The 231,976-nt window shown below is 42.5% G+C and overlaps 1 protein-coding gene and 2 long non-coding RNA genes across 7 annotated transcripts; 1 reads left to right on the top strand and 2 right to left on the bottom strand.

Moving 5' to 3' along the window:
- The first annotated feature begins 55,327 nt into the window (after nucleotides 1-55,327).
- On the top strand, nucleotides 55,328-218,844 carry LOC140729120 (coronin-2A-like). Of its 4 annotated transcripts, none has more exons than XM_073048548.1 (13): nucleotides 55,330-56,013; nucleotides 115,188-115,314; nucleotides 180,993-181,193; nucleotides 185,005-185,121; nucleotides 185,947-186,096; nucleotides 190,916-191,095; nucleotides 192,337-192,453; nucleotides 200,986-201,090; nucleotides 203,108-203,204; nucleotides 204,173-204,285; nucleotides 210,218-210,308; nucleotides 211,006-211,235; nucleotides 215,776-218,844. In XM_073048548.1, the coding sequence occupies exons 3-13, from the start codon at nucleotides 180,993-180,995 to the stop codon at nucleotides 215,908-215,910; spliced, it is 1,536 nt and encodes a 511-aa protein (XP_072904649.1). In that variant the 5' UTR covers nucleotides 55,330-56,013; nucleotides 115,188-115,314; the 3' UTR covers nucleotides 215,911-218,844. The 4 variants fall into 4 exon arrangements, with proteins under 4 accessions (XP_072904652.1, XP_072904649.1, XP_072904650.1 ...); XM_073048549.1 differs by lacking the exon at nucleotides 55,330-56,013 and adding an exon at nucleotides 105,417-105,470; XM_073048551.1 differs by lacking the exon at nucleotides 115,188-115,314 and having other exon boundaries at nucleotides 55,328-56,013.
- On the bottom strand, nucleotides 110,116-115,608 carry LOC140729123 (uncharacterized). The gene is made up of 3 exons (XR_012099274.1): nucleotides 115,172-115,608; nucleotides 110,323-110,616; nucleotides 110,116-110,207 (listed from the first exon to the last, which is right to left on the bottom strand). It is a non-coding gene; the product is annotated as an uncharacterized lncRNA (long non-coding RNA).
- Nucleotides 157,033-161,520, bottom strand: LOC140729122 (uncharacterized). Of its 2 annotated transcripts, XR_012099273.1 has the most exons (4): nucleotides 161,433-161,520; nucleotides 160,948-161,322; nucleotides 159,776-159,949; nucleotides 157,033-157,255 (listed from the first exon to the last, which is right to left on the bottom strand). It is a non-coding gene; the product is annotated as an uncharacterized lncRNA (long non-coding RNA). The 2 variants fall into 2 exon arrangements; XR_012099272.1 differs by lacking the exon at nucleotides 157,033-157,255 and having other exon boundaries at nucleotides 157,682-159,949.
- Nucleotides 218,845-231,976: the final 13,132 nt, after the last annotated feature.

Raw genomic sequence — 231,976 nt, 5'->3', positions numbered from 1 at the left:
GGACTGTTATTTTGCCTAGTCCCATCCATCTGCGACATAGCCATCCATTGCCCTCCCATACAGTACCTATCCAAATTTCTCTTTAACGTTGCACCCTAATGCACATCGACCACTTATGCTGGCAGCTTGTTCCACACGTGCATCACCCTCTGAACAAGTTTTTCCCTCTCTGGCTCCCCTTAAATACCTCACTTTTAATCTTTAACCTGTGACCTTTAGTTCTTGACTCGCCCAACCTCAGTGGAATAAAGGCTGCTTGCACTTACCCTATCTATATCCTTCTTAATTTGGTATGCCTCTATCAAATCTCCCCTCATTCTCCTACACTCCAGGGAATGAAGTCCCAACCTTTCCCTATAACTCAGGTCCTCAAGTCCCAGCAATATCCTGTAAATATTCTCTGTACTCTTTCGATCTTATAGATGTCTTTCCTGTAGGAAAGTGACCAGAACTGTACATAATATCTGGCCTCACCAACATCTTGAACAACTTTAACATAAACATCCCAACAGCTGTACTCAGTGTTTTGGTTTACGAACGGCACTGTGCCAAAAGCTCTCTCTATCACCATGTCTACCTGTGACAACACTTTCAAGAAACTATGGATCTATATTCCTAGATCCCTCAGGTCTACCACACTCCACAGTGTCCCATGATTCGCTGTGTAACTCCTACCCTTGTTTGTCCTCCCAAAGTGCCACATCTCACACTTGTCTGCATTAAAATTCACCTGTCATTTTCAGCCTATTTCTCATTCTGGTTCAGATCCTGTAACAAGCTTTGATGGCCTTACTTGCTGTCCACTAGGACCATAATCTTGGTGTCATTTGCAAATTTGTAGATTCAGTTTCATCCAGATTGTTACTATAGATGACAAACAAAAACAGACACAGCACCGATCCTTGCCACACTCCACTAGTGACAGGCTGGCAGGCAGAGAGGCAACCATCTACTACCACTCTCTGGCTTCTTCTGCTAAGCCAATGTTGAATCCAATTTACTATTTCATCCTGAAAGCCATGTGACTGAACCTTCTGAAACAGCCTCACATGGGACTTCATCAAAGGCCTTGCTAAAAGTCTACTGCCTTGCATTCAGCAACTTTCCTGATAACCTCAAACTCTAGAAGATTGTTTGGACACGACATACACACATGTTGACTATCCCTAATCAGTCCCTGTCTATCCAAATGCTTACATAAACGATCCCTTAGAATACACTGACCTCTAATCTCCTGGCTTGTTTTTTGATTCTTTCTTGAACAATAGAACAACATTAGATATTCTCTGGCACTTCACCTCTGGGTAAAGACATTTTACATACTTCTGCTAGAACCCCTGTAATTTCTGCACTAGCTTTCTACAAGGTCCGAGGAAACACCTTGTCTGGCCCTGGGAACTTATCCATCCTAATTTTCATCAAGACAGCAAGCATCTCCTCTTCTTTAATCCCGATACAGTCCATGACCTGGTTATTATTTTACCTCAGTTCTATCAACTCTGTGTCCATGTCCCAAGTAAATACAGATGCAAAATATCCATTTTAAGATATCCCCTGTTACTTTTGGCTCCATGCATAGATGACAATGCTGATCTTCAAGTGGACCAATTTTGGCCCTTCCTAACCTCTTGCTCTTAATACTGTATATCTGTAGAAGCCTTAGGATTTCACCTTGTCTGTCAGACTAACATCGTGCCGTCTTTTAACCATTCTGATTTCATTCTTGAGTGTTTTCTTACATATCTTATACTCTTCCATCACCTCAATTTTTCCTTGCTGCTTATACCTGCAATGCCCCACCTCCTTAACTGGGAACTCAATGTCTCTCAAACACCAAGATTGCCCAAACCTGTTAGCTTTGCCTTTTATTCTAGCAGGAACACACAAACTCTATACTCTCAATATTTCACTTTCAAAGGCCTCCTACTTAGCAAGCATTCCTTTGACAGAAAATAATCTATCCCAATCCACACTTGCCAGATCCTTTCTGATGCCTTCAAAATTGGACTTCCTCCAATTTAGAATCTCAACGCAAGAACCAGTACTATCCTTCTCCAGAATTATCTTGAAACTAATGGAATTATATTCACTAGATCCAAAGTGTTCCCCACTAGACGCTGATGTCATCTGCCCTCTCTGATTCCCCAATTGAAGATCCAGCAATCATTTTCATATTTAGTATTGACAATTAACCTGGCATTGATTTGCTGTTTGCAAAAGAGAAATCCATTTTCTTTATCAAATTAATGAGAAATTTAATATTTACCCAAAAAACTCAAGATTATGATTGTTAAGAAGAACATTTCTTGTGTGCAATTAAAATATTTTTATTTCCTACTGCAGTTTCTGATGTTTCATTTCCTGACTTGGTGTATGACTAAAGGCTTTGTGCAAATTTGCAAAAGGTATAGTTTTTTTTAAAACCTGGTTTTATTATATGTTCTGTGTTGATCACTTTATTATAAATAAAACAGACTGTGTAGATGCTTCAAGTACTTTGCTCTGGTCTGCTTTTTCTGCACTGTAAAATCAGTGGAGTGGGTAGATGCACTCATTACCTTGAATGCAACACTCAATAGGGATGTCAATAATTAGCTTGCTTGAAATGTGAGTAAATTATAATGGCATACAATCTATTTAATCATTGTAATTTGCTGATTCTTTATTCATAGAATGAAAATTCAGTAAATTATAGTGAATAAACATTGCTACTGTATTTTAGATAGCATTTACTAATTAGTGAGACATTTTATATTGCCTTGTTTTTCTTTAAAGTATGAGCCAGAAAATGTTTAAATTGTTTTCAGAGGAAACTTGGAGATCTAAAAATCATTAAATAAGAGTAAATGCAATGCCAGAAAGGCGATCAGCTTTAAATGTTAACTCTGTTTTTCTCTCCATAGATGACGTATTTTCAGATTTTATGTTTTTTTTTTCAGATTCTGCAGTTTCTTTTTGCATTTAGAGGTCAAAGGTGTTGGGCATAAACATAAGTAGTCCTCTTTTTACTTGAAACCATGATCTCTTCCAGAGCATATATACTGTTCCCACAAAAGATGCTCATAGCATAAAGTCCATTCCAGAATTTGGGAAACTGATTTAAAAATAACTGCCCCAAAAATTTGTTGAATCTGATCCCAAGAATTTTGTATTGTCTTTTAGAGAACAAATGCATAAAGACCTACCTATTAGTCACTGCTTTTGATAACAGGGTTCTTGATTCTGACAAATGACCTTCTACTTGAAACATTAATGCTACGTCCACGCTACACTGGATAAATCCGTAACTGAAGCTTTTTCTCTTTGTTTTTACCCTCCGTTTATACTAAAATGGTGTTTTCGTCCCTCCAAAACTGGAGCTTTTCAGAAACGCTCTCCAGGGTGTGTAATTTTGAAAATGCCGCTTGGGCAGATCAGTGTGGATGGGTAACTGGAGAAATCTATAAACGCTGTCATGACTTGCCGGAACAGATGGTGACAGCAGCACACCATTTCATTGTTTTCTTGAATGCAACCTAACAATTTCAGAACAGACGGCAACGAGACTGAAGCCAGAAGAGTTAAAAATGTACTCACCAAATACTTTGACTCATAACTTACTGAATAAATAAGTATACTCACTTTGCCCTGTTTTCTGTCCTTGCTTGTATGAAGGTGGTTTAACTATTTATGCAAGTACTTCTCTGACAATAGATGTGTAACAGCCTAATGTAACATTGTATGGAAATACAAGATAACACTGATGCAGACATGTTTTATACATTTAACAAGGGGCTTTATTAATGCACCAGAGTTCGTCAGTTTTTCAATGTTCGTCGTCAGCCGGGTCAATCTGTCCGTGAACTCCCTGTTGGTTGCCTCCATACGCTCCAGTATTTGTTTTTTTTTACTTTTAAGTCCTCCTGCACGAGAGCCAACAGCTGCCTGTTGTTTTAAGTTTTTCTAGTCTGTAACTGGACAAACACGCACCGTCTTTCACGGTGAGATTTAACACCAAACATGTCGCTTGTTTTTGGTAGATGTGTCCTGCGCATGTGCAGTAGGAGGAGATTCGCCAAAATATCTGTTTTACTGTGGATGGAGATATTTTTAAAAACGCATAGTGTGGACGCCTATCGTTTTTACGCGAAACCAGCGTTTTCAAAATTATCCGGTCTAATGTGGACGTAGCCTAACTCTTCATCTCTCCATAGATGCTGCCTGATCTTCTAAGTGCTTCTAGCATTTTCTATTGTCATTTAAAATTTCCAACATTGCATTTTTGAGTTTCTCAAACTAAGTGTTTGTGTATTTTTTTTCTCTCTGACTGATGGAGTTATTTGAATTCCCTAACATTTGGAGGAGGTGAGCATTGTGATCAAGTCTGTTGCTCCATACTCGTGAAAGTGAGAATCAAAGCCGGGATGCTTCCTGACAGATCTTCTGGCCTGTGGTCTTATCTGGATGTGCCTCTCTCAACATCCCAAAGGTTGTTACCAGAATGGTTGTTGGGAAGAACAGAAGGAAAGAGGAAATAGTAGAGCTTCTGCCTCATAGCTCTGATATCCTGACGTCGGGTGCTACCTTTGTGGTTTGCACATCTTCCCTTTAACGGCATGGCTTTCCTCCCACATTCCGGAGATATGCGTGTTGGTTCTGTATGTCTAAAAAAATTAAAGCTTGATGATTAGTGGCTGCTTTTTGGTCTGAAGGGCCTGTCTCTGTTCCGTATAGTTCTAAAAATACCAGAAGTAAGCCAAATCCACAGTTACAACATTAAGTGCTCAAACCTCGGATTAACAAACAATTAGAGATTTTTTTCATAATTATTTTTTAAATTATGGTGAATTATTTTAAATCATGTAGCAACCATATCTATAGCCACCAACAATCAAATGTTTTTCAATGGAAACCTCTCTACAACAGCTGTATCTAATAACTTGCCAAGAGGCAACCAGAAATTTCATAAAATGTCACCCAAAATACTGTGATCATCATTATTTCTGTAGGCAGTAACAATTATTGTGTTACATCTGGTTAGAAGAATCGGGTGGGAAAGATCTTCAAAATATTTAAGTCTTTGTGGTGGAGTGAACTCAGAGACTCATAGCCATTACGTCATGTAAGAAGTTTACATGTGTCGTAATCTATTGCATCTTCGTGTGGTAGAGATACAGCGTGAAAGCAGATTCGTCGACTCATAGGTGTGCGCTGACAATCTGCCACCCACTTACTCTAATCCTACATTAAACCCTTCTTCTGCTCACCTGCACAATGGATGAGGGAAGAAACCCACGTGATCCACCTTGTGTGATTCTTTCTGTCACCACACAGAGATATAATTTCCCATTAAGAGATTTGTGATGACAATTGGAGAATTTTGTAATATTTCAGCTTCATTACATCCCTCCCAGCCTGAGGCTAATAAATTCAATAAATCCGATATCCTTCTAAGCTTCCTGAATTGGCTCCCTGAGATTATTTTCTGTGCAAGCAGTTTACAATTCCTACTTATAGTTGATAAATATTCAGCCTAACTCAAATGGAAAATGATTCCTTGTTATTTTTGTAATAAATGCAAATATTTTAAGTACAAGGTACAATCATAATTGTTCAAACTACAAACTTGGAAAGCGTTCCATGTAACTTCTTCACAATGTGATATTCATTGATGTGCATATTTAAAGGACCACTTACCTTATACACTTGGACATAAACAGGCAATCATAAATAAAAATAAATTCATAAGTGAAATGAAGAGGCAAAAGGCCACTCTGGCCTTTTACCTCTCCTCGTCTGGTTATCACTTCTCCTGAGTCCCCTTCTCCTTCCCTTTCTCCTATGGTCCACTCTCCTCTCAGATTCCTTCTTCTCCAGCCCTTTATCTTTCCCACCCACTTGTCTTCACCTATCTCCTTCTAGCTAGCCCCCTTCCCCTCCTTCCACCTTTTTATGCTGGTGTCATCCCCCTTCCACGTCAGTCCTGATGAAGGGTCTCTGCTTGAAACGTCAGCTGTTTACTCTTTTCCATAGATGCTGCCTGACCTGCTGAGTTCCTCCAGGGTTTTGTGACTGTTGCTTTGGATTTCCAGCATCCGCAGATTTTCTTGTTTATGTAAAATAATGTTATCTTTGTTCCTAAATATTTTGTGTTGACTTGCTGTTAATATATTTATCAAAAATATACATGTATTTAAATGTTTCATGCAATGGTTGGAGATTTTTTCCTACTAAAAAGTATTTCCTGTAAGTTTGCAAATTTATAGAATATATAAAAAAAGGTGAAGGTTAAATGTATGCTGAATGATCGTTTATTTCTTCAGTTTTTGGACACATTTATTGTCCTTACTTAATTGATCTGAGTGGCATTTTGGGGCTATTTTAGAGGGTGCTTAACAACTGACCACATTACTGACTCTGAGGTCACTTATAGGCCAGAAGGGTGTAAACATAGCAAATCTCCCTAAAAGAAAGGTTTTTAACAATATCCAGAACCTTCACAGTTATTTTTTAATTACAGTTTTGTTTAATTAAACATAAGTTCTCCAGTTGATGTGTTGGAATTTAAACTACAATCTCCCGATATTTAGTTCAATCCTTTGGATTACTAATGTGGAAACATAACCAGCGTACTATGTTACTGCAAATCTAAATGTCCTGTCTAATATATTTAATTGAAACAATTTATCTGGGAAACACTGTAATATTAAAATGTTCATTAAAAATGAATAAAGCTACATATTTTAATGTAATTGAACATCAAAATTTGGTTTAATTTAAACGGCACCTTGTTATTGTAATAACACACTTTGTCATCTATTATACCACGGTCCCCCTGGATCCCCTACAATTCGCCTACCGACACAACCGATTGACAGATGACGCAATAGCCCCTGCTCTGCATACCGTCCTTACACATCTGGAGAAGAAGGATACTTATGTGAGAATGTTGTTTTTGGACTACAGTTCAGCATTCAACACCATAGTTCCGTTGAGGCTCGACAGGAAGCTCAGAGACCTCGGCCTTGACCCTGCCTTGTGTAGCTGGATCCTGAACTTCCTGTCAGGAAAGTTGTAAGCAGGTTGTAAGAGTGGGCTCCCTCTCCTCCAACCTTCTGACTCTCAATACAGGAGCCCCTCCTTGATTCCTTGTATACCCATCATCACCCACAGCTCCAATCTGCTAATTAAATTTGCAGACGACACTAAATTGATTGGCTTTATCTCAAACAATAACAAGGTGGCCTACAGGGAAGAAGTCATCTCTCTGACACAATGGCGTCAAGAAAACAACCTCTCCCTCAATGTCACAAAAACAAAGGAGCTGGTTGTGGATTACAGGAGGAATGGAGACTGGCTAACCCCTATCGACATCAATGGACCAGGAGCCGAGAGGGTAAACAGCTTCAAGTTCCTCGGCATACACATCACCGAGGACCTCACGTGGTCTGTACACACCAGCTGTGTGGTGAAAATGCCACAGCAGCACCTCTTTCACCTTAGACAGTTGTGGAAGTTGATATGAGTCCCCAAACCCTAAGAACTTTCTACTGGGGCACAATTGAGAGCATCCTGACTGGCTGCATCAATGCCCGGTATGGGAACTGTACTTCCCTCAATCGCAGGACTCTGCAGAGAGTGGTGCGGCCAGCCCAGATGTGAACTTCCAATGATTCAGGACATTTATAAGGACAGGTGTGTAAAAAGTGCCCGTAGAATCATTGGGGACTCAAGACATGCCAACCACAATCTATTCCAGCTGCTACCATCCGGGAAGTGGTACCGCAGCATAAAAGCCAGGACCAACAGGTTCGGGGACAGCTTCTTCCACCAGGCCATCAGACCGATGAACTCACACTGACTTGAGTGTACTCTACATTATATTGACTGTTCTATTTATTATAAATTGTTATAAATTACTTTGATTCAACATCGCTCATTTAGATGGAGACGTACCGTAAAGATATTTACTCCTCATGTATGTGAAGCATGTAAGAAATAAAGTCAATTCAATCAGAGGATTTGATTATATGTCTCAGCCACCCTTCTCCATCCTAAAGTAGAGAAAAAAACACGGCTGTCTGACATAACTGGCATTATAATTATGTTACTTTAGAAGGTCTTTGGAGTTCAAAGTAACAATCTACTTTCTCATGAAACTGGTCCAGCTGAAGAATTCTGACCTGAAGCATTGTCCATTTCCCTCTACAGATGCTGCCAGACTCACTGAGCAACTTCAGCGGCTCTTTCTCTTGCTCTCATCAAGCCTCTGTTGATCCTCTACTGGATCTCACGAAGTTCTGGAAGAACAGAAAATTCTAAAGCCGGGAATTCTTCACTCTACTTTCTATTATTCCTGTTTCTTTTGACATACTCTATTAACAGTGGAAGTTTATTTGCCAGAGGGAGAAGTGTGGTGACTCATTACTTGCCTGTATTATATCATTCTAAAAATAATTACCCGGGCACTTTGTCACACTTTTTGTCTGATGTGATACTTCACATTACCAGCGATGTTCCCCTGGAGATTTGCAATCTAGTTCACATCAGGATGAAAATCACTAAGGGCAAACCCGGAACAGTTGATCTGGTGCCTCACTTAGGGATGTTTTTCCATTCCTTACTCTTTATAGCAACAACATTCTCCCCCTCTGTGAAACACATAATCCTCTGCCTCAGTAAACCCCGACCCCTTTTTGGATGGATAAGTACCATAAAGGTGGCAGGTGGGTAGCGATAGAACAGTGTACAGGGAAGTTGTAAAGGGAGAAATCCCTTTGACATGCTGGTAGAAGAGTGAAAGGGGATGGATGTTTGGCGGTGATATCAAAACTTGGTAAGGATGATCTATTGAATATGGAGTCTGGTTGTGTGGAAGATGAGGACAGGAACATGTTGCACTTGGAGAGAAAACATATTAGAAGCCTTCGGGTGCTGGTATAAAACTGTAGTTTTCTCCACATTATAGATCAAGCATTCCCATCTCCTTGGCTCTTCAAACTAAAGGCAATGCTTTTGCTAATTTCTTCCAACAGTGTGCATAAGCCTTACTGAATCTCATTGCTGGATTATACATGAAATCCACACTTTACCACTGTGTGGCGCTGTCTGCAGAAACTCCACCGCTTTGTTGCCAGCTTTTTCAAACCAGTTTGTGTTTTTGAAGTGAGTCTTGCAATTTTCACAACCTCAGAACTTCCCAAAGCGCTTTCCATATATACACATGGTTGTTCTTTTTTAAAAAAGTCCATAAACATCACTGACTAGACAATCAGTTTAGTGATGTCAATTAAGATGGTAAATCGATTTAAGTATAGTGAAAGACTTTGTTTTGCAAGTCATCCCTATAGATCTTTTCATCACATCAGCGCACTGAGGTCGTACAAGGGAAAACAATACCCATGGAGAATAGTGTAACATTTGCAGAGGAAGAGCAGTGCAGTTGACAATAAAGTGCCAGGCCATAACAAGGTAGATTGTGGGGTACACACTAAGGGACTAGTCTGAAGTCTTAGAACAACAGAGTAGCAGTTATCCTTGAGCCTGTTGGTATGTGCTTTCTGGCTTTAAACTACATATCTGGTGGTGTGTGCTTTAAAAATGATACTTAGCAGGTCAGGCAGCATCTATGGAAATGAAAAAGCAATCAACATTTCGGGCTGAGACTCTTCTTCGGGACTGGGAAGGAAGGGGGCAGCCAGAATAAAAAGATGGGGGGGGAAGGAAAGGAGGCTAGCTGGAAGGTGATAGGGAGAGCCAGCTCAGTGGGAAAGGTCAAGGGCAGGAAATGAAAGAATCTAGTAGTGGCCATAGGAGAAAGGGAAGGAGGAGGGGACACAGAATCAGAATCATCAGCATATGTGGTGAAATTTGTTAACTTTGTGGCAACAGTACAATGCAATACATGATAAATAAGCAAGAACTAACAATTACAGTTAAGTATATATGTATGTATATCGAATAGTTTTAAGGTAAGTCATGCAAAAAACAGAATTTTTTTTAATAAAGTAGTGAGGTTGTGTTCATGGGTTCAGTGCCCATTTAGAAATCAGATGGCTGAGGGAAGAAGCTGTTCCTGAATCACTGAGTGTGTGCCTTTAGGCTTCTGTTCCTCCTTCCTGATGGGAACAATGAGAAGAGGACATGTCCTCAGTGGTGGGGGTCCTTGATAATGGAAGCTGCTTTTCTGAGGCAATGCACCTTGAAGATGTCTTGAATACTATGGAGGTGGGTACCCATGATGGAGCTGATTAATTTTATTAAGTTTCTGTAGCTTCTTTTGATCCTGTGCAGCACCAGATGGTGATGCAGCTTGTCAGAATGCTCTCCACGGTACATCCATAGAAGCTTTTGAGTGTTTTAGGTGACAAACCAAATTTCTTCAAACTCCTAATGAAATGTAGCTGCTGTCCTGCCTTCTTTTTAGTTGCATTGATACAGTGATAGGCCGGTGAGAAGATGTAAAAGGTCAGAGTGAGGAATAGATGAAGGGGTAAGTTTTTTTACACCAATAGGGGAAAGTGTCAGTAGTACGTCCTCTCAAACTGAATGCAAACATTGATAGAACTCACCTGACAAGCCTCAGCAGTATGTCTTCTCAAACTGAAAGCCCACATTGCACTGGCCTTTACTACAAACTCAACCTGCAAGTTAATCCTGAGGGAATCCTGGACTAGGACACTGAAGTCCCTTCACACCTCTGATTTCTGAATTGTCTCCTGTTTCAAAAATATCTTCAAATCAGTCTAAAGCAGACGTCTCAAGTGATTCCTGGTTAGATGGTATTTGATCACTAATGAGGGCCTTGTTGCCTTGATAAAAGAACACATATTGACCCTAAAGTGAGTTCTGTCAGTTTCTATTGGAAATACATGTAGCCTTGTCTATGACATGACAAGCTTGCAAGCTTCTAAAGTGGATCATAGCTTTCTCTCAAAGGACCATAGAAACAGGTTGGAAAGTGAAGATCCATGGTCATATATATAAACTGTGGTTAAACTTTTCAGCAGTTCCCTTGTGCAGTAGATCTCTTGAATATTTTGCCCCTCAGAAGATGATCGTAAGAAAATTATGGAGTTGGAAAGACTTGTGTTTCAGGAACATATACATAAAAGCTTATCCATGGTATGTGCATAAAAATAGGAGCAGAGACTGGCCATTTGATCCCAATTACCTCTTCCAGCATTCGACAAATTCATGGCTGTTATTTGACTTCAGCACCATTCTCCTAGTGCTAATACTAATCCTTCAGTATCTTTGTTATCCAGAATATATCACTCTTTGACTTAAATATAATTAGCAGCCAAGTTCCATAGCACTCTGGGGGAGAAAATATCAGTGAATCAGGACACTTCTGTGACCTTATAGAGGTGTGTAAAAACAAGAATCGTAGTTCCTCTTTCCCTGGAAAGGGAACAAAATCTAGAGGGACAGATTTTAGGTGAGAGGGGAAAGATTTAAAAGGGACTTGAGGGGTTGCTTCACACAGAGGTTGGTGCATATTGTATGAGGAAAAAGCTGACAGAGGAGGTAATAGAGGTAGGTACAATAACAGTATTTAAAAGACACTTGGATAGGGATAAGGATAGGAAAGGTTTAGAGCGATATGGGCCAAACACGGGCAACTGGGAACTAACTTAAGTGTGCATCTTGGTTGGCATGGATGAGTTCCCTCCACAGATACTGCCTGAGCTGATGAGTTCCTCCAGCAAATGTTGCTACTCTACCTTCCGGCATCTGCAGTCTTTTGAGTTTCCAAACACAGAAAAGGCTCAAAATATTAAGAGAAACAGAGTTAACATTATCTGAGCTCTGAATTCAGCAGACTAGATTAGAAGAAGTGCAATTGAACCATTGCTTCACCTAAAAGGGCTCTTTCAGTCCCTAGTCTTGTATTTTGTTTCTCATAATATACAGGGCTTCACCAGTTCATGAAACATTCTGAAGCCACCAACATCATTAAGAGCTACATGGATGAATGCAAGCCTTCAAGAATATACCAAACATACCCAAACCAGAAGCTGTGGATGAACCAGGAGAATCACAGTCCATCTTCTTACTGCATTTTGAACAAGCTGCAGCCAATTTATATCTTTCTTAGGCAGTCCTGAAAAGAGTGTGTTGCAATAGCATAATTGGATAAAAACAAAAGTGTGTTTCAATTTTTCTGCATCTTGAGACGTTACAAGAAATTGAACTCTTGCAAAGTTCCTTAAATGAACAAATGCAATTATATGGTCAATGTGTTATTTTAAATTTAGCTCGAAGTCAATAATAACGCCTGAATTATTTACTTCTGGCTTGATTTGTAAGGCCAGATAATCAAATTTATTTCCAAGATTCACACTTCGTTATTGCTACCAATAACTAAAAATTCTGTTTTGTCCTTATTTAGTTTAAGGAAATTTGAATTCATCCATTCTGTAATGCTAGTAAGACACCAGACCAGAGGGTTTAGAGCGTTAGCATCATCTGGTGTAATAGATAAATACAGTTGTGTGTCGTCTTCATAGCTGTGGTAATTCACCTTGTGTTTTGAAATAATCTGACCTACTGGGAGCATGTAGAGAGAGAAAAAATGGCCAAGGATATAGGGAGAAGTTCTAATTATAGGCCAGTTGCTTAGTGTCTGTAATCGGGGAAATGCTTGAAGCTACTATTAAGAAAGTATTAGTGAGACATCTGGATGGAAGTGGTTCTATTAGGCAGACACAGCATGAATTTGTGAAGGGCAGGTCCCGTTTGACAATCTTACTGGAATATTTGAGGATATAATGAGTGTAGCGGATAGAGAGGAACAGGTGAATATTTTATTCTTGATTTTCCAGAAGATGTTCGATAAGGTGCCGTATAAATGACATGTCCATAAGATAAGGATGCATGGAGTTGGGTGTGATGTATAAAGACTGGGTAACCAAAAGATGGCAGAGAGTTGAGATAAATGGCAGCCAGCGGTGTGTGGTGTGCCGCAAGGGTCAATGCTGGGCCTGCAACTGTTCACCATATACGCTAACGATTTAGACGAAGGGACTGGGTGCAGAGTATCAGTTTGCTGATGATACTAAATTGAGTGGAAGAGCAAATTGTGGAGAGTCTGCAGGGAGCTATAGATAGGTTAAATGAGTGGTCAAAGGTCTTCTGGATGGAGTATAACACTGCAAAGTGTGAAGTTATCCGCTTAGGAAGGAAAAATCAAAAATCACCTTATTGTTTAAATGGTGAAATATTGCAGCTTGCTTTGTGTTTGAATCGCAAAACTTTACTTTGTAGGTGCGACAGGTTATCGAGAAGGCAAATGGAATATTGGACTTCATTGCTAGAGGGATGATTTTAAAAGCAGGGAGGTTATGCTGCCACTGTAAAGGGCACCTGGAGGACTGTGTGCAGTTCTGGTCTCCTTAATTGAGGAAAAATATACTGGCTTTGGAGATGAGGCAGAGGAGGTTTACCAGGTTGATTCCACAGAAAAGAGTTTTACCCTATGAGGTGTGATCGAGTTGTATGGGACTATACCCTCTGGAATTCAGAAGGATGAGAGGGGATCTTATAGAAACATATCAAATTATGAAAGAGATAGATAAGACAGAAGCAGGAAAGTTGATTCCACTGGAAAGTGAGACAGAAAATAGGGAGCTTAGCTTCAAGATTCAGGAGGATTAGATTTAGGATAGAGATTAAGGAGAAACTGTTTTTCCCAGAAAATAGTGAATCTGTGGAATTCTCTGCAGAGGGAAACATTAAAGGCTACCTCATTAAATATATCTAAGGTACAGTTATATATTTTGCATAGCAAGATAATTAAGGGTTATGGCAGGGATGGCCAACCTATGGCGCATGTGCCAAAAGTGGCGCATTGGATGATTAGAAGTGACGTAATGAACAGTGGGAAAATGAGTTCTTATTTATAGCGGGTCCGTCAGGAAAACTGTTGTGCATTGTTTGTGAAAATACTTTCTCACATAATAGAAGACATGATCTTAATAGACACTATAAAACACAACATCAGACTGAAATAGAAGGAAAACTGAAGCTAGTGCTTGGGTCTGAGTTATAGAAAAAATATGTGATTAAGAAAAAGGAAGAAATCAAAAGAAGACAAAATATATTTGTTAAAAGTCTCATTGAGTAATGTTTATCTTGTTTTTATATTAAATCAATATATCATGTAAAAATGCTAAATATGTCTATATTAATGTATTTTTTACAACAGCTGAATGGGGGTACAAGAGTTGTATGGGGCATCTGAACTCGTGAGTGAAAAAATTGACGCATGGAATGTGAAAGGTTGGCCACCCTGGGTTATGGGGAAAAGGCAGGTAGGTTGAGCTAAGTCCATGGCCAGATCAGCCATTATCTTATAAAATGGCTTGACAGACCAGATGATCTACTCCTACTTCTTATGCTGTATGTTCTTATCTATATATTAACCAAATTTTTCTCCCTCTGCTAACACTGTCTGATCTGCTGGACATTTCCTTCAGCTCTAATCTGTGTTTCACAGCTTTTACCCATCCCTTTATTTATATTTTCTCACACTCTCTAACTCTTTAATCAATCAGCTAGCTGGCTTCACACACGGTTTAGCACCATGACCAATGTGGCTTTACCTCATGAAGGCCGGTCTTCTTGCTCTTCTGATAAGATGGTAGCATGGTTTATTTCTGCGGCCTCTGCAGGTCCAAACAAAGGTGTCATTGTTTGTCCTTTGCATCTTTTTTATGATGACAAGTCTCTGCTGCATATTAAGAACACTGAATACTGCAGGTCTTCTCCACTAGCGGGTTGTTTGATAGCAATGGAGCTTTGTGCCATGGGCTTGTTGAGTACCATGTTCTCATCTGCTGCAGTCACACAGGGAAGAAGGTGTCAGAGGCGGTGCACGGTCCAACAAATGGTGCAAATGGTTGCTTTGGACATTTTGTTTGTGATCACATGACCCTGTTGGACATTGGTAATATAGAATACTGCAAGTCCAATTTGTTGGCTCATTGGTGAGACCTACAGTGGGGGAGCTCCATGGCCTCAGTTGTTGCACCGACTAGACACTCATCACTCGGTGCCGCCTGTCGCAGCTGTCCAATGGACGAGATATCAGCAGTGGTTTGGGAGAGAGCAGAGGTGTGGCAGGTGCATTGGAGTCCATGCTGGGTTGGGGGCTGGCCCCTACCATTGGTACTTCTCTCCAGTATTCGCTCGGTGGAAGAGAAGCTGGACTGCGTTCATTTGCGGCTGCACTACCATGTGATGAGGAACTGCTGTATACTTATTCTTGTGGAAACATAGCTCCGGGACAATGTCACCATCAATGTTCAGGGCATGCCTCTCAGAGATACGGGCAAATATTATTATTTCTGTTCTGTGACTGTATGTGCTATCTTAACTACATGTGTTGTGTGCTGTGTGTGACTGTGTGCACATTGGACCCAGAGAACACTGGTTCATTCAGCTGTTACACGTGTATGGTTGCATGGCAATTAAACATGAACTTGAAATTCAACTTCAACTTCCCACACTCTGTAAGTAAAACAAACTTGAATTTTCCCTGTCCCAGTTCTCATGAAGGATACTTGATCTGACTAGTGAACATTTCTCTTTCTACAGATGCTGCCTGTATTGCTGCCTGTTTCCAGTGTTTATTGTTTCTATTTTAGATTTCCCATATCTGCTGATATTTTGATCTCCATCCACTCTTATGGGAACCCAGGCCACTAATGGTCTCAAGTGAAACTAATTGGTTACAGCTCAATGCCATAAACACCCACTCTATTTCACTGTGTTCTTTCAATGAGTATCTTAGAACTCAGATACATAAACAATTAAAGCTTTCATTTCTTCACAAAGCTTTATTTTTCCCCTCTTGGGTTGAGCAGTTCTACAAATTTGTCAATTCATTTGCGATCGTTTCATTGTCATACGAGGAGACATCATCAATGCGCTGTTAAATTAACAGTCCACTGATGACGTTTCTTCATATGGTGCAATGTTTGCAAATGAATAGGCAGGATCAGAGAACAATTCAACTCAATCATTAATCATCCAAGCCACACATTTTCCAAGTACATTTTCCTCTCTTTCCCAGCATCCATTCAACTGTAAATAAATTAAGTTTCATAATGGTGTGGTGTAGACAATTTGCTAGCAACTCAACTTCCTGTTTGATAGTGCCAACAATGTTTCTCAGTGTAACATATGTAGCTTATAGGTCTTGGATTGACCTCAATTGGTTGTTATGCCAAATGTTGCTGTATCTGTCACTCTATTCATCCAGCATCCCAATGCTCACTAATCTGCTCTGGCTCCCAATCAGCTAACATTAAGATTATCATTTATGTTTTCAAGTCCTACCCTAACTCACCTCTCCTTATCTTGGTCAACTTCCTCCAGGACCACACCCTCAGATCTCTGCCCCCTTCTAATCCTGCCCATTAACTCATCCTGTGTTCTATTGTCAGCCATACCTTCAGATTCCAGGGCTTTAAACTCTGGAGTTCCCTCTCAAACACATCCTGTCTCATTTTGCTTTAAGATCCTTATTAAAACCAATCTTGGAGACTAAGTGTTTGGTCCAGATAACACTTTACATATTTTGATGTTGACTTATGTCTAGTCATGCTGGGGCATTTTACTAGTGTAAAGGTATCATATTAAAATATTATTGTTGTTTAGGATTTACTGTGTGATTTCATCTGCTTATACAGTATGTGGGCATGGGGTAGTCTCTGTGTAGTATCCAGGGTCGGTCTTTGCTCTGAGAACAGAACTGAAACATACAGTTCAGACATTAGCAGAAACATATTAACCTGTAAATAAAAGTACATTAACCAGGTTCAAGTTCATTGTTATGGGCATACATAGTCAGGGTATCATTGCCTTGCAGGATCTTACATACATAAATTAGCATAAACTTAAGTTAACCTGTATGAGCATTACATGATTGGATCTGACCCTTCCATTCACAGTCACCTCTCCCTTTCTCCACCATCTACTCAAGGACACATTCCACTCATAAATATCAATGTTAGCTAAATTCATAGCATCGAAAATGGCCTAATATTTTTGGTCGCTCCTAGCACTGAAAAGGAAACCAGAATGGATTGGAAAGAAAAGATTACATCTCCAACAGTGTGACTGAAGGTTAGGAAGGAAGCCATGATTGACCATAGACCTGACACCTTATCCAAGGAAATGGTCAAGGACATTGACAGGGAGATATGGTATCACAAATATATCAGGGTATCACAAAGTGAGTCCAACTGGAAACTCAAGAATCATTGGCATGTGGACAATGTGGCAACCAGTTTGCACACACAAGTAGCAGTGTAAGACCTGTTTTAATGATGCTGGTTCAGGAATGAATATTAGAATATCCTGAATATATTATGAATATTCAGGATATGATAACTTCACCCTGGAGGCTAGACAGAACGTTAGTTAATTAGACATGATCTCTTCCATCAGGGCTGTACTCCCTCATTCTAGAATCTAGATACTGTGTTTATTATATCTGAAGTGAATTTTGAACACAAAACCTTTTAGACCCGGAGGTGATTGTGCCACCTATGGAGGTAAAATGATGAACTTCCCTTGTGATTAATGGTCAGTGTGTTGTTTATTGCCTCTTTTCTTTTATGTTATTCTGTGCCAGACAAGTGTCTTTAACAATCTCTCTAAACCTTGTTAGAGAAAGACATAATGAAGATTTTAAACTATCTTCATGCTTTTTCAATTCACAGTCTGGTCTAATAATTACCGACAACAGCTTGCTCTGGTCTAGCCAAGGAAGCACACCAGCACCTCTAGTTCATCAGAAGGCTAAGGAAATTGACCTTCAACAATTTTTTACAGATGCACCATAGAAACCATCCTACGTGGATGCATCATAGTTTGGTACAGCAACCAACTGCATGAAATTATTGAGTTGTGGATGCAGGTCAGTCCATCACAAAAGCCGCTCTCCATCCATAGACTCTATCTACACTCCTCTGCCTCAGGAAAGCAGCCAATACAAAGAAGACCCCTCCCTCCCTTGTCATCCTATCTCACCCACCCCCCAACTTCCATCAGGCAGAAAACATAAAACCTTGAAAGAAATACATCTTTATGCTCAAGGACAGCTTCTATCTCACTGTTATAAATATCTCGAACGAACCACTTGTATGATAGAAACAAACACTTGAGCTTATAATCTATCTTTGCCTATAACACAAGCATCCGATCCAAACTCATCAATAAAGCTTCAAATCCTGGGCCTCTGCACCTCCCTTTGAGATTGGATTCTTGACTTCCTCATCAGCAGATCTCAATCAGTGAGGATTGGTAACAACATCTCCTCTTTGATGACACAGGTGCACCTCAAGACTGTGTGCATAGCCTACTGCTCTATCCTCTATACACACATGACTTTGTGGCTAAGCACAGCTCCTATGCCATCCTCAAATTCGCTGGTGTCATCTCTGTTGGTGGACGAACTACAGGTGGTTATGAGCCAGCTTTCCTGAGCAGGATAGGATAACTGCCCCATCAGCTAGATGATCGAATGAGTTAGGATAACTGCCCCATCATATAGATGATTGAATGAGATAGGATAACTGCCCCATCAAAGAGCCCCATCGTATAAGCTTTGCCATCTTTTCATAGCTACCATCATGCAGGAGGTAAAGCAAGGGTTCCTAGCCTTTTTTTATGCCATGGACCAATGCTATTAAGCAATGGGTCTGTGGACCCCAGGTTGGGAACCCCTCAGGTAGAGAATCCTGAAGTCCCTCAACACTCGGTTCAAGAACAGTTCCTTCCCTTCAACCATTCAGTTCTTGAACCAACCAGCATAAACTAATCATTAGAGTTTAACTATATAATGATCAGTTTGCACTAAAGTGGACATTTTTGTTCTACTTGTGTTCTTTCTTATGAAAATAATGTATAATTTATGTTTAATACATGCTTTCTTGTGAATGATGCTGTATGCCTGTGATGCTGCTGCGAGTAGGTTTTTCACAGCACTAATGCATATGACAACAATCTAAACTTTGATATAGCCTTGCACCTTATTGTCTACCTGTGCTGTACTTTTTAACTGTGACACTATATTCTGCATTCTGCTATTGTCTTTCCCTTGTACCACCTTAATGCACTTAAGTTTTGAAATGATCTGTATGGATAGTATGCAAAACAAAGTTTTTTAAACCACATTTTAGTTTTTTAAACCACAATAATAACCCAATTGCCAATTCTAATTACTCCTCATTTTTACATTCATCATTCCACTTTATCACTCCATCATTTGTTGCTTTGCCATCAGCTGCCAGCAAGTTCCTTCCCTGATTCTCAGCACCCCCGTTCTCTGGGAGTTTGTGGCTCTGGAGGCGGGTGGACCCGAGGTCGGTGCCTCTGTGGGGAATAGGTGTGTCGGGGGAGACAGAAGATCGAAAGCAGCAAGTTGGCTGTTGGCTGTGTGCCCAGAGACCCGAGTTCTTTGGGCACAGAGCTCAGAAAAAGCAATGCAATGGACTTTTAACATTGTAAATCAGCGAGCTGTTTGTTATGTCTCCCCTATCTCTGTGAAACGGAGACATCTCTTTTTCCTTTATTAAGGAGAGAGAGAGCTGGTAGTACGTCAAATTACCGGGTGAGCAAATAGTCTTTGGCGTACTACAAGTCTGTGTCTTTATTGATGTTTTGCTGCATGCTTGAGTGCTCGGTGGTGGTGGGGGGGGGGGGGGCGATGCTTTCTTGTTGGTGGGGAGGGGGGATCGTTGCTTTGCTGCTGCTTACATGTGGGGGGAGCTGGAGGGGCTTTGGGGTTCTAACATTTAACTGTCATTCATTCTTTGGGACATTCCTCTTTTCGTGGCTGGTTGAGAAGAAAAAGCATTTCAGGATGTATATTGTACACATTTCTCTGACATTGAATGTACCTTTGAGACTTTGAAACCATTACCTCTCTTTAGTCTTGCCTCTTTGTCTAAACCTGAATTCTTGTGGCTGTGAATCAAATTGACAAGTCACTTGATGAGCCGAGGCCTGTTTTGCTACGGGACAGGTGACAGTCAAGTTATTGTTAAAGTAAGGTGTTAGTGGGGGGGGGGGGGGGAGTGGGGATGTCTCCATTTATCAAGCTCCCTCTCAGGTGTAATAGCTTTCTGGCCTGGTGTTTATAAGAATCATGGGTAGAAGGAAGCCATTTGGCCCATCATGTATGTACTATCTTTCTGAAATAGTGAACTGGTTAATCCTGCTCCCCTGCTCTTTCAGCATTCAACCATTTATCATTTACCCCCTACAAGTTCCTTTTTCAAGTAGTATGTTCTAGATTGTAAATAGTCCACATATAAATTGAATTCTACTCTTCCCATTTGTTCTTATGCCAATGATGGTAAACTGTGTCCTCTGGTCACTGGCTTTCCTGCTACCGGAATCTTATTCCCATCATCTTCTCCAGCTAAAAGCTCTGGATTACCTCTATCAAATCTCTTAACCCTCTCCGTTTTGCAGAGGAAGAGTCTCACTTTCCCCACATAACACAGTCCTAGTAAATTTTGTCTTAATGTAAAATTGGCCAGAAGACTTCAACTGATAAACTGAGATTTCTGAAAGACTCTGGTAGTCTGCAGCTGATCACAGATCTTCCCTGGGGCAGAAGCAGCTACAATTTTCAAAACAATTATCAAGTTAACAAATGTAGCTCCATTATGAGTCACTGTTTCAGTATTGAGATTAGATCCTTGTTGGGATCATAGATCATTCTTCTACAAGTAGGAAAGTATGAACAAAGAACAAGGGAACCAGATATAGATCTAACGCCAGAGGGCAGAGATTTTCACTCCTTCACATAGGTGAATGCAAGAGTTTCTGTCTCCAAACCTTATCACACTTCTGTTTAGATTGTCTACATTTAACATTTTCTGCATCACACTGAGGTGCCCCACTGTCTGATTGAAGTGCCAAGAGGGAAAACCTTGTGTCAGGTGAAGCAGATGGTGCTGCTGCCTCATAGTTTCAGTGACCTGGGCTCAACCCCGACCTTGCACGCTCAGTGTCGAGTTAGAGGTTCTACCTGTGATCACATAGGCTTCTTCCCTCATCCCAAAATCACGATGGCTGGCTGGTTAATGGTTCATTGTAAATTGTTGCTGGTGTGGTTCGGTGGTAGGAGATTCAGTGGGTGGGGATTGTGGGTAAGCTGGTGGGCTTCTGAGAGAAAGTCACATAGAACATGGAACAATATAACACAGGAACAGATACTTCAACCTTTGAGCTTTGACACGCTAACTAAGCCAATGACGCCTAATCCCTTCTGCCTGCATGTGGTCTATGACCTTTCTTTCTCTGCATATTCATGTGTCTAGTGCATTCCAGGCACCCAAAGTTTGCCCTGCACATCTCCTTTGAACTTACGAGCATGAGAGCATCAGCAGATGCTGGAAATCCAGAGTGACACACAATGCTGGAGGAACTCAGCAGGTCAGGCAGCATCTATGAAAATGAATAGATGGCCCATTTTTCAGGGTTACCCTCTTTCTCATTAAATGTACAGTATGTTCCCCAGTATTAGATATTTTGACCCTGGGAAGAGGATACCTGCTGTCTACCTATTCCTCTCATAATTTTGTGTATTTCTTATAGGTCTCCCCTAGGCCTTTGTCCCTCCAAATGAAACAACCCTAATTTCTCCAAACTCGTAGCACATGCCCTCTCTTCCAGGCTTGCAGCCTCGTAAACCTGTTCTGTACCCTCTCTGTAGCTTCCACATACTCCCTGTAATGGCAGGGATGGGGGGTGGGGGTAGCAGGGGAGGAAGAGGGATCAGAACTGTAGGTAATACTCCAGAAGCAGCCTTAACAGAGTTTTAAAAAGCTGCAGTAACTTCCTGAAATGCTTCAACGAATAATGGCAAACATGCCATATGCTTTTTTTACCATCCTATCAAACCATGCAGCTAAACATCCTCTCATCTACCTTGCTCTCTGTGCCCATCGACTTGTACAGACACTTTCAAGGAGTTATGGGCATGGACCCCAAGATCCCTTTCTTCAGTGAAGTGGGAAGAATGAGATTAGGAGCTAGCAGAGAGTCAATAGGCTGAATGCTCCTTTTCTGTCTATTAGAAATACAAGGTTATTTCATAATAATCATATTTTTACAGCACATCATAAAGGCAAGGTACAGAAAATGAAATTTTTAAGAGTATAATTTATAACAAAGACCTGTATACGAAAACTGACTCAAACACAGTGAAATTATCACTCTAATTCTAGTAACCGAATAAGACGGTAAGATATAGATGCAGAATTAGGCCACTCAGCCATCGAGTCTGCTCTGCTATTCCATGATGGCTAATTTATTATCCACCTCAACTCCGTTCTCTTGACTTCACCCTGTAACCTTTGATACTCTTACTATTCAAGAATCTATCAACCTCTGCTTTAAATATGCTCAGATGACTTGGTCTCCACAGCCATCTGTGGCAATGAGTTTCAGAGATTCACCCACCCACTGTGTCTATCTCATCTCTGTTCGAAATGGACATCCCTCTATTCTGAGGCTGTGCTCTCTGGTGCTAGACTCACCCGATATAGGGGGCATCCTCTCCACATCCACTCTGCATAGAATTTCAACATTCAGTAGGCTTCAATGAGACCCACCGGTCCCACAAATCATTCCTCTAAGTTCCAGCAGGTACTGGCCCGGGGCCATTAAACACTCCTCATATGTTAACCCTTTCAATCCCAAAATTATTCTCATGAACTAGCCGTCTCTGATAGACAATATTCCATCCATAACTTTAACATTTTCGCCACAGATGCTGTCTGGCCTGCTGGGTATTTCCAGCAGTTTCAGACCAGCTGCAGTGTTTTACATCCTGCATTTGCAGGCCTCTATGTGTTTATTTCTACCTGTTCTCATTCACCTCCCCCAGACAGACCAGTTGCAATTAATAACCGTTCACTGCTGTGCTCTTCCACGTCACAAGTCAACATTATCACTGTGACACAAACTTTTATTGAGTTCCTCTCGATTTCCAACACAGACATTCTGTTTTCCTCAGGAGGCTAAAGAAACTCAGCAGATCTCCGTTAACCCTCGCCGATTTTCATAGATACCTCATAGGAAACATCCCCTCTGGAAGCATCACAGCTTGTTATTTCTCTGCCTGAGACCACAAGACACTGCAGAGAATTATGGATACAGCTCAGTACATCACAGAAACCAGTCTCCCTTCTGCAGACTCTGTGCATACTTCTCCCTGCCTTGGTAAAGACATTACCCACCCCTGGACATTCTCTCTTCTCCTCCCTCCCATCGGGCAGAAGGTAGATACAAAAGCCTCAAGGCACATCCCAACTGGCTCAGGGACAGTTTCCATCCTACTGTTATAAACTAATTCCTCCTGCATTTTGTGTGTGTTATAAACTAATAAAAGAGGAGGAGCTTAGGAGGATGATGGCATCTAATGGCGACTCCTTTACTTGCAGCTTCAGAAACATCTCTATTTCCATCTTTAATGTTTCTATTTTACCCTTTCAGGGGTCTTTTGAAGACACAGTCCTGGAGTTACACGCTGACTACAGTTCTTTGCAGGACTGGGACCCACTTTTGGGGTTTCACGACTGGCCGTTATTCAGCACACCAAGGGCGCGGCCTGGGAGCTTCATTTGCCTTTGGAGGGCGAGATCTTGTGGCTCTGGAGGCAAGTAGATCGAAGGTCGGTGTCTGGGCAGGAGATCGGTTTGTTATGCGAGATGGAAGTTCTGAGGCTGTGTGCTCAGAAACCCGAGATCTTTGGGCGCAGAGCTTGGAAAAAGCGACGCAACAGACTTTCAACATGGTAAACCAGTGAGTTGTTTGTTATGTCTCCCCTCTCGCTGTGAAATGGAGACATTAGGGAGGGAGAGAGAGCCTGTGGTGTGTCGAGTACCAGGTGAATGAGCAGTCTTTGGAGTACTGCAAGTCTGTATCTTTGCTGTTGCTTTGCTCACACTTGAGCGCTTGGTGGTGGGTGCTGATGCTTTTCTTTGCCGGTGGGAGGAGTGGGGGATCATTGCTTGCTGCCTCCTACGCGCGGGAGGGAGGGGACTTTGGGTTCTAAGTCATTCGTTCTTTGGGGGCACTCCTCTGCTTTTGTGGATGGCTGCAAAGAAAAAGCATTTCATGATGTATGTTGTATATGTTTCTCTGACATTAAATGTTCCTTTGAAACCTTGAGGGGTTCCAGAGTACAAGATAGACCCTTGACCTTATTATGGCCTTGCACATTATTGTCAGCCTGCACTGCATTTCTCCGTAATTGTAACACTTCATTCTGCTCTCTGTGATTACTTGTTTCTTGTACGTCTGATGTGATGAAATGTTACGTGTGGCATGCCTGTAGAACAACATTTTTCACTGTTCCCCAGTACATGTGATGGTAATAAACCAATTTAATTTATTAATTTGCTCTCTGCTCTTTCCCTTGAGTGCAATATGTTTGGTTCCTAATATTTCCTCACTCTGATGAAAACCCATCAGGCCAGAACGTTATCCTTGCTTCTCCCCCCATAGATTCTGCCCAGCTTCCTGAGTATTTGCAGTACTTTCTGTTTTCAATACAGATCTCTAGAATCTGAGGGGTTTTTTTGCTTTTTGAAATCTGGCGAGTGGCTTAATTGAGGTGTTCAACATTGGGTGGGGCTTTGATGGAGGAAATAGGAAATTGCTTCCATCTGGGGGAATTTCAATAATCAGACGCAGCATAATTAAAGATATTTGGCCAAAAAACAGGAGGGGAAATGTGGCTCGGTAATGCTCTACCTGAAAGGCCAGTGAAAGCGGAATAAATTTTAACTTCAGAAGGTTACAGAGAAAACTTCTTGCTGACTTGGAAAAGCAGCCAACATAATCAGAGACCCGTCTCACCCTAGATTTTCTCTACTCTCCCCACTTCCATTGGGTGTAAAATACAAAAGCTTGAAACCCTTCACAACCAGGCTTAAAGCAAGCTTCTGTTCTACTGTTGAACAGACTTCTTGTGCTGTGCCGTTAAGATGAACTTTTGACCTACCTCATTGTGGTCCTTGTATCTGCACTTTGTGCCTGCACTGCCCTTTCTCTTTAACTGTAACACTTTACTCTACCTTCTGTTATTGCTTTTCCCTTGCATGACTTCAACATACCAACGTAGTGATATGATCTATCTAGAACGGCACGTTTTTCACTGCGCTTCGCTGTATGTGGCAATAATAGACCAGTTACCCACGAGACACGCAAATAACTCCAATAGGAAATTCTTTACTCATGGAGAGGTGAAAGGACGGATCTCATTTCCACAGGGAGTGGCTGAGACAACAAAACAGATCCATTAAGGAGAAACAGGTAAACACAAGCCGGAGCTAAGAATGAAAGGATTATGCTGAATAGGTGAGCTGAAGTGAACAAAGAAAGACTTGCATTTAGCAGGGTGACGCAAAGTGCTTTACAGCCAGTAAGACACATTTGAAGTTCGGTTGCATTGCAGGGTGGGAGGAAACACAGGTAGAACACAAACAGCAGCACAGACCACTTTCAATGAGTGGCCTGTTGCTGTTCTGTAGAGCTGATGCAATTCTACTAAAATCATTCCAATTCTTTTAGTCTGTCTTGGCCTGGAGATATATTATTGTAACTTCACTGACTCTCAGTCCTGGGTTCTTCTTCAGTAGGACTCTAACAGTTCAGGGAGGTAGCTCTCTGCCACTGGTTCAAAGGCAAAAGGGGAACTGCAGAGAATGTTGGGTAATGCCAAAGCACTGTCAGAGTCATAGAGCACTGCAGCACAGAAACAAGCCCTACAGCCCTTCTAGTCCATGCCCAACTATTATCCTGCCTCGTCCAAACTACCTGCACCTCGACCATGGCCCTCCATACCCGTCCTATCCATCTACTTACCCACATTTTTCTTAGATGTTGAAATGAAACCCACCTCCACCATTCTGTTGGCAGTTTATTCCACACTCCCATCATCCTCTGAGTGAAAAGGCTCCCCTAATGTTCCCCTTAAATGTTTCACCTTTAACCCTTAACTTACGACCTCCAATTCCAGCATCACCCAACCTCAGTGGAAAAGGACCGCATAATTTGTGTACCTCAATCAAATCATCTGCCTTCTTCTATTCTCCAGTGACTAAAGTCCTAACCTCTTCAACTTTTCCATATAACTCAAGTCCTCAAGTCTTGGCAACATCCTTGTAAATTTTCTTTTCTCTTTCAATCTTATGGATGTCTTTCCAGTCAATGGGTGACCAAAACTGCACAAAATACTCCAAATTAAGCCTCACCAACATCATATACAACCTCAACATAACATCCAACGTCTGTATCTCAGTACTTTGATTAGTGAAGGCCAATGTGCCAAAAGTTCTCTTGACAACCCTATTTATCTGTGACATCACCTTCAAGGAATTATGGATTTGTATTCCCAGATTCCTCTGTTCTACTGCACTCCTCAGTGCCCTACCGCTCATTGTGTAAGTCCTATCCTGGTTTGTCCTCCCAAAGTGCAACACCTCACACTTGTCTACATTAACTTGCATCTATCCTTTTTTCCAGCTGGTCCAGATCCTTCTGCTAACTCTGATAGCCTTCTTCATTGTCTGCTACATCCTGTGAATAGGCATGCTGTCAGTGAATAAAAATACTGTTACTCTTCATCTGAAGCTATTGATGCAACTTTTCACCTTTCCAGCAGTAACATTAACACATTGATGGTGATGCAAGCTTCCAACTCAATATTTGTGTCCTGATCAACACCATCTACTGCCACATCACCTTCCCCCAGATGTTCAAGAAGCCCTCGCCTCTGCCAATAATCACCTCTGGGTTTACTTTTCTAATGCTGTCCTGTTTTTTTAACTCTCCTTACAAACTTCATAATTAAATCCAAATATCTGCTGTCCACCACCAATACCCTTGCATGCACTCACTTCATGGCTCCCAGATGTATAGTGGAAAACATTCTGACTGGTTGCATTATGGTCTGGTATGAAAACTCCAGTGCAGACGAAGGCAAGAGACTATACTAACTTTTGTGTGGATGCCGTTGTCCCTGTTAGAACTGTTTGCTGCTATCCCAATAATAAGCCCTGGATCACTAGTAACATCAAAGGCCTCCTAAACCAGAAGAAGAGGGCCTTTAAAGATGGTGATCGGTTGGAGCATAAAAGAGTTCAGAAGGAACTCAGAGTACAGATAAGGGGGGCAAAGGAGCAGTATAGGAGGAAGCTAGAACAAAAGCTGCAGAAAAAAAGCATGAAGGAGGTGTGGGATGGGATGAAGATCATCACCGGATGCGGTGCAAAGCGGGGGGCAAACATAAGTGGAGATGTGGAGAAAGCGAACCAGCTGAACAACTTCTTCAACAGGTTCGACAGCACAATCTCATCCTCACCACAGAAATCCACACCAGGCTTACTTCCCTCACAGGAAAATAGCCACTCACAGGAGACCTTGCCCATGCCCAGGATTACGGCTGCACAGGTGGAAGGTCAACTGAGGAAGATCTGTACCAGCAAGGCGGCTGGACCGGATGGAGTTTCCCCACGATTACTGAGGGCCTGTGTGACTGAGCTGGGAGAACCACTACAGCGCATCTTCAACATGAGCCTGGAGCAGAGAAGAGTACCCAGACAGTGGAAAACATCCTGTATTGTCCCGGTACCGAAGAAACCACAACCAAAGGAGTTGAATGACTTCAGACCTGTTGCCTTGACGTCGCACGTGATGAAGACCATGGAGCGGCTGATAATACAGAATCTGAGGCCACAAACCAGGCACGCCCAGGATCCTCTTCAGTTTGCGTATAAGGAGAAGGTGGGAGTGGAGGATGCTATCACGTATTTGCTGCACAAATCACTCTCTCACCTAGATGGGGTCAGTTGTGCTGTGAGGATTACATTCCTTGACTTCTCTAGTGCCTTTAACACCATCCAGCCCAAGATCTTAAGGCACAAACTAACGGAGATGGGAGTAGACTCTCACATGGTGGATTGGATAGTGGACTACTTGACAGATAGACCTCAGTATGTGCGGTTGGGAGACTGTAGGTCTGACACGGTGGTCAGCAGCACAGGAGCGCCGCAGGGAACCGTACTCTCTCTGGTCCTGTTCACCCTGTACACATCAGACTTCCAATATAACTCGGAGTCCTGCCATGTGCAGAAGTTCGCTGATGACACGGCCATAGTGGGGTGTGTCAGGAATGGACAGGAGGAGGAGTATAGGAAACTGATACAGGACTTTGTGATATGGTGCAACTCAAACTACCTGCGTCTCAATATCACCAAGACCAAGGAGATGGTGGTGGACTTTAGGAGATCTAGGCCTCATATGGAGCCAGTGATCATTAATGGAGAATGTGTGGAGCAGGTTAAGACCTACAAGTATCTGGGAGTACAGTTAGACGAGAAGCTAGACTGGACTGCCAACACAGATGCCTTGTGCAGGAAGGCACAGAGTCGACTGTACTTCCTTAGAAGGTTGGTGTCATTCAATGTCTGTAGTGAGATGCTGAAGATGTTCTATAGGTCAGTTGTGGAGAGCGCCCTCTTCTTTGTGGTGGCGTGTTGGGGAGGAAGCATTAAGAAGAGGGACGCCTCACGTCTTAATAAGCTGGTAAGGAAGGCGGGCTCTGTCGTGGGCAAAGTACTGGAGAGTTTAACATCGGTAGCTGAGCGAAGGGCGCTGAGCAGGCTACGGTCAATTATGGAAAACTCTGAACATCCTCTACATAGCACCATCCAGAGACAGAGAAGCAGTTTCAGTGACAGGTTACTATCGATGCAATGCTCCTCAGACAGGATGAAGAGGTCAATACTCCCCAATGCCATTAGGCTTTACAATTCAACCGCCAGGACTTAAGAACTTTTTAAAAGCTATTATTAATGCTTTTTGAGATAGTGATTTAGATGCATATCATTTTTTTTACTGAGTTAAGTATTGTATGTAATTAGTTTTGCTACAACAAGTGTATGGGACATTGGAAATAAAGTTGAATTTCCCCATGGGGATGAATAAAGTATCTATCTATCTATCTATCTATCTATCTACAGTGAACGGCAAAATTCAGTCAGCTCCATTACAGGTACAGCTCTTCCCACAACTGAGAGCCAGCTGTAAGAGTCAGTTCTCAGGAAAGCAGCATCCATCATCAGGAACGTGCCCTCTTCTCAAAGCTGGCATCAAGGAGGAGGTACAGGAATCTGGAGACCCACTCCTCAAGGTTCAGCCAGGATCAGAATCAGGTTTATTACTTACAGCCTGTTACGCCACTGGTGTTTAGGGCAGCAGTGAAGGTTCCTTCATCTCTGCCTGATTCTTCATTGCTGTTTCTGGAACAAGTGTTTTTGATCAGTCAGGGTTGTTAGCCCTGAGCTGAACCCCTGAACATGGAAGACAGGTGGACCACTCTTAGTCTGGCCTCTACCTTTAACCTGTTGGACATGGGTGACCGTGCCAAGAGCCTAAACATCAAGCCCTGATTCCAGCCAACATTGCTCTCTGGGTCATTGAGACACACCAGCCTCCAAACCCTACAATGAGGTTGTGATCCTCTTGGAGGATCAGCTTTAATATCACTGGAATATGCTGTGAAATTTGTTATGTGGCTGCAGTACATTGTAATAGATAATAATAAAACTGTGGATTACAGTAAATATATATATATCCCTAACATTACCTCAGACGATGTACTCTCACTCTTAACCTTGCGCTAGAGTTGTTTATTTTTCACATTTGTAGGTTATGTATAATTTATGTTAGTTTAAGTTTATGTTAATTTATGTTTATCCTCAGCTTGTAAAGTACTGTGCTGTTGCTGCAAAATGTTAATGGCCTTTTGTGGCATTTACACGCCTATGAAAACAATAAATATGAAGCCAAATATTTGGCAGCTCTTATTTTTTAAATAGAATGACTTTCAGCCCTTCTAGTCTGTGCTGGGATTTGTCTATAACTCAGACATGGAAGTATTTGAGTGAAAAAATATCACGAAAACAAGTACAGATTCAGTTGCAGACAATTCAGTTTGCATTTGTCAGTACAAAAGCAAATCTGTTATGTCTCTAACTGTATGGAGTAGTTACTTTATTTCTTCAGAAATAATCTTACCATCTCCGAGACAAATTGAATTGTGTCATTTAAGGCAAACTAAATAACCACGTGAGAGAAGAAGAAATAAAAATATGTACTGATAATATTCATCATCATCATTATGTCATACGACATAGCCGATCATGGTCTTATGAACATGTTTGTACTTGACATGTACAAACAAGCTGGATGAACTCAGCAGGTCGGGCAGCATCGGTTGAAAGGAGCAGTCAATGTTTCAGGCCCAGACCCTTCTTTGTATTTACTTTTTGTACTTGACAAATAGTTCTATAGACGTGGCTTGTCTTTGCCTTCTTCTGAGCAGTGTCTTTACAAAGTGGGTGACCCCAGCCATTATCAATCTCTTCAGAGTTTGTCTGCCTGGTGTCGTGGTTGCACCAGGACTTGTGATATGCACCAGCTGCTCATACAACCATCCACCAGCTGCTCCCATGGCTTCATGTGACCTTGATCATGGGGGAGGCAGAGGGTGAAGGCTAAGCAGTTGCTACACCTTGTCCAAAGGTGACCTGCAGGCTAGCAGAGGGAAGCAGCACCTTACAGCTCCTTTGGTAGAGACGTATCTCCACCCTACCACCCTACTGATAATGTTACAAAGAAAAGAACATTACTGGCCTTTGACTACTGCAGTGCATTTCACATCTCTTTATCTCTTACAGGATGTTTCGAGTAATTTCTGCAGGAATCCATGCAGGGATCTGTGCTGTTTGTGAAATGACCCAAATGTAAATGTGGATGAGCAACACGTACAAAATACTGGAGGAGCACAAAGCGTTAGGCAGCAACTACGGAGAGGAATAAACAGTTGAGGTTTCAGGCAAGACCCTTCATCAGAACTGGAATGTTGACTGTTTATTCTCCTGCATATATACTGTCTGATATGCCAAGTTCCTCCAGTATTTTGTGTGCTGCTCAAGATTACCAGCATCTGCAGAATCTCTTGTGTATATGAAAATGATGATGGATCAGTTAGTAAGTTTGTAAATGAAACAAAGATTGGTGGTGTTGTGAATAGTGTACAAGATTGCCAAAGGATGCATCAATTGCAGAAATGGGCAGAGAAATGGCAGACAGAGTTTAATGCATCCAAGTGTGAGGTGTGGCACTTTGGGAAAAGAAATGCAAAGGGACATGGTACTTAACTGTGTTGATGTACAGAGGGGTGTTGGGATCCAAGTCTATAGCTCCCTGAAGGTGGCTTCACAGGTTGATAGGGTGATAGAGAAGCATATGGAATGCTCGCCTTTATTAGTTGAGGCATTCGGTTGAAGAATCAGGAAGTTATGTTGCAACTTTATAAAACTTGTTAATCTGCATCTGGTATACTGCATTCACTTGTGGTCAACCCATTATGGGAAGAATGTAGAGGCTTTAGGTAGGGTGCAGAGGAGGTTTACTAGAATACTGCCTGGATTAGAGGGCTTGTGTTGTAGAGGAATGTTGGACAAAATTGTTTTTTCAGTCTCTGGAATGGTGAGCACTGAGAGGGAGACTGACAGAAGCTTATGAGAGGCATAGACAGAGTAGAGAAACCGTTCTCTTTCCCCCAGGGTCAAAATGTCTCATACAAGTAGGTATGAATTTAATGTGAGAGGGATTAAGTTCAAAGAAGATGTGTGGGGCAATTTTTTTACACAGAGTGACGGGTATCTAGGTTGCACTGCAAGGAATGACTGCGGAGTCAAATTTGATGGAGTCTTTTAGGCATATGAAGGTTCAGAGAATGGAGGGATATGAACATTGTATGGGCAGAAGGGATTAATTTGGTTGGGTATTTGATTACTAGTTTAATGAGTTTGGCACAACATTGTGGGCTGACGGGCCTGTTCCATTGCTGCACTGATTTATATTCTACATTTTAGTTTACTGACAATGAAAGATTTTGGCAGTGTAGGTACAGTGGAGCATGGGAAATGCAGTGGGCAACTTGATTGAAAGGTGAACTTGAGGGCTAAGTAGATTGATGTTCTGTACAGCAAGATCTCACGAGCGACAGGCACAAGAGGCTGCAGATGCTGGATACCGGAGATAAAAACAAATGACTGGAGAAGACTGGAACTGATGGAGCAAAGCGATGGTCAGCTTTTCTGGTTGAGACCATGCAACAGGACTTCCACAACCATAATATGATGATAAACCTTTTTCCAATGAAGTTGAGTGAGGGTTTAACACTAATCAGGCTATGAAGGAGAATGTTACGTTTTGTGACTTCATAACATTAAACTAATTCAGAGAAAGACACGGGAGTCCAGGAGTGCGGGTCTAATTTTGTGTTTGACTTAAAGCGAGGAATGTACATATCTCATGGTAGCATCGTGATGTATGCAATTCACGTAATTATACACATAACCCATAATGAATTACTTTAACAGCAAGAATGCTTAATCAACCTGTGTATATATACACACAAGATTATACAAGTATTATTGAAATATTAAATACACAACTCATCCTTGAAGTAGTGCTCTGGGATAATTTATTTGCATCTAAGAGAATAGAAAAAGATGTGATGGTTTGGCACAACATTTCATTTGAAAGGCAACACCTCCAATTGTTCAGTGTTGCCTCAGAACTGCACAAAGAGTATCAGCCTGACTTCCTGAGGGTTCGTTCTTTAAACCAACAGCTTGGAATTTCATCCTCAGTTACTTGTGAAACACGTTACGTATTTTGCTTCCAGACTTCGATTCCATGACTGACGACTGCACCATGATTGTTGCAGTCAGTTTCTGGACATTAAGACAGGAGGCAGTGTGCAGTTAGCTCATTCACAGTAACACAGACAACACACAGGGCACGTCCAGCTTCCTGTGTTTACTGCACTAAAGCTGCCTCATTATAGTGATGACAAAACTATCAACTGGGACATACCTGTGCAACAAGGGAGCTGGGCTTGTTTATATTCTGAAAAGAGACAAGGTCACTTGTAATGTATTTGTTGAACATGGCTAAATTGATGGGTTGCTTTGAAGAAAAACCAATTCACATTACAGTATGCAAATAGCTAAAAGAGGATATACTATCTAATGTAAATTTTAAATGAACATTTTTATTTTTATTAAATGCAGAACAAACTCTTACACAAGGCAGTCATGAGAGAGCATATTATTAACAAAGAACTGATTGCACAACTATCTTTAGCCTTGAACCTCAGTGTGTGCAGCAATCCAGTTGATAGTGCCAGGAAATACCGTAATGGCACTTATTTCAATAATGTTTCTCATTTCACACTGTGCTATATGACACTAGTATAACATAAACTGGCTGTTTGGCCTAGTCAGGCAAATAGGTCAATGCTCCATCTCGGCCTCCTTCCACTCACTTACCCCAGTGACTGATCTATTTTTTTCTCACCTTAATATTTATCCATATTCCCCTTAAAAGAATTCACTTCTACCATTCCTTTGGCCAGTGTGCTCTACATCCTCACTATTCTTCCCTGAATTCCTTACTACTTGTAAACTTCTCCCCAAGTGGAAGCATTAGCTTAGTGGTGTTACGTTGTGGCGGACTAGTTTTTCAATGCTGTGCCATTGAAAATGTATCTGCCACAGTGAGACAGGTTAGCCACCAATTCAGGACCATTGTCTGTTACTCTAGAAGTTTGACTGGACACTATTCTATTTACTGAATTGATTCCTTGTGCAATGTTTGGGCACCGCTGTGGAAATTAGAACAGGTTGTACCGGTAATGACTGAGATTTCACATTAGATTTACATGGACCATTTCCAAGACTGAGACTTACCTTTTTAACTTAGCTCTACTATTCTTGCCACCACTGAACTGTCCTCCTCGCTCAATGTCTCCCCCCTCCAAGCCCCAATGTCTCCGGTATACTTTGAATCCAACACTCCAATTTTCTGAATTCTCACCACACTAAATCTCCCAGTCTTCCAGTCCCCTTGGACTCCATTAACATTCAAAACTCCCAAATCTCCCCACCATTCTGCAAAAGCTCCACCTCCTGATCCCACAAAATTGTCTGATGCCCAGTAGTCCCAATATTTCTCTCCCCGATTCCCAATTGGCTCTCTCCAGCCATCTATCACTTCCTCAGAGCTCTGATTGGTATGTAGCTACTGCAAACATCTGCACTATAATTTTTAGCACCTGTATATACTACAGATCTCCTTCAAATTTTAAAGAGCTCCATTTGGTTATTCCCAAGGTTTCTCTATTCAGGAAGAGGACCTCCAGTCTGTTTAGTCTTCCCTGATAGTTCCATTTTCATGGTTCTGGTACCCTTCCCATGAATCATGCCTGGACATTTGCCATTACCTCCTTGTCATCAATATAAAATGGAAATTGGAATTCTGCACAGTGCACCAAATTGTGATTCAGTGAATGTTTTTTTCATGTTTTAACCTCTCCTAAAGCATTGAACATATGAAGTTAACATCGGATACAGGCAGTTTGCTAGAATGTAGGTAATTGGAACAGAAGTTGGTCGTAAGGCCCTTCGTACATGAACTGTTGTTTAGTAAGGTCAGGGTTGAGTCACTAACTTGAGTCCATCTTCCCAATAATGTCCAAATCCCTTGATACCCTTCATGTGGTGTACAACATCCTGTCAGTCACAGCCTTGAACATACTCATGTACAGGGAGTCTGGAGTTCCCTGGGTAGAGACTGATTCAGAGTTAAGACTTTTCTCCTCACAAGAACTCAAGAAAATAGAAGCTGGAATGTGCTACTTGGCCCCAAAGTCTACCTCAGTCGTTACAATCGTGGCTGATCTGCCTCTGACCATAACCCCCATCCCCCTCCCTCCCATCCATATACCGATCTAAATTCATTCTTAAATGTTGAAATTGAACCTATAACCACCACTTCCAAAGGCAGTTTGTACCAGTCTCACCACCCTCTGAGTGAAGTTCTCCTCATGTTCCCCTTAAACATTTCACCTTTCACTCTTAACCTATGACCTCTACTTCTAGTCTCACCCAACCTCAAAGGAAAAAGCTTGCTTGCATTTACCCTATAACCCCTCATAATTCTGTATACCTCTATCAAATTTCCCCTAAGTCTCCTATGCTCTAAGGAATAAAATCCTAACCTATTCAAACTTTCCCTATAAGTCAGATCCTCAAGTCCTGGCAACATCCTTGTAAATTTTCTCTGCATTCTTTCAATCATATTTACATCTCAACATAACATCCCAACTCCTGTAATCAATACATTGATCTATGAAGGCCAATGTGCCAAAAACTTGCTTTATGACCCTATCTGACTGTGATGCCCCTTTCAAGGGATTATGGACTTGTATTCCCAGATCCCTCTGTTCTATCGCAATCCTCAGTGTCCTACTTTTCACCGTTTAAGTCCTACCCAGGTTCGTCCTCCCAAAGTGCAAAATCTCACACTTGTCTGCAGTAAATTTCATCTGTCATTTTTCAGTCCATTTTTACAACTGTGTAGATCCTGCTGCAAGCTTTGACAGTCGTACTTGCTGTCCACTAGATCCCTAATCTTGGTGTCATCCATAAAATTGAAAATTAGAATAAGAATCAGGTTTAATATCACTGGCATTTGTTGTGAAATATGTTGTTTTTGGTTTTTTTGCTGGTCCATAATTATTACATTATCATCCAGATTGTTGACAAACAAGAATGGATCCAGCACCGATCCCTTCAGCACACCACTAGTCACAGGCCTCCAATCTCAGAGATAACCATGAACTACCACTCTCTGGTTTCTCCAGTGAAGCCAATGTCTAATCCAATTTACTGCCTCATCTTCAATGCCAAGTGACTGAATCTTCTTCACTAACCTCTGTCAAGCCTGAACAGGTAGGCACCTCTCAGCCTCCACCCTGCAAACAGGAGTCATCTGCCACTCGCTTCCAACTCATCACCTGCAGCCTATTTAAACCCAGCTCTCATCCACTGTCCTTAACATGTTATGGACATGCCTTGTCATGTTAAGTATCTCTTCTCTCGTTTTGTGGCCCCTCATGGCCTGTTATTTTGCAGTTTATAGTAAAATGTTGTTTACTGTTAAATCGTCTCTGCTGCTCTGCTTTTGGGTCAAGCCTCCTCTACATTTCCTATCAGGATGAGTGAATCAATGATTGTCCCAGCAGAGTATGCTTGCCTAAAGGATGTTGCCTGTTGACAGGAGCACACAATCCCAAAGCAGCAGTAAACTATTGTCCACCCACTCACTCCTCTCAACTCCAAAAGATAAAACTAATCAAAAGGAAAATAAGGGAACTGGGAGATAAGTTATGTATTTCATTTTCACTTTAAATGAGGTGCATATGTATGATGTGGTGACATGATGTCGTATGCCATTTATGTACTTTTACATATAACTTGTAATGAATTATTTAACTAAAGAATGCTTTAATAACAATACATTTACAATATTACTCAAATATTGCTGAAATATTAAACACACAACACTCTTTCTTGCTTAGCTATAAACTCCAACTCAAAACAGAATCTATTTCGACTTATATACTGTACCTAGTATACTGTACTATACAATACAACTAATATATAGGCACTCACAGCATAGTAAATTTTAAATTGTCCCTTTCAGGCCTAAATATTTAATCCAGTAGGTCAGGAAGCATCTATATAAAAGAGTGAACAATCGATGCTTTGAGCTGAGATCCTTCTGGACTGGGCCTTGGTCTTTGCATCTACTTTTACAATTAGCTTTTTCTCTCTCACTTGAAGTTCATACAATAACCTTAATTTGTGCAGAGTAGATTTTGCAGACAATTCACAAAGTTACTTCTTTTCCTTTTCCTTCTTTCAAGTATGGTCCTGCTACTAAGAGGCAGGTGATTGGAACCTGTGATTTACATTATGATGGTGTGGTTTTGGCCTGATTAAGCAATCAGGCACTTCACTGTGTCCAAGGGAGTTTGGTGCGGTTGGAGTGGAATGTGCGGCCTGGAGACCTGGAAGCGGGATGCAAGCCCACAATCATCTCCACTGCATCTGTCCGATTGAAACCTTGAGCGAGGCTGCAGTCAACGAAGACAAGAGTGGAATGCACGTGGGTGTTCAGTTCTGCCTGCAATTGACCGGTCTTCCTGTTCCTCTCACTTGCCGCTGTCAGAGGAAAGTGCAGGAGTGTTGGGATCCACATTGTAAGGATTGATCGGGGAGGCTTGTGGCTGTGGACTTACTCTGGGATACTTTGAGGCTCATGTTCCACCTGCTTCTGTTTAATCTTTCTTTGCTGCTTTGGAGCGGTTTTATCGGGGTGATTGGAGTACACTGGTGTGCTTTGACGAAGACTGGCTCTACAGCCTTCCGCCGGCTGTCAGCTGTCGGCAGTTTAGTGTTGAACTGAACTAAACTGAATACTCCTGGTCTCCTGGTTTGTTTGACTCTCTGTGTTGCTCACTCGCTTTTTGCTGTTTGTGCAATTTGTTCTTTTTTCGCGTGTTGGGTGTTTGATGATTCTAATGAATGGGTTCCATGGTGTTTCTTTGTCTTGTGGCTGCCTACAGGAGGAAAAATTGGAGTTGTATTCTGTATGCATACTTTGATTATAAATCTACTTTGAATCATTGAATCTTTTGAATAGATTCTGGTTCTTTATAATCACAAAAGCCATATGCCTTCAACTCTCCTGAAGCTCCTTTAACTCTCTTCCAGCATAAAACCAAGCTATACTTCACAAGTAACATATCAGAGGCTTTCTCAGATATATTGCCTACAAAAAACTCTTGTAGTCAGACAACCACTGTTGTCACTTTCACGCTTCCTTTGAGCAGCATAGTCCTTCCTTGGTCCAATATGCTTTCCAACCAGAGGCACAGAAGTTGGCACCTACACCTGTTTGCACTCTGTTAGGCAATGATTTATGATGTACAGCATGGAGACAGGTGTGGCATCATCCAGTACCTTTCTTAATTCACTTTCAGTTGACTCTATTGAGGGCGATGTGCCATGCAAATGGCGGATGGCTCTCCAATCAGGTTGTAGTTGTCTCAGCTAATCACACCCCCACAATGATGGTTTTACCACAAAAAGCCCAATGTGGCTTGTTGACAGTTGTATATCACTGTGACTGATGTTATTCCCACAGGAGTTATCTTTTCTCTAGTGTAAGTTCTTAGCTGGATATCTGCAGGCTTCAGTTTAGTATGTTTGAAATGCCATTCAAACTCATTATGTAGAATGACTGAAACACCTAAGCTAGTGTCCAATTCCATTTTAAATAATTTGCTGTTCACTTCTTGTGTAAGACATATTGCTTGTTTATTGTTAGTTTTCACATTTTAAATCTCAAAAGTACCCAGTCCTGTGTCACTCTCATCATTATCAAATTTTTCATCAACATTATGCAGACTCGTGCTCTTTTTGAAACTGCAACATTTTAGCTGTTTCTCTTCTATGTGCAGTCCATTTATTTTTCTCTGCCTGACATGCTCGTTGTATGGGACCTACTTTGTTACATCTTCTGAAAGTTTTGCCTTTAAACATTCAATTGTCTGGTATATGTGAGCCACTGCAACAACAGTAACACAATTTGTTCATCCAGGCAGGCCTGCGTTTAGACGTTGCAATTTTGTTCACACTCACTTTCATTTCTGACTTCAACTTAATTGTGTTTCTGCCTGCTGTTTTCATTGATACAGCAATTTCAACTGTTCTTTTAAATGTAAGCTGTACTTCAGTTAGGAGCCATTTTAAATGCTTTCTTGAAAGATTCCACAAACTAAACAATCTCTCAATTAAGCCCATTACCAAACTGACAATGCTCAGACAATAATTTTTCAATTTAGCCACGTATGCTGAAATAGATTCTCCTTCATTTTGATTCCCTTTATGAAACCTAAAGCGTTCTGCAAACAACAATGGTTCTAAGTGTTCCTGCATTACTTTCATGATATCAGCAAAGCTAATGTCGGCTGGTTTATTTGGAGCAGTTACATTTCCAAGCAATCTATATGCCTTTAAGCCCAAAGTTCTCAGCCAAAAGCATTTGCTTCTCATTGGCTACTTCATTTGCTTCAAAATACTTCTCAGGTAGCTCAGTATACATGAGCCAGTTATCCATTTTGTAATCAAACACATCAATCCTTCCAATGTAGCCAACCACTTCTGCTCATTTTTATGATTATATTGTATGATCATCCGGTGCTTATTGTTTATGAAACCGTGAACTCTTCCATTTTCTGCCTTTTTAAAACTCGATCACCTTCTCCTAAAGAAGTACGTGCAGCGCTGTTTTTTTCCTTTACTCAAACATTTCTTGCTGTGCTGTTTTTTTTTACTCGACCATTCCTCGCTGCACTTTTTAAAAAACTGAAGATTTCACTGTGCCTCCCACAGGTAGCTAGTCATCTGGGGTTTGCTTGTTTGCCACTGTTATGTTTTTTAAAGTCAAAAACATAAAATTTATTGAAAGGAGAATGAGGGAGCCAGGAGATAAATGTGTACTTTGCTTTCACTTTAAATGGGGTGAGCAGGTATAATGCAGTGACATGATGACATATGCCATTTACATATTTTTTGATATAATCTCTAATAAATTCTTGTTCTTGTAATAGCTTCTTGTTCATCCACCTCCCACCTCACACCGGTGTCTGCCCACTCATTTCTTTTCATGCTCCTTGCTATCCCCTTTCTGGTGAGTCTTTACTGTGATCACCTCAGTCAGCTGCACTAACAGCTCCTGACTGTGCTCAGCCCCTCCCCTCGGGACGTCCTGACATGATTCCCAGACATCGCCCATCTCCCCTCCCTGCTTGGAGCTGCTGTCTCTCTGGGGGCCAGGTTAGCTGCTCTGTGACTCACACGTTTGCTGTCCCTGTCTCGTCCATGTTATTTCTCCTTTTCCTGAGTCTGATCACACCTGCCTTACTCAATGTGTCTATCCCCAGGATAGTACCTTCATTGTTTGGGCACACCTGAAAATCTACAGGAAGCTGTACTCTCTCCATCTCAAGTACATGGGGCTGACTTCTCTCCACCCTCATTGTTTCATCTTCTGCACTGGTAATGTAAATCATCTCTCCAGTAGGGTAGATCAGTTAATGATACTGATGATCCTGTGTCCACTCATATTTCACATTGCTGGCCTCCTAATAAACCTCTTGTGTGTATCTGTGGATGGCCACCACCGGCAACAGAGGCAGCTGTCAGTTATCAGTCTGACCTCATCAGCTCTATAATCTCGTCAGCAGTCAAATTGCTGCTGTGGATTCTGCTTGATTCTCACACCTTCCTCATTTTTTAGGAGACTGATTTCAACCCTGGCCTGAGAGGTCACAGCTGTAACAGATTATCTCCTTTACCCTCCCATGTCTATTTCAGCATTTCCTTGCTACGTGCTCAGCTACTGGAACACCAAACAAGTTCTCTTTAGTAAACACGTGTGTGCATGTATGAGTGTTTAGTCTCTTACATAAACACTCATGCGTGCACACACACACAACTTTTAATTCTGCCAATTCAGCTCTCCGTTATGTTCATGGTACCTAGCAATCCTGTAGCCACTGACTCGAACAGGCCCAAGCAAAAATACTCACCCACTGATGCGGCTGAGATTGCTGGCTGCATAAGGGGTTACAAATGATGATCGCCCAAATGTTGTTGTGTGAATGAGATCACCGGAGAGAAGTAATAGTAGTTATGAAGCAGTCTCTTTATTCGACAAAATGAGGCAGAACAGGCATCATATTGAAACCCCTTTTGGAGGAAAAAGGCCTGCCAGACCCAACACTACATGACCTTTTATATGCTAAAGATCAAAGGACAATTCCATATTTACAATGTATTCACAATGCTTTCTTTGAACTATACTCAAGCTTCACACCTTCTGCTTCGCACCCACACCACAGACATCTGAATACATTTTATTCAGTATTGTCTGGTCTTCCAATTAACTGTGTTCACATTCTTAGGAACCCATTGTTCAGAGCTGCATTTTAGATTTAATCCACTGTTCATATTCACATCTGAAGACTGGTGGCTGAAATAAGTTGCTGAAGTTATTGCTATAAGTACTTTCTCCCCCAAACAGTGCCCAAGTGCTTCAACAATCTCCAACCTGATGCTGCATGTCCCAGCCATGGAATTCATGACTCTCAAGTGCTGGAATATGGTGGTGCTGCTGGCCCATTCCCATCACACCCCCTCAATGTGATTGAAAGATGAGCTGTATGCCCCTGAGTTGCCCACTGACTTTGAAAGCTTCATCACTCTGGCTCCACCGATCATCAGCCAGAACCATAGATCCATTCGTAGAACCATTTCAGTCTGCAGAGCCCTGGTCATCAATGCCTCCAGAACCCATGCGGTTAGGTGGTGCTGCCAATCACCCATGCACCAAATGCCCCCTGCATTGAGAAAACTGCAACACCAGGTAAAGACAAGGAGCCTTTTATCTGGTAAGCTCTCTCCAACCTCTCGTTCCAGCACTATAGCCTGACTCACTCTATCTGTCCTCTTCCACACCCTGAGGGCTCTGGTGAATACCGGCAGAACAGGCAGATTTCTGGGTCGGAGTCTTTATGCCCAACTTGGACTGCCCACCGAGACTATCTCTCACCCTTTCTACATCATGGCCATTGATGGTCAGAACATGCACACGGCCTGTGCACATGAGCATTGGAGAGCACTGGGAATCCGTCCCGTTCCTTCTTATAGACTCCTCTCATGCTGGGTTAGCCTGCCTCTCCACTCATGAGCCTCACTTCACATGGTCATCCAGTTCAGAGCCTGCCGGACTGGATCTGCAACCTGTTTGCAACTTCAGCTGACTTCACCCTGTAAATCTGTGGAGACAGAGAAAACGCTTGACTTCACCAAATTCCAACAGGAATATCAGGGTCAGGGAAGCCAGTACCCTGCTGCCTCACAGACCACACAGCTATGCCATCGCCCTCTTCCTGGCCATTTCACCCCTAGATCATCTGTTCTTCCTCTCCCTTCCTGAGACCCCATGAATGACTACATCGCTGAAGTGCTACAGCCATGGCTTCATTTCCATCTCAGTCCCCAGCCGGCGCAGGATTCTTCTTTGTCAAAAAGAAAGATGGGGTTCTTTATCCCTGCATCGACTACTGTGGACTCAACAAAATCACCATTAAGAACCGCTACCCTCTCCACCTGATGGACAGTACATTCGAAACACTCCGTGCCACCCAGGTCTACACCAAACTGGATCTATGGAATGCGCACAGCCTGACCTGCATCCAACCAGAGGATGAGTAGAAGACAGCATTCATAACACCCACTCGCCACTATTAATACTTGGTGATGCCTTTCAGAGTTTCCAACAGTCCAGCTGTTTTCCAAGCCTTCAAGATGGAAAAATGCCAGTTCCATACCCCAGCTACTTCTTTCCTGGGTTACGTCCTTTTACACCAAAGCATAACTATGGACCCAGAGAGAGTGCTTCCCATTGATAAATGGCCCTGACCGCACTCCCTCAAAGAGCCACAGTGCTTCTTGGGCTTCTCTAACTTATACCATTGTTTTATCAGGAACTACAGCCTAGATGCTGCTCCTCTCACCACCCTTACCAATTACCTACCTCACGGATAACCTGGCCTGCTGCCATGAACCACGCTTTTGAGGAACTCAAGATACGCTTCATCACTGCTTCCTTTCTCTGCCATCCGAACCCCTCCAGACTTTTTGTGGTGGAGGTGGACTGTCTGATGTCATCGACACTTGAAGCCATGATCTCCCATTGAGGACTGGACAGGAAGACACATCCCTGTGCCTTCTTCTCATGCAAGTTCAGCTCTACACCGCATTATTATGGAGTAGGAGACAGGGAGTCACTCACCATTAAATGGGGCTTGGAGGAGTGGAGGCATTGGCTGATGGGAAATTCTGACCCTTACTGATGTGGACTAGTCACCAGTCCATACAACAGATCCGCCATCTAAATTCACGTCAAGATCATTGGGCCATCTTCTTCAAGCAATTCAACTTCATCTTCTGCCAACCTGGCTCCAAGAACACTAAAGTGGATGCCCTGTGACAATAGCTCAACCCAACTGAAATAGAGATCAACCCTCAGTCCATCACTCCATCTTTGCAGATCATCGCCCCAATCATCTGGATCTTGAGAACCAGATCCACCAGGCCCTTATAGCATGAGCCTGCTCTTGTGACACACAAACGCATATGTGTGCCTACTATTGCCAGGCTAACTGCCATTGGTGCCCACCGGACCTATCCAGGTCATTCTGGGCTATCAGGTGCTAGTATAGGAGAGGGGGGTCCTGTCAGTACTGCACAGGCAAGCACCTCTAGTCAACAGCCAGCTAACAGGAGTTACCCGCCATTCGTTTCCAACTCATCACCTGCAGCCTATTTAAACCCAGCTCTCATCCACAGTTCTTTGTTCACCCATTGAACCAGCTGGCCTCAACCAGTTGCTCCTAGTCTTCAGTTACCTTGTTAAGTATCTGTTCTCTCTTGTTTTGTGGTCCCTCAAGACTTGTAATTTTGCAGTTTATTAGTAAAATATAGTTTACTGCTAAACTGTCTCCATTACCCTGCTTTTAGATCAAGTCTACACTTCCTGACAACCTCCCATGTGGGACATATCAAAGACCTTAATAAGTCCATGAAGACAACATCCATCGCCTTGCCTTCATCAACTTTTCTGGTAGCTTCCTCAAAAAACTCTGTAGGATTGGCTAGACATGACCTGGCATGTACAAAGTCATGCTGACTATCCCTAAACAGTCCATGTCTATCCAAATAGTTGTATATCAGTCTGTTAGCGTACCTGCTAATAACTTACCCACTACTGATATCAGGCTTACTGGCCTATAATCTCCTGGCTTATTCTTAGAGCGTGGCCTTTATAAATCAGAGCATTGAGTACAGAAGTTGGAATGTAATGTTAAAATTGTACAAGGCATTGGTAAGGCCAAATTTGGAATATTGTGTACAGTTCTGGTCACCGAATTATAGGAAAGATATCAATAAATTAGAGAGAGTGCAGAGACGATTTACTAGGATGTTACCTGGGTTTCAGCACTTAAGTTACAGAGAAAGGTTGAACAAGTTAGGTCTCTATTCATTGGAGCGTAGAAGGTTGAGGGGGGATTTGATCGAGGTATTTAAAATGTTGAGAGGGATAGATAGAGTTGACGTGAATAGGCTGTTTCCATTGAGAGTAGGGGAGATTTAAACGAGAGGACATGATTTGAGAGTTAGGGGGCAAAAGTTTAAGGGAAACATGAGGGGGTATTTCTTTACTCAGAGAGTGATAGCTGTGTGGAATGAGCTTCCTGTAGAAGTAGTAGAGGCCAGTTCAGTTGTGTCATTTAAGGTAAAATTGGATAGGTATATGGACAGGAAAGGAGTGGAGGGTTATGGACTGAGTGTGGGTAGGTGGGACTAGGTGAGATTAAGAGTTCGGCACGGACTAGGAGGGCCGGAATGGCCTGTTTCCGTGCTGTGATTGTTATATGGTTATAACACAACATTAGTTATCCTCCAATCCTTCAGCACCTCACCTGCAGCTAAGGATGTTTTAAATGTCTCTGCTCGGGCCTCTGCAATTTCTTCACTATCCTCTTACAGGATCCAAGGGAACACTTTCTCAGGCCCTGGAGATTTATCGATCCTAATTTTCTTCCAGACAGCAAGCACCCCTTCAGTAACCTGTATACAGTCCATCACCTCACTGCTGCTTTGACTCACTAGTATAGACTCTGTCTGTTTCCTGATTAAATGACAGATGCACAAATTTCTTTTAAGATCTCTCCCATCTCTTTTGGTTCCATGCATAGATTACTACTCTGATCTTCCACAGTAACAATGTTGTCCCTTGCTATCCTTTTGCTCTTAATATAGCTGTAGAAGCCCTTAGGATTCTCCTTCACTTTGTCTGCTAGGGCAACCTTGTGTCTTCTTTTAGCCCCCCGATTTCATTCTTAAATGTTCTCTTGCATTTCTTATAATCCTCAAGTATCTCATTTGCTCCTTCCTGCCCATACCTGCTATGCACCTCCATCTTTTTCCTAACCAGGGCTTCAATATCTCTCAAAAAATGAGTTCCCTAAACCTGTCATCTTTCAACTTTCAAGCCCTGTACTCTCAAACTCTTTTCAAGGCCTCCCACTTACCAAGTACACCTTTGCCAGAAAACAACCAGACCCGATCCACACTTGCCAGATCCTTTCGGATGCCATTAAAATTGGCCTTTCTCCAACTTAAAGCCTCAACCCAATGAGCAGATTTATCCTTCTCCATAATTGTCTTGAAATTAGTTATGATCACTAGATGCAAAGTTTTCCCTGCACTAACTTCTGTCACCGGCCCTGCCTCAATCCCTAATAGGTTATCAAGCACTAGAGTAAATGTAAGCAGGCTTTTTCTATTGCGGTTGGGTGAGACGACAACTGGAGGTCATGGGTTAAGGGTGAAAGGTGAAATGTTTAAGGGGAACTTGAGGGGGAATTTCTTGACTCAGAGGGTCATGAGAGTGTGGAAGGAGCTGCCAATGCAAGTGGTAGATGTGAAGCTGATTTCAACATTTAAGAGAAATTTGGATCGGTACATTGATGGGAAGGATATGGAGGGCTATGGTCCAGGTTGATGGGGCTAGGCAGATTAATGGTTTGGCACTGACTAGATAGGTCAAAGGGCAAATTTCTATGCTGTAGTGTTCTATTACTCTTTCTAATTGGGACCTCTATGCACTGATTAAGGAAACTTCTCTGAACATAGTTGACCAACTCTATCCCAAACAGCTCTTTTACAGTATGGGAGTCCCAGTCAATATTGGAAAGTTAAAATCATCTACAATCACAACCTTATGTTTCTTATAACCGTCTGCGACTTGTCTACAAATCTGCTGTTCTAAATCCCGATGACTGGTGTGTGGTCTGTAATATAATCCCATTAATGTCGTCATCCCTTTCCAATTGCTCAGTTCCACCCATACAGACTCAGTAGATGAACTCTCCAGTCTGTCTCGTCTGAGCACATTTTCCCTGACTAATAATGCCACCCCTACCCCTTTAATCCCTCCTGCTCTATCATATGTGTCGTATCCAAGACATCTTCAAGGAGTGGTGCCTTAGGAAGGTAGCGTTCATCACTAAGGATCTCCACCACACAGGACATGCTCTCTTCTCATTGTTACCATCAGGAAGGAGGTACAGAAGTCTGACGACGCATACTCAGTGATTCAGGAACAGCTTCTTCTGCTCTGCCATCTGATTTCTGAATGGACATTGAACCTAGGAACACTACCTCACTACTTTTTTAATTTGTTTTTTCACACTACTTATTCTAACTATCTAATATACATATATATATACTTACTTTAATTCAGTTCTTTTCCTCTATATTTATTTATCATGTATTTCATTGTACTGCTGCTGTAAAGTTAACAAATTTCACAACATATGTCGGTGATATTAAACCTTAATCTGATTCTGATGCCTAAAGCAATCGAACCCTGGAATATTGAGCTGCCAATCCAGCCCCTTCTGTAACCAAATCTCACTAATGGCTGCAGTGTCATATGGTGATGATGCTCTAAGATAACCGACAATACTCCTTGCATTCAAATATACACAACTCAGAACATTAGTCCCATCATGCTCAATATTTTGATTCCTGACTTAGCATGTAGGCTTAGATAGATAGATAGATACTTTATTCATCCCCATGGGGAAATTCAACATTTTTTCCAATGTCCCATACACTTATTGTAGCAAAACTAATTACATACAATACTTAACTCAGTAAAAATATGATATGCTTCTAAAATCACCCTCTCAAAAAGCATTAATAATAGCTTTTAAAAAGTTCTTAAGTAGTTTACTTAAATACATTGAGTCCTATCCCCGGCACTTTAACATATCTTACTCCTGGCGGTTGAATTGTAAAGCCTAATGGCATTGGGGAGTATTGACCTCTTCATCCTGTCTGAGGAGCATTGCATCGATAGTAACCTGTCACTGAAACTGCTTCTCTGTCTCTGGATGGTGCTATGTAGAGGATGTTCAGAGTTTTCCATAATTGACCGTAGCCTGCTCAGCGCCCTTCGCTCAGCTACCGATGTTAAACTCTCCAGTACTTTGCCCACGACAGAGCCCGCCTTCCTTACCAGCTTATTAAGACGTGAGGCGTCCCTCTTCTTAATGCTTCCTCCCCAACACGCCACCACAAAGAAGAGGGCGCTCTCCACAACTGACCTATAGAACATCTTCAGCATCTCACTACAGACATTGAATGACACCAACCTTCTAAGGAAGTACAGTCGACTCTGTGCCTTCCTGCACAAGGCATCTTCCCCCACAACCACTGCCCTATCTGTTCTGGCACTCTGGTTCTCCCCCCCCCCCCCCCCCCACCCGCAACTGTAGTTTAAAATCCCCTGTGCAGCACTAGCACAGCTTCCTTCAAGAATATTAGTTCCCTTCCAGTTCTGAAGCAAGCAGTCCCTTCTCTACAGGTCCCGCCTTCCCTGGAAGAAAGCCCAATAATCCAAAAGCCCTTCCTCCTACACCAACTCTTTAGCCAGGAATGACATTGTACATGGCATAGGTAGATCACAAGCCTGGTGGTCCTGTCCTTTAACTTAGAATCTAACTCCTTGAACTCATGCAAGACTTCATCATCCTTCCTACACGTGTCATTGGTACCAACATGGACCATGGCCTCTAGCTGCTCATCCTCCCACTTAAGAATGCTGTAGACTTGATCAGAGATGACCCTGACTTTGGTACCTGGAAGGCAACATACCATCTGGGAATCTCATTCTCATCCACAGAACCTCCCTTCTATTCTCATCTTCCCCTTTTCCCTCTGAGCCACAGAACCAGATAGTGCCAGAGACCTGAGCACTGGCAGTATCCAAAGCAGTATACGTGTTGTTGGCAGGAATGGCTGGTACGCTGAACTCGCTGCCTATGCCCTTTTACCCTCATGATGGTCATCCAGTCACCTGTGATCCTGCACTTTAGGTGTAACTACCTCCCTGTATGTCCTGTTGATTAACCCCTCAGCCCCCCGATTGACCTGAAGTTCATCCAGCTCCGGCGCCAATTTCTTAACAGTCTGAAAGAAGCTGCAGCTGATGCACCTCTTGCAACTGTAGTCGTCAGGGCCCCTGGAGATCTCCCTGCCTTCCCACAATCCACAGAAGGAGCATTCCACTATCCTGCCTGGCATCCCCACTGCTCTAACTGTGCAATAAGAAAGAAAGAAATCTGATATCCAGTCCCAAGCTCTGCAGCTGCTCGACCTCTACTTTGCCAATTCCCTCTCAGTATACCATGTTGCAGTACGGAGCCAAACGGAGTCTCTGGCACAATCTGTGGTGATCTCAGCTCATGGTTTATCTGCTCAACAGCTGTGTTGCATCTCAAAACATTGTGCAGTTTCCGAATTGCATTCAGATATATATTTCACACATGGTGTCTTACAGCTTGATCATAACGGGGTTAGATTCAGATCAGATTAATTCATGGTCATATACACCAGGGTGCAGTGAAATTCCTTGCTTGTATAATGTTCAGAGAATAAACAGGATTTGTGATAATAATAAATGCAACATTAAATGCAGCACAAAATAGTGCATCAATTGTTGTGCAAAAAGAAATGGTAAAGTACAAATAATAGAATAACTAGAAGAGATAGAATTAAGAGTCCAAGAAAGTCAAGTTTACTGTTATTTAATTACATACATGTATATAACCATATAATGTATTCAGAAATGAGATGTTTCTCCAAACCTGAGTGTAGCACCACTGGGAATGGGGTGCGAAATTGGTGATTGTGTCAAAAGTCATAGGGAAGATGCTGCCCTTAAGTCTGGTCAAATAGGCATTTAAGCTCCTAGAAGGTAGAAGACAGAAGAGGAAATGACCAGGGTGGCAGGGGTCTTTGATGATATATTAGTCTTCTTGAAACAATACGCTAAGGATCAAAATCACAACCAGAATCAGGTTTAGCATCACTGACGTGAAATTTGTTGTTTTGTGGCATCAGTGCAGTGCAAATACATAAATTTACAATAAATTAAATAACTAAACAAATGGTGCAAATAAAGGAACAATGAGGTAGTGTTGATGGGTTCATGGACCAGAAATCTGATTGAGAAGGGGAGAGAAGTGTTTCTGAATCACTGTATTTGGTTTTTATAGTTGAGTTTCAGGAGAGGGAAAACATAGCTGGTGTTCGATCTATTGTGTAGAAACTTAAGTAAATGTTGGAAGATTAGCTTTGATGGCACAAAAATGGACTGGAAGAGTGAACAACTACCTGAAGTAATGACAGGGAGCGAAAGAATCACCAACAATTCCACATGTTACAATACTAAAGATTCTTCAAACATATTTAATTAGCTGAAGGCACTTTGGAGCATCTGCAAAGGAATCTGGATACACTGAATAGAAATACAAGTCTTTCTAAGTGCTTTGTAGTCAATAATGTGTCATAACAGATGTTACAGGGGGAGTGTGTGCACAGCAAACAGCAAAAAAAATGATGACCAGTGTATGTTTTTATAGAAGCCCATTGGGGGATAAGTAGGAATCAGGCTCTGGTGAGAACTTTCTTGTTCTTCTTCTAAGTGTTACCCTGTAAGTGGTACAGTAGAACCATTTGACATCTCACCTGTATCACAGCAAGGTACTCCAACAGTGCTGCAGTGGGAGGCTGCGCGTTGTGCACAAGTGCCGGGGCAGGGATTTGAAGCTCTGATCACTTGACTTGGAGGTGGAGTGGTCATACGTTAGGCTGCAGCAGCCGCTGCTGCAAATGTATTGATGAATTTCCTGGGATATGGAGATAGGCAAAGGAAGAGGCAGCTTGGATATTAACAAGTCCAATGCCCAGAGGATTGAGTGTTGGCACATGACTAGACATTGACACACGTATTAGAAACAATAAGTGTATTAAGGATGCCATGCAGCTCATTATTGATTTTGAAAAAGCAATCAGGTTGGACACAGAAGCACAAGTAAGCTAACTGGCCCTTCCAGCCTCTATGCTATTCAATTGAATGAAGCTGCTCTTACCTCAACACCAATTTTGTGCCATGTCCCCATATCCCTTGAATTTTCTAATAAAAAAAATTCCGTCAATCTTGGTTGTGAATGGAAACCATGGCAGAGCCTCCAATCTGTGTAAGGATAGCAAATTACAAGATTTGCTGTCAGCCGAGTGAAGAAATTTCTCCTCATTTTGTTCCTATTTTGAGTCAATGAACCCCTAGTTCTGGATTCCTCAGCTAGGGGAAACATTGTCCCTGCATCTACCACTCTGAGCTTTCTAGGAATTTTAGAACATACTGTAGAACACAGAACAGTACAACACAGGTACAGGATCTTCAGCCCATGATGTGGTTCTGAACCAATTCAACTAGTAATTAAATGCCTAACCCCTTTTAGCTACAAAATGTCCACATTCCACCATTCTCTGTACATTCCTGGGCCTATCTTATCTATAGTTTTATCTGTTTCAATGAAGTCAGCTCTAATTTTTGTAAATGTTGAAGTAAACAATTTACCCAATGCAGGCTTTTCATCACTGTCCTTCCATAGCAAGTACATGCTTTTATTAAGATCCAGAGGTGGTCTCACTAAGGCCTCATTTGAGACTTCTTTAATCCTGTAATCAAGTCTTCCAGTGAAAAAAAAGCAGTTTGTCCCACTGCCCTGCTCTTTCGTAAGTTCCTGCATTTATTAATTTGATGATGTCTTATACCACTTTGCTAATGAAAATCCCTTTTGAAATGGTATCCACTGCATCAGCATGTAATATGTACCAAGTCTGAATTTCCTACCCTACACTGTCTCGGGTTCTTTATGAAATCCCTGGTATTTTTGTCTCTGGTTTTTGGCAACAGTTTGTCCATGTTTGCTCCAGCTGCTGCCCCACAAACTTACACACTTCCACCTAATTTCCTCTTGCCCTCTGCTGCTCTTAGTGAACTTGGCTGAGATACAGATTATTTGGCTCAAGACTCATGTTTCTTGTCATCCAGGGTGAGTGTGGTCTCCACTATTAAAGTGGGTGCAGATAAATGTAGAGATCTTCCTCCTTCCCCAACCTATGCAAAGGTTTTAAGGTTGTTTAGGATCTGCGTGGTTTTTATTGGGTATGTTTAGTTGGGTTTTGTTGGCTTTAGTTATGGGTAGGTTTGTTGGATCAGTTACTGTTTTACAATCTGACACTTTAAGTGAGTCAAGAATGTCAAAACAAGAAAAAAAGGACTTGCATTGCTATAGCACCCATTCAACTATCTCAAGAAATACTGGAGCAATGGCCAGCCAGAAGCCACAATTACTTTTTGACCTGCATTGACAATTGTTACTGTGGGGGACATAGTAATAAATTTATGCATGATTGGCAATGTGACTTGCTTCAGGGTTAAACATTAAACCTTGACACTCACTGCTTGTTTCAAATAGCAACACCAGACATTTATGCAAACACCTGAAATGGCAGGGAAGGGTTTCACCTGCTATTCTGGCAACATCTGCTTGAACTTTTGTGGTCCAACCTCTAAAGTGGAATTTGAAACTGCCTTAGGGATAAGAGTATAGACTACTGTGGGGGTAGCACTGCAGAGCCGCTCACTCACGCTCTGGTGATCTGGGTTCAATCCTGACCTCTGGAGCAGTCTGTGTGGACCCTGTATGGCCACGTGACTTCCTCCCACATCCCAAAAATGTGCAGGTTCGTAAGTGAATTAGCTGGAGTAAGTTGTTCCCAGTGTATAGGTGATGGCAGGATGTACAGAAGCCTGATGTCTCAAACCATTAGGTTCCAGAACAGCTGCTTCCCTGCAAGCATCTATTTCTTGAACCAACCAGGACAACCCTAATCACTAGAGCTTAGCAGCACTATGACCACATTGATCACTTTGCACCAAAATCGTGTTCTTTCCTGTAAAAATCGTGTATAATTTATGCTTAACTTATGTTTTATTATGGATGCTATGTATCTGTGATGCAGCTGCAAGTTAGCTTTTCATTGCACCTGTGCATACACGTACTTGTGCATATGACAATAAACTCGACTTTGACTTTGGCAGATTCTTGGGGGGGGGGGAGTTGATGGGAATGTTGGGAGGGATTAAGAAGACTTACAGTAGGATTAGAGTAAATGGTTTGCTGATGGTTAGCACAAAATTGGTGAGATGAAAGGTCTTTTCCGTGCTTTATTATTCTTTGACCGCAGTAGTTAACCCTGGTGCATGGGCGGCCAATAATTCCTACTGCAGTTTATACATATTTAGCTCTGTTATGAATTGGAGATTTTTAGCAACTAATTTATGTGGATCTTTTTTCCCATCTGCCCCTGTTTTGCTGAAGGCATGTCCTGTTGCTGCAAAACAGTTAAACAGATGTCAGTAGTTCTGCCTCACCGGCTCAGTCACGGCTCATGTCTGGGCCTCTATGTTGAGCATTGCCTTACAATTGTGTCCCAGTCTGAACAGAATCCAATTCTATTTTTTCTATTTGCCCACTTTTTGCAGCAGAAACCACTGGAGTGATGATGCCTGAGATCAGGAAGATCCTCTCATCTCCCTGCCCCCGTCCCTGTCCTCCATCCACTTCCAGCGCCCAGTGAGCATTTGGTGACCCCAGCTTAACGCAGCCCAACAGCAAATGTGCGAGGCCATTTGAATGGTAAATTAATTTATTATTGCCAGACGTACTGAGGTACGGTGTAAATTCTTTGTTTTGAACACATTTCATCTTATTGAGGTAGTGCAAGGAGAAGACAGTAAGAGAATGCAGAATAAAGTGTTACAGTTACAGAGAAAGTGCAGTGCGGGCAGACAGTATGATGCAGGACTATTACAAGGTAGATTGTGAGGCCAAGGGTCTGTGGTCAAAGAAGGAACCATGCAGGATAGAAGCAGCCCCTTTGGGCCACCAAATCCACCCTCATCCAGGATGAAGGACAGGATTCTGTCACATTCCAGATAACAGAAAGGCCTTAAAGGATGAAACGCTCTGTAGGATATGCAGCCTCCAAGTCCTCTTGTACTCTCAGTGGCCATTTTATTAGGTACAGCAACTCATTAATGCAACTCAGTGCATAAAAGCATGGTCAAGAGGTTCAGTTATTGTACAGAACAATATTCTGTACAGCAGAATGGAGAAGAAATGGGATCTGAGTGGTATTGACTGTGCCAGACGGGGTAGTCTGAGTGTCTCAGAAACTGCTGATCTCCTGGGATTTTCACACAACAATCTCTAGAATTTACAGAGGATTGGGTCAAATACAAAAAACATCCAGTGAGTGGCAGTTCTGTGGGTGAAAATGCCTTGTTAATGAGGGAGGTCAGAGGAGAATGGCCAGACTGGTTAAAGTTCACAGGAAGGTGACAGTAACTCCAATGACCACACATTACAACAGTGGTGTGCATCCCTGAATGCACAACACACGGAACCTTGAGGTGGATGGGCTACAGCAGTAGAAGACCATGAACTTACACACAGTGGCCACTTTATTAGTTATCTATTAGACTGGATGTAGGTAACTGTGCAGTTTCTGGTCAATGGCAATCTCCACAAGCTGGTAATGAGGACTTTGCAACACTACTGCTGTTGAATGCCAAGGCTAAGTTGTTAAACTTCTTTTAGTTCATTTTGTCATGGCCTAACACTTGTGCTAATATTTGGTGCATGTCCGAATTGTTGTTGAGATCTTTCTGGATGCTGCTATGAACTATTTTGTTAGCTGAGAGGGTGCATGATGAATTGAACATTGTGTGATCATGAGTGAACTGCCTCACTTTTAACCTTACAAAGGTCATTAACGTAACTGCTGAGTATCTCCTGCAATGATGTTCTGGGGCTGGGGTGGCTGACTCTCAACAAACATTACCATTTTTCTTCATGAGGTGTCTGACTCCAGTCTGTGGGGTGTTATCCCCCAGATGCCCAATGAGTATTGTTATTAGGGCTCATTGAATCTGTAGATAGATAGATAGATAGATAGATAGATACTTTATTCATCCCCATGGGGAAATTCAACATTTTTTCTAATGTCCCATACACTTGTCGTAGCAAACTAATTACATACAATACTTAACTCAGTAAAAATATGATATGCCTCCCTAAATCACTCTCTCAAAAAGCATTAATAATAGCTTTTAAAAAGTTCTTAAGTAGTTTACTTAAATACATTAAATACAATCAACCCTGGCACTTTAACATATCTTACTCCTGGCGGTTGAATTGTAAAGCCTAATGGCATTGGGGAGTATTGACCTCTTCATCCTGTCTGAGGAGCATTGCATCGATAGTAACCTGTCGCTGAAACTGCTTCTCTGTCTCTGGATGATGCTATCTAGGAAATTGTCACTGACTCTACCAAGTGGCACCTACTCATCAATAACTTGCTTAGGGGTGCTCAGTTTGAGTTTTGAACAAAAGTGATTACTTTCACCTTACAGAAGGACCAAGCCTACAATGAGGTCTGGAACAGAGAGATCCTGGAGCTCTGACCAAGGATCAAAGGTTGAAACTGTGCCACTTTCCGCAGGTGCTGCTTGACCTGCTGAGCTTTTTCCAGCATTTTGTTTGTTTCAAAACCCCAAAGTGGGCATCAGTAAGAAAACTATTTATGAGTAATTGCTGCTTGACTGCACCGTTGGTGACACCGCCCATCAGATTGTAGATGTTTGACAGTGATTATCTGTATTTGATTTCTCCCGTTTTTTATGTACCAGATATGTTCCAGAGCATTGGGTAGATGCCATGTCACTGCACTGAGACAGACTGGCCAGAGACTCAGCCGGCCCTGGACTCCTTAGTGCGACACTTGAGGTGTTGTCCGCCGCATCAGTCATTGATCGCTCCGTTCTGTTCCTTGATATCACGTGGCGGCAATGTCAGGAGGGAAGGACAGGTAGCTTGGAAAGAAAAAGACAGAAAGGAATGTAATCAGGAGGGAGAGGCACTTTTGCCTTAGTCTGGGAGCAGAGGAAGGAAATTCTGGGAGAGGGAGAGACGGGGTTATCAGACAGCAAGAGACGGTCTGTGGGGGAGGGAGCAATGGGGGAGAGGGAATCACAAAGTGTTGAGGCAGACTCAAGAAATGACCCTTTATTACTTATGTTTACTTCGCCGGCTCTCAGCTGCGTTACCTTGAGGTTCATTTATATTTAGTCACAGCCGTTCTCGAAATCTCCGGTCAGCCCTTTCCAGTCCCGGGGGACACTGCTTCTGCAGAACATTAAAGATGCGCGGAGACTCGGCATCCGCCAGTGCGAGGGAGGTTTTAGCCACGAGGGAAGATAAACAGGGGAAGAGAAGGATGGCACAGCACATGAACACTATCAGGACCATATGGACCGAACGGCCGGCTTATCTGCAGCAAAATTCCCCTACGGCGTCAAAAGATGAACAGCTTTCAAATTGGGGGCTGGGGCGCGAAAGGCGAGAGTGCAGGAGCGATTAGATGATAAAAAGCGAAGGTGGTGTAAAATAGCCCTCGGGCTCGTTTCTCCCGAAGCCCCTCTCGCGTTCTGTTAAGCGCAGAGGGCGACGCGGAAAAGAAACGAGATCAGTGTGAATTTGCCGCACCCTGCATTACATGATCATAGCACGGCCAGTGAATGGTGCAGCTGGCTCCCACTGTGTGCGAGCGCAGACTCCGCCTTGCTCTAAGTAGGTTGGCTCGCTTCCAACTCACTAGAATCTTACACAAAGGGGAATCTACTGCCATCTCGCCCTGTCCGCAGTTTCGCCTCGGCGTGTGATTGTCTCTCCTCTTGTCTGTCTCCTTCTTCTCCATTTAAACTCTTCCCCCTTGTTTATCTCCGCGCGCCTCCTCTCCTCTCCATCCTGAAAGATGTCGACATGTTTTATGAATGAGTACTGGACTTGCCTTTGAGTCACCGCAGGAAGATTGAACAAGGAGAGCGAGAGAAGAATGCGAAGGAGCCGGAGCCAGTGACCACCTGCTTACATCTAACCTGAGGATCTGCCTGCAGGTAAGTCAGAGGAACGGGAACGTGGCCTTCTGACTGAATCCAGAGGGAAACTGCTCACCTGCTCTCTGCACCTTGCATTTTAGGTATAAAAAACACATAACGAATCGCTGCTTGTATAACGAGAATTGTCTAACGTGTAGGTGCATTGGCGATCTCCCGTGCGATTTGCAAACAACAGTCTTCCAAAAAAAACGCACTCACTGCAACCTCCGTGTAAGGGAGTGTGTGTAAAATGCTTGCTGTAGTCAAATTGCTGAGTTGGAGACAAGCTCTGCTGTATTAAATAAAACATCGCCTTGGTAAGAAATGGGCATGCCCTTGCCACTTGATGTCCATAGGAAGATAGTTGTGGGTACCCTGCTTGTAGCGATATTCTGCATCCGTCCTCTCTCTGGAAGGTGAGAAATTTTATAGTGAGACGCCTGAATCTTGATATTTAGGGTTGTTCCCTAACCTCGGCTTCCCAACTTTCCCCACCCTCTGGCGAAGTGTAGTACCTGTGTTTGGGATGTTTCGGGGTCATGATTCAACAAGTAGGAGTGGATGGTCGCCCTGGTTCCCTTCAACTTCTCTTCCACTGGCCTCGTTCAGTCATCGGGCATGGTGGGACTGTAGTCTGGGTCCATACGACAGAGCAGGAGCTCCTGCCCTAACGCGGCTGCTGGTGAATTTAAGTTCAGTTAGCTAAATTTGTAAAATATTTGGCAAACAAAGCTGGTATGGGCAACAGATGACCTCGATTGTGGCACGAACCCCCCTTCCTCCTCACTCAGCTTTAAAGAAGGAAGTTTAGAATGTGTATTCATGCAAGAAATGTCGTTGACCCAAGCTACAACAAAGTGGTTGATTCTTAACAGACCCTTGAAATGGCCTAAAGAAACTTATTTGGGTCAAGGGTTGTAGCAAGCGGAGGGCAAACACTCCACACAAAAAGAAACATTAACAATCAAATTGAAATAAGCTACCCATTTTCATAATGGAGTGAAGTATGTTTTCAACATTGACTACTTTCAACATTTCTCTAGGTTTCTCCCAATTCTGAACCTCTGTATATCCCCACTTTCCTGCCTAGCTTACTGGCCACTGTGCTGTCAGCTGTCAGGGCTCTAACCTCCTTGACTGTCTTTCGTTTTCAAAATGTACCTTAAAACTTTCCTCTTTATTGAGGCTGTTTGTTGTCGGCTATAGTTTCTCCCTCACAGAGGCCGGTGTCAAATCTTGTCTGATAACCACTCCTGTGGGGTCCTGTTAGTGTAATATGAATGGCTGTGTGCTGTGTAGCTTTGATGATAGGCAGGTCGCATCACTTTCAGAGTCATGGGGTCGGAGAGATCAAGCATCACACGTGTGCTGATCCTAATTGCCATGGTTTTTTCTGAAGTGTATGCTTTAAATATGTTTGAGATGAATATTTGAAAGATAGGGGAATTGAGAGTTGTGGGGAGCTGGCACAGAAGAGGAGTTGAGGGCTGAGTAGATCAACGGGGATTGCATCGAATGGTGAGGCTGAGAGACCTACTCCTGCTCCTGTTATCTTTTTGTGCTTGCCTGTGGTCATTCTGCAAAGACAGATTGTGATGTTGCTGCATTCCTGACAAACACTGAAGCTGAGGTTTGCAGCCAGGCCAACATTTACTACCGTCCCCTCTTTTCCTTGAAGCTGATGGTTTGCTAGGATCTAATGAACCACATTGATTAGTCTGGAGGTCAGCCAGGCCAAGATTTACTACCGTCCCCTCTTTCCCTTGAAGCTGATGGTTTGCTAGGATCTAATGATCCACATTGATTAGTCTGGAGGTCAGCCAGGCCAAGATTTACTACCGTCCCCTCTTTCCCTTGAAGCTGACGGTTTGCTGGGATCTAATGAAGGGCACTGAACCACATTGATTAGTCTGGAGGTCAGCCAGGATGGTTAAGGATAGCAAATGACTCTCCCTGAAGCACATTGCAGAACCAAGTTTATTTTAATGGTGATGAGGTAACCTCATGATCACCATAGCTAATGATGTGACTTTCATCTCCTTTTTATTCACAGACTGCATTTAAGTTACCCAGCTGTTGTAGTGGGATTTTATGAGATTAGATCTCTGACTTCCAGTGCTGTAATGCACCTTTACAACGAGACTTGAGGAAGACTGTCCTGTGCAGCACATGTCTAGAAATAAATTGAAATGCGGGGAACACTGCCCAGGCAAGATGGATAGAGTACGCAGGTGGAGGCGATTTGACTGCAAGTTTAATTAGCTTAACAGAAAAACAACAGAATACTACTGGAGTAAAAACAGAAAATGCTGTGAGTACTCAGCAAATCTGGTAGTGATTGTGGAAGAATATAGATTTAGCGCGTCGTTGACTTGAAACAGTAACTCTGTCAGCTTACTTATTCAGATTAATTTATTTATCATGTGTACATTGAAACATACAGTGAAATGCATCGTTTGTGTTCACAACCAACAAAACCTAATGATATATATATATATATATATCTCACTCTCTCTCGCCCCAGGACAGGCCATCTCCAGGCCTCTAGCCTCCGGTAGACTCATGGGCTGACAGACTTTAGGCCTTCAACTTCCCCAGTGGTCTCACAGACCCAGGGCTATGCTCATTGGGCTCCGACTTCCAATCAACCTTTGAGCTTTGAACTTTGGCATTGACCCCAGGACTCGCTGATGATGATGATAAATGAGGACTCCAAAATCCAGGCATTGAACTCTGGACGCGCTGACGATTGGACTGCAAATAGTAGGCCTTGAACTCCGATCTTGGAGAGTCATGTATCTCGGGGAACACCATTCCTCAGAACACACACAAAGTGCTGGAAGAACTCAGCAGGCCAGGTAGCATCTATGGAAAAGAGTACAGTTGACCATTCCTCATGTCTTCAGCCCACACGGAACTCTGATCCAGGAACCCACTGACAGCCCGCTGACATGGGGAGGCAACTAGCCTCTGTCCTTGATGGTCTGCCAACCTAACGTCTGATCATGGATGCCCTTTGTCACATGTTCATGTCTTTGGCTTTTGAATGCAGAGCGGAGGTTTAGATTCTATCCTGGCCTCAAATTTCCTCACATACCTGATCCTAAACCCTAATCTGACCCCCAACTCCTCTCTGTATCCCAAAAACCATCCGTATGATCCTAAAAAAGACTAAGCTTGAGCCATGACCTCGACGGACACCACAGCTCAGCGCCATCTTGCTTCTCTGTTCCCAGGACTAAGAGCATCTTCCCCTCTCTATTCTTGTAGGAAGTTTCTCCACAACATGCACTGCAATAAATCAATACATTTCCTTACCTGTAGCTCTCTACCTAAATTCTGAAAAGCTCTTTCAATATTGCCTCAGTGAAATATTAGCTCTTGACTATCATCTGTAGCTTATTGGGAAAAGCAATTGTTTCAGGTAGGAGGAATATGTATTCAATTGTCCAGTCCTGAAATTCAAAGACACAATAAAACAAAATCAAGGCTGACACCGCAGTGTTGCACAGTCAGATTTGCTGCCTTTTAGCTTTGTTCTGGTTTGTTAAGATTTAAAAGATGTCTTTGTTCTATCTCAACCATACAGAAGAGTTATCCTTAATAATCCTCACTTCACTGTCACTATCATTAAGATAGGTGATCAAATCGCTCCCTTTGGCACCTTTTTGACTGTCGATTTCCAGCATTACTATAATGAATAGCCTTCATTGGCTGCAAAACAATCTCTGGGACACCCTGAGGTTGGGACAAGTATTGTATATGTACAAGTCTTGTTTTTGCCCTTCTATTTTCATCTGGTACAGTGGAGTCGTGCTCCCTGTGGACCAGGTTGTGAACGACAACACTATCAGAGGGCGCATGATGATTTTAACCTTGATTTTGTTCATGGGCTCCACACACACGTGCAACTGGCTGAGGTTTCTGATAACATAGATCCCCTCTAAACCAATGGACAACTTGGTTCTCTTCCCACACCTTGGGACCGAGGCGGACGTCAATGACAAAATCCACCATCTCCTTTAGGTGACAGTACAACCACAAGCTGATTGAGAAGAGGAGCTTTTGAAACCCATAACCTTGCACCTGTAGTCTAACAGGTGGTGACAAATCTCACTGTTTCAGAGATGTGGACAATCTACAGCTGGTCACCTCAGACCACCAGAGAGATACTACTAATGCCACCTGTGTAAAATTCCCTGAATCCATTGAAAGCTTAAGTGATCCAGTGTCATGTCCTCCCCAGTCCAATCCCACTAGCTTTGAGGATCTGAACATGCTCAACAGATGGCAGAGGTTAGGCTGTAAGCTTGACAGCAGACTCCTGAAGTGAGCCCTCTGAGTCTGAGCTTTGTTATAGAGCAACCTTTCTGAGATGGTGCAGAAAGTTACCTGGGGAGCATTCTCAGACTTCATGGGAAAAATCCAGCATCTTTGCCCTCATGTTGGAAGCTCTGTGAGGAATATTTGGGATGCTTAGCATTGCGAGCTTCCACAGAAGCCACGCGGAGACAGCAGAAGTTATGCATGATATCCAACTAGCCCACGGACCTGCCCCAGCAAGCACCGCTCGCCCAGCTGAAGGTGGAACGGTGGACCCCGTGTAGTACTCCTCAGCCAGTTCAGAGCCTGAGGAAATGAAGCAGAAGCGAGTCATCTGCAAACCTTTGGATTCTGAAGAGGAAGAAGGCACTGTAGATATATGGTGGCCAACTTGCACTGGGCAAGGTCCCACAGTCAGCAAGAGGCGATTGATTGATGAAGTGTTTGAGGGATGGATGTTCACCTGGATGAACTCCGTTAAAACTGTGGCATCCACTTGGGAGAGCAGACAAGACCTTGGTTTAAGGTTTTTGCTGAGAAGTGGATCTTTTGATGCAGCTCCTTCACTACTGAGCATGAGCTGGGCCTGGCACAGTTGTCGATCTTGTCACTTCAGTTCAGTCAAGCATGGCATCATTTAAGCATTGGTTCCAGCATGAATCTACAGCATCCTCTTCTCCTTTCCCTCCTCTTCCACAGTGGAATAATTACATTTTATTCCACTTTAAGAAGATAATCTACATCTAAAACAGAGTACTATTTTCCACAAATATTCCAGGAGCTCCATCAGTTAAACATTGATGTACTCAGAGCTGGGCATCAAAGACCATTAACCTTCCTCTAGTGATTCAGTTTCATTTCTGTTTATTGCATAACTTGTCTTGTGAAAATAACTTCTCTAATTTTACAAGGTACTACTTAAAAAATTTATACTGTGCAAATATAGCCTTGTTTGCTGGCTAGCTTCCCAAAGCTGGATTGGTAGATTTAATTGCTCATGTCTGGTTCAGGAACTAGGTCTGTCCCAGAGTATGCAGCGACAACTTTAATCAGTCGGCTTGTTGCTGAGGGATAATTACTATACATTATTTAAAGTACAAGCTATTTTACAAAAGGCAACTTAAATCTTTTTAAGCCCCTGTTGCATGAAATGGACAATGGAGCAAAATATGCAAATTCACCTCATGCCTTCTGTTATTGGTCAACAGCTCAATTATAGTTTCATCATCATATTCCAGGTTTCAGAAGCAGACAAATCTCTGTCTTTTTAACATCACAAGCTGAAATGTGATCATAACCAGAAAATCAGCATCAGTAAACGAGAAATATTGGCCAGGTGATGGAAGATCAAACATACCCTTTCAAAACAAGGAAGGAAAATCTCCTCGGATGTTCGATCATGTGCCCTACCTCATGCACGTATGCATATGCACACAGCTCTTCTCCCTGTCCCAAAACCCCCTCACCTCACCTGCCTGCCATTTTTTGTGTCTGTCCTTCCCCATTTATCTTAATTGGGAGTACAGGAATTGGTGTACGTGTACCTAATCTTCCGACCTTGTCCCTACATTTAGGTAGTCAATTTCTTATTTGATGTTCCCCTTGCCTCCCCCTTCCTCAATATTAAAAAAAAATTCAATCTGACTGTCACCTGCCCTTGACCTTGGTGGAGTGAGAGGGGTGGGAGTGAAGCGAGGGCCCATAATTTCTGCAACCCTATGAAGAAACAGTGCTTACTGATTTGCTTTCACGCGGCATTGCTATAGTGTTCTAAATGTACTGCCTTGATCTGGAAATAAAGGCAATGAAACAATATGGGACAGGACAGTAGTGTAGTGGTTACAGTACCAGCAACAGGGGTTCAATTCCCGCCACTGCCTGTAGGGATTTGTATGTTTTCCCCGCGACCGTATTGGTTTCCACCCACAGTCCAAAGGCGTACTGGTTGGTAGGTTAATTGGTCATTGCAAATTGTCCTGTGATTAGGCTAGCATTAAATTGGGGGATTGCTGGGTAGCGTGGATAAAGGGGCCAGAAAGGCCCTTATCTCAATAAATAAATAAATATTGCTTGGTGATTATTGTTGGCAATGGTACATCAGTGTTCGCTGTAGCATATGGCATTCCATAACCTGTTGTTTTAATAGATATTAGCCTGTTGATTTAACAGTGTTAATGCCATACAAATGTGTTAATTGATCACCAATTACCAACAAAATTTTCAAAAAGGCAGCAACAATACTTGTTACTTAAGCAAAATATGGCAGAGTTGGAAATGCTGAATGATAGACGACGTGCTGAAGTAATTTGCTAAGCCATTGTGAAGGAGTGAGATGCTATTCTGACTACAAGTGTGATATTGAGCTTTTGTTATTTGTCACTCGAATTCTCCACTCTAACTCTGCCCATTGTCTCATACACTGTTTCAGAGAAACTGAATGTAAGCTGAGATAACAAATTAAATCTAGTCATATTTTATACTTGGCAATTGCAGACTCTACTTCCTAGATTCTATTCTATTTCTAAATTCTTCTTGCATATTTTTTCTATTAATTGTCCCATTGCCATCTTATTTCACCTGTACTATCATCCCTTTTATCATTTAGCCTTTTCTGGTCACCACCGATGGGCCGCTCACCCCCTTGAGTGTGCTCCACCATGCAGTAAAATGATGGCCAATCTAATTGCAACCTCACTTGCCCATTCTTGTCGACCTGTGGTGATCTTTCACCTTCATGAGTTCATGGACTGTTCGGAGATCTGACACCAGTGGGGAAGAAGCTGTTGAGTGTCTGAATCATTGAGTGTGAGTCGTCAGGCTTCTGTACCTCCTCCTTGAGGGTGGGGATGACAAACGGGCATTTCCAAGTTTGAGAGTTTCCATGGTAATGGATACCATTTCCTTAAGGCACTGTGTCTTGACGATGTACTTAGTGGCTGTGCCCATGATAGAGCTGGCTAAATCCATAGCCCTCCGCACCCTCTTGTGACCCTGGGTATTGGAGACTCTAGACCAGGTAGTGATGCAATCAGTCGGAATGCTCTCACCGTAGGTCTGTAGAAATTTGTAAGACTAATAGCAAGGTGTTGCAAGAGGATTATCAGGAACAAACTACCTCTGATGTCCGGTGTCCCATGTGAATACACCTGCAAGAAGTGCATCAGTCTGCAGCTTCTAACAGACAATGTTGGGGTGCTGGAGCTGGGACTGGCTGAACTCTGGGTCATTCGGGAGGCTGAGGTGTTGATAGCACCTCAGCTTCTCGAATGAGCCTGTGTTCATCCTGTTCATCTAGGATGTACAGGGAGGTAGTTACACCCAAAGTGTAGGATACAGATAAATAGAAGACTGACAGGAGGGGGAAAGGGGATAGGCAGCCAGTGCAGAGTACCCCTGGGGCCGTACCCCTCAGCAACAGGCATACTGCTTTGGATACTGTTGGCGCAGGAAGGATGATCTAGCAGAGGGAAACCCCAATGGACAAGTTCTCTGGCATTGAATCTGGCTCTGTGGCTCAGAAGGGAAGGGTGGAAAAGAGGCAAGCTGCAGTAATAGGGGATTCATTGATTAGGGGACACAAAGGAGATTCTTTGGACAAGAATGAGATTCCTGGATGGTGTTTTGTCTTCTGGGTGACAGGGTCATGGACATCTTGGATGAAGTCCACAGCATTTTTAAGTGGGTGGGTGTGCAGCTAGAGGCCATGGTCCACATTGGTACCAATGGCATGGCAAAGTGAGTTCAGGGTGCTAGGTGCTAAGTTAAAGGACAGGACCTCCAGGATTCTGATTTCAGGATTACTAAATGTGCCATGTGTGAGTAAGGCCAGAAATAGGAAGATCATACAGTTTAAGGAGATGGTGCAAGAGGAATGACTTCAGATTTCTGCATCATTGCGCTTTCTTCCAGGGAAGGTGGGACCTGTACAGAAGAGATGCTTTGTACCTGAACCGAAGGGGGACTACTATCCTAGTGGGAAGGTTTTCCAGTGTGACCCAGTGGGGTGGGGGGTTTAAACTAGAGTTGCAGGGGGATGGGAACCAGAGCAACAGAACAAATAGTGAAGTGGTTTGAGAAAAAATGTTGTTAAGCCTACATACAAATTCAGGAATCAAAAGGTCGGCATGGTGGGACTAACGTTCTGAGCTGTGAATATTTCAATGCAAGGAGTATTGTAGGAATGGTGGATGAGCTTAGGGCATGGATCAGCACATGGATTTATGACATTGTAGCCATTAGTGAGACTTGATTGCAGGAGGGGCAGGACTGGCAGCTCAATGTTCTTGAGTTCTGTTGTTTTAAACATGATAGAATGGGTAGGATTAAAGGTGGAGGGATGGCATTACGAGTCCGGAAAAGTGTCACTGCAGTGCTCAGACAGGACAGACGGGAGAGCTTGTCTAGTGAAGCTTCATGGGTAGAACTGAGGAATAAGAAAGCTATGACCACGTTAATAGGATTATATTATAGACCACCTAACAGTCTGCGGAATTTAGAGGAGCAAATTTGTAGAGAGGTCATATGCTGTTGCAAGAAACATAATGTTTTGATAGTAGGTGATTTTAACTTTTCACATGTTGACTGGGGCTCCAATATTGTAAAGGACTAGATGGGGTAGAATTTGTCAAATGCGTTCAGGAAAATTTCCTTCATCAGTACGTAGAAGTCCCAATAAGAGTGCGTGCGATACTGGATCTGCTAATGGTGAATGAGACAGGGCAGGTGACAAAACTTTGTGTAGGGGAACACTTTGCATCTGGTGACCATAATCCGTTAGTTGCAAAGTAAATATACAAAAAGACTGGTCTGCTCCATGGATTGAGACTCTAAATTGGAAACAGGCCAAGAAAATTGGTTATAAACTGAATAAATAATTTGCGTCAGTCTTCACTGAGGACACTAGCAGTATGCTGGAAGTTCAAGAGTGTCAGGGAGCAGAAGTGAGTGCGGTTGTGATTACTAGGGAGAAGGTGCTTGGGAAACTGAAAGGCCTGAAGGTGGAGAAGTCACCTGGACCAGAGGATTCTAAATGAGGCAGCTAAAGAGATTGTGGAGGCATTAATAATCCTTCAAGAATTAATAGATTCTGCCATGGTTCCAGAAGACTGGAAAATTACAAATATCACTCCTCTCTTCAAGAAGGGAGAGAGACAGAAGAAAGGAAATTATAGGCCAGTTAGTCCGATGTCAGAGGTTGGGAAGATATTAGAGTCGATTGTTAAGGATGTCATTTTGGGTACTTGGGGTAGATGATAAAATAGACCACAGTCAGCATGGTTTCCTCAAGGGAAAATCTTGTATGACAATCTGTGTAAATTCTTTGAGGAATTAACAAGCAGGATAGAAAAAGGAGAATTGGTGGATGATGTGTACTTGGATTTTCAAAAGGCCTTTGATAATGTGCCACTCATGAAGCTGCTTAGTAAGGTAAGCGCCCATGATATTAAGGAAAGATTCTAGAATGGATGGAGCATTGGCTGATTGGCAGGAGGCAAAGAGTGGGAATGAAGGGACCCTTTTCTGGCTGGCTGCTAGTGACTAGTGGTGTTCCACAGGGGTCTGTGTTGGGATTGTTTCTTTTTACATTGTATGTCAATGATTTGGATGATGGAACTGTGGCTTTTTGGCCAAGTTTGCGGATGATATAAAGATGGGTGTAGGGGCAGGTAGTGCTGAGGAAGCAGGGAGCTTGCTGTAGAACTGCACACATTAGGAGAATGAACAAAGAAGTGGGAAATGAAATTCAGAGTTGGGAGTTTATGGTCATTACTTTGGTAGAAAGAATGAAAGCATAAACTTTTCTAAACAGGGAGAAAATTCAAAAATTCAAGGTGCAAAGGGACTTGGGAGACCTTGTGCAAAATTTCCTAAAGGTTAATTTACAGGTTGAGTCGGTGGTGAGGAAGGCTAATGCAATGTTAGCATTCATTTTGAGAGGCCTAGAATACAAAAGCAAGGATGAAATGCTGAGGCTTTATGAGGCATTGGTCAAACCACATTTGGAGTATTGTGAGCAGTTTTGGGTCCCTTATCTAAGAAATGATGTGCTGACATTGGAGAGGGTTCAGAGGAGGTTCGTGAGAATAATTTCAGAAATGAAAGGCTCATCATATGAGTAGCGATTGATGACTCTGGGCCTTTACTCGCTGGAATTTAGAAGAATTGGTGGTGGTGGAGGGGGGGGGGGATCTTATTGAAGCCTGTCAGATGTTGAAAGGTCTGATTGAATGGATGTGGAGAGGGTGTTTCCTGTGGTGGGAAGCCTAGGACCAGAAGACGCAGCCTCAGAATAGAGGGACATCCATTTTGAACGAAGATAAGGATGAATTTCTTTAGCCAGAGTTTGGCAAATCGGTGGAATTCGTTGCCACAGGCAGCTGTGGAGGCCAAGTCTGTATGCATAGGCAGAGGTTGATAGGTTCCTGATTAGTCAGGGCATGAAAAGTTACAGGGAGAAGGCAGGAGAATGGGATATGAGGAAAATGGATCAGCTATCATGAGATGGTGGAGCACACTCAATGGGCTGAATAGCCCAATTCTGCTTCTATGTTTAAATATAAAAGGAATATTGTAAATGGTACTCTAGATATAGTGTTGCCAATGTTTTTTCTAACTTGAAGCAAAACCTTTGTATTCAATTGCCCAAACTGGACATTCCCTTGGTGTTCTTCTTCCCTGTCCACCTTTCCTGCATCTTAAAGTCTTCTGAAATGTCATCAGCCTAAAACGTTAACTCTGTTTCTCATTCCAGAGATACTGCCAGGCCTGCTGAGTATTTCTGCCATTTTTTGATTCCCACGTTCTCTGAGATGAACTAATTTTTTTTTGGGGGGGGGGGAATGGTGCTCTATTGGAGTGGTGTTCTATACTGAATAAATATGACATAGATGGAAGCAATTCAGCCATTGGGTTTATGCTGGCTCTCCACACTGTAATCCCAATTGTCCCATTCTCTATCCTTATTGCTCTATAGGAGTAACATCTGCGTAGTGTTTGACTTATCTCGCGTGACTGGTCGCCGCACTCTTTATGGGAAAATCAAATTGCATAGTATACACTAGGCGCAGGTATTTATCCGAAGCGCTAGGTATTGGAAGGAAGCAGTGAACAGGAAACACACAGTTCTAGAGGTAAGTTTATTTATAAAAAATAGCAATATATATAAAACATAAACATGACCAAGAACAATTTAAAATTCCAACATTGTGACTTGGGTACCCAATCTCAGATATCAAATGAAAACCAAATTCATTTTTAGTTAGAATCAGTGAGATTCATTAGAATAACCTTTATTACTCCAGTTTCATTAACTAATTGGATCTAGTGTTACTCCCTGTTTAAGGGTTTACAGACTAACAATTGCCTTTCTATTTATCCCTAGTTAGTAAGGAAACTAATTGAATTCCTGTTCTTAAGTATTATGGTTAACTTCAGTTTCAGTTCAGGTCAGTATGTCTACAAATTCAAATTTAAATTTAAACATTATATATCTGTACAGTTTAACTCCTTTCACAACAATTCTCCAACCTCACAACTTTCAAACAAAGTAAATCTCATTCAGTAACTTGTCAAAGTCTTTGCAAAAACAATTAGTTCTTCCAGAGAATCAAATTCACATCCTTCGAATGAAAAATAAACTTGTACGTCCAACTGTATTAAATTTTCTATGTGAAACACTCTGGTTCCGTCGGCTGCAGAAGTCTAGGGAAGACAATATCCGGCCCCGCCAAACGTGTGAGATTGAGGGGAAAGCCCATCCTGAAACCCTGTTTGTGTGGATGCTGTGTGATGTGTTACCCTGTTATAAATAAGTGCCATGAAATAACAGACAGTACTCCTCATACAATTAAACGATTTAGCTTTATAATTCTTAATTTGACTAAAGGGTTAGTAAAGAAAATGCAAAAAAAGAAAAGGGCCCATTTTGAAAAAATAGTCTAATGTGCACAAGTTGGAGCTCACGGTTTCCCCTTCACTGATCCTCCTTTGATCTCATCCCAGGCTTCGTCAAATCACGGCCCGCTCCGGGTCGAATCCTACAACCTCTTCTCTCCGGCGTCTTCTCTCTTCATCCCTTCACAAAAGACCCCAAGCCCAACCTTAGTGTCCCTCACCAGAGAAACCTCCCCTTAATCCGGCCATCCTAACTAGATGGGACACAGTTCTCCTATCTCTCACCTTCAACAGTAACCCAAACAAGCAGCTCGCAGAGAACAGCACAAAGATCAGCTTAACAGTGAAAAAATGAACCGGGGCATTACATACGTCTTGAAACATTTCGATCCCACACTGGTTCTTCAGTCTTGGGTGGCTTGCCATCTTGTTTTGTGTTTTGTAGGATGAAATAGGGGTCATCCACGGAAAGTCAAGTCACAATATTTACACAAAAAAACTGACCTGTAAACAACAGGATTACAATCTGTAAATTCATACACATCCTTTTTCTATTTCCAAATACTCAATATCACATTGTCAGTTCCAAGCATTTCTGAGTTACAACACTACTGAACATATTTCACACTCGGAACAGTAGAAGTGTTTTAACTCACCAAATCCCTTGGTATGATTTAACAGAACTAATTCCCGGTTACACAGTATAGATTTTGGATACTCAGCTGACATTGGCTTGCGATATCTGCTGCTTGCTATAGCGTAACTTCAATAAACCTTTTATCGCTATTGTCTCTCCTCCAGGGTTTTCACCCTGAGATTTTCAAATAATTAGGGTTAAGATACTCACTATCAATTCCACTTTTAACAGTTTATGTGTTTAGTTTCTAATTGTTTGCTGCATTTCTCTCACTTGTCCGCACCTACGCCAGCCACGCCTCGTTCTCACATAGTTTATATCTCCCAAGTTCTCTTTTTTTTTGAAAATTCGGTAAACCTCATCAGTACATGGGTGGAGCTTTCTAACATTACATCTTTGGGTTTAATTAGCCTGGGTTACACAGGACTGTAAATTATTCTCTCTCACCCGTCTGCCACCTCTCTTATGTCTCCTCTGCTTCTTTTGCCACTCATCAGTTTCAAAGGTTAGTAGACATAAACTAGCCAACTTGTGTTTGGGATATGGGGAGAAACCCTCATGGCACCTGAGGGAACTTGCAAGCTCTGTGCAGAGTGCAACATAGACAGAGTTCTGGAGGAACTCAGCAGGTCAGGCAGCATCCCTGGAAATGAATAAACAGTCGATGGTTCGCGCCGAGACACTTCATCAGAAGAAAGAAGGTAGGGGGAGGAGAAGGAGGATAGCTAGGAGGTACGAGAAAATCTGCAGATACTGGAAATGTAAGCAACACACACAAAATGCTGGAGGTACACAGCAGGCCAGGCAGCATCAATGGAAAAGAGTAAGCAAATGACATTTTGGCTGAAACCATTCATCAGGATTGGGAAAAACAAGATGAGAAGTCAGAGCAAGAAACGGGGGGTAGGAGAGGAAGAAACTACAAGGTGCTAGGTGATGGGTGAAACTGGCGGGGGGAGGGTGCAGTAAAGAGCTGGAAAGTTGATTAGTGAACGAAATAAAGGACTGGAGAAGGGGGAATCTTAAAAGAGAAGGTAGAAGATGATGGAAGAAAGGGAAGGGGTGGGCAGGCAAAGAGATAAGGTGAGAGAGGGAAATGGGAATGGGAAAATGGTGAAGGGGGGGGGGGGGGAGACAATTACCGGAAGTTTTATAAATCTAAGTTCATTCCATCAAGTTGGAGGGTACTGAGACGGAATATAAGGTGTTGCTCCTCCTGAGAGTGGCCTCATCGTGGTAGTCATGGCTAAGTTTCTTGTGATGCTATGGCAAAGACACTTAATTAGGATGTCCTGAGTTTGCAAAGCACAGCTATAAACGTATGCCTTTTGCATCTTTGGGAATCCAGCACATGCCTTTATCTGGGATTGTTTCTGGTATGAGTAATACAAGGTGTCACTTCAGAATGGGAGACGGTGTTGGGTTCCTGATGAAAACTTGTGAATTACAAGTTCAAGGTCGGCGGCAGCAGGAGCAACTTGATAATTCTATTTCGGCTTCCAACCTGGTTTAAGTTACTTGGCAGAAAATACGTCAAAATGCTTCTCAGCTGAAACACAGCTTTGAGTTTAAGTCCATTTTTCAGGAAGACACTCTTGGCAAAGTCATTCCTACAAAAATGCAATAATAAATATCCAATCACAAACAATAGAAAATCTGCAGATGCTGGAAATCCAAGCAACACGCACTAAGTGCTGGAGGAATTCAGCAGGTAGGTGGCATCTATGGAAAAAGTGAACAGTCAACATTATGGGCTGAGACCCTTCATCAGCACTGTGGGCGTAATCTTTTCCATAGATGCTGCCTGGCCTGCTGAGTTCCTCCAGCATTTTGTGTGTGTTGTGATGATCACAAATATCCAGCTGTTTTGTGGGACATTTATAATGGAAGGATAATAGGACAGGATAGGTTATCTATTTTAAAGAGAGAATTTAGAGATTTGCTGGATCTCTTTGCTCTGGGGTTCAATAGGTCGAATAAGGATGGTAGGTCTCTTTTCTTAAGAGACGATAAAGACTTTGGAGTGAAGTTATGACAATGCAGTACCTTGTTTCTGTGGTGGGGTTTGAATCTGAGACCCTGGAAGAGTAGCTCGGGTCTCTGCATTACTGGTCTAGTGAAGACCTGCTGTCGGAATAATGGATGGGTCTATAATGAGGAAAATGTCACTGGCCATTTGGTGCCGCCATTGGGGCCAGTGACTGAGGGCTCGCTTGAATTTAGTGGGGTGGTCTGACTTTTTTGGGCAATAAGGTACTGTATGTTGTTTGATCACCAGTCAGACTGTGTGCATATCAATTATCAGCTTCTTTGTTCTTTGTTCTTAACCAACAAGACCAAGGGCATGTTCTTGAAAAAGCATTTCAATAGAAATAAGTGATTGAGAATAAGGCAATTAAATTGGATTCATTGTTAATTGCTTGTTTAGGTGCTTTGAAGGTTAAAATATTAAGTCTTCTCATTTCGTTGCTGTGATCTCCTCAGGGGCATAAATATTTTTTTTATCTTGGAGGGTTCCTGCAGAGGCACGTGTCGGCCATTATTTTTATTCTCCTGTTCCTGGGATGTGACTATTGCTGGGAAGGGCAGGATTTAATACCCGTCCCTATCTGCCTTTGGGTAGGTGATGCTGTCCCTCTATATTGAACATCTACATGCCATACTGGGCCTTGTCATTGGCTAGAGGGCCAGAAATGGGGCCTTCAGTTATAGGCCAGACTTGGTAAGGACAGAAGTTTTCCTTTCTGGGGTGAGCCATTTACTAGTTTCATAGTCATCATTAATTAAACTAGAACTTTAGCTCCAGATTATGTACTTAACTGCTGGATCTCAACCCAGAATGTTGACCATCCCTTTGTCGCGACAGATGTTGCTTGACCTGATGGAGTAACTCATGCAATTTGCTTTTGCTTGCGATGTGAGCATCTGCACTTTCTTGTGACAATATAACCTGCGCTTCTTGTGCCAGTTGGTAAAACTCCATCGTAGAGAGCCTCCTCACATCAGCCATTACTGTCAGGTTTGGTGCAGCATCCTCTCACAATTTACAACAGCTGCACTCATCTGTCAGGTTAGCAGAAAGGCCATTGGCTGCAGTACTTGTATGTGTTCAGGACAAAGAAGCAAGCAGCAAAAGTTGAAAGTTCAAAGTAAATTTATTATCAAATTACATATAGGTCACCATATAAAATCCTGAGATTCATTTTCTTGCAGGTATACTCAATAAATCCAATAACCATAATAGAATCAATAAAAGACCACACCAATAAGGTGGACAACCAGCATGCAAAAGAAAACAAACTGTATACATACAAAAGAAAGAAAAAAGGGAAAATAATAAAAAATAAATAAGCAATAAACATTGATGAAACTGTGTCCATAGGTTGTGGGAACAGTTCAGTGATTGGATAAGTGAAGTCGAATGAAACTTTCCCCTGTGGTTCACGAGCCTGATGGTTGAGGGGTGAACCTGGTGGTGTTAGTCCTGAGGCTCCTGTACCTTCTTCCCGATGGTAGCCTCGAGGAATAAAAGCATTGTGGACAGGAAAAATCATTGTGGACACCACCCACCCAGCAAGCTGCTTTTTCCAAATGCTTCCTTCTGGAAAACTGGAAGGCTATTAAAACAAAAACTTTACGCCAGATTACAAGTTTCTTCCCCCCAGGTAGTTAATGTGATCAGCCTCTCTCTCTGTCTATTACTGCAATGCATTGCACTGCATTGCGCTGTGAACACTTTAAACCATTTTTATAATGCTGTTTACATTGTAAATATATGCTGGTATTTATGTATTTATGCCCATTTTATTCCCTATCCGTACTTTATATCTTTTTATTATTTATACTTACTGAATGTTCCTTTTAAGTTGTACACCATGCCCTGACCAACAGACCACAGCAAATTCCGAATACATGTAAATGCATGTGGTGAATAAAGTTGTTTCTTGATCCTGACGTTACAGACAGATTGCTTTGGCAGAGTTGCCCCAGTTATAACCAGTGAAAGACATCATTTAAAAACAAATTCAAAAATTTCCAGCAAAGACACAAATGCTTGCAGAGGAGGATGGGTAAAGCAACATCGCAGAGCTGGGAAAATTTCACTTCACTTTGTAAATGTCCCAAAACTGCAACTGCAATTTGCATGAATTATTTACCCAGCAAGGTCTCGATTATAAAATTCAATTCACACATGACAAGATTAATTGTGGTCATTATAAATTATTTTGAGTGTAAAGGGAATGTATGGTTGTGAATTTTTTATTTTAATTAATGTTTGTAGACCTAGCTAGGTAAATAGGTATGATTAAAATTAAGCAAATAGAGGTTGTATTACAGCATTTTTAAAGAGTCATTGTAAAATAATTATTTGTCTGGACTACCTGTTGATATATCAATAGTTTTGAACAGCTGGATAAGCAATAGTTTGATCCTGATGAGGCCAGTGAATGTAATGACTGCATGGACACAATAAACAGCACCTCTGGTACTGGAGAAGGCTGGGGCTTGTTGTGTGCGGGGGAACATGTTTCCATCTGCTGTTGGATATCTGAGAAGCATTTGTTCTGTCTGTGTCTTTACACAATGTTGACCTGATATTATGCCACAGAAGACTTGTCTTGCTTCTCTCAACCTCAGCAGTATCACTCAGTTCTGTCCCTGCCCATCTCACCTGCTGCTGAAACGCCTGGTTGTCCCCAGTCCTGGGGCAGCCTCCCATGTTTGATCTTCTATATACCGGAGGTCTTTCGAAATTCTGCTGCACATTCCCTTCCTCTAAATCTTGCCACTCATTGCACCTGTTTGTGAAGACGTGGAGAACAGAAACTTCGGTCCAGATTTTAAATCTTAAGCCTTGTTTTCAAATCCCTCTAAGGTAGTGGGCACCTACCTTTTTAAGCCCAAGATTCCCTACTTTGGCCTTAGTGAAAGGCAAGGTCAACCTACTAAATTGTTTAGAGAAAAAACATCTCAGATTTTACTTCCAACTTGAGGCCTTTATTTGGGATAATTGTATTTTAATTATATAAATTGCTTTAGTCAAACTTTCTAATTAATCCAACCAAGAAAACATTGTAACTAGCATATCAAACAGGGCATAGCAGCATCGAGCTCATCCAAAAACGCCTTGAATAAGTGGTGCTGAAGCGCTTTTGCTCGAATCAGATTTATCAGTTTGACCACTAGTGTCATTACATGAGAAAAATCCACAACCTTCCCAGCCAAGGTCTGCTGATGAATCACACAGTGATAATCCAGGAAGTCAGGAAAATCAGGGTCATTACGGCACAATGCTGGGGCCTCAGCAGTAGTAATTGCCACCAGTTTATGAATGGGGATGTCATTTTCACGGGCTTTTTTTTTAGCTCATTGTAAATATCCTCACCTCTCGTTCTCTCCCTTAAGTGCAAAAGAGTGAGGCAGTCCTTCTTTGTTGTAAAATCCTGGAAAGCCATTCTGACAAATGCAACAAGCTAAACTGTTTGCATTATTCCAGGGAATTCATCGAACTGTCGTGAAAAATATTCACAGAGTGACAAGTCCTTTAACACTGTCGATCCACGTCCTCTGAGCAACATGTTTGCTTGGCCTTCAACCCTGATTTCAGCTCCTCAACTTTCCTGGTATTGGTAAACTGTTACTGAGGCACTAGTATAAGTTTCAAAGGTACGCAAGCTAATGACACCACTGTTTTTGTTTCCCATTTCTTGTACATTTGGGGAACGTTGGAATTTAAAGGGGGAGAAGTGTTGTAATGTGGGCATTATGAAGATAAGTTAATACCAATTAAGATAATGGTAATATAGCAATACTCCCGCTACATAAAACTGTTTGTAAAGAGAGATTGTTTCTGGGGTTGCAGGGTTTTCTTTCTGGTCTTTTCTGCCCGGTGCGCATTGGTATAAACCTCTGTATGCGAATATTGTTTTACCGTCCTAGATAAAGTTGTTCCTTTTGGGCATGAAGTTGTCGAGTGGTCCTTTTTCAAAGTAGAAGTTACTACATTCTTGCATCAAAAGGTTTATCAAGCATAACGTATTTGTGTATTTATTTTTCTTTTCTTTTCGGGATCTACTGGGGAAGTCTCAAAGATTGAATGGTCGATCACAATCGACTGGTTGGCGACCAGTACTCTAAGGCCTTATCCCCTCCCTTGTTCTGTAATCTGCTCCAGTCCTTTATTACCCAAGAGATACTTGGGCTTCTATAACTTTGGAGTTTCCCCAAATGTACTTACTGCACAATTGGCAAATGTAGAGCTGCTAAGGCCCCAGGTTTTGGAATTCCCTCCTTTAAATTTTTTCCTTCAGACTAACTACAATGACCAAACTTCTGACCTATTTTGCTTTTTTTTTTGGTGATGAATTTAGTTTGATTAGAAGAAATTTACCAGAGTAATTCCTATTATGGATTGACTGGGGAAGCTGAGGTTGTTCTCCCTGGTTGTGAGGGTGTCCGTTGGAAGAATTTAAAAACTGGTATGGTTTAGGCAGAGTTACTGGAGAGAAATTGTTCCCATTAATAGAAGGACCAAGAACTAGTGAGATGGAATGTAGATGATAGAGTTATGGAGTGTGGAAACAGGCCTTTGGCCCAACTCATCCAAGTCAAACAAACTGTCTTCCTGAGCTGGTCCAATTTACCTGCATTTGGCCAGTGTCCCCATAAACATTTTCTATCCATGTACCTGTCCAAATATCTTATTTACATTATAACTGTACCCACCTCTACCACTCGCTTTGCAGCTTGTTTTGTATGCCCACCATCTTCTGTATCAGACAAAGCTTCCCCTTAAATCTTTAACCTCTCACCTTAGTTTTAGACTCCATGTAAAGACTGACTATCCATCTTATCCAGGCCCCTTATTTCACTCCTCAGACTCCTACATTTCAGAAAAAACAATCCCAGTTTATCCAATATCTCTTTATAGCTCGAGCCTTCTATTCTTGGCAACATCCTTGTGAATCCTTTCTGCACCTTCTTCAGCTTGGCTGAGGTGCTTGGCAAAAGTGATTTGAAAAAAATATTTTTACGCAATATGTGATGGTATTGGGAACACTGACCCCAAAGCCCTAAGCTCAGAAGAATATTTTAAGCCCTATTCAGTATAAGGTTCTACTGGCACCCCCATTATCGGGAGGTTATATTGTAGCCACCTACTCCTCAAAGACTCCCCTGTAGTCTCTGCAGTGAGGTCTAGCTGCTACCAAGAAGGAGGCGCTTCCAACTAACTAAGTATTTTTGACAGTTTATTTTATTTTTAATGATGTGAATTTACGTTTAGACATTTAAAACTCACAGAAGATTTCTGATTTATAAAATATTTCTAGACTACAAGAGAATTAAAAACTATAAAGGATTTCCAAATGTGGATACAATTCTTACGAACTAAAAGAACATAGCAACGAGTTGCAGATGAACTGAAGGATGAAGAATGAATTTAGTTATTTCTGTTAATCCTAGCAATCCTCATGCTTTCTAACATTTATACTCTTGTGCTGCTAATTGATATAATCTGAATGTGATGTTTTCTCAATACCTTTGCTGAGATTCAGTAATTCACACAGATGGTCTAAAAGCTTAGGGGGACACCCAAAATTAATGCTGTAAGGGATGACCCTGTGAGTGTACAAATACCCCAACTATTGATTGCTCTGCCACACCTGTGACCACCTTTGATGTGTTAAGTAACAATATCAGTTGGGTCTACCAACTACCAACTAAATAACTTAGCCTGTGCACCTGGTTCGATGCAACTAACATAACCTCATTGTCTTACGTTTGGCCGATACAGATGAGAATGTCTCATGATCACTTCACTATGCAAACCATATCGCTGCAGGTGGTGCTGTTTGTTTGTAAAGCTGTCCTTTTAATTTTAGACTGATTATTACTTGCGATTTACAGTGAGAACTGAAGACTGGTTCTTCGTTACAAGAAGCTTAGCGAGGACTATTGGTTAGAAGTTTAACTTTGGAAAGGTCATGCTCCTGTGCTGTAAAGCTAGAAACCTCTTGCACCCTTGAAACTGAAAATCCATCACAAATGATTAGGGTGCGGCATGCAAAGGCATGTTGAGGAGACAACAACTGGCAGGTGGCAGCAGTGAAAGGTTAGAAACTGCAGCCTAGCAACCAAACTAGAGTACTTCGTGAAACAGTCTATGGTTGAAAGAATGCAGCTAAGGAGGAAAGAATGATTGAAAATTTGTAAAGAGACATAAGATTAAGTGGAAGACGTCTTTGGAAAACTCTATGATAGATTTGTCCAGTGACAATGTTTTTAGATGAAGAAAACCCTTTGCTCTGCAACAAGCTTGATGAAATTGAGTCATCAAGCGGAGCCTTCACAGAAGCAGGTGGGTGATCTTCAGGCGATGCTTGAGTGCTTGTCAGCTGAACAGAAGGGCTGGCACACAAGCAATGTGGCCTTTCAGAGCAGGAAGTGAGAATGAAATCCATGCACCTGGGTCAAGCAGTGAAAGAGGAAAAACTGTTCAAGAAGCACGTTTAAGTCACGCCGCTGACCAGAGGGGATGTGCGGCAAGGGAGACAACCCAGGGAGTGGTTCCAGAAGGTTGTTTCTTATGGAGTTTCCACACAAATGTTGCTGCCTCTCTTTGATGGCATTTGAGACTATCCCTTGATGCTGTAATTGGTCCAGTTCTCAGGGTGCTGCTTTTATTAAATGTAATCGCTAGAGTGGTAAGAATTCAATATTACTGTTGCCTGATCAGCATGCAGAGGCTCTGGCACATCACAGAAGTGGTGTGAGAAGATGGATTATCTTGGTTTTAGACACTTATCTATATGCACGCTGTCACACGTGGTCTACATGTGCTATCTCGCTCATGCACTGCACTCCCTGCTAACCTATTTATCTTGCATCCTGTCAATGTCAGAGGTGTTCGGCAATGGCTAAGGGTAATTTGCGGTAATAATGATCTTGCTCTGCAGGAGAATCATTAATAATATGACTTGAATAATCGCTGTCATTTTTTTGTTTCTTAATGTTAGCAATGCTGTTGCATTTGACATTGACCGGTTTCAAGAAATTTGTATTAGCTGCAGACAAAATGACAACAAACTCATTAGTTTAACGCTGGCTTCTGTGCGAACACGAGTTCTCTCTGGTCTTGTCGTGGGGATGTTATACCCATTGGGGCACAGTGTCAGGGGATCTAGCTACATTCTATTAACATTCCATGAAAGTCGAACTATGTGTAACAAATTCTCTGAGGCTGCAACTGGTACGCTGATGAAAGAACAGCCTATGAACACAAGCTATAGGAGCACAAATGTGGCCCTTCAAGCCCGCTTGCCCTGCCTTTCTGTTAGACCTTAGCTTCTCTGATTTTGGCTTTTTCTTCCTATTTCCCTCATGTTCCCTGTTTAGTTCCATCTTGGATATATTCAGTAATTCAACCTCTGCAGCTCTCTCGAGTCCTGAAGATTCATGGCTGAGAGAAGCTGTCCACCTCATCTCCATTTTAAATGGGCCACCCCTTCCTCTGATACCATAGAACCCAACTCCAGATTCTCCCATGAAGCAGAAACATTTGTATTTGTATTGCCGATGGGCATTTTACTTAAGGACTTATTTACTGTTTCATACTAACCCAATGCATATGGGGTGGCAGAGTTTTACATCAGGCTTGATCCTGCCCTCTGATGCTGTCTGTGAGGAGTCTGGACATTTACCCAGTGACTGTACTTACCCCTGGGTGCTCTGATTTCCCACATCATCCCAAGAATGTACTAATTACCAGGTAAATTGGTTACTGTTAATTACTCCTAGCATAGGTGGGTGACAGGAAATTTAGTGGGGAGGGGCATTAATGAGCTTGTTGGGAATGAGAAATTGAAAATTAAAAAAATGTAGGTATTGGAAATCTGAAATAATATTAGAGAGAGCGTTGGTTCTACAGTTAAAATTAAAGTCTGTCCCGAGCCTTATAGGCTCATTGGGCTGGTTCCTATGCTGGTTTCCTTGGCGTGAAGTGACTGAGAGTACGAGACTCCACCCTGGAGTCTCTATCACCCTATCGCAAGGTTAACCCCCAGCATTTTGCTGGTACCCATTTTCAGCTGGGTAGACTGGAGCAGTGTGTGGTTGAGTGCCTTGTTCAAGGACACAACACGCCGCCTCGGCTGGGGCTGGAACTCACAACCTTCAGATTGCTAGTCCAACACCTGGCCATGCACCACATGGGTTATACAGCAACTGTGGAAAGTGATTTACCCCGCCTGGAATGTGCTGCCTGGCGTGTTAGTAGAGGTAAACGTGACAGAGGGTTTTCAAAGAGGCTCTTAGATAGGCATATGAATTTGCAGAGAATAGAGGGATACAGACTTGCATAGGCAGAAGAGATTAATCTAGTTATGCTTTTAATTACTAGTTTAATTAGTTAAGCACAACATCATGGGCTGAAGGGCCTGTTCTTGTGTTGTTCCACTCCACATTCTAGCTTTGAAATGGAGTAATGGGAATGGTAAGATTTCTCAGTTTTTTAGTCCTTTTTCTTTTCCTAAGTCCAAGTTATAGTATCAGGGGAGTCAGTCCCAAAGAGATTCATCATCAAATTCCCGAGATGAGAGGCTTGTTCTACCAAGAGAAGCTAAACAGCATGTTCTGTTCAGACTCGGTGAAGGCATCTAAGTCGAAGGCAGGTAAAACTTTGGAACGGTCAGTGGAACTGACACAGACGAGGGGCTGATACCACGGTGTATCAGCCAAGATCATATTAGTTGTGGGGATTAAGGGGCCCAGTGGGCAACTCCTCCTATTCCTTTATCTTCTTTTCATTGATATGATGGGCTGAATGGCCTCCTTCCCTGTCATAAAAAGTTATGAGATCATTTGAATAAAAGATGCTCAGGATGTAAGAGAAAATCCATGTGCAGAACATGCAGCTTTGGACAGACATCACCTGAGGTCAGGGTAGAGCCTAGGTCCTGAAAACTGTGAATCAGATGCAATAATGAGAATAGGTTGAGTGAACTATGAGAATAGGTTGAGTGAACTATGAGAATAGGTTGCGTGAATTATTAGAATCGGTTGAGTGAACTATGAGAATAGGTTGAGTGAACTATGAGAATAGGTTGAGTGAACTATTAGAATCGGTTGAGTGAACTCAGCTTTTTTTCCTTGGAGTGATGGAGGATGAGAGGTGACCTGATAGAGGTGTACAAGATGATGAGAGGCATTGATCGTGTGGATAGTCAGAGGCTTTTTCTCAGGGTTGAAATGGCTAGCATGAGAGGACACAGGTTTAAGGTGCTTGGAAGTAGGTACAGAGGAGATGTCAGGGGTTAGTTTTTTACACAGAGAGTGGTGAGTGCGTGGAATGGGCTGCCGACGATGGTGGTGGAGGCGGATACGATAGGGTCTTTTCAGAGACTCCTGGATAGGTACATGGAGCTCAGAAAAATAGAGGGCTATGGGTAAGCCTAGGTAATTTCTAAGGTAAGGACATATTCGGCACAGCTTTGTGGGCCGAAGGGCTTGTATTGTGCTGCAGGTTTTCTATGTTTCTACTAACCACTGTGCAAGGTTGGCATGCTGTAAATCAGGATTTGCACTAGTCTGAATCATAACTTTATTTTTATAATGGCACTAGCCTCATCCCCTTCACATTGAGCATTATTTGTGGACTCCAAAGAGTTAAATTACAAGGAGATATTACAGAAACTGGGAATTTAATTCCAGGAAGAATTGATAAAGTGGATAGAAACTAATTTTACTGGCTGGAAAGTCTTGGACTATGGGGCAGAGTCTAACAACTTGAACTGTGCTAGGAAGCTTATCTATGCATGGGGAGTGGTTGAAATTTGGAGTTCTTCCATGAATGGGATTTGACTCCAATTAATCTTTAACCTGAGAGTGATAGCTTTTTATGAACCAGTGATAGCCAAGGACATGGGGCAAAGAAGGGGTATGTGGAGTTAGATCACTGAAATTTGGCTTTACCTCATTAAACTATATAACATTGTTGAGGAACAGATTGACCTCCTCCCACTCCCATGTAGCCCTGAGGGATTGGTGCACGATTCTACTGTTACACCAGGGAAGTCTTCCACCTGTTTGATCTGTGGAATGCATTCATGAAATACAGCAGTAAATTGTGCAGGGTTCTGGGCTCAGAGCTGGAAACAAGTTACGCATAACCTTTACTGAGACAGAGGAGTCCGTACTACTGTCATGAGTTTCATTTCCTCTACCTAGAAAGAAAATCAACATCGAAAATTTACACAAGTACTATTTTAAAAGCATTTCTTGGTTGTGCAATTAAATCTTATTTTCAGTTTGAATGTACCGTCTGCAAGGATAGTGTAAACAAAACCAGTAGTAATAAATTTCCAGTTCAAAAGACAATTGGATGAGTACTTGGGGATCAGAATCAGGTTTAATGTCACCAGCAGATGTCATGAAATTTCTTGCAATTTGGCAGCATTACATGCAATTAAAAAACCCCGTGAATTATAATGTGTATATACACGCAGAGAAACAGAGTTAACATTTCAGTCTGGAGGCATTTGATCAGAACTGAAAATAGACAAAAGAAACCTGATAAGCTTTAGATGGGCTGGGAGAGACGGGGCATCTCTGACTGGGTAAAATCCAGTGACAATGGGGATATACTATAAACAAGATTATCAGGTCAATGAGTGAATGGGAGCAAGGATAGAGACCCAAGAGACTTGCAGGAATATGGAACAAAAATTAAGCTGCTAAAGGAACTCAGCATGTGTGGAGGGAAATCTGTTGCTGTTTTGGGCTGAAACCCTTTGTCGAGGGAACATAGACAGAGACGCACCCTGCCTGTAGCTTCAGTTGTCTCCTCTCAGTTCTGACAAAGGGTCTCCAACCTGAAATGACAAATCTGTTTCTTTTCCCATAAATGCAAAATGACCTATTGAGTACTTTCAGCATTTTCAGAATCAGGTTTCATATCACCGGTGTATGTCGTGAAATTTGTTAATTTAGCAGCAGCAGTTCAATGCAATACGTGATAAATATAGAAAATAAATCAATTCCAGTAAGTATATATTTATATTAAATAGTTAAATTAAGAATGGTAGTGTGAAAAAGGAAATAATTTTTTAAAAGTGAGGTGGTGTTCATGGGTTCAATGTCCATTTAGGAATCAGATGGCAGAGGGGAAGAAGCTGTTCCTGAATCGCTGAGTGTGTGCCTTCAGGCTTCTGTATCTCCCTCCTGATGGCAACAGTGAGAAGAAGGCCTGTCCTGGGTGGTGGGGGTCCTTAATGATGGACGCTGCCTTTCTGAGGCACCACTCCTGGAAGATGTCTTGGATAACATGGAGGCTGGTACCCATGATACAGCTGACTAATCTTACAACTTTCTGTAGCTTCTTTCGGTCCTGTGCAGTAGCCCCCATTCCAGACAATGATGCAGCCTGGCAGAATGCTCTCCATGGTACATCTGTAGAAGCTTTTAGTGACAAACTGAATCTCCTCAAACTCCTGATGAAGAATAGCCACTCTGTTGCCTTCTTTATAACAGCATCAATATATTGGGACCAGGTTCGATCCTCAGAGATCTTGATACCCAGGGACATGAAATTGCTCACTCTCTCCACTTCTGATCCCTTTATTAGGATTGATACATGTTCTGTCATCCTACCCTTTCTGAAGTCCACATTCAGCTCTTTGGTCTTACTGACGTTGATTGCAAGGCTGTTGCTAGTTGATATATATCACTCCTGTATGACCTCTTGTCTCCATCTAAGATTCTACCAACAATGGTTGTATCATCAGCAAATTTATAAAATGCATTTGAGCTAAGCCTAGCCACATAATCCATGGGTATAGAAAGAGCAGAACAATGGGCTAAGCACGCATCCCTGAGGTGCACCAGTGGTGATAGTCAGCGAGAAGGAGAAATTATTATCAATCCGCACGGATTGTGCTCTTCTGGCGAGGAAGTCAAGGATCCAATTGCAGAGAGAGGTACATAGGCTCAGGTTCTGTGGCTGTTTGATCAGGACTGTGGAAATGATGGTGAGCTACAATCAATGAATGGCATCCTGACGTAGGTAGTCCAGGTGATCTAAGGCCGGGTGAAGAGCCATTGAGGTTGCGTTTTCTCTTTTTCTTTTATATCTCCTGCACTGCAGTTTTTGTTTGATTTATTTTTCATTTGCATGTCCAGATATTTTAAGACATATTAATGGAGGAACATTTGTGGTAGAGGATGGTTAGGATCACCATTGAATTAGCTGCTATGGGATTTTACATTCAGTACAGGTAGCTTTGGGAGGGGGGCATGTTATTCTCTACACAGAATTGAAGGGGATGCATACTATCTAATGATAATGGTGGCTAAGGGATGATTATCTTTGCTGACTCAGAAGATTGAGAGTTCAACTATCTACCCAGAAACTTGTTGACAAAATTCTAGGCCTGTACTTCAAAGTAGAATTGGGCTCCATGCTGCTGTCTTTTAGATGAGCTGTTCCACATGCTCTTCATTCAAATTCAAAAGAACAAGAGTAGGGAGTTTTCCCTAATGCCCCTGCCAACACTTAACATTTAATAAACATTATTAAAGCAAATGATCTCATCATCTTACAGTGCTGGTTGTGAGATGTGTAGTACAGAGGTTTTCTGTGCAGTTCCTACTTTGTAATAATGATCTATATTACAGAGCAACCCTTATCTTTTGTAAAGCTGTTTGGAACCTTTGAAGGTACAAGTGGTGTCTATTGTAATTATCTTTCACCCTTCAAACATCTGAGAAAATCTGTTTGAAAATTTAAAGCTTTAAAGCAACATTATGTCACCTGCAAAGCCTGCCAGTTGCAGGGCTGGATTCATCCTTAAACTTCCTACGTCAATCTGAGAAAGGTGGGGGAGGAGAGGCCGTCTCCCATAGTGTAAAACCAGGGTGACAATGACAGTTGCCTGAAGATGTCCAACATCTGCAGATTTTATTTCCCTTCTGTGTAACACTTCTGTTCTTTTGCTTAAAATAAGATAATGTACTGCACAATTTTAATCTTGCAGAAATTACAGTAGATTGCAATTTACAAAGTTGCACTGAATATTTTATGGAATTATTACAGTATTTAAGGAAACCATTTGGAGTATTGTATCTATACCAGATCTATGTTAGAACAACCCATCTTGTCCCACTCTCTTGCCTTCTGCCCATTCCCCTGCAATGTTTTCTCTTTTGAGATATTCATCCAGCTACCTTTTAAATACTGCAATTGAATATACCTGCAATACTCACCTGACAATGCATTCCAAACCTTCATCACAAGCTGTGTCGAGTATTATTTCCTATGTCACTTTTAGTTCCTTCAATCACTGTGACCTCTATTATTTTGAACTCTATGTCCTTTATCATTTTAAATGCTTCTGTTTGGATTCCCCTGGAAGTAATCTGTTCGAAGGATGATAATGCTAACTTCTCTGGTCTTTTCTCAGAACTGAAGTCCTTTATCTCTGGAACCATATTTGGTAAATTCCCTCTGGCCCCCTCTCCAAAGCCTTTACCTCTTTCCTAATGAGTGGCACCCAGGTTTGGGTACAATAGTGTGTCCATAGCTAACTGAAGCTTTATAAATGTTCAGCATGACTTCTTTGCTCTTGCAATCTATGCCTCTATTTATAAAGCCAAGGATCCCTTTCTCAACTTGCCCTACCCCAATGCATTGGTACTCCCAGGTCTTTCTGTTCTATGTGCCTTTTAGAGCTATGCCTTTTGGTTGACATTACTTTTTTTTCTGTCTCTCTACATTACACTCTCTAGATCAATAAAGTATGTCTGTCTGTCTTATCCATATTCCCTTGAAATTTATATCATCCTCTTAGTTCACTGCACCTCTAAATTTGTCATCTCCAAATTTGAAAATTATTGCCCATTCATTGAAATCCAGGTCATTGAAGTATATAATGAGAACCATTTCCAGCTTTGGGATCTCCACTGTACATTTCCCTCTGCTCTGATGAAGGACTTGCAGCTGCTATTCTCTGGTTCTTGTAACTGGACCCATTTTTCATCCAAGTCAAGTCAAGTCAACTTTTATTGTCATTTCGACCATAACTGCTGGTACAGTGCATAGTAAAAATGAGACAACGTTTTTCAGGACCATGGTTTACATGACACAGTACAAAAAACTAGATTGAACTACGTAATAAAAACAACACAGAGAAAGCTATACTAGACTACAGACCTACACTGGACTGCATAAAGTGCACAAAAACAGTGCAGGCATTACAATAAATAATAAACAGGACATGCCATTACAATCTCTTTCATTTCATGGATTTCATCATAGTGACAAGCCTATTATGTAACAACTTAAGTCCATGTACATTTCTATGAAGGTACAGCCTGCGTTTAACAAAATCACATTGGCTTTTTCCAATCAATCCACGCTCTTCCAAGTGACATTTACAACACCTAAAAGAAATTTGGGCAGGTACATGGACAGAAAAGATTTAGGGCAGGGGTTCCCAACCTTTTTATGCCATGGACTCCTACCATTAACTGAGGGGCCCATGGACCCCAGGTTGGGAACTCCTGGTTTAGAGGGATATGGGCCAATTTAAGCAAATGGGACTAATTTAGATAGGCAATATGGTTAGCATGGGCTATTTCATTTTATTTTTGTAACTCTAAGTGACTGCTAATTCTGTGGTTATTGTTTCTGGACCTCTTCCTACTATTAAGCTTAAACTGTGTTTATCAGTGATTATAGACCAGTCAATTTAACATTTGTTATCTCCTTGTGTTCAGACACTGCCTCTGTGTAGCAAGTTATGGTTAGTGTCTCAGTAATTTTTCTCTCTTACTTCCATTAGCAACCACTGTAAGAGCACCATAAGTGTGGTGGGACAGTGTTGCAGCAGGTAATGCTTCTCTCTTGCCATGATTCCGACTGAATCCTTACCTTGGATGTTGTCTGTATGGAATTTGCCTATTCTACCCATGACCCATGTGGTTTCCTTCTGCGTACTCCAGTTTTATCCCCGCCTTGAAAAGACGTGCAGGTTGGCTGGTTGGTTGACTAGTGTAAGTGCCACTAGTGTTTAGCTATAAACAAACTGTAGGAATAACTCAGTGGGTTAAATATTTTATTGAAACGAATCCAAGGTTAATTAGACAGCCTCATATAGATTGTAGGATGAATTATCTCACCATGCTGGTAAAAAAAGGTATCCGGGTAGGAAGAGAGGAATTGCTGATGTTTCGGGCCGGGATCCTGCATCAGGACTGGGTGGTCAGGTGACTGGTAGAATTTTGGAGCAGCCATGGGAATGTGAGGAGAATAAAATGGATATTTGGTTGTCAGCATGGACTTGGTGGCCTGTTTCTGTGCTGTATGACGCTATAAGGTTAATTGTGTGACTGAGAATACTCCTAGTGAATTGTAACTTTCCTTCAGTTATATACTGATTAAAATTTCATGTACTATTTATAGTATAGCATCTGGTTATTCAGTGAAGTATTATGGATTTTTGGCCAGTTGTATTTGGGGAATGCACTGAAAATCACACTGGGCCTGCCCCTTCCCAGCAGTTTGTTTGGGGGGGGGGTGTGGTTTCAGATACACAATGGAACTATGAGACAGCCTTGCCCCTGGGATCAACCTCTGCCGATTTGTAGCTCCACTTATGCATAATTCATTGGGTGTTTCCCATCCATTTGTGTCATGACACTTAAAGCAATTAATCTGAAGCTAGTTGGGAGCCTGTTTCGACTGCTGATTATACATGAACTCGTTCGGTCTCAGTATCATGTGCACGTGTGACTACTGCAGTGCAGATGAAGCTGTTCATCGTGAATTCTGTGCCACTTTCTACATCGTGTAAAGAAGAAACTCAGCAGAGACCTGTTCACCTGTATGGTGAGATATCTTGTCCTACAATCTGCATGGGACTGTCTAATAATTTTTGTATTGTTATACTAAAATGTTCATTGAATCTCCCACACACATTCAGGGGAAATGTGAAGCAACTAGACTGTACTTTCAGTGGATTAGTAACACACTACTCTTATACTCTTTATTTGCCTGCATGATTCTTCTTGGCATATCAAGTCTTTCCAATCTGTTTTCTAATTTCCTATTATAATATGTGTAGTGCTTCTGGACTCTGGTATAAATTCTGCTGATCTTCATGTGGGGTGGCAAGTGGGTTCTGCTTGCACTTTCCTACAGTTGCCAGTCTTTGCCACTTCCTTAGAAGTTTGCAGGAATTCATCATGACAGCTAAAACTGACAAGCTTCTCCTGATGTTTGGTGCAGAGGTTATTGATTGCATCATGGCCTGGTATGGAGATACCAATGTCGTTACATGGAAAAGCCTACAAAAAATAGTGGATATGGCCCAGTCCATGACAGATAAAGCCCTCCCCACCATTAAACACATCTACAAGGAGTCCTGTCATAGGAAAGCAGCACCCATCATCAAGGACCCCCACCACCCAGGCCAGACTCTTTTCTTGCTGCTGCCGTTAGGAAGAAGGTGGGTGAGTCTCAGGCCAACATGCCACCAGTTTCAGGAACAATTATTACCCCTCAGTCACAGGCTTTTGAATCAGAGGGATAGCTTTATATCACTGAACTGTTCCCACAACCTATACACTCACTTCCAAGATCTCTTCATCTCATGTTCCTGTTATTTATTGCTTATTTATTTATTATTATTTTTTCTTTCCTATTTGCAGTTTGTTGTCCTTTGCACATTGGCTGTTTGTCCATCGTGTTGGGTACAGATTCTATTGTGGTTTTTGGATTTACTGTATAAACTGGCAAGAAAACAAATCTCAGGTTGTGTACGTTGACATGTATGTACTTTGATCATAAATTTACTTTGAACTTTGAGGTTTGCCAATCTCCAGAGTAAGTGATATTTATGGATCATTTCTGGTGGGGGTGGGGTGTGTGTGTGTGTGTGTGTGTGTGTGTGTGTGTGTGTGTGTGTGTGTGTGTGTGTGTGTGTGTGTGTGTGTGTGTGTGTGTGTGTGTGTGTGTGTGTGTGTGTGTGTGTGTGTGTGTGTGTGTGTATCAGATTTTGATTATCTCCAACTTCATATTTACAGATACCTTTTAAGTGGCTCTAGATAGTAAGAGGAGACTGGTGGTGAGAGTGAGTGTGGGCAGGCATTATAAAGACCCTTTAGCAATACACACAAAATGCCAGAGGAACTCAGCAAGTCAGGCAGCATCTATGGACTGAAAAAGGGAAGGAGGAGGGGACCCAGGGGGAAGTAATAGGCAGCTGAGAAAGTTCAGAGTGGGGAATAGAGGAAGTGGGGGGGGGGTGGAATTTGTTTACCAGCAGGAAAAATCGATATCCATACCATCAGATTGACTACCCAGACTTTTATTCTAGCATCTTTCTCCTTCTTTCTCAGTCCTCGGCTCAAAATGTCGACTGTTTATTCATTTCCATAAATGCTACCTGACTTGCTGAGTTACTGCAGCATTTAGTGCGTTGCCCTGGATTTCCTGCATCTGCAGAAGCTCTTGTGTTTATAAAGATCCTTTAACTGAGATTTGTTCAGAATTTTAATTTTAAATGTTGCAATTTTGCAATACAACTTCACTAAAATGCAAACTGATCTTTCCGTCTCAAACTCATGCATTGACTTTGGACTCCTGAACTGAGAATTTGGCAAGTTGTAGATGGAAGTATTTCAAACAGCCAAAGCCTTCCCCGTTGTACAACACATCGGTAATAATTAAGTGCAACTTTCGAAGTAACACTGACTTCGGTCGTCACATCTGTAATTTTCCCAAAGCAGGTTAAACAACTTCACTTAATTATATCCTGACTGTATTTTCTGTAACTTCCATGATGTGTGGAATTCATTTCCACATGAGGATGTTAAATTGACCAACAGTAAAGAGGGAAGTTGGATAAGTACACTAGTGAGAAAGGAATATTAAGATTTGCTGCCGGGACTGCTGTGTGTGATCTATGTAGCCAGGCTACAATTCCATTGGTGGACAATCTTGACCCAATTGCATGTAGTCTACACAAATCTTTGCAGGTATCAATAGATTGTTTAGTTGTGGCAATGATTACAGTCATCATTGGATGCCCAGACATTGTCATCCATAAAACCAACTTGACTGTCTGCTACCAAGTCCTCTTCACTCATCAGCGTGGATAATAGTGATTTCTGGGTAAGCAACATCTTGACCTTAAGAAAAATCATCCTTATTTTCAAATGCCTGGCTTCTCCACACCTATCTAACCACATCCTGACCTGTATCGCCGTGCTTCTCCAGTTTTTTGCCTCTCTCATGTCCCCAGTTGCCAGTGCTTCACCATTGGTGATCATACCGGCAATGGCTAAACCGACATGTTCTGGAATGTACTAAAACCTCTCTGCCTTTCTTCTTTCTCCTCTTTAAAGGTACTTCTTAAAACTTGCTTCTATGCTGAAACTTTAATCAACTGCCTCCATATCTTTACCTATGGTGGGTTTTTGTTTAAAGGCTCCAATAAAGCATTGGTAGATATTTTACCAGGTTGATGGTGTTTTATTAAATTCTTATCACAATGATAATATGTAAGTGCCAGTAGTATTCAGGGACAGGTACTATGGCCATTCTTCATTCGGGGTGCAGACATTAAATGAGGAGTGTGTGTTTGCCTCAGCTGAATTTGTCTTATTAACTGAGTGGCACATTGGGGAGAAGGAGTGGTAAAGGTGCCATCGAAGAGGGCCAGTAAACCTGCATGTCTGAAGCACAACACAGAGTTCAGCAACAACAGCATCACCACTTGAGCAACATGCGCAAAATGTTGGAGGTACCCAGCAGGACAGGCAGCACCTATGGAGGGGAATAAATAGTGGACATTTCACCACCTTCTAGTTCTGGCTTCTGCCCTCTTTTTCCCCCAGTTCTTTTGAAGGTTCTTGGCCAAAAATATTGACTATTTATTCTCCTCCATGGATGCTGCCTGACCTGCTGAGTTCCTCCAGCATCTTGTTCAAGATTTCCAGCACCTGCAGAATCTCTTGTGTTTAGCATCTATTTGGATTCCTTCTGAGGATTCTCCTAGATCTGACCTTTGACTTCTGTAAAAAAAAACTTTCTTACCTGTTCAAAATTATGAAAGGTGTTGATAAAACATATGGGTAAAAAGGTAATTTCCACTGACAAAGAAGGCAGTCAGCAGAGGAGAGGAATTAAAGTATCATTGCAAAAGAACAAGAGATGCGATATGAGATCCTGGTGCACTGACTAGTGGAACAATAGAGGAAGATTCAATATATATTTCTAGAAGAAAATTGGATGAATGTTTGGAAGAGTTGCAGGACCTTGAGGTGGTAGAATTATGGAGAGCATTTTTCAAAGCCCTAGCACAGACCTAATTCACTGAACAGCTTGTGCCATATCGTTCTGTGGAAGCACCAGGTTGCACACAGTGGTGAGGCAATCTGAGGAAGTGGTTGCACTTCAGGTGAACACATTGCCAGAACAGTTCTGTGGAATTTCTGCCTGAAGGCAGAGCTGCCAAACTGGTGGAGATCCAAACCAAAGTATAGCCCTTCCGTCCTGAGACCTTTTACTCAGCCGTGACCCAAAGGAACATAATCATTTGTATCAGGGTTGGATGGAGTATCAAAAAGGAATTCCAAGGCCTTGGGCCTGGGACAGGTTTGAATTAGCTAAGGTCAGCTCAGCATGGAGTTGGATTGGCCTTGGTTATTTTGGAATTGGGTCTGGTTTGGACAGGCCATGATTAGTTCTGATTGGGGTTGGACAGGCTATGGTTAGTTCTGATTGGGTTTGGACAGGCCGTGGTTAGTGCTGATTGGGTTTGGACTGGCCATGGTTAGTGCTGATTGGGTTTGGACTGGCTGTATTTAGCTAGGTTTGGTTTAGACTGGCCACAGTCGGCACAGATCAAATTGAATTGGCCATGGTCAGCTTAGTCTCATGTTGAGTTTAGATTGGCCGAACTTGGACATGGGTTGGATTTAGTCAGATCATATTGAGGTCAGGTTTAATTTTACTCTGTTGGCTGTGATGACAGTGCAGACACTTCATTAATCCTCGCTGGTTCTAGCTGTTTGCCCTAGATGCTTTGAAAAAAAATTATTTAAATTCTGTAGGTGCTGTAGTGCAAATCAAACTCTTGTATCCGAGAATTAACTCTGACATTTGCATCTGAGGCCTGTAACTAAACCACAGTGCAGCAATGCCACGGGTCTTTACCCACTGGGTGGGACATCTCCAGCATTTTGGACTAGCTTTTTCTCTCACAGTGGGTGGTGAATATCTAGAATGAGGGCTGTGGAAGCAAGTTTCTGGGGGCATTTAAAGAGAAAAGAGATAAATTTTTAAAAGATCGGGAAATAAGATAAGAGAACGAACATTTAAAAATGAGATTTGGGAATATTTCTTCTCAGGAATTTTTTTCCCACAGAAGCTTGCACAGTTCAGATAATTTTTTAGATATTCGGGCAATTGAAGGGTATATGTAGGAGGCTCGGTAGAAAATCTGAAGCCAGCATAGATCAGTCTCAATCACGTTGAGTAACAGGCAGACTTGAGGAGGCTGTGACCTTCAAGTGCTCCTATTCTCTTGTGAGTGCTGCAGTCTGGCCCATTGAACCTAAGTCGACAATGCATTGTCCTTTGTGATCAGACTGTTTATCTAAATGATGTGCAGGGGTGTTCCCAGGGAATGGTTAATGGCGACTGTTTAGAAATAAGTATCTGCGATGCGGCTAAGTGCAGTCCCAGAGCATATGGGTTGATCCCTGAGCATCTGGTCAAATGCAGTGACCCCTGCTTTACGTGAGAGTGCCAGGAGTTTGGTAGGAGGCAGTGTTGGGATTTTCCGGTCTTATTGATGTGGCCTGATCGCCACAGACAGGAATAGTGTTCTTTCTCTCATGCCTGCTAGTTGTTTTATGCACATCATGCAAGCTCTCTGGTTTCTACCGTGATTTGCTGCCTATATGTGAAGAGTGTAAGGCCTTCATGGAATCTGTTCTCAGACTTCTGTAGTGGCTGTATGTATCCCATTTGTGGCTCTCTCATCTCTAGGCCTGGCTATGTCTGACTCGAGAGATTCTGCTGATGGTGGAAATCTTGGGTAGCATACAGGAAATGCTGGAGGATCTTGGCATTCTCTGTTCATATTTCCACAGGCAGCATCTATGGAAGGGAATAAACAGTTGACTTTTTGGGCTGAGACCCTTCATCAGGACAGGAAAGGAAGGGGGCAGAAAGCAGAGAAGGAAGGGAGAGGAGTACAAGCTGGCAGGTGATAGGTGAGACGAGGTGAGGGGCAAGTTGGGTAGGTGGGGGAGGAGGGAGATGATAGGTGGAAGAGGAAAGGAGCTGAAGAAGAAGGAATCTAATAGGGGAGGACAGAGGACCATGAGTAATGGAAGGAGGGGAAGCAGAGGGAGGTGATGGACAGGTCATGTGGGGAGAGGTACGACCACCAGAGTGGAGAGAAGGAGAACAAAAAGGGTGTGGAGCGAAAAACAGAGGGGAGAGGCTACCAGAAGTTTGAGAGATTGTTGTTGAAGTCATCAAATTGGAGACTTCCTGATCTCTTACCTTTTGCACTCCATGATAGTTAGCACATTAGGAGCTGCCAGTATTAATTCACATCTGTTCCCTGAGACCCTACAGCTACATCGGCCTATGGTCCTGTGATGTCTCCAATGCAAACTGCATCTTTCTTCCCCACTGCTCTTCCACATGCTCTCCATTCAGTCACATCTTCACTGACAGCCGTGCCTTCTGGTCCCTGGGCTCTGTGATTTGGAATTCGCTGCATAAATTAATCTGCCTCTCTTCCCATCTCTTCTCCTTTAAGATGCTGCTTAAAACCTACAGTTTTAAAACAAACTCTTTGTCATTGGCCCTGATGTCACCTATATGACTCAGAATAAGGAGGAACAGAGGAACAGTTCCTCATGTTCCATCTTGGTAGTTTACAAACACTGAATTCTCCTGTTTTAGGGGAATTGCTCCCCCTGAATTATTTTAATCTGTCGTTCTCCACTCATTTCTTCATAACCTATCCCAGGCCCTATCATCCTCTTTTCCTTCCTCTTCTTTCCTCTCCTGCTCCAATTTCCTTTCCTATCACACGTCCACCGATCACCTTCTGGCCTCTGTTGCTTTTTCCACTCTTTCCTCTTCCATCTGCCAATCAACCTCCTTCACTTGGATCCACCTATTGCTTGCCAGATCTTGCTTCACCTCTTTCCTCTGCCCGTTTATACTGTCTACCTCCCCTCTGTTTCTCAATCCAGGGACATTTTTCCCAGGATGGAAATGGCTAACGCGAGGGGGCATAATTTTAAAGTGATTGGACGGAAGCATAGAGGGAATGTCAGGGGTAATTTTGTTTTAACACTTAGTGGTGGGTGAGTTGAACACACTGGCAGGGATGGTGGTAGAGGCAGATACATTAAGGACATTTAAGAGACTCTTAGATAGTATCTGTAAGGACCGCATGGGTTTCCTCTGGGTGCTCTGGTTTCTTCCCACAGTCCAAAGACGTAGCAGTTAGTAGGTTAATTGGTCTTTGTAAATCGTCCCGTGATTATGCGAAGTTTAAATTGGGGGCTGGGTGGTGTGGCTCAAGGGCTAGAAGGACCTGTTCTGCGCTGTATCTCAATAAGGATGGGCACATACTGTAGATGATAGAAAAATGGAGGGCTATGTAGGAGGGAAGGGTTAGGTTGATCTTGGAGTATGTTGAAAGGTTGGCACATAGTGGGCCAAAGGGCCTGTACTCTGCTGTTATATTCTATGTAGTGCCTCGGCTTGAAATGTCATTCATCCATTTCCCTCCACAGACGCTACCCTCCCCGCTTAGTTCCTCCAGCATTTTGTTTGTTGCTCCAATGTCTGCAGTCTCTTGCATCTTGAGAATAAAGGACTTTCGTTTCTTTAGTGCCTTCCCAGTGCCCTTTGCACTGAAATGCTGTTGTAGTGCAGGAAATTCAGCCAGTTTGTCCATAGCAATCTCCCATGTGATAATGACCAGGTAGGTTCAGATATTATGTTTAATGAGGAATCAATATCGACTAGATTGTTGGGATTGATTTGTAATAGTGACCCTGTTGGCAATCACCTGGTGTACTGCTTCCTAGTTACTGCACCTGGATTTTGAAATGCAGTAGGGTCCTGAACTCAGTTTTCAGACTCTGAGGCATAGAGTGACATACTCCTCTACAGCTCTAAAGGCTGACTTACTATTGACAAAGACTAGCATGCTGGTGGTGTGAATAGAGTGCTGCTGTTTAGAGTTGGACTGACGTAGGAGTGTACAGTTTACATAAATTGTATTCAAGGTGCATTGACTGCCAAGTAATTCTGACTTGCAGTAGCAGGCATGAAATGAAAATGTTTCTGATGTGAGTTATGATCTGATTCACACTGGATCGTGTGGTATGTTGATTTGATGGAAAGGCATTACAATAGCTTTGCTACAGAGCTGGAGTTGTTCATTTTAAGATGTGTATTAGCTTGTTGCTGTTGTGCGGAAGTGCTGTGGGAGCCTCAGCAGAACCTAGCAGTCCTGATGCATGGCTGGTCACTGTTGTAACCTAACACAATGTGCAGGCTGAGTTACAGAAACCCAGTGTGAGGTGTAATTTGCTACAAATCCCAATTTCTTCCACTCTGTTGTCAGGTTTTGTACCAGCTGGTGGTGTAGTGTCATCAGCACCTGACTTTGAGGTCAATAGTCCCGAGATCGAAAGCTCCTTGCACGCTTTCCATCGTGTTGGGTTGAGTGTTGAGCTAGCAGCTTGGCTTTGCAAAATACAGTCAAATGCTACAGAAATGGTATTGAAGACATGAAAAGGAACAACAAGAGTTGTCATCTTTGCAGTGAACATCTTATCCTCCTTCCAATGTTCCCATACTTGTGAATTAATAATCCATTAAACTCACCGTGCATTATGTATAGTAGCTGTAAAGCTATGCATGCTTTTATTATAATACTCAATGTAGGGGAGATGAGGGCAAGGGTTCGCTGAGGGAAAAGCCATGGGAAGCATTGCATCTGTGTCTGTGTGCCTCTGTATCCATGTGTGTGCTAAGCTGCTGGAGAAGGATTTGGAATCCAGGGACCTGACTCTGTCATGACCATGTGGTCACTGCCATGCCACATCTATCCACAAAAACAAAATGACACAAGCATCTGCCACACCTCAGAAATGGAGTGGAAAGAAGTCATCCTCAATCGCAAGGGACTATGTGAGAAGAGGAGAATTTGTTAGTGGCCACTCTTGTCTGAAGATTGTTAAATAAAAGCATATTGATTCCTTCAAAAAGTTTGATGTGCTTTTATAAGTGTGCAGGTTTTTAGAAAAAAAATCCTGTTTCTTTCTCTGCTTTTATATCATATTTCTTTACCTCTTTATTTCTTTTTGTATCTCATTCATCTTTAATTCATTTTATTTCCTCCTTACTTTCTTGACCCTGATATCTGGTTGGCTGAGGAGATGGACTCCAGTTCCTACTGTTTGCTGGGATCCAGATTTTGTGACCATCACTGCATTTTCAGCCACTCACAATCCCAGCAACTCTGTGGGATTTCTTTTAATCGAAAGACACAGAAACAAGTCCAGGAGGACTCACCTGGAGATGACAGTCCAGTAAACTCTGGCCAAGGTGTTTGAACTGATCTCTTGGCTGCTTTTGGCAAAGAAAATGTTGCCTTTTACCACACCACACTTCATGTGAGCTGCCGGAGTGCGAAGGGGAGAGAGTGAGGTTGTTTAAATTATTCCATGTCCCCTGGTTGTGGCTGTAATGGCAGGGACAACCCTACAGATTTCCTATTATCTCTAAACACAAAGTACACTGCAGATGCTGTTGTCAAATCAACATGTACAAACAAGCTGAATGAACTCAGCAGGTCGGGCAGCATCCGTTGAAATCAGAAGTCAACGTTTCGGGCCGAGACCCTTCGTCAGGACTATTATCTCTAGTGTGAAGTAAACTGGGAATTACTAGAGCAGTATTCCAGATCATGGAATTAGATCCCAGGATTTGTGGCCTTTCTCAAACTGGATACAATTTTCTCCCCCCATAAAACCTTGAGTTCCAACTGTACGCCTGTATGACAAGTAATATACGCAGGGAACACACTCGAAATGCTGGAGGAACTCAGCAAGTCAGGCAGCATCTATGGAAGGGAATAAACAGTTAATGTTTCAGGAGAGACCCTTCATCAAGACTGGAAAGGAAGTGGGCAGAAGCCAGAGTAAGAAGGTGGGGAATGTGAAGGAGTACAAGTTGGCAGATAATAGATGAAATGGGGTGAGTGGAAAATTGGGTGTGTTGGGCAGGGGGGAGGATGAAGTAAGAAACTGGGAAGGGATAGATGGAAGAGGTAAAGAACTGAAGAAGATGGAATTAATAGGAGAGGACAGTGGACAATGGAAGAAAAGGAAGCAGGAGGGGAATGAGAGGGAAGTGATGGGCAGGTGAGAAGAGATGGGATGAGAGGGTAACCAGAATGGGGAATGTAAAAGGAAAGGGGAGGGAGACAAATTATCAGGAGTTAGGGAAATCAAAGTTCATGCCATCAGGTTGGAAGCTTGTCAGCCAACATATGAGGTGTTGCTTCTCCAACCTGTTTGGTCCCAGTTTGGTGAGTCTGGACAGGACATTGCTCATATCCACGAGCATGTGAATGACTGGAAGATGTAATCAGTCAGAATGTTACAGTAAATGAATACTTTTTTAAAAAACCTACGATACTAGAAACCTAATGTAAAGAGTTTCATCTGAATTTGGTGTGTTTTGCGAAGTTCAATGACTTGTGCCTTCTGACATGCATTCTGTTTAAAGTACCCTTTAGTCTGTCTGGGACACCAGTAGACAGGTAGGCAAACCTACAGTACCTGCGATGATAAGAATCAAATGCCAACCAGTCGTACACTCTGAGGAAAAGACAGTTACAGATGGTTCACCCTGATATTGTAATTCTTACTATTCTGTAAAAATATTCATGACCCTTTTGAATTCTAATTAGAAAAGTCTCATACTTTGACACTTAATATCTTGAACATTATGTAGGTTTAGCATTATATTTAATCAAATTGCTTATTCCCATCTGTAGATGCTGTCTGACCTGTTGAGCTCCTCCAGCACATTGTGTATATTGCTCTAGATTTTCAGCATCTACAGTACCTCTTGTGACTGAGCATTATGTTTATTTTCTCTTTGTATATTTGTCTCTCTGGTCTTTTCTGGCTGTTATGGTCCATGTGGACTGTCCCTTACTACTTTTCCATCTTGGTTCATCTGAATGCCCTGTGATCTTTCATTGTGCCTTCAAATATCTCCTCTTTGCTTTGACTGCTCTTTGTGGTACAGGACCAAGTGCCTGGAGATGCTTTGCCAAAGCTCAAAGTTCAAAGTAAATTTATTATCTAAGTATGTTTAGGTCACCCTGTATTACCATGAGATTCATTTGCTTGCAGGCATTCACAGCGGAACAAAGGAATGCAATACAATCAGTCAAAAACTACACACAAAGACTGATGAACAACCAATGTACAAAATAAGACAAACTGCAAAGGCAAAAAAAATTAAATAAGTAAATAAATAATACTGAGACCATGAGATGTAGAGTCCTTGAAAATGAGTTCATAGGTTGTGTTCAGTGTTGAGGTGAGTGAATTAATGCTAGTTCTCGAGCCTCGTGGCTGAAGGGTAGTGACTGTTCCTGAACCTGGTGGTGTGGGACCTAAGGCTCTTGTACCTCCTTCCCGATGGCAGCAGCAAGAAGGTAGCATGACCTGGATGGTGGATGCTGCTTTCTCGTGGCAGTGCTCATTGTAGATGTGCTGAATGGTGGGGAGGACTTTTCCTGTGATGGGCTGGGCACTTTCTGTAGGCTTTCCCATTTGTGGGCTTGGTGTTTCCATACCAGGCTGTGATGTAACTAGCGAGGATACTCTCCACTGTGCTTCGATAGAAGTTTGTCAGAGTTTTACATGACTTGCCAAATCTGCACAAACTTCTAAGAAAGTAGAGGTGTTGCCTTCTATGAAATGGCACTTGCGTGTTGGTCCCAGAAAGGAACCTCTGATAGGATAACACCAAGGAATTTAAAGTTACTGACCCTCCCTCTTCTGATGCCCTCATGAGGACTGGTTCATAGACTCCTGTTTTCTTCCTCAGTCTGCCTTTGTGAAGAGGGGAACAGATTGAACTTTTCAAGTGGATGATCTTTCCTCAAAGCTGGGAAATGCCTGGTAGACATTGTGATGTTTCCACTGGTGGAGGATTCTCCTACAAAAGGACATTATTATAAGGGGGCAATCATTTAAGATGGAGGTGACCAGGTATCTCTTCTCACAGAGAGAGATGAATGTCTGCAGTTCTCTACTTCAGACTATTATAGTGACTAGATTAAATACACAACACTCCTCTCTGCTTATCATAAACTCCAACTGAATTGTCCCCATACAGGCCTTCAGGCCTAAAGATTTAATCACTGTGAAAAATTTCTTACCCGTGGAATAACGTCTTTCCTGACCAGTGGGGGTATCACTCTGCTTGTCAGGTGAGACTTGTGGCTGTGAAACAATCTCAGGTTATGGGGCTTCCTCTGTGGTGATTGTAGGAGTTGACACTGACATTGCAGGAAGTTGTTCTGACAGCTCTGGGCACATTTCTTCTCTAACAATTGACTTTATTCTCCTCAACTGGTTGATGTGTCATCCCCAGATAACAGCAGATACAATCTCCACTGTGTAGGATAGTGGTCCAGTCCTGTCCTTAATCTTCCCAAGTACCCAATTTGATCATCTCTGTAGTCCCTCGCCATCACTGCTTGACCAACCTTCGGACCTCCTTTTTTGAGGAGTCCTCAGTTTGCCTCAGCTATTTTCCTGGATTCTCCTTCTGAGACTGGGTTTGAGGAGATCCCAGCGTGAGCATAAGGGGTGACTCGGGAATGGCCCCTTCCTGAAGGAGCATGTGCCACACTTTTTTTTTAACTTGACCATTTCTTGCTGTCCCTTTTTGTAACTCAAGCATCTCGGTGCACTTCAACAGGGCCACTGTTGTCTCAGGTTCTTTAAAACTTATTTGTCACCACAGTGTAACTGCAAAACATAAAACTAACTGAAAGAAAAGCAAGGGAGTACAGAGTACATGTACGATAGTTTCACTTTTACTTTAGCAAGACACTGACACCTGACATGGTGGCATGATGACGTATACCATTCACGTACTTTTACATACAACCCCTAATGAATTTTGTAAACAACAAAGAATGTTTAATGAAACTATATGTTTACAATACTTACTCAAATATTACAGAAATATTCAATACACAACATAGATCACTGAAGGTATTGAAAGAGGAGGGAAGGATCAGGGAATTACTATTCATGGGTAGCTGGCACAGAAGAGAAACTGAGGCCTTGGCCAAATCAGCCATGATTCTATTGAATGGTGGGACAGGCTTTGAGGAACTAGGTAGCCAACTTTTCCTCTTATTTTCTTGAAGCAATAACAGAAATGCTGGAAGATTTCAGTCAGTCAAGTAACTACTTGCCCAGTTTCGTCATTTTAATCTCACCTGCCTTCCTTTCCTTCTTTCTGTTCTTGCATCACACCCTCCTCACACAAAGTAGAATCCGTTTAACATTCTACGTTGAAGGCCCTGCATCAGAATTAATGGAGCAAGTAGGTGTAGGTGGTAGAGAAGGTGGGGGAGGACAACTGTGGGAACAAAGGGAATGTCTGTAATAGTGTGAAATGATGTTACCATTGAATGAATGGGTGCTCCTTTGTCTATGTAATGTTTATTCCTCCCACTCCCCACCCTCATTAAGACCAACTAGCTTCCTCTTTTCACAATTGACTGGTTTCTCCTTCCACAGAGGCTGCACGATTGGCTGAGTTTTTCAACCATTTCTGTTTCTCTTTCAGATTGCAGTTTGATTTGTTTTCCTGTGGTTTTGTTTTGAGTGTGAGGAGGGTTTGCAGCAAGAACGGAAAGGCAGGAGGAAAGGAAGGTCATATGGAAGGCAGTGAGATAAAATGACAAAACCAGGGTGGGTATAGGACAATGGAAAGAAACAAGAGATGTACAAACCAGCAACCGAACCACATCATTGGTTCCACATCCTCACCACTATTTGCACAAAAATGGGTTTTGCTTGTATTCCTGCATTTGTTAATAATAATCTTGGATTTGTGTTTCTGGTGAGGTTGTCTGTATGTGAAGCAAGAGAATAGAAGAATATGGATAAGAGTGAAATATGAGCTGATGCATGGCTCCATCTACTACCTCAGATTTTACTGAAGTATTTCAGATTACATATATTTTCATGCAAGAGTATTTCTATGGCATCTATTATGATTGTGTGACAACACTTGAGGGCTGCCCCCAGCACAGCCTTGGACTGTGTTGGTTGTTAACATAAATGATACATTTCTCTGTATGTTTCGATGTACATGTGATAAATAAATCTGATTCTGGATTACCTTGCAAAGCGTTACGATCTCTCGGGCCTGTTTCTAAGACAAATCACTGGAGGCTGAGTGATTGCACTTGTCTAAATGCTCATCTTACAGGTGATGATGAAATTCATCCCGTGAGTGGCCTTCTCCAGCATGGAAAGTGTTAAATGAATTACATTGGAATCTAAAGCTAGATGGAATTTCTTCAATCTAGACAGCAAGCAGCACTGATTGAAGCCAATTGATTGCTATATCCATGTGTGGGGTGAAGCCACCATCATTATTGACCAGTAATTGTCTCCCCAGTCCATCAGAGAAACCAACTGCCCCTCTATTAACTCTGTCTACTCTTCTCGCTGCCTCAGGAAAGCAGTCAGTACAATCAAGGACCCATCATTCAGTCATTCCCTCTTTCCCTCCTCTCCTGTCAGGCAGAAAGCATGCTTGGCCAGGGTAAAGGACAGCTTCTGTCCCACTGATATCAGACACTTGAACGGACCTCTCATATGCTAAATATGGACTCTTGATCTTGAAATTTACAGTATGCCAGCTGGTGGTGTAGTGGCATCAGCACCAGACTTCGAGGTGCGTGGTCCTGGGTTCGAATCCAGCCAGCTCCTTGAGGGCTTTCCATCCGTGTTGGGTTGAGCATTGAGCTAGCAACTCAGCCTTGTACAAAGACACAGCAAGGTTTCTGCCCGATATGTCACAAGGCACAGAAAGAATCGACAGTACCTTGTGATGAGCATTGTACTTCATATGTTTAGCTGCACCTTATTTTCTCTGTAACTGTAACATTATATTTTGCGTTGTTTTCACCTCCTCAACATGCTTGGGAATGGCATGCTCTACCTGAATGGTATGCAAATGAAAGTTTCTCTGTCGTGTCTCAGTGACATTAATTATAAACAATACCAAGAGTTCTTTTCAAAAGGGAGGAAGGTTTTCAATGGGGCTGCATACATCAGAAGTTGAATGTTCTGTTTGAGATTTAATCTACACGTATTGCACTGTAAACACAAGAAATTCTGGAAATGCTGGAAGTCCAGGATAACATACACAAAATGCTGGAGGAACTCAGCAGATCAGGCAGCGATAAGCAGTCGAAGTTTTGAGCCAAGGCCCTTCATCAGGAATGATGAAGACGTTGGATCTCGTCACGAAATGTCTGCACTGTATCCTGATGCAAGATTTCGATCCAAAATGTGGACAATTCCTTCCCCCTTCATGGATGCTACTTGAATACTGAGTTGCTCCAGCAGATTGGGAGTTGCTGCAAATTCCAGCATCTGCAATCTCTTGTGTCTCCATCAAAACCTTACACACGCCAATATTATATCAATGTAGATAATGATCAAGCTGCTGTTTCTTCCAGACTTGGACTTCTTGTGGTTGTCCTCTTCAATCCAGGTCTATGTAATTCACTGCATCACAACATCCAATTAGCCACTTGTTTTCACAGGCTATCAGGATACTTTCAATACAGCATTAATATTTTGAATAATTTGAATTCATCACCTTCACTCCCAATAGATTGTTTCTTTTCCATTGATAAATTACATTATTGATCTGTTACCTCCAGGATGAAATGTACGAGTTTTATCTTTTATCCACCCTTCCATGTAAAACAATTTAATCTCACAGAATTGGCTTTTCTCCACAAAGTACTTTATAACAAGGCCTTCTTTGTTAATGATTCCCTCCTCGATACATTTAAACTTGATCATTCCAAGATCATGCCAGCCATTAAGTTTACCAGCCCTTGTAAGTTTGCTCACACCAAAGACTCCGCTGTCCAGGTCCCAAGTCCTCTTTCTCCTATCGCCTCATTGGCTTTTTGGCGTACCCTGGATTTCAGTTTGGGAATACCTTGAAATTAAAATGTTTAATTTTCCTAACTCAGAACCCTCCATGTTATTCAGGCTACAGGGCACGCTGATAAAAGCATATTGGTCATTGTTGATTTTATTGTCCCAAGCTCTAGAATTTCATCCCTAAACTTCCCAATTTTTCTTTCTTTCTTTCTTTCTTTCTTAAAGGCTCTCCTTAAAACTTGTGGAGCAAAACCAATTCTGTGAGATTAAATTTTGGTAATCTGTCCTGACGTATACTCTGTAGCTATTTTATTAGGTAGACCTGTACATTAATGCAAGTATCTAATCAGCGAAACACGTGGCAGCAACTCAGTACGTAAAAGCATGCAGCTATGGTCAAGAGATTGAGTTGTTGTTTAGACCTAGCATCAGAAAAGGGAAGAAATTTGATCTAAGTGACTTTGCTTACAGAGAATGGCATGAAAAACAAAAGAAAAATCCAGAGAGCAGCAGTTCTGTGGGCGAAAACATCTTATTAATGAGAGAGGAGGAGGAGGATGACCCAACTGGTTCAAGCTGACAGGAAGGTGACAGCAACTCACATAACCACACATTACAACAGTGGTGTGCAGAAGATCACAGCATACAACGTGTTGAGCCTTGAAGAAGACGGCCAGCAGAAACCACGGACACTGAGTGACCACTTTATTAGGTATAGAAGATACCTAACCAGGTGGCCAGTGAGTTGGTGCGGAGTAATTTAAGGTCGATCACACAGCTGCGAATTGCCCTGGGATGCAAAGATGCTGAATGGACGACCGGTGCTGTTGTGTCGTTGGCAATACGCAACATCTCAGCAGGAGGTGTGAAGGCAAACATAAGAGACACATTAGACTGGAGTACTGGTGAAAAGTAGAGCATCTAATCTCTCCAAATATTTTGATTGGGATTTATAGAACGATAGCACACCTGGATTCAGATGAATTTATAGAAATGCTCCTACTTTGAGGGTTGATAACATCTAAAGCCTTGGTTTCTATTGCAGGCTATAAAACCTAGATCAGACCTTTGTTATTGCATCAGTGCCTTGTACTAAGCCAACAGCAACACACAGTATTTTTGCTGGGAGGGGGATGAGTGATACAAGTTAATGGTAATTGACAAATAAATAGGAAGGAAATTGGGAGCTTTTTTTTACTCAGGGAATTCATGATCTGAAATAATAAAATTGGCTGAAGCAGATTCAAGCGGAAGTCTTAAGGGAGTTAGGTACTATTTTGGATAAAAGAATACTGTGCTGATAGAACAAAGGAGAGATGGACTGCTCTGATGCTGAATACGTTGTATGTGTTTGATAGAGGGAAAAATGCTTTCTCTACAATACTTACTTCTATTTAAAAATGGAACTTTAGATGGTTTGGTGAGCTGGGCCCCTCCCATGATACAACCAAGTAACAAAGTCCCCACTGTTGAAATCCTAATGCACACAGACTCAACTCTGAACTAAAACTGTGTTGGTCACATCAGGCTTCAGCTTGGAAATAACGGGCTGTGAAATTATACCAGAAACTCCAGTCGCTGGTACTGGTATTGGTTTATAGTTGCCACACTTTCCATGATACAGTGGAAAAGCGTTTGTAAGCCATCCATACAGATCCTCTCAAAATGTAAGTATTTTGAGGGAGTACAAGCAGAAATCAATAAAAGAATGCAGAGTGGTGCTACATATACAAAGAAAGTGCACTGCAGGTGGACAATAAAGCTGCACAAGCCATAACAAGGTAGATTCTGAGGTAGGAAGTTCACCCTTACAAGGTGTTTGTTCCTGGTTCGTACCATTGGCATAGAAGCCTTCCTTCACCCTGGTGACACGTTTTCAAAATGATCAACATCAATTTATGAAGGTGACAAGTTAATGTTTCCATTGATCGAATCTGGCCTGGTGGAACTTTAGAAATTTCTCCTATTTCTAATATGCCATGAGGCTTCATTTTGGAAGGGGTGAGCTTTTTCTCCAGAGTTTTCACTGATTGTTTGATTTCAGAGAAGGTTCTGAGTGATGTCACGTGCTAACTATTGCTATAGGGCAGGGGTGGCAAACCTACGTGCCCAGGATGGCTGACGAAAAAAACGTAGTGGGATATGGTGCGCAGTGCATTTCATCAAATCTTTAAACCCTCATCATAATAAAAAGATGTGTAATGATTATCCTTACTGCCAAATGGAGCAGCAAGAGATTTTATTGCAACCTGAGAGCAGTGAGATGTTTTCAGTCTGCAAAAGTACACATGACATTGGGTGATACCTTTGCAATCCTCAGGGCTGGTGTACACATCAGTATAAGGACAGTGGATGGTTGGGCCAGTTGATGTTGGCATCACTCTGCTTGTATCTTTTCTTCTGTCGTTGTGAGTGAACACTGGATATTCAATGAAATAAAGGTAAATGCTGTATTTAGTTTAGTGCCTCCATGAATATTTATTTTTCAAACGTTTTTTTTTAAAGATTAATATTAATAATTTTGAACAGCTTTCTAAAATGCTTGATTTCAATCAGTCTTGTATACTTTTATTGATTGTAAAACAATGAATGCTTGTAAATAAGTACCAGGGCTCATACTTTTCCCTCAAATTGTCCATAATTATTATTACTAATTCATAAATCAATAATAATCTCTGCTCAAAATTATCACTATGCACAAAATAATGTTTTAGAATATTATCACTAATTTGGACAGACGCTCTCAAAAAGGTTTGCCACCCATGGAAAGCGTGCCTAGAGTTTAATGATAGAGAATGATTTTTCATGACATGTAAGACGTACAATATATAATGACTGAGTGGGCAGCGTTTCTGTTGCCTGCATTTGTGGGTTCAAATTCCACTTCAGGGATTTAAACACGTAGACCTTTTAGAGTCATGCAGTGTGGAAATGGGGTTCTTGGCCTACTGAATCTATGTTTCCTCTAAACCCTTTTTTTTTAGTTCTTCCCACATTCCCATTAATTACCCCCAGATTCCTACCTACACATTAGGGGTAATTTACAGAATAAAGAGTTGAGGTTTTGGGGTGAGACCCTTCATCAGGACTGGAAAAGTGGGGGGGGGGGGTGGTATACAAGTTGGAGAGTGATAGGTGAAGCCAGGTGAGAGGGAAGGTAGGTGGGAGGGGGAGGAGGGGATGAAGTGAGGAGATGGAAGGTGATAGGTGGAATATTCTTCAGCCCTTTACCCATTCCACCTTAACAAGCTCCTGAACTGTCGGGTGTGGCTTACCCATTGAAAGAGATTTCCCACAGCACGCCACACGCTCTGCACTGCACCTGGATAGCAGCACCTTGGTAAGTCAGAAAAGCAGCTGCCTTTTTCCTTCAGAAATCTTCTCTTTTTTTCATTAAGAGCAGAAGAAAATATTCTTCTCTTGGACAAAATATATCTCTAATCAATGTTTGCAATGGTGCTTGTGGGAACTTGCTGTGTACAAATTTCCTGCATTACACTAGTGACTACATTCATGCCAATTTCTCCAGAGCAGGAGGGAATGGGTTGGGTATGAATCAGATTATTACACTTCGGGAGTTTTTTTCAATGATTGTCGTTAGTTTGGCCAGTGTTGAGTATTTTCGGTGACATAGATAAAAATTCTAAGCAAACTGCAATAAGGACCTTAAATAGTAGCTGATCAGAATTGTGCTTTGCTGCTCCCTATCGATCTGAAACCCTCTCCGCCTCTCACCCTCCCCTCACCTCACATCCTCCCACTCTCTCCCCTTACCCTGGCTCCTTTCCTGTTTAGAGTTTTTCTCTTTAGTTTTCTGTCTCTCTCTTTCCATTACTCCCTTTTTAAACACAAGGGAACCAATTATATTGCAAAGCATTATGACTGTTTTAGTTTTTTTTACTGTCACAATTTTGCCCACTCTTTGCTTCTTGTAATAGATTAACCATTACCCAAACAATGTCAAATAAGCTTATGATTGGCAATGTTGGAGACCTGCTTGTCTTCCCAGAAAGGGGCAGTTGGATTTTAACCTGTGCGTGTGTGCATTTTAACCTAGTGTGCAGCTGTGATCTACCTAACGTAGGAACCAGCTTTAATCAATGAGTGCACACCAGTGTTAATTTGGGAGGCCCTTTTGGTAAATATGAAAGGTAACTGAGAGGGTGGAGTTGGCAGGGGTGTGGGTGGTTCCACTGGTCAGTGACTGAGGTTAGGGAGGGAGTAGTGTGGGTGTAACTGCATTAATTATTCCTCTCAATCTTTTTGAATAACTGCAGTAAGTATTCAGGCATTAGGATTAACCTTTGTACTCTGACCTGTTAACAGACTGGACTGAAAGCAGAATTTGAAAACGTATTGAATGGTTTCTTTAATATTTTTCAGCCTGTTTAGTATGGATCAAGGCTGGGTTATGCATGACTAATATCAGGAGTAGTCTGCAAAATTGATTTGAAAGTAGTGTTGGCCACATTTGCCCCACCGCATATATGACGATTTAAATAATTGGGAAATGATACAAAGGTGAATTCCTTGGACGTGGCACTGTAGGCTGTTCATTCTATGGAGGTTTAGCAATGTCTAAAATAGCGGCAGGAATTTATCTTCTATTTGAAAAAACTGCAATCCAAGGAATTTTCATTTTTGTTTTTAATAATTTCTTTAGCTTCTAAAATTGTGACTGAAGCGCAGGTCAGAGCTGCGCTTCCCGAATGTGTCCCTGTCTTCCTGAATTTGCACAATGTCACTGTTTACAAGGGACAAGACAGGAGTATGATGGATGGGCCTTCACTTGCCTATGTCCATACAGGATAAAGTGACCTACTTAATTTGGACTCCATGCTCTGTCCAAACATTCACTCCCTGTGTCAGTAGTGCTCAGTGGCAGTAGCATTTACAAAATATACTGCAGTTACTCTCCACAGTTACATGACAGCATATTTCAACCCCACAAACTCTTAAGAGTACCGTGGCTTGCAGCGGGATCTGGATCTGCTGGAAAAATGGGCTGAAAAATGGCAGATGGAATTTAATGTGGATAAGTGTGAGGTTTTGCACTTCGGTAGGACCAGCCAGGGTAGATCTTACACAGTGAATGCTAGGGCACTAAGAAGCACGGTAGAGCAAAGGGATCTGTGAATACAGGTCCGTAATGCACAGAAACAATATGGAGGACTATGGTCCTGGTGCAGGTTGATGGGAGTAGGCAGTTTAAATGAATTGGCACAGACTAGATGGGCCGAAGGGCTTGTTTCTGTGCTGTACTCACATATAGTTTATGAACACAAGAAAGGTTGCTTGCTCATCTATAGATTAACAAAAGAACCAGGGATGAAGAAATGAATCTTTTCTCACTGAGCAAGTTATTATAATCCAGTACCCCATCTCTATTAGGATGATACACTGGTGACTTTTAAAGGACAACTGGATAAATTCTTGAAAAGGAGAAACTTCAGATGAATATAGGTCTACGGCAGTCAAATAGGATTAATTGCAATGTTCTATTAAGAGGCAAGCACTTACATGACTGGCCTCTTGTGCAATATTACTCTGTGATTCCTATACCCTACCCAGTTGAAGCTGGAGCTTATCAACCATTCCCCAGGACCTGAGACGAAGTGAAGATCAATCAGAAAATATACTTCCTCATTTATTAATCTAATGTTAATAAATAACCTCATATCATTAAAATGTGTGTGCCCTTTAATTTAGTACATTATAACGTGTTTATATGTGGTAGATTGCTGAATCAAACCTGTTTGACTATTCTTGCACTTTCATACACCGATAGGAAAAGATGCTGATCGGCGAGTTAATTGGCCAGTATAAAATTGCCTCTAGAGTCTAGGTGAGTGGTTGAATCTGTCCAAGAGTGTAGGCAGAATTTGAAAGGGATTATTATACTGTAGCTTGAAAGTTCAAAATATATTTATTATCAAAGCATATAAGCAGTATACAACCCTGAAATTTGTTTTCCCCACAGACAGTCACAAACCAAGAAGTGCCACGGAACCTGTTTAAAGAAAAACATCAGCACCTCCCCCCCCCCCCACCACGCTCAAAACAAAACAAATCACGCAAATGGCAACAAAAAAATGAGCGAAATGCAAAATCAAGAGGCGTATTTCAATTCAGCTCAGTGATCATTATCTGCAGGCCGCCCCAAATCAAAAATTGCCGAGAATAGGTAATGGGTGGTTGATGATTGGTGCAGATTGGAGGGTCAAAGGGTTTTATCCCATGCTGTATCCTTCTCTGACCCCACGTTTGCAGCATGCTTTTCACAACTTTACAATGAAACAGCTACATTTTCACTGTAATAAGACAAGAATTGTAGCAGACAGGTTGTGCTCAGCAAGCTTTCACAAACTTTAAGATTCAAAATCCAAGTTTCAAGTTTATTTGTCAGGTGTACCTAGAAGCGTAAAGTGAAATGCGTCGTTTCTATTAACAACTAATACACCCGAAGTTGTGAATGGGGCAGTCCACAAGTATTGCCACACATTCTGGCGCCAGCTTAGGATGCCCACGATGCTTGGTAGAACAACACAGGAACACGAAGCAACAAATAACAGTGGCAAAAAGAAACCCCGTTCAGCCTCCCGTGGACACAGATTCAGGCCTCCAGACACTGGGCTTCGACCACCCCAGTGGACTCACAGATACGGCTCCAGTCAACGGATCTCTACATCCCGACTTCCAGTTCGTCCTTGGGCCTTGACCCTTGGCATTGATCCCTGGACACCCCCCCCCCCCCTCCGGCCTGACCTCTAATCCCCCACTTCCATGTTCATAAGGTCCTTAATTAAAAATTAACAATTAAGTAGCAGCTAAACCTCAGCTGCGACACAATGGAGGTCACAGCTCGGCACCACCATGAACTATCTTTTTACGCATTTAATGCGAAAAGGCCATGTAAACCAGTTTCAGATGCTGGTTAAGGGGCTGAATACTGGCTTGGATATTGGAGAATACCCATGCTCTTTGGAGTGGTGGTTGTGGAGCCTTTTGAGTCTTGCCGACATGACTTTGTTAAATGTTTAGAAACGTGGTTAATGGAGGCTCTGCCGTACTCATGCAACACACACAAAAATGCTGGAGGAACTCAGCAAGCCAGGCGGCATCAATGGAAAAGACTTACAGTTGATGTTGCAGGCTGAGACCCTTCGGCAAGACAGGTCTTGGCCTGAAACGCTGACTGTACTCTTCTCCATAGATGCTGAGTTCCTCCGGCATTTTGTGTGTGTTGCTTGGATTTCCAGCATCTGCAGATTTTCTCTTGCTTCTGGTGTACTCATTATTGTTTAATTCATCTGAAGTGGTTTTACACCTCTTTAAATCACAGGCTGGTCCTTAAACCTGCTCCTTTATTCAGTAAGGTCCTGACTGATATTTTACATCCACACCATTTTCCTGCACTGTCCCCTTACCCTTTGTTTCTTCTAATGTCCAGCTATCTACTGATCTCCATTTGAAGCCCAATCAATGTCTATGACCTAGCAACACCTGAACAGTACAAAGCAGCTCACAGGAGCAATCTTCCAACTAACTTTGACCCTATACTGTACAAAGTGGTATGAGGCAAGCTTGATCAAGAGCAAAGGTTTTTAAAGGTTGGGAAGAGATTTGGAGAGACCTTGGCCACTGAAAGTGGTCAATCAATGCTGTTCTGGAGCTTGGATTCTGGGATCCCTGGTGGGTGGGTGGCCAGTAATGAGGGCACTGAGCGTTTTTGGGGACTCAGTAGACCAGATGAGCGAAATGGGGTAGGAAGTCAGCACTTGTGATTAGCACTGAAGTGTACCAAGGGTGGAACAGCATGTTAGGGTTTGGATGAACCTGGCCAGTATGTGAATGCCTATGCAGACAACAGAGTTTATTGCAAAGATGTTTGCGATTAAAGTTCACCAGCAAGTCTGTAAATCTTCCAGGTAATTCCTGCACAGGATCTTGACCTGAAACATTAAATTGCACCTTTTACCTCCAAAAATGCTGCGTGATCAGCTGAGTTCTTCCAGTTCTTTTGTTCCAGATTCTCGCATCTGCAGTCTCTTTTGTCTGCATTTTCAGTCAGCCTGGACTAAGTGAAAGATGGGAGCCTTTAAGTGCCTCCATGAATGACAAGTAATGGTCTCAACAGTTTACAGGATACATAATCCCACCAATTTGTCGGGCTAATGATTACTTCAACTCACATAATTTTTGAGTGCTGCTATTTTTCACGAGCTGCCATCTGTTACTTGCTCTCATCCCCGTCCTCCTCCTCCTTAAATCAAGGTCAAAGAAAGAGAGGCATCTGTCTCATCTTCCAGGGAGTTACAGCGAAGACTTCATCATCAGCGAAGTCCCTTTGAAGGTTCACTTGGCTGCAGTGTCAGAAATAAGGCAGACAAAAGGAAATTGGGAGAATAATTGGAAAGTTTGTTACTGCAGATGCTGGAACTTGGAGCAACAATCTGTCGGAAAAAACTCTGCCGGTCGAGCAGCACCTGTGGGAAGAAAAGAATTTTTGACATCAGGGAAGAAGTTTTCATTGAAGAGGGCAGGGAAGAGCATTCCCCAGTTCTGAATGCTGGTTCTCCCCAGCTTATGACTGGGTTCCATTTCATAACCCAAACAGTTTGCAAATCAGAAATGCAGCCAGCTGACAATAAACACAAGCAGGTCTGCAGATGCTGGAAATCCAAAGCAATAGGCACAAAACGCTGGAGGAACTCAGCAGGTCAGGCAGCATCTGTTGACATGAACAAATAGTCATAGAAGGAAGGGGGAAGATGCCAGAATAAAAAAAGGTGGGGGGAGGGGAAGGGAGCCAGTTAGAAGGTGACAGGTGAAGCTGGGCGGGTGGGAAATGTAAAGGGCTGGGGAAGAAGGAATCTGAGAAGAGAGTTGACTGCAGGAGAAACAGAAGGATAAGAGGACCCAAATGGAAGTGATAGGCAGCTGAGAGGAGGGAAAAGGCCAGAGTGCGGACCAGAAGAGGGAAGGTTAATATATTTAAGTTAAACATTGGCCAGTCAGGGCAATGTATTATTAAACAAGGGTGTTTAACCATTTAGATTTTTGTGCAAGATGCAATAATATTTTTGTTGCAGTATAACTATGTATCCATACTCAATGCCTGTGTTCTGAATGGAAATGAAGAACTGGTTTGTCTCATTGGAGACACATGAGAGATCGCAGTTGCTGAGAATCTGGATCAACACACACAAAGTTCTGGAGGAACTCAGCAGGACTAGCAGCATCTATTGAGAAAAATAAATAGTTGGCAGTCCCGACATCAGGAGTGACGCAAGATGGCAGTGGAGGCAAGTTACCAGGAAGGACATGTGGCTGAGGAAGCGAGTCTGGGTCAGCACATGGTTGAATAGCTGGAGATCACAGTGAGGGAAGGTCTCACAGAACTCTCGTCAAAGACAGGAGCACACCTTCTTCAGGGTAGTCCCAATCAAGATGCTCGGCCTGAAACTTCTGACTGTTCATTTCCCTCCATTGATGCTGCCTGACTTGCTGAGTTCCTGCAGTATTTTGCGTGTGAGTGCAGAACGTGTGCTCTAGTTCCAGTCTTGCATTGGAGCTGTCGGCCAAGGTCCCACATTGCAGAAGATGAATGCCGCAGTTGGCAAGTCCATGTCACCAGTCTCTCAGTCAGCGGCTTGTGTGTATGGGCTGTCTACAAGATGGCGAGGACCAATATAGCAGTCAGGAGGCTGAACAGGAAAATGCCATTTCCAACAGGCAACTAAATCCTCACATGGCCCCTCTGTCAGTCACACACTCCTCACACGGTCCCTCTGACAGTCACACACTCCTCACACGGTCCCTCTGTCAGTCACACACTCGTCACACGGTCCCTCACAGTCACACACTCCTCACACGGTCCCTCTCACAGTCACACACTCCTCACACGGTCCCTCACAGTCACACACTCCTCACACGGTCCCTCACAGTCACACACTCCTCACACGGTCCCTCTGACAGTCACACACTCCTCACACGGTCCCTCTGACAGTCACACACTCCTCACACGGTCCCTCTCACAGTCACACACTCCTCACACGGTCCCTCACAGTCACACACTCCTCACACGGTCCCTCTGACAGTCACACACTCCTCACACGGTCCCTCACAGTCACACACTCCTCACACGGTCCCTCTCACAGTCACACACTCCTCACACGGTCCCTCACAGTCACACACTCCTCACACGATCCCTCACAGTCACACACTCCTCACACGGTCCCTCTCACAGTCACACACTCCTCACACGGTCCCTCTCACAGTCACACACTCCACACACAGTCCCTCTCACAGTCACACACTCCTCACACTGTCCCTCTGACAGTCACACACTCCTCACACGGTCCCTCACAGTCACACACTCCTCACACGGTCCCTCACAGTCACACACTCCCCACACTGTCCCTCACAGTCACACACTCCTCACACGATCCCTCTGACAGTCACACACTCCTCACACGGTCCCTCTCACAGTCACACACTCCTCACACGGTCCCTCACAGTCACACACTCCTCACACTGTCCCTCACAGTCACACACTCCTCACACGGTCCCTCACAGTCACACACTCCTCACACGATCCCTCTGACAGTCACACACTTCTCACACGGTCCCTCACAGTCACACACTCCTCACACGGTCCCTCTCACAGTCACACACTCCTCAAACGGTCCCTCACAGTCACACACTCCTCACACGGTCCCTCTCACAGTCACACACTCCTCACACGGTCCCTCACAGTCACACACTCCTCAAACGGTCCCTCACAGTCACACACTTCTCACACGGTCCCTCACAGTCACACACTCCTCACACGGTCCCTCTCACAGTCACACACTCCTCAAACGGTCCCTCACAGTCACACACTCCTCACACGGTCCCTCTCACAGTCACACACTCCTCAAACGGTCCCTCACAGTCACACACTCCTCACACGGTCCCTCTCACAGTCACACACTCCTCAAACGGTCCCTCACAGTCACACACTCCTCACACGGTCCCTCTGACAGTCACACACTGCCTCCAATGGCCCTCTGACAGCCAAGCGCTCCCTACGTTCTGCCCTTCCTGCAGCAAGTTCTGCCTCTCTAGGAACAGGCACTGCCTCAGCCCTGTTGCCTGAACTGCCCTTCTGATATGGATGCGCCCTGCCAAATCCCATGCGCTCCCTTGGCAGTGTTCTCTTCGCACTCTCTCTCCGACCCTGTGACTGCCTTTCAGGAGAAAGCTGGACTGCAAATGTGGTTAAATATAATCATCACTCAAGGCTCCTCTTTACAGCCGCCTGCTAAGTGAGGTTTTGGAAAAATTCCTTCCTCCCATGCACCCTGCCCTCAATCCTCAGCACCCTGGTGAGGAGGCACAGGTGGGTCCTGGGGTTTGCAGGTGTCACACTTCAGGACGTTGCTTGTGATTACAAGCCTGAGTAACAGTGATTAAAAATGTAATCGTTTCATTAAGTAATGATGAGTTTTATGTTAATAATGAGATGTTATTGAAGAACAATCTTGGCAGCTGGCAAAGGCACAGTGAGTGCCCTGGTAGAAACCTCCCTGAATGAGGCTCAATGACAGGGAGAACTGGGTGTATGTGGGGAGGAAAATTCAGTCAATTTCTGCATGATGTTTTAAGTCGAGTGGAACTCAATCTGAGAACAGGGTAAATTCTTAAAGTTGGATGTTAAGTGGAAAAATAAGTTGAGAACCATCATGTGCAAATAGATCATCATCATAAAAACAAACTGTAGATGGGAATGACGTAATTTGCAGCAGCAGTTTATTTCCAGGAAATAAATTAGATTTCATAAATGAACATAATGTATTGATTTGCTTTTTCGTTCCAAGTTTGGTTCTCTCATGTGATGCAGAGCATTTTGAGTTGACTGCAGTTTCCTGCCTCTTGATAAACCTGAATCTTTCTGTGAGTTGTACACTTCATTCTGTAAATTTGATTCAGTCTTACATTGAAAAGTTTGTTAACTACAAGTTAAGTACATGAACAATTTAATTCAAAATAAGGCTATCGCAGATTGTTTATTAATCAGTAAGGTTTTGTAAGGACTTTAAGGGTATTGAACTTCGGGTAGACTGGACTTGGGAGTACACTCAAACTGCTCTGCATGTTATAAAAATGACTTAAGAGGACTTAAAGTGTAACGGACTTCTCAGAATAATGCCAGGACTGAGAAGGATTCAATCAAATTTCAATACATCTGATTCCAGTCTCTTCAAAGGAAACTGTAAAGAGGTGACCCAATAGAAGTCTTTAAAACTTGTTGAGAATCTGAAAAGAAGCCACAAGACCTCCAGTGGGGAATTTATAATATGATTTATAATATGGTCCTGGGTGGAATCGTTCAGGCAAATAGCTGAGACCTATTTAAAGGAAAGCAAGATAAACACGCAGGGAGAAACAAGTAAACTGTTGCCAGGGGTTGGAAGAACAGGTGTGAACCAGGCTCGTCTCCATATTGTAAATGCAGTGGTCTAGAAATGTGGCTGTATGGGCTGTTTTTTTTCAGTGCTACATAATCGAAAATTATTTTCCTGTGGTGAATGCAACAACATTTCTCCCAAAATGGTGTCACCCACATGGGAGGGGCAAAGCTAATCCTTGTGAGTGCTCTCCTCTCTTGACCTTCATTTTGAAGCCATACCTTGCTGATGGGCCAATGACTAAAGGTTGGCCATTAATTTAGCTGTTAAGTGTGTCCCTTCCCCCCACCCCCCCATCTCTGGAATTCTTGTGCTGTTGGATTTAGCCAGCTAGAGAGACACGTGTCCTGAACTTTATTGTTGGTGACTGACCTGAGAGTTCTACTGGGCCAACCATCCAATCATTGACTTGTAGGCCCTTTTGAAATAAAAGTAAATTTTGATTTTGCAGTAATAGAACTGTGTACTTGAAAATGGAGATGAAGAAAATCACTGGCTTAAAATTAGTTCATGTTAATGTTACACATTTAAAACTACATAGCTGCAAAGGTTATCAGAAATAAATGTTTTTACAGAAACTTGAGATTACCTGTTGCGTATTTTAGGATTCTGAAGCTGATGACATTTGAGAGGAGACGTGTTGAAACCAGTCAACATCCAAAGCCTTCCCAGCCAACGATTCCACCGTGCAGCTATATTCCTGGGATTCACTCAACTTGAAACGCCTGCAAGGTTTGATCTTTTTTCCTCTAAACTGGGAATCAGGGTTTTGAAAATGATTCTTCTCATTCTTGGCAGTTTTTTGTTTGTGGGAAGAAGGGTTCTGCCCCTCCAGAAATGCTTTGCGCTTGTGAGAATTATTTTCCTTGTCACTGCTGCATGCAAATCTTGAGGAGGGAGTGGTTGATGGGGAGGAGGGTTGTGCAGTGGTGGTGTTTTAATTTTCTCTGAACTCTGTTCAAACTTTAAAATAAGTTTTATTATCAAAGTACATATATATCACCATATACAACCTTGAGATTCATTTTCTTGTTAGCATATTCAACAAATCTATAGAATAGTAACTATAACAGAATCAATGAAAGAGTGCCCAACTAGGGTGTTCAACAAGAGTACAGAAGACAAGAAACTGCAAATGCAAATATAAATAAATAGCAATAAATATCGAAAAAGTTAGACGAAGCATCCTTGAAAGGAAGTCCATTAGTTGTGACTAATGTTCAGTGATAGGGCAAGTGAAGTTGAGGGGTAGTGACTAGTCCTGAACCTGGTGGTGCTAGTCATGAGACTCTTGTACCTTCTTCTAGATGGCAGCAGCGAGAAAAGAGCATGTCCTGGGTGGTGGGGATGCCTAATGATGGTTGACAGCATTTCATGTAGATGTGCTCAATGGTTGGGAGGGCTTTACCTAGGACGGACTGGGCTGATTCCGCTACTTTTTGTAGGATTTTCCATTCAAGGTCATTGGTGTTTCCACACCAGACTGTGATGCAGCCAGTCAATATGCCCTGCACTAGACATCTATAGAAGTTTGTTGAAGTTTTAGATGTCATGTCGAATCTCAGCAAACTTCAAAGGAAGTAGAGGCTCTGTTGTGCTTTCTTTGCAATTGCACTTATGTGCTGTGCCCAGGACAGGTCCTCTGAAATAACACTTGGGAATTTACAGTTGCTAACCCTCTGCATCTCTGGTCCTGTGATGAAGACTGGCTCATGGGCCTCTGGTTTCCTTCTCTTGAAGTCTATAATCAGTTCCTTGGCCTTGCTGACATTGAGTGAGGGCTTGTTGTTATGACGCCATTCCGCCAGATTTTCAATCTCCCTCCTATATTCTGATTCATTACTTCCTTTGATATGGCCCACAACAGTGGTGTCATCAGCAAACTTGAATATGACACTGGAGATGTGTTTAACCACACAGTTATAAGTGTAAAGTGAGTAAAGAAGGGCAAAGCACACAGGCTTGTGATGCAATTGTGTTGATGGTGACTGTGGAGGAGATTTTATTGCCAATCCAAACTGACTGTAATCTACAAGCGAAGAAATCAAGGATCCAATTGTACAAGGAGATAATGAGGCCAAGGTCTTGGAGCTTACTGATTAGTTTTGAGGGGACGATGGTATAGAATGCTGAGCTGTAGTTGATAAAGAGCATCCTGATATATGCATCTTTTGCTGTCAGATGTTCCAGGATTGAGTGAACAGCCAATGAAATGACATCTGCTATGGACCTGTTCTTCTGGTAGGCAAATTGGAGCGGATCTAAGTTGCTTCTCAGGCTGGAGTTGATGTGTTTCATCACCAACCTCTCAGAACACTTCATCACTGTAGATGTAAGAGCAACTGGATGATAGTCACTGAGACAGGTCACCATGCTCTTTTGGGCACTGGTATAATTGAAGCCTGCTTGAAGCAGGTGGGTACCACACACTGCCAAAGTGAGAGGTTAAAGATCTCAGTGAACACACTAGCACATTGATCAGTACAGGTCTTTATTATGTAACCATAATAAAGACCCGTCCGGTCCGGATGCTTTTTGTGGATTCACCCAGATCTGGTTTATCAGTTCTAAATGAATTGGACATGGGAATAAAGGATGATTGGTCAATTCCCCAGTCAACGAGGAGCCCATGTTCTAATTGGCATATCATTGAGAGTGGATATGAGGGGTAACCAGTGGTGGAGTTGTGATGTGCACAGGGACGGAACATCATCGGAAAGTTGTCCAACCTCAACTGGTAGTTCCAGTGTGGATTGAAAGATAAGAATCTTTTTTGCATTTCAATGCAATTGTGTCTCATTCTTCTAAACTCAAGAGATTGTAGCCTTAGTTCTCTTGACCTTCTGGTGAACCTGTGTTGCACTCCTTCTGTAACTACAGCCTTTATTTTGTGGAAAAGTGAAATGTATGCACAATATTTCATACGTTGTCTTAGTCAGGGCCCTGTTTAATTGAGGGTAGTGGCCCTAATTCCTGTGTCAGGAATGGACAGGAGGAGGAGTATAGGAAACTGATACAGGACTTTGTGATATGGTGCAACTCAAACTACCTGCGTCTCAATATCACCAAGACCATGGAGATGGTGGTGGACTTTAGGAGATCTAGGCCTCATATGGAGCCAGTGATCATTAATGGAGAATGTGTGGAGCAGGTTAAGACCTACAAGTATCTGGGAGTACAGTTAGACGAGAAGCTAGACTGGACTGCCAACACAGATGCCTTGTGCAGGAAGGCACAGAGTCGACTGTACTTCCTAAGAAGGTTGGCGTCATTCAATGTCTGTAGTGAGATGCTGAAGATGTTCTATAGGTCAGTTGTGGAGAGCGCCCTCTTCTTTGTGGTGGCGTGTTGGGGAGGAAGCATTAAGAAGAGGGACGCCTCACGTCTTAATAAGCTGGTAAGGAAGGCGGGCTCTGTCGTGGGCAAAGTACTGGAGAGTATAACATCGGTAGCTGAGCGAAGGGCACTGAGTAGGCTACGGTCAATTATGGAAAACCCTGAACATCCTCTACATAGCACCATCCAGAGACAGAGAAGCAGTTTCAGCGACAGGTTGCTATCGATGCAATGCTCCTCAGACAGGATGAAGAGGTCAATACTCCCCAATGCCATTAGGCTTTACAATTCAACCGCCAGGAGTAAGATATGTTAAAGTGCCGGGGTTGATTGTATTTAATGTATTTAAGTAAACTACTTAAGAACTTTTTAAAAGCTATTATTAATGCTTTTTGAGAGAGTGATTTAGATGCATATCATATTTTTACTGAGTTAAGCATTGTATGTAATTAGTTTTGCTACAACAAGTGTATGGGACATTGGAAAAAATGTTGAATTTCCCCATGGGGATGAATAAAGTATCTATCTATCTATCTATCTATCTATCTATCTATCTATCTATCTATCTATCTATCTATCTATCTATCTATCTAATCGAATCCTCTAGCCATAATAGTTAGTATACTTTTTGACTTCCTAATTGTTTGCTATGTTAATTGTTGTGAATATACAGTATGTACATGAACATCAACACTATTCAATAGCTCAGATAAACAACCTCAGTTTTTCTAATTTGAACATTCCATTCCATGTGTTATATACTTGCCTATTCACCTAACCTATTAACATCCCCCTGAATCTTCACTGCATTCATCGCATGGACCAGACTGTTATAGATCTGTAGCGATAAACTTAGATATATTAAACTTGATCACCTTATTCAAATTATTGATACAGATTATGAACAACTGGATCTCAGTGCTAATTCCTCCCCCCTCCCCCATCGTACCCCACTAGTTACAGATTACCAATCTGCAAATGACCTGTTTTCCAGACCTGGTGAGATTGGTCAATGGATCCAAATCTCCTCCCTCTGCGTTTTTGATCCATTGGCCAATCCTCAAATCATGACAGTATACTACCCCAATACTGAGATATAAGAGACTGCAGATGCTTGAATCCGGAACAAAATAAAAAAAGATTTGTGCCATCAGCGGGTAAAGGCACATCTGTGGGGGCAAATACTGCTGGAATGGGTGAATTCCTCCAGCAGCTTCCTTTTATTACCCCAATACATAGCACTAAGTTGGCCATTTTAACAGTGGCTATAGGTTGAAGACTGTTCCAGAAATGTGATGTATATGATAGCAAAGATGAGAAATAGACTACAGTGTTAGTTGTGGAAGAGGAAGGCATGAAATCTAGTTCTTTAGGCAAAACAAAAATGTGTATTTTAGCAGAGAGCACATGGATTTGTATTATGTTAGGCTGAGTGTGAGCAGGAGTGTTGACTGTTGTGTCCCCCCCCCCCCCCCAGACTGACATAGAACAAAAGAGGCCATTCAGCCCATCACACCTGTGCTAGCACTTTGGAAAGAGCTCTCCATGTGGTTTCACATCCCTGCTTTGCCAGCACAGCCTCTGATGATCACTCCTTCAAGTCGTTATCCAGCTCTCTTCTGAAAATCGCTGTTGGATTTATTTCCTTTACTCACATCCAGATCTCAACAATGGGCTCTGTATAAATAAATTATTTCTGGGAACCTTGTAGAAGTCAGCACTTGAAATGTTTGCATCCTAATTCTTTTGCCACTTAACTTAAAACCTGCATCCTTTTTTTCTGTGCAAGGTAACTTGTCAGAGCTGCATGGGTTAATCTAGTATACAGAATATAAAGTCATTAAATGCATGCTGTAGTTGTCATGTTCTAGTTATTGTGTTGCCTTTAAATATCCAGTCAGTGTACCCACTCCCTCTGCAGCCCTCTCTTGCCCCCTTTCACAGGTACCCCATACACATTGTGATTCAGCAACTCTCTCACTAACCCTCCCGCACCCTCTCCTCACCTGCTGTCTCTTACCAGCCCTTTTGCACCTGCTCTCCTGTGCCTGCTGTCTTTGTTCTGTTGCAGCTCCAAGCCTGAAAGCAGAGGCTCTGCATTAGACTCTACTGTTGAAATCCTTCAATAGAGCATCAATTTATGTCCATTAACAAACAGATGGCTCAAATACTTTGAAATTCATTTTGCCATGTTTTCATTACAGAGGGAGGTTTGTAGTTAAACAGCTCACAAAGAGTCTTGCTGGCTTCCAAGCCCTGTTCAGTTCAGTGACTGCACTGTAGCTGTGAGACTCCTGTGACAGGTTGGTATGCTGTGGGCTGCATTTGTCATGACAGGTGATGTCATGACAAGTTGATGTATTGTGTAAGGAGTTGCAGCTTGTCGTGTGCTGTAATATGATCGTCAAAGGGGAGACGCCAGATCTTCTACTAGTCACTTGGACGAATTAGGCAGTTGTTTTCCTTTCATGTACCAACCCTATTTCAGGATTTATGGGTCATTTCCAGCTGTTTCCGGCACCAAACACTTTGCGGGTCTCTGCATCATTTCGACAAAAGGGAACTGAATCCGTTCAGAGAGCCGCAGTGGAGTTTATTCCCAAGGCGATAGTCACCTTGGATTGGATTTAAAATGTAGCTGCATTTACTCATCTATATTTCATTTTGAGTTTGAGGGGATTTGGTTTGTCAGCTAAAACACTCTAAAATTTCTGCAGATGTACTGTGGAGAGCATTCTGACTGGCTGCATCACTGTCTGGTGTGGAGGGGGTTGGTGACTGCACAGGATCGAAATAAGCTGCAGAGAGTTGTAAAATTAGTCAGCTCCATCATGGGTCTAACCTCTGTAGTACCCAAGACATTTTCAAGGAGCGATGCCTCAAAAAGGTGGCATCCATCATTAAGGGCCCCCACTATCTAGAACAAGCCCTCTTGTCATTGCTGCAATCAGGAAGGAGGTACAGAAGCTGAAGGTACACTCTCAATGATTCAGAAACAGCATCTTCTCCACCACCATCTGATTTCTGGATGGATATTGAAACCATGAACACTATCTCACTACTTTTTTTATTTCTGTTTCTGCACTACTTATTTAATTTAAATATTTGACATACATGTACTGTATACTTAGTAGTATTTCTTCCCTGTGCTGCTTTGCAATTACAATTTGTTATACACAAATTTTAAAAAGTATTTGTTAGGAAAGTTTAAAGTAAATTTATTATCAAAGTGCATTTATGTCACTACATACTAACGTCTGAGATTAATTTTCTTGTGGGCATTCACAGTAGATACAAAAAACAATAGAATCAATGAAAAACTACACACAAAGGTGGACAAATGACTAATGTGTAAAAGACAACAATTTGTACAAATACAAAAAAACCCCACATAAATAAATAATATTGAGAAAATGAGTTGTAGGGACCCTGAAAGGATGTCCATACTTTGTGGAATCAGTTTAGTGTTAGGGTGAGTGAAGTTATCCACTGTGTTGCAAGAGCCTGATGATTGAAGGAATGTGATGTTAGGGTCCTGAGGCTCCTGTACTTCCTTCCTAATGACAGCAGTGAGAATCAGCTCCAAACTGAAGCACAACTTACATTTAAAAGAGCAGTTGAAATAACAGTATCAATGGAAACTGCAGACAGAGACAGTTGCAGTTGGGAATGAAAGCATTCATGAACAAAATTACAATGTCTAGGTCAGGGTTTCCCAACCTTTTTTATGCCGTGGTCCAATACCATTAAGCAAGGGTTCCATAGACAGCAGGTTGGGAACCCCTAGTTTAGATAAAAATCCTAAAGATAAAAAGACAGGGAAGCGAAAAAGGTAAAAAGTCAAGTTGCAGATTCAAAAAGAGCACTAACATGCATGCTGCTGATGAAAAATCTGATAACGATGAGAGTGATGCAGGACTGGGTACCCCTGAGATTGACAATGTGAAAACTAACAATATACAAGCAATATGGCTTACACCGGAAGTGAAAGGCAAATTAATTAAAATGGAATTGGGCATTGGTGTGGCTGTTGCAGTCATTCCACAAAGTGAGTATAAATAGCATTTCAAAGGTACTAAACTGAAGCCTGCAAATATCCAGCTAAAAACTTACACTGGAGAAAAGATAACTTCTGTGACAATGACAATTGTAACAGTGAAATACAACAACCAACAAGCCACATTGTGGCGAAAACTGGAGGGCCAGCGTTGTGGGGACATGATGGGCTGAGATAACTACAACTTGATTGGAGATCTATGCCACATCCGCCACAACAGAATCAATTTAAAGAGAATTATGAAAGCTACTGATGACGCCACCATGGTGTTCAAGGACGGCATTGGAAAACTTGAACATATCGAGGGTAAAATAGCGTTGAATGAAAATGCCACACCCAAGTTCTGTAAATCTCGGCCAGTTCCTTATAGCATCTGTGATAAAATAGCCAGTGAGATAGATTGCATGGAGGCTGAAGAAATTCGTCCCATGTTTGAGTGGAACCCATGAGCAATGCCAGTGGTCCCAGCACTCAGGAAAGGATGGAGATGTCCGGATCAGTGGTGAGTTTAAGGTCACCATCAACCCATCTACTGAAGGTAGATCAAAAATCTCTGCCCAGGTTAGAGGATATCTCTGCAAATTTTTTTGGAGGAAAACAACCTCGGCAAAGTGGACTTAGCTGAGCCTACTTATAGATGGAGATGGAAGAAGAGTCCAAAGTGTTTCTCACCATAAACACTCACCATAGGCATTATCACTATAATAGGCTTACTTCTGGAGCAGCATCTGAACCTGCACTCTGATAGAAAGCTATGGACCAGCTGCCCAGGCACTCAGTGTTACCTGGATGACATCATTGTTACTGGTAAGAATGACAAGGAACATCTCCAAAATTACAAGACAGCATTAAAAAGATTAGAAGATTGTGGACTCAGAGCAGAATGCGACAAGTGTGAATTCTTTACACCAAGCATTGCTTACTGTGGTCACACCATCGACGCTCAAGGATTACACAAGTGTGCTGAGAAAATTAAAGCAGTGGTTGATGTCCTAAAGGTCAAAGGACATGCTACAGTTGTGGTCCTTTTTTAGGATTTGTCAATTACTATAACAGCTTCCTGCCAAACCTGGCTACTGTACACCACCCCTTGAACTCAGTACTATTGATCAGGAAGAAATGGCAATGGACAAAGCAGTGTGAGATGTCATTCAAAAGGTAAAGGAAATGGTGGTGTAAGACACTGTACTCACACATTATGATCCACATCATCCAGTGAAGCTTGACTGTGTTGCATCGTCTTATGGTATAGGTGCAGTCATGTCACGTGTTATAGGACAATACAGCACAGCGCAGTACAGGCCATTCGGCCCACAATGTTGTGCCGACCCTTAAACCCTGCCTCCCATATAACAGTCCACCTTAAATTCCTCCATATACCTGTCTAGTAGTCTCTTAAATTTCACTAGTGTATCTGCCTCCATCACTGACTCAGGCAGTGCATTCCACACACCAACCGCTCTCTGAGTGAAAAACCTTCCTCTAATATCCCCCTTGAACTTCCCTCCCCTTACCTTAAAGCCATGTCCTCTTGTACTGAGCAGTGGTGCCCTGGGGAAGAGGTGCTGGCTGTTCACTCTGTCTATTCCTCTTAATATCTTGTACACCTCTATCATGTCTCCTCTCATCCTCCTTCTCTCCAAAGAGTAAAGCCCTAGCTCCCTTAATCTCTGATGATAATCCATACTCTCTAAACCAGGCAGCATCCTGGTAAATCTCCTCTGTACCCTTTCCAATGCTTCCACATCCTTCCTATAGTGAGGCGACCAGAACGGGACACAGTATTCCAAGTGTGGCCTAACCGGAGTTTTATAGAGCTGCATCATTACCCGCGACTCTTAAACTCTATCCCTTGACTTATAAGCTTTCTTAACTACCCTATCTACCTGTGAGGCAACTTTCAGGGATCTGTGGACATGTACCCCCAGATCCCTCTGCTCCTCCACACTACCAAGTATCCTGCCATTTACTTTGTACTCTGCCTTGGAGTTTGTCCTTTCAAAGTGTACCACTTCACACTTCTCTGGGTCGAACTCCATCTGCCACTTCTCAGACCACTTCTGCATCCTATCAATGTCTCTCTGCAATCTTCGACAATCCTCTACACTATCTACAACACCACCAACCTTTGTGTCGTCTGCAAACTTGCCAACCCACCCTTCTACCCCCACATCCAGGTTGTTAATAAAAATCACAAAAAGTAGAGATCCCAGAACAGATCCTTGTGGGACACCACTAGTCACAACCCTCCAATCTGAATGTACTCCCTCCGCCACGACCCTCTGCCTTCTGCAGGCAAGCCAATTCTGGATCCCATGCCTTCTGACTTTCCGAATAAGCCTACCATGTGGAACCTTGTCAAATACCTTACTAAAATCCATGTAGATCACATCCACTGCACTACCCTCATCTATATGCCTGGTCACCTCCTCAAAGAACTCTATCAGGCTTGTTAGGCATGATCTGCCCTTCACAAAGCCATGCTGACTGTCCCTGATCAGACCATGATTCTCTAAATGCCCATAGATCCTATCTCTAAGAATCTTTTCCAACAGCTTTCCCACCACAGACGTAAGGCTCACTGGTCTATAATTACCTGGACTATCCCTACTACCTTTTTTGAACAAGGGGACAACATTTGCCTCCCTCCAATCCTCCGGTACCATTCCCATGGACAACGAGGACATAAAGATCCTAGCCAGAGGCTCAGCAATCTCTTCCCTTGCCTTGTGGAGCAGCCTGGGGAATATTCCGTCAGGCCCCGGGGACTTATCCGTCCTAATGTATTTTAACAACTCCAACACCTCCTCTCCCTTAATATTAACATGCTCCAGAACATCAACCTCTCTCATATTGTCCTCACCGTCATCAAGTTCCCTCTCAGTGGTGAATACCGAAGAGAAGTATTCATTGTGGACCACAGCCTCCAGGCACATCTTCCCACCTTTATCTCTAATCGGTCCTATCTTCACTCCTGTCAGCCTGTTGTTCTTCACATAATTGAAGAATGCCTTGGGGTTTTCCTTTACCTACTCACCAAGGCCTTCTCATGCCCCCTTCTTGCTCTCCTCACCCCTTCTTAAGCTCCTTTTTTGCTACCCTATATTCCTTAATAGACCCATCTGATTCTTGCTTCCTAAACCTCACGTATGCTGCCTTCTTCCATCTGACTAGATTCTCTACCTCACTTTTCACCCATGGTTCCTTCACCCTACTATTCTTTATCTTCCTCACCGGGATAAATTTATCCCTAACATCCTGCAAGAGATCCCTAAACATCGACCACATGTCCATAGTACATTTCCATGCAAAAGCATCATCCCAATTCATACCCGCAAGTTCTAGCCTTATAGCCTCTTAACCTGTCCTCTCTGATTTTATCCTTTTCCATGATAAGGTTAAAGGCCAGGGAGCAGTGGTCACTGTCCCCCAGATGCTCACCCACTGAGAGATCTGTGACCTCACCCCGTTCGTTACCTAATAATAGATCTAGTATGGCATTCCCCCTAGTCAACATACTGTGACAGGAATCCATCCTGGACGCACTTAACAAACTCTGTCCCGTCTAAACCATTGGAACTAATCAGATGCCAATCAATATTAGGGAAGTTAAAGTCACCCATGATAACAACCCTGTTATTTTTGCACCTTTCCAAAATCTGCCTCCCAATCTGCTCCTCGGTATCTCTGCTGCTACCAGGGGGCCTATAGAATACTCCCAATAGAGTAACTGTTCCCTTCCTGTTCCTGACTTCTACCCATACTGACTCAAAAGAGGATCCTGCTACATTATCCACCATTTCTGCAGCTATAATAGTATCCCTGACCAGTAATGCCACCCCTCCACCCCTTTTCCCCCCTCTCTGTCCCTTTTAAAGCAATGAAATCCAGGAACATTGAGAATCCATTCCTGCCCTGGTGTCAGCCAAGTCTCCGTAATGGCCACTACATCATAATTCCATGTACGTATCCAAGCTCTCAGTTCATCACCTTTGTTCCTGATGCTTCTTGCAATGAAATACACGCACTTTAGCCCTTCTACCTTACTACCTTTTACACCCTTTATTCTGTTTCTCTTTCCTCAAAGCCTCTTTATATGCTAGATCTGGCTTTATTCCATGCACTATACTTGCAGCTCTTGCATGACCTTTATCCTCCTCCACCTCACTATCTGCTGTAACACTCTGGTTCCTGTCCCCCTGCAAATCTAGTTTAAACCCCCTGGAGCAGCACTAGCAGACCTTCCCGCAAGGATGTTAGTCCCCCTCCAGTTCAGGTGCAACCCATCCCATTGGAACAGGTCCCACCTACTCTGAAACAAGGCCCAATTGTCCAGAAACATGAAGCCCTCCCTCCTGCGCCAACTCCTTAGCTACGTATTTAGCTGCATTATCTTCCTATTTCTAGCCTCACTAGCACGTGGCATGGGTAGCAATCCTGAGATTGCAACCCTGGAGGTCCTGTCCTTCAACTTTGCACCTAACTCCCTAAATTCTCTTTGCAGGACCTCCTCCTCCTTCCTATCCATGTCATTGGTCCCTACATGGACCACGACATCTGGCTGCTCACCCTCCCTCTTCAGAATACAGAGAACTCGATCTGAGATATCACAGACCCTGGCACCAGGGAGGCAACAGACCATCCAGGATTCTCGATCTCATCACCAGAACCTCCTATCTGTCCCCCTAACTATCGAATCCCCTATCACTACTGCTCTCCTCTTTTCCCTCCTTCCCTTTTGAGCTGAGGGACCAGTCTCGGTGCCAGAGACGCAACCACTGCAGCTTGTCCCTGGTAGGTCGTCCCCACCAACAGTATCCAAACGGTATACTTATTGTTGATGGGAATGGCCACAGGGGTGCTCTGCTCTTCCTGTCTATTCCCCTTCCCTCTCCTGATAGTCATCCAGCTACCTGCCTCCTGACTTTTAGGGGTGACTGTCTCCCTGTAACTCCTGTTTATTTCTACCTCTGCCTCACAAATGATCCGAAGTTCATCCAGCTCCAGCTCCAGCTCCAGTTCCCTAACACGGTTTGTCAGGAGCTGCAGCTGGATGCACCTTTTGCAGGTGTAGTCATCAGGGACAGCTGTGCTCGCCCTGACTTCCCACATACTGCAAACGGAGCACTCAACTGCCCTAACTGCTGCCTCCATTACCTACTCCTAATCTAATTAGAGTTATTAAAGGAGCTTACCCGGCCTTACCTGACTGGGAGCAAGCTCGTCCTCAGCCTCTGCTCGCTGAAGCCTCTCGAGCCAAAGCCTTCCTACTCTGTCTCCCACTACTCCGTCGCCCGCTCTGTTAATCTGCTCGCTTTTTAAACTCTCCCGCTGCCTCACGGCTTATGAATGATGGAAGTTAATAGCCCGTAGCATTTGCATCACATTCTCTTATCACTGCAGAGAAGAATGATGCACAGGCCAAGCAGTAGCTTGCTATGCACTGTGCGGGATGTCAACGTGTCCAGAAGATGCCAGGAGCGTCTTGGAGAAGGAAGAAGAAAGCTGTCAAAACCACTTCCTGTCATCCCAGAGTCAATCAGCCACCATGGAGGAGACTTCACGGCCTGAGAATATTTCATGGCCCCCAGAACCTCAGGTGTCACAAGTGTCACCTACCAAGCAGAGTGACCCCCTTGTCAGGAAATGCATTATCTCCCAACAGTCAGAAATCCTCCCCAGCCATTAAATATTTAGGCCTAAATGGGACAATTTAAAATGTATTATGCTGTGGATGTCTGTCTGTCTATCTATCTGTGTGTGTTGCGATGCATTCTACATTGAGTAGTTTATAGCTAAGCAGGGAGCAGTGCTGTGTACTTAATACTTCAGCAAAATTTCAGTAATATTGTAAACATATTGTTTGGTTAAGCATGCTTTTTAAATAATTCATTATGATTATATGTATGAAGTATGTGAATGGCACATGTCATTGCAGCACCGCGTCATGTGTGCGCGCCTCACTTAAAGTAAAAAAAACTAAGCTAGACTCATATTTTGGACTAGCATCTTTTCCTTTCAATTAGTTTAATGTTTTGAAGTTACGAAACATACCACTTATTCCCTCATGTTCACTCCTTTTTTTCCTCACTATAGGAAGGATGTGGAAGCATTGGAAAGGGTACAGAGGAGATTTACCAGGATGCTGCCTGGTTTAGGGAGTATGGATTATGATCAGAGATTAAGGGAGCTAGGGCTTTACTCTTTGGAGAGAAGGAGGATGAGAGGAGACATGATAGAGGTGTACAAGATATTAAGAGGAATAGACAGAGTGGACAGCCAGCGTCTCTTCCCCAGGGCACCACTGCTCAGAACAAGAGGACATGGCTTTAAGGTAAGGGGAGGGAAGTTCAAGGGGGATATTAGAGGAAGGTTTTTTACTCAGAGAGTAGTAGTTGGTGCGTGGAATGCACTGCCTGAGTCAGTGGTGGAGGCAGATACACTAGTGAAATTTAACTAGACAGGTATATGGAGGAATTTAAGTTGGAGGGTTATATGGAAGGCAGGTTTTAAGGGTTGGCACAACATTGTGGGCTGAAGGGCCTGTACTGTGCTGTGCTGTATTTTCCCATGTTTTTCTATGTTTCTATGTATCTGTTCTCTTAATGTGCGGATCAAAACTCTGTCCCCAACATATTTTGCCAAGTCAGTTGTTCAGGGTATTGTCCTTCAGAGATAATAATTGGTTATCCTCTGGTGAAACTGACATGTGTTCTTTCAATGTGTATGTAATAATTAGACTGGTTTCTAGCTAATGGAAAGCTGTGGGATTAGAACAGAAACCAAACAGATTGTGTCTCTTGTGGTTAAACATAAGAAATCAAAATTTACAAGACTGGTTCAGTGTCAATGAGACATGAAGTTATAATTATAATTTCCTTGTGATCCAGACCAGACTCTTTATAATTTCCCACATGACACCTTGCCATGCATGAGTGATCTAACCTCCTTATACATACAAGTTCATGTTATACAACACAGTTACTGCAGGCCCAGTAATTTGGAAATTTTGATAAAATAGATGCAAAGATATAGATCCATCTTGGGTATTAGCCTACAAAGTACCCAGGACATCTTTAGGGAGCGGTGTCTCAGAAAGGCAGCATCCATTATTAAGGACCTCCAGCACCCAGGACATGCCCTTTTCTCACTGTTACCATCAGGTAGGAGGTCCAGAAGCCTGAAAGCACACACTTCTTCCCCTCTGCCGTCTATTTCCTAAATGGACATTGAAGCTTTGGACACTACCTCACTTTTTAAAAAATATACAGTATTTCTGTTTTTGCACGTTTTTAAAAATCTATTCAATATATGTAATTGATTTACTTGGTTTATTTATTATTTTTTTTATTTTCTCTGCTAGATTATGTATTACATTGAACTGCTGCTGCTAAGTTAACAAATTTCACGTCACATGCTGGCGATAATAAACCTGATTCTGATTCTGATCATAAGAGTTTCTGCAGATGTTAGGCATCTTGAAGAACACACACAAAATGCTGGAGGAAGTCAGGCAGCATCTATGGAGGGGAATGACGTTTCAGACCAGAATCCTTCATCAGAGCTGAAAAGAGTCAGAATGAGAAGGTGGGGGAGAGGTGTGGAAGGAGTGCAATCTGACGAGTTGTACGCGAGACCATGGTGAGGGAGAAGATAGTTGGGTGGAGGAGTGGGGGTGAAGGAAGAAGCTGAGAGGGGGTGAAGTAAAGGGCTGAAGAAGAAGGAATTTAATACGAGGGGACATTGGGCCACGGAAGAAGGTGAAGGTGCAGGGGAACCAGAAGGAGGTGATGGGCAGGTGAGGAGAAGAGAAGGGGTGACAGGGCAATTATTTTTGAGCACTAAACAAACAATGTTTCCAAGTCTATATTTCGCGCTTTATTTGCAAAGTTATTAGTCCTTTGTTTTGTAAATGAGATCCAGCAGCTGCAAGCCTCTGTATGGCCGGGTTACTTTGTGTGGCTAAGTATGACTTTCAAACCCAGAATATTCTGGCTGTCTGGATATAGCAAAAACAGAGGCCTTCATTATGAATCAGTTACTAAGAAATTAACTAAAGCTATTCCGAGGCAATTTCTTTAGCCAGGGAGTGTTGAGAATGTAGCAGTGCATTGGAAGGGAGTTTTGCTGAGGTTAGTCAGATGAGGGAGGAGGGCAGTATGTCAGAGTGAGCTCCACATATCTGCTGAGAATGAGTGTATTTTATGTAGGAATAAAACAGAGGAGTTATCCCCATTGACAGTATCTATCCCTTAATCAACATTATTTCAATAGATTACTTGCTGTTTTGTCTGAATGTAAATGTGGGTGTTGTGTTTCCTACAAAATACATTAACAAAGTGCTTCTCTGCTGCAGAGTGCGTAAGTGACCTTCTCAGCTCAAGGGAAGTGCTATGTGAATATGATTTCTTTGTCTGGGCTTGTGTTTGTGCTGCAGCTACCAGTGCTGGTGGGGAGATTTCTTGTGCTGTGTTCTTTCAAATGGCAGTGGATTCAGCCCAGTACATCACGGGTAAGGCTCTCCCAACCATTGAGCACATCTCCATGAAATGCTGTCGTAGGAAAGCAGCATCAAAGATCCTCACCGCCCAGGCCATGCTCTTTTCTCACTGCTGACATCAGGTAGAAGGTACAGGTGAAGCAGGATTTACACCACCAGGTTCAAGAACAGTTACTACCCCTCAACCACCAGGCCCTTGAACAAAAGAGGGTAACTACACTCATCTATTGAGACTATTGAGAATAAGCTGGTAAGGAAGGCGGGCTCTGTCGTGGGCAAAGTACTGGAGAGTTTAACATTGGTAGCTGAGCGAAGGGCGCTGAGTAGGCAACGGTCAATTATGGAAAACTCTGAACATCCTCTACATAGCACCATCCAGAGACAGAGAAGCAGTTTCAGCGACAGGTTACTATTGATGCAATGCTCCTCAGACAGGATGAAGAGGTCAATACTCCCCAATGCCATTAGGCTTTACAATTCAACCGCCAGGACTTAAGAACTTTTTAAAAGCTATTATTAATGCTTTCTGAGATAGTGATTTAGATGCATATCATATTTTTTACTGAGTTAAGTATTGTATGTAATTAGTTTTGCTGCAACAAGTGTATGGGACATTGGAAAAAAAGTTGAATTTCCCCATGGGGATGAATAAAGTATCTATCTATCTATCTATCTATCTATCTATCTATCTATCTATCTATCTATCTATCTATCTATCTATCTATTCCCACAACTGGTTAGCCCAATTTAAGGACTCTTTATATTGTTATTTCATGCTCTAGTTATCAATTGCTATTTATTTATATCTGCATTTGCACAGTTTACTGTCTTCTATGCTCTTGCTCTTTCATTGATCCTGTTTACAGTTACCATTCTATAGATTTGCTGAGTATGCCCGCAGGAAAATGAATCTCAGGGTCACACGTGGTGACATGTATGTACTCTGATTTTTACTTTTAACTTTGACTTTACTTTCTTGAACTCTGGAGCATTGTCTGTTGCAGGCACTTATTGTCTTTCTAGATAAAGAGTTTGGGAGTGCAAACAAGATGTTATACTTGAAATATTTGAAATGACTCATCTTCAGTGCAGCTATCTGAAGCTTCTATGTGCCGCCTCTGCCCCACCCTCCCACCCTCCCAGGCACTTCCCTGGAGATAAACTACCACTGTAGTAGATAGCCACTTGCCTGATACGCTACTTGGAAAGCAGTGCTAACCAGCAGCATTACTATTAATTGAAGAAGTTTTTATCAACAGGTTGTTTGCAGGCATTGTGTTACTGGCTGGGAAGCAGAGAGCTAGACTTTGATTTTCCATGAAATGACAGTGCACATAACGAAGCACAAGACTCTCCTGTGACAGGCCGTGTATGTTAAGAGCTCTCAGTTGTACCCATCCTTTGATAACTTCTGAAAACAATGCACCAATTGTGTGGGGTAGTGTCACTACGGTACAGCCTGGAGGAGGCCATTCAGTTCATTATGTCCATGCTAGCTCTTTTGAAGTTTGATCCAATTAATAGATTTTGTTCATTTCTTGATGTCCTGTAAGCATCTTGTGTTTCTGTACAAGTCTATTTGAAAATTCCCAACAAATCCACTCCAACTCCCATAGCATCACTTGTCTTTGTAAAACCAAATTTACTGATTGCCATTGGTTCTTTGGATATCTGTGTGGCATAAACAGGTAGCAGTTAGGAAAATGCTTATGAGAGGACCATGGTGACAGGCATTTCACCAGAAAGCATCAAACAAAATGCTGGAGGAACTCAGCTCCAACCATATGAAAGGTCTTTATCCAAAATGCCAACCACCACAGTTGCAGCCTGATCCACTGAGATCTTTCATTTTTATTTGTATGTTGCTCCAAATTCCAGCATCTGTAATGTCATGTTATCTCTAGCAAGTACATCAGATCAACAAGTTTTGAAGTCAACAATGTTGGCAGTATGTTGATTAAAAGCACATATGAATAAGAGAGAGTATCCCTCAGCCTGGACTACTGACATTGCTCAACTAGTTCTCCAAATATGTACAACCATTAAAAGAGAGGTTTAAGAGACTTAAATCTCTCTTATACTCCTTCTCTCTCCTCCTTTTACACACATTGTTAAACTTAATACTTTGAGCAAACTTTAGTCACTTGATATCCTCTTTTGTAGACGGGTGTCACATTTTGTCTTTCAAGCTTTCCTGCAAAGTCTCTTGGGATAGCTTGCCATACTGAAGGTGTTATATAAATTTGCATTGTTTTTGTCTTAATAGCGAAACATCATACCTGCAAATTACTAATTTTACTGGCAGTGCTGGTATTTACTGTCTTTCCCTAATTGATCCTGGACTGATGAATCATTAAGGAGACATGTACATTGTTGTTGTTCTGGAGTCACGTATAGGCCAAAATGTGTAAAGACAGTAGATCCTATTCATCCTAGTGGACAAGATAGGTTTAAAACAACAAAATAATTATTCAGACTAGCTTTTTACTGAATTCCAGTGGATTTCTTGCCACTGTGTAGGTATCTGAAGAAATTCTTGGATTTAATTGGAGTAGTATTTCCACTTGGCCTCACTAATAGTTGGATTAGGAAGCAATAAGCTTGGTCCGTGCTTCAGACAAATCTTGTTTGTGAAGCACAATGGATGAGTGTAACATTGGGCCTGTCTGCAACATTGTTCAGTGACAATCCTATACTTTGGAGTCAAAAGGTCCTGGTTTCAAGATGTGCTCTGTGACTTCACAGATTTTATATAACTATATAACAATTGCAGCACGGAAATAGGCCATCTCAGCCCTTCAAGCATTCCATACCGAATGCTTACCTCTCACCTAGTCCCACTGGCCCGCATTCAGCCCATAACCCTCCATTCCTTTCCTGTCCATATACCTATCCAATTTTACTTTAAATGACAATACCGAACCTGCCTCTACCACTTCTACTGGAAGCTCGTTCCACACAGCTACCACTCTCTGAGTAAATAAATTCCCCCTCGTGTTACCCTTAAACTTTTGCCCCCAACTCTCAACTCATGTCCTCTTGTTTGAATCTCCCCTACTCTCAATGGAAAAAGCCTATCCACGTCAACTCTATCTATCCCCCTCATAATTTTAAATACCTCTATCAAATCTCCCCTCAACCTTCTACGTTCCAAAGGATAAAGACCTAACTTGTTCAACCTTTCCCTGTAACTGAGGTGCTGAAACCCAGGTAACATTCTAGTAAATCTAGACTGACGTTTCTGCAGTTGACCAGTGTCTGGAGTGCCAGCGTTCTCTGACACACTTAAAAATACCTTGCCTCAGTTGGAAGGGAGATGACATACTTGACCTGGGCTAATATTTACACCTCAACCATTTGATGATCTGGTCAAGATACAGTGGCTGATCTTTGGAGCTTCCGGTGTGCAAATTGGCTTGTACTGACTCTAAATTGCAATAGGTGATTACACCCCAAATAATACTCCATTCACTTTGGAGCCTCCCAGTGTTATGTCATAAATATGCAAGCATTTCTTTTTCATTATGTGGAGGCTCTCTGGGGTTATGGATGACTATGGAAATCTAAGTTTACACAAATTTACCCAAACATTTTTAAACCAGTTTTAAGATGTAATAAATACCACAAAACTTTTTATTATTACTTGGATTCACTATATATTCTGATAGTGTAAAAATGGTAGTGTTTAGGTGACTATCTAATGAAATAAAAGAATTACAGTAAATGTGTGTAGAATGATACATATGGGTAGATACAGAAAATAGTCATTTCCGACTTGGGGAAAATTGGTTTGCAGTCATCTCTCAGGAATGGACCCTTATGGAACCTGGATGCTGCCAGACAAGGCAGGAACCGGGTATTGATAGTAATTGATCAGCCATGATCTCAAAATGGCGGTGCAGGCTCGAAGGGCCGAATGGTCTACTTCTGCACCTATTGTCTATTGTATAGTTGTACTGATGACTGTTAGCATCTGAGCAAAGAGTTATTTGGCTAAATATGAAAATATACTCAAGTTGCCCAGCAAGTAAAAGTGGAGGCAAATAGTTTTATTCATCAGAATCTCCTGCATACTCCCATCTCTCCAAACTGATATTTTAAAACACACTTGCTGCCTGGGACCTGTTCCATCCTGTCCCTTGGATGGGAGAGGCCCTGTTAGATGATTTAATCATATAAGCTTACATCTGACTAATTTCCAGTAACTCAGGTGAGGGCCCGAACTCCATGACATACTCGTTGAGACTTGCGACATCTACTCAGTAGAGCTAATTCAGGAAATGAAGTAACTGAGCTTCTCAGCACTCATTATGTGAAGTTACAAAATAATTCCATTTTCCATCCACTGCTTGGGTGATAAACAAGGAAACTGACATGAAGAATAACAGTGAAGTTAATCCAGGTATCCTGGTCAAAATTCATCCCTCAACTGATACCACCAGAAAGGAATGATTGGATCCTTAATTTTACATTTTGTTGAATGAGTATGGTGTGTCCTGATTGGTTGTCACGTGTCCTACAGACAGGTGCAAAGAAGTGCTTCCTCAGCTGAAAAGCACCACTTAAATCCACATCTCTCTCTTTATTAAGTAAGGTATAACTTGAGCATCACAGACAAAATGCTGGAGGAACTCAGCAGGTCAGGCAGCATCTACAAAAATAAATAAGCAGTCAACGTTCGGGCCAAGACCCTTCTTCAGGACTGAGAAGGAAGTAGGAAGACGCCAGAATCAAAAGGTGGTGGGGGGGAAGGAGGCTAGCTAAAAGGTGATAAGTGGGTGGGTGGGAAATGTAAGGGGCTGGAGAGGAAGGAATCTAATAGGAGAGGAGAATGGACCACAGGAGAAAGGGAAGGAGGAGGGGACACGGGGGAAGTGATAGGCAGGTGAGAAGAGGTAAGAGTGGGGAATAGGGCAAGAGGGGAGGGTGGCAACTTTTTTTTTACCAGAAGAAGGGATCTCTATTCATGGCATCATGTTGGAGGCTACCCAGATGGATTATAGGTGTCTTTCCTGCATCCTGAGGGTGGCCTTATCTGGGCACAAGAAGAGGCCGTGGACAGACATATCAGAATGGGAATGGGAATTGGGGTATCATATCATCAGGATGATGCTTGAGCATTGACTGAAATGTAAAGCAGTGCTGCTGACAATGATATGGGTTACTTTTTTAAAGTGCTGTGGTCAGAAGTAGAGTTTCATTACTAATTATGTAGCTGAGCATTGACTGGGATAGAAACTTGGAAATTCTATACCAAAATGTTTACTCTTTGTAATCTGTTTTTACTTTAGACTTCTGATTTTGTTTCAATTGCTAATCCCTCAGAGCTTGGCTTTATTGGGAAGAGTAGTCCAGTTGTGGCTAATGAGAATATTTAAAGATAATATCAGATCTAAATGAAAGATTAATAATATCGATATAAAAGGCCTGAGAATTTAAAAAAATCATATTAGAGCAAAGGAGGACTAAGGTATCTAGAATGAAAGAGGAAGTAGAATAGAAAATGGTCTATAGATACAGTTCTGTGCAAAAGTCTAGGGCACATATTCATATAACTAGGGTGCCTAAGACTTCTGTATAGTACTGTAGTAATTTTATGTATTGCATTATACTGCTGCCACAAAAATAACCCCAAAATTTCATGACATATGTGAGTGATGATAAACTCGATTCTGATATGCATGTCTACTGTGGACTGAGTCGGAAGGGGATAGGGGAAGGGAATCATGGTTGGGAAATAGGAAGGGGGTGGAAAAGACTGGACAGACAATTTGTAATCGATCAATAAACCAATTGTTTGGAATCAAATGACTTTGCTGTCTCAGGGCTGGGTGTGTCTGTACCTGTGACACCCCCCCCACCCCCCGTGCCTGACACTACTTCTCTGCCACCGGTCCCACACCCCTCCTGTGGCGGTCCACCCTTGCCATTCCCAACATCCGAGGCTCCTGCCAGGCTTACAAACTTGCCCTCTGCTCCATGTTGACAAATACAGTACTGTGCAAAAGTCTTAGGCACCCGAGTTATATAAATGAGCCTAAGATTTTTGCACAGTACTAATTAGAAAAAAGTAACATCTTGGAGTCATACAGGACAGAACCAGGCCTTTACCCAAGCATGGCCAATGTGAACTGCTTTACTTACCTACACTAATCCCATTGGATAAAAGTTCACCAAGGAGGATGTGCTACAGACAAAGCCATGTGTAATTATTTGGGAGATAAGGTCATGGCTGAGAAATGTGACATTATTTTATGTCCATGTTCATGGAGAAAGGCACTGCATGTTCTGAAATTTGATTAGGAGCAATGGATGCCGAATTAACAAGGAGCTGAATGAAATTACCACGTGACAAAGAAAAAGTGGTACTGGAGAATTGGGATTGTCATAGAGTCATGCAGTTATAGAGTACAGAAACAGGCCCTTTGTCCCAACTCATCTGTGCTGACTAAGTTGCTTTACAGAGCTGGTCCCACTTGCCTGTATTTGACCCTTATCCCTCTAACCATGTCAATTCAATTCAAGTTTAATTGCCATTCATCCATACATGAAAACCCATGAATATAGCCAGGTGAGACAGCATTACTCCAGGGCCAAGGTACAAAACACAGTACCAACAGTCACACACAGCACAGACAATTTAGCAAGCACATGTAAGATATCAGTAAAGTACAGTCGTGCAAAATAAATAGAGCAGACCCGAGTCCTTGATGCAGTCGACCACGATATAGCCTGTCCTCAGCCAGGTGAACACCGGGGGGGGGCAGCACCGACTCCAACATGGACACCGCACCCCACTGCCCCTGGCGGAGTGCACCAGCTTCAACGCCTCTCCCATGGCGGCTGCTGACAGGTGGCACTGTGGCTTAAGGCCTTGAGTCCACGAATGTCGCAGCAGTTTGCAGTACTCCTATCTATGAGTCTAAATACGATTTAAAAACCGATAAATTTCCAGGAACTGAAGGTCTGCAAGAGGGTTTGACACCATGCTCCAGTTGAAACGACCATGAATAAGAGTACACCTTGTTAGGTACACGCAACCCTGTGAAGGTATCAGCAGCAAGAGAATTCACCTGGAACCTGGTTTTGCTGTTAACAAAACACTATTTTATTAGTAACTACGTCATATAGTAACTTAAACCAGGTAAATCAAAAGTTAACGGTGTTATGCATATATAGGTGTAAATGGTGTCTAAAAAGGTGTCTACCTGCTGAACCATGTCTACGCCCACCTGGACAAGCTGGCGAGCATTGTGAGGGTCATGTTTCTTGACTTCTCCAGTGTGTTCAACACCATCTGCCCTGCTCTGCTGGGTGAGAAGCTGACAGTGATGCAGGTGGATGCTTCCCTGGTGTCACGGATTATTGATTACCTGACTGGCAGACACTGGGTGTCAGTCAGAGTGGTCAGCAGCACTGATTCTCCACAGAGGACTGTCCTGTCTCCCTTTCTCTTCACCATCTACACCTCGGACTTCAATTACAACACAGAGTCTTGCCATCTTCAGAAGTTTTCTGATGACTCTGCCATAGTTGGATGCATCAGCAAGGGAGATGAGGCTGAGTACAGGGCGATGGTGGGAAACTTTGTCACATGGTGCGAGCAGAATTATCTGCAGCTTAATGTGAAAAAGACTAAGGAGCTGGTGGTGGACCTGAGGAGGGCTAAGGCACCGGTGACCCCTGTTTCCATCCAATGGGTCAGTGTGGACATGGTGGAGGATTACAAATACCTGGGGATATGAACTGACAATAAACTGGACTGGTCAAAGAACACTGAGGCTGTCTACAAGAAGGGTCAGAGCCGTCTCTAATTCCTGAGGAGACTGAGGTCCTTTAACATCTGCCGGATGATGCTGAGGATGTTCTACAAGTCTGTGGTGGCCAGTGCTATCATGTTTGCTGTTGTGTGCTGGGGCAGCAGGCTGAGGGTAGCAGACACCAACAGAATCAACAAACTCATTCGTAAGGCCAGTGATGTTGTGGGGTGGAACTGGACTCTCTGACGGTGGTGTCTGAAAAGAGGATGCTGTCCAAGTTGCATGCCATTTTGGACAATGTCTCCCATCCACTCCATCATGTACTGGTTAGGCACAGGAGTACATTCAGCCAGAGACTCATTCCACCGAGATGCAACACTGAGCGTCATAGGAAGTCATTCCTGCTTGTGGCCATCAAACTTTACAACTCCTCCCTCAGAGTGTCAGACACCCTGAGCCAATAGGCTGGTCCTGGAGTTATTTCCACTGGGCATGATTAATTTATTATTATTTAATTATTTATGGTTTTATATTGCTATATTTCTTCACTATTCTTGGTTGGTGCGGCTGTAACAAAACCCAATTTCTCTCGGAATCAATAAAGTATGTCTGTCTGTCTGGCTGTCAAATAAAGTTCCCAGACTTATTCAAGCTTAGGTGGTAAGTGATACAGTCTTACGATGGTATGTAAGAAAAGTTCAGTTCAAATGCACAGTTTAATTAATGCGAGATGTTTGTTATCCAAAGGCGAATGTTGTGAGAAGGCAATTACGTCGATATTCCACAGATTCCACAACAGCAATACAGTAGATTTTTATCTCCGAAGTTGTTCCACTCCAAACACAAAGTATCACCGACAGTGATCTTCAACAAATATCCTTTCAACACAAGTGGTACCAGATCCGAATTCAGCTACGGGACATCCCAAAGTGGTGGCCACAGGATACTCAAACAGAATCCACGTATGGATTATCACCAACAGTAGTTTATCACAAAGGGGACCATCTTCAAGGGAACCACCACCCAGGCAAGGGTCGACACACCGGTAGATTCCACAAGGTTACCCCAATCACACACGATGTGATAGCCACTTATCCAGTTCCACGACATACGAAACAACTCCAACAGTGATTTGCCACAGGGATGCCCTTCTTCAGTGAATTACCACATCCAGACAAAAGGGTAAACACACACGTATTCACAAAGGTTTCCCCTCACCAGAGAACGCACTCCTGTGGATTAACTACGTGACAACCGCACTTTCGTATTCAAATGGAAACAAACTCACCCTCATGGGCTATTTGGAGAGAGAGTCCAAACAGTGATCCCTTTGTCACTAGGTTTCTTCTATTTCAAACATTTCTCTCCTCGCCTCTCTTCCTGCAAACTTCTTCCAGTTGCAGCAACTTGTGAGAGTCATTTATCAATACTCTGAGCCAATCTCAACTCACCCCTTTTGGGCTACTGAAAGTTTAAACCAGTGACCGACTCACTGGTGTCTTTCATTGACAGAATCTACCTTGACTGTAACTGCGTGTGTCTGTGTGTCCTTGTATATTCAAAACAAGCTGCAGAGAAACCATAACATCAATTGTCCATCAAAAAACTCCATCTCTCTCTCTCTCTCTCTCTCTCACTATCTCTTGCTATCTTTCTCTATCTCCCTCCCTCTGCCACCTCAACCAGTGTCCAAAAGTCAGTCTCATTCTGCCAGTGTTTCAAAGTGACAGTCCACAGAAAAAATGAACCCTAGGACTACATAACAACCTGAAAAGTTGTGTACAGGTCTGGACTCCCTGTGTAAAGTAGGATGTACTTACAGAGGGAGGGCAGAGAATATTCACCAGGTTGATTCCTGGGATAGTAGGTACTTTGTTCAATGGCGGAGTGATCAGGTTGGGCCTATACTTCCTCAAGTTTGGAATTCTTGTTGGGTTTGATGGGGTAGACGCAGGGATAATGTGTTCTCTGGCTGATGTGCCAGGAGTCAGCAGTTACAGTCTCACAGTAAGGAGCCCAGCCACTCAGGACAGAGAAGAGAAGGAACTTCTTTACATAGGGTCTAATGAGTTTTTGGAATTTTCTACCAAAGGGGGCTGTCGGTGCTTGATCACAGTGTTTATTCATGATTGATTTTTGGATATTAAGGAATCAAAGGATATGTTGATCACACAGATTTTGCTTCATGCCCTGCCTAATATTTATCTTACATTAACAATCAACACTGTTGTCTGTGACACATTTTTGTTTCAGGAATATTGATGTTGGCAATATTACTATTACAGATAGCAATAATATTTCCTGCATTATAACAGTTGCCAATTATCAACATCAGCCCTTGTACTGCTAGAATTAGATTTTGCTCTGATTGACAAGGTTTAGGGTTGTACTGTGCTTGTACAATCATCTCAAACTTAAACCTCTGCTTAGTACTGTTGCATATTTAATATTTCAGTAACATCAGTGGTTCAATAGTTCCATTTTTAATATCAGAGAATATACAACTGAAATACATACTCTCTGCAGACATCCACACAAACGAAAGAAATACCCTAAATAATGAATGACAGGAAAATGTTAGAACCCCAAAGCCCCGCTCCCCCCTCCCAAGCACCAGCAGTAGTGAAGCATCAACCCGCCCCCACCTGCTTCAGCAAAGCCTCTGCCCCCCCCCCCACCACCCGGCAAGTGAGCAAGAGCAAAGCCCTCAAAGGGACCAGGATCTGGAGTCCATCAAAATCCACTGTTCACCTAACAGTTCGACATGCCAACGCTCTCTCACTGACAAGGGAGAGAAAGATATCACTCCTGCCACAGCGAGAGGGGAGACCAACACCTCGCTGTTTGATGTTGCAGTCGGCAGCATCACCTTTAATATTTTAGTAATATTGTAAACATATTGTTTGATTAAGCATTCTTGTTGCTTAACTAATTCATTACGGGTTATATAAAAAAAATAAGTGAATTGCATGCATCAGGATGCCACCACCTGTTAAGCATGTTCCTCGCTTAAAGAACGGATAAAAGACTCTCATCTCTCGGCTCTCTTGTTTTCCTTTGCATTAGTTTAACGTGTTGGAGTTACATAACGTAACAAGTACCATTATTGCTGGTGGAGTAGCCCCTAAACCAGGCAGAAGCTGTAATTAATGTACACTTTCCACACAGTGTTTCTGCACCCTTCACTTTCAGGTACTCCGTGAGTCTTGAAATAAAAACCACAGCAGCCAAAGCATCACGGAGCAGGGAGAGCTAATTTAGCCTTTCCTCATCTAATCCACTGTTTGATCAAATAAGTGTTCATTTGGACTTTAACTGCTTACACTTTAATTAGTTAAGTACTTACTGCTCTTGCCTAAAACTATCAATCTGGAAAACTGTTTAGAGATACCCCCCTTCCCGATCCTGCCTTTGCCCCCACCCAGCTCCCCATCATCCTGGTGCCCACCGGCTGCTTCAGCTTCTTGTGACACTGTTCCAGGTTTTCTCTGCTCTTTGTCCTGACTTCACCCTTGTCCGGTGTGGTGCCAGTGTCACTTATTGTGCCTTCCCCAAATTAGCCACTTCCACCCTCTTGAATTCCATAGTCGGCAAAACATTTCACTTCGATAGCGTGCTTCCTTCTCTCACCTGAAGCACTCTTTTGGAAGGATTGCAAGTCCAGTCAGTGCAAACTGTCATCATTACCTAATTGTACAAGCATGCAAGCAATGCTGGCGAATCTGTTACAAATGTGCTCTCTTGACTGTAACATGCCTGGGCCGATGAAACGTCGACTCTTTATTCCTCTCCATTGATGCTGGCTCCCCTGCTGAGTTCCTCCAGCATTTTGTGTGTGTTGCTCTGGATTTCCAGCATCTGCAGATTCCCTTGTGTTTATAGCCTGCCTGCCTTCACACGCTGCAACTTTTGTTGTCGCCTTTCTTGCTGTCTCTCACTTCCAGACATTCTCCCTTTTCTCTAGACAGAGCTTGCTTGATCTAAGGACTGAAGTTCAAAGCTCATTCACAGCTATATTACCTAAACTGAGGCTGTAAACCATACATCGGTAGCACTGACCTTTCACATACACTAAGTAGCTTGTGGTGTTGTAATGTGAACAATGTCACTGGAGAGACACAGCCGGTAGATTTGAAGTAGTCTTTTATTCAACAAAAGTGAGACACTCATCGGAGGAAGAGGTGTGTTCAACCCAGTATTATATGACAAAGATCAAAGGACAATTCTATATTTACAATGAATCTCCAATGCCTCCTTTGAATTACATATGACTTTCAAATCCCCCTCTTCGTGCCCGCACTCCAGACATCCAAAATTAATGTTAATCAGCATTGTCTGTTTTCTTCAATTAACTGCTGTTCACAGCTCTAGGAGCCCATTGTCCAGAGCTGCATTTTAAATTTCATCTACAGTCCACATTCAGGTTTAAAGATTGGTTGCTGAAGTTAATATTTTGCTAAGTGCAGAATATGCCCTAAGAGTTGGTGTTTGGAAACAGTTGATTTTGCGTTCTGGCGTTCAGCTCCATCATGGCCACTAGCCTCCTTAGCCTCCAGGACATCTGCAAGGAGTGGAGCCTCAAAAAGGCAGTGTCCCTCATTAAGGACCCTCATCACCCAGGACAGGCCCTCTTCTCATTGCTAACATCAGGAAGGAGGTACAGGAGGCTGAAGGTACACACTCAATGATCTCTGAATGGACATTGAACCAATAAGCATTATCTCAGTACTTTTTTGCATAATTATTTAAATTAATGATTAAATTTATTTAATAGTTAATTTATTAATGTAATAAATTAATATAATATAATAGATATAATAAATGGGAAGGGGTCTTGAAATGACATGCAGCCAGAAGCTCAAAAATGTATAATAGATTTCAGGACATATGCCGGTGAAATTAAGACTAATTCTGATTCTGGTGTACTGTAGCTATCCTCCTAGTATTGAATTGAGACAAAACACAAGTCGTGCAGTGGGCGTCTGAACCTGTGAGCGACCGTTGCTGACCAGTTCCCTTTGTGGTGTTGTTGACTTACATGGGTGGCTCTCTGTATCCAATTTCAAGAATGTAATTTGAGGGCAATAACAAAAGATGCTGACGTCTGGCAGTCGTGGTCACTTACAGCCGAGTGAAGGTCTGCTGAGGCGGCTGGATGTTTTGAAGCTATATTACACATTATACGATACGTCATCACAGGCTGAGTCACCTGGATAGTGGCTCGGGCCTGGGCTATTGATCTGAAGACTAATTTACATTGAAGACGTTAAATAGGTCTGGAATTAAAAGTCAGGTGTCAGTATCTGGAATGTAAGCCTAGTCTTGGTAACAGTGAGCAGGAAGCCACTGGTTTGTCATAAAAACACAGCTTATGTTGTTGCCTTTAAAGAAAGGGAATGGTGGTCTTCACTCAGTCTGATCCTCATGTGACTCCAAAACCATAATAACTTGTTAAAAGAGGAACTGCTAGAAGGACCGGTGGAAACATAGGGATGATGGAGTTGTTACCCTGCAAAAGGACTGAAGGTGTGGAGGGGGAGATGGCCAGTATACAACCTGACAGGGATGGGTGAGACAGAGGCTGGTGGGTGATGGAACCGGGTGAAACGGGATGGTGGATGGGTTGATCTAGGTGTGAGAGGAGAAGGGGTTGGGGGGGGTGGGGGGTGGTGGAACATTGAGGCAGGCTGGGAACTGGAAACTGAAAAGAGAAACAAAATTAGGTGTTGTGGAACCAGGTGAGCGGAGGGGTAGAGACAGGTGGAACCAAAGTCAGCAGGTTGTTCTCTCACTTCTATATTACCAGCTGCCTTCCCTCCACACACTCACTCCTGATGAAGGGAAAACAGCATTTCCACCAGCTCTCCCCCTCCCACTCCCTTCTGCTTTTGCATTGGACCATTCACTCTGGCTCCCTGGTCTGCTCCTCCCTTCCCACCTCTTGCACTTTCCCCTGCCGCTGTAGGTAGTTTAACATGTTCTACTTCTGCTCCCTCGCAACCATTCAGAGACCTAACCAGCCCATCTCATGCATGCCTCATATTCCCCTTGCAGAGCCAGCACCCCAAGCGTATGAACTTTGAAGTTTCCAGTTTCAAGTAACCCACATCCACCCAGTTCTTTTCTCTTTCTCAATATTCCTCCTGGTTATCTCTCCCCTGTTCCTTTTTCCAACCCTCCAAGTCCCCTTCCACTCCCATTACTTGACCCATTGTTCTCCCCCACCTGGTTTCAACTGCCCTTCATCTACTTGTCTACCTACCTGGGTTGGTTTGCCTTTCCTATCCCACCTCCACTGACTGTCATCCCACCCTTATCTGGGTCTACCCAGCATCCACTAGCCTCCGTCTCGCTCTCTTCCCTCGCTTCTACACACAGTCCATCTTCCTTCTACGCTCTCAGGCCTGATGCAGGATCGTAACCTGCAGCGTCAACTATTCCTTTGCCTCCACAGAGGCTGCTTGGCCTGCTGAGATCTTCCTGATGTTTATTTCAAACTTTCCAGCATCTGCATCCCTTTATGTTCTCACAATAATCTGACTGATTTGTAAGTGCTTTCTGAAATATTTGTTCAGGGTTAATTTTGAATGGACAATCGACACCAGCCTAGCAGTAAAATTCACCTCCCATGAACAAACAAAGCACTATGTGTAAGAAGTGTAGCGGTGTTAGACAGACACTCAATTAGGAAAGCATAGAAGGATATATACTTTCTGGGATTAGAGTAAATGGACAAAGGAGCTTGGTATAGGAATTTGAGGCCGAAGGGTCATTCCTTTCTTTATCAATCTTTTTTATTGAGTTTCAAATAGATAAACATAACAATGATAATGATACAAAGAGATCGGGATTACATTAATAATGGTTAACGTATACATAAACAGACTCTGAGACACATGTTACTGGAAGGGCCATTCCTTTGCTGTACACACAGCTCCAAGACCTTAAGTTTACATAGAACATAGAACAATACAGCACAGTACAGGCCATTTGGCCCACAATGTTGTGCTGACCCTTAAACCCTGCCTCCCACATAACCCTCCACCTTAAATTCCTCCATATACCTGTCTAGTAGTCTCTTAAATTAAAGTTTGACTAATAGGGAAGAATTTGCCTTCAACATGCCAAATGTTGAATACGTCTGTGAATTATCCTGTGCTGCTTTGCTATGTTACTGGTGCTATATAGAAGCAGTGGTTGTTATATGGCCTCTCTGTTGCTAACACACTATAGGTTTTGGGAATGTTTAACAGACTCTGCTCGTTTGTGGAGTCTGCTCCATTATGTGCCACGTCAGATGATGTGGGCAAGCATGGTCTTGACCATGGAAGTTCTTGGCAGGTTTGTAGAGCACAACTATTCAAGAGTTTACATTGGGTAGCTATTCTTTGGCTGTTGCCCAGGGTTTGAAGATATTGTTGCACTTTACACAGAGTCATCAAAGAGGACTCATTATTTCGTGCTGCTTCATTGCAACTATGCACCAATCAGTAAATTGTGGGATATATGAAACTGGAAGAAAGGAGAAAGTGATGTAAGTGCATATAGAATTCTCCAATAATTATTAAAATTGATGGGCTTAGAATTCCCAGTAAATGGTGGAACGAGGCCCTCTCCAATAAGATTTGGTCTCCGTGGCACAGACATTCCTTTCTCCAAAATCAGACATCAGATCAAAGGAACCAGCTGATGCTTCTCTGTGATGTCATTAAGTAGGCGGCAGAGCCAATCGTATTGAGGAACTCCCACAGACAAGACAGGATGTAGAAAGCAAATTTTGAGTTAATATTTTAAATATAATAGAGTTCAAAATATTCATAAGATTGAGGAATGTACAGATAAATGGTCATGATAATAACTGAAATATCACAAACATCAAAAAGAACTCATATTATTGCTTGATATTTACCTCATGTTTGTTTGCTTCAAGGAATGATTGATTTGGTTTTTATTGTTAAAGTCTAAGGATTAAATGTAATTCATCCAGGAGCTCTCTTGGATGGCACACTGGCTCAGCTGTTAGAGGTGCTGCCTCACAGGGTCAGTGACCTGGGTTCATTCCTGACCTCCGGTGCTGCCTACGATGAGTTTGCACCTTTCCCCTCAGACATGTAGGTTTCCTCGGGGTGCTCCAGTTTCCTCCCTCATCACAAAGACTTGCGAGTTTGATTAGCCACTCTGAATTTCTCCAAACTTGTAGAAGACTTATAGAATCTGTTGAGAGTTGATGAGAAATGTGGGGAGAATTTAAAAATAAGAGTTTAGTATGATTGAGTGCTTGATGGTTAGCATGGATTTAGTGGGCTGAAGGGTGGATGTCTCTATATCTTCAAAGTAAATCCACCAGGTCCTTCACATCAATGAGAGAGCAGATGAGTCCTGGATCTGCTGAAAGGTGGTACCTCCTACAACATTGCCTTGACTTGGACTCTTTGAATGCTACCTAAATACAGTCTCTGGTGTGTGGCATGGACGAATAGTCCTCCAAGAGCTGAGTCAAGAACAATGAGCATTCTGCCCACTGAACCATCATAAACTGAAACAAGTTAGCTTGTTTAGCAGCTCTGTAAGTGGGATTTGCATGTTCGAACGCAATCCTGGAACCTGATCATTAAACCAAGGTCATGTCCCTAAAATATGTATGCAATGTTCTCCTGAGGGTAGCTCCTTCACTCAAATTCATTTGGAAGTGGAATAACTGGGCAGTTCCCTCTCTGTTCTTTGGGCAATGTACTGTAGATAGTGTAGATATAATCATTTACCTACACCGATTCAGTGCTTCACAGAAAGGTGTAGATAACTGGAGAAAAGATACTTGGCGATGTTACAAATAGAAAATGCTGGACATACTCAGCTAAAGGCTGATTTATACTTCTGCATAAGCTCTATGTCGTAGCCTACGCAAGTGGCCTACGCCGTTGTGAGCATTTATACCTGTGCGTTGGTGTGTCTGCGTCGCTCTGCAATTCACTGCCGAAACGCTAGTTGGTGGTGGGATTTCTATGCCACTGTATTGAGTTTCTTCGTGTTCGTATGTACATATTTTTGAACTTCCTCAATTAACCTCTCCTCAGTTGGTCCATTTTCCATGTTCTTCTCTCCTCTCTCAATTCGAAAATGGCAGGGAAGAAGCAACCGGAAATGCGATGCTACCAAGTGGACCAATCATAGTTGTCGCGGTCTACATCGCCGCGATGCGTAGTTACATTTTTGGGGAGGTGTACGTCAGGCTACAGTGTAGGGTATGTGGTTACCTACGGCGTAGATTCGACGCAGAAGTATAAATTGGCCGTAAGTCAGAGATGATGCAGTTCCTCCAGCTGTCCATTCCATATACAGCTGAGTAAGAAAAAAGTCAAAAGTTTGGAAAGGTTGGAAGTCCTAAACTGCTGATAGAATATGTCCCAATGCACTGGTAGTATAAAACTATCAAGGAGTCTGGCCAATTCGCAGAGGCAAGGAGAAGAGCAATGTTTTTCAGAGGGCTAATAGTCATGGGAGTGGAGTAACATGCACTATGCCTGGCGCTAGATGAATTGAAGTATGCAGTTGCATGAGAGCTCTGAGGACATCTTGACATTAAGCCTTAAGTTTTTGAAGGAGCTTCCTTCTCTGTTTCAGATCAATTATAACTTGACATTTTAATAGTCATTTAACTATACTCAATGAGTTATAGTCTAATGATCACTAACAAAAGAAAATCTGCAGATGCTCGAAATCCCTCCAGCATTTTGTGTGCATTGCAATAGTTTAATGATTATTAAAATCCAGTACATTTCTGTTGGTATTTGATAAGAGTTAGGCAAACTTTCAGAGGGTTTTATCTTGGTAAAATGATAAGAGTACCTGGATTAAAAATAATGAAATTAGGTCACTCAGTACTGACAAAACATGTTCAGCCCAAATGTGAGTTTGGCAAGTTTATTCAGTCTGTTCGTTACATTGTTTCAAACTGAGTGGATGACTTCTGTTGATCACAGCAGCTTGGTTCTATCATTTGTATAGGGGATAGTCTGTGAGGCTTTTATTTATTTTTATTTTTGTTTATTTAAAGATACAGCACAGAATAGGCCCCTCCGGCCCTTTAACTTGCACAGCCCAGCTCCCAACGTCCCCAATTTACAATGATGGGAGGCATTGGACGTGTGGATAGCCAGAGGCTTTTTCCCAGGGCTGAAATGGCTAACACGAGGGGGCATAGTTTTAAGGTGCTTGGAAGTAGGTACAAGGGGGATGTCAGAGGTAGGTTTTTCACAGAGAGAGAGGTGGGTGCGTGGAATGCACTGCCAGCAATGGTAGAGGTGGATACATCGCGCTAATCGCTATGCTACTGTGGTTCTCTAATTTAATAGTCGTGTTTATATTAAATAGTAAATCAGAAGCAGAATATATGTTTTTCTGATTAAACTACAATTGAACTGGGACACACACAAAATGCTGGAGGAAGTCAGCAGGCCAGGCAGCATGTATGGAAAAAAGTACAGTCGATGTTTCAGGCCAAGACCCTTCGGCAGGAATAGAGAAAAAAAAAGAAGAGTAGATTTAAAAGGTGGGGGGAGGGGAGAGAGAAACACAAGGTGATAGGTGAAACGGGGAGGGTGAGGGGTGAAGGAAAGAGCTGGGAGTTGATTGGTGAAAGAGATACGGGGCTGGAGAAGGGGGAGTCTGATGGAAAAGAACAGAAGGCCATGGAAGAAAGAAAAGGGGGGGGAAACAATGGGCAGGCAAGGAGAGAAGGTGAAAGAGGGAAAAGGGGATGGGGAATGGTGAAGGGGGGGGGGGCTTAACCAGAAATTTGAGAAATTAATGTTCATGTCATCATGAACTGGGACCAGTGAGCAAGATTTAGTGACAGTAGTTTCTCCAGCGTTAGTCTGTGAACAATTAGATGCCTAATATGCGCTGATAATGGAACCTTGCATGTCCTCCTAGCGTGGGTAAGGTCTGGTCAAGGACTGCCATCTGTAACGTAGGCAGGACCTTGCTGGAATGGAACATCTCACGGGTGTGCCTCAGGCGTTATCCCCTGCACCATTCACTTTACACAGCAGATTATACAGTATTTTCCTGGAACTGGTCTTCAAAAGTGCTTCAAAGACTGGGGGTTGTAAAATCTGCTGGACCAAGGGGCCAGTGGAGATCAGTGAGGAAAGGAGGAGGAAGACAATTAGGTCACGCTCTCTGCACATTCATTTGACCAAGAGTGTATTAAATGTCTCTGTTGTATCTGCCTTCACCAGCACCTCGGGCAACACATTCCAGGCATCCACCACTTTCTATGTGTAAAAAACAAATGCCCTACATATATCCCTTCTACATGTTTTTTCTGTACCTTCATTGTCCCATTAGTTCAATGCATTATCTTGGATTGAGTCAATACCACTCCATTTTCCTGTTTAAGGCATCTATGAAGTGTTTGAGAGGCTATTCCTCACGATGTACCCTTCAGAGTGCAGTGGTGCCCTAGCTCACGGTCTATGAATGTTTATCTCTCAATGCCTTAACCTGCTTACCAATTTTGTACGGGCACTTAATAATTCACAAGTAAGTTTAACCAACTTGTGACCCTAGCACACTGAATGATTGCCTGCTGCTTAGTCTATAATCAATGCCACAGATTTTGCCAGAATACACTCAATGGTTTTAAATTCAATTGTCAATGAAGATCATCATCCGCGCAGTGGGAAGCACGTTGAATCTTGTTGTGCATACCTGAGTTAGTCGTAGAAAAAAATCAGCAGTGCCTGAGGCCCAACAGGAGCAGCACAGTGCTACCTCACACTTCACAGCTTCAGTTCAGTCCTTGGGTGCTTTCCCTGTGGAGTTTGCACATTCTCCATGGCCAGAAGGATTTACTCTGGGTGATCCCAAAAATGAGCACGTTGTTAGGGTAATTGGCCACCATTATGTTACTGGCCTTTACACTGCTGGCATTCGGGGCAGCAATGAAGGACCTCCATCTCTGGTGAGGTTCAGGGCTTCCTTCATTGTGTCAGCAGCTTCCCTTCAGTTTTCACGACTGTCAGGCATGCAAGTCCTGGGTGGAGACTCAGGAATACTGTCACACTCAGATGCAGAAGGATTCTTCATCGCTGTTTCCATAACAGTTTTGTTTTACCAGTCAGGATTGTTAGCCCTGAGCTGAACCCCCAAACCTGGAGGACCAGTGAACCACTTTTTGTCTGGCCTCTACCCTTTGACCTGTTTGGCATGGGTGAACCTTCCAAGAGCCAAAGCATAAAGTCCTGACTCCAGCCAACTTAGCTCTCCAGTTCATTGAGGCACACAAGCCTCCAAACCGTAGGATAAGATTGTGGTCCTCTTGGAGGAATTGGCCACTATAAGTCACCCCTAATGGAAGTTGCTGCTTGGAGAACTGGTGGGGAGTAAATTGTAGTTGGTTGTGATAGGCCTGTGTGAGGGAATATATTACAGTGGGGAGACGGCATTCTTTGTGAAATGGCACGGTGTTAGTGGGAGAACTGGCCTTCTCCTGTCACATGGAACTCTATACAGAATCCAGCTTGGATCTGATATGGAGACAAGTCCATGGCTGAATTTTGGGAGTGAGATAATTCAATCTGGAAATTGGTCAGTCATTTTCCTCTGTAGAATTAGTGATTTTCCAATTCATGCTGCTGATAAAACTCACCTCCTAGGTCTATTATATTTCATGAACAAGGCATAGGTTACAATGTTAAAAATTAACTTGCATTGTACTTATCACATTAATTGCACTTACTGCCACAGAGACAAACTTGTGCAAACATATGATTTACCGGTAACTGGCTGAATTTAATGAAATTTTTGATTTACTTTACATTGTGTTTCAAAATCAGACTTTATTGTCACGTACAATGAAAAAATGTTCTTGCAGCAGCATCACAGAACATAGAACAATACAGCACATTGTAGGCCATTCAGCCCACAATGACCATATAAACAGGATTTAAAAGAAAAACACAAGTTAAACATAAGCAATTTTTAAAGAGTGAACATAAAACCAAAAACAAACATAATCCATTTTAGCACAAAATGATCATTGTGTTGCTAAAATCTAGTGATTACAGTTGTGCTGGTTGGTTCAAGAACCAGTTGGTTGAAGCGAAGTAGCTGTTTTGAACCTGGTGGTGGGGGACTTCAGGCCTCTGTACCTAGTAGCTGCAAAAGGAAGGTGTGGCCTAGATGGTGGGGAATTTTGATGATGATTGTTGACCTACTGAGGCAGCACCTCCTCTAGATACAACTACTGGTGGGAAGGGATGTGCTTGTGATCGATTAGGCAGAGTCCATGATTCTCCGCAGCCTCTGACGTTCTTGTGTATTAGAATTGCCATTCCAGACTATAAGGCAACCAGTTGGGATACCTTTAACATCTGTAGAAGTTTGTCAGAGTGTTCAATGACAAACTGAAGCTCCTTAAAGAAATTAAAGACACTGGTGTGCTTTTCTTGTGATTGCTTCTATGTGCATGGCCCAGGACAGGTCATCCAATATGTTAAATCCCAGGAATTTAAAGCTGCTGACTCTGCTTACACATTCATGGTTCAAACGGAAACTCTAATAGAGATGTTTCATTTACATAGATCAGGACATGATAAGGGGAAGGTGTATACAAAAGAAAAGAACTGGAGGTACAAGAAATTTGAAATAAATTCAAAAGATACAAAGATTGGACAAGTGAGCAAAGGATATCAGGTTCCCTTTGTATAACACCTTTGGCATATTGAAAATGCCTTTAGTTACTTCACAAGGGCCCTATCAAGTAGAAAAAACCAAAGTGCTCAAGCAGCTGGTGGGGTAAGTATCCAAAAGCTTGGCCAATAGGCCTTTCTATGGAATATCTTAAAGGAGTAGTGCATTGTGAGACAGAGAGGTTTTGGGAATGGTTTTATTGCAAAGTTTACAATTCAGATAGTTGAAGGTACAGCACAAATGACAGGACAATTAAATCCTGGGTTGATTGACAGGACTGCACTGAGTTCACTGGAACTCTTTACAGAAATTGGGAGGAACAGGGCCGTGTAAGGAATTGAGGAGAATTTTTAAATTGAAGTCTTGTCTAGCTAGGGCTCTGTACAAGTCTGAAAGTCAGGGTTTAAAACACGCTGTAGGATTTGGTCTAAGGTTGCCTGTAGTCAGCAGATATTTTGATGACTTCTAGTTTGCAAAGGGGGGAATGATGGGAGTTCGACCAAGAGAACATTGGAATAATTAAGACATGTATGAAGGTTAGAAACAGCAGATAAGATTAGGCAGGGCTAGAATTGGAGATATTATGGATGTGGAAGTGAGTGGTCTTTATGACGAAATGAATGGGGAAGGGGTGATTACATATTTGGCATTGGAGGAAAGCAAAAAGCAACGGAGTACTGTGATAGGACAGAAGGCAGGAAAGTTAAATGATAAAAGTGAATGATATCATAAAGCACAAGGGTGAAGTCATAGGACAAGGAAAAGAGGAAATGATAGATCTAGAGGAGATATAAACGGGGACTGTAGATTAGCTGAGTCCAGAAGGCTCTGATGTGCTTTTTAGTCAACCAGAATTTTTGAGATTGTTTACCAAAAGTTCCAAATGGAGACTCTGCCTGTGGGAACTGTTTGCTGTGAATACTAAGCATGAAGCTGAGAAGGAACATACTAACAGGTTTCACGAGTGAATCTGCAGATGCTGGAAATAAATAAAAAACACAAAATGCTGGCAGAACACAGCAGGCCAGACAGCATCTAACAGGTTTATACACTCAGTGGCCACTTTATTAGGTACAGCTGCTTGTTAATGCAAATATCCAATCAGCAAATGATGTGGATGCAGCTCAAAGCATAAAGTCTTGCATACATGGTCAAGAGATTCAGTTATTGTTCAGACCAAACATCAGAATGGGGGAGAAATGTGATCTAGGTGACATTGATTGTGGAATGATTGTTGCTAGCAGGCAGGATGGTTTGAGTATCTCAGCAACTGCTGACCTCCTGGGGTTTTCATGCACAACAGTCTCCAGAGTTTATAGAAAATGGTGCGAGAAACAAAATACGTCCAGTCAGTGGCAGTGCTGTGGGTGAAAATGCCTTGTTAATGAGGGGGCACATCAGAGGATAATAGCCAGACTGGTTCAAGTTGACGAGAAGGTGACAGTAACTCAAATAAATGTGTGGTACAACAGTGGTGTGCCTCTGAACAAGGACTTTGTGGATCATGAAGTGCCCATTTGTACTGATCGGACAGTCATCCATTGTTGTACTTCCCATATTTCCATCAGCTCACCCTCCCAGATTCTACAAAGGAACTACGTGATAGGGGTAAATGGTAAGTGGTCAGTTACACCACCAATCTGCCTGCAATTGGGATGTGAGAAATATCTGAGGAGCCTTGAGGAAACTTATGGTCATAGGACCAATGTTCAAATTCCACTCAGATAGCACCAGGGGTCAGGATTGAACCCAGTTGCTTGAGCTTTGAAGCAGCAACTCTTCCACTGCATTGCACATTTTGTAAACAATTGTAGAACCACACTTAACATTTTGTCTTTTTGTTTGAGTGGTGTTGCTGGTAATGAATTGTTTCAATCGGTCAAAGGGCAGGAGAGATTAAATGAAGTAGAGGGTGATAATTTGAGTGGGTAGTAATGGGTAGGTAAAGAAGCAAGAGATTGTCCAGAAGGAACAGGAATAGTCATGAGACAAAGAAACAAAAACTGGGTCAGGAAGAGGTGTAAATGGGAACTGCAGAATTAGATCTAAAACTGTTAACCTTGGGTGTTGCCAAGGGCAACAATATAGGTGTTAAGCAACTCAAAGAAAAGGCTGGAGGAAACAGTCAACATTTCACCAAGACTGAAGAAGGGTCTCAGCCTGAAATGTCGACTTTTTCCTCTATTCCAGAGATGCTGCCTGAGTTCCTCCAGCATTTTGTTTGTGTTGCTTTGGATCTCCAGCATTGGCAAATTTTCTTGTGTTTTGTCAATAATAGGTATTATCTGTGTTTCACACTCTTGCCTCTAAGTTCAGAATTTATTATCACTGACATGAGGCATGAAATTTGCTGCTTTCTGATAGCAGTACAGTGTAAAAAAACATACAAATCTATAAATTACAAATGTAAATATTTCAAAGAAGGGAACAGTGAGGTCGTCTTCATGAACCGTTCAGAAATCTGATGGCAGAGGATAAGAAACTGTTCCTAAAACAAATGTATTTTCAGTTTCCTGTACCTCCTCCATGATGGCAGAAGGGGGCACGTTCCAGATGATGTGAGCAAAGATGGATGCCACCTTATTGAGGCACTGCCTCTTGAAGATGTCCTTGAAGTCAGGGAGGGTTTTGCCCGTGATGAGCTGGCCCAGTCTATAACCTCTTGTGATCCCGTGCTTTGGCAGACATCCCACCCTGCAAAAACTCATTTCAGGGAGGTAGCACCATCAATTTGCGGGAGACTCCCCGGAGAGGTGGAATAGAGTAGCTCCTTAGCAGCTAGCCAGCTAGTTTAAATAACATTAGGTATGCTAATGATGAATGACACCTGATAAACTCACCTCAACATGTCTTTTACATTTTAACCCATCATGGGCAATAGTAAAGTCACTGTTGCAAACAGTGCAGCAAGCAACACTGTCATTGTTTTTGACCCCAATTAGGCAGGGGTACACTTCAGTGTAGTCTGGGGTGAAGTATATTTTCTTTTTTTGGAACACTCTGCCATAGTTCTCATTCCCTCTCTCTCTCTCTCTCCCCCTCTCTCTCTCTCTCTCGCCCCCTCTCTCTCTTCCCCTCTCTCTCTTCCCCTCTCCCTCTCCCTCTCGCTCGCTCTCAAAAAAATCGATTTCTGGGATATTGTATATAATTTGCGGGCGTCAGGGAGCCGCTATCAGTATGCGGGAGACTTCCGGAACTTCGGGGAGAGGTGGGGTGTCTGCATTGGATACAACATGCCAGGCCATCATGCAATCACTTTGACTACTTTTCACTGTATATCTATAGAATTGTTTAAGATCTTTGGTGACACACCAAACCTCCTTATGACATGGAGCTGCTGGCGTGCTTTCTTTGTGAGTGCATCAACGTCTTGGGCCTGGGATAGGTCCTCTGAGTTGTTGAAAGACAAGAATTTGAGGATTTAATTTCCAATTCACAATTTTCCCGGCCAAGGCTCCAGTGTTCTGTTGGAGTGCTGCACTGTCAGTAAGTTCAATGCAATGTTAAACCAAGGAGCAGAATCTGTAGTTGCTGGAAACTGTACAATACGTCATTGACCCAACATGTTGACTCGGTTTCTCTCTGCACACAAAATGCTGGAGCTACTTAGCAGGCTAGGCAGCATCTATGGAAAAGAGGAACAGTTGATGTTTTGGGCCAAGACCTTTCATCAGGACAGATCGGCCCAAAACGTGAACTGTTTACTCTTTTCCATAGACACTGCCTGGCCTGCTGAGTTCCTCCAGCATTATGTGTACATTAATTTGATTTCCAGCATTTGCAGATTTTCTCTTGTTTGCTCTCTGACCTATTTGGTGCTTTCCACATTTTATCCTAAAATCAACATAATTCGAAACATAAACACAAGAGAATCTGCAAATGCTGGAAACACACAAAAAATGTTGGAGGAAGGAGTATGCAGTTGATGGTTTGGGGCGAGACCCTTCGTTAGGAAATCATTTGAAATTGATGCTTTGGGCTGTTTGTGGTTCTTGCTATTAGCAAATTTATTCTGCTTTTCCTACACTAAAACAGTGACAATAGTTAAAATGCACTTCATTAACTCCAATGAGTTTTTGATTGACTTGAATAGGTGTTGAAGATCCTTTTACAATTAAAACCCTTCTTTTATGTGATCAGTAATGATCTGTTGAAGGCAGATAAACATGTTGCAAACTACAACTATAACTAGTCCACTTAAGACAAAGCAACTTCACTGCTCCAAAGAGCACCATATGAGGCCACTCTTACCCTCGGCCATTAGGGCCATTAGGGCCAACTGAGTCAACTGAGCTGGGGAAGTGATAGTCTCCCCCCCCCTCCCCATTAAACCATTATTAAGCTCTGTTTACTGCACCCTGCTATTGCGGACAGACAGTGCAATACTACCATCACTTCTTATCTGGGTGGTGTGAATGTACACCCATGGCTGAATAATATTACAGTATTTCTTGCACTATTAACTTATCAGTGTGAACTTGGAAATCTCGTAAATCTTGTCATCTTTGACTTGTAAATCTTATGCATCTTACTTTTGAGGTAACTTTTTTCTTACTTAGAACGTTTGGACATCTGTGCACTTGTAATGCCACTGTGATGCAGTAATTTCCTTTGGGATCAATAAAGTATTACTGTATCTATCTTAAAACTTTAATTATTCAACAGAATATGTACACAACGCTGGAAGAACTCAGCAGGTCAGGCAGCATCCGTGAGAAAAGAGTAGCCAATGTTTCGGGCCGAGACCCTTCATCAGGAATGGGAGGGGAAGAGAGGGCCAAAGCCCAGTAATAGAGATAGGGGAGGGGGTAGGGCCTAGAGGCTCTCCCCTTTCAACTTTCTGCTTCTTTATCTCTACAGTTCTTTCATGCTTATCCCCTCCCCCCTTTATCTTTCCTCTGATTGGTTTTCCACCTGGCACCTCTAGCCCTTCCCCCTCCCCTATCTCTATTACTGGGCTTCGGCCCTCTCTCCCACCCCCCCACCCCCCATTCTTGATGAAGGGTCTCGGCCCGAAACGTTGGCTTCTCTTTTCTCACGGATGCTGCCTGACCTGCTGAGTTCTACCAGCGTTGTGCACATATTCTTTGATCCACAGCATCTGCATTTGTATTTTTGTGTTTTAATTATTCAACAGTTCTTGACTTGTCTGGTCCTGTGCTGGAAAAGCCTCTTTAAACATTTGTTTCCCACCTACAGAGTTCTGTAAATGTTGTATTAACACCCTATTGTTTGCTAATGTCCTTAACATCAACCAATGCTTGAATTGGTGTTGTCCTCAAATATCCACCAATAACCAATAAGGAATCCAATCAGAGACCAGATCTGTGTACAAAGATTAAGAAAGATTTTAATTTTTCATGAACGTATGAAGCCTATTTGACAGTCTCACTTGTCTAAGGATGCTGTAAATGTTTATCTTATTGTCAAAGTATGCACATACAACACATCTCTGGTATTCATTTTCTCCAGAAAGCCATGAAATACAGAAAAAAACATGAGTCATTGAAAGACAATACATCAACCCTCTCCCTACATGAAAAGGAAAAATAAACAAAACTTGCAACCCCCACCCCCTCCCTCGCACAAAAGCTAACAGATTGCCCACATAAAAATTGGCAGCTAGAACATCAAACGCCAAACCCCAACCCCTTCCTTCGCAAAAAAACTGTGACAAGAGCATCAAAATTCCAACCCCCTCCCCTGCAGAAAAGTACAGCGACAATAACGTCAAACCTCCACCCCCTCTCTCATACTCAAAGATTAACAGATCACCCACAGAGAAAAACCCACAAGAATATCAGACCCCAAATCCCCAACCCCTCCCTCTCACAAAAACTAACATATCGCCCACCCAGAACTTCAACCCACCAATCAGCAACAGGAAGGAAAACACAGAAAACTGAAGGAGAGCAAGATGGACTACAGATAATAATCGTATAAATCTTAGAATTTTGAAAATATTCTCTCGTCAGAATAAAAGGACCTCATCACCCGGGACATGCTCCCTTTTCATTGCTACCATCAAGGAAGAAGTACAGGAGCCTGAAGACACACACTCATTGTTTCAGGAATAGCTCCTTCCCCTCTGCCATCAGATTTCTGAATGGAGAAGGAACTCCTGAATGCTACCTTGCTTTTTTTTTCATTTTCTGCTCTCTTTTTGTTCTATTTATCGATTGTTTTATTATTATGCTGCAAAACAACAAATTTCATGACATATGCTAGCGTTATCAACTCTGAATCTGATTCTGAGCCACGTCCTAACTCGACCTGTACAGACACTGATTTACCTGCTGTACAGAGTCAGCAGGTTTTCATTTGGTTTCAATATTTAAGTATTCACCACATCCTCTGTGAGACTGCTAATTGTTAAAGACCTGGCTGTGTTTCTGTTCCTAACGTTCCAAAAGAAAGTCTGTCAAATTAATTTTGGCACTCGGAGAAGGGGAATTAATGGTTTATCTTTTGTAGATGTCAATAACATTCCTTTTTATGCTCATTTCAAACCTCTGCATAGTTGGCCCCACCCTATCTTCTTCAGTTCCACAGCCCTCACATCACAACACCACTCCAATTCCAACCTGTGCCTTCTGCTGCCACTATCCTGAACTTCTGAAATTCGCTACTTAAACCTCTATTAATCTCTACTTTTACCCCCTCTAAGTTACTGTTAATGTCCTACCATTTCATCGAGATTTTGCTCAACTACCCTTGTGCTTAGGTAACAATTTATTCTGATAATGTCCCTGCTTGAGATGATATTCGTACATTTAAAGGTGCTACGTAAATTGTCTCTTGAGCAGGTATTCTATTCAGAGCTTCGAGTTGGGAGCTTATCTTGACAGCAATGAACACACAGTAATAATATACTCTGCGAATAAGCCAATTGCATTCTTGCAGAAATCTCAGCAGAATATTTGCAGCATTCTTCTGCTCTCAGTCTCTGACCATTTTTTTTTACAGATTCTTTGCCAACAGTCTCAGCTCTTTTATCCATGTTCCATGACATTCAACTGAAGAGTGGCTTTTCACTGAATTACCCTTGCGCACAGAATCAGAATTAATATCGCTGGTATACGTCGTGAAATTTGAAGTCACTTCAACCATTATTGTGTTACATAGAATCAACTTCTAGCTTTTTTTCTTGTTTCTCTGTGCCAGATTACATTTTTTTGTTTCTATTTCACTTCAGAAAAATATTCCTGCCTGGGTACACCAATCACTTTGTTTCATGTGGATTGCTAAGTGTTGTGATAGATTCCTTGCTTTGGCTCTTGTCAGAATCCGAATCAGGTTCAATATCACCGGCAGCAATAAATACATAAAATCTGTTTTTATTAGGTAAGTTAAATAACTAGTGCAAAAAAAGTGGTGAGTTTATGGGTTCAATGTCCATTCAGAAGTAAGATAGCAGAGGGGAAGAAGCTGTTTCCGAATTGCTGAGTGTGTGTCTCCTCCCTGATGGTAGCAATGAGAAGAGGGCATGTCCTGGGTGGTGGGGTCCTTAATGTTGGATGCCACCTTTTTGAGGCATCGCTCCTTGAAGATGTCCTGGGTGATGGGGAGGCTGGTGCCCATGATGGAGCTGATTGAGTTTACAACTTACTGCAGCTTATCTCGATCCTGTGCAGTACCCCCTTCCCCATACCAGATGGCTTCCTGAGTTTATGGGGTTAAACCCCACACTAGGGAGCAGAACAAAAAAAAAAATATCCCACTGGACTGCTCCACAGAGGGTCCTGTCTACCCTCTCAGGCGGATGCAAAAGTTCCTCTGGCACTACCTTAAAATAATTAGAACCAGAGTTAGGTCTAGAATTTGCACATTGAATCATGAGATTACCTGGTGCTGGTTACATTTGGTGAGTTTGGCTGTTGTGATTGTCACCTTACAACTAAGTGTAGCACCAGCAGGTAGAGACACTCACAAAATGCTGGTAGAACACAGCAGGCCAGGCAGCATCTATAGGAAGAAGCGCTGTCGACGTTTCAGGCCGAGACCCTTCGTCAGGACTAACTGAAAGGAAAGATAGTAAGAGATTTGAAAGTAGTGGGGGGAGGGGGAAATGCGAAATGAAAGGAGAAGACCGGAGGGGGTGGGATGAAGCTGAGAGCTGGAAAGGTGATTGGCGAAAGTGATACCGAGCTGGAGAAGGCACTGCCTGGTGGAGCCACAGACCTGGATTCCGATGCAACCTGCGATGAGTTTACATATATTCCATTTGCTAATGGTGCTCCAGTTTCCTCCCACATCCCACAGATGCATGGGCAGATAAATCCACCGACAAAATGAGAATTGCCCCGGGCACGTGGGTGATTAGAATATGGGAGGAGTTGATAGATATGTGGGGAGATTATTTTAAAAAGAGATAAGTAGGAAATAGCCTAAATGGGTGGTTGGTGGTTGATATGGACTCAGCAAAGTGAATGGCCTCTTGCTGTTTCTCTATGAATCTGTAACAATAATGTTAACATTGTCTTGGAGCTATGAAAGGTACCATTGAAATAATGTATGCACTGTCCTAATGTAGGGAATAGAACAGCCAGTTGAGACACAGCAAGATCCCAGTAACTGCAACGTAACCAAAACTAATTTCAGTGGTATTGATCGAGGAACAAATAATGGCTCAGTCACACCCGTGTGCCTGGCACCCGGATTGAGAGCGTCCCTCTATAATCTGAGACCTTTGATACAATTGCTCCTTTCGCCCTCTGGAAAGCACATAATTGCTGTCGTTGAACACGGCCCTGGGCTCTGTGCCAAATAATGTAGCATCGCGCCAATTTACGGCTTTTGTTGAATGGTCTATTACAGGACAGTACGTTTCGGCGCGGCGCACTTCCATCGGGAATCCTTGTGCTTTGATGAAACCATGGGGATAGCTAATTGTTTTGTCTTAAGCACTGAGATCGATGATTTCTCGGAGGGGGGGGGGTTGCAGTTGGAGAGGTGAGGAAGAGAGTGAGTGAGCTACCACCCCCTCCCCCGTCTGAATTTCACAATGACACGCTCACCTGCTCGGCCGGAGACTCCACCCTCCCCAGGCGTAGACGAGCGAATCCACACACACAGGGTGTCAAATCAACCTGCGGCTGGCGTGATCACCTCTCTGCGGGCTTTGAATGGACTTTGTTGCGGTAGGGACGCAGATGATGACCCTTGACGGGGTGAGGCAGGCACAGTGAGAAGCCAGACGCGTCCCCTGGATTATTACCTCCTATTTGCCTCCAGTCCCCATCTGATCGGCGCAGGGTAAGTGCGCACAGTGTTGTGCCTTTCCTTTGTCAAAGGGATACGTGGTTTGGCTCTGGACCAAAACGTGTTGCACATTCAGTATTTAACGTGTCTATATTGAGCAAATGTGAAATCTCTTGTGCTTGTGAAATTATCTGTGTAAGGTACAGAGCACTCAGTTATATGCACAACTTGGGAAAAGTACGCAATTAAAAGGGCGGCAATCTCAGTGTTGGGACAAATAAAAAGATTAATCTTATCCTACCAGTTTGCGTTCTCCCAATTTAAGTCCTGCGGCGGTAAACGGGCCCTTTGGGAGTCTCGAAGGCGTAGACTTATAGCCGTGTTCCCCCTGCCCGCTTGCCATACGGGAACTGTGGAGAAATGGTTGATTATTTGATTTGCCAAATTTCATGAAACAGAAAATGACGGAAGAAACTCCCAGCGGTAAATGGAAACGAGATAACATTTCAGGCTTCCTTTCCAGTCCCGATGAAGGGTCTCGGCCCAGAACGTCAACTCTTTTCCATAAGATACTGCCTGACTTGCTGAGTTCCTCCAGCATTTCGCGCGTGTTGCTTTGGATTTCCAGCATCTGCAGATTTTCTCGTGTTTGTAACATTTCTGGCTCTAATCCTTTTAACTTTGGGCAGAGCAGAAAGCTGTGGATCACAATCAGTTTTATTATCGCTGACATTTGTTGTTCCGTGGCAGCAGAACAGTGCAAGACATTTAAAATAACAATATCAGGATATAAATGAAAAGTGCAAAAGAGGGTTAAAAACTATGTTCATTTGGCTTCAGAAATCTGAGCGCAGAGGGGAAGGTGTTCCTAAAACGTTTATCACACTTGACTACCTCTGCCCCGTTCTCAGCCTTTTAAAGACTGTTAATTTTAGTTACCAGTGTTTATCTCTCCTCTCATAGTTAAATGCTAAATTTCGCGTGCAAGTTGTTCCATTTCTCAGTATAATGAAGGAACAATAATATAGGGCGACCAGGTGCGGGTTCTTTTGATCATCATTGTGCTGCAGATGTCTTCTCGAGCCAAACTTTTTAAAGAACTCGCATCGTTCTGCCCTTGGCGCTAGATCTCCATCGAGCATTAAGAATAACTAACACTCCCTATTCTAAATCACTGGATGGAAAGTGTATGCGAAGAAATGGTCAAAGTTTCCTTATTGTTAGTCAGCTTGTTTGTTTGATGGCAACACTTGCGGGCTGCCCCCATCGCAATATTTACCGACTTGATTAGATGCAAATGGCACATTTCACTGCATTTCCACGTGCAAGTCACCAATAAAGCTAATCCTTTTAAAGTAGATGCACTGTAAAACTGATGAGTAATTGCAACCAAAGGTCAGAGCTAATTTGGTCTAAAGTATGAAATGTACTGGAAGGCTATAAATTACACCACAGTATTAAAAAGAGAAATCACTTTGGCAATCTTCACAGTATTTGTGTTTCTGTTATGTGTGTGTTTATTTTAAAACTTTATTTGATTGAACTTCAGGTTTAAATTTTGATTTTTGGTGCAAAACTCGTGTGGTTGTGTTTTAGAAACCAGGCCATCCTTCTAACACGAGGAAATCTGCAGATCCTGGAAATTTAAACAACAGCACACACAAAATGCTGGTAGAACACGGCAGGCTAGGCAGCATCTATAGGGAGAAGCACTGTCGACGTTTCGGGCCGAGACCCTTCGTCATCCTTCTTACATTGTATCACTCAGGACAAGGTGCCCTATCCACCACCTTATGTAGTTCACTGTCTGCCGTGACTGACGACTGATTTCCTGAACCACTCGCTGTCTGGTGATGGAATGCTGTCCACCCACCTTCAGCTGGTTCAGCACCATCCAAGACAATCTGCCCTGATCTGCACAAGAGAAAGCCTGCAGACACTGGAAATACAAAGTAATCCTCACAAACTGCTGGAGGAACTCAGCAGGCCAGGCTGGAAAAGAGGAAACGGTCGACATTTCGGGGCAAGACCCTTCCTCAGGACTGGAAGAATGGGAAGTCAGATTATGAAGGTGGGGGGAGGGAGGAAGAGGTACGAGGTAGCAGGTGATGGGTGAAACCAGGAGAGGGGGAGGAGTGAAGTAAAGAACTGGGAAGTCAATTGGTGAAAGAGGTAAGGGGCTGGAGAAGGGGGAATCTGATGGGAGATGACAGAAAGCCATGGAAGAAAGGGAAGGGGGAGGATCACCAGAGGGAATTGATGGGCAGGTAAGGAGATAAGGTGAGAGAGGGAAATGGGAATGGGGAGTGGTGAGGTGGGGCAATTACTGAAAGTTCAAGAAATCGATGCTCATGTCATCAGGTTGGAGGCTACCCAGACAAATCCAGGTGATGTGATCCTCCAACCTGAGTGTGGCCTCATCACGGCAGTAGAGGAGGCCATGGACTGGCACCCATTCATTCTCTCCACCACTGGCAGTGCACTGTGGTTCCATTACAAAATGCAGCACTTGTTCAACAACACCTCCCAGATCTATGCATATCAACATTGAGGAGATCCAGACCGTAAGCCAGATCCAAAAGACTCACACCACCTGGATTTGGAAATATTTTATTTTTAGTTTTATTGAGATACAACATGGATTAGACCCCTCTGGCCCCTTGAGCCTTGCCTCCCAGCTATCTCCCAATCTAATTCTAGCCTAATCATGAGACAATCTACAATGACCAATTACCCTACTAACCATAGATCTTTGGACTGTGTGAAGAAACTGGAGCACCTGGTGGAAACCCATGCGGTCACGGGGAGAACGTACAAACTCCTTACAGGCAGCGGGGGGGAAATTAACCGGGGTCACCTGTACGGCAATGTGTTATGCTAACCACTACGCTACCCTGCCACCAGGGTCAGGTCCTAGAATTCCCAACTTGACATCGCTGAGAGTCAATCCATCTAACACAGTAGATGTAGCCATGATCACATGCTGTTTATGGCACTTGCAGTGCACAAATCTTTCCTCCTGACACCACCTTCACTTCAAAAGTACAGTGGATTCCAGTAAATTGGCACAGCTTGGAGAAGTAGAGGGCTATGGGTAACCCTAGGTGATTTCTAAGGTAAGGGCATGTTTGGCACAGCTTTGTGGGCCGAAGGGCCTGTATTGTGCTGTGGGTTTTCTATGTTCCTATATCAGAACCAGTAGATTTTGGCCCAATTAGGTGGCTGACACAATTAGCAGAAGTTTCATGGAATTAGTTAAAATGGTTAAAAAAAGACAAACTACTGTTCAATTGAGCAACAACTTACTGTATGTATTTAATTGGAATGCAGAACAAATTAGAATACATACTATGAATACTATTACAGTGCTATAAAATGTTTATTGGTTCCTAATAGTTGTCAACGGAGGCATTATCCAGTACAGGCTGCCACGTTCTTTTGATTTATTGTAAAGGAACAAAATAAGTGTAGACACCTAGTGCAGATAATGGACTACGTTCATACAATGCTATTGATGATTGACACGTACAGACAATGATTGTATCCTCCAAATCTTCATTTTTATTTTAACATTCAAGATAATTGCTGATACCTTCTAATTCTTTGTAGACCCTAACTTGTCGAAGTAGTGAAATTGTTTTATTTTCACACCTGGGGATTCTGGCATCTCCAAGCCTGAATGCCTGAAGCTGCAGTGAGCAGAACAGTTCTGACTTGTCTTACTCTTTATATCAGTGACAAAAATCAACACTTTTGAACACAAGTGCACACAACTGATGCTATTTAAAAGGTGTTCACTGTGAACACCATGTAGTGTCTAATGGCCACACAGGTGCATGTGTCTGACACTAGTTAGAAACTGTTCGGCTACAAACAGCTGCCTCAATTAAGTGGCATAGTGTCCCCAAAAAAGAAGGGAATCCCAGCTTTTTTGTCCATTAGTTTTTCTTCTTTGAGAGTTGTACCAAATAAATGGCTGCTTTAATTAACCAGTGGTCCAATTAACCTGAGACCGCTCTCTCCTTTGTTTCCTAATGGCTTGACCTGTGCAAAATAAGTGCATATCTTTCCCTTCTCTCTGTTGGTCATTGTCTTTCCCTTTTATATATATTATTTGCTCTCTCTCTCTGTCTCCATTTCTCTCTCCTTTTCTCTTTTACTTTCTGTTTCTCAGTTTCATTTTTGGCTTGGAATTAAAAAATGTTTTGACTACGTCTTGTAAAAATGTGCTTTTTCAGGAATCATTTGGCAAACAGTTTTACTCATATGCGATGGAGTGATGCCAGCCTCATCTATATGCATCTTTGTTGCCTTGTGACCTCACTGGGATAATGGCAACACAAGGCACTGAACTGTTTCTCCTTTCTGAACAATGGGAGACTTGCCAGAACCTTTGTCAAGACTAAGCCCTTCTTTGCAATTAATACATTTTTTTTTGGGTTGCAACAGTACCAAATGTGTGTACGTTGTGGCCAGGGGATGGCCTCCAATTTGGACCAGATGCATTCCATCAGAAGACAACAGTTTACTTCTCTGGACAGAGAGCATTCAACAAAAACACTCTGTATTTATGCAGTAAATGGCCGAGGAGTGTTGCCAAATAAATTTGAGCCACTTGGACAATATACATGCGGATGATCAAAATCATAGCCAAAAGATTAGGTTTGAAGTGGGAGGTACAACTTACATTTGTCTGGCGCCCTCCACAAGATTGCAAAGTGCACTAATGAATAACTTCTGAAATAGTTATATTGTTGTAATGTGGGAAGAGGTGCAGCCAATGAGCAACCAGGAACCCACAAACATTATAATGAGATGGTCTCGAACATATTAGAGTCATGTGGCGTAGAAGTAGATCATTCTGCCCCACCAGGTCCGTAATGACCAGTGGGCATCCAACTGTATTAATGCTGTCTTCCAGCACTTGGTCCATATTCTTCTAGTGCAAGGCCATTCAATTGGTTGTCGAGGCACATCCTTTACTGTTAGTGACTCTCTCAAGGAGTGTATTCCAGGTATTCACCACCATCTGGGTGAAAAGTTACCTCTCTAAATGTCTTATCCTAAATCTGTGTCCTCTATTTTTATCCTTCTCTGACAGAGAGATATAAAATTCACAGCCCCATTCAACCTCCTCCAGTCCAGAAAAAAACAGACCTAGTCTGTCATAACTCAAATGCTTCACCACAGGCTATGTCCTGGTGTATCTCCTCTGAACCCTCTCTGATGCTCTTACATCAGTCCTATAATGTTGTGACTAGAACTGAATTCTGACCAATGTTCTATAAGGTTGGAGCATTACCTCCCTGATCTTGTACTCCAGTGCCCTGACTAAAGGCCAGTACCCCACATGCATTCTGACCCATGTTGTCTACCCGCACTGCCACCTCAAGGATCTTTAGCTGTACAGGAAGGTCCCTCTGTCCCTCAACTCTCCCTACTACTCTCCAATTCATAGGGTATCCCCTGCCTCAGTAGTAATCCCAAAGAGCATTTATATAGACAAAACCACCTCTCATCACACATTGATATCACCCTGAAACCAAAGACCACCAACCACACTGCCAACAACTCAACCAATCTTTGTGTTATCTACAAACTTAGTGATGGTGCCCCCTGCATCCACATCCAAATCATTCATGTACATTACAAACAGCAAAGATGCCAGTTCCATAGACCACAGGAAAGTCTGCATCAGCTGTGAGTGTGTTGCTCAGGATGCCCACCCCAATCTCCGTGGGACACCACTAGCCGCAGGCATCCCATCACAGAAGAAAAACGCATTGCCGTCATCCTCCATCTGTCACCAAGCCTATTTTACATCTAATTTCCCAATTTGCTCTTTATCCTTTTGGGCTATCTCCTGTGTGGGACTTTGTCAAAGGCCTGACTGAAGTCCATGTAAACACGACTGCTGCACTGCTCATCAATATTCTTTAAAACTTTCAATCAGATTGGTCAGACATGATCTACCCTTCACAAAGTCATGCTGGCTATCTCTGATTAGTCCCTGCCTTTCCAAGTGATCTTCAATACCTTCCCTCAGTACTTTTTCCAATAACTAACTTTGCTGACATTAGTCTCACAGGTCTCTAATTGCTAGGCCTTTCCCTGTTGCTCCTCTCGAAAACAGACACCAAGTTTGCTGTCCTCCAGTTATCTGGTATTTCACTTGTGGCCAGTGAATTTTGAAAAATCTCAGTCAGACCTTCAGAAGTCTCTTCCTTACTTTAGCAGCCTGGTGAACAAAGTTGAGCAAAAGGATAGCTTTATTTATCACATGCACATCGAAACATACAGTGAAATGCATTGCTTGTGTCATATCAAATCAGTGAGGATTGTGCTGGGCAGCCTGTAAATGTCGCCACAATTCTAGCACCAATATTGCACGCTCACAACTCACTAACCCTAAGTGTATGCTTTAGGGAAGTGGGAGGAAACCAGTGCACCTGGAGGAAGCCCACATGGTTGTGAGGAGAACATATAAAGTCCTGACAGCTGGCGTTGGAAAATGAGCCCCAATCTTACAACTGGCTCTGTAAAGCATTGCACGAATTGTGTCACAGACACAAGAAACTGCAAATGCTGAACTTCACTCTGAGTGGGACAGAAACCTTAGTTCAACGGCTTGGTTAATTTGGCTTCCGCAGCACTACCAAGGAAATGCCGTACAATAGATTGAGCTCAAAGCTCTGGAGTAAGACTTGAACTTACAACCTCTTGACTCAGATATAACAGCTCCGTAACAGAAAGGGCGACAGAGGGCTTTCAGGAGAGGATTCCAGAGCATTAGATCTTGGCAGCTGAAGGCATGGTTACCAGTGATGGGGTGGTCAAATAGAGGGATTCTGGTGAGCAGCCAGAGTGGAAGGAACACTGAGAGTGAGTTGTAGGGCTGGAGGAAGTTAGTGGAATAAGGGGGAAGTTGAATATTTTTATGGTACAACATTGCTGCAGATGCTCAGTGGTTCCGGGAGCAAAGTTTCCACATTAATGATGATGTTGCAACTACTAGGCAAAGGAAGAAATCCAGGTTATAAATGTTATCTTCACCAAGTCTTAAAGACCATGACAGGAAAATGTTTACTCCTATAGTGTCTTCCTTAACTTCAGGACATCACAAATAACTTTATAATCAGAAATTGCAGCCACTGTCACTCTAGAAATTGAGGCAACCAGTTTGTCGGTAGAAAGTTCCCACAAGTAGCATTGACCAGAAACGTTTATTTATGCAAGTTGTCTGAGTGCACTCGCAGAGTTCTTTTAGACGGCGAGCTATTGACGTTTTCCCCAGCACCTCGAAGGCAAATTTTACCTCTTTTAGCAGTCACCGGAAACAGAAGTGAACTTCAATATTTCACTTCCCTACGGCATTACTTATGTTGGTGATAAACTGATTCGGAAAGGTCTGTGATTGTAAAAAAGTTCTATAGAAATTCAAGTCTGTTTTTCTCCATCTACTAGTCTGAACCATAAACATGATCAAATGGCATTAAGTATTAGCTTGATCATGAGCAAAGGTTGCTGTTGTGAGGGTGTGATTGAAAGAGTTACAATCTAGAGAATACCAAAGAACTCAATAAGAGATAGACATGTCTCAGGGTGGATGGAACAGGATGTTGCTTAATTTCAGTAGTCAATCTTCACTAATTACTTAGTCAGGAACACCTACACAGGGTATAGAACTACTGTAGCATAACCCCACATGTCATGTAGCTTTTCTAAGTTTTGATTCATAAGTACGGATTTACCAATCTTCTACTTTATTTGCAAAGCGATGAGATGATTTGTAATCACACAGCACAGTAGGAAGCTATTCTGCCCATTATGCTTGTACTAGATCTGTTGAAAGAATCAGCAAATACATTTCCGTATCTCTCCACTGCCCTACCGATGGTACTTTCATCACAGAGGATAATGAGATTGTAGATCTGGAATCTAGAGCACCAAATGATCTGCTGGAGGAACTCAGTGGGCTGAGCAGCATCTGTTGGGGTGATGAGGAATTGTCAACAGTTCGAGTGGAAACCCTGCAGTTACTTTACTTTCCCCCTCCGATGTTGCTTGACCTGCTGAATTCCTCCAGAAGGATCCTATTTCCTTCTCCATCCAGATTACTCGTGAACTTGCTTTTGAGGTAATTGTCTTTTATTTAGTTGGAGATGATGTTCCGTCTAAGAGGCTGCGGGGACACCCTTTTCAGCTCCTGCATTCAGATTTATTGCCTTTCTTGAAAGTGGTTTCAATTACAGAGTCTCTGAGGGCTCTCCTTTTAACAAACATAAGAGAAAGATAAGCTGTGAAATTGTGACTGAGGTGCTTCAGTCCCCAAGTTTTAGAACTCTCACAGAGTTACACAAGCGTGGTGGTGGACAAACCCAAGTGCAGAACACAGGCACGGAGACAGAGTCGGGAGGCGTTATTGACATAGTGAGCGTGGAATCGGTATCCAGGAGCGATGCTAGACTTAGAACTGGCAGTCCTAAGAACCATGAAACGAGGTTACTCACACTGGAGTCCACCAACAAACTGGCAGCTCCTTGTTGTGATCACAGGGTCTTTATCCTGCATTTGCTGATAGAAAGCAGGTTTGTGTAGTTAGTGGAACCTGGGAATGATTGGAAACTAAACGAGGGGATTGAGGCCCAATTCCTGAGGTAAATAGCCAGGTGGGAGATTGCCAGAAGGGACCATGACACACCGGGGCTGGTATTTCTTCCCTTGGCCTTGAATTGGTATGTCAGTCTTCTCAGCTTCTCCTCACAGGTGGTGGTGGAAGAGCTGGACAAGATAGATCTCGTGTTAAGCACAGAGTCCCGATTGAAGGGTTCTTCCAGCTGATGCTGATGGCCTCTCCACTCCCTTCCCCTCCACCTCTTCTTAGCTACTGAGCCCTTGGATGTTTGGGTTGTAGGTGGACTTGGGAGAATTTGAGAGAATGGGCCACATACTTAACATCTACAAAACTGAAATCCTCTACCAACCTAAGCTTTTGCAGTGCAATACTGCCCTCCAGGCAATACAAGTTCACGATGAGACCCTGGAAGACATGGACTATTTCCCAGTTCTTTGCCATGTCTCAGTGAAGGCAGATTTTGGTGGTGGAATTTAGCATAAACTGGGAACAGATATACTCAAAGAAATGCGCAGTGGAAGTATGGAGGTTCCTTAGGGAGCACTTGCATGGGTTCTGGACAGGTTTGTCCCACTGAGGCAAGGAAAGGATGTAGGGTGAAGGATCCATGGTTAACAAGATCTGGAACATTTAGTCATGGGGAAGAAGGAGGCATAATTAAGGTTTAGGTAGCAAGGATCAGACAGGGCCCCACTGAGGCAAGGAAAGGATGTAGGGTGAAGGATCCATGGTTAACAAGATCTGGAACATTTAGTCATGGGGAAGAAGGAGGCATAATTAAGGTTTAGGTAGCAAGGATCAGACAGGGCTCTTGAAAGTTATAAGGTAGTCAGGATGGAGTTTAAGAAAGGAATTAGGAGAGCTAATAGAAGACATGAGAAGACTTAGTGAGAAGGATTAAGAAAAACCCATGGTGTTCTGCATGTGGTACCTGAAGAAAGGAGGATGACTAAAGTGAGGATAGGACAGATCATTGAGGAAACATGCTAGAGGAAATCCTTAATGAATACTTTGTTTCAGTAACAAGGACCTTGACAAAAGTGAGGATGATGTAGAACAGACTAATAAACTGGAATATGTTGTGGCTAACAAAGATGATGTGCTGGATGTTTTGAAAAGCACTAGGATAGATAAGTCCCCAGGGCTGGATGGGATATATCCCAGGTTACTGCGGGAAGTGAGGGAAGAGATTGCTGTGATGTTGTTGATGATCTTTGCACCCTCACTGGCTGCAGGAGCAGTAACAGAATACTGGAGGGTGACAGTTTCCTTTGTTCAAGAAAGAAAGTAGGGATAATCCTGGAAATTATAGACCAGTGAGTCTTACATTAGTGGCGGGCGAACTATCAGAGTGTCAGGGTTTGCAAGCATTTGAAGAAGCATGGTCTGATTAGAGTTAGTCAGCATGGCTTTGCGAGGGGCAGGTTGTGCCTCACTAGCCTGATCGAATTCCGTAAGGCAGTGACTAAAACAAATTGAAGGTACAGTGTTAGATGTGGTGTATATGCATTTTATTAAGGCATTTGCCAAGATTCCTCATGGTAGGCTCATTCAGAAAGTCAGCAGTCATGGAGATCCAGGGAAACTTGGCCTCATAGATTCAGAAGACAGGGTGGTAGAAGATGGAGCATATCTTGCATAGTGGTCAGCAACTAATGATGTTCTACAGGGATCTGTTCTGGGTCCTCCATTCTTTGTGATGTTTATAAATGACTTAGATGATGATGTAGAAGGGTAGTTTAGTAAGTATTCAGATGACTCGATGCCTGGTGGTGTTGTCTATAGTGTAGAACGTTGTAGTTTACAACATGACATTGATAGGATGCAGGCCTGGGCTGAGAAGTGGCAGATGGAGTTCAATTGCAAAAGTGTGAAGGGATACAGTTTGGAAGATTGAACTTGAAGGCAGAGTACAGGGTTAATGGCAGGATTCTTAGTGGTGTGGAGGAATAGAGGGATCTTAGAGTCTTAGTCCATAGATCCCTCGAAGTTGCAATGCAAGTTGATCAGGTGATTAAGAAGGTAGATGGTGTGTTAACCTTCATAACTGGCGGACTGATTTGAAAAGCTGCTGGGTAATGTTGCAATTCTATAAAATTTTGGTTAGACCATAGAATATTGTGTTCAGTTCTGCTTTCATCATTACAGGAAGGATGTAAAAGCTTTAGTTCAAGTCATTTGACTATCTATACACAACCAAATGAAGCAACATTCCTTTGGACCATGGTGCACCCACAAAACACATCATACGCAGCACATAAAACAAAATAAGTTAATAAAGTATAATTCAAAGTGCATGTAGTGCGTAGCGCAGGTGAACAGTAAACAAGTCACTGTCCTCGTGATGAGCCTTTAGTGGCAGAGTATTCATTAGCCTCATAGCCTGAAGGAAGAAGCTCTTACCCAGTCTGATAGTCCTAGTCCTGGTGGTCCTGTATCTCCTTCCTGACAGTAGTGGGTCAAAGGGATTGCGGAATGGATGGTAGGGATCCTCTTCAGGCCCTTTGTATACAATACTGTTGGTAAACGTCACAAATAGGGGGAAGGTAGGTCCTGGTGATCATCTCAGTGGTTCTTGCAAAACTCCGTGTAGTCTTTTCTGAAACCTTGCAGCTCCTGCAGCACACAATGATGTAGCCAGACAAGACACTTTCAATGGTGCTCCTGTAGAAAGTTGTAAAAGTGGGGGGCAGGAAACCTTGCATGTCTCAATCTCCTTAGAAAGTGTAGACACTGTCTTGTCTTAACTAATGAGGAGGCGTTGTGGGTCCAGATTAAATCATTTGTTATGTGCACACCAAGAGCGTTGTGTTCAAACACAAATCCATCTTATTTTCTAATGACCAGACATTAGCGAGTTGAACTGTTGGGAGCACGGGCCTGCAGGGATCCGCTTTAAGTCTGCTCGAATACCAGCACACTTCCTGCCCTTCTGCATCCTTGCACACCAGTTCCAAGGTCCAGTTCCCTGAGTAGCTACAGCAGGCCAAGGTGCAGAGTGAGGGCCCACTCTACGCGTTAGGCTGTAACTGCGCAGCACTTTCATTATCATGCTCACTGCTTAGGCGGATTTGAAGATTTTAGGCTTATCTATGACCAGCCGTGTCTTCCGATCATGGACAGGATAAGAAATGCCACCGTCGACTGGTGAAGCCACTGCGACTATGTGTGCTGCCCTCTTGGAGGGTGCTGAGCAGATTTACTGCCTCAGTTAGAAAGGATATCTCATGAGAAAAGTTTGAGTGCTAGGGCTTCTCCCTTTGGGGCAAAGGAAGCTGAGAAGAGATTTGATAGAGATGATAAGGGGTGTAGATAGGGTGGACGGCCAGTGCCTTTTTTCCCAGGGCAGAAATGGCTAATATGAGTGGGCCTAATTTTAAGGTGACTGGATGGATGTCAGAGACAGGTTTTTTTCACACAGAGCGTGGTGGGTGTGTGTAACACACTGTCAGCTGTGCTGGTTGAGGCAGATATATCAGGACATTTAATAGATAGGCACATAGATGGAAGCAAAATGGAAGGCTTTGTGGGAGAGACGAGTTAGATTAAAAAGATAGTACAACATGGTGGGTCAAAGGGCCTGTATGGAGCTTCGATGTTTTATGTTCCATATGTTCTAATTGATCGAGGGATCAAAGTTCCTGGCAAGCTGTCTTGTGCTGGAGTGTGGTCAGCCAGCTCTTGCACTGGGCCTGTTCAGTCTGGCTGATGCAGAAACAGCTTACAATTTTTTGTGAAATTTGTTTTTTATGATTGTGCTCCTTTAAGCGAGTGGAGGAAGCAGATTAAGTGAGGCATTTGAAGCAAGAGCATTTTAGGACAATGTGGGAGAAGTGGTGAATTAGAACTACTTGAATAGACACCTCAAAGAACCAGTATTGTCACGATGGGCTGAATGGTCTCATCCTGTGCTAAGTCTTTTCAGATTGCATTATTACATTATTCATTTCAATGCACCTTACCATTACTATGCAGATATTATATAATTAGAAATGAGCTTCAAGTAATGCAGATATTTCCTTGTGGAAATGGTTTCTAGGCTGTAATTATACCTCCAGTCACCTGTGAGCTGGTCTGCTTTCTCCTGTTAATCATGGCTCCCTTTAATGAAGCAGAATTTCCAAGGCATCGCTACAGTAGGGGAATTGAATCCACACGGACCCTTGATGGCGCTAAGTGTCCCAAAGCTAGTGTCACGCTGCTAAAAGGGTTATATTTCCTCTCTAGTAAGATGATAGCCTCTTTAATTATTCACTTCCCCATGGTGATCCAGTTTGCTCTGTGCTGAAGACTGTACTGGGTCCTACTGCAGTAGATCTTAGAAATGCTTCATTTACTTTCTGGTTCCCCGTGATGTTGAGACCATCTCCTAAGTCCCAGACATCCCTGTGCCCACTGCACCAAGAGAGAGAACTGGGTGAGTTATGGGTTCAGACCAGTACCAGCCACTAGACACTAGGTTTTGATGGAGAAATGTATTGATCATCTCTGGATTTACCTGGAAGTTTCATGATATTTTACAGTAAGCTATCAGGACTCCAGGGAGTTGGAGGGATTCTCTGGTTCTGCTTGTGCCTGTTTATCAGGGGTAATGCTCAGACAAGCACGGTTCCCAGAAGAGTACACAATCCATCAGTCTTGCCCCCGGCAGCTGAGTTGATCTCTTGCTGAGGTATCGACTGTAAATAAAAACAATTCTCGAGGTATCACAAAGGTCCTGCTGCCCCCCAGCTCCTGACCCGGGTGTTCTCTGGACAGTTTGCATTCTGGTCCGCACCGTGATCGTGTGGGTATCTTTTCCCATCTCCGAAGATATGTGTGAACGTTATTTGACAGATGTATATTGGACCTGGTGGGTGCTAGAATCTGTTGGAAGTTGTGGGGAATAAGAGGAGAATAGAATAGGATTAGGATTCGTGTAGAGAGTGTCTGGTCTCAGTGAGCTGAAGGGGCTATTTCTCTACTAGATAATTCTATAAGCCATGTCGTGAGGTCTGAGATTTTTTATATTTTAGAAATAAACTTCCATTCAAAATTAAATATATACAAGGGAAGGAACTTTTACATTCATGGATAATGCATTCAGTAGTGTTAACCTCACTTTTAAAACCGTAACACCTATGCGATCCTCTGGGGAGATGCACTATTTCAGTGTTCGAGAGACTCAGCCCCTCCTTGTACAGCAGAAGGAGCTTAGACTGTGGTCTTTGCACTGGCTGTAATGAGCTTCAGTGCATCCCTTAGCACAAACTCCTGCAATCTGAAATATGTCAGTCAGCACCTGATGGACATCTCGCTGAGCTGGAAGACCAGCGAATTTTGGGCAGTCTGAAGGACGTCTCTCACTCAGCTGATGACCTTCCAGAAGCACGATGTCTCTCAGTGTGTCACTCTGGGTTCAAATGGTTCAGTTTGATAGCAGAGAATGGATACAGCATACAACCTGAAATTCGTACTCTTCGCAGACATCTATGAAAAAAGAAACCCCACAGAATGAATGATAAAAGCATCAGAACCCCAAAGGGAGGTAGCTGTGTTGGATAATGATTGCCTCGTGGTGAAGGGCTGTGAGTGCTGGGTAGTTTTATCCTCCCTTCTTAGCAAATCTAACTCTAGATGGGGTGGATTCCAGGCAGAAATTCAACTGCTGCACTGAGCAGAAGCTGAAGGCTTGAGGTTCTCTACTTCAGCAAAATGACAAAACTTCCCTAAGTCAACCAGGCTGCACTTTGCTGAGTTTCAACTTCTCTCAAGCACATTTTTGTACCAAAAATAGAATTGTGCAATATTTTAAAGAGAAAGCCATGTTCCTGCTGCACAGTTTCAATTAGAATTAGAATTAGGAAATTAGAATTCTCACTACCGTATAACTTCATGCTGAGAGTGCATTTCAAACCTTAATCACTATAAAGCGATGCTAGGCACAGGACTGTCTGTCCATGAGGCAAATGATAAAGTAGTGGTGGTGGGGTGGGGGAGGAGAAGGGTGTGGAGGGATGGGTTAATGGCTAAAAGTGTTGATCAGCCTTGCTGCTTGGGGAAAGTAATTGTCTTTGAGTCTAGTGGTCCTGGCACGGATGCTACACAGCCCCCTCCCTGACGGGAGTGGGATAAACAGTTCATGAGCAAGCTGGCTGGGATCCATCATGATGTTACTGGCCTTTTTTCCGACCCCTTTTTGTATATATACCCTTGATGGCAGGTAGACTGATGACGGTGATGCGTTGGGCAGTTTTGACTACCCGTTTTAGAGCCTTCCTGTCTGCCGCAGTCCACTTTCCAGTGCTGCACGTTGTTAGGATGCTTTCTACTGCGCATCTGTGGAAGGACGCGGGTATCGATGTGCACAGTCCAGCTCACTTCAGAAAGTAGAGACATTTTTCAACCTTGAACTAACACATTGGCAGTTTGATTAATGTTTTCCTGTCTACCCATAATTCTGTCCTTCCTTCTGATCCTTACCTTACTCTCTAGGCCTGAGTCGACATAGTAGTAGTTCTGTTCCCCCAACCCATTGTGCTTCTCCGATAGATGTGACAGCATTCCCAAGCCTATCAGCCGTTAGTTGTGCCTGTCATTTCGGCTGTAAAGACAGCAAGAATCACTTAAGGTTGGCATGCTAATTTGGGAGTGTTAAAATGCCAGCTTCTTACAAGAGGATGCCATCTGGAGAAAAGATGGTCTATTAAAATTTGCATGTATTAAGAACGTCTGCCAGCCTTAACAGATCGGGCAGCATCTGGGGAAAGGGAAGCAGAGTTGAAGAGCCTTTGGCCTGACATTTTTAATATTGTTTTTCTGCCTTCAGAGGGTGGCGTCGCTTTACAGCGCCAGGTTGAATTCCCACTGCTGTCTGCAAGGCGTTTGTACGCTCTCCCTGTGACTGCATGGTTTTCCTCCAGGTGCTCCGGTTTCAACCCACATTCCAAAGTTGTACGGTCAGGGTTAGTAAGCGGTGGGCATGCTATGTTGGTGCTGGAAGTGTGGCAATCCCAGTAACAACCCCGCTGATTTGATTTGACACAAACAACGCAGCTCACTGCATGTTTCAATGTACATATGATAAAGGAAACTATCGTTAATCTTTCCAATGCGGCCTGCCCGAGTGTTTTACATCATACCTGTTTTTTTTCGTATTCCCAGCATCTGTAGTCTTTACAGTTCCACACTGTGTGCTCTTCTCTTTCAGTAACTGTTGGCTCAATCAGGGCCCCTTGTTACAGAGTTTCTGTTGTTCAAGTGCCATCTAGATATTTTTGACAGACTATACCGTGTGAGTTCGTGATGCACTGAGTGACTCTGCAAGTCAATAGTGAATTCAGCCATTTAAAAAAAAATTGTAGCCACATGTACCAAGATCCAGTAGAAAAACTATGTTTTGTGTGCGATCTATACAGTACATTGTGGTAGTGCAAGGGACAAGCAATAACAGGATGCAGAGTGAAGTGTTACAGTTACAGAGAAAGTGCCGTGCAATAAGGTGCAAGGCCATAGCGAGCTAGATTGTGATGTCAAGAGTCCATCTTATCCAGGAGGTCAGACGATCGTCAGATCTGTAAGTAGATTTACAAGAAAATTATTAATAATTCTTAGAGTCATAAGTATTTAGATTTAAAAGGGTAGAGCAATGATCATAGAGCTGATGCATGGACCTGCAGAGAGCAGCTTGCAGCCGGCTGCCACTCTCTGGCATTGTTCAGCTCTCGATGTCCAGGACCCAAACAGTCCGGCCGCAGGGCGAGGAGTTTAGAATTGGGCACACACTCACAATCAGGGCTGAGGTGGGGAAAATGTCTTCACTCAGGGGGTGGTGGATCTTTGGAATTCTCTGCTCTGGAAGGCTGTGGGGGTTTGGTCCACGGAGTTAACTCAGGGGAGAGGTCCGTAGATTTGGGGCTATCGGGGGTTCTGGGGGAAGTAGAGGAAAATGGCGCTGTGACAGAAGATCAAGCACCGTCTTGAGGAATGGTAAAGCAGGTAGAAGGGGCTGGAGAAGTGGGAGAAGCCCAGAGCCAAAGGAGTGCAGGTTTGTCGGTGTTATCAGGCTAGACGCAAATGCAGATGGAGGGAAGTGTGTGATTATACCTGATACAAGAGCAGAGAAAGTAATATTCCCCAGGATTGTTGGTGTTTCCACTTCCCCCTGCATTCATTAATGGAGGACGAAGAAACAAATGGGACAAGGTTAGGAGACAGGAAACCTCAAGTCGACAGCACTAGGAGCTTAACCAGGATATTGGATAGACTAACTGAATGGGCAATTTTGTGGCAGATGGAGTGAACTGTGGGTCTCATGTCATTTTCATTCTGAATGTGAGGAAGGCAGATGGGAATAATTTCTTCATGGCTCGGTTCTAGGAAACGTGAATGAGTAATGTGGTTTCAGTTCCTATTTACAAAAGTCGCTAAACTGTAATGTATAGGCACCAAAGGGATGGAAGAGGCCAACATGGCATTCATCTTTGTCTCAAAGGTGACGTTGAATTGCCTTAACCAGGTCTCTTGTAGAGGAATCTGCTGCCACTTGCAGTTGTTTCTTCAGGATTGATGTTGACCCTGTTGTTCATCTGAATCACAGAAGGTCTTAAAGAGGCATTTATTCCGATCATATCTGTGATGGTGGCACAATATCCCAGACTGCATTAGAGATGCTGAACCGCTGTTAGAGTGCGGTATACAAAATGCAGCCGGCTCTCTGCACCACAAAGTACTTGCAAACAGCACCTTGACCGTGCTGTTTGTATAACGTTGATTGAGAGGCAAGTCTTGGCAGAGGACATTGAAATGCCCTTGAAACAAGCTGCTTTGCACAGATCAAAGAGATCTAGTCATGTTCAGAGTACATTTACTATCTAAGTACGGGTACAGTATGCAACTTCGAGGTCCATCTTCCACAAAACAAAGCAACTCCATAGAACACGATGTAAAGTCTGTAGCTGGTGGAAATCCAAAGCTACACACACAAAATGCTGGAGGAACTCATCAGGGCAGGCAGCGTCTATGGAAAAGAATAAACAGTTAACTTTTCAGGACTGAAAAGGAAGGGGGAAGACACCAGAGTAAAAGGCAGGGGGAGGGGAAGGAGGATAGCTAGAGGGTGATGGGTGAAGCCGAGGGGGTCGGAAAGGTAAAGGGCTGGAGAGGAAGGAATCTGATAGGGGAAGAGAATGGACCAAAAGAGAAAGGGAAGGAGGAGGGAAGCCAGAGGGAAGTGATGGACATGTAGGAAAAGGTAAAAGGCCAAGAGTGGGGATAGAAGAAGAGGGGAGAGGGAGGGAATTTTTTTTTACTGGAAGGAAAATCAATATTCATGCCATCAGGTTGGAGGCTACCCAGGCAGAATATGAGGTGTTACTCCTCCACCTTGAAGTGGCCTCCTCTTGGCACAGGAGAAGGTCATGGACAGACATGTCAGAATGGGAATGGGGATGGGGATCGGAATTGAAATGTTTGGCCACCATAGAACCCATTTAAGGAAAATCCCCAAACAACGAGGCCATCAAAGGAGCAAAAAAAGAATGAATCGCGCAAACAACAACAAAGTCAACATACAACACAAAGCATTGAACATCAAACCGCAGAGTCCACAACCATGAGCTGCTGAGGCGAGGGAAGCTGGTCCAGGAGCCAAGGCCACCGAGTCAGTCCGTTCAGTGCTGTGTTAATGGCTGCCGGCCAGCGTCGCAAAGTGCCTCTATCAGATTGTGCCAATGGTCAAGTACGTTCAGCGCTGAGGACATTAAACATAAAGCCGCAGCCTGAGGAGAGTCCACAGCCGCGAGCCGGTGAGGTGATGGAACCGTGCAGTTTGGTTGCCCACGACTCCCGCACGTTCTGGCGGCAGCAGCCAGAGGGCGACCAATCAAATGCAGGCAAACAGCGCTGATCCTCGTCAACTTTGATCGGCGCGGAGTAGTGGAGGTTCGCGTTCTGCCGGTCGGAATCAGCACCGCCTACTCCCTCAGCGGCAGCCACAGCTGCTCCCCACGCCGAATCCCCCAGGAGGACGCAGATCATTCAGTCAGCCCAGAAAAATACATTCGTAGAAGGGAAATTATGGGCTGCAATCGATCACAGTTCAGAAGTAGTAGTAGTGTATTTAGAAGAAGAAAAGTATCCAGTTGTTTTGTAAGCTGTCTGCCTGATGTCGCCGTTAGTCACTGGTGCCATCTTGCTGGAGGTCTGGGAACCCGTCGGGTCTGGGAGTCGTGTCTGTGAACTCTGGATTTAGCCTGGTGTTTTCATTAATATGCAGCTACTGGGCACTGATGACAAGATTTACTGCAGCACAGAGGTTCATTTGTCCGTTGTGGTCATTTGATCTAACCTTACCAGCACAGACTGTTCCGAATGGAAGGGGGTTGGTCGGGGTTGGGTGGGAGATGAAGCCTGACACACAAAGTAAAGGATCTTTCATGACCTTATTGCTCTGGTGGTAGTTATGTTTTTAGCTGCTTGGGCTCTAAGCTCTGGAGGTTTCTCTCTCTCTCTCTGTTTTAGAAAACAGTGCCTATTATATGTCTTGTTGCAAAGCTTTTCTCCATGGTCATCATAAGATCTTGGCTGGTTTGTTTTAAGGAGAAGATTGCTCCATATCACATGGAGAGAACAAGAGAAGCCCAACCTTTCAATGCTGGGTCCTGAAGCTTGAGCAGAGACTGAGCGACTATGGACATGTGGTGTGGACAAACAGTCGAGTAGACAAGTGCTTGCCCAATAGGAGGAACCATTGAGGAAGACACTGAAAAAGATGGATGGAAAGGGTTAAAGAATTCACCTATCTGCAGCTGCTTGGAGTCTGAGTTTCTGGTAGAAGGGAACTGTACCTGTACGGGAGAGAGCCACCCGAAATCAGCACTGACTTCGTGCCCAGTGACAGGATTGTGGTTATTGATACAGCAATGTGAATTCAAATCCCTTTTAAATGAATTCCTTTAAATAATCCAGAATAAGAAGTTAATAATGGTGACAATGTAACTCCGTATTAAAGTAAAAACCCACCCACCATTTCTGTCTCTGACTCGGATGTGTGGTTACCTCTGAAATTACTCTGCAAAAAAAAAACAATTGAGAATGGAGAGTAATTATCCCTGTGTGAGCATCCTGTGAATGAAGGAAACATGTCCTGTACCTGTCCCTATACTTCTGTGGCTCTTTGTTTAATGATTCCTGTAAATTGTCCAGTAATTATCAAACACAGTTTTGACCGTTCGACTGTCCTTCCAGATGTCATGGCGGCCCCCGTATCACAGCTCCAAGTTCCGGCACGTGTACGGGAAGCCGGCTAGTAAGGAGAATTGCTACGATGGGGTGGCCATTACCAGGAGTGTCCAAGACAACTACTTCTGCTCCGTGAACCCGAAGTTCATCGCCATCGTGACTGAGTGTGCGGGAGGCGGGGCTTTCTACGTCATTCCCATCAATCAGGTATGAACTGAAGCCTCTTTGGCATGATGTGTAAAGATGTATTAATGGTTGATTTGGGACAGATAGCATGATGACTTGTTCACTGCTCACTCACTTTCTATTCCCTCTCCGCTTATCTTGATTCCCCTTACGTACATCGCTGCCTTTTGTGTCCACCACTTCCACGCTGAGCACGTTTCATGTTCTGCCCACTCCTTGCTTGGACCTACCTACTACTCCTGAATTCTCTTTCAAATTTATCAGTGATAAGTTATTTATTGCCCCCAAGTTCTGTCTTCCCCCATGTAATTTCTGTTCACATTAGCCCTATTTTTACTGTAGAGACATATTTCACATCTTCTTTGACTTTTGCTTTGTGATCTCAATTGTTCAATGCGTAATGAAATGAATCATCATTTTGATGACAACTAATGCTGATGCCAGCTAACCTGGATCCTTGTTTCACAGTCTGAAGTTCATTGCAGCAGCTAATATTTTTGATTGGCAGCCTAATGCCTTTTAGTACACTGTAGAGGGTGACAGTATACTCTGAATAAGGCTTGAATTGGGCTAATAACCTGTTAGTCACTTGCTTTGCTGGTGTCTGGCCACCATTTATCATTCAGTGGGAGGCCAGGAGACGCAGTTTTTACATCTGATTTTCAGTGATTGCTTTGTGCGTCTCTCAATCCTCCCAGGCACAAAATTAATATTTGATTGGATTCCAATCCCAACCTAGCCCTGGCCCAAGGAGCTAATTTTTTTTACTGATACCTAATTCATCCCTGACACAGATAGTCAGGCCTCTGTGACTGTGCTCTGTCTCTGAGCAGCAGAATTGGTAACCATTTCTGAGGTGAAGCCTGATGTGTGTCTTCGGAAGAAGGCAGAGGGATACATTTATAGGATAAGTGATGGGGTTCCAGTAAAGTATATAAAAAAGGACTATTTATACAGAATGGCCTGTTTTCTGTGTAAGTTCTAGATTCAGCTTCTCTGCATCAACCAGTGTGGTTTGGTATAATATGCAGCAAAAGAGTGTTAATGTTAGCTTAATACTATTGAAGTATTTATTTCAGTTTCTATGGAGAGTGGACAGTGCTGTCAAGGCCAGCCTTTGTTGCCCTCCTCTCAATTTCCCCTTGAACTGAGTGGCTTGCTGGTCCTTTTCAGAAACTAGTTGTGAGTTTACCAATTGTAATGAGTTGGGACTTGCATATAGCCAGTGAGTTAACACCAGCCTCTAAAGATCCTTAATGACTAGATGCATTTTTGTAACACTCTGGTAGTTTCTCAAGTAGCAGATTATATTTGTACTACAGAAATGACAGGCATCAACATCTATGTTGGGTGGAGGGAGACTAATCATCCATTCATCGTGTTTGCACATTAATATTGCTGGCTTCCACACCACCAACAGCTTGGCTTTCATTAAAGACCCTCACCATCTTATGTGCCCTCTTCCCAATACTAATATAAGGTACGAGGTGCTGGAGTTTAAAGACCTACATTTAACATTTTAGGAACAACTTCTTCCCCTTTGCCGTCAGATTTATGAATGGTCCATGAACACTACCTCACTGTTCCCCTTTTGCACAATCTATCTATTTATCATAAATTAGAGTCATTTGAAATGTTGCACTATACTACTGCCTCAATGCAACAAATTTCACGACAAACTGTATGTCAGTGATAATAAGCCTGATTCTTGTTTTGAGAGCTATGGCTGTGGGATTGTTTTCCCATAGTCCATCAACTTCAGTTTTACTAGGGCTCCTTGAAGCCATACTCAGCTGCTGCCTCAATGTCCCAGGTAGTCACTCTCACCTCGCCTTGTAATTTAACTCTTTGGACCATTGTTTGACCAAATCTGTGGTGAGTAGTGCTGCCAAAACCAAAACTGTGTATCAGTGAACAGGTTAGTGAAAAGTAAAGACAGCTCAATGGCGTTCTTGAAAGGACACTGGCTGGCTGGCAATTAGCCAACCTGGACTGTTCCTGCTTTTAATGAACAAGACATTCCTGGGTAAATTTTCACATTATCCAGTAAATTGCCAATAGCTTGGCTAAGGACACCGTTTTGGAATGCAGATTTTTGGGCCCACAATCATGATGTTGTCCAGTCCTGTAGCTTTTGCTGTATCCAGTTCTCTTAGCCATTTCTTGATATCACTTGGACGGGGACTGGCTTCTGTAATGGTGGCATCTGAAGAGGAAACTGAGGTGAAGCATGCATTCAGCACATGGGCTGGGAATTGGTTTGCTGTTGTTGGAGTATGAAGTTGTTCTTGGAGCTGCTTCCTGTTTAATTGTTCACCATCATTGACGTGAGTGGACTGAGATCTGTTGCTTGTGCGATCGCTTTGCTCTATCTATTAACTTTTCAAGTAGCATGCTTTAGTCTGGGGGTGCTGCTAGCAGATCCACCACGTGGCTTGTGACTCAAGTTGAAACCAAACCTATGCAGATTTGCTAGAGTGATTAGGGCATTTCGTACTGTGAGTGGACATGATGGGTTAGCTATGTTTTTGTAGACTGCGCCCCAATATGGAATTTCCAATCCAGCCTTGTATCCTTAGAACTTCACCCACAGTGCTGATTCCCCAATTCCTCGTCATCTCACCCCAGCTTACAGCCTCAACACCAGCCATCTCTTCTACCCCAATCTCTAGAGATACTAGACCCCACATTGTCTGTGTGTGCTGCAGGAGTGAAAGATACAGTGATGGTTCAGCAGTGCTGTAGAAATTTGTAGTATTGCGAGAGTGCTCAATGATAAGCTTTTAAACTAAAACCTACAGGTTAGATACAAGTAGGGATCTCACAGTGCATTTTTAAAGAAAAAGGCTGTTCTCCCCAGTGTACTGTCCATGTGCTACCCTGGCATAAACAAATGATGAAGTCATTACCTCATTACTGTTTATAGAAGCTAATTAGCTGCGTTTCCCATCTTCCCACAGTGACTTCACTTACAGGAGTATGTTATTGGCTGTGAAATGATTTGAAATCAGAAAGATGTTCTTTTTTTTGTTAGTCTGGGGCTTGTTTACGCTGTAGCTTGGCCTATTTTTCCCCCCTTAGGTCTCTGTGGAGCTCCACACCCTGATGTAAATGCTAAAATAGATTTAAATTGTCCATCATAAGCACGAATGTCAATACAAACTTGGCATCTGCAGAAATAGGTTTTAGTCATAATCTGCATTAAAGGGGGCTTAATGAGACTGTGATAGATCCTGCTTATTTTAGGAAAAGCATCCTACCTATCATGAGTAAGCATGGTCAAGTCAGTGCAAACTGACACTACTGTTGTTCTGACATTTTGTTTGTCGGATCCTGGTGATCTTGTAATCCCAATGTTCTTCGGAAGTCAAGAATGAGCATAAACCTTGTTGGTTACGGGAGTTTATCAAATGTTATAAGAACAAAGATTAAGACAAGGAACAAAGAAGGTGCGTTGTCTTATACTAAAAACTAGATCAGACGAGATGTACTAGTGAAAGCTATGACCTATAAAATAGCCAGATTCAGGGATGTGATACCTATTGCAAAGAAATTTCTAGAAAAATACAGAATCAAGTATACTATAATTACTCAAATTTCACATGTATGTGGGTAATTATATAAAAATGCAAGCAAACAGAGGAAAAATCTCTGAGAAAAATAACAATTTGACAGTCTAATTCAAAACTTTTAACACGCAGCCTCTACTGTTGGCTGGCCATTTGGTGATCACATAAGGTGAACTTGAGGAGATGTGTCTTTATTTCATCTCTGTACTTCCCCATGATTTTGTTGAGCAAGGATGCTAACTTGAATGTTGTTCTGTTGATAGACAGGAAAGATCGATCCGCATCAGCCGAAGGTCTCTGGTCACAGAGGGAATGTATTGGACATCAAATGGAATCCGTTTGATGACTACGTCATTGCTTCCAGTTCGGAAGATAACACGGTGAGCTTTTGGGTTCTGTTAGCTCCTTCCATTTCTATCCAGCAGGGAAAAAAAGGGAGAACTTTGATGGCATCATTTTATGATTTAATTTGGTCTGGAAGGCTTTTTGACAACATTTCACATGAAAACCCCCACTTCAGTAGGATTCTGAGGGATGGTTGGGTATCCATGGGAAATGGTGTAGAGGAGAACAAGAATGATGTAAAATACAAACAAGATTAGCTGGAATAATATAAATAATTAAGTTACTTAGTGTGTAATTTGATAGAAGCTTTAATGTTGGTCTCAGCAGTTAAGGTGCATTCATTATCATAGAGAGAGATAGCACACAAACAGGCCCTTCAGCCCTCAGGCACCATTTAAAGTAATTTGGACTAATCCTATGTTAAAATTATTTTTATTCTTTTCTCATTTCCATCAACTCCATAAAGTTTCTACATCTCAGCTACAAAATAAGGGCAAGTTACCTACTAACTGGTTCATCTTTGGAACGTGGGAGAAAATCGGGCACTCAGGTGGGAGGGAGAACATACAAATTCCACATAGGTCAGAATCAAAACCAGGAGACTGGGGATGAGGCAGCAGCGCCACCTGCTGTACCAGTGTGCCAGTTCACCACCTGGCATGTTTATTCAACATTGTTGTGGGATTGTTTAAAGGATCATAGCATGGGTGAGCTGAACCCAGGGTATAGTTCTGAGCTATTATTCTGACCAATTGTAATTTCCTTCGACAAATCTCTGATGAGTGATTGAGAACAATTTTTTTTGTCAGCCAGTCTGTTCCTGATGCAGTCTTATAATTTTGTTTTGTTTTGATGGACAGATCAAGATCTGGGAAATTCCTAAACACGGCATCACCAAAAACCTAACTGCTTCAAAGCAAGACCTCCTGTCCCACTCACGAAGAGTAGGAATCATAGAATGGCACCCAACAGCCAGAGATATCTTGTTCAGTGCTGGATACGATTACCGGGTAAGGAAGGAGCATTCAGGGGGACATTGGTAGCTCTCTAAAGTGCAATGTGCTTGTAAAGTTAGAAATGGATAACTAATGAATTTTTCTGATTAACACTTTGTTTTCAGATAACTCATTGAGTTACACAGTAGCAGCCCTGTTTTAGGGGTAGGTCATTTTTTCACCCTTGGATTCTGTCTCTCGCGGGGGAGTTGGACACTGGAAAAGGCAAAATCAGAACTAATGACCCCTGCCAAATGTTGCTGCACACCGTCACAGTGCCCTTCTCGATGGGCAGCCGCTCTGCCAGGCAGATGGTGTTACCGTGCTCTGCTGACTGAGAATATAACCAGTGTCTCTCAAAGAGATGGTACCGACCGCTATGCCTGGGCTGAACGGCCAGTTCATGTTCTGAGCTAGGGATGGCTTTAGATATACAGTGGCCTGAAATTCAGCCAGTGGGTGGGGAGTATTACAGGTGTTTAACAAAGACAACTGGATGCCAGAGGTTATTTGTGACTTCATTTATGAATGTTTAAATTTTCACTCTTTCATGAAAATGTTCTTCTAAATATCATTTTGCATTGGATGCACATACGGTGGCATTCCAAGCAGGAATGGTTTATATATGTGTCTGGTCTGACTGAGATTTTACTTTTTTTTGCTTTGAAGTTCAGCTCAGACTGTCCTTGAATGTTTACAAATAGCAACTCCCTTCACTTAGCCTCTCTGTGTGCTTGTGTACACATCTCTTTCTGTTTGCCTGATTGTGTGTGTGTGTGTGTGTGTGTGTGTGTGTGCATTTACAAATGTGTTTGTATTTGGGTTTCTGTCTCTTTTTCCTCTGTGGGTTGTGCCTGTCCGTGAGAGAGAGGAGGGGAAGAGAGAGAAGGTGGGGGCAGGGGGAGGGCTCGACTCCCTGCCCTTATCTGCCCTCCTCTGGAGTGAGTAGTGCCTGGCTCTATGTACATATATTTCAGTCCTGGCCTTCCTGTCTACCTGCCTCTGACCGTGTCCCGGTCTCTCCCTTGACTGTCTCAGCCTCTCTCAGCAATGATCATTATTTGCATTAATTTGTTCTTCTGCTGGCTCATATTTAGCCTCTGCTTTCTGGACTGAAGGGAATATTTACATAGTGAAGAAGATAGTAACCAAGTTTTCTGAGCTGATTTCCTTAATTTCTCAGGATCTAAGGGCTAAATGTGAATGAGTGTCTAAAGTGCTGTATTTTTCAGTGTCTAATTTAACTTATCAGAGGGACTGAACAAAACTATTCAACCATCAGATGAAATTATGACTGATTTTTGACCTATCCATGTACCTTTATTTTAAACATATTCCTTAATATCATTAGTATTAGGTTTTATATATATATATATCACATTTAATGTTCACACTTGGCCTTGGAGAGGAGTTCCTGATTTTTACCGTACATACCGTAGTGTAGAAGTGTTCCCTAACTTTACCTCTGGAAAGTTTGGCTTTTGATTATACTCTGATCAATAGTTCTAGGCTTCCTAAAGAGCCAGTTTATTTCTGTCTGTTTCATCAACGTCCAAGCTGCAAAGTACTGCAGATACTGGAAATGTAAAGCAAATCAGAGAGTGCTAGAAAAACTCAGCAGGTCAGATAGCATCTGAGGAGAAAGAAAGTTGGAGTTAGAGTTTCAGGTCAATGACTTTCAGTCAGAACTGGAAACATTTATAAAGCAGACATGTTTTAAGTTGCAGAGAATGGGGAAGGAATGAGAGGACTGTTTGGGATAGATGAAGACTAAGAAAAAATGAATGGCGCAAAAATGAGAGACTTGAAGTCTTGTTAATTGCAGCTAATCTGTTTGGAGAAGAACCCTGTAGGTGGTCCTCAGTTTCCAGAAGTTGTCACTCTGATTCTCCATCCACTTCTACTCTGATCTGTGTTTGTGGCCTCTCAGTGAAGCCCTTCATAATCTTTTGAGGGTTGTAACTAACTTTATTGATACAGCTGTAGATGAGTGTATCCCCACTGAGTTAGTCAGAGTCTTCCGCAATCAGAAGTCCTCGATGAACCATGAGATCTGAAATTTGCTGAGGGCCAGATCAAACGCATTTAAGTCTGGAGACGAAGAAAGCTGCAAGAGGTGCAGGTATGATCTCCGGAAAGCCGTCTCATGGGTGAAGTGGAGATTTTGGGACCAAATCTAAATCAACAAGGGATGCTGGACAGCTATGGCAGGGCTTGAATGCTCTCGCTTCCATCAAAGTTAAATCATGTGACATGGGAGACAGCAGGGCTTCACTTCCAGATAAGCTCAATGCCTTCTCTGCTTGCTTTGATTGTCGGAACATGTAGGAGCCATCACAAACCCCCTTATCTCCTGACAATCCTTTGATCTCACTATTTAAAGCTAAGATGCAGGCTGTCTTCAGGAGGGCCAATCCATGGAAGGTGTCCAGACCAGACGAGGTATCTGGCCACGTACTAAAGACCTGTGCTAACCAGCTGGCTGGAGTGTTCACTTAGATCTTCGACCTCTTGCTTCAACAGTGTGTGGTACCCACCTGTTTCAAGCAGACTTCAGTCAGACCGGTCCCCAAAAAGACTATCGCCCAGTTGCACTTACATCCACAGTGATGAAGTGTTTTGAGAGGCTGGTGATGAAACATATATCGGGTCCTGCCTGAGAGGTGACTTGGATCCTCTCCAATTTGCCTAACAGAGCAACAGGTCCACACTGCAGATGCCATCTCATTTGCTCTTCAATCAACCCTGGAACAGCTGGACAGTAATGATGCATACATCAGGATGCTCTTTATCAATTACAGCTCAGCATTCAATACCATCGTCCCCATAAAACTAATCAATAAGTTCCAAAATCTTGGACTCAATAAATCCTTGTACAATTGGATCCTTGATCTCCTCACTTGTAGACCCCACTCAGTTTGGATTGGCAGCAACAACTCCTCCAGAATCTCCATCAGCACAGGTGCACCACTTTATACCTTTGACTGTCTGGCTAAGCACCGCTCCAAAACCATATTCAAGTTTGCTGACGATGCCACTGTTGTGGGCTGCAACAAAGGTGGTGATGAATCAGCATACAGGAGGGAGACTGACATTTTGGCTGAGTGGTGTAATAACAACAGCCTCTCACTCAATGTCAGCAAGACCAAGGACCTGTTTGTAGACTTCGGAGAGGGAAACCAGAGGTCCATGAGCTAGTCCTCATCAGAGATGGAGAGGGTCAGCAACATTAAATTCGTCGGTGTTATCATTTCAGAGAACCTGTCCTGGACTCAGTACGTAAATATGATTGGGAAGAATGCGCAGCAGTGTCTGTAGTTCCTTATGAGTCTGTGGAGATTCAGCATGACATATAAGACTTTGCCAGACTTATATAGATGTGTAGTGGTGTATGTATTGACTGGCTGCATCACAGCCTGGTGTGGAAATACCGATGCCTTTGAATGGAAAATCCTACTAAAGGTAGTGGATTTGACCCAGTAGTTCACGGGTAAAGCCCTCCCAACAACTGCCAACATCTACATGAAACACTGTCGTAGAAAAGCAGCATCCATCGTCAGAGACCCCCACCACCCAGGCCATTCACTTTTCTTGCTGCTGCCTTCAGGCAAAATGTACAAGAGCCTCAGGACTCACAGTTGAAAAACAGTTATTACCCCCCAACTATTAAGCTCTTGAACAAAAGGGGAAACTACACTCACTTTCCCATCCATTGAGATGTTCCCACAACTAATGATCTCACTTTAAGGATTCTTTATCTCATTATCACATGTTCTTGTTGTTTATTGCCATTTATTTAGTTTGTTGTCTTCTGCAGTCTGGTTGATCTTTCATTGATCCTGTTATAGTTACTATTCTATAGATTTGGTGAGTCTGCCTGCAGGAAAACTAATCTCAGGGTTGTAAGTGGTAACTTAAATGTACTTCAATAATAAAATTTATTTTGAACTTTGAGGAACAGCATTTCATCTTCTTCCAGGTAGTCTACTGCTCAACGTTAAATTCATCAGTTTCAGTTCATTAGAAATGGTGGGTTCTCATGCCAGAGAATGGACTGCTGAGGCTGTTCAGAGGCTTTGCAGAGAGCAGGGCAAGGTTGGCATTTGGGTTGATGAGGCCTCATGGGATATTGGCTCCATTTTTCTCTCCATGGATGCTGTCTGGCCTGTTGAGTGTTTCTGTGTCAGATTTCCGATATCTGTCGTTTTTGGTTTTCATTCCCTAACCTGTTCTGATGTAACTCACTTTTCCACACCATGTGGTTGCTCTCTGATCAACTGGGTACCACACAGCATTTCATTTATTTCACATTTCTAGCTACTGTTATGCTTGCAGTCCCAACATTCCTATTTTGCTTCGCTATCCTTTATACCTCTTCCAGTCAGATTTGCTGCCATCAGGAAGACTACACCACACACAGTCTGTCCCATCCATGTTTTTTTGTTGTTCTCCACGCTATGACAGACATTCCATTTGCTCTTCCCATTCCTCTCCAATTTCTGTGCCTTATAACCTGTCTACTTTTTAATTTGTCACGGTGCTGATGAATGGTCAATCACCTGAAACGTCAGCTTAACAAATGCTGGCTGAGCTGAGTATCATCAGCACTTCCTGTTTTTTATTGAGGATTTGCAGATCTTACTTTTAGATGAACTAAGTTCCCTCTTAACTAAACTTCAGGAAATACACCTTTAATCGTGCTCCTAATTTAATTTCTGGAGTTCCGGTATCTTTCTGCTAACTCTAGGGTGGGCTCCCTGATGGTCAATGTGAAGGTCGTCGTGGTCAGTTAAATCCTTGCTCACCTGACGCTGCTTTGTCTTCTTTTTTGCAGATTATTATCTGGAACCTGAATTCAGGAGAGTCACTGATTAGAAACCCAGTGAAAATTCTGGATTGCCACAGAGATGTTATTCTCTCCATGTCCTTCAACACCAATGGCAGCCAGTTAGTGACTTCTTGCAGGGATAAGAAGATTCGAGTGATTGACAGTCACACAGGAAAGGTTTTACAGGTAGAATTGAAAGATTACTCTTATTGCAACAGATGAAGAGAGTTCATGTTTTCTGTGATTTCTAGATCATGGAGAAATGGAGAAATTTGTATTTGTACAGTGCCTTGAATTATGTTACCTCTGAAATTTATTATTCTAACACATTCTTGTCCAGCTTTACCTCTAAGATGTGTAAGTTAACTAGAGTGTAAATGATAGGGCCCTGGGGAGTCTTATCTAACAGAGAGACCTCGGGGTACAGGTGAATCCACACAGGTAGACAGAGTGGTGAAGAAGGCACTTGACACACATCACCATTGGTCAGGGTTGCATCGTCAGAGCTGTGCACTGTATTCTCAGTGTGGTCTCACTAACAACCGTACAAGCTGTTGGTATGATCACACTTGGAGTATTGTGCACAGTTCTGATTAGCCAGTGATAAGAAGGATATCATTAAACTGGAAGTGATGCAGAGAAGATTCATGAGAATGCGACTGGGACTGGAGGCTGGATATGCTGGGACTTTTTTACCTAAAGCTTTGAAGGCTGATCTTGTAGAGGTAGATAAAATCACGAGGGGCAAAAATAAGGTGGATGGTTAAGTCCTTTATCCAGGGTAGGGGAGCCTAATATGATGACAAGTACTTAATGAGAGAGGGGAAAGATTTAAAGAGGCAACATAGAAAGTGCTGGAGAAACTCACTGGGTTAGGCAGCTTCTATGGACAGAAATGGACAGTAGGCATTTGGAGTCGAGACCCTTGAATCGTGACAGTCCATTTCCCTCTGTAGATGCTCCCTGTCCTGGTGAGTTATACAAGCAGATATTTGGGAGACTGGTGGGATGAATGGGAATGGATCTGTGGATCGCATGGGTGGGAACAGGACCTTCCCTTATTCCTTCTTTCCCCACTTCACCCCTCCTCGGAGCTACAACTACAGCACTTAGGATCTGGGGGAATCAAGCCAAGCTAGTGAGGCTGGAAGTGCTAATCGGACTCACTCATTCACTCACTGAGTCAGTGATGCCACTCGCTCTCCCGGCACCGCTGTTTCTGTGATCATTCCTGTTCATTTCCGACTTATGAACACTTGTCAGGAATGGAACTGCGTTGTGATCTGGGGGACAGCCTTTAAAATGTAGGAACGCTGTGGAGCTTTTACAGAGTGGCATGTTCTGTAGGTGCTGATGGTCACTTCCACCTTTCTTCCTGCCCACCCACTTCTTCCTTTGGTTACAAGCCGTCTTTTGATCATTTTCAGGAAACTGGTTGCTTATCTCACAGAACTGTCAAGGTTTTGTATCTGGGCAACTTAAAAATGATCCTGTCAGCGGGATATTCCAAGTGGAACAACCGACAAATCATTCTCTTTCATCAGGTAAGCAGACACGTGGGATGCCTGATGGGGTCAGGGCCTGGTGCGGGGGTCTGGGAGATGTGATGAGGCCCAGCAGTGGTACATTCTGTGGATCAAGAGAACAGCCTGGTGCTGTGGGGGTAGGTTAAGTTGGGGGTGTGGTGGTTGGGGAGATCTAATGTTCTTCTCTCTGCCTTAGTGATGGATGATCAGCCCGAGGATGGGGCTTGTTGATGTAGGGCTGGATCCCACATTCTCCACCATGTTGATCTGCAGTCCTGCTCTGCCATGTGGTCCCCTCTGCCTTGCCTTGAGACTGGTCTGATATTTATCAGTCTTTCCTCTTCCCCATAACCTCTACTTCCAACAGAACAAAAAATTGCTTTAGATTCATAGGTGCACAGAAACAAGATCTTCAGCACACCACATCCCTGCCAGCCTTTCTTGATAATCCCATTTACCCTTTAGGACTGTATCCTGGGCTCTGCCTGTTCAAGTGTTTGTTTAAAACCTCGAAGTTCAAAGTCCGAGATAAATTTATTATCAAATTACTTATGTTGCCATATACAACACTGAGACTCATTTTCTTGTGGGCATACTCAGTAAATCCAATAACCATAATAGAATCAGTGGAAGGCCACACCCAACAAAGTGGACAACCAGTATGCAAAAAACAACAAACTGTAAAAACTAAAGAAAAAATAATCAATAAGCAATAAATATTGAGACCATGAAATGAAGAGCTCTTGAAAGGGACTTCATAGATTATGGGAACAGTTCAGTGATGTTGAGTGAAGTTATCTCCTCTGGTTCAATAACCTGATGGCTGAGGGGTAGTAACTGTTCCAGTGTGAGTCCTGAGGCTCGTGTACCTTCTTCCTGATGACTGCAGTCCATGTAGATGTGCTCCATGGAGGGGAGGCCTTTACCCATGATGGAGTGGGTTTTCCATTGAAGGAGTTGGTGTATCCATACCAGGCCATGATGCAAACAGTCAATATACTCTCCATAACACATCTATAGAAGTATGTCTAAGTTTTAGATGTCATGCCGAGTATTTGCAAACTCCTGAGGGAGTAGAGGCACTGCTGTGCTTCCTTCGTGATTGTACTTACGTTCCTGGCCGAGGACAGATCCTCTGAAATGATAACACTAAGGAATTTAAAGTTGCTGACCCTCTCCACCTCTGATCCCCCATTGAGGACTGGCTCATAGAAATCCGGTTTCCTCTTCCTGAAGCCAGTAATCAGTTTCTTGGTCTTGCTGACGTTGAGTGAGAGGTTGTACTTGTACCTGACTCCACCACCTTCTCTGGAAATGTTACAGATATCAACCATTCTCTGTGTAGATAAAAAAAGCTTTCCTCTCAAAAACCCCTTTTCACCTTACGCCCAAGCCCTCTTTTTTCTGATACCCCTACCATGAGAAAAAGATTCTTGACCGTCATGTTCTGAAAATGAATATCTTACCAATGGCACAGTTATCGTTTATAGTTCTTCCCTCATTGCCTCCTGATCTTTATCAAGAAAAAGGACAAGTGAAGTAAGACAAGGTCCTGTTACTGTATTATGCACAAGTCTGTGTATGCACAGGTGCAATGAGAAATCAAGCAGCAACACAGGCACAGAGAATCACATAATGAGCATTCTCAAGCAAAACATATCAGAACAAAAAAATCCATTTAAGTGAAAAACTTTCACTGTGGTCATAGAGTTGCTGAGCTGTGGGGATTAGGGTGGTGCCATTTGATTCAAGAACCAGTTGGCTGAAGGTTGAAGGTAGAAAGACACTAGCATGTTGTCCTTATGTTTGCAGCTACGTGCTGGGTCCAGGCAAGGTCATCTGATATGCTAATGCACAGGAATTTGAAGCCGCTGACTCTCTCTATCGCTGATCCCTCAATGTCGACTGTTGTATGTTCACCTTCCTTTCTCCTCATGAAGGCAGCAATCAGCTCTTGGCTTTGCTGGAGTTTGAGCGAGGGGTATTTGTTGTGGTAACCCGCTACCAACTGTCCCATCTCACTCCTAAAGCTGATTCATTCCCACAGCAGTGTTGTCAGTGAATTTCAGGATAGCGTTGGAGTTGTGCTTGGCCATGTATTTATGTGTACAGAGAGCAAAGCAGGGGCTGGGCAAGCACTCTGCTTAGCGAGGGGGAGATGTGATAAGGATTAGCCTTACGTGTCACCTGTACACCAAAACATACACTGAAATACGTTGTTGGCATTGATGGAGGTAGCCTGCGTCTGGCACCATGTTTCCAGCAGCAACACAGCATGTCCACAACTTACTGGCCCCATGCAGCTTTGGACTGTGGGAAGAAACCAAGGGCACCCAGAGGAAACACACGGGGTCACATGGAGAATATACAGACTCATTATAGACAGTGGTGGGAATTGAACCCCAATCGTAGGCACTATAAATATTATACTAACTGTTACTCTTCCATATCACCTGCTGTTGTTACCAATTCTCACTGACTGGGTTTTGCCAGTGAGGAAGTTGTGTATCCAGTTGCAGGGGGTAGCACAGAGGCCCAGGAATTGAAGCTTAATGATGAAGTTGACTAGCTGAATGTGAACACCAAGCTGTAGTCGAATAAATACTCAAATCTAGTGCGTGCAGACTTCCCCTCCAAGATGCATACTTTCCTAACTTGGAAATAAGTCACCTGCGCAATGCACGCAAAATGCCAGAGGATCTCGGCAGGTCAGGCAGCATGTATGGAAGAGAATGAGCAGGCCAAGACTCTTCAACAGGACAATGACACCTGACCTGCTGATCTCCTCTAGCTTTTTGTGTGGCTCTTGCTAAGGATTCCCAGCATGTCCTGTGTTTAAATCAAATCACCTGTTCTTTTTTATTGCTAGTTTTAAATCATTGAACTTCCCTCCAATAGCACTATGGACTATATTGGCTCACCATACCTACTTAAGGACAGGTATGGATGGGCAATAAATGCTGGCATTATTATTGACACCCAAATCCTGAAAATATATGAGAATAAAGTGTAGGTGAGCTGTCTTTACAAATCACAGTGTTGTTCAGTGGTAAATTACAGGATATTTGCTTAGTGATGACGAAGGAATGTGTGTGTGTGTGTCTAGACAGACTTGTGACCATTTTGTCAGAGCTCAAGCCCCCACAAACAGCATGTGAAAGTGATGGCTTTGCCAAAATCAGTTGTCTTAAAGAAATCCAGTACAAGTTGCTGTAAGCCCTGCATTCTGGAAATAAGAGCATTAAAAAAATTAATCTGATCTCAAACACTCTAGTGCTGGCGGTTCTTGTATTACTGTTTTTGGATTTTAGCTCTGGAGCTCAGCAGATTATTTGTGCCTGTGACAGAATATGAACAATATTGTCTGTAAATTTATTTCAGGATAAGGAAACTGTATTGAGAAATGTAAATCCTGGGAGCAGGCTTATTGCATTGCTGATTGCTTCAAATCCAATTGGCATTAATATCAAAGTAGCTTTTGGCAATGGCTTTGTATTCTGGATCTACCGTAGATTCCGGACTACAGAGCGCACCTGATTTTAAGCCGCTGGCACTAATTTTAGAAATAAAATCATTTTTTTAAATGTAAAGGCCGCACCGGATTTTAGGCCGCACCGGATTTTCGGCCGCAGGTGTCCCACGTTGTAATATGAGATATTTACACAGAAAGATATTACACGTGAGGATTTTTTTAACTTTTAATTAAATCCATATGGTAACAAAAACAAATACATATTGCAAATGCTTTTTTTCGAACCGTGCCCGTACGCGGCTACTTTTAAATATACGTTGCGTATACTTCTTTACTGAACAACATTCCAATATCTCCTAACGACTGGTAAAAAATATATATACTGCAGCCTACCAGGAAAAGTTATTGATACCTTTAACTTAAAAGCAGATTTCGCTCGGATCCAAAGCCGCTCGCGTAATCCGCTCCCCCCTCCTTTCCGTTTCATCGCAAACGGCATTTAAAAGCAGATTTCGCTCGGATCCAAAGCCGCTCGCGTAATCCGCTCCCCCCTCCTTTCCGTTTCATCGCAAACGGCATTTAAAAGCAGATTTCGCTCGGATCCAAAGCCGCTCGCGTAATCCGCTCCCCCCTCCTTTCCGTTTCATCGCAAACGGCATTTTCCCACAAGACACCGCGAAACCGGGTGTGACGTCATAGCATCCCGCGATGTAGTACAGAAAACAAATATAGTTTAAACTAAGTAGGGTAGGTAGCACAATGCTTCGAGTGTTTTCCATGTTGATGAGGGTGAGTACAAATGACTGATTTACAATAATTTAATTGTGAAAGTGCGCTTGATTTATCGTACAATTTCATTGGACCTCTGTGAACTACTCATCAATTTTATTGGTCTACTGTTACGAGGCAAAATGTTTACGAGGCGGCATGAAAAAAACCATGCATTAGCCGCTTCGGATTATTGGCCGCAAAGTTCAAAGCTGTTCAAAATGTGGGAAAAAAGTAGCGGCTTAAAATCCGGAATCTACGGTAATTGGGTTACTCTTCTAATTGGTTAGAGCCCAGGATTAAATTCAGTGATCTGGAATATATGCTGAACCCTTTCTTTGTCACTTTAATTCAATTTTTGGTTCAGAAAATGCATACAGAGCTAGACTCCTCTATGTTAAAGGGAAAAAAGAAGTTCATCTTGAACTTGTGACATTAGAAGATTAAATGTTAGAGGGCAAACTTTTGCCGTTAAGGTTTGGACTGATTTTTCACTGATGGATTGTTACTGCCGGATAGTTGTCTTGGATTGGTTAGTGGAGCACCAGTGCCACCTACAGATCATGGTCTGAAATCAGAACCATTTACTCCGAGCTCCTGTTCTGTAATTAATTCAGAGTAGTGTATGGCAGTGAGTGCTTCCGTGGGTGACCATCTATGATCTTTTACATAACTAAATCTTGATTAATAGACCAAGAGAGAAACATTGGCAGTGTTTAATGGTACAACACCTAATAATCCATCGGGAAAAGTCGTCAAGAGATAAACAAAAATATTGCTCAGAAAGCCAGGGAGAACTCCTTGGCTAAAAATCTCTTACTATCTTTCCTTTCGGTTAGTCCTGACGAAGGGTCTCGGCCCGAAACGTTGACAGCGCTTCTCCCTATAGATGCTGCCTGGCCTGCTGTGTTCCACCAACATTTTGTGTGTGTTGTTGTTTGAATTTCCAGCATCTGCAGATTTCTTCGTGAGAACTCCTTGATTGTCTTTGTTAGCGCCATTTTGTATCCATATGATAGACCTTGGTGTAATATCCTCTTGGAGACATAAAACAGAAGACAATACAGTGTAGGAACATGCCCCTTAGCCCATCCTGTGTTGAATATGCTGCCAAATTAAAGTACATCTCTCTGCCTGCACATGATCTTGACATTTCCTGCATATCCACACTTCTGTCTAAAAGCCACCCCTGTTGTAGCATCTTCCACCACTCCCCTCAACAGTCCGTACCAGTACCAACCACACTCTATGTATGAAATAAAACTTGCTTCGTTCATTTCCTTTAAACTTTCCCCCCTCGCCTTAAATGCATATCCTCTGGTATTTGTAGAAAAAAACACATTCTGGTTGTCCAGGACTTCAGCCACACTGCACTGGCTGAATTATGATGCCAAGGAACTGAAGTAGGACTTTGTTACCAGCCTCTCGAGAGTTGAGAGTATAACCCATGAAAGTTCATGCAGGAAAATCATGGGAGCCTTAGCTTGCACTTGGACCGCTGTTCCTGTGCTAATGTTCTGGAAGTCTCTGGCACCACCAGCACGCAGGAGGTGGTCAAAGTGGAATGTCACAGGAATTAGTTCAAAGGGCCAATGGATGGGCGTTAGAAATGCAACTTACAGATCCCTCAGGTTACAGACACCTGACATATGGTCACCCTGTACGTACGGCTGAGTTTTTGGAAGCCAGCAAGATAGACTTGCTAGCTGCTGTATGGCTGCAGGCCTCTTCTGCTGAGTGAGAACAGGGCATTTCTGTGTTCCTTCTCCACCCCACTGAAGCACAGCTGTCAGACGGGCGAGAGGAGGCATATTGAGACTTTGCCATCTAGCTGCCTGTGGATACGGCTGGGGGGATGGCCTAACAGGAGAAGCTGCAGCCACCGGTGGTCTCTGGCACTGACTCTGGCTCTCTGGCTCAGAAGGCGAGGAGGGAGAAGAGGAGTCCAGGGATTCCAAAATTAGAGAAGTAGACAGGAGATTCTATGAACATGAAAGAGACACGCAGATGATATGTTGCCTCCCAGGTGCCAGGGTCAAGGATGTCTCTGATTGGGCTCACAGCATTCTAAAGGGGGAGAGAACAGGGGGAGAGTCAAGGTACATATTGGTACCAACAACTAAGGTAGGAAAAGAGAACACATGGAGTTAGATAGGAAGCTGAAAAGCAGGACCTCAAGGGGGGTAATCTCTGGATGCTGCCGGTGAGGGTAAGAATAGGAAAGCACCATACCTTCCACATTCAGTATTCTCCTTACAAAGGAAGAGACTAACACTGAATGATGGACCATTTAATTTGTAATAGTTCAGAACGGTAGCACCCCACAGTGTATCAGTACCTCTACTGCACTTGATGGACTTACAAGTACTGCCTGGACTTGGACACTTGGAGCCACAACAAATACAGGTATGCGTCACTTAACGTCCACAATACGTTCTGTGAAATCGGATGTAATGTGATTTGGACGTTGTGTGAACACCATATCATATACTTTGACTCTTGCTGCTGCTATCACTCAGAGTGGTTTTGCTGCGTTTGGAAGCCATGATTCAGATTCAGTTTATTGTCATTTATAACCACAAATACAATGCAGTTAAAAAAAATGAGACAACGTTCTCCGGAATGATATCACGAAAAAGCACAAAACAAACCACACAAGAAAAACCACATAACGTTTGGTAATCCCCAATCCAGAGTCCGGAGAGGCTGCTGCGTATCGATATCGCGCTACTATATGGTAATATTTTCGAAAGAAAATTAAACAGAGAGGTAAAGCTACTACACTCAAGAGACGTGCAGTACACAAGATTGGTTACGTCTGCCACGTCACGTTCTCCAATCGGAACTATGGACGTATACACGATCGGACGTTGTCCAAATGGACGTTAAGCGGCGAACATCTGTAATGCTCCTGTTGGACCACAGCTGATGTGGAACCAATCAATGGGGTGCAACGCTCTGCATAATATCCAATGTGCTTTTTGAGTACATTGCGTGTGGGAGCGAGATGCACAGTTGAGTGGTGTCGCAGCAACAACATTATCTTACCGTTAGTAAGATGAACATAACTGATTGTGGATTTCAGAAAGTGTAAGACGTGGGAACACAGACCAGTCCTTGTAGAGGGATCAGAAGTGGAGAGAGTTAGCAATTTCAAGTTCCTGGGTGTCAATATCTCTGAGGATCGAACCTGGGCCCACCTTATCGATGCAGCTACAAAGAAGGCACGACAGTGGCTATATTTCATTAGGAGTTTGAGGAGATTTGGTATGTCACCAACGACACTGGCAAATTTCTGCAGATGTACCGTGGAGAGCATTCTGACAGGCTGTAACACTGTCTGGTATGGGGGAGGGGTGGCAGGGTGGGGGTGGGGAGTGGCCACTGCACAGGATCAAAATTAGCTGCAGTGAGTTGAAAACGTAGCCAGCTCCATCATGGGTACTAGCCTCTGTAGTATCCAGGACATCTTCCAGGAGTACGTACGACACGCTGGAGGAACTCAGCAGCTGGTTTCCACGGATGCAGCCCGACCTGCCGAGTTCCTCCAGCGTGTTGTACGTGTTGCTTTGACCCCAGCATCTGCAGTGTACTTTGTGTTTATCTTCAAGGAGTGAGTCCTCAAAAAGGCGGCGTCCATCATTAAGGATCCCCAGCACCCAGGACGTTGTTACCATCAGGGAGGAGGTACAGGAGCCTGAAGGCACACACTGAATGATTCAGGAACAGCTTCTTCCCCTCTGCCATCAGATTTCTGAATGGACATTGAACCCATGAACACTACCTTACTACCTTTTTTTTGTATTTAACTACCATATATATATATATATATAGCTTTTTAAAAGCTATTATTAATGCTTTTTGAGATAGTGATTTAGATGCATATCATATTTTTTACTGAGTTAAGTATTGTATGTAATTAGTTTGCTACAACAAGTGTATGGGTCATTGGAAAAAAAAGTTGAATTTCCCCATGGGGATGAATAAAGTATCTATCTATCTATATAAAATATGTTTCAGGAATGTGAAGGCTGGTAAATGTGACAATCCCCTTTCAGAATCAGAATCAGAATCTGCTTTAATGTCACTGGCATATGTCGTGAAATTTGTTGTCTTTGTGGCAGCAGTACAACGCAGACAACAAATTTCACAACATGTGCGAGTGACATTAAAGCAGATTCTGATTCTGAAAAGGGATTGTCACATTTACCAAACTTCACATTCCTGTAATTGTTGCAGTGATGGGAGACTTGATTCACACAAATGGTCCAATCCATTAACAATCACCTATTTTTTCTGAATAATAATAGGATGACCTGTCTGTGCCTTTAAGGGAGGAGGATTTGGATGGGTCTTTGGGAGTGCTTTTTCCATTCTATGATCCAGACACCCACATGCTTTACTTGGCAGGAAAGGTAAGGCCGCGACTTGCGTTTGTTGGTTAAATTGTGTTGGTGTCACAGGTACAAGGGAGATATGGAAAGCTCCAGTGATGATGGTTGCTGGGATTGAATTCCCCTTGTTATCTTAAAAACATCAGTGACATCACCTGTATGATGATCTTAGTGTTGTAAAGGGCTCATGGACTGTGGGGAGGGGGTTCAGGGTGCGGGGGTGTGTAAGGGAGTGTGGGTTTCATAAGATGTGTGCAAAACCAGTGTTCCCAAGCAAAGAGGGTGATAGTTTTTCCAGCTGTACTTTATTCAAACAGGATATCTGTGAGACTTTTGCAGTTAATTTGCTACAACATTCTCACCAAATCATTCTGTATGGTCAATTTCCCTATCATTTATTGAAGGTTGTGAAGTGAGAGAGAGAGAGAAATAAAAAAGTCAAAAAATTGCAGATGCAGGGGAGCCAGTCCCAATGAAGGGTCTTAGACTTCAAGGATTAAATCACTTTCTCTTTCCTCAGATTCTTCTGGACATGTTGAGTGTTTTTTTAGCATTTTCTGTTTTCATCTCAAATTTGGTTTTAGATGTGGGTACATATAGTAGCTGGGGCAGGGCAGGGTTTTATGTACAGGTCAGCCATCTTCATAATGGAACAGGTTTCAGAGGCTATGTGGTTTCCTATGTCCCTCCCTATTAATGCTATGTTTGATTCACCTTCTCCAGGGTGAAGCATTTACAATCTACTCTGAAAGCAGCTTTCCAATACTGCCACCTTTACTTCCCAGAATGGTGAGGGTAACAGGTGCATCAAATACCAGCAACTGCAGGCCCCTTTCCAAGTCCTGCACTATCCTGACCTGAAATGAGATTGTCAATCATCCAGCACAGGAGAACACCTTCACTGGCAGGTCTGCAGTAGTCCAAAGAGTTGGCTCCTCTCTACTAACTCATGGGCAGTTGGGGATAGGCAGCAAATGTTGGCCTTAATGTTGGCGTCACTCACAGCCTAAAGAATGAATAAGTCTTGCATTATCTCCTTCATCAGAATGAAAAGGTCCTGCTTGGCCTGAAATGTTGACTGTTTATTCCCATTCATAGATGCTGCCTGACCTGCTGAGCTTCTCCAGCACATTGTGTCTTACTTTAGATTTCCAGCATCTGTAGTACATCTTGTGTCTTGCATTATTTCCTGTGATCTAAATGATCCCCTTTTTTACTTCCAAGAGAGACTATTTCCAGTTTACACATTTTCTTGGCACATTCTGACCTAGAGTCATGGAGCACAACAGCACAGAAACTGGCCCTTCTGCCCATCTAGTCCAAGCTGGCCTGGTCTTCTGCCTGGTCCCGTCAACCTCCAGTAAATCCAGACCATACCCCACCATATCTCATCACTCATCTACCTTTCCAATCTTTTCTTACAATTGATCCACAATTTTCTGATTTTGTTGAGCCTTATGTCCAGTGCTGAATGGTCTCCATGTATTTCTGAGGAACTGGGAAATTGTTTGCTAAAGGTAACACCAAGTTACCTGTGCCGCCAAGTGAGAAATGAATTAAACACGTCAGACCCCAGAACCAGTGTGTGGTTGCACTTCCCAAGTTCAGACTCATAATCCCAGAGACACAAAGATTCTCAGAATGACTTTTGATGCTGCAGAATTACGTGGTTCTTCTCCTCTCCAAACAGCCTGTCCCCATGGTCCTCAATGCTTGGAAGTTTCATCAAATAATTATAGGAATCTAGCGTGGAAAAGAATGATCAAACTTGATCGGAAGTTATAGTGTAAACCACATGAGACTGTTGGTTGAGCTGTATTTGATCATTGAGGGTTAATTGTATGTGCATGGTATCCTCCGTTGCAAAAAATCCCACATCCTTGAGACTATTGCATGAGAGTAATTCAAAGCCGAAACCTCCATCCACCGTAATTCCTTCTGAAAATGCATGGCGCGTTTATATCTCTTCTCAGATTGGTTAGTTGTTGCTTTCCAGTATTTAAATTTGCATCATTTGTACCTCTGTTGTTGTTCACAGGGTGAAGGTAATATACGATACTATGAACTAAGCTCCGAGAAACCTTATCTTCACTTCTTGATGGATTTTCGCTCTTCACTTCCTCAGAAAGGAATGGGTATGTCTTATCTGGTTTAAGATCCACAGTGGGGTGAAATCTGCCTTTTGGTCACTGGCTGAGTGATGGCTGCCCATAACCCTTCAGGTCGATGTTAAGCAGAAGAGGGGAGGGAATTTCAGAGGCTTGAATCCCAATCAGAAGGCACAATTGAGGTGCAGAGCTAGTAAGTTTGCAAGTGCACACTGGATCAGAATTGAAAGAGAGTAATAGAAGTCTGTAGGTTCTTTTGCAAACGATAATTGATGTTGGGACAATTCTTAACAAGATCTGGGTTGACTGATTTTTGTTAACCTAGGCTATTAATGCGAGTGTATTTAACTGGTAGGTAGTGTTAGAACAGTGATTATACAAGATCTCATAAAAGGGCGCATTAGGCTTGAGGGTATGTCTGTATCAGGATGTAGGGGGATGTTTTGGATATGCTGGTTCCAGTCAGCCCAGGAGAAAATTCTGGAGTTGATTAGCTATGGGATGTAAGTTTTAGGATCAGATGAGTTGAGGCTGAGCTAGGCTGAGCACAGGCTGGAACTGTATACCTTGGGGAGAAAATCCAAATTCACTGGTTGTTGGCTTGAAGAGAGAAATGGAGGCTCAAAGCTGGAGTTGAATTAGATTAGTTTAGTTAACTGTTATATACACCGTGGTGCAATGAGATTGCTTACTTGCATGAAAGTTTCATGCAAGTATGCATGGTAATAATGAAAACCATTACTTGTACAAAACAGCAGAATTTTGCAAAGATTGTAGTGCAGTCTGAAATTCTGCAAAGGAATTGCAGAGTGAAAATAAGGGATTACTGAAGAGAGGTAGAGTTAAGAGTGCAGCAGTCCACACCACTGGGAGAGGGACGTGAAAGGGGAGGTTGTTTCACGAGTATGATGGCAGTGGGGAGGAAGATGTGCTTAAGTCTGGAAAAGTCAATTAGTCTCCAGGTCTTGAACAAGTTTTGTTTTCTTTATCATAAGGTATCATGCCAAAGAGAGGCCTGGACGTCAGTGCCTGCGAAGTCTTCAGGTTCTACAAGTTAGTGACAGTCAAAGGCCTTATCGAGCCCGTCTCCATGATTGTCCCTCGGCGGGTAAGGGAATAAACATAAAATGTACAACACAGGCTGGGCCATTCAGCCCAACTGACTGGTCTCTGCATTTATGATCCAAACCTCTTTCATCTCAGGCACAACTCAGAATGCTGGAAAAACTCAGCAGGTCAGGCAGCATCTATAGAAATGAATAAACTGTCAATGTTTTGGGCCAAGTCTCTTCTTTAAGACTGGAAAGGAAGGAGGATGATGCTAGAATAAAATGATGGGAGGAGGGGAAGGAGGCCAGCTGGAAAGTGATAGGGGTGGGTGGGAAAGGTAAAGGGCTGGAGAAGGAGGAATCTGATTGGAGTGGAGAGGAAGGAAGGAAGGAAGGAAGGAAGGGAAGAAGGAGGGGACCCGGGGGGAGCTGTTAGGCCAGTGAGAAGAAGAGGCAAGAGGCCAGAATGGGGAATTGAAGAGAAAAGGGGGAGGTAATAAAAATTATTTTATTGGAGGGAGAAATGAAAATTCATACCATCAAGTTGGAGGCTACCTAGACAGAAGATGAGGTGTTGTTCCTCCATCCTGATAGTGGCCTCATCATGGCAAAAGAAGAGGCTATGGACTGATATATGAGAATTGGAATAGGAATTTAAATGGTTGAGCACTGGGAAATTCCACTTTTGGAAGATGGAGTGGTTCTGGCTCAGCAGTATGGTCACTAAATTTACTTCGGGTCTGTCACCAACGTAGTGGAGGAAGCATTAGGTAAACTGGATACGATGGACCCCAGCAAAATTGCAGGTGAAGTGTTGCATCACCTGAAAGGACTGTGTGGGGTCCTGAATCGAGATAAGGGGGGAGATAAGTGGGCAAGTGTAGCATATCTGTCGCCTGCAGGGAAATGGGCCATGAGGAGATTAGTGGGGAGTGAGGAGTGGACAAGGGAGGGAGCAATCCCTGTAGAAAGTGGAGATTTAGGGGGCGGGGTAAAGATGTGATTAGTAGGATCCCATTGAAGATGGCAGAAGGTACAGAGAATGATGTGTTGGAAACGGAGGCTCACGGGGTGGTAGGTGAGGATAAGAGGAACTTTATTCCTTTTACGACAATGGAAAGATGGAGTGAGCGTGGATGCCTGGGAAATGGAGGAGCTGTGGATGAAGGCATCAATGGTGGAGCAAGGGAAACTGTTCTTTGAAGAAGGAGGACATCTCTTCATGTCCTGGAAAGGAAAGCCTCATCCTGGGAATAGATGTGGTGGAGACGAAGGGGCTGAGAAAAGGGAATGGCATTTTTACAGGAATCAGGGTAGGAAGAGGTATAGACAAGATAACCGTGGGAATCGGTAGGTTTATAAAAGATTCGGCAGACTGTTTGTCGTCATAGATGGAGACAGAGGGATTGAGAAAGGGGAGGGAGGTGTCAGAAATGGACCAAGTGAATTTAAAGGCAGGCTGGAGGTTGAAGGCAAAGTTGATTAAATTAACAAGCTCAGCATGCGTGCATGATACAGCAACAATGCAGTTGTCAATGGAACATGAAACATGGACTGTTCTACGTAGCCAACAAAAAGGTAGGCATAGCTGGGGCCCATGCAGGTGCACGGGGCTATGCCAAAGGAGAAATTATTCAAGGTGAGGGCCAGTTCTACCAGACGGAGGAGGGTGATTGATGGTGGACGGGAACTGATTGGGTCTTTTGTTGCCAAAGAAGTGAAGAGCTTTAAGGGCTTCCTGATTGGGTATAGTAGTATAAAGGGAGTAGAAAATTAGGTGGTCAGAGCCAGGGAATTGAAAGTTGTTGATTGCGAGCAAGCTAAGTGTTATGAATGTATGTGGGAAGGGACTGAACCAAGGGGGGTAGAATAGAGTCAGAGTATGAGAACACAAGTTCAGTGGGGCAGGAGCAAGCAGAGACAGTGGGCCTACCCGGACAGTCCAGTTTGTGGATCTTGGGTAGGAGATGGAAGCGAGCAGTGCAGGGTAAGGGAACTACGAGTTTGGTGGCAGTGGATCGGAGTTCTGTGGAGTTGATGAGGTTAGTGATGGTGTTGGAGACAATTTTCTGATGGTCCAGAGTGGGGTCATTTTCAAGAGGTAGGTATGCGGACATGTCTAAGAGTTGCCGCCTGGCCTCAGCAAGGTAGAGGTTAATGCGCCGCAGTACAACAGCACCCTCTTTGTCTGCAGGTTTGTTGGTAAGGTTGGGATTGGTGTGGAGAGAGCGGAGGGTACTGTGTTCAGAGAGGATGGGGTTCAAGGAGGAGTGAGGTGTGCTGAAGTTCAGCCTGTTGATGTCTTCTTGTCAGCTAGAGATGAAAAGATCCAGAACAGGCAGAGGACCAGACCAGTGTCCAAGAAGAAGAGGAGGTTTGGAAACAGTCAAAGGGGTTATCAGCAGGGTGTGGAATTCTTGCTAAAGAAGCGGGCTAGGAGACTGATGTGATGGAAAAGCAGCTTGGTGGTGTGGTTGGCATGGAACTCAGTGAGGTGCCAATCAAGTGGACAAAAGGAATGTTTGGTGATCCAAACTTTGAGGCCGAAAAACAGAGTTGGAAGCCATGTGGACAAGATAGCGGCAAAGACACCCCTTTTCTTTTCTCCATCCGATTTAACCAGTTTCCTTGTAGCAATGTCGTTGTTATTTGTCAAGCCCTCCCTGGGCTGTGGGTTAGTGTGGTGGACTACACAGTCCCTCTGACCTGCACTACATTCAGTACAACCCTGGCTAATCCTTCAACCCCCTCCCCACATTCCTGCCTGCAACGCTCCCACCTTCTGATTCCTTTCTTGGCTTAAAACCTATTGACCTCACCCTTGAATTTGGAATTGACTGAACATTTACAGCTGACTGAGTCACCTCCTCTCTGTCTTAAGTAGCCTGTTTCCGTGAGACATTGTGGGTACTTTTAGACTCCGCATCCTGAATTATCTCTGGAAAACTGGAGGCTGAGATGGGGGTGTGGAGTGATATGAGAAAGCATTTAGCGTCATGAGAGACATTGATGGGGTAGGGAGTCAAAGTCTTTTCTCCAAAGTGGAAATATCAAATATTAAATAGCATAGCTTTAAGGTGAGAGGAAAAGTTTAAATGAGATTTACAAGGCAACTTTTCCTGCAGGGTGGTATGCTCACCTGGAGAATGTTCTGCCAGGGGAAATTAGAATTAGAATATATTTAAATCTTACATGCATCCTACAACGTGAGGGAGTAAAACCCTTTGCGTAATGACTCTGTTGCAACGTACAGGCATGTGAATTTCAAAGTCTAAAGGCTTGTAGCAAGAAGCTGTCCCGTAGCCTGTTGGTCCTGGCTTTAAGACTGCAGTGGCATTTGCCAGACGGAAGAGGCTGAAACGGTTTATGGTTGGGATGACTGGTGTTTCTGATGATCTTCCAGGCATTTTCTGCACCTGTTGCTATAAATGTCCTCAGTGAAGGGAAGTTCACGTCCACAGATAGAGGTGCTGGGCTGTCCCATGCATCTGTGGAAGCAGATATGAAAGCAATGATCAAGAGGCATTCGGACAGGAAGTAAAGGGATAAAGACCACGTGCAGTTGAGATTAGACATTGTGAGCTGAAAGGCCTGTTCCATGTTCCATAAACAAACTCTTGCCACTGAGCTTGTTGGTGGGTTTGTAGTGATCATGATCTTCCTTGGTCAGTCCTTGCCTCACGCTCCAAATTCTCCCAGGCAAAGTGATAAAGATAACCTAAGGTGCCTTACACTTTAAAAAAAGATCATAGTAAATAAAATGAGAATATTAAAAAATTCTCACACACAAAACGGAATACTACTCATGATGCCAATAGGAAAGCAAGTGTCTGTTTAAAAAGCAAAGTCAGTGTGCATACATATTTGAAAAATGTCAATAGCACATAAGATAATAGTTCTGAAAAAAAATGAGGTGAAGGCTTTCGATATCCAAAACTTTATTGATTCTATTGTCCGAAAGCTATCTCTCTCCAGCATCAATGACGTTACCAAAGTGCATGCCCCTGGGAAGTAATGTTATGAAGCAGTACAGGACTTCCAATGACGATATTGTTAACATTTTGTCCCCATAATATCTGAGTGATAAACCATAGGATTTACCAGTGAACACCTTGTGATGAAGGAGCTCTTCTGGTCTCTTACAAATTAGTCCTTGTGCTGAAATACTTTTGAGTGCTCGATGAATAGGTTTCATCTGTTCAGTAGTGAGCTCTGGAGCTTCTCCTTGGATGTGATCATTGCTTTAGAAAAGGACATGTTTTGTTATTGCTTGTTGGAAGAACCAACTTACCACAGATAATGATTCCTATTTAGTTCATTTCCGTTTAAGCTCTTTATAAAATACGAAGCCCACACTTCTGCATACCGTTCATTGTCAAAGGAAGTGAGAGGTCTGTGAGAATAGTTAATGAAGCTGCAATAAAACAAGAGTCACAAGTATGTGGGTAAAACTCTAGCTGAGGTTACTAATGTATTGAATATTCAACACTTGAACTTAGTTCTGCCAAATTCTGAAGGGAATGGTAGAGAAATGGTTGAGGCAACTATGGAGAGGGACAGGAGTTTGTGTGAAAACACCATCTAACATTTGGAGATGGGATGTGGAAGTGATGGCTGGAGTATACAAGGCAAAGGGATATGTCATGGAAATGGAAGATAGAAATGTACACATGAGCCACTTCATTAGCAAGAAAAGCCTAAGAAATATCAAAGAGTTTTACATTTTTCCAAAGTTGATCCAGTGGTGTCTGTGGAACCAAAGATTCTTCTAAATTGAGTCAAGATGTGGAAACAATGTTGGGGCACAGATTCATAGAGTCATAGAAAATACAGCACAGAAACAGGCCCTTTGGCCCATCTAGTCCATGCCAAGCCATTTAAGCTGCCTACTCTAATCGACCTGCACTGGGACCATAGCCCTCCATGCCCCTACCATCCATGTATCTACCCAAACTTCTCTTAAGCATTGGAATCAAGCTCACATGCACCACTAGCACTGGCAGCTTGTTCCACACTCTCACGACTCTCTGAGTGAAGAAGTGTCCCCTCATGTTCCCATTAAACTTTTCACCTTTCATCCTTAACTCATGACCTCTAGTTGTAGTCCTACCTAACCTCAGTGAAAAAAGTCTGCCTATACCCCACATAATTTTGAATACCCCTATCAAACCTCCTCTCAATCTTTTATGTTCCAAGAAATAAAGTCCTAACCCATTCAGTCTTTCCTTATAACTCAGGTCCTCCAGACCCGGTCAAATCCTTGTAAATTTTCTCTGTGCTCTTTCAGTCTTATGTAAACCTTTCCTGTGACCAAAACTGCACACAATACTCCAAATTAGGCCTCACCAATGTCTTATACAACTGCAACATAACACCCCATCTCCTGTACTCAGTACTTTGATCTATGAAGGCCAATGTGCCAAAAGCTCTCTGTATGACCTTATCAACCTGTGACACCACTTTCACTGAACTGTGGACCTGTATCCCAGATCCCTTTGTTCTACTGTATCCCAAATCCCTTTGTTCTACTGTATCCCAGAGCCCTACCATTCACTGTATTCCTCAGAGCCCTACCATTCACTGTATAAGAACTACCCTGGTCCTACCAGAGTACAAGACCTCGCACTTGTCTGCATTAAATTCCACCTGCCATTTCTCATCCCATCTTTCCAGCTGTTCCGGATTCCTTTAAGAAAATCATACTGATTCAGAACAATGAGTTAACTTGTAAAGTATTTGAGGAGATGGATTATTTTTATTTTCTAAAAGAGGTGTATAAATGTATAACATATATAAATATGTGCAGTGTGGTTGAAGGAACTATTTGCATGAATTCTAGCAACTCTCCACACCTCAGTATTGCTGGGATACGAAGTAAGAAACGTGCACGCACGCAGATACAGGGCACAGTTTAGAAATTGTTGGGCAGGTAAAAGGTGACGATGTATCACAGTGCTAATGGGATTACTCTGTGTCCAATGCATCTTGCAGTCAGATTCATACCAGGATGACATCTACCCACTGACAGCAGGGGCACAGCCGGCAATGACTGCGCAGGAGTGGCTAAACGGACTCAATAAAGGTCAGTCTTGAACCTGTGTAAACCCTGCTCCTCTTTCACCACTTCTCTCTGCGTTGTTGCACATTAGGCATCAGTTTCCCCTACAACCATCTGCCCCGCTCCTGCCTCCCACTGGACTGGGCAAAGGGGGAGATTAATGCAGCTCCATCTGTACGGCATCAACGTAACATGTGACCGATAGGAAGCTGTACCCCACCCCCACCACCCGACCTCACCAATGTGGCTGCTGCAGGCCTTGGGCGTACACTCTTCAAGTTGCTTCAGTCCTCGGCCTGATTGTGCACGATCTTTCCCCTCATCCTTCCTCACAGCAATTTAACTCCCACGTTGTTCCCAGCAGTTTCCAGGACGTTTAATTCGATGTTAGAAATAAAACCACTCCCTCCCCTTTGCAGACCTCCTCCCCAAGGATGCAGGAGGTAACTCTGATGCTCGTCTTGAAAGCAGAGGCACCAGGTCTTTTCAGGCCACCTGAGACAACAGCTGCCAGGGGCCTTGGCTTAACTCATCGCAAACACAGTGCCCCAAACAGTGGCGTTGCCTTATACTCAGCCCAAAATGTTATGCTCTCATGCCAGGAGTGGGAACTGAACCCCCAACTTTCCACTGGTCACAGCTAAGAACTGAAAAGAATCTGCTTCAGCTGAAGCGCTTGGCTCCTCACTTAACATTGTTTTAATCACTCTCTTGGTTTCAGATCCAATACTCGTATCCTTAAAGCCTGGTTCTAATAACCAGCCGTGCATTCTGGAGAATAAAAGTACTGAGCTGCGCAATGTGCCTGACTTCACCAGAAGAGAATATGTGAACACAACACAGCAAAAACAGGAACAACGAAACACACAGGAAGTCCAAGAGCAGAGAAAGAATTTTATATCAAATGGGTATGACCTGTCGGAGTGTCCACCCCCAAAAACGGAAAATGAGGTAAACAAAAACATTTGTTTCTGAACTTAGCACCATACTCATAATTGTTACACTTATCAGTCATAGTCACGCACGAAAGCAACCTCCCGATTGACTCAGCCAGCATGAAACATTCTCAATCTCTTAATGCATCTGTGTCAGGTACGGAGTATCGACTTGGCTCCTCTCTGACCAAGTGACCCAGCCACATTTTCTCTCTATCTTCCAGCACCCTACTTCTCCAACTGCAAACCACTCCTAAGGTCACCTGCCATCCATCTGAGGAGACTGTAACCCAGAACTTTTTTTCATTTGTCTTGTTTGGGCCATTATGCCTGAAAAGACTCTACTCTTTTCCTCAGCCCTCCAAATTTCCACTCATTGTTTATCCTATTTTTTTTTCAAGTTTCCATTGAATCTACTCATGCAACTAGACTGGCAATGGTAAGAAAAAAGTTCTCAACTAACCACTTTCTTTTACCAAATACCTTTCATGCAGTCTCTGGTTCTGACTCTGTTGCTATGCAAGATTTTTGCTATATTTAGTGTTTAAAAAATCATTCAATCTGAATATGCTATTGAATACCCCTTTAAACTTTTCTGCTTCAAATAAAGAACTCCATTTTCTCCAACTGAAGTCACTCAACCCAGGGACCACTTCTTTCCATTCTTTCTGATATGTGGAGCCTGGAGTATGACATTATGCCCAGGATTTAAAGGTCCTGGCCCTAATATGACACAGCAAACCCAACCTCACTTGTCTCTTTGTAATTGACAACATTCAGTCCGTTTTGATGATGTAAGCTGCAGACAAGCTGTCCAGTAAAATTCCACTTAGCAGCTTTCAGTCCATAGCCTTGCCAGTTAAGGTGCACCAATTATGGGATGGCATGGTAGCGTAGTGGTTAGCAGAATGCTTTACAGTACAGGCGACCCAGATTCAATAGACAATAGACAATAGGTGCAGGAGTAGGCCATTTGGCCCTTTGAGCCAGCACCACCATTCAATGTGATCATGGCTGATCATCCACAATCATACCCCGTTCCTGCCTTCTCCCCATATCCCTTGACTCCGCTATCTTTAAGAGCTCTATCTAACTCTTTTTTGAAAGCATCCAGAGAATTGGCCTCCACTGCCTTCTGAGGCAGAGCATTCCATAGATCCACAACTCTCTGGATGAAAAAGTTTTTCCTGAACTCCGTTCTAAATGGCCTACCCCATATTCTTAAACTGTGGCCTCTGGTTCTGGACTCCCCCAACATCGGGAACATGTTTCCTGCCTCTAGCGTGTCCAATCCCTTAATAGTCTTATATGTTTCTATCAGATCCCCTCTCATCCTTCTAAATTTCAGTGTATACAAGACCAGTCGCTCCAATCTTTCAACATATGACAGTCCTGCCATCCCGGGAATCAACCTCGTGAACCTACGTTGCACTCCCTCAATAGCAAGAATGTCCTTCCTCAGATTTGGAGACCAAAACTGAACATAATACTCCAGGTGTGGTCTCACCAGGGCCCTGTACAACTGCAGTAGGACCTCTTTGCTCCTATACTCAATTCCCCTTGTTATGAAGGCCAACATGCTATTAGCTTCCTTCACTGTCTGCTGTACCTGCAGGCTTACTTTCAGTGACTGATGTACAAGAACACCTAGATCTCATTGTACTTCCCCTTTTCCTAACTTGACACCATTCAGATAGTAATCTGCCTTCCTGTTCTTGCCACCAAAGTGGATAACCTCACATTTATCCACATTAAGCTGCATCTGCCATACATTTGCCCACTCACCCAACCTGTCCAAGTCACCCTGCATTCTCATAACATCCTCCTCATATTTCACACTGCCACGCAGCTTTGTGTCATCTGCAAATTTGCTAATGTTACTGTTAATCCTTTCATTTAAATCATTAATGTATATTGTAAATAGTTGCTGTTTCAGCACCGAGCCTTGCGGTACCCCACTAGTCACTGCCTGCCATTCTGAAAAGGACCCGTTAATCCCTATTCTTTGTTTCCTGTCTGCCAACCAATTTTCTATCCATGTTAGTACCCTACCCCCAATACCATGTGCTCTAATTTTGCCCACTAATCTCCTATGTGGGACCTTATTAATGGGTTTCTGAAAGTCCAGGTACACTACATCCACTGGCTCTCCCTTGTCCATTTTCATAGTTACATCCTCAAAAAATTCCAGAAGATTAGTCAAGCATGATTTCCCCTACGTAAATCCATGCTGACTTGGACTGATCCTGTTACTGCTATCCAAATGTGCCGCTATTTCATCTTTTATAATTGACTCCAGCATCTTCCCCACCACTGATGTCAGGCTAACTGGTCTATAATTCTGTGTTTTCTCTCTGGCTTCTTTCTTAAAAAGTGGGATAACATTAGCTACCCTCCAATCCTCAGGAACTGATTCTGAATCTATAGAACATTGGAAAATGATTACCAATGCATCCACAATTTCTAGAGCCACCTCCTTAAGTACCCTGGGATGCAGACCATCAGGCCCTGGGGATTTATCGGCCTTCAGTCCCATCAGTCTACCCAATGCCATTTTCTGCCTAATGTGAATTTCCTTCAGTTCCTCTGTTACCCTAGGTCCTTTGGCCACTATTATATCTGGGAGATTGTTTGTGTCTTCCCTAGTGAAGACAGATCCAAAGTACCTGTTCAACTCATCTGCCAGTTCCTTGTTCCCCATAATTAATTCACCTGTTTCTGCCTTCAAGGGCCCAACTTTGGTCTTAACTAATTTTTTTCTCTTCACATACCTAAAGAAGCTTTTACTATCCTCTTTTATATTTTTGGCTAGCTTACCTTTGTACCTCATCTTTTCTCCCTGTATTGCCTTTTTAGTTATCTCCTGTTGCTCTTTAAAATTATCAATCCTCTGGCTTCCCGCTCATCTTTGCTATGTTATACTTCTCTTTTATTTTTGTACTGTCCTTGACTTCCCTTGTCAGCCACGGTTGCTCCCTACTCCCCTTAGAATCTTTCTTTCTCTTTGGAATGAACTGATCCTGCACCTTCTGTATTATTCCCAGAAATACCTGCCATTGTTGTTCCACTGTCATCCCTGCCAGGGTATCCTTCCAGTCAACTTTGGCTAGTTCCTCCCTCATGGCTCCATAATCCCCTTGGTTCAACTGTAATACTAACACTTCCGATTTTCCCTTCTCCCTCTCAAATTGTAGATTAAAACTTATCATATTATGGTCACTACCTCCTAATGGCTCTTTTACCTCAAGTTCCCTTATCAAATTCGGTTCATTACACAACACTAGATCTAGAATTGCCTTCTCCCTGGTAGGCTCCAGTACAAGCTGCTCTAAGAATCCATCTCGGAGACACTCCACAAACTCCCTTTCTTGGGGTCTAGTACCAACCTGATTTTCCCAGTCTACCTGCATATTGAAATCTCCCATTACAACCATAGCATTACCTTTGCGACATGCTAATTTTAGCTCTTGATTCAACTTGCACCCTATATCCAGGCTACTATTTGGGGGCCTGTAGATAACTCCCATTAGGGTCTTTTTGCCCTTACAATTTCTCAGTTCTATCCATACTGACTCTATATCTCCTGATTCTATGTCACCCCTCGCAAGGGACTGAATTTCATTCCTCACCAGCAGAGCCACCCCAACCTCTCTGCCCACCTGTCTGTCCTTTCGATAGGACGTATTCAATTCCCACCGCTGCTTGTAAGGAGCTTGCACATTCTCCCAGTGACAGTGTGGGTTTCCTCCAGGTGCTCTGGTTTCCTCCAATAGTCCAAAGACGTACTGGCTGGTAGGCTAATTGGTCATGATAAATTATCCCGTGATTAGGCTAGGATTAAGTCGGGGGATTGCTGGGCAGCACAGCACAAAGGGCCTGAAGGGCCTATTCTGCGCTGTATTGCAAATAAATAAAAAGATTAAAAAGTACTTTACAATATACTAAAGATTTTTGTTTCCACCATCCTTTTGTGCAATGTTTCAGAATTCAACAACTCCCATCTCTGCTTCCCTAGTTAATGCTGAGATAAAATCTCTCTTCAGTCTCCTTTATTCCATGGAAAACCATCCCTGTCACAACAATGTTTTTCCGTAATTAAAAATTACCTCATATCCTCATAAATGTTCTCTTTCTCGTGCCCTTACCCCATGGAGACATCATACTCAGGCTGTGGCCTGACTAGCTTTAGTGTGAGCCCCTGCTCTTGTATGCTGTGCTCCAGCTAATAAACGCAAATATCCTACATTCATTAAAACTTTATCAATCCGTTCTGCTGCTTTCAACGATGTGCACTCCCAGATCTCTCAGTGCCCTACTTTTCCTGCTGTCTTCACTTGTCAGATCTCTGACATTTCACGTGGGAAACAACTGCTCACCACCTCTGGCTGTTTTTTGCCCTATGGTTATTTTACATCCACATAGCCCAGACTTCGTGTTCTGTAACTAATTGTGATCCTAGGTAGGTTCAGGCAGTCTGGCCATTTTTGTAGGTAACATTTAATTTAAAAAATTGATTTAATAAAAAAAAATTAATTCTGTCCTTTCTCTCCAATCAGCTTCTGCAGATGTTTTACCGGCAGCAGGAGGAGGTTCGGAGACTACGGGAACAGCTGGCACAGAAGGAAGTCCAAATCAAACAGCTGGAACTGGAGATAAAAAATGTTCGATTCAGTTCCATTGGTTTCCGATGAAGCAACAGGGAGGAGTGGGGAAGAAACTATGGCAGAACAACTCGCCCTTAAAATGGGCTCTCCAAGGGGCAGCAGTCTACTTGAATATAGTTATATTTTTTATTGAGGGAAAAAAGATGTTTAATTTGTAAAACTTAACTTACTGTACAGGATGTACACTTTTTTGTTTCTTATTTATCTTTTATATGATAGTGTAAATTGATTTTTTTAACCCTGCTACTGGCTTTAATATGATCTGCAGTTCAGAGCTTTACAATCACATTGAATCTCAATTACTCTGGTGGTTACTGTAGTTTTTATGGTGCAAAAATATAAATACATCTTTTAATGCTTAAAATCCAGTGGTTAATTTATACACGTTAACCAGGGCTCTTGCAACTGTGATAAGGAATGAGCTAAATGTTATACCCAAAAGTTTTAATTGGGTGAAGCAAATTATCTGCAAGGATATTGGTTGGTCTTTTAAAAAAAATCTTAAGTGTTTTATTATATTGCTTCTTTATTAAATCAAGAGTTATGGTGATCTGGGAGATTAACTCATCAGCTTTTAGCCTAAAATATTGTGCACATCCGATTGATTTTCTTCAATAGTTTTGGCAACTTTTGTTCACCACTACCTGCTTGGATTACAAGGGTTCTGCAGCATCGGATTTCCAGAACCTGCCTTTTTGCACTATGCATAGGCTGCACTGTTGACTTGGGCAGGTGCCTCGTTGAAACGGGTAGCTATCATTTCAAGAACAGGCTTTGAAAACAATGAGCATTGTGTTAGTTACCTCAGCCTTCCGTTGAGTTCAGGACTACTTTTGTTTTAATGGAAGAAAATTTAACCCTTTTTTAAGAAAACAAAAACGGAAAACATTTTTAAGACAATTATGATTCTTTCAAAAAGATTTTAGGAAAAAAACTACTAATCATTCCTTTGATCAGTCCAATATTAAAGATGGAAAGAGACTCTACATTGGCTCTTGCAATATAGAACAGCTGACACCCACAGCTAATTTTATTCAGCCCAAGAAATGTTCAGTGTGGCATATCGTACAAGCCACATGCAAATAGGTTTCCCTTTGTCCCATTGTATTGCAAGATAATGTAACTCAGTTTATGCATGATATTGCCAATGTGAATTTGGGAATAACACCAAACAATGGACCAGTGTCCTGTTGCAGTACCATCTTCACAGCCATACTGTTGTTTTCAATTAATTAAAAGCTGAAACTGGTAGAAATACTCAGAGGGCTTTGGAGAGAGAAACCAGGTTAGACATCTTAAGCTGGTTTCTGATCAAATGCCATTGACATAAGCAGTTTTTCTCTCTGTAGAGCTACATACCTGCCAGCCATTTCTTTTCTAATTCATTCTTTTGTTCTTTTCAGAATACATGCATGAATGCATTTTATATAGATCTGTACTGTGGATTTTATATTTCCATTATTCACATTAATACGATTTGATAGAGGTATTTTACTGTGAACATCTTTTCATAGCAAACTGATTCTACACTGGATATGATTGATCTTGACATACTGGAAGAAATTGTATATGTTCTCTCTTCCCTTCCCACTGATTTTGTCTTGCTGTAAATTTGAGATTTTCAGGTTTGATGAATGATTAAAAGATTTAAAAAAAATCATACATATAAGCCAAGTTCGCCTACTTTGGCTTACCAAGTAGTTTTTGAGATTCATGGATCTAAATGGTATTGGCAGAGTTTTATCCATACAGCATATTTTAATGATTCATGGATGGTCTAAGTTTGCTGATCTGTTCGTACCTTGAGGTAAAGAGATTAGGCAGCACATGATCGTCATCTCATTTGTAACTTATGATTGTGATTAATTTAGGATTTGCATGACTGTAATGACTTTTAATGACCTCAGAACATCCCAAAGTGCTTTCTAGCCAATGGAATACTGTTTTGACGTGTAACCACTTGAAGTATAAAAACAATACAGCAGGCAATTTGCCCTCAATGAGCTCCCACTAACAGATATAAAAGCAAGTTGATTCAAAACCACTTCATGTTTAACTGCCTTAATATTATCCATTGCCAGAAAAGTGGCCTCTGATTTATGCTTTTCTTTTGCAATATTTTGTGATCAGAGTAAATTCAGAATAATGCAGGACTTATAAATGACTATCAATGGTGTCTGTCTACTAGTTCATTCCTGGGGAATGTTCATTTCAAACAGTTTTAAAGGATACCAACTTCATGATAATGAGCTGATCCGTGTTTTTTTTTGGTTTAGCCGTGCACAGTCAAATGTGCAGAACTGGAAAATGTGGTTATCGGGTGGACATCACTGCACAGAGTAACTTTCTGGGTCAGTTCTTGTGCCTTCACTTTCCAAATGATAGGCTGCCACAATGCCAGGGTTTAGAAATGGAAAGTGCAGCACAAGTGAAGCCATTTGGCCAGATTAGTCTCTGCAAGTGTTTTGGCTCCACTGGGGCATTTACCCTTGTGTTTTAAGAGCTTCCCCTAGAACATCATGTGCTATTTTCCTCAATCAGGTTGGCAGCGCCTCTTTAAATGCACCAAGCTGGTTGCCTGCCATTGATTATAACACACTGTTAACCCTCAAGATTGCTGATGTGAACATTGGCTCACTGTTCCTGCAATGGCAAAATTTTATATATATGCAACGTGCTGTTATCATCACTAATGGCTTTGTATTTTCCTGCCGTTCTAATCAAAATCCCACCACTGCTGCTCATGGCAATTAACTGGAAGCAATGTAGCCAATGACTATCTGTCCAGCGAAGGGCAAAGGCATGGAAACCTTCCAGCAGTCCCCCCACAGGGGTTTCCTAGTTAATGAAAAGTACTTGATTTAAAAGGAGGCTTTGTATGTAACATTTGGAGCTGACACATTCTGTATTGAACTGTAATCTGTCAGGAATTTAATAAAACAAGTTTCCTGTTTAAAACGTGCGGTGCAATGCCATTTAAATGAATTGTTTTTTGCTATTTAACTATGCATTGTTCAGACATTTGAGAAGCATGTATCAGGCATTTTATGACCAAATTGATAGCAAGTGAAATATAGCTCTATTGTTAAATGTAATTGCCAAATCCAAATCTTTTTTCTCTAAAAGAGATCAAGAAAATGTGAGTAATAATTGTTTTCATTAGTAATTATACTTTCTGATCAGAACTTACTATATAAAACTCTAAAGAGCAGAGATGGTTCAGGGCAGGTTGAACAGGGGTATTGAAAATTGAATGAAGTTTTACACTCAGGGGATATTGGTAATCTGATGATGTGAATTTGAGTTAATTGACAAACACAGCAGAGGAATGTCCGTAAAATATAAGAGCAGAATTAGACCTTTTGACCCATCGAGTCTGCTCGACCCTTTCACCATGGCTGATCCATTTTCCTTCTCCGCCCCATTCTCCCTCCTTCTCTCTGCCCTGACTAATCTATAAACGTCTGCCTCAAATATAGTTGAATAGTACTGTGCTCAATTCTGGTCGCCTCACTACAGGAAGGACATGGAAACCAGAGGAGGTTTACAAGGATGTTGCCCGGATTGGGGAGCTTGTCTTTTGAGAATAGGTTGAGTGAACTCAGCCTTTTCTCCTTGGAGTGGCGGAGGATGAGAGGTGACCTGATAGAGGTGTACAAGATGATGAGAGGCATTGATCATGTGGATAGTCGGAAATTCTTTCCCAGGGCTGAAATGGCTAGTGTGAGGGCGCACAGTTTTAAGGTGCTTGGAAGCAGGTACAGAGTAGATGTCGGGTAAGTTTTTTATGCAGAGAATGGTGAGTGCGTGGAACGGGCTGCCGGCAACGGTGGTGGAGGTGGATACGATAGCGTCTTTTAAGAGACTCCTGGATAGGTACATGGAGCTTAGAAAAACAGGGTAATAGGTAAGCCTAGCTAGTTCTAAGGTAAGGCCATGTTCAGCACAGCTTTGTGGGCCGAAAGGCCTGTATTTTTCTAGTTTGAGTCAATATCAGAGCATGTATGTAGTATACAATCTGAGATTCCTGTTCTTCACAGACATCCACAAAAACAGAAGAGAATCCCAAACAATGAGTGACAATAAAAACATTAGACCCCCAAACCCACCCCCCCTAAGCACAAGCAGCAGCAAAGCAAGGACACTCCCCCCTCCTCCACTTACCTCAGCACCCTCCAGCCACCAAGCAACCAATAGCAAAGCCGCCAGGAAAGACCATGATCTGCAGAACAAAAACTGATTGTTTACACCACCAATTTCACTTACCACAGGCGCTCTCTCTCTCTCCCTAATAAAGGGACAGAGATGCGTCACCCTTTTACAGCGAGGGGAGACGTAAACAAAACAACTCACTGATTTACAGTTCCGAATCACTTCTTTTTTCCCACGATTTCCTTGACTTGAGAACTGACAGCTAACCCTCTGTCCTACCAATGAGAGAAAGAGAGAGAGCATGCAATTTGCCGAGTACAGAGCCCCCGACAGCTGATCTGCTATGCCTGATGTTCTGTTTTCTTCCACAATGCTTCAGCCAGCGGCACCCGCAAAGCCTTGGAACCCCGAAGTCACACACTCCTTCTGGGCCACGTCCTTTGTGGTCTGAAAAAATGATCGCAAAAAACCAAAGTTTGAGTGTAGATCCAGGTCAGGGTTTTCAACAGAACCCCATCCACCTTGAAAAGGAAAAGGAAAGATGTTAAAGGTAGAAATGAAGCTGATTCCACAGATGAGCTCAAAAAAGTCGCTGCCAAACTCCATCGTAGCTCTGCCCAATATACCCAATGGCCTGGCCTCTACACCCACCTGCGGCAATGAATTCCACAGATTTATCAATCTCTGATGAAAGAAATATCTCATCATCACCGTTCTAAAAGAACACACCTCTATTCGGAGGCTGCGTCCTCTGGTCTTAGACTCTCCCGCCATAGGAAACATTCTCTTCCCATCCACTCTATAGAGGCCTTTCAACATCTGATAGGTTTCACTCAGGTCACCCCTCATTCTTTTCAATTCCAGTGAGTACAGTCCCAGAGCCAGCAAACGCTCCTCATACCACAAGCCTTTCAATCCTGGAATAATTTTCGTGAAGCTCCTTTGAATCCTTTCCAATGCCAGCACATCCTTCCTAAAGTAAGGAGACAAAAACTGCTCACGATACTACAAGTGAGGCCTCATCAGTTCTTTATGTTACATCCTTACTTTTATATTCTAGTCCTGTTGAAATGAATGCTAACATCACATTTGCCTTCCTCGCTACCAATTCAACCTACAAATTAACCTTCAGGAAGTCCTGCACGAGGACTCCCAAATCCCTTTGCACCTCAGATTTTGTATTTTCTCTCCATTTAGAAAAATAGCTTACACTTTTATTTCTTCTCCCAAAGTGCATGACCATACAGTTCCCTAAACTATATTCCATCTGCCACCTCTTTGCCCATTCTCCTAATCTGTCTAATGTCCTTCTGCAGCCTCTCTACTTCCTCAAAACTACCTGCCCCTCCATCTATCTCCATATCATCTGCAAACTTGGCAACAAAGCCATCAATTCTGTAAACTAAGTCTTTGACATATAACACAGACCCCTGTGGAAATGCCACTAGTCACTGGCAACCAACCAGAAAAGGCTCCCTTTATTCCCACTCTTTGCCTCCTGTCAATCAGCCAATACTTTATCCATGCTAGTATCTTTCCTCTAATACCATGGGCTCTTGGCTTGTTAAGCAGCCTCATGCGTGGCACGCTGTCAAGTGCCTTCTGACAATCCAAGTACACAACGTCCACCACTTCTCCTTTGTCTATCCTACTTGTTAATTCTTCAAGGAATTCTAACAGATTTTTCAGGCAAGATTTTCCCTTAAGAAAACCATGCTAATTATGGCCTATTTTAGCAAGTGTCTCCAGTACCCCAAAACCACATCTTCAACAATTGACTACAACATCTTCCCAACTACTGTGGTCAGACTAACTGGCCTATAATTTCCTTTCTTCTGCCTTTCTCCCTTCTTGGAGTGACATTTGCAATTTTCCATTCCTCTGGAACCATGCCAGAATCAATCGATTCTTGAAAGATCTTTACCAATGCCCCTACAATCCCTTCAGCCACCTCTACCAAAACAGAGGTGTATACCATCTGGTCCAGGTGATTTATCTACCTTCAGATCTTTCAGTTTCCCATGATCCTTCTCCTAGTAATGGCAACTTCACAGACTTCTGCCCCTTGACACTCTTCAACTACCAGCATACTTCTACTGTCTTCCACAGTGAAGACTGACGCAAAATACTTAGTTCATCCATCATTTCCTTGACCCCCATTACTACCTCTCCACTATCATTTTCCAGCAGTCTGATATCTACTCTCACCTCTCTTTTTATACTTTATGTATCAGAAGAAACTTTTGGTGTCCTCTTTAATACTATTGGCCATTCCATCTTTCCCTTCTTTATGAGCTTTCTAGTTTTCTTTCTGCTGGTTCTTAAAAGCTTCCCAATCCTCTAACTTCCCACTAATTTCTGCTCTATTATGTGCCCTCCATTGGCTTTTATGTTGGCTTTGACCTCTTGTCAGCCATGGTTGTGTCATCCTGCCTTTAGAGTACTTCTTCCTCTTTGGGATGTATATATCCTACATTTTCCAGATTGCTCCCAGAAATTCCAGCCATTACAGGTCTGCTGCCATCCCTGCTAATGTTCCCTTCCAATTAACTTTGGCCAGCTTCTTTATCATGTCTCTAATTTTCTCTTTACTGCACTGTATTACTGATACATCTGACTTTAGCTTCTTCTCAAATTGCAGGGTGAATTCTATCATATGGTCTCTGTTCCCTGAGGGTTCCTTTACCTTAAGATACCTAATCAATTCCAGTTTATAGCACAACATTCAATCCAGAACAGCTGATCCCCTTGTGGGCTCAAGCGTGAACTACTGTAAAAAGCCATCTCATAGGCATTCTAAAAAATCCCTCTCTTGGGATCCAGCACCAACCTGATCTTCCCAATCTGTCTGCATATTGAAATGCCCCATGATTATCATAACATTGCCCTTCTGGTATTCATTCTCTGTCTCCCATTGTAATTTGTAGACTGCATCTTTACTACTGTTTGGAGTTCTGTACATAGCTCGCATCAGAATTCTTTTACCCTTGCATTTCCTTAGCTCTACCCACAATGATTCAACCCTATGTTGAAATGATATGATTTTACTTTTTTACCAACAGAGCAATGCCTCCCCCTTTGTCTACCTGCCTGTCCTTTCCATACAATGTGTATGCTTGGACGTTAAGCTCCCAGCTACAACCTTCTTTCAGCCATGACTCAGTGATGTACACAATGTCATACATGCCAATCTTTAACTGTGCTACAAGTTCAATTACCTTAATCCGTATACTATGTGCATTCAAATATAACACCTTCAATCCTCTACTCACCTTTTTTGATTTTGTCTGCCTCTTACATTGCAACTCGCCTAGCTGATTGCAATTTTGCCCTCTCATCAACCCCTCCTTGCTAGAAGCCTTTGTTTGTAAATCAACAACCTCATCTTCAGCAGTATCAGTCAGGTTTCCTTCTCCCTGCCAAATGGGGTGAATTTCTTTAGTTATTCAGTTGTGTTGATCTGGGGAGTACTGCCTGAGGGGTTGAAAAGGAACATTCAGCAGAGAATAGAAACATGAAGCATTGATTCATTCAAAGGTCACACAGCATCTATGGAGAGAGAAAAAGGTTCAGCTTGAATATCTTTTGTCAAAAGTTAGTAAGAGAAAGCAAGCAGTTCTAACTTGAAGAGAAGGCGGGGGTGAGGGATAGAAAAGACGAAGGTAATAATACTGATGGGGCGAGGCTGTAACTCTCTTTATATTTCAGAAATGTGGAATCTGCAGTAGTTTTTGATTTTCCATTTCATTAAGGAATTGGACAAATGATTGAAAGAGTGGCACGGTAGTGTAGTAGTTAGCACAGGGCCTGTACCATGATGTATCTCAATAAACAAGCAAACAAACAAACAAATAAATAAATAAAATGAATATTTGCAGGATTTTGTGTGAAAATTGAAGATTGAGGCAAGCAAGCACCCCACCCCCCTACCCACCATTGCAATTGCATTTTACAGGAGTATAATTGAGAGCGTCCTGACAAGTTGCATCCCCATCTGGTATGGGAGCAGTCGAGCATCGGACCAGAACTCCCAACAAAGGATTGTGAGAACAGCTGAGAGGATCATAGGGGTCTCTCTATGATCCATCAGGGACATTTATCAGGTGCGCTGTGTATGCAGGGCCCTTTCTATTATTAAGGATCCCACCCATCCATCCAGCATCCTCTTTGACTTTCTACCATCAGAAGAAACAAGAATAGTCAGGATGAGAAACATTTTCTTCCCCCAGGTCGTTCAGCTTCCCTGCTGCATTGTATTTGAAAAGTCGCTGGTTAATCTGTTCCAGTACAATATTTAATATTAATACACTTCAATTTGTTATTTATGTGTGATTCATCTGTAGATTTTATCCTTACTTTCATAAGTTTTTTTTTCATTAATTGCAATTGTGAACAATAGCCAGATCAGAAATGCTGATCAAAGTCACCTAGTTCCCAAAGAGAACTCTGATAGGCCAGTCAGATGGTTCACTGCTGCTCAGTGATAGAACACAAAAAAAATCATACATACAATTAAGAAACATTAAAAAATAGTAGAAATACTGGAGACATGATGATCATGATGAAGTCTGCTGGAGAGAGACATTTATGCACATGCTGTCCTCCATAATTCAAAGAGATTGAAGGATAAGTTTACAGGGTGACAAAACATGGCAGGAGCACTTGGAACTAAAAATTAATCCCTACTGGGAGAAAACAGCACCTGTTCTTTCCGCACTGTTCTCAATCCTTTGGGTTTTCCGAACTTTGATAATTCTTCACTCTCCGACTGGACTTTAACTGGCAGTGATTTTCAGAACTGCCAGCACAACGATTCTTACAGTAGAAATTAAAACTCCACTTTAAAACGAAGCTGTGTCATAAAATCAAATACACAGCAGAACGGAGTCACTGACGACTTAAACCACGAACTGACCTACATCACAGGGAGGAGTTCTCCTTTTATACCCTGTTGAAAGAGGCTATCACATGACCTCTCACAGGCAGGAAAATTACATCACTCCACCATCACAAGACCATTACATCATGCCCAGCAGAGTCTCAATTACATCATGGTCATGTGACAGTCACAAGATACCCACGGGTACGTAACACCTCCCTCCAAAAAAAAAATTTTGATCTGTCATGAACAAAATTTTAACAATTAACTATTTACAAAAAATTTACAAAATTTACAACATACACAGTATACCTAGTATTATCATACAGCATCTTACAACTTACTATACAGTAGGAGTGTTACAAATGTTAAAATATCATTCCATAAAAAAATTACATTGTACATTCAACATCGAGATAGACAATCAGCAATCACATTATCTTTGCCTTTAATATGAGTTATCAAAATATTGTGCTCCTGTAACGTTAAACTCCAATTTAATAACCTTCTATTTTTGTTCATCATCTTACTCAGAAACACCAACGGATTATGGTCGGTGTAAGCCAATGGTCAGATTATGAGTGGCTTTTGAGTTGTACCAACATACACATCAAAATGTTTTAAAGCCAAAACAAGAGATAACAATTCCTTTTCTATTGTCGAATAGTTTCTTTGATGCTCATTAAATTTCTTAGAAAAGTAAGCTACTGGATGATCAACCTCATCACCTTCATTCCTTTGCAATAATACTGCTCCTGCAGCCTCATCGCTAGCATCTACAGCTAATGAAAAAGGTTTTTCAAAGTCAGGTGCCTTGAGCACAGGTTGATGACATATCGTAGTTTTCAATTCTTCAAATGTTTCTTGACAAGGCACTGTCCACACAAACTTTTCATTCTTCTTCAAGAGGTTAGTTAATGGAAGGGCAATATTAGCAAAATTCTTACAAAATTTTCAGTAATATCCTACCATTCCCAGGAATCTTCTAAGAGTTTTTTCCCAGTTGGAGTGGGGATCTCTGAAATTGCCCAAACTTTTGCCTGAACAGGAGCTACCTTACCTTGTCCCACAACATAACCAAGGTAAGGCACTGTGGCATGTCTGAATTCACTTTTAGCTAAATTAATAGTTAAGTTAGCTTTTGAAAGCCTTTCAAATAGTTTCTCCACCGCAGTAATGTGTGTTTCCCAAGTATCATTTCCTATAACTAAATTGTCAATATAAGCATCTGTATCTTTTAATCCCTGAATCACAGAGTTAATCATCCGCTGGAAAGTACCTGGGGCATTCTTCATCCCAAATGGAAGAACATTATATTCATATAGCCCAGATGGAGTTACAAATGCAGAAATCTCTCTACCTCTGTCCTTTAGTGGAACACACCAAAACCCTTTCAATAAATCAATTTTTGTAAGGAACTTTGCTTTTCCAACTTTATCTACACAATCATCTACTCTAGGAATTGGATATGCATCTGTTTTCGTCACAGCATTCACCTTCCTGTAGTCCATACAAAACCTAATACTACCATCTGACTTAGGCACCATAACACAGGGTGAACTTCACTTCGAGTTAGAAGGTCGAATAATATTATTCTCTAGCATATATTTAATTTCTTTCTCAGCAAGTTCACATTTTTCCATGTTCATCCTATATGGATGTTGTTTTATGGGTTTGGCACCTCCAACATCTACATTATGTGAAGTTACTGTGGTTCTTCTAGGAACATCTGGAAATAAATCTCTATATTTAAAAATTAATTGCTTCATCTGCTGCTTCTGCTCTGGCTGTAAATGTGCTAATTTCTCATCAATATTTTCCAGAATGGTTGAGTTTGGTAATCTGATAGAAACAACTTTGGGTTTTGAATGAGTTTCAGATGAATCATCCATTATGTTCCTAGTGAGATCAGACTCATTATTGACCACAACAGTCATAGTAGCAGACTGTTTCTCATAATATGGTTTTATCATATTTATATGGCAAAGTTGTGTTGGCCTTCTACAATCTGCAGTTTTTAATCATATAATCCACATCATTAATTTTAGACACAATTTCATAAGGACCATGAAATTTAGCTTGTAAAGGATTCGTTTGCACTGGGAAAAGAACCAGCACCTTATCTCCAGGCTTAAATGCCCTCATCCTAGCTTCTTTATCATACCAGGTTTTCATCTTCTCCTGAGCCAATTTTAAATTTTCCCTGGCTAAACTACAAGCTTTATGTAATTTGTCTTTAAATTTCAAAACATAGTCCAGCAAATTAGTGTGTACCTCTTTATTAATCCATTGTTCTTTTTTTTTTAAACTTTTTTTATTGTTTTCAAATAGTTACAGAATAAAAGTGTATGAGAAAAAAAAATGTTACCCAGCCCCCCTCCCCTTAACCCCTCCCCCCTAACATCCCTAAAAAAAAAAGAAAGAGAAAAAAAAAAGGAATGCCTGGATATTGGAAGATCCCCACACGCTCCACGGAGTTCGTAATAACTTTAGTGTATGCATTTATTTCTTTCCCCAAGTAACCAATTATTTCATCTTCGGAGCACCTATATATTTAATCCTGTCTTTTGTAAATAAGGGCGCCAAATTTTCAAAAATGTTTCATATTTATCTCTTAAATTGTAAGTGATTTTTTCAAGTGGAATACAGCCATAAATTTCGTTCTTCCAACGATCTATACTTAGGTATGTATCCGATTTCCAAGTCACTGCAATAGCTTTTTTGGCTACTGCCAATGCAATTTTTATAAATTCTTTCTGATATTTATTCAATCTGGATATCGGTTTTATCCCTTCAATATTACCTAGTAAAAGTAATGTTGGATTGTGTGGAAGTTGTATTCCAATGATTTGTTCCAGTAGAACTCTTAAATTTGTCCAGAAAGGTTGAATTTTAGAGCAAGACCAAGTAGAATGTAAAAAAGTACCAATTTCTTGGTTACATCGAAAACACTGATCAGATAGATTTGGGTTTAATTTGTTTATTTTTTGTGGTGTAATATATAGTTGATGTAAAAAATTGTATTGCACTAATCTTAATCGAACGTTTATTGTATTTGTCATACTCTCAAGACATAGTCTTGACCAGTTTTTTTCTTCAATTTTGATATTCAAATCACTTTCCCATTTTTGTCTTGACTTATGGACTCCTTGTTTAATTGCCTGTTTTTGAATCAAATTATACATACAAGAGATAAATTTTTTAATCTTTCCTTTTTGAATTAAAGTTTCTATTTCATTGGGTTTCGGTAGTAACATTGTTTGACCTAGCTTTTCTCTTAAATAAGCCCTTAGTTGAAAGTAACAAAAAAGAGTGTTGTTTGATACTTTATATTTATTCTTTAATTGATCAAATGACATTAATATACCTCCTTCAAAACAATCTCCTATATATCTAATCCCTTTTTGAAACCAATTATATAAAAGTTGATTATCCATTGTAAAAGGAATAAGTCTATTTTGGATTAAAGATCTCTTTGCTAATAAGGATTTCTTTGTCTCATCGTCAACATTTATCTTATTCCATAAATCAATCAAATGTTTTAATATAGGAGATTCTTTCTTTTCCCGTATCCATTTAGATTCCCATTTATATATAAAGTCTTCTGGTATGTTTTCTCCTATTTTATCTAGTTCTATTCTGATCCACGCCGGTTTGTCTTTCTCAAAAAAGGATGCAATAAATCTAAGTTGATTTGCTTTATAATAATTCTTAAAATTTGGAAGTTGTAACCCTCCTAGCTCAAATTTCCATGTCAATTTTTCCAACGATATTCTTGACATCTTACCTTTCCAAAGAAACTTCCTCACATACTTATTCAGCTCTTGAAAAAACTTCTGGGGTAATTGTATTGGTAGTGATTGAAATAAGTATTGTAATCTAGGGAATATATTCATTTTTATGGTATTTACTCTACCTACTAATGTTATTGGTAATACCATCCATTTATCAAGATCTTCTTGAATTTTTTTCAATAGTGGTAAATAATTTAATTTGTATATGTTCTTTATATCATTATCGACTCTTATACCTAAATATTTTATACCATTTGCCGGCCATCTAAACTGGGTTATTGATCGACATTGATTATAGTCTCCTTTAGTAAGAGGTAAAATTTCACTTTTGTCCCAATTTATTTTGTAACCTGATACTTTCCCATATTCTTCTAATCTATAGGATAATTTACGCAACGATTGCAATGGGTTTGTTAGATAAAGTAGAACATCATCAGCAAATAAGTTGATCTTGTATTCTTCTTGGTTAACTCTAAAACCCTTAATATCTGGGTCCATTCTGATCAGTTCAGCTAATGGCTCTATCGCCAACACAAATAAAGCAGGTGATAATGGACAACCTTGCCTAGTTGACCTTGTTAACTGAAATGGTGTTGAAATTTGACCATTTGTCACTACTTTAGCTTTGGGATTAGTATTTAAGGTTTTAATCCATTTTATAAAGGATACTCCTAATCCGTATTTTTCCAATACCTTAAATAAAAAATCCCACTCCAATCTATCAAATGCTTTTTCTGCATCTAAAGCAACTGCCACGCTCATTTCCTCCCTCTTCTGTGCTAAATGAATTATACTAAATAAGCGAGTTACATTATCTGCTGATTGTCTATTTTTAATAAATCCTGTTTGATCCATATGTACTAATTTTGGTAAGCATTTAGATAATCTATTAGATAAGATTTTTGCTATTATTTTATAATCAGTATTTAATAAAGAAATCGGTCTATATGATGATGGCTTTAAAGGATCTCTATCTTTTTTTGGCAATACTATTAAAATGGCTGTCGAAAAGGACTCTGGAAGTTTATGCGTTCTTTCCGCTTGGCGTATTAACTCCATAAGAGGAGGAATTAATAAATCTTTAAACTTTTTATAGAATTCAGGCGGAAAACCATCTTCTCCTGGAGATTTATTACTTTGAAGTGATCCTAGGGCTTCTTCGACCTCTTTCAATGTAAAAGGCATATCTAATCCCTTCTGTTCTTCCGTATTTAATTTTGGAAGAGTTATTTGTGATAGAAACCTTTCTATCTTGACATTGTCATTTTGTGATTCTGATTTGTACAACTCAGAGTAAAAATTCTTAAAAGCTTCATTAATTTCTAAAGGTTTATAAGTAATTTTATTTACTCTTGTTCGAATTGCATTTATTGTTTTAGAAGTCTGGTCTGTTTTTAGCTGCCATGCAAGAACTTTATGTGATCTTTCACCTAGTTCATAATATCTTTGTTTAGTTCTCATAATTGCTTTTTCCGTTCGATATGTTTGGAGTGTATTATATTGTAACTTCTTGTTAATGAGTTGTCTTCGTTTTTCTTCTGTCATATTTCTTTGGGATTCTTTTTCTAATTTCGTAATCTCTTTTTCCAATTGATCTATTTCTATCATATATTCCTTCTTAATTTTAGAAGTATAACTTATTATCTGACCTCTCAAGTATGCCTTCATTGCTTCCCACACTATAAATTTATCATCAACTGAATGTGAATTTATATCTAAAAAGAACTGAATCTGTTTTTTCATAAAATCACAAAAGTCTTGACGTTTTAATAATATTGAATTAAATCTCCACCTATAAACTGATTCCTCTTTATCTGTCATTATCATTGTCATTATTAAAGGAGAATGATCTGACAGTATTCTTGCTTTATATTCCACATTTTTCACTCTATCTTGAATATTTGTTGATAATAGGAAAAAGTCTATCCTTGAGTATGTTTTATGTCTATTTGAATAAAATGAATAATCTCTTTCTTTTGGATTAATTCTTCTCCATATATCAATCAGATTTAAGTCTTTCATCAATGATAGAGTTAATTTTACTGCTTTTGATTTTGTAACAACCTTTGTTGATCTATCTAAAGCTGGATCTAGACAAAAATTAAAATCTCCACCTATTAATATTTTATCATGTGCGTTGGCCAAATTCAAAAAGACCTCCTGTATGAATTTTACATCATTTTCATTTGGTGCATAAATGTTCATAAGGGTCCATAGTTCTGAAAAGATTTGACAGTGTATAATTAGATATCTCCCCGCCGAATCAATTAATATGTTTTGTATTTTAATTGGTAGATTTTTGTTAACCAAAATTGCAACTCCTCTCGCCTTTGAATTAAATGAAGCTGCAATAACATTTCCAACCCAGTCTCTTTTTAATTTCTGGTGTTCTGTGTCTGTTAAATGAGTTTCTTGTAAAAAAGCTATATCTGTTTTCATTTTTTTAATATATGTTAAAATTCTTTTTCTTTTTACTGGCCCATTAAGCCCATTAACATTAAAACTTAAAAAGTTTAGTAGATTAGTCATTTTTTTTATTATATTATTCCAATCTATAATAATACCTAATCTTTCCACTTTTGTGGTATCTTGGGAAATCTTTATAAAAATCTCCGTGTTGCTATGTGTGTCCCCACCAATCATCCAGGCTAAAAGATAGAAGAAAATTAAAATATAAAGAAAAAAACAAAATACCCCCCTACTAATGTTGTGGAAAACTAACACAACATTACCCCCCTCTGCTGTACGGGTCATGGCAACCACCATGATTACACACGTGAATCCCGCAGTAACCGATCCAAAGCTCCCCAGCCCCCCCGCAACACAAAAACGTATATGTATAAGAAGAGAAAAAAAAAAGAATACCATTCTCATTTAGTATTTCTAAAATTTTGCTCCCCTTTTCTATAATATCCATAAATGTCCATCAATTCTGTTCGTTGGGTCTATCTTCATAGCGAATAGATGGAAGATCTTGTACAAACTCCTCCGCTTTTCGATAATCGGGAAAAAATTTTTTCCCTTCCTCCAAAAAAATTATCAGTGTTGCTGGATGACGCATTGTAAATTTGTAACCCTTTACCCATAAGGCTTTTTTCACTGGGTTAAATTCCTTCTTCCTCTTCAACAGGTTGTGACTTATATCAGGGTAAAAAAGGACTGGTTTTCCTGCTATCATCAATGGCCCGTTTCTATTTTTGGCACTTTGGGCAGCAGCCTTCAGGATCTTTTCTTTGTCTTGGTATCGTAAGCATTTTATCAAAATTGA

The sequence above is a fragment of the Hemitrygon akajei genome, chromosome 6 (genome assembly GCF_048418815.1).
Source record: "Hemitrygon akajei chromosome 6, sHemAka1.3, whole genome shotgun sequence".
Classification (NCBI taxonomy): domain Eukaryota; kingdom Metazoa; phylum Chordata; class Chondrichthyes; order Myliobatiformes; family Dasyatidae; genus Hemitrygon; species Hemitrygon akajei.
This window is presented reverse-complemented; position numbering and strand designations above follow the sequence as displayed.

What these genes read in the sequence shown, in the direction of transcription:
- LOC140729120 (XM_073048551.1), top strand. Translation starts at nt 180,993, where the DNA reads ATGTCATGGCGGCCCCCGTATCACAGCTCCAAGTTCCGGCACGTGTAC. An exon ending in GTGCTGGATACGATTACCGG is followed by an intron (nt 186,097 to 190,915) that starts GTAAGGAAGGAG and finishes TCTTTTTTGCAG; the next exon opens with ATTATTATCTGGAACCTGAA. An exon ending in ACTTCCTCAGAAAGGAATGG is followed by an intron (nt 203,205 to 204,172) that starts GTATGTCTTATC and finishes CTTTATCATAAG; the next exon opens with GTATCATGCCAAAGAGAGGC.